The 280054-nt window shown below is 50.0% G+C and overlaps 10 protein-coding genes across 13 annotated transcripts; 3 read left to right on the top strand and 7 right to left on the bottom strand.

Moving 5' to 3' along the window:
• Window positions 1-68270: 68270 nt before the first annotated feature.
• Window positions 68271-80375, top strand: RNF24 (ring finger protein 24). Its single transcript, XM_062493289.1, has 6 exons — window positions 68271-68281; window positions 70649-70798; window positions 76193-76235; window positions 77134-77175; window positions 79160-79239; window positions 80237-80375. Exons 1-6 carry the CDS (start codon window positions 68271-68273, stop codon window positions 80373-80375), a joined length of 465 nt encoding a protein of 154 aa, XP_062349273.1.
• Window positions 80376-82923: 2548 nt separating this feature from the next.
• PANK2 (pantothenate kinase 2) lies at window positions 82924-99052 on the bottom strand. The gene is made up of 7 exons (XM_062493969.1): window positions 98842-99052; window positions 90620-90972; window positions 89204-89457; window positions 88111-88287; window positions 87747-87870; window positions 86047-86172; window positions 82924-85390 (listed from the first exon to the last, which is right to left on the bottom strand). The coding sequence occupies exons 1-7, from the start codon at window positions 99050-99052 to the stop codon at window positions 85340-85342; spliced, it is 1296 nt and encodes a 431-aa protein (XP_062349953.1). The 3' UTR covers window positions 82924-85339.
• A 2003-nt stretch (window positions 99053-101055) lies between these two features.
• On the bottom strand, window positions 101056-108513 carry MAVS (mitochondrial antiviral signaling protein). Its single transcript, XM_062493968.1, has 7 exons — window positions 108457-108513; window positions 107688-107817; window positions 107397-107577; window positions 106861-107066; window positions 105939-106482; window positions 104771-104925; window positions 101056-104342 (listed from the first exon to the last, which is right to left on the bottom strand). The coding sequence occupies exons 2-7, from the start codon at window positions 107802-107804 to the stop codon at window positions 103686-103688; spliced, it is 1860 nt and encodes a 619-aa protein (XP_062349952.1). The 5' UTR covers window positions 107805-107817; window positions 108457-108513; the 3' UTR covers window positions 101056-103685.
• A 1796-nt stretch (window positions 108514-110309) lies between these two features.
• Window positions 110310-227419, top strand: PTPRA (protein tyrosine phosphatase receptor type A). Of its 2 annotated transcripts, XM_062493966.1 has the most exons (24): window positions 110310-110381; window positions 137060-137194; window positions 167011-167082; window positions 202262-202340; window positions 202763-203128; window positions 205092-205109; window positions 210061-210145; window positions 211388-211461; window positions 213233-213369; window positions 215186-215282; window positions 215649-215827; window positions 216700-216736; window positions 217853-217950; window positions 218098-218217; window positions 219759-219925; window positions 220695-220830; window positions 221619-221768; window positions 221883-221976; window positions 223007-223083; window positions 224390-224524; window positions 224763-224888; window positions 225286-225437; window positions 225663-225798; window positions 226490-227419. In XM_062493966.1, the coding sequence occupies exons 3-24, from the start codon at window positions 167071-167073 to the stop codon at window positions 226562-226564; spliced, it is 2550 nt and encodes an 849-aa protein (XP_062349950.1). In that variant the 5' UTR covers window positions 110310-110381; window positions 137060-137194; window positions 167011-167070; the 3' UTR covers window positions 226565-227419. The 2 variants fall into 2 exon arrangements, with proteins under 2 accessions (XP_062349950.1, XP_062349951.1); XM_062493967.1 differs by lacking the exons at window positions 110310-110381; window positions 137060-137194; window positions 167011-167082 and having other exon boundaries at window positions 202247-202340; window positions 215186-215276; window positions 215751-215827.
• A 2262-nt stretch (window positions 227420-229681) lies between these two features.
• Window positions 229682-234434, top strand: LOC134044180 (small ribosomal subunit protein mS26-like). Its single transcript, XM_062493288.1, has 5 exons — window positions 229682-229819; window positions 231359-231525; window positions 232296-232430; window positions 233493-233616; window positions 233849-234434. The coding sequence occupies exons 1-5, from the start codon at window positions 229682-229684 to the stop codon at window positions 233978-233980; spliced, it is 696 nt and encodes a 231-aa protein (XP_062349272.1). The 3' UTR covers window positions 233981-234434.
• Window positions 234435-234975: 541 nt separating this feature from the next.
• Window positions 234976-236386, bottom strand: LOC134044197 (neurophysin 1). Its single transcript, XM_062493313.1, has 3 exons — window positions 236193-236386; window positions 235913-236114; window positions 234976-235025 (listed from the first exon to the last, which is right to left on the bottom strand). The coding sequence occupies exons 1-3, from the start codon at window positions 236310-236312 to the stop codon at window positions 234976-234978; spliced, it is 372 nt and encodes a 123-aa protein (XP_062349297.1). The 5' UTR covers window positions 236313-236386.
• Window positions 236387-238696: 2310 nt separating this feature from the next.
• On the bottom strand, window positions 238697-241373 carry LOC134044178 (vasotocin-neurophysin VT). The gene is made up of 3 exons (XM_062493287.1): window positions 240591-241373; window positions 239506-239707; window positions 238697-238872 (listed from the first exon to the last, which is right to left on the bottom strand). The coding sequence occupies exons 1-3, from the start codon at window positions 240708-240710 to the stop codon at window positions 238697-238699; spliced, it is 498 nt and encodes a 165-aa protein (XP_062349271.1). The 5' UTR covers window positions 240711-241373.
• Window positions 241374-245910: 4537 nt separating this feature from the next.
• UBOX5 (U-box domain containing 5) lies at window positions 245911-262254 on the bottom strand. Of its 2 annotated transcripts, XM_062493964.1 has the most exons (5): window positions 262183-262254; window positions 253444-253540; window positions 251059-252235; window positions 248514-248675; window positions 245911-246692 (listed from the first exon to the last, which is right to left on the bottom strand). In XM_062493964.1, the coding sequence occupies exons 2-5, from the start codon at window positions 253495-253497 to the stop codon at window positions 246478-246480; spliced, it is 1608 nt and encodes a 535-aa protein (XP_062349948.1). In that variant the 5' UTR covers window positions 253498-253540; window positions 262183-262254; the 3' UTR covers window positions 245911-246477. The 2 variants fall into 2 exon arrangements, with proteins under 2 accessions (XP_062349948.1, XP_062349949.1); XM_062493965.1 differs by lacking the exon at window positions 262183-262254 and having other exon boundaries at window positions 253444-254363.
• FASTKD5 (FAST kinase domains 5) lies at window positions 255586-262201 on the bottom strand. 2 transcript variants are annotated; one of them, XM_062493963.1, is made up of 2 exons: window positions 262183-262201; window positions 255586-258194 (listed from the first exon to the last, which is right to left on the bottom strand). In XM_062493963.1, the coding sequence occupies exon 2, from the start codon at window positions 258153-258155 to the stop codon at window positions 255783-255785; it is 2373 nt and encodes a 790-aa protein (XP_062349947.1). In that variant the 5' UTR covers window positions 258156-258194; window positions 262183-262201; the 3' UTR covers window positions 255586-255782. The 2 variants fall into 2 exon arrangements, with proteins under 2 accessions (XP_062349947.1, XP_062349946.1); XM_062493962.1 differs by lacking the exon at window positions 262183-262201 and adding an exon at window positions 258344-258438.
• Window positions 262255-271183: 8929 nt separating the features above from the next.
• LZTS3 (leucine zipper tumor suppressor family member 3) lies at window positions 271184-275830 on the bottom strand. Its single transcript, XM_062493330.1, has 3 exons — window positions 275381-275830; window positions 273016-273846; window positions 271184-271894 (listed from the first exon to the last, which is right to left on the bottom strand). Exons 1-3 carry the CDS (start codon window positions 275828-275830, stop codon window positions 271184-271186), a joined length of 1992 nt encoding a protein of 663 aa, XP_062349314.1.
• Window positions 275831-280054: the final 4224 nt, after the last annotated feature.

Below are 280054 nucleotides of genomic sequence, written 5' to 3'. Positions count from 1 at the left end.
GAACCACTATAGACCCCAAACAGAAAGCAAAAGGGAGATAACCCTGCAAATTCCTTTTTCCTGCCAGGTATACCTTTCCTGGCCCCTTCAATCTCACCCTGAAGGGGCAAAAAGAGGAGTGGAGAGAGAACAACAGTTCAACATGTAACAAAGCTGACAATGCCTAATGATTCCATGTGGATTTGTGACTTGTGATCCCACTCAGGTGCAAGTCAACCACCAGCTTGTAAAACCTTTCTCTTTGTGACTCTTGGCCTGAAATCTGGTGGAATTTGGTCAAAAGCTTCAAGGGAATTGTAAAGACCAAAGGTCAGAGATGAAGCCAGGCATCTTCCATATTTGTCCAAAGTGTGCTCATGAAAGTTATGTTTCCTTAGGAGACCAAGATAAAGCCACGTTCATGGCAGAAATCCATGGAAACAAGCTCAGAGGGGAGCCAGGGCAGAGAGCCAGAGCCTTTATCCAAGAGTGACAGGTTATTCAGGTCTGGGATGAGGTTACACCCAAGGGGTGGGATGGACAGCATAATGCTGTCACATTTCTTAACACCACACAGAGCCAGTCAGGATGCTTGGGAATTTTCCAGGCAAACTTTTTTTTTTTTTTTTTTTTTTTTCATCAGAATGCCCAGATTTGTGGTATGCTGGACATTTCACAGAAAACACATTGCATTTGTTGAACTTCTGATACAGCACAGCCTGGGACATATTTCCACTGAACAGGACAAATTTCCATCAGGAACATGACTGCTAGTTTGTGGGATGGTGTGAGGAGCTCCTTACAAACCAATTCCTCCACACTCCCAAGGAGCCAGGCTTGTTGATTTGCAGTCAGGATCCCAGGTTGAGACTTGATGAGCTCAAGACTTCTCCAAAAGTCTCTCCTGCAGCTCCTGATAAAATATCGGGGTCATCTTGGCAGTTCATGTCTGTGGAGCACCTACAGATTCATCCCAGCTCACATTATCCATAAGCTGTTGGACTGTTCTGTAGGGAGATTCACTGCCCCATTAGTCAGGTAACCCAATGGCCAAAACAGACCTGAATCCATCTGCACTGGTTGAAGTCATTGCTCCTTCTTTTACCCCTATAAATCCCTGCCCTGCCCCTGCTCCCACTGCTCCCATGACAAGACAGCACACAGAAAGCCCCAAACCAAGTCAGGCCAGTCCATTACCCTTGTCCAGCCCCTCTTTGCAAATAAGGTCCTTGCAGCCACCTGTCCATATGTCCAGTCACATTTCCTGTCTGTATCTACTTTCTCCAGGGCTTAGACCTTCCCATTTCACTGTGTAAATCAAGACCATGGACTTTTTCCACTACAAAAGGTCAAGCAGGTCCTTACCTCCTTTTGAACCAGCTGAAATGATGTCATTAACCAGGACTATGGTCACACTGCCAGAGTCACCCTCCCCAGGAAGGAGTTCCTGGAAAAATCATGTGGGCTCTTGTCTGCACTGCTTACCTGGAACAGATTAACCATATCCACTCTGAAATGGGATTACTGCACATCTCTTCTGGGTCACCTGCTCTTTTTGGGCACAAAATGAAATTATTGTTATTCCTTCAGCTCAAAGATCTTGTGAGGGCTGTCCTTTTTGCCCCAGAGGGGTATCCAGGGTATGTGCAGAGTGCCCTTGGACAAAACCTTGGACAGATGGACATGGCAGATGGTGCAGGACGTGGTGGGGTGGTGCTGGAGAGCCCAGGAGGATGGCAAGAGCCAGGCTTCAACTGGAATGCTTTAAACAGAGATGCCCTAATGAGGAGGGAATGGAATGAAGCCACAGGCTGTGTGCAGCCCCCAGGCACAGGCTGCTCAGCCCCAGCATGAGCCCAGAGCTGACAAACATGGGACAGGACATGTCCCCACGATCAGGGATTGTGTCTGTGCCCATTACAAGCTGCAGCTCACAGCTGTCACCACGCTCCGTGGGTTGCTGGTCTCAATCCAGGGACTGGTCCCCTGCCCCCTAGACAGATCCAGTAGCTACATCCACTGCTGGGAGCTCAGCCCCCACCCAGCCTGGCTGTCCCAGAGTCCTGGCAATGCCCACGTGAGGCACAGATGGGCTCTGCAGGGCATCCACACACCTTTCCTTGTGCTGTCACCATGTGGAGCATCACTGTGGAATCACAGGTTCGTTTAGGTTGGAAAAACCCTTTAAGATCATCGAGTCCAACTCAACCCAGCACTGCCAGGGCAAGCACTAACCCATATGCCAGGTGCCTCACCTGCATGTTTTTTGGACACTCCCAGGAACTCCACCCCTTTCCTGGGAAGCCTGTTTCAATGACTGACCACTCTTACAGTGAAGAAATTTTCACTAAGATCCAGAGAGATTTGCCCTTCTGGAAGCTGAATCTTTCCCTCCCACAGTTGCCTTCCCACCCCAAATCACACATTTACCTTTCTCTTCAAGTTGGCAACCCTGTGTTACTCAAGGTCAGGCTGTTTAAACCCCAGCTGCAGCTTTGGTCCTGGTGTTTTTGTCGAGGAGACTGTTTCAGCATGTACAGCATTTCCTCTTCTGGGACATTTGAGGACTGAGGCTGTGACCTTTGGCTGCTGTTTGGGTTCAGCAGCAGAGGCAGCAGTCCCAGGGGTGAGTGGGTTGAAAGAGAAAAGTCCTCTTCCTCCCCCTCCATCTCCTTAGGGTCAAACTCAGACCAAAGCAAGCAGCCAGCCAGAGGTGGGACACACACCTGGGACACTGCAGAGACCTTCTCAACACAGACCACAGCTGGAGCAGGGAACTGATTCGTCAGTGTCTCAAGCACAGGAAATCTCACCCCATCCTCTGAGCCTGGGTAATGTTTAGATTCCATTCCTGACTTTCAAATGGCCAGAAGTATGGTCCCGTCCCTGGAAGTGTTCAGAGCCAGGTTGGATGAGGCTTGGAGCAACCTGGTCTAGCAGAAGATGTCCCTGCCCATGGAAAGGGATGAAACTGGATTGTCTTTAAGGTCCTTCCAACCCAAACCATTTTAGGATCAAAGTAAGGGAAAGTAATCCTAAGGGAAAGTCTTTGAATGTAAACAATAAATAGTACTTACCATGAAGTACCTTTTTAGCTCAAGCTTTTATGTATATTCATCTGTAGCTGAAGCCTTTCTGCTGCCTTGTAAATTAGGGGTTATTCAGTTTACATCACAATAGGATAAGCCCAAAGGAAAAGGCTGGGGAGGTCAGGAGCCCCATGTTTGGAGTAACTTTGGTTAAATCAGTAGCTGAGGAGGCTGAATGCTCCCCAGAAAGAACCAGGATGCACAACCTGACAGACTCATCCCTTTCCTAAGGCAAAGCCCAGCACAGACAAGGGAGCAGGCACAAAATGTGGAGCTGTCTCCAGGAGGATTTTCCTGGCAGGTATCATAGAAGAAGATTATGTCCCTTTGCCCAGAAACACTTACAAAGTTGCTGGTGGAAATAGAAGTGATTGCAGAAGGTCAAATGGTACCATCTGCCTTGGCAGGGCCTGGCAGGACTCGGGATGCTGCAGTCTGGCTTCTGGCTAAGGTGTGAAAACAAATCCTTCTCTGGGCTTTTGAAACAAAACAAGAGGATATCAGCATCTTCAGAGGCATGACCATCCTTCAGCTCCACCTCAGTTCAGCCTAATTTGTGAGGAATCACCATTTTTGCAACCCTGTGCACACACACCCTCCCACACACCAACATCTTCATCATCCAAAGGGTCTGGGTCTCACTTGGGCACCAAAGCAGAGCAGATTTTGAGCACAGTGTGTAGCAAAGGTCAGAACTGCAAACCATGACAGCCTTTGAAACAATTTCAGAGCAATTCAGAGTCCCTCCTTCCCTACCAAACCTCTCTTGTCAATCTGGTGACTTGGTTTGATCCAAAACTAAAACGTGGCCTCAGAGAGGAAGTGCATTTTTTTCAGACATTCTAAGATCCTGCCTGGGCATGGACTGAGCAGCACACCTAAACCAGGGTGGACTCGAGGGATGGTTTAACTTGCTGTAAAAAAAAATAATGAACCCAATCTCAGGTGCTTCCTTAGTGGCACTTGGCAGAACATGTTGTACAAATTGAAGAGAAGAAAAGCCAAGGTGTGATCAGAGTTCAGAATCCTGGACTCCTGAGTCCAGGAACTGAGTCCTCAGTTCCTGGTGTCCACATCCTGATAAAGCAGAAAAACACTCAGAGTGTTTCATGCTTCCAGGTGAAATGGGTCTGGAATACACAGAAAGTCACAGCTTTGCACACTGGGTCACCTCTGCTTCTACAAGGGCTTCTGATACCTCAATTTAAAATCAACATGCAGGAATAGATTATAAGTAAATACATAATTTGCTGCAGCATGCAGCTATTCAAAATTTCCATCTGTAATGAAAATGACCTCTGAACCTCATGCTTCTGAATCCCAATAAGGTCCTTTAGGTCCTAACGGGCTGATTGCTGGATTTGCAGCTCCCACACCAGCCCTGCTCCAGAGGTTAATGGTTTGGGAACTCGCAGGCATTTCTGATCTGAGCAGCACAGATAGCTTTGGGCAGAAATGCTTCCTTTAGCTCTTGGGAAGGTAAGTATGAAGTAAACTGCTGAATCAAAGTGGTTTTTTGTCAGCCTTAAAGACAGAAGGACCTGAAGCTGGGCTGTCCTAGTGGAGTAGAAATGCCACCTTCAACTCTGCTCAGCTGTGGCTCCACTGAGGATGCCCAGAGGCATCAGAGACATTCAGGCTCCCAATGCAATGATGGATGCCAAGTACTGTAAAAATTCTTCCTGCCTTCCAAATTTCAGCCTGTGTTTTGTACCTTCACCTCCAGCCTTCAGACCCTGCAGCTGCAAATCTAAACACAGGATAACCAAACAGCCTCATGTTCCAGCTTGGGGACAAAGTCACCTCTCACATTTGGCTCTGAACAGGGCAGCGGGTTGCAGCAAGATGCACATTTTGGCTTGTGTCAGGCTTGCTGGAAGTGCCCTCCCTGGTCCTGTGGAGGGAAGCCAGATGGGGAAGCTGATGTGACTTTGCAGCTGCAGCAAGGCCAAGAATCAGAGCTGTCAAAAAAGCGATTGCCAGCATCGTGACTTCCCCCTTGCCTTGTGATCCGTGGGAAATGGGAGCACCAGGCTCTACAAGGGGGAAACTCAGCAGCCTGGAGCTTCCCAGGCACAGGACACTCTTTCTTTGCTCAAAAGGTCACCCCTTGGGAACGTGCTGTGCCTCTAAATGTCACCGAGCCAAACTGGGCTAGCGAGGACCACAGACAGCACCCAGCTCAGGGCAGGGACCAGCGTGCTTTGGTCACCTCCTGAAATTGGGGTGGTGGTTTCCATCCCTGCTGATTCCTCTGTATTCACCCTGAGAGGCCAGTTTTACAAGGAAATTAAGCCCTACCTCAAGCCCCTGTTCTTCTTGACCAACACACAGGTCCTGTTTCAAAGCACGTGGAGCCAGAGATCACAAAACCAGCACCCCTGGTGATGATGGCATAGTGCAAACATGCCTCGAACCTGAGGCTTCCCAGCATGGAGTCTTTGCAGAAAAACCTGCCAAAAGTATTGCTGCTTCCTCTTTCCCCACCCATCAAATCACCACATGCATGGTGTTGATGTTCAGACATTTTTCAGGTGGATCAACTCTCATAATTGCATCTCTGTATGAATCAATAAACAGAGAGGAGATGGCAGGGATAAAAATGGGGATGGGCACTGGGAAGGGGGAGCATATTTGTGTTTTACTAGTACTGAGGAATGTTATTCAAATCCAAAACACAGCACTGCACCAGTTATTAAGGAGGAAATTAACTCTATCCCAGCTGAAACCAAGACATGAGGCACTCAGGCTAAGCAGACACAAGGACAGGGAAGTGCCTTCAGGTCCCAAGGGTGCTGTGTGATCTGATCAGTGCTGCTGGTCCAAACAAGCATGGGGAAAGGCAGCAAAAGCTTCTCTGATGTGCCTTGGATAGAAAACAAATGTTTGCTCCAAATGGCAAATGGAGAAATACGTAGAATTAGCAAAATTTAGTCTAAGCCTTGCTTAGAGATTCCTTGAGATTACTCCTATGAGTTAGGATCAGGAAAAGGATGAAATGTCCCTCACAGCCATCCTTGTTGCAGGTGGAAGACTCGAGCAGAGGTGCAGTTACAGTGGGATGGCTCCCACTGAAGCCAGGGTCCCACTGTGAAGGATCCACACTGATCTGCAGATGCAGCTTAAATGAGCACTTTGGTATTAGGATGTTTGGAGAGCATGGAATGTTGAAGACACAGGGATGGCACAAACAGTTCCCAAGCCATTTTATGTATGGTCCCTGGGACTGAAACCCCTACCTGTGCAAAGCCTCTGCAATTTGGGCTGTAATTTATCTTAGCATCATATCCACAAGAAGACAGGAGGAACTCCCACAGCAAGCCACCAAAACTCCTGCAGCATCCTCACAAGCTGTGGCACCTAAAAAATAAATGGGAGGGGGGCTAATCTACTGCCAGGTAGACAGGCACAAAAATGTGGGACCTGCAGAATAGTTTCCACAGTTCCCATGAAGCTCCATTCACCCCAGTGATTTCTTTTTGGCCACAGCCAAAAATGTGTATCCAGAGAATAGTGTCACAGTACAGCAAATAATTTCAGATAATTCCCCAAAATATCCAGTCAGCTTTTAATTTGTGGGTTCCTGTGCCATATATAGATCGATTTTGTATTTAATTACCCACAATGATTTTTTTCTTCCATCAATTTATCTCGTTGCTTTTTGAACCCCCATTGATTTTCAACATCCACAACATCCTGTTGCAAGGAGTTCCACAGCTTAATTACACACAGGGGGAAGAGCCACCTCCTCTTGTTTGTTTTGGATTTACAATTCCTGGTTTCATCTGATGTCCTGTGATTCTTGCAGAGATAGAGATGGGGAACATACTCTTCCTGTCCACCCTTCCCACACCACCCAGTGATTTATAGTCCTCTGTCACAACACTTCTGATACATCTCCCTCCCAGCCTGATGAGCTCTGAGCATCTTGGTGTCCTGGTCTTTTCCAGGTTCCCTTTGGGAGCCTTCCTCAAAGGGAGCAAGAGAACTTCAAGTCTCTTTCCATGAGGGTCTGCTTATCCTATGCAGGCTCAAAACAAAGGGATTGCCCAGCATGGGAACATAGAATTATAGAATCATGGAGTGGTTTGTGTTGGAAGGGACCTTAAAAACCATCCAGTTCCACTCTTTGGAATGAACAGGGACACCTTCCACTATCCCAGGTTGCTCCAAACCATCCAGTTCCACTCTTTGGAATGAACAGGGACACCTTCCACTATCCCAGGTTGCTCCAAACCATCCAGTTCCACTCTCTGGAATGAACAGGGACACCTTCCACTATCCCAGGTTGCTCCAAACCATCCAGTTCCACTCTCTGGAATGAACAGGGACACCTTCCACTATCCCAGGTTGCTCCAAACCCTCGGACCCTTCCAGGAATGGGGCTGATGCCTTGGATTTTAGCTTTTATAGTTTTCAGAATCTCTGCTGCTTAATGTGTAACTCCAAAACTTCATATTAGGTGTTAGTAAGTTCTCTTCACAGGGGAGAAAACAATCCCTTCCCAGATGGAGAATCAAGGACAGCTGGTACCCAAAACACAGAAACAACAGCAAAGGGAAGGGGGAGAGCCAGGGGGTTGAGACTTCATAGCCTGGGGCTGTGGTTGGATAATTGATCCCAATATGTAGATGAACCAAAACTTGTAAAAGTGTAAAAACTCGTGACTGGGATTGATCTTGGATTTGATTTGGGTGTAGCCCCAGCCAGGCTCTTGCACTGCCTGAGGTGGATCCTTTCAATAAATTCCTATTTTATCCCTTTTGCTCTGTCTAGTCTCTGTTCCAGCTCAGCCTTTCCAGGCAACAGGGCAGCCACAGCTTCTCTGGGCAGCCTGTGCAGGGCCTCACCACTCTCATAGGGCACCTTTTTTTCCCTAATATCTGATCTAAATCAGTTTAAAACCTGTATTAAAAGTCCCTATCCCTCTTTCACATAATCACCTTTTAGGCAATGGAAGGTGCTGGAAAGTCTCCCTGGAGCTTTCTCCAGGCTGAACAACCCCAGCTCTCCCAGTCTGGAACATGGAACATGGAAAAATAAAAAGCGAAGCAGCTCTACCAGCTCTTCTTCCTGCTCCCCTCAGGTCTTTGGAGTCAGCACACAGAGTTTGCAGATGGTATTGGAAAGCTGCATTTCCCAAAGCCTCTCCAGCCCCTACAGTGATGGCTCCAGGCACAGAACAGCACAGGGCAGATCTCACACGTTTCACTCGTGTCTGCCTGATGTTTGCAAAGTCAGCAGGGACAGGAACCATCCCTGGAGGGACAGGAACCATCCCTGGAGGGACAGGTTGTTTTACAATCATGGACACACCAGGAACCTTTAAAAGCCAAGGCAGGAGGCACCTTCATCTCAATCTACAGCCTGGGAAGGTGGGAAGTGTAAGAGAGCTTGTTGATTATTTTCTGCCCCCAGTAACAGAAATCACAAACCTGCAGAGCTGGTGTGAGATCATTTCACCCCTCTCCCTGCTTCTGCTAAAATCAGAGTATCTAGAGAGTTTTTAGCACTGCAGGGTGTTTAGGGGTGCACAAACACAACCAGCCCTTTCTTTGAATGCAGAAAATCCTTTTAAGAGGCACAAACTGAAGTACAAAATCACCAGCAGATCCTGTCTGGGACCAGCTGGTGCTGCCTGGCAGTGCCTGCCTGCCTGCCATGAAAACATCTGCCTGTTTCCCAGCACCTTTGTGTGCTTTTGGGCAGCATCCCGCACCTTTGTCAGGAGTTGGACTTCATTGATCCTTGTTGTTCCCTTCCAACATGGAATATTCTGTGATTCTCTGTTCCATGATTTGTCTGCCTGGGACACCCCAAGAAACAAAACTTATTGCCGTTGATAGCACAACTCCCCCCAAAGAGATATCTGGAATAAATTCACTTCATCATTCCAATTGATTTTGACAATTCATTTGACAATTCACTTTGTCATCCACTCACTTTGTCATTCATTCAAATTCCACTCAAAATCCCCACAAGTCCACAACTCAACTACATATGGTCAAAGACCATCAGAAGACACCAATATTAATAAAACTAATTATAAAGAAGTAAAAGAGACAACACTGAATCTTCCCAAACCTTCCATTTTGTCATCATCCCAGTGTTGGAGTGCTTTAAGAAGATACTTAAGGAGAATAAGGATGATTAAAAGAAATTCTCCCCACCTGAGCTGCAAGAAGGCTGCAGACACCATGGGCTGAACAGAAACTGGGATCAGCCATTCCACAGGGATTCTCTGTGGGCAGCCACAGAGTATCCATATAGTGAGGAAGGTTCCAGATGCCCAGGGCTGTGGGTGTGCAGAGGGGTGGGATGGACACAGCACAGCAAACTCTGTCAGGGTTTGGACACAGCAGGATTTCAGGGGCTGGGATAAGCAGGAGGAGACAAATTCACTGTGCCAGCAGACCCAGGGGTGTCCTCAGACTACAAGAAAGCACAGGAGGAACAAATTAACTAAAGCTGGGCACAACCCAAAATCAGTGAGGTCTTGTCAAACATGGGCCAAGGCTTTAGTGAAGACATGAGCTGGGTCTTGGCATGGTGCGTGCACAGAAGTGGCAACCAGGGAGGAAATCAGAGCCAAGAGAGAGTTGTTTCAGATGTGAAAGATTAAAATGTGCTTGGGCTCTGAGGGCCAGAACCAGAAGCCAGTGGAAGGGTAAGCAAAAAGAGAGCCAAAGCAAAAGGGAGCATCAGGTGACAGAGCGAGGAGGATGGTGGGGACAGTTCTGGGGCAGGAAAGGGCTGTTGGAGGAAAGGAAGAAATATGCTTGTTTGCCAAAGTCTCCTTGGAACAGAGAGCTCCTGTTGAGAGCCAAAGTGGGGGGAGGATGAATGAGGAAATCAGCTCCATCACAAGATATCCCACAGCAGGAGAGCAGAGGAGGGGAAGTGGAGGCTGGAAAGCCCGGGCTGGTGGGATGGCCTGGGGGACCTGCAGAGAGCCAAACACTGAGGACAGAAGTTATTTTGTCCCTTTTCAGCAATGGCCTTAGCCTATGGCCACCTCCAGCCAAGGACAATGCCTTGGAGGTTATGCAATGTATTCACAAGCAGCAGTACAAGTCCTACCTGCAATAACTGAGGGGTGGAGGCTCCTTACATTCCCTGACAGCATCGTGGCTTTCAAGCAATAACCCAGAAGGCAGAGTTTGCATTGGCCCGGGTATGAATGTGATGTAAGCAGATAAAAACTAGATCTTAGAAAACTGGATTTTTCAGCTCTGAGCTGTTGGAGATGTCACCTTGGTGCCCCTGACTTTAGAAATCCAGGAGACTCGTGGCCCTGCCTAGACAACCACCCAGTTCTCACACCTTTCCTCTTCTTCCTTCCCAGATATCCAGACACCTCTTCAGCTCCTCTGGCACATGGTAAGAAAAGCACTTGCCTGTCCATCAGCCATCAGGGTGTACAAAGCCTGCTCAGATCAGAAATGTGGTACCTGGGCAGGTCACACTCCCAAAGCCAGGAGCCAGCTCATCCTGATGAGGTTCCCAAAGCATGGAGCTGCCCCAGGAAGTCACTGTCGCCAAGGGCAGTGCTGTCTATGGCATGGCCACCCTCTAGTGGCCACCACTCCTTCACAGAGACATCTCCTGCGTGAACATCCACGGTAAAGGCTGACTCAGGAGCACAAAGAAACCTTTGTGGAAAATCTTGCTTCCCTCCCGCCAACCATTTGCAGCAGCTCAGTGCAAGAGTTTGCTGACTGTGTGTTCAAGATGTCGGGGAAAAAATTACAAGAATTAAGGTTCCCACAATGATCACATGTGTCTGTCCTGATCTGTGGTCCAGCAGAACATTTGCCTTTGTCAGCACATGGCACCAGCATCACAAAGAGATCAGGCAGACATCAAATGCTTTTAGTTGGGAAAAAAACCCCACAGGGTTTGTTTGGATGCACGTTCATTTATGTTTTAGGGTTGTTTATTTTAAGGGAATATTCTGATCCTCAAACATTTTTGTGGAATCCATCTGTGGATTTGTGGAATCCAGTGATACCTATTTGTTGAGTGCCCCATGCCTGGAAGTGTTCAGGGCCAGGTTGGACAAGGCTTGGAGCAACCTGTTCCAGGGGAAGGTGTCCCTGCCCATTGGACCTAATGGTCTTTAAGGTCCTTTCCAGCCCAAACCATTCCATGATTTTTGCCTGTTCTCCTGCAGAACTCCATATAGATCAGCCCATCTACACCTGTACAGTGACCTGTCAAATTAGGTGGGCACAAACACCCAGGGGAGAGTTTGCTGGGCTGGAAAGCACAATGAGCTCCTCAGGGAGGAGCTTTCATGTCCTGTATCCCCTCAGGATGATAAAACATTTCACCACCAAGAACAACATTCCTCTCCCCAGGATCTGTGAGGGCAGCTTGGGCACCCATGGAACCAGGGCTTGGTTTCCACTGAACTTTGGTGCCCACTTAGCAGCTTCCCCCCACGATGTGTGGTGGTCCCCAGGACAATGTGAAGGTTACCCAGTGGGGTACTGGGTTGGGACCAAAACTAAAGCTGTCCCAAATCAACCAGGGAAAGGAGTGTAAATGTTTTCAGATAAAATACCCTGAGGTGCTGCTGGAAAACAAGCATGCTGCTCCTGTGTGAGCAAGCAAAGCAGAGCAGGAATCAAACTGGAAGGCAAGAAAAGAAGTCAGCAGCCATGTGGTGATGAGGAGCTCGGGTGTCTTGTATCACTCAGGATGAAGTGGAACCCTGTGGGGTTGATTCCTCCATCACCAGCAGCGTCAGCAGCCAGGAGTGACTGCAGACAGTGAGGAGAGGCTTTGGAGCCCCACTCCAAACTGTGCCAGAGGAGGAGGAGTGACACAGGGCAGTGTGCACGATGACCATATAGTCCTCTGCAGCCATCCCCAGAGGATTTCCCGCTGTGAAGAGCACTTCCAAGCCAGGTGGATGCTATATGGGATGCCTGACAACCATCAGGCTCATTCTAATAGCAGACAAATAATCCAAACACCAGCAAAGTGGGAAACATCTCTGGGATTTCCTGGAATTTAAAGTGTTTGTCTTGTTAGCTTCATGTGATCACCTCTAATTCTTGAGCTGTATGAGACAGAGTCCTCATCCACACTCTTCAGACTATCCATGAGTTTCCAAACTGCTCTTGTGTCCTCTCACAACCATCTTTCACAGACAAGAAGTACTTACCTGGCTGCTTCTCATGGGAATATAACTCCCTGCTTCCACCTTCCTCACTGTGCTTCTCCAGGCCTTTCCTAGCTCCAGCTCCTCTGGCACAAAACACAAAGGCTGTTCTGATACTTCCCCTGTGTTCTTAATTCCAGCATCAGATCTCCTGGCACCTCATCCGTGCTGGAGACAGCTTCACCTGAGAGTGAACCTATCTGAGCAGGAAAGGCATGGAGAAAGGGACTCAGCAGTAGGGAACATGCCTTGGATGGGGATGGGGATGGAGGCAGCCGAGCCATCCTCACTCCTGGCCCCATCACCTGCACAGGAAGGAGCCAGTGAGCACAGATGCACCTCTGTCACAGCTAGACGAACCTCCAGCAAGATCTCTGGGACATAAGTTGGGAACTTGGAGGGTTCTGCCAGTGCAGGAGAGGGCAAGAGAGCATTTGGGCTATCCCAGGGCTCTCAAGGACATCTATGTGACCCCCAGTGCTGTCCCTGCCCCACGAGGTGGGAGCTCGTGGTGTGAGTTTATGGCAGTGGGAAGAGCTGGCCAAGAGGAGGGGAAAAGCAGGAGAGGTCAGTTCCTGTGTTCTTCCTCGGGAAAGCCCCTCTGGATATCTGCTAGCTCTGTGCTGGGATATCTCATTGGCTCTGTGCCTTTTGCAAGCTCTGTGTCCCCTCGTCCAGGAAGGGTCACAGATGGCAACACCAGAGCTCGGTCCCGAGAAGAAGACAGGGGCTGGCACTGCCCATGGCAGGGGATCACTCAGGACTGGTCATCCTGCACTTCTCCACGGTGCTCTAACTGGGACCAGCCCATCTGGGCTCTGCCCTCACTCTCCCAACAGGGTCATGGGGACAGGCTTGTCCCCAGGCTGACATGGGCTGTTTGTGTCTTCCATCCCCTTGCCAGGTGTTTTCTGCTGCTCTTCCCTGCTCAGATCCCTTTTCCTCCCCACAGGGCTGAGCTGATAAAGCTGATTTGGAATCACTTATTGCTTAGCAACATTTATTATCCTTATTATCCCTGACAAGCTTACTCCAGCTGCCAAAGGGAATCAGAATGAAACAAAGCCTCACCCTGCATTTTAAGCGAATTTTCACTTCTTGCTGCCCTCTGTGCATGCAGACATCACAAGGGTACAGAGTGCTGCTTATCTTTGCCCTCCATCACTGTCCAGAGACCTCTGCCAGGACAGGTATTGGCACCTCCTGGGATGACAGAGGTTTCCAAAGGGATGCATCTTGTAAATGACCTGAAGATCATCTAGAAGGCAATGGCAGTAGGGATGGGTCACCTGCACTATGACAGGTAGGAAAAGCTTCCTGAGATGTGTCAGCAGCCCCATGAAATGCTTCCTCTCTTTCAGGGCTTGAAGTGACTCCTTAGGAGTCAGCAGGAATGGGGTTCAGTTCACAGGTGAAAACCTCACTACCTGGAATCTAGAGGCAGGACTCAGCTACCTAAATATCAGCATCCTTTTCCATCCATTGGGCTTTGGCCCAAGAGAACTCTGGGATCCAGGATGCTGATTCAGCAGGTTTCTAAAAATGGCAGCTCTCCTTCCAAAACAATGAGCTTCGCCCACAAAGGAGAGGAACCACGACTGCTTTGTTCTCCAGCAGCTGCAGCAAACAAAAGCTGTGTCAGAGCCCATTCCAGCAAGGAGGCACAGAGGAGCAAACTTCCCAAGAAAATGCAAGGAATTTCCTGGCATGACCAGCCCTCCTAGCATGATCCATACTCACAAGCTGGAAATTCAAATCCCTGTGTTAGCTAAGAAGGGATTTAAAATCACATGTAAGCAGCACTGGCACCAGTGCTGTAATGTGGTGATGCCTGGCAGAGGCAGGGATCAAAAGAAAATACACTTACAGGGCAGGAGGGGTCTTCTGAGGGAATTTCCTTGGGATGAGCATGGACAATGGAGAAGTGAAGATACCTGGAGTTTGTTTTGTAGTAGTAAACAGAGCAAAATCCTCAGTGCTGGGAGAAACACCACTGTGGATGATGCCATCCCTTTGTGGCAATTTACCTCGGGGATCACAGGTTTTCAGGAAGGCAGGAGTGTTGTAATCCCTGTTTCATAACAAAAGGGAAAACACAAAGACTCCAGGGACAAGCAAAAGGAGGAGCACAGGTGACAGCCTGATACTCACTCCTTGACCTTGCCCTGAGGACAAGCTGTGTCCTCCTTGGGCTAAAAATCAAAGCATCCAGGAAGGATTTCTGGACCTGCATCCAGGAGTTCCTGAAGGTGGCCACAAAACATGGAGAGGGGCCAAAGTCTTCTCCTTCTGAGCAGAATACAAAACACAGGTAATGTGTAAAATCCCATTTGTTTTTCTGCCATGGCCCCAGACAATCCAGGGGACACCACTCCATAGCTTCATCCCTGGGGGATCCCAGGCAGCACAACCTCCCCAGGGCATGCAGGGGAGCTGAAAATCTCACTTTTGTGATGTGCTTTGGAGCACATCATCACTAACACTCAGCATTAGGCTGAGCCAAATTTCAGCGTTTCTTTCACTAGGTCTGTTCATGAAATGTGCTTCAGCCCAGTGAGGCAGCAATTGAGGCTGAAAGGAAACTGAGGCACAGCCAAGTTGTGCATCCCAAGGAGAGGATCCCAGTGCCATGCCTTCCTCCTAAGAATCCGTGATCCCTGGCAGATGAATACAGCACATACAGCAGTGGGCAGCTTCCAAACAGCTGAGCTCTGGAGCTGCTTGGGACCAGCCCCCAGCCCATGAAAGGTTTCAGTGCTGGCCCTGATCCTGCTGGAACAGATCAAGGATGAACAGCTTGGTTTCATCTTGCAAATCAAGCCAAAGCCCTAGCAGAAATGACAGGAGGAAACCAAGCAGCCTCAAGGATGTCCTCCCAACCACTTCTCCCCATTTTCCACAATAAGAAACGGGATGAGAGTGTTGGGATGTGCCCTGATTACCCTGCTCTGGAAAACGCTTTGCTGTGCTGCTGTTTCCTGCCCACCTACAGCCAGTGGCCTCAGCGTTTGTGCTCTTGGCACAGCCCAAGGAGCTGGGGGAACATTCAGAGGGCTCGAATGAGTAGCAGCCCTGTGTTTGGGCTGAATAGCAAAAGGAGCTTGTGTGGGTTCCCTTTTCAAAGCCAGCTGAGAAAAGGTTTTGTTGCAAATCCCAGGCCAGAAGCGCCGAAGAGCCCTGAATACTGGTCTCTGTGCTTGTTTGTGCCTATTTCATTTCATTGTTTACTCTTTAGCTGCTCACAGATCTGAAGCAGCTAGAGCTCTTGCAGAGAGGGCTCCTGTTGGTCCTGGCCAGGTCTATCTTTCAGCTTGGAGACCCAAGGAACCCCCTCCAGGACCCAAACACCTTCCCATGCAGGACATCATGGCTTTGGGAATGGCCCTGTGATGCAGCTGCTGTCCTGCAGGGTCAGGACAATCCTGTCCAGTCTTGGCAGGGTGCTGAGAGGATCCTCTTGCACTCAGGATTTTTCTCAGCCCAAACACAGTGAGAGGAAGAGAGGCAGAGGCAGAGTGTGGGTGGAGTTGTAGCCACTGGAGATCTTCCCCTTGTCCAGGACCTCTGCCCTCAGAGCATCACGTCATCCCACAGCTTCTGTGTCCTCTTCAATTCCCCCAAGCATCTCAGCAACCATGGTGGGAAAGAAACACTGACCTTCATCTGTCACCTCATCAACCCATCCTCGGACCTAGTGCCATTTCCCACAGATCACATCTCTCCACGGCTGATGGCTGAGCCTTGGAAGGGAAACACAACACATGGCCTGGAAACACTGTCATGCCAGCAAAACTCATCTCCTTGGAGGACCAGCAGCAGGGGAAGCCATGGATGGCCTGGTGCTGCCTCTGTCAGACATCCCCCCATGTCTTCTGGGTGCATCCATGGCCACCACTCAGTGGCATAAGGCACACACAAAATGGGGACAGCCCTCAGCCATGCACAGCCTTCTGCAAGGTTCAGGGGTGACCTCCTGGCTTGGAGCTCTCTGGTGACCAGTGGCAGGACTCAAGGAACAGCTGGAGATGTGTCAGGGAAGGGTTAGGGGGATATTAGGGAAAGGTTCCCCACCCGGAGGGTGGTTGAGCACTGAATAAGCTCCCCAGGAATGGAAACAGCCTCAAGCCTGACAGAGTTAAAAAGCATTTGGACAACCCTCTCAGGCACAGGGTGGGATTGCTGGGATTCACCTGTGCAGGGCCAGGAGTGGGTCCCTTCCAGCTCAGGAAATTCCATGATTCCCCATGGAGAGTGTGTGATTTTGGCTGAGCCCCTCTGCTCCCATTCTTGGCACATGTGCCCCAGACCATCCTTTCCTCCTTTAATCCACAAACCACCCAGGAGAACACCTTCATTTCTGCAGTAAAGCTCATCAGGTGCTTAGAAACACAGGTAATAACTTATTCCAGCTAAGCTACAAAGAAGGGCACCCCAGGAAGGTTTTTGGTGGTGGTGATTGATGGTCTCATCTTGGTTTACTGAAGGAGAAGCATAAAGGAAGGAAGGGGTGGAGTGGAAGAGGATAAGGATAAATATTACTTGATGGGTATTAATATTTAGTAGCCAGAGCCTCAGTCCTTGAACAGTCTTTGAATTTAGATATGAAGTTCTTGAAAGAGCTTGGAGGGATTTCTGTGCCTCATATTCTCATAGGTGTCAATTAATTAGATGAGCCAGCCTGAGGTGAAGCAAGATAACCAAAACCAGTCAGTCTGAAGAAAAATAATTATTCATGAATAATTCAGAAGGAACACAGAAACCCTAATTAAGGCCAAACCTCACAGAGGGAAATGTGGATCTAAGGTTTTGGGGGTGGTTTCCCACTGAATTTGAAGTTTGAGTTAACTTTGGAGCTGCAGAGACACGAGTTGTGGCTGCTGGGCATCCTCCCTCCGTGCCACGTGCCTGTGTTGCATGTGCTGTATTTATCATCCCTCTGAGGCTGTCACCGCACCACAGTGCATCAGATGTCTCCAGGGACATTATCCTTCCTGGAAACCCAACCTCAGCCAGGGAACATCCTGGCCCTCGCTCCGCAGTCACCCTGGCTGACATCAGGATAACCCTGTCCCTTTCCAGGGAGTGCCTCCTGCTCTGCACGTGAAGGAGTGACCCTGCCGTGCTCCTGGCTCTGGAATTCTCCCTGGAGATGTCTCAGTGCCTGCAGACAGGAGCTTCCTGCACTGCCTCACAGCACGCATCCTGCTGAGCCACAAACCCCCCAAGAAGGACATGGAGGGGATGTTCCTGCCCTGGCAATGAGGGGGGACCTTTCCTGCCCTTAGACCCTCGGCATTTTGTCACCTGCTGAGCCACATTTGACACCTGCGTGCCCAGGTGTGCTCCCAGGGCATTTCTCTGCAGCACAAGCAGCTCCTTCCCTTACTGCCTCTTGTGGACCACTCTTGAGCTGGAGGCACTGGAGTATTTCCCACCCAGCAGAAAAAGCTTTTCCCCCTCTCCAACCAAGGTCTGGTGTTATCCTGAGGGATTTTCCTAGCTGGGATGAGCTCAAGCTCTCCCAGGTCCCTCTGGAGCTCCCTGGGGAAGCACAGATTCTTCAGACACCATGGATGAGCTCCACCAGGCTTCAGACCATCCCCTCCCTGGTGCTGCAGGACTCCTCTTCTCAGGATTTTCAGCATTCACCTTTTTCCAGGAAAAAAATGAGCCTGTCACCACCACGGAAGGCTCGGCAACCTCCTGGATGAAGCCCAGACTAGGGAAGCTTTCACAGCTTCCTGGAGAGGTCCTCTTCCCATTCACCCCAAAATGTCAATTTGCAATGATAACCAGAGGCAAACACCAAAAGAGCCACCATGACAGCAAGAGAGAAAATGGATACCCCTACCTCCCTTTCCCCTCTCCATCTCCCTACTCAGTGCCTTAAGAAAGGAGGAGAAGGGGGAGGGAAGCAGATCTCCACCCCAGGCTCGTGCATTTTCACCCATCAGAAAGCAATTTTCCATGATTACAGAGTTTGCTATTCTGGGCTGCAGTTGAAGGTTTATTAGTTAAGAGCACACCAGTAACTCTGGATTGTGCCTGCATTAGGAGAAGCACTCAAACCTCATCATGCTCTGAATGAGACACTTCAGGAAACATCCACAGCAGTTACAGCCTTTGATGGATCTCTGCCTGTGGCACGACTTAATGAGCTTGTAGTGGGAACGGGAGAGGAGAGGGGGAAGAGGGTGATACAGCTCCCAGTAAATCCCACTCATCTTCACTGAGCAGGTGTATGAGATACTGATCTGCTCTCAATATTTACAGCCCTAAAAGGGAGTCAAGTTTAAGCAGGTGAGAAGTTCTCCATGAAAGTGCAGAATTTGTGAATGGTGTGCAGGGGAAATACAGAGCAGGCAGAGATTTCCATCAGCCTCCGCAGCCAAGAAAATTCCACTCTGGGAACCTCTTTGCCAAACTTTGCCATCTCCCTTTGTCAGGGAGATGGGGCAGCTAAGGGACATCACGGGACAGGGTGTGACACCACATCAGGGGACGTGCCCAGGGACATGCCCTTCACCTCCCTGCCTAGCTGCGAGCTCCAGGGACCCCTGAGCATCTCCAGCAGACAAATCCTCCAAAGGATTCCAATACTCTCCACAGGGAGATGGAGCAGTTCTCATTCCACAGCCACAAGCAATCATGGCAAGCAAAGGCAGGGCAAGGACAGATTTAAATCCAAGCCCTAATGTACTTAAAGTCCCTTGGCCAAAAGGTCATTAAGAACCTAAACTTTAATGGACTATCAATTACTGATGTGTTATAAAGTTACCAAGATCACTCCAATTTACAGCAGAACCAGGGGACTGGTTTTATTTTTTTCCCTGAATGAACAAACATTTTACTAAATTGTTGACCCAGCCTTCCACTCCCTAATTTAAAATAAGTGATTATTTAGAAAATAAAAATAAAAAAAATCCAAAAACACAACAGGAATAAAAATCAAAGCAAGCTTCAGTGACATGCAAATTTTTGCCAAAATCTGCTTCCTGAGGGGATAATCTGAAAATATTTTTATTTGAAAACGAGACATCTTTAACTTAAATGCTTTTTCAAATGAAGTAGGAAAAAAAAAAAAAAAGGTTCACTCTAGAGGAGTTTAGGTAGCCATGTCTTACAGCAGAGACAAAATCCCAATTTCTGGGAAAGCCAGGCAGTCTGGAGGGTTGGGTTGATCCAAGGCTGCCCTCCAGGAGGAGGGACGGGGTTATTTACCCAGCACGGGCTGCGCTGACGCACTTCTCGTTCCCGTGGAGCTCAGCCCGGCAGCATCTGCTGCCTCCCAGCAGCTCCGGCCCCCACTCCTCGACCCCCCCTTCCTCCTTCCAGGCTGGTTTGCCAGGACACAAGGTCATTTTCCCGGTCACCACGGCCGCAGGGTGCAGGGTTTGCAGTCCAGCTCCTGCCCAGCCCCTGAAGCGCTCTCAGTGAAAGAAGAGCATCCTCTGAGCATCAATTTTCCAGCATCCATCGGCCGAGCAGCTCCCTCTGCTGCTGCTGCTGCTTCCAGCCTGACCCAAACTGCCTTTTCAGCGATGGGATGGATTTTGGACAGAGCACAGCCTCTGGGATGGGGTGAGCAGAACTCCTGGTGACTCCTGAAACATCTGGAGGTGTCCCAGGTCCTGGAGGAGATCCACCACAGCTGGAGGCCAGCAGATCCCAGGACATTTCCCCTACCCATGTGGACAGACTCCAGTCCAACTCCAAGTTTTTTTGGTTTATTTTCCATCCTTTGGGAGTACTATTAGAGAAAAAAAAAAAAATGTCAGCTTATCCAAGACCAAATAAAAGCCTTCACTGCATCACTGAGTGCAGGAAGACCCTCTGGCATCTCCCTCACTCTCTCTGTGTTCGCATCCCTCACTGGGACTATTCCCAGACCAGATGAGCAGAAATCCTGGGCAGGGGATATCAAAAGAGCCTTTTCCTGGCTTATTTTGTAGGTGTTGAATTAACCACTGCATACTCTGCCTTCACACTCAGAGTGTAAATCTCTACAGCATCTCCTGAACCAAGGCATTTTATCAACCTGGCATTTGCATTCCTAGCCCCTGGAGACTGGGGGATGCCAGACATCTTCTGAGCTGGCAAACAGGGATTGGCAGTGGAAAGGTGAGAAAAATGAGCTGCTGCTTTATTGTCCATCCCAGGAGGAGCTACCATTACCCTAGTGGTGACAATCCTCCAGCCACTTGTCCCCAAGGAAACCCAAGTGATGTGCAGGGTGTGTGACACAGCAGGAGGCTGAGAATCAGAGGGGTGACAACCTCAAACCTCTAAATCACACCTGGAGAAACTGAGGCACAAGGTGGCCAGAATGGACCAGTGGTAAATGAAAAATGTGTCCCCCAGGCTCTGCCAGGAGGACGGAGCTGTACAGAGGCACAGCTGGTTCAAGATGTGTTTAGCAGGGAGTGAGGTGATGCCGGGATGTGCCCAAATGTCATGGCTTAATCTTCTTTTTCCAGATTCCAGGATTAAATGAGCGAGATAGCATTTCTTGTTTGGACTCGGATGTTTATTAGTTCTATCTATATTACAGTCTCACAAACTGTGAGTTCTACAGCACTTCAGGCTAACAGACTAAAAATGGAGCCCCATCTCTCTCTATAGGGCCTTTTAAGGGTAAACTGCCCAATTAAGAAATGCCCCCTAAATTACTTTTACTTTTAACCCAATAACCAAGCACCCGTGGCCTGCAATGTGGACTTTTCTGCCCAATCACACAATATCATCTAGACCATGTAGAAGGACAAACCTCTGTCCTAAAACCTCCATTTTGCTTTATATATATCACTATGTTCTAAAACCTTAAACTCTTTTAAGTTTTCCACCATGTGATATTACACACTTCTATTCAAACTACATACTCATATTCCCAGTTCTATAATTCAATTTTGGAAGCTTTCTCCACGGCCTCAGGTCAAATGCAGTGCTCTCCTGGGGGTCGGTGCCTGTCAGCACAGAAATCCTAAAATTCTCAGTGACCAGGGTTCCAACACCCATGTTGGGGTCATCTCCCCCTCACGGCCAGGTTGGACCTCGGGCTGTGTGAAGCAGGACCCAGGGGTGAATGGCAGCAGGGTTTATCCCAAGAAGGTTTGTTTTGACAAGAGTGTCCACCCTAAAAAGAAAATAGCTGGCATCCTGTTTTAGGGCTGGGCTGTGCCACCACGACTGAGCAGCTCCGGGTGGGAGCTCTGGGTTTGTAGAGCAGAGTTGTACTCAACATGTCCTTGAACCCATCTTCCCAAAGCTCTGCACAGCCCTCAACATCATTTCCCAGCATCTTGTCCCATCTGCAGACTGTGGCCACTAAGGAACAGGGAGGAATTAGGACTTGCCCCCCAGAAAAGGAGGAATGGTTGCTCTGGAAGCACAGGAGCTGCTCAGATCAGAGATGCCAGCTCCGAGGAAGAGCTGCAGGGATGGAGAGGGATGTGTCCCACAGCTGCAGGGTGGAGATGTGCCTGCAGAGCAGATTCATGGTCCTGGACAGGGCAGGAGACCCAGAAGAACAGAGAGATCTGGAATGATAAATGAGAATACAGAGCCCCTTATCAGGAGGAGGAGCCAATTTTAGGATGCTTTGATTTTTCTCTCATAACCTGAGGACTGTCAGCTCCTGGAGGCATCTAAAATTGTTGGAGCACAGGTTCATGCTCCACCACCAGAGTTTGGACCATGGGTGAGAAAACTCAGCCTCTGCATTTCACAGCACTGGCATCCCAGCAACCCCTGCCTGGAGCAGCAGCAGCTCCTCAGGATTGCTTCTCTGCTGGCTCTGCCTGCTCTTAAGTGGAGCAATTTGATGATGTCAGTCCAAAAACACTGGGAATATCTCAAGAGGAGTCATAAATCACTGACAATAAGTTAATCACTTGAGCTAAGAGCTCAGGCAAAGAATACTTTGTTCTAAAATGGAGAAAAAATTTCCAGATTAGAAAGGAAAAACAACCATATTCCTCCTCAGTGCTTTCTGCTGTTTACAGGAAAGTGATCCTAAAAGGGATTTCCTATGGAATTGCTCTCTCCCTCCCCACGGAGCAGAGGGAAGACAAAAGCAGCTCTTAAGGTAATTCCAAATGTAAGATCTTATGTCACCAGGTCATTCAGGAGAAAAACTTGGCAAAAGAAGAAGCAGGATTAAAAATCCTCCTCCTCTGTCACATCACAGGGCAGCCTTGTGTCAACTTTCCCCTGAGGATGTGAAAATGCTGTAAATGCAGCAGGATGCTGCCCCTGCACTCCTGGAGCAGCACAGTTACCCCTCCTCCAAAGGAACACAATAGGATGCTTCTTGTCCAAGTGCAGAGTTGGTCAAAAAAATTTCATTGCATCAGCTGTGTCTTCCTCCTTCTTTGAAGTGTGACTGGGCTGACAAAGGGGTTGCTGCCTGGAAATGTTTATGAGGGCACTTTTGGGAAATCACCATTTTTTTCCATGATGGAAAGCTGAGCCAAGGGATTCCTTTTCTATTCCACCAGCACGTGGAGTCCTCCCCAGCAATGCAGAATGCACAGACAGTGCTGGTGTAGGAAGAATCCTCCCTAAACTTTAGCCAGAAATTGCTTTGAGAAATCATTTCTGGATGAACAAGTTGATCCCTCCCACCCCTCCGTGTCACACTGGATTGATGGACCTACTGTGTTCCCCCTTTCCTTTCCCAGCTAAGAAGTCTTGCCAGACCTTTTCCATCTTCACAGGTTCATGGGCATCTGAGACACCTGACTGAGCACCTACAGAGTGTCCTCCTGAGCCAGCAAGCAGGGAACAGCCAGGACATCCCAGGTGGCATCAAACAGCCCTCGGCACTCAGCCTTCAGCAGCTGGGATGAGCTGGGTGGGATGGGGATCATCAAGAGAAGCCAGGGGGGGTGGTGGAGGCATTGATGAGGCACCTGCTGTCTTGCAGATGGTGTCATTTTCCTCCACTGGAGCACAGAGGATTTATTTCCCAATGGATTTGTTCCAAAGTCTAAATTCCTGACCGCAGTTTTCACCCTCTCCTCCAAATTAAAGGGAAAATACCCAAACAAATCAAGGACCATGGACCTTGGTATATCAGGACAACTCTACCCCTCTTCAGCCTGCAAGGTTGGACAAAGAACACCTGAAGGGAGGCAGGCTGAGGGAACCTGGTCATTCCCACCCAACTCCAAGTTTTTGGCAATGACCAAACACCAGGTTCCATAAACCCAAAGGAACTCCTTCAGTGATGGGGGGTGGGAGGATGTTTCTCCTCACTCTGACCTGTCTGTGAGGTTTTTCCATATTTTTTTCACTGGGGAGCCCTAATTAATGACAGATGCACAGACCTCCCAGGCTAAGTCAGCACAGGAGAGGGAGCAGCTCTCCCTGTTCCCAGCTCTCTGGCAGAACCACGGTCAAGGGGGCCATTCTAAAATTAAAGGTTTCATGGTGCAGACTTTCCTGAGGAAGAAAGTTTTCTCCTGGAAAGAACAGAGTGTGTGTAGCAGGAGCAAACAGCTCCTTGGGAGCTGCCTGAGCAGGAAGGAAGATATTTTGATTTATTCTAGGTGTGAAACTTGGCCAGGGAAGCTTGCCAGGTGTTTGTGTTGGCTGCCCTTGGCCACCAGGCTGCGCTTCCAGCAGGAAGCTTTGCTTTTTGTAGCTGGGCTGTGAATATCCATAATCAGGAGAAGAGGGACAGCAACAAGGTCTGGCTTGAATCAGAGTGGTTTGGGTTAAAATTCATCCCATTCCCACACCCTGCCATCACCAGGGACACCTTCCACTGTCCCAGGTTGCTCCAAGCCTCATCCAACCTGGCCTTGGACACTTCCAGGGATCCAGGGATCCTCTGGGCACCCCAGGGAGTGCCAGGGCCTCCCCACCCTCACAGGGAAGGATTCCTTCACCAGAGAGATCATTCAGGCAGAGCAAGCAGGTCTTGATTCTGCTCCAGGAGTCTCACAGCCCTTTCCTTTGGGTCAAGCTGAGTGTGCACAAAACATCCTGTACTTGCCTGACACCTGCAGCCAGAGAGGTCCTTGAGAGGCAACTTAAGGACAGTCTTCAGCTACAAATGTTCTTGGTTTCATTGCTTGAAGTCAGACCTTTATTGTGATGAAAAGGATGCTGTGGTGAGCACTATCACTTCCAGTCGCTGTTGGGAAGTGGAGCTTGCCTCCAACCAGCTCTTCCATTCCCTGGAGCATTAACCCACATTTGCTTTCAGGACATTTGTGAGCATCCCTGCCCCTAAATCACTACCTAATGGAGTGAGAGAGACCTGCTGCAGCAGAGACCTGGGCCACCAAACCCACCTGCTCAGACTCTGATACCTCCTCCCAAAGCATACACAAAAATTCCTGGAGCAAAAGAAACTCCATGGTCAAGGTCCACCAGCAGCTGAGCCAGCAGAGCTGCAGAGGGAAGAGCCTCAGCTGTCCATCCCTACCTCCTGTTTTTCTAGGGGAAAAAAATCATTCTAATTTCTAACCCAATTCATGGACCCTCCTAATGGTGGCTTCACCATGTTTAAATGGGACATACAGGCTGGGTTGATGCCTTAAATTTTAGATTTCATATTTTCCAGATTCTGTAGTGCCTTAGTGTGTGACTCTGAATTTCATATCAAGTGTTACAAAGTTCTCCTCACAGTTCAGTCACACAAAACAATCCTTTTCCAGCCCAGAACCAAGGACACCACTGCAGCTTCAGCCCCAAAAAGTGCAAACAACAGAACTGAGGAGAGCAGTCTGGGAGGATGGGACTGCATCACCTGGAGCTGGAATTGGACAAATAACGCCAATACGGAAATGGACCAAAACTTATAAAAGTGTGAAAACTCCTGACTTGGATCCATCTTGGGTGGAGCCCTGGCCAGGCTCTTGTACTGCCCAAGGTGAATCCTTTAAAGGCCTTTTAATAAATCCCTGCTTTATTCCTTTAACACTGTCCAGCCTCTGTTCCAGGGAGCCTCTCTAGGTGTCAAGGTCAGGGGACTCCCAGCAGTGCAGGGTGAAGCACAGGGGAAAAGAGCTGTGAAGAACCATCCCAAAGGACTCAGCCTTGGAACAGGCACTCACAAAATCCCAGTTCCACGGGAGAGCACCTGGCAGTCCTTCCCTGCAGAGCAGGAGATCAAACAGCCAGGTGCACAGGTCCCAGAGCCCATCCTCACTGCATGCCATGGTTCCAGAGTGGGATCAGGGAGGTGTGACCCACTCTGAAAGCAGCCAGGTTTGGATCACCAGCTGGACCATCTCTTGTGGATCCTCACCTCTCACCTGGAGAGGTATCTACACCCAGAAAGGGAGAGAGGCAGGAGGAGCTGATTTTGAAAAGCCCCCAGGTGCCAACATCCCATGTTTAAATGGGGTTTTCAGACTGTTGGGGTAGGAATGGACCCCAATGCAGGACAGATCTCAGATGCCATGTGCAGATCTCTTGGTTCATGCCAGAGCTCAAACAGCTGGAGAGACCTCAATGCAGAAACCGTTTCCATCCATGCTCCCTCTAGACCTTGCTATGGCATGATCCAGATTTCCTCTGCAAAGGGCAGTTCCCATCCTAAACAAGCCTGTGGAGGCAGATAGGGGCTGTTTATCCCACAGGGTGGTTTTTGTTGAACTGGTTTGTGCTACTTGAAACAAGCAGCCCAGTTCAGTCCCCTGCTACCACGGGTGCCTGAAAAACAGACACATCCCTTGGAAAAGGGAACAAAACATTGAAATAGGAAAAACAGAGATGGAACATGCACAGATTTAGATTTTCTGAGATTTTCTTCCTGTGATCCCTTGCTCAGGATGCAAAGGGACAGATCAAGACCCAAAATCTACTGTGGCCAGTAATCACTTTAGAGTTCCTCTCCATCATGGCTAAGAAGAATCCCACAGGCAGGAAAAAAATCCCCTAAAACTGCCAAATGCCTCAATTTACTTCCATAAAGAAAGAAAATATGCTGGTTTTGTATTCCCTGTCTTTCTACCCCCTTCCAGTCCAGGATAGGTGCCCATCCAGGAGGACAGCAGTTAGATCCCAATCTGAATCCCAGAGAAAATAGATTTTAGCAGTGTTTGGTCAGGATAGAAGGATATTCTGGAATTAAAGCCCCACGTGCAGGTGTGGGCACTGCTGGGGACAGTCTTGCTCCACACCCAATACCAAACATGTGTAAAAGTGCTGCCAGCACCCCTCATGCAGAGGAAATGATGTGGGGATGGAAAAAGGTACGTGTGAAGCAGCAGGACAGGATTGATCCAGTGTGGGATAAGACACTGCCAGCAAGGAGAGCCCTGTGCCTCCTGCATCCTGGAAAGGAAATATAAAGTTCACACAAAGAGAATCAATAAGGAAAAAGGAAAATCAATAGTATTTTAGGACTCCTAAAGTAAAACACCCAGAAGGCACATTCCAAACCCCAGCGCTGCTTTTCCTGGCCTGCAGGGAGCTCATTTCTCTCCCAAGGGAAGGGAGCAGAGCTGCCCTGAGCAATTCCATAGCCCCTGGCTTCCACCTGGTGATGTTTTACAGTACAGGGAATTTCCAGGGATTAGATCTCTGTGCTTTGTTTGCTAATTATCCTCTGCAAGCCGCTTCCCTTCATCTCTGGTTTTGTTTTGACACATTTATTGCGTTCCTTTGATCTCCACCTTTGCAATGGCACCACAGATGATCGTTCCCAACAAAGGATTAAATATTTTGATGTCTCCACAAGCAGCATCTGCTGTCACTCCAGCTCTGAGGCAGCTGCAGCATCTCACAGCCCTCATGCTCCAGGGCACAGAAAGATGATCACCAGCTGAGAACATGAAAATCACATTGAGGGGCTGGAGCATGTCCAGGGAAGGGAGCAGAGCTGGGGAAGGGTCTGGAGCACCAGGAGCAGCTGAGGGAGCTGGGAAAGGGGCTCAGCCTGGAGAAAAGGGGGATCAGGGGGGACCTTGTGGCTCTGCACAACTCCCTGACAGGAGGGGACAGCCAGGGGGGATTTGGGATCTGCTCCCAGGGAACAGGGACAGGAGGAGAGGGAATGGCCTCAGGCTGGGGCAGGGGAGGGTTAGATTGGATATTTAGAGAAAATTGGCTCCCAGTGAACCAAGAGGTTCCAAAATGTGGTTTCACATGCAGAATCACAAGGTTGGAAGAGACCTTTAAGGTCATCAAGTCCAACCCATTCCCTAAGCCCTCAACTAAACCACAGCGCCGAGTGCCACATCCAGTCTGTTTTTAAACACTTCCATGGATGGTGACTCCACCACATCCCCAGGCAGACCATTCCAGTACTTGATCATTCTTCCTATTAAAAAACTTTTTCCTAATATCCAACCTGTATTTCCCTTGGCACAGCTTAAGATTGTCCCCTTTCATTCTGTCAGTGCTGCCTGGAGAAGGAGACCAGCCCCACCTGAGCACAGCCACCTTGCAGGGAGCTGTAGAGAGTGATGAAGTCACCCCTGAGTCTTCTTTTCTCCAGGATGAACAACCCCAGCTCCCTCAGCCATTTCTCACAGGATTTGTGTTCTCTCACCAGCCTCGTTGCCTCCTCTGGATGTGCTCAAGCATCTCAATGTCCTTCCTAAAGTGAGGGGACAGAACTGGACACAGCTCTCGAGGTGTGGCCTCAGCAGTGCTGAGTACAGGGGAGGAATGACCTCCCTGCTCCTGCTGGCCAGGGAGCAGCCAGCTTCTCCAGACCACTAAGACAAGAAAGACAAACACATCAGATATGCCTCCACATTTGTCCCAGCAGGCAAACGGGGAAAAAAAAACACCCTTTAATTTAGAAAATAGAGAAAAGGTTTAATTACAACCTGTTGTTAACCTGTGGAACTCACTGCTGAAGGTATTTCTGAAGATTTTGAGGTATTAAGTTTTATTCTTTATAGTTGATTTTCACAATAAATTGAGGGCAGGTTGGACAGGGTTTGGAGCAACCTGTTTTAGTGGAAGGTTAGGTGGCAGGGTTTATGGCAGAAGATTTATGGCAAGGGGGTGGAACAAAATGGTCTTTAAGGTCCCCTTCAACCCAATCATTCTGTGATTCTGTGAAATACGTTCCTTTTGTAGGTTTGTTTCAGCTTTGTCAGAGTACTCACACACAGGGGAAAAAATACATACTTTGAGGTAAAACACAGACGCCAACCTGAAAATTGTGGGAGATGCCTTGATTTGGTGAAATCCCCCTCCTCACCCTGTGTGCTCAGGCACACAAATTCACACACTTGGCCCTGCAAGACCTGGACTAAATCAGCTCTAGGACTACATCTGAACTATGCCACAGGAAATCAGGGGCTGTAGGTTTCCAAGGAGTTTGAGAGACAGTGTTAAATGTGAGGGATTGGACATTAAAGGGAAGGACAGCTGCTTTCCCTCTTCAAGCCACTGCACGTTGGATGCAAGTTCTGCAGCCACCTTTCCTCCTGTGACACTGAGTCACCTGAAATAGGAGGGGAGGTGTTAGGTGTGAAGGAAAACACCCTCAGTGGTGTTGGAAGGGTGAGAGGGGGGAATCTGGGAAGGCATATACAGGCTTGAAAGGCAGGAGATGAACATAGAAATATGTAAAATTATACAGCTAGAGAGCATCCAAAGGAGAGCCATGTGAGGAGTGGCTGAAAGCACTTGGCTTATCCAGCCTGAAGAAAAGGAGATTGAGGTGAAATCTCATTGAGGTTTTCAGCTTCCTCACAAGGAGAAGCAGCAGGGCAGGCACTGATCTCCGCTCTCTGTGACCAGGGACAGGACCTGAGGGAACAGTGTGAAGCTGCGCCAAGGAAATTCAGTGGGATATCAGGAAAAGGTTCTTCATCCAGAGGATGGCTGGGCCCCTGAACAGGCTCCACAGGGAAGTGGCCACAACCCAAAGCCTGGCAAAGCTCAAGGAGCATTTGCACAAGGCTGTCAGACATCCTGAGAGACAGCAATTCCATTGCCCTCAGTCCCTGGGATCTGCTGACTGCCCACTGCAAAGCTCTGACTGCCCAGTGCTCATATCCAGCAGCTCCAGGCTGAGCTCCGTGCCCCTCTCAGCGGCTCAACCCAAGAGCAGGCAAAATTTAGCTGTGCTGGCTCACATTACAAACCCTGAACCAAAACCACCACCCTGGGAAAGCCCAGGGGCACCCGCCAGCTGTGCCAGGGCCAGCTAGGTGACAGGAGCATGGCCCTGGTTCAGCTCTGGGTGGCACTTGGCCAAGTTACAGCACTTGTGAACCCTCCCTGCAGAGCACAGAGGCAGTTTTTTGGCCAGCCTCCCTTGGCTCCTCACTCATTTTGGGACACGAGCCCACGCTGTGAGCTGTCACTCACAGAGCAGACAGCAGCTGGGTGTTACAGCACTTGGGATGCTGGAGCAGAAAACACCTTACCAGAGTCTTGATGCAAGATGTTGGCACAACCCAGAGGGGCTGGGAGCCTGGGGCTCAGCCCCAGGAACAACAGAACCATAGAATGTTTGGGTTGGAAGGAACCTTAAAGGTCATCCAGTTCCAAACCTGAAGGCAATGGATCCATCTCCCACTGTATCCCCCTACCTTGTGACACCCAAAGCCAGCGTGCTGGTACCCCTGTATTAGTTTTTGGGATTTTTTTTTTTTCCTCCTTTTTAGTTGGAGTTGGGATTAAAGTACGGGACACAGAATTTCACGTTTGGACTTATTTATTATTTCTTATTTATAGTACAGTGAGTGCTATAATACTTCTAGTTAACGAGCTAAAAATGAAAAACGGTGATGTATTTTGCTCATTACAAGGTTCACTAAGGCTAAACAGTCCAATTAAAAGTTCACACTTAGATTATTTTCACTTCTGACCTAACAACCAAACACCCGTGACTTGCTGTGCAGCATTCTTTATTTAATTACAAAATACTATTTAAACCTAAGAAGAAGGATAAGAAGAAAGAAAAGAAAGCCTTTGCCTTAAAACTTTCATCTTGCCTTATTATTTTATTCTAAAACATCAAATTCCAAACCCTTCACCATGTGATATTACACACTTCTATTCAAACTACACACCTGTGATTTTAGTTCTATTGTTCAATTTTGGAAGTCTTCTCCAAGGTTTCAGGTCAAAAGCAGTGTTCTTTTGGGGGTCAGTGCCTGATAGCACAGGAAGCTCAAAAATCCCAGTTTTTAGGGTTCCAACACCCCTGTCCACATGCTCCTCAGCCCACAGGCCAAACCCCACATCTGGTTCCTGCACAAAGATGCTAGCACAGAGCTGGCTGTGGGCAGCAAACAAGGACCAGGGGGTTGTGCAGGCTCTTGTACTTCAGTCAAGGCTGGAAGACATCGAAGAGACCTGAAAACAAAGTCTCAAGACAGCACACAAACCCCCATCCTCCCAAAAAAACAAAAACAAACAAAAAAATCCAGTGAAAAAAACAAAAAAGAAACTCATTTTTAAAAAAAAATTTTAAAAAGAGGGAGAAAAAAAAAAAAAGGAGGGGAAAAAAAGGAGAAGACAGAGAAAGAAGGGGAAAAATAAAAAGAAACAACCCACAAAAAATGTCCCAAGCCCCCTACTCTTCCTGAGCAACTCTGCCCCAGGGCCCACGGGTGGTGTGGAGGCTGCAGGTGAAGCTGGTCCTGGCCATTAAGGCTTGTTCATGTCCTCAGAGCCCTGACACTGAGGATGACTTTGAAGGCAGAGACACCTGCATCTGGGCAGGTTGTGGAGCTCTTTCCTGGTGAATTACAGCTGGGATTACATCTTTCCACCCAGCCACACGAGCAGAACTCCTCAGCAAAGGTGACTGAGCCATAAATGTGACACAAGCTCCAAATAGCCCATCAGGAGCCCTCAGAAATGCTCAAATTTTAAATAAATACCTTGTTGATATTACAAACACTCCCCTTCACCTCTCCTGCTGATCTGAGATATTTTAGGGGTGGTTTCCCTTTAGCATCACCCCCTTCCAACTCCAGGACTTGCACAGTGCTCAGTGATAAGTTCAGGACCCTCAAGCAAGAAGAAGAGCAGCCCACATAGCTGCGTCATCTCCCTGAAATTAGAAATCAGCTAATCAGTGGGGAATGTGACTGGAAGTTAAGAACTTAGAAATCCTGGCATTTTACCTTTCACTGTGCCTGTTTTTACTGCAGGCCAGCAGAGAAATTCTGCAGCTCTGATGCCAGCTCATGGCTTTGGGTTATTATCTCTTGTGAACATTAATACCCACGGGCACACAAAGGCATGTGGCTGGAAGGGAAGGAGTCCCACCCAAGGAAGGAAGGCTGTCTTCTTTTTATGCATTTACACTAAAAAGGGATTCTAAATCCAGCTTTAGGAAAGGTCAGTTCCCATGCAAGCACCCATGTGAAGCTTCCGTGTCCGCAGGAAGGATCGTGGGCTGTGACATTGCTGCCAAGGGACTGCTCAGTCCTTCAGAAGACCTTGGTTTGTGTGAGAGAGAAATGGACACTTTACAGTGAGCAAAACCCTCTTGCTCACAAAGCCAGTGTTGCGACAGTGTGAGCTGTCTCCCAGGAGTGTTCATGGTATTCAAATGAGTTGTGACTTCACATTCCAGGGACATCAGCACTGGGAAGGGGCAGAGCCAAGCCCCAGCTCCCCATCCCCTAACCCAAGTTCTCTTTTGAGCTGTAAGGTGGATTCCCCATCCCTGAAGGCATCCAAGGCCAGGTTGGGTGGAATTTGGAGCAATTTAGTCTAGTGGAAGGTGTCCCTGCCCATGGCAGGGGTTTGGACTTGGATTGGTGTTTGAAGTGCCTTCCAACCCAAACCATTCTGGGATTGTATGAAACAAGTATCTCAGGGGCCTTGTGTGGCTTTGAAAAGCAGTGAGACCTTCTAAGGGAAACAGCAGCGTGTGAGCTCAGGGCCCAGGTGACCCCTGGCCAGGATGACTCCTGCCCTCCTCTGATCAGAGAAGGTAATTCAAGAGCCAGCATGACCCCAGCAACAGGCTGCTCCCCTTGTGCAGATCCACACTTTATTTCTTCATCGTCCTCCACGTGGAGTCTTCCCCAGATATGCAGATGTGAATCCCATGGGAGCACATGGTACCTCTGGTTTCCATAACCAATGGATGTGGTGCAGAGGGAAGGAAGGACTGGGTTCCTTATGAGGAAATTTGAGTTTTCTTCAATGGCCCTGACACCATGTGGAATTAACCTCTGGATTGGGATGCTCTGGAGATGATGCACTCAGAGCTCTTCAAGGCAACTCCTGGTGGGACGCAGGGGAAATGTCCTCCAGACCAGCACACCATCACTTTATTTGGAAGGAAAACAAATCAAATGAGGTAGTAATGAGCACCTCATGCTGTGAACTGCTGCAGGTCCCACTGATAACTGCAGCTTGGCCAGCAGCAATGTCCTGGCTTTTCAGCAGGGCCTCCACAGCAGGACAGGCTCTGGATTTGACCTCCTGCTGCAGGAAATTCCACAGACTGCCCTGCTTGTCTGGCTTGAGTTGCAAACCCAGGGTGAAAGCCAGATTAGGGTCACCATCCCACTGAGACCTGCTGAACTATCCCAGACTTTGCACTTTACAGTCACAAGGTTCCTTCCACCTGCCTCCCCTTTTTCACAGGCATCATTTCAAGCTGAGATGGTTCTCCCTCCTCTCTGGTTGCAGCCAGTGGTGATGTGGGCCTTATTAAATCTTTCCTCCCTTAGGGAACACTGCAACATGCTTGGCTAGCAAGTGGATAAGGAATTTGGCCCTCAGGAGGTAACTCCTGTGCCCAGGAGCACCTCTCCTGTTTTCAGAAGAACACATTGACGATGGCAAGGTCGGATTTTACCTGAAGCAACTCAAGAATTCCTTCTAGCTGGTGTTTTCACAGGAGGTTTTCACCTCTAGGAGGGGTGGAAGACCCAGCAGGACACAAACTTCTGCTGGCAATGTAGGATGGGGTTTGGAGTGATTTGGATCACTCTCTGCTGTGCTTCAAAGCCTCTGAAGACACCCTCGTCACTCCAGAGACCTCCTGGTCACCCCAGCCTGAACCTCCAAAAATTTGGCTGCTGCTTCTGCCCCACAGCTCCTGAGACCAGCTCAAATGTCTTGGCTGGCTGGGAGCCCAGGGCTGGCTGCTGGGTCCTGGAGGGTTTTTTAGTGCCAGTGGCTCCAGCTGGTCTGACAGTGCTGGGGGAATTGGGAAGGCAGGGAGTAGGAAAGTAGCCCAGGAAAAAGATGTGGCTGTGGAGCCCTTTTGTAATCCAAAGGCTCTCTGGTTTGATTCTAGCTTGGGAAAGCCCTGAGGGATGTCTCTTTGAGGAAAATAAAGAGGGAGAACGCTGAGTTGTCAGGGTCAAGCAGCTCCTGGTGTTTGGAGAGCGGGCAGGGCTGAGCCCTGGGTAGGATCCTGCAGAGCAGCAGCACAGCCCACGCTGTTTCCATCGTTCTGGGGTGAAGTGAGGCCAGGACAGCCCCTCAGCCTGGCTCCAGCCTCTGCCCTACAGCAGGGATGAGCCAGACCTGGACACTGGGAGTGTCCCAGTGCAGGCATGGAGCTCGACTCCACAGCACTTCCCATCAGCAGTGGGGAGGGGAAGGTGGCACAGTGACACTCAGTGTCACAGTGATGCCTTAAGTTTTAAGTTTTTCTGTTCTGCTTTGGTGTGCAGCTTTTAGTTTTATATTAAGGGTTACTGGGATCTTTTCACAGGGTGGTGAAGACAAAAGAGTCCTATTCCAGCTGGGGACTCAAGGACAATCTCTTCAAACTTCAGGCCCTAAACATAAACAATGTGAAAAGAGGAGGGCGGGCGAGCAAGAAAGAAGGATGAAACTTCATGATTTGAGACTATTAATTGGACAGCTGACTTCTGTATGCAAATGGACTAAAACCTATAAAAATATGAGATCTCGTGATCAAGCTCTCTTTTGTTTCCATCTTGGAGCAATCAAGGAAGGACCACAGCTGTGGCACTGGCACTGCCAGGCTGTGGCCTTTGAAGGCCCCTCAATAAATATCAATTTTATTCCTCTTAACTCTGTCTAGCCTCTGTTCCAGCTCCTCTAGGCATCAACAGGCAGGCTGAGAATTGCACCTATTTAACCCTGTGGTTCCCCTCGTGAAGGTGCTGCTGCCCAGGAAGGAACCAGTTAATCCCAGTGCCACAACATCCCTACCCAGGCAGGATGCCATCCTGCTTTGTCCCAGCAGGGTGAGGCCTGGGGCAGGTCTGAGGGCAGTGAATCCTTTGAAACCCAATGTCTGCACAGGGAGAGGGACCCCAGAGCCCAACCGAGGTCCCACCCTCCTCACACCACATCCAGGTGAGATCCTGGCTCGTACAAACTCCTTCCCCACCCTGCCATGAACGTAAAACCCTGCAGGGCTTAAACCCAACCAGCCTTCACTCAGTCTCATGCCAAGGGCTGGGATGCATCTTCCTGGCCTAAAGGGAGTTTCAGGGCCACCCAGGAGCTTTCATTCCCCTTGGTTTTGTCCCTTTCCTGTCCAAGTGTAGCTACAAAGACATAATTTGGAAGATACGTACCCACTCCTCTGTAAACCTTACAACGCTCTGCCCACTGCCTCCAGGCTTCAGGCAGTCAGGAGTATTTGGACAGGCTTGCATTCCTTTCCCCCCAAAATTACACAATTTATAGATATGTATCTCAGGAGGGTTCATTGCCTTTCCCACCTCAGGGAGTTGGAGAAGGGCTGAAGTTCTGCACACACCCCATTTTGCATCCTCCTAAACTGCAGCGTTTTAGGTGGGAGGATGCTTTTTGGTTTGGTCTTGCTGGTTTATTTCATATTTCAACGATTATTGTTGCATTTGCAGTTGTCATCACACCAAAAGTTTGGGGTGGTTTACATCCCATCTGCCTGGGGGAAAGATTCAAAGCTCAACCTTTCCTTTAGGACACACAGACCATTTCTTTTCCAGATCAGGGGTATTTATAGGGCTCTTTGCCCCCACCATCCCCATATAAACCCATGGCAATGGGACTGGAGGTTTGCCTTGTCCCACCCTCCTTGTCTCCAGCAGCAGCAGAGGCTGGAGGCAGCTCCTCACATGGCAGAGCTGCTCTCCATACACAGCCCCAAACCCACCCTCTCAGAAATCATCTTCCAAGCCAACTTTTTTCCTTGTGTCAAGCTCCAAATGTCTTTCCTTCCACCTTTCAGGCTCAGCCAGGGATAGGGAGGAAGGCAAAGTGTTAAAGAGATGAAGAAGGAGACCTCTGGGATGTCCCACCTGCAGCTTGGAAGAAGGAAGAAGGGAGCTGAAATCAGACACTGGATCTTTCCAACACTTCCAGGAGGGCTTTTTCCACTATACAGCTACTACAGGCTTGATGACAGGAAAGCTAATTATATCAACATCCTGTTTACCCTGAAGTGTGGAACAAGAGCCCAGAAACACTCGGGCTGTGAGGGCACACTCTGATCAGATTTAGTGACAGAAAAATTTCATCCACACATCTCAGTCATCTTCTGCTACCTGTTCCCACTGCCCCAAAATTTGTTGGTTTTCCCAGACAAAGAGCCTGGAAAGCAAATTATATAATGTCTCCCTCATGCAGTTCTTCCCCAAGCTGGAAAACTGCTCATTTTGTTCTTGCGGGAGCACATGGGGTTTATTGGAATCCCTGTAGGGTCCTGGAAACCCTGCAGGAAGCCCCAGCCCTCCCTGGAAGGGAGCTTCCCCCAGGAACACCCTGACCAAGAAGGATTTGCAGTACCCAGCAAAAGCCACCCAGCAAGTCAGGGCACCTTGCTTCAGTTTCTTTCTCTGTCAGAGTTATATTTAAAAAAAAAAAATAAATCCTGGTGCCTTTTTCTCACCCCCTCCTTGCCCCACACTTCACATTCCTGGCTGGGAGGCAGCTGGGTGTGCTGCAGGGTCCTCTCCAGATGTGGTTTCATTTTAGTTTCTGCTTTTCCACCAAATTGCCTCACATCAGCCACAGCCCCTGTGCTCATCTCTGCTGTCCCTACTCCAGGGCTCTTTTGTCTGGAGAAGGGAAAGCTTCAGGGAGATCTTCCAGCACTTTCTACTACCTAAAGAGGGGTTTTGAAAAATAAGGAGAGTGACTTTTTATATGGACAGGTAAGGATGGGACAAGGGGAAGAGTTTTAAACTGAAAAAGGAGATATTTAAATGGGACATTAGGATGAAGATATTCCCTGTGAGGGTACTGAGGCCCTGGCACAGGGAGCCCAGAGAAGCTGTGGTTACACCTGGAAGTGTCCAAGACTAGGTTGGATGGGGCTTGGGGCAGCCTGGGATAGTGGAAGGTGTCCCTGCCCATGGCAGGGGGTGGAACGAGATCTTTGAGGTCCCTTCCAACCCAAACCATCCTGTGATTCCCTGATTCTCTGGTTTTATGATTCTACTCTTTTCTAAATTTCCCATCATTTCACTTCTCTTCCTAAGCCTGAAGCACCATGAGACAGCCCAGGGATGGCAGGGCTGGAGCAAGGAGAATGATTTGTTCCTTTTGCCAAAGGAAGGCCCATTCCTAATTAATGTCAGGCCAAATGCCATGGCCAAGGCTTTGGGAGCTCACTCTCGTTGCCAAATTCTCTTCCTTCCTTCCTTCAGGTCAGCAGCAAAACTGAAATGACCATGGTTTGTCCCAGACTTTATTCTGCATTAGCAAGGCCCAGCTGTATTTATTATCCTGCACCACAGAAATGTACCTGAAAAACACCCTGACCCACCCTTCCCCCTTTCTCTCAAGTCTTCCTTCATCAAGAGCATCTACAGAGGAGGGACAGGTCACTCCTCAGGCTGTGTGACCTGTGCCACCTCAAGGAGTACCAAAATAGGCTGAATCCAGAACAGGAATGGCAAAGCCTGGCAGTGCCAGCAGGATGTGGGATGGGATGACCCATCAGGGACACCTGCAGGGTTCACAGAAAATCTCAGGTCACCACCTGCAAGGGGCTGGCTGATAGGACAGAGAGGGACCAAGGGACATGCACATCCTTCCAGAGCAGCATCTGGAGGCCAAAGCTGAGACAGGACTGCAGTCTGTGCCTGCACCAGGGTCCTACGTGAGCCACTGCACCTTCATCTAACAGGGTGTGGCTCATCCTGCCTTTTCCACTGGAAAATAATAAAAAAAGTGAATTTAAGTGGCCAGAAGAACTCATGAATTTGGCAAATCTCTCTGGTCAGAAGAAAATAAAAGAAGAAAAAGCACACAACATATGAAAAAAAGACAGCATCTGCCACAGCTTATTCACACCAGCAGCACTAAATCAAAACAGGATTAGGGCTAGAAACAAAAGCAAAATAACTCTTTTGGTTTGGGTCAGATTTCCTTTTTTTTAATATTATTTTTTTTCCAGTCTGTGTTTTCAGTGAAGGGGGTTCTTCTGTTTATTTACTTTGTTTGACTCAGCCTCAAAACTCCCTTTGATTTTTCAGTGTAAGCCTAGGGCCAGATGGGGTTGTTTGCACAGCTGCCTGCACACCCTGCAGAGCACGAGCCCCTCGTGATGGAGGCTGCAGGGACAGACTCTTGGGGACAGCCCAGAAGTGCCACACCAGATGTCCTAGGACAGGAGGGGTGGACACAGTGTGTCCCAGCCTTTCCCTTGTCCTCCAGGCACCCTGCAAGGACAGGAGTGTGATGGAGTCAGACAGTCATGGAATGGTTTGGGTTGGAAGGATCTTTAAAGCCCATCTTGTTCCAACCCCCTGCCATGGGCAGGGACGCTTTCCACTATCCCAGGTTGCTCCAAGCCTCACCCGACTTGGCCTTGGACACTTCCAGGGATCACCACAGCTTCTCTGGGCACCCTGTGCCAGGGCCTGCCCACCCTCACAAGGAACAATTCCTTCCCAATATCCCATCCAGCCCTGCCCTATGGCAGTGGGAGCCATTCCCTGTGTCCTGTCCCTCCATCCCTTGTCCCCAGTCCCTCTCCAGCTCTCCTGGAGCCCCTTTAGGCTCTGCAAGGGGCTCTGAGCTTTCCCTGGACCCTTCTCCAGGTGAGCACCCCTGGCTTTCCAGCCTTTGGAGCATCCCCATGGCATCCTCTGCTCTCTGTCCAGCAGCTCCACATCCCTCTGCTGCTGTCCCCAGGGCTGGAGGCAGCTCTGCAGGTGTGGTCTCACCTGAGCAGGGCACAGGGGCAGAATCCCTCTCTTCTGCTGCCCACACTGGGGGATCAGCCCAGGGCACAGAGGGGTCTGGGCTGTGAGTGCACATGGCTGGGTCACGTCAAGTTTCAACATCCCCTTTGCATGAGGAACAAGATGTAAAAAAGGAGACAAAATGAAGACCCTGAGGCTGCAATGAGGGTCACAGACTCTGCACTCATCCTGGCACAGTGTTACAGCCCCATCCTGCCACTGCAGCACATGGATTAGGATACCAGGGCTTGGCTGGATTGTGTAGTGGGGCAGAGGTTTGGACTGGGCTATCCCCCCTGCTGTTCCAGAGGAGCTTCAGCACCTTGAAGGTCCTCTGCTAAATCTACCAGCTCCACAGGGTGCCCCATGGCATCTCCCCAGGGCGATGTTGCCTCTGCTGAATTGATCTTTAGGGAGGGAGGAAGTGCTGGGTCCACAGAATGCTCATAATACAAACTTCTCTAGGACTGACAAGGAAGTTCAGGAAGAGGCAAAGAGCTCCAGGGCAGTCTCCCACAGCCCTTTCTCCCAGTTCCCTGGTGGAGCAGTGCAGGAAGGAGCAGCCTTGCTCTACCAGGAGCAGTGACAGCAGAGGCGAGTAGCTGCCAGACAAGGAGAGGATCTGCTCAAGGACAGTCCCATCCTTGGCAGGCTCAGCTGATTCTGTGAATTCAAGGATCTTCCCTGCCCGCAGCTTTCAGGGCCCCCTCGGATGCACACCAGGGATGAAATGGCTGCAGAAAACAGCTGGAAGCTTCCCACCCAGCTGGAGCAAAACAGTTGGTTTTTTTGGTTTTTTTTTTCCCCCTCCTAATCTAATTCTTGCAAAATGCTGAACTATTTTAGCTGAAATTTTCCAAAAGCATTTCAGCCTGGAGGCAGCCAGCCAGCCTGGGGAAAAAGGAGTAGAGTCTGGCAGAGTTATCAGTAATTAAAGGCAAAGTCTGAGAAAAACAAGGAGTGTGTTAATGATAGAACCCAGTTCTCCCTTTAGACCAGCCACTGAAATAGAGCCACCCTGGGGCACCAGAAAGGAGGAATGGATGGATGGATGGATGGATGGATGGATGGATGGATGGATGGTTGGAATGATCAAAATGGAAAAAGAATAAAAGCAGAGGAGCCTATTTTCTCTCAGACAAAGAGCATGATACCTTTCATATGCTCCAGATAAAGTCCTACAAACACAACCTCAGTCAGAGAAGGTCCTCTCAGCCCCTCCTCTGTGGGCATCACAGTGCCACCAATTGTCATCTCACTGGGAGGAGGGACAGAGATGCAAACTAATCCAGTTCAGAGTTTTCTGGTGTCTGCAGGAGCCTTTGGGGTTCTCCAGACCATCAGCAGTTCCTGGGGCACCAGGATTCCCAGAGATGATGCTCCCTCTGAGCTGTGAATAGAACCACAGGGAAATCACACATGGCCTTGGACCATGGAAAATGTCATCCCCAGCAAAAAAACAAGTCTCCTCCTGAAATAAGAGGGATGTTTTGGGATGTAGCAAGGGAAAAACACAAATTAATTCCACAAAGAAAGCTCTGCCTGGGTCCCTTGCTCCAAATTACCAAAGCAGCCCTCTTTGCTCTGTGAAAAGCAGGATCATGACCCATAAGCCCGCAGTAAGACCACGAAAACCTCACGAGGACGCACATCCCAAATGTCACAGACTGACCTGGGGTTCCCAGCCACTGAACATGTGTGAGAACATCACTGCAGAGCTCTGCTCTTGCTCAGGGCAGTGGGAAATCAGCTGGAGATGTAATCCAACGACAGGCAGCTGGAGGGAAGCAGATTTCCATCAAAACCACAGAACGTCGGAATTGCAGAGGCAGCAAAAGCTGTGAGCAACCTGAAACCCTGCTTTGGCCAAGAATATTTACATCTCATTTGGGATCAGCAGCATGGACAGGCCAGCACGTTCAGGCCTCTGGAACACTGACTCAGGAATTTTTGGCATGTTAAACTATCTCTTCTGGGGATTTTTTGGTCTGTTTTTTTGCTTTTGAACCATCTTTTCAGGCTCCTCTGTGCAACTGAAGGGACCAGGCATTTCTGTTGCAGGAAGATCCATTCCTGCAGTATTTCTGTGGACACTCACACAAGTCAGGGTGGTAAGAAAAAGCACCAGGGATCTCAGCTAACAGCCCACATCACCTGAATCCCTGGCATACAGTTCTGAATTAGTTGCTATGATAATTTCTCTATTAATTTATGTTATTACTTTGGCCCCTAAGCTCTCCTTGCATGGACCAAGATCATGTTATGCAAGATGCAATGCAACAAAAATGCAGTTTATTGTGCAAAGAAATGGATTGCCCCCCAAATTTTTAAGATGCATTTCAAGTTTGCACCAAACTTCAAGAACTGAGTGAGATTTCAAAGCTTTGTACTCTTGGACAGGGGAGTGATACAGAAGCATGGTCAGGATCCAAAAGGATATTTAGCAACATTTTCATGCTAGGAAAGGTTGGATGGAGCTTGGAACAACCTGGTCTAGTGGAAGGTGTGCCTGCCCATGGCAGGGGTGTGGATTATCCCTAAGACCCCTCCCAACCCAAACCATTCTGGAATTCTGTGGTCATTCCCCAACCCTTCTTCCCCCAACTCCTGTATCCCTCTCCATCAGTGGGTGAACAGAGGGGAGGTCAGTTGTAGCTGGGACAGCTGTGTCCATCACAGAAGGAAATCCTGCTGTGGGTAGGGACCATGGCTGGGAGAGGAAGGCAGGGAAAATGAGGATTCAAAGCAAATAATCCTGTGCCAGCCCCATCACAGCCCCTAGGACACTCATGTCCTCACCAGGGTTCTGATATTTGGCTCAGGGCCCCATTTCAGATCCTGCTTTAAATATGTATAAATACATTTATAGATTTGCTTTAGAGCCCCCTTCTGTGGTTATCTTTTTCTGTCCCCTTCTTCCTGCCACTCTCCCTCCCATCCCTGCAATGAGTTGCTGCTGTCCTCTGCTGAACCCCAACAACCACCCAAGCCATGACCCTCCAGAGAGGTTTCCCAGGGAATGGTCACAGCCCCAAGGTTGCCAGAGCTCAAGGACAATTTGGACAATGCTCTCAGGCACAGGGTGGGATTTTTGGGGTCGCCCCATTCAGGGCCAGGAGCTGGACTCAGTGATCCTTGTGGGTCCTGTCTAGCCCACAGGTATTCTATCATTTGGAAATCACCATTTTTGCCTCTTCGTCTTCCACACAAACCCTCCTGGGACCTCTTCCTGGTCCTATATCCCTCACTTAAAAGGAAAGAAGGGTCTTTTCTGTCCTCCCTCCACACAAGTTGCAGTTTGAAGATGGGGCTGAAGTAAAAGGCAGAGATGCCAAGACCACAACCAACAAAAATTTCCCACAGATGGGATCTTGCATTCACACCTAACAGAACTCTTCATTCCAGACGTTCCCAAGGAATTTATCTGGATGAGTGCAGTTAGCAGGCTGTCCCCAAATCCACCCATCCTTGGAGGGCAGGACCCAAGGCACAAAGCCCATGGAGGAGCTTTGTGTCACTGACAAAAAAAAAAAATACAAGTTTACATAACTCACTGGGAGTGGACACAAAGCCCTTTTCCAGCAAGAAAAGCTGCCCCCCACCCTTGCTGGGGGTGGAGGAAAGGGGAACATCCATGAATGCCCATCCCACCCCACAGTCCAGCCCTCCATTCCCTGCCTGGTGCTTCTGGCTCCAGAGACTTATCCACACCAGCACTCCTGTGCTTCTGGATACAGCCACTAGAGGATGGCAGTGTCCCAGGCCACGCTGGGAATCACCAAATCCTGCTTTGGAAACCGAACAGCAAGGAGATCCCATCAGTGCCAGGGCCCCAGAAATACCCACCCCAAATCACCCCAGTCCGAATTGCAAGCTGGAAGTTCCCAGCCCCAAGCAAAGGCAGGCCCTTTGGAAACTGGAAATTGGGATTTTACAGGGTCTCCTGGTCCCTCTGGGACACAGGTGAGTGTGTTTTGATGAGTTACCTGGTGTGTTTCCAGATCTCACTGTGTCTCCTCTCCAGTTTCTGTGACCACAAGATGGTCAGAGCCCTGTTAGCAGGGAGTTCCTGCCACCTCCATGGTTTTCCTGCATCCACCATCAGATGTTCTGACCTCTGGGCTCTCCATAAGATCATGATTTCCAGCAAAAAATGCAAAGCCTGATGAGCCAAGGAGATGGAGGCAGCTCATCTTCGAGGGGATTTTCAAGGCAAATATCTGGAAATGATGCATGACAAGTAGAAGCCAAATTATGCCAAAAATATCCTGTCTGAGCCACAGCTTGAAGGAATATTCCCCCTCCTGAGGAAGCATAACAGCCAAGCTGAGCTGCAGAACAAGATGAGCTCTGAACAAGAGCTCGTTGGGGAATAAAACATCATTAGTTGTATAAAAATAGGATCATGATATGAGTGTGATGAGACTTGAGGCTGCCTCATTCATGGGTGTCCATCTGCAGCCAGATCCTGAACAATCCACTGGGAATTCACCTCCCTGCTTCCCTGGGGATGAATTCTGCCCACTGGGACGAGTGTTTTGCTCCAAGCAGACAAGAAAATCTCCATTTCTTCATGGGTTTGAGCAAAGCAACCAGGACATCAGGAAGAATTCATTATCCCAATATGCAAATCAGTCACAGTATGCAAATAGACTGGATTTGCTCCTGTCTCCTTGCAGTGAATACTGGCAGTGATGGTGACATCTTCTCACAGGTCACCTGTGGCTTTCCCATTCCCTCCCACAAATATTCCAAGTGCATCCCATCCTGCCTGGTGGATCTGCTGGGCTGGCCCCAGCACACCAAGGACTCTCCTGAGGAGCCCAGAACAGAACATGTTGCCCAGGCTTGGTCCTGCAGTGATCCCAGATCCTCCCTGCAGGTGTCCAACCTGCCCCAGGATGTGGCATCAGCCTCTGCTGAACTCCAGCAGGGTCCTAGGGCCCTCATCCTCCATCCTGCTGAATGGCCACCCTGTTCCCTAGTTTGGTGTTATCCACAAAGTGCAAAGACCCACTGTTGGATCTGAGAAACCTCAAGACAAACCTCAGAGGCTGGAGGGGGGGAAAGGAATAAAGCTCCTTGAATGTCCCACAAATGTTGGGGACCATCTTCACAAACCATTGGCTGCTTTGAGGGGCTGGAGGGGTATGGTGGCACCTCTCCTCCCAAGATGTATCCCAGTCCTTGGGAGAGGGACCTGGTGGCACAGAATCCTTCCACAGCATCCCTGAAACACTTTTCCACTGCTAATTAAAGATTCTGACATCAGTGTTTTGATTCCAAGCAGTTGCACAACACCTGGAGGTGTCCAGGGCTCCACGCCGCATCGAGGGCAAGGATGGAAATAGATCCACCAAATTCCAGCTCCCTGCTCCCCACCTCCCTCTTTACAGCCATGCCTCCATCCTGGCACGGGCACAGGTGGGGTGGATGCCTCCTGGGGAGAGGTTGTTCCTCCCACAGGAAGGAGGCAGCAGAAGCACTGGTCTCCCACCCTGTGGTGACTTCAGAGGGGTCCCCAGCTTGATGTCCTCTGCCACCCTCCCATGGACCATCCAGACCACCATCCAAACCCTTTTTCTCTCCAGTGGGAATTTCCACGTGCTGTCTCAGCTTTCCCCACCCAAACAGAGTTATAAAAAGGCACTGCAAGACCTGAGGTCCATCCAGCAAATTCTTCCAGTGCCAAGGGTAGGTTTTCACGAGGGACTGGGTTCAAGTCTCAGAGCTGGAGCCAAGTCCAGCTGAGTCAAAGCTCCCTAGCAACCTGCCAGCTGGCTGCAGTGTGCCCCAGTTTTATGGGAAAGGCATCCAGCCAGAGGCAGATGAAGCACAGCCCAGGCTGAGTGCTCCTCACCCATGCACAAAACGAGGCACAGGGTACATGGATGGAGTCAGGAGCCTCCTCCCCGGACCAGCCTTCTCTGTAGATCACAAATAACCCCAGGGATGCTCAGCTCAGAAATTTCCATGCTGCCACATGGAAAAGCTGGTGGCTGGAAGGGCATACTGAGCTCTCCTGGCTCTGCCTGGGACAGCTGGTGAAGAGCATCTTCTGCACAGGTTCAGGGTGGGCTTTGGCCAACAACTGAGCGAGGTCACCCTGTGCCACCGACCAACACCAGCCTCAAAATTCTAAGGACACATCCCAAGTTTTCTGGGTCAAGGCCACTCCCAAGGCCTTGGGACAACCTTGTGTTGAGTGCAGGTGTGCTCTGCAGAGGCAATAATCCTCTGCAGCTCAAGCCAAGGCTCTGACCCTGAGATATCCAGATTTTGGGGAGCTGCAATGTTTTTCAGAATTTCTTACTCTCTCCCCTCCATGTGATGGTGTCCCACACATTTCCCATGGGAACTGCTGATCTCTCCCTCTCTGTTCCCAAGGGAAATGGGAAAAAACATCACTCAGTGCCCTGAGAAGGATATGGCAGATGGCCCCAGGGAGAACAGGTCACCCCAGTGGGCTGTGCCTCAGTTTCCCCAGCTATCAAAAGAGGATTAGTGCACTCCCAGGATGTCATGAGGCTCAGGAATAAACATTCCTAGGGAAGGATCAAGCCTCACAAAGGCAGCAGCTTATCTGGACTGCTCCAAGCACTGCCCAGGAAGAGGAGATGTGGTGGAGCATCACCTCCCCAGTCAGGCTGGTGACAGGCAGGGACACCACGGGTGTGGACACGTGAGGAGTTGCCTTTCCCTATGCCAAGAAATTACTCCAGTTGCTGAGCCCTGGTTGTTCCAACCTCCAGAGAGTAAACACAGAGAGGATTCATGCAGAGACAGCTGATGCCACACCTTCCCTATGATCCTGCCACATGCTGCTCTCCTGCCATGATGGGATGGCAGGTGAAGTCCCTTCGTAGCACAGCTTCCATTTTGGGAAGGTGCTTCTGGGCTGGGATTTCTCCTGAGGGAGAGATGTTTGAGGAGGATTTCATAGCAAAATGGAGAAAATACCATAAGCATCATCCTGTTTATGGAGCCCCAAGTCCACTCAAGAGCAAGGAAACCCCCCTCAAGGGTTTTAATCCTTATGTTACACCTGGGGAAACTGAGGCATGGGGCTGAAGCTGGGCCAGAGGGCTCCCAGCCATTGTTCCTTTGCAAGCACCTGAGGATTTTGGGGTGCAGGTGGGATGTTACATCTTCCCTCACTACTGCCCAGCTCATCTCCGACACCAATGTCCCCATCCACTCTCTCCTTGTACAACTGCCTTAATTACAGCTCCAACAGAGGATCCCACCCTTCCCTCCACTGCCTCCTCGACCTGCTTTAAGTCCAGTAAGGAGCCAACCTTCTTCCATTACAGGCTTGGGATGGCTTCCCACAGCACGGGGTGACATCTGGGTTACTCTGCCCAGGCTCATATTGCAAACCCAGCACCACTTCCCACCTGCTCAGCCTCAAAAATATCTGAGTGACACCAATGCCAACTTCCCAAAAAACCACCTGCTCCTCTCCATGGCTCCCAGGGCTGGGGCAGCTTTGCAGGAGCACCACAGTTGTTGTCTGCACATGGGAAGTCCCTTCTGACCTCACCTCTGTGCCAGAGGGTGGTGGTGGTGTGAGGAGCTGCAAACCCTCATTTGGGGGATAAAGCCAGACCCAGGTGGTCGGGGTGGGCATCTCATCATCCTGCTGCCAGCACAGCACCGTGTTTTCCAGGCGTTTAGTGGCTCAGTGTGGACACTGAGGAAGAGAAACAAACTCCTAGAAACAACCCATGGGCAGGATTCACTGACTCAGCGAGGCAAAGAGCTCCAAGTAAGGCCAAAACAAAACCCTTTGGAGGAAGGCTTAGAGAAGAATCCTTTGGGGTGACTGCTGATGCATTCAGCATTTCTTTCTCCCCGCTCTCCCAACCAGGTTTATCCGGCTCCACGGGAAGGCTTGGCAAGCTCCTTGTGTTTACATCCCCATGAGATGCTATCACGAGTCAGGCTTTGCCTGTACTTGCAGGAGGTAAATCCATATTCAGTACAAAGGGTGGGGACTTTCCTCTCTCCCAAGTTAAAGACAGCTGCAGAAGAGCTGCCTCAGTGTCTGCTCTCCTCAATGCACAGGAGTCTGATGACCACTTCCATGGATTTTCAGATATGGAAGAGAGAGGTTAATCAGCCCCACTGGCTTGTGCCAAGTGGTAGCCAAGAGAACAGGGCTGGAGATGAGGTTTCTGGCAGAGGCTCTGGAGGATTTATTCTTCATTAGGTTGTTTTTGTATTATTATCTATTTATCTTAGATAAAAGTGATTCGCTCTGCATGAGCATTTGCCATCATGCAGGACCCACACTTCCCATGAGGCAGGAGCGTATGCTGGACCCCAGATTCAATGTCCTCAGCTCCAAAAGCATTCAGCCATCAAATCTCTGGTCATTTCATTTGCTGGATGGTGGCCCTTTATACCCAGAGACCTTTGATGTTGTCCGCTCTCAATCCTCCCATATTGAAGATTCAGGGAATCACAGAATGGTTTGGGATGGAAGGGACCTTAAATTTCCACAAATTTTCATCTCCTGGGAAATTTCCCCCATTTAAAAGTTGTCCCTGGCCTTATCCAGGAGCCCTGTGGATGCTCCTGCAAGGTTTTTCCCAACCTAATCTTAAATCAATGCTGGCTTATCAAGTGTGGTTCCAAACAAAAGCAATCTGAGGAAGAGACACTGTTCAATAAAGTTGGTCTGGACTCTCTTGCTCTCTTCCTCCTGCTTTGTTTCCTAGACCCTATTTCTGATTAAAAAAAAAAAAAGTTCTAAAAAAGCTAATTACCCTCAAACCCAGTTTTTTTGTCCATCACTCCACCCTACAACTAAATCCACGTGTTAGAGGGAAGCGGATACTCCTGGTGAGGTGGGAATTGCCTTGTATTCCCAACATAGTTGCCCAGAGGGGAGTAAAATCCCTGAAACTGCTGAGTCTTGGGAGGATGCCAGTGACAGATCACCGGAGCTGTCAGCTCCAGCTCCTGCACAGCCTCATGCCCAAGCACGCCCCAGAAATATGCCTGGGATGGATCCCACCTGCAAACTCCAAATGCTCCTGGACAGGATATTCCTAGCAAAAACCCAACCCAGGGGCTGGTAGAGCTCTGGGACAAGACAGGGAGTGTGTGTGTGTGACTGTCTGAGCCTGCAAGGGACAGCTTGGACCCATTCCCAGTTTGGAGCATTCCTGTCTCTTTATGGCTGATGTTCTCCAGATGTTTTGTATTGCAGCCTCATGTGGAAACCCTCTGGCCCCAGGGCTGAATCCTGCTCAGCCCTCCACGTTACACCCTGCAGAGAGGAGGAGCAAGGGGGCTTTACATCGCTCTATCCACATCATTTAAAGCATGAATCAACCCTAGGATGCACCACAGCTGCCCTGAAAGTGCCTATTCCCATGCCTGCTCATCCTTTGGAACTCTTTTTCTCCCAAGGAAACACCACACATGTGATCACCCCCCTCTCCACAATCCCACCAAGTGCTGTAAAGCAGAAAGACTCGGATACAACCTCTGGCTTAGGAAGTCCCGAAGCAGCAAATTGCCGGAAACTGAGAGAACATCATGTGGAAAGCATTCCCCTGGCTTGGCCCTCACCTCGCATTCCTGTGGAGCAGTTCCCCCCAAGTCCCAGCCAGGGGATGGATACCAGCAGAGCTGGACTGTGGTTCTGAGCCAGGAGGAGCTCCCATGCCACTGTGCATGCCTGTTCCTCCTCTGTGTTGTCCATTTCTGGTGGCTTTTTTTGGACCCAAGGACCCAGCTGGTTTCACTCTCTACCTGTGTCTCTGATGGGTGGGATGAGGTGTTGGTGCACTCCTAAGGGATAAGGGGAAATCTGGTTACCCTCCCTGGTGTCTAGTTTGGTTCCTGAAGTGACATTCCAGTGTGCCATCCCCACCAGGGACATGGGTTTGGCAGCATGGATGCAGTGGGACATCCCATTCCCGTGACCAGTCACCACACAGCTGAAGGACACGGTGTCTCCAACAAACCTGTTTGACTTCCCCAAAGGAAACTTCCCCATCTACTATTAATAGATATTTTAAGACACCCCTCCTTTATCTGTCTCCCTCCTCCTTCCTCCACACTCCATTCATCACTGAGGGTGAGAGCAATCCTGCCCTCTACCCTCTGCAATCTTCCCATCTCTGGGGCTTCTTCCACCTGAGCCCACTTTTCCATTTGCCACCCATCCTCTGCTCTTCCCTGCAAGGCCATCCTTGTGCCAGTGCTGGCTCCTGCCAGGACAAGGGCACTCAGCCTCAATGAGGGTCTTTTTCCCAGAGCAGGAGGGTGCAGGCAGAGCCTGGTCGTGTTAATGGGGTGAGGGAGGGTTTGGCTGCCTGATGGGAATTCCAAACTGCTTCTTCCTCACCTCTCAGGAGCCACATGCATCCTCCAGCAAACACTCCCTGCTCCAGAAGAAGGCACTCGAAAAGTTTTCCTGACCTCAGTGTTAGGAAAATCCTCATGGCAATCAGCTCTCCATCCTGACAGTGCTAAGCCCAGCTCCAGGCTGTGCCAAACACCCCAAACTGCCAGGCACATTCCCAGCAGGATCAGTCCCAGCCTGTGGCTCTGAGCCCCACAGCCACATCTCCCAAATGAAGCTTTCAACATTGCCTGGTGATGTCCAGGTTGGCTGTTTTTCCCTGGCCCATTTTTAGTCTGGGGCAGGAGCAGGAGGAAGAAGATGGACCCACTTGGATACAAGTTGCGCTATTTCATCTCCAAGCACCTGCAAACAGGTTCCCAGCCAATTCCCACCTTGGATGCAAGCAGTGACTACCTGAATTCCCCTTTCCTATAGGGGCTGTCAGGATCCTGTAGTGCAGCCAAGCCCCTTGGAGGGTGATGAAGAGGAAGAGCTGCAGGGTTTTGTTTGCCACCCAGGAGCAACACCTGCTCCACTTGATCCTCGGGGCGGGATCGCCCTGGGTGGATGCAAAGGCTGAGGTGGGAGGTGGCTCAGCCAAAGCAGTGTCAGTGCCTGACTCACAAAGTCATTAATGAATCAAAGCTCCCGGGTAATTGGTGTTATGAGGAAGAGGAAGAGCCTGTGCTGCTCCACCCTGCTCTGCATTGGGCTGGCCAGGGGTAGAACCACCGTGGAAGGGGTGGAGAAGAGGTGTGAGATAGCAGGGCTGGTGGTACCGGCTGAGCAACGCCACCACAGAAGGGAGGGAGCCAGGGAGGCTCCCACATCCCCCTCAGAGGCAGAGATGGGATGGGCACACGCTGATATTTATAGAATGATAAAATCATTAAGGTTGGGAAAGAGCTCTAAGATCATCCAGCCCAACCGTTAACCAACAAGTGTCCCTGGCTGAGAGGGGACAGGGTCCCTCTCGGATCAGCTGGTAAACCACCCCAGAGACCTCTAGCGAAAGGAGGGGAGAAGGGGAGGCAAGAAATGGGGAGAGCAAGCAGCCAGGATGGATGAAGAAGGAAAAAACCAGAAGAGTGAAAAAACAAAAGAGTGAAGTGGATATTTTTCCAGTGAGGGACTGCCCAGGACCTGGCAGTGCTGTCCCATGGGCACTGGGACTAACGAAGGGGATCTGCAGAAATCCAACTCTCCTTGTGCCCACCAGGTCTCCCATCCACAACACCTCTATGATTGGCTTGGCCAGGCTGGTGACACTGAAGGTCCCCTTGGCCACAAAAGAAAAGGTAGATCAGAGATTCATGGAATTATTAAGGTTATAAAAACCTTCTAAGATCATCAAGTACAACTGTTCCTCCATCACTGCCAATCCTACCACTAACCCATGTCCCCAGCTGCCACATCCATATGGCTTTTAAATCTCTCCAGGCATGGGGGTTCCACCACTGCTCTGGGGACCTCTCAGGGTTTGACTATCCTTTCAGAGAAATTTTCAGAGGAGCAGGAGATCCTGACAGGCTGGGAGAGGCAGTGGGAGGCTGCTGCCACCACTCCAGCCTCCACCTACTTTCCAGGGACATTTCAGTCCCATCCCTGCACTTGTTACCCCATTTGAATTGGGGTGACAACAGATCTGCCGTGGCATTCATAGTCCAGCACTGCCAGAGAGGAACGAGAGGAGAAAGGAGACATCTTCTACCTTCCTATGGGACAGACCCACCCTCCCTCCCTTATCACCCCATCTCCACAAGGTCCAGGCATGCAGCTGGGCTGGATCGAAAGCACCTTCACTCATTGAGTAGGAAAAACCAGGATTTTCTCATACATACAGCAAGGTGTTGTTAGCAGGAACACACGAAGCAGGGAGAAAGTGAGAAGTGGTCAGGGAGGGAATCAGACACATTCCCCACACCCCCAATTAGCTGAATTTGGGTCCCCCTATCCCACATCCTCCCTCTGCCAGCACACAGGCAGGAAGGAGTCTGCCCATCCAGCCTTTCCCTTCCACTAAATGGGGACTTCCTTGGCCATGTCCCCATGGAGGCAGCAGTGCTTCCCAAAGGGAAACTGAGGCAGGGAGGGTGGTGCACCACAGGAGCTGCTCTCTGTAACTGGCAGTAGATCCTGGGCATAAGGCAATGTCCCGAGGTCCTGTGCCAGCTCTGGATTCACAACGGACACCCTGCCTTGCCCTTGTCCAGAGGGCCATTTTGGGGTGGTTTTTTATTACTTTCATCCAGGGAAAAAAAGCTGGACATGCCCCATCTGTGTGTGCTGGCAGCCCAGAGAAGCCCCCACGTGCCCTGGGCTGATCCCCCAGTGTGGGGAGCAGGGGAGGGGGTGGGATTTTGCTCCTCTACCCTGCTCAGGTGACACCCCACCTGCAGAGCTGCCTCCAGCCCTGGGACCCCCAACATGAGAAGGACTTGGAGCTGCTGGAGAGAGTCCAGAAGCCACAGAGCTGCTCCAAGGGTTGGAGCCCCTCTGCTCTGGAGCCAGGCTGGGAGAGCTGGGGGTGTTCAGCTGGAAGAGGGAAACCTCCAGGGAGACCTCAGAAACCTTCCAGGACCTAAAGAGGCTCCGGGAGAGTTGGAGGGACTTGGGACAAGAGCCTGCACTTTTTTCACCAGGAAAAAGGGGAGTGGTTTCACAATGACAGAGGGCAGGGTTAGATCGATATTAGGAAGAAATTCTCCCCTGTGAGTGTGGGCAGGCTCTCGCACAGGTTTCCCGGAGAGGCTGTAGCTGTCCCACTCCTGCCAGGAGTCCAAGGCCAGGTTGGGAACAACTTGATCTAGTGGAAGCTGTCCCTGACCGTGGCGGGGGTGGGGGGGGGGGGGGTGGAACAAGATGAGCTTTAAGGTTCCTTCCCACCCAAACAATTCCATGACTGACTCCGTGCCAAGGACAAGGCTCGCAGCACTCCCTCCCCTCCAGCCGCCAGCTCCAGGCTTTGCCCCGGAGTGCCCAGGGCCAGCCTGCGTGGGAGGAACGGCAGAACTCGATTTCCGAGCGCATTTGCTTCCCAAATCCGTCCCGTCAGCTGCCGGCAGCGGGTCCCCGCGGGGCTCCGCAGTCTCATCCCAGCACCAGGACTCCCGGCTCCAGCATGCCCAGGCGAATGCCTCCCATGCCGAGCGGGGATTCCCACGGCGGGAATAAGGCTTCACCCAGTGAAAACATCCAGCGCATCGGCGTCCTGCCTCATCGCTCAGGAATCCCGAGGTCAGGACCGGCGAGTCCTCCCACGGCAGCGCGTCATGCCGGGAGCACGGGATGCGCATCCCAGTGTCCCTGCTGTCACAGCACCCGGGACTCCCATTCCAGTGTCCCTGTTGTCACAGCACCCGGGATTCCCATCCCAGTGTCCCTGCTGTCACAGCACCCGGGACTCCCATCCCAGTGTCCCTGCTGTCACAGCGCCCGGGACTGCCGTGTCTGGCGCTCCACGCAGCCTGGAGAGGGAAGGAAGGGGGAAAAAGAGGATCAGCGTCCCTTGCACACCCGGGACATCCTCGGACCAGCGCGTGACACTGGGTCTGGGTGACATCCCAGCTCCAGGGTGATGCCATTTTCTCCACAAGTGAGGTCGTGTCCATGGGAAAGGGACAGGGATGTGGACAACTGGAGCGGTGCGGGCAGCGATGAGCAGAGCGGGACAATGCCCCCGATGCCACCTCCTGTCCCCTCTGCGTCACCGCTCCTGCCGCCCCGTCCCCATTGCCACCAACCCCGGTCATCCGCCTTCACCCCGTCCCTCCTGCCATGCCCTGTCCCCATCTGCACTCGCTGCCACCCCGACCTGTCCCCACTGCCATTTCATGTCCCCAAAGACATCTCCTGTCTCCACAGCCCTTGTTCCCACAGTCACCCCATGTCCCCACTACGCCATCCCCTTTCCCCATTGCCAACATGTCCTCAGAATCACCCCTTGTCACTTTAAGTCCTCACTACACCATCCCCATCTCCAGTGCCACCGTCTGCCCCGTGTCACTGCATGTCCCCAGTGTCTCCTTATGCCCCCACAGTCACTCCCTGCCCCCTATTGACCCTCTGTCACCTCTGTCAGTTTTATCCCAGCCCCGTGCCACCTCCTTTCCCTGTCACCTCCCGTCAGCCCGGCACCCGTGTCACGCCCCATCACCTCTCTCAGACCCCTCCCCGTCACCTTCCCCTGTCCCATCCCGCTCCCCTGTCATTCCCTGTCACCCTCTTTCCCCGCCACTTCCCCGTGTCCCACTCTGTCCCCGTGTCCCACTCTGTCCCCGTGTCACCCTCTGCCCCCCCGCTGTCCCCTCGCCCCGCCCCCGCAGTTTCGCCCGCCCATCAATGACGTCACCTGCTACGCGCACGCGCGGTGCGCGCGGGGAAGCCGTGCCCGGCTCCGGGCGGGGCGGGGCGGGGCGGGGCGGCTCCATCCGGGTCCTGCCCGGGCCGGGCGGTGCGGGCGGCGGGAGCCCCGGCGGGACAGCGCGGCGGCGGGTGAGTGCGGGGGGCGGGAGCCCCCTGGGGGGCCGGAGGACCGGAACCCCCCCGAGCGTCCATATGGGGGTCGGGGACCCTCCCCCGGGCACCCCCATATGGGGTGGGAACCCTCGCTGTGCCTTGTTCTGTGGGGAAGGGACCCTTCTCCATCCTCCCTGCGCACCCCTCTGTGGGGCAGGGTCCTTCTCGCAGATCCGCTTTGGGCAGGATCTTCCCTCTGTGCTTTGTTCTGTGGGGAAGGGACCCTCTTCCAGCCCCTCTGTGGGGTGGGACCTCTCCCTGTGCCTTGTTCTATAGGGAAAGGTCTCTCCTGCATCCCCTCTTTGGGCTGTACCCTCTCTCTGTGCCTTGTTATGTGGGGCAGGATCCCTGCTCCATCGACTCTCTGGGCAGGACCCTCTCGCTGTGCCTTGTCCTGTGGGACAGAGCTCCCCTTCCATCCCAGCCCCTCCTTAGCAGCTCCCATGGGGGACAGGGTCCCTCCCTCTCTGCTCCGCAGTCCCCTCTGGGGCAGGAACCTCCACAGGGCAATGGAGCAGCCCCCGTGTCCCTGCAGACCCCTCTGGGGACATCCTCAGGGGATCTGGGCTGTGCTTTTGGGGTGTCCGGCAGCACTATAGGGCTGCCATAAGGTCCCGCTTGTGGGGCAGAGGGGACAGCCGAGAGCGGGGACAGCAGAGGCTGGAGCTGTGGATTGGGACTGCATTAACCCGGAGGGATGGAGGAGGGGGCTGGGGCGGCACAAAGGGACAGGAGACATGTCCCCACGTCCCCACCCAGCGCCCATCCTGCCTGGTGAGGGGGAGCTCCTGGGGGTACCACCCCACTGTCGGCTCAGGGTCCCCAGGTCACCTCTGTTCCCGGTAGCCGCTGGCTTGGAACCAGACACGTCCCCTTGCTTTCCTGGGGCCGAGACAGGACACTGCGGGTTTCTTCTGCTTTTAAAAAAAAAACAAAAAGAAAGAAAAAAAACATAAACGAATAACCACCTAGGAATGGGAAAAGCTGCTTTTTTGGAGTTACACTGGGCTGCTGTTCCTGCCGTGCCGGCACGTCCGTACCTTCCCTGCATCCGCCGCTTTGGCAGGGGACGTGCGTGGGACCCTGGGGACTGGAAAAATTCACCTCCTGCGGTCTGGGGTTTTGGGGATTTTTTGTTTGTTCAGTTCAGCCTGTCTTTGTCTTGGCCGGGGTCCACGGAGGAGAACACGCGTGGGTCTCGGTCCCCCGACGAGCGGCGCCGGGGCAGGAGCAGGAGGATGTGCCAGCTTGTGTGTCTGGGGGTTGCTTCTCCCCTCCCGTGCACACCTTTGGCAGGAGGCTTGGATGACATCTTGCTCTGGCACGCTCCTCGCCTTTGATCTCGAGTTTCCTGCCATGGATAACGTGTTCGGCAACACGCGAGCCCGGCTCCGCAGCTGCCGGGGAGGGCGATGCGGGTTCCTCCTCCTCCTCCTCGTCCCGGTTTTCCCCAGCTGGCTCCTGCCTACAGCTCCCGTCTTTCCTTTGTTTCGGGTGCTGCCAGGACAGCCTCTCACAGCCCAAGGATGCTCTGAACGGAGCAAAGCCAAGCACAAAAAGACACCCCTCATCCCTTTGTTTCCGGGCTCAGCTGGTTTTTACACAGCGGTGTTTCGAGTACCCAGGCAGATGAACCGACTACTCAATGTCGCTCTTTCTTTCTTTCTTTCTTTCTTTTTATTTTTTTTAATCCTATTCTGAGTTATTTTGGGTGCTTTACTTTGCAAGGAGCACAGCCTGGCTGCAGGCTGTGCCGGAGGGATGCTGCAGTTTCCTGGGGACAGGGTGAATTTGCCAGAAGCATAACTGGAACATCCTCGTGGTTGTCCTCTGGTGTCCTCCTCACGTCTCCTCTGGTGAGCAGAGCCATAAGCTCTTGCACCATGCTGAAATCTGGGATCACCAGCCCTTCTCCTGGGAGAATTCTGACCTGCTGCCAGCAGCAGATTTGGGGACAGAGGAAGGTGAACAAAACCCAAGCCCATGCTCAGCACTGATGGCTGAAATCAGCCTTTTTAAAATATATATATACTTGACTTTATAGTAAGCAAAATATAAATTCTAATATTATTATCATAATTATTGTTTTAGATTCCTGCTGCTGTTTCATTTCTCTCAGGCATTGGGCTTATAATAGCGAAACCATCACCTGAATGAATTTGAATGCTATTTTTTTTTTTTTGCACAACAGATGTACACAAAGCACGATAAGCGTGTCAAATAGCCCCTGAGTAAATCATGTTGTTTGCTCTATTACTTTATTCATACAGGTTCGATGCTCCAGCTGATGCATCTGGAGTGCTGTGCCATCTGGAGCAAAAATTAAATACAAATTTGGCCCCTGGCCTGGAAAAATAACAACCCCGTGCCCCACTAATAATCGGCAGCGGAAGAATAGAGCCCCTGACAGAAGAACTGTCAGAGATTGCTTGGGGGCAATGTGGAAGAAACCCAAAATTCACTAATAGAGGTATTTAAAACATATTTTAAAAGAGAAAAATAAATGCTTCCAGCCCCATGTGCCAGAAGCCAACTGGAGCAATGATGTGATCCTGCTACCAAGTCATGGGGCTGATACTGGCAGATGATGGTCCTGATCCTGAGCAGGTGGTGGAGCTACTGGAGATGTGTGTGGTGGTGATTTCCCTCATCTCCCAGCCTTGCTGCTGAAGGAAATTCCCTCCACAACCTCCCAAAGCTCTGCTCCACCACTGCTAGGCTCAGATTTGCTGATTTTGTCACTCTTCACCAAGGCTGGGTTGGACATTCCAGGTCTGCTGCTTGGGTTGCTGGCATTGCTGTTTGGTCAAGGGCTGTCTCAGATTTGGGGGGAACGAGATGTGGAGGTGGGTCAGCTCTGCTGGAACTTACTGCTTGTGCATCCCAGGCTCAGATCCAGGTGTGATTGGAAATAACTGTGGTGGACCAGCTGTGAAGGACACCTTGGGGTCAGCATGCTCTGAATGTTGTGGGATCTGTTGGACCTTCAGATGAGGAATGTTGTGTGCCACATGGGAAATAAGGTGATGGCTGCTGCTTGCTCCCATGTTCTTGGTTGGAGAGTGGTCCTGGCCCTCTCCCTGGGGGAGAGGCAGTGATGGGGTGGAGGAGGATGAGGATTCCATGGCGAGGAAACAGCAGAGCTGCTCAAGACTGTGGAGCTGAACCAAGCTTGGTGGTTTGACCCAAGAAGAGCCGACTTCCAGCTGCTTTCCTGGACTAAATGATGTGTGGGATTACAGGAGAACACCTGTCTTTGCTAGGAGGGCTTTTTTCCTTCTGGACCATCTCTCCAGGCGTTTCTCCATGGGTCACCCCCTCCCACTGACCTGCTGTCACCTCGACTTGGGCTGTGTGGCAGAAGACGTGTTGTGATTCACTGATAGCCATAAAACAACACTTGGATGTGGAAAAGGTGGATAGAGGCACAGCTGGTGCTTGTTTCCTGTTCCCACCACCTGCACCTGGAACTTTCTGCCTTGGGATGAGAGTGCTGAGACCTGGTCCTCCCTCACCTTGCCGGGCTCGTGCTGCACAGTAAACCCAAACAAGACAGGAGGTGCGGATCCTTCGGTCGTCCTCAGCCAGTTTGGACCTTAGTGTGGAAGCCTGGAGGCTGTTTCTTGGGGTTGAAGCTCCCCGTCTCAGGAGCAGTTGGTGTGGCTGAGCTGGGTTTGTTTGTTTTTGTTCCTGCAATCATTCCCCTTAAAGCTGAGTGTTGTTGACGCAAGATAAGATCGGCTGTCACAGCCATCCCCTCCCCTGTCGCTGTTGCCCTGGGATCATTCAGACTCGGGTCAGGAGTGCCCGTGTCCCCACCCCGAGTCGCTGACAGGGCTCTAAAGCAGCATCAGTGATGATGTGAGGCGGGGCTTGTCTGTAAGTGAGCCAAATCATCGCCTGAACCCGGCGGGTGCTGCTCGCTGGATTGAGAAATGCCAGCGATCGCGTGGAAAACGTGCTTCAGGAGAGGGTCCAAACCCACGAGGTTTTGCTGCAGCCATGGACAGTGGTGATTTGCTTCTTGACCTGAGGGATGGGAAAGCCTTGACATTTATGGTGGGCTGGAGCAGGGCCTGTTCCTCCATCCCGGGATGCAGTGGTCCCTGCTGGAGATGGAGCTGCCTCATTTTTTGGATTATGTTCCCTCTGGAACAGTAACACGGGCATTGTGTCATTTTTCTACTTGTCTGGTGTGTTTAAATTCCATCAAAGAACAAGAAACAATCCAAAAGGGTTCCAGCCACATATGGAGGGCTCCTGTGTCCTGCTCACAAATGGTTGCAGTGCTGAAGGGATGGCAAGAAGACATGAGTCTGGCCCTAATGCCAGGATGGGCAGCAAGAGCTCGTGGACCAAATTAGCTGGAAGCAGCTGGCTCAGTGTAGCCGAAGGCTGTGAGGTCTCACATTGCTCCAGTGCCAGAGCTGCAGCTGGACCAGGCTGTGGAAAAAGCAGAGACACCGAGAAGCAGGAGGAGCAGCAAGGGCAGGGTGGTGGGAAGCCTAGGCAGGGATGTCCTGCTTTTTCTGCTCCAGCTTCAGGACTGTGGGTGTAAGAAGCAAGCAGGAATGACTTCTCCAGGCTTATTTTGAGTTTGGTTTTGTTTTTTGGGTGAGTTTGCAGGACACCAGGACTGCTGACAGCTGGGGTTCTTCTGGCTCCAAGGAGAAAAAGGATCTTTGCACGGGATAATCCTGGAGGCCCAGCCCAGTGTTTGAGGGACAGCGTGCTAGCCAGGTTCTTCAGTGTGCTGTCTCCATGGAGGCAGGGGATGGAGATCCGTGTGGCAGCACAGCCATAGGGGTTATTGATGTGTTGGAAACCGTGAAAGCCCCTGAGAATGGTCACGTAGGAATGGGACTTCTCCGAAGAGGTGGTGGGGTTGATAACCCAACTGAAATGCAGCTGCACCAACACCCACTGTGTGGTCACCAACAGGAGGAGGAGCTGGAAGCCACCGTGCATCAGGAAAGCTGTGACACTGTGGCCAGCACAGAGCCATGTGGGATGACTCAAACAAATGGATTGCTGCAATGGATGGGGATAACTTTCCATCATTTGCCAGCAGCCCTGGCTAACTGGGAAGTCCTAGCTGACTGGAAGTGAGCAGATGTGACACGCAGCTACAAGAAGGGCAGGAAGGAGGAGTTGGGGGACTGCAGGATTGTCAATCAGGTGACAGGAGCAGATCATGCAGTGCCAACAGGGCAGTCAGAGGATCTGGGGCAGCCGCTGCCGGTTTGTGACCTGCAGGTCTTGCCTGACCAACCTGATGTCCTTCTGTGACAAGGTGACGTGCTCTGGTGGATGAGGGAGAGGCTGTGGGTGTGTCTGTTTGGACTTTGGCAAGGCCTTTGACACCACTTTTTCTTGGAAGGGGCTGGAGTCACCGTCCCTGGAGGGATTTAAAGGCTGTGTAGAGGTGGCACTTGGGGACATATGTTAGTGAAGGCCTCGGCACTGCTGGGTTAGCAGTTGGACTCGATTGCCTTAGAGGGCTTTTCCAACCTAAACGATGCCATGATTCTGTGATTTTATTATCCCCTCAGAGGATTAATCCCACCACTAATACAGCTTTTCACTCGCAAAGCGCTTTAGAGGAAGTCGCGCCGGGAGAGCTCTTGGAGAGGGAAACTGAAAGTGCTGAGCAGGAGGGAGCAACCCTCCCGATTCCAGCCCTCCCGATTCCAGCCCTCCCACTGCTGCTCTCCCAGCCCGTGCAGTAGCGGTGGGTTTTCCAGCTTGGCTCACGGGAGTATTTCTGAGAAAATATGAGAGTTCCGTAGCTGTGCGGCTTCCCAGGTGTGGAACCGGGGCATTTCAGCTCTCCATTGAAATCCAGGAGGAGCAGCCCGGCAGGTAAGAAAGTGGGTGAAGCCTAATTACCCATCTAAACTGTGTGGGAGGAATCAGAGTCTCCCACCTTCAACTACAGCAAATCCCTCCGAGTCGATCGACTGGACTGTGCCTGCCACTGACTCTCAGAATTAAATCACTGGGGTGTTGTAAGGATCGAGTTAAACTTCTCTCTGCGCAGAGCTTTGTCCCGAGCAGGCAGATATTTCCTCGCTTTAATGACTCCCATTTTCCTATTGTTCCCTGTAAAAACCCGTCGCCAAGCTGGGCTTCCCCCGAGGCGATTTCCTGGCTCAGTTCAAACGCAGCTGCGGGGTTGGGGTTTTTCTTTCGCTTTTTAGTTGAGACTTGTTGGATGAGGACCCGGTGTTTTTGCTGTCTTGGCGTGTGAGATAAAAGATGAGGCTTTTGAAGGCTGTGGCGGTGGTGGCCATCTGAAGTGAGATGGGATTGTGTGGTGTTGTGTGGTTTGAGGGTTGAATAAATGGGGATGAGCTGGCTGGAGCCTGTCTGGTGGTGCTCGTGTGGGTTGGGTGTCTGTCAGCTGAGCCCTGCACCCAGTTTTGCTTGGCACTCACACCAAAACACCCTCACTGTTGTGCTGAGCGTTGTTTGGGGGCAGCACTTAGGGAGTAAAAGCAGGAAAAATGGATCACTTTCTCAGCTGTGGCTTTGCCTGAGGGATGCTGAGTTGTCGAGTGCTTCTGACCATTCTTGAGGCTTCCTCCTTGTAATCTCCTCCTCCTGAAGCATCTACTCCATGCAGCTGCCGGTGATGCAGCAGGAGGAACAGGTCGAGGGGTGATGAGAAAGGCCTGGGATGTGTTGCAGCCAAGTGAGAGGGAGGGAGCTGGAGACAAGCCTGACATCAGGTGATTTATTCCAGCCTTGGACACTAAAGCTGGGAGTGGGAATGTTGCAGGGAATTAGGAGATGGATCTGCATGGGGACAGTGGGTGTTTTCCCAAAGCCAAGCAAGTATTTGTGCTGAAAGACTAAAAATTATATGGCCCTGCAGAAAAATGGGCTGGAGAAGAGGGATTCTGCTGCTGTCCAATCAGGCACCTCCAAAAGGAGGGGTTTTAAGACAAGCAAATGAAATTGAGGTCTTGCTTACACTGAGGTTGGAACTTGGAGCCTCTTTGAGTTTGTTTTTTGGATGGAATTTAAAAGAGGAAAGAAGTAAGCACTTCTGACAAAAATTTAATTTCTTTCTTCGAAAACTTGTGTTTTCTAACAAAAATTTCTTTTCCTCTTCAAAGGTTTCCCCAAATCCTTTCTGCTTCCTGTAGGTTTATCTCAGCTGTTGATGTTCTGAGCTGGAACATCCACCTTACTGGCAAACTGCTTGATATCAAACCCCAGATTGCACATTGCCTGCTTCATCTTCTAAATCAAATAATTTATTATGATAACTTTATGAATATTATGAATCACTCATTGTGAGGGTAGCAGCAGATCCCAGTCTGTTTCCATGAGGGTGCCACGTTATATTTTCCTTATTAACCCAGGTCCTTGCCATAGAGCTGTGTGGATGAAGGCTGCTGCAAAGCTGGGCACAACTTGGGGTTTTGTTGCTCAGAGATTTTTCTCTTTTTCCTTACTATCAAAATGACATTTTCCTAGTCCAATGCAGAACAAGTCAGGTGGTTGGGATGGATTTTTTGTTTTTTTAGCTGAAGCATCCATTTCCATGAAAGTTGTACCCCAAAGATGAGTTGTGAAGCCCTGGCAGGTTGCTTGCCCTGGATGGGATCCTCTCTTGAGCCTACTGTGGCTCAACATGGACTGATCAGGCATGCCTTGGAATACCCACATCATTCCAGACAACCCTCTGCAGCACTGGGCTGGAAATCCCCCTTTTCCACCCCAAAACCAGCCCTGATGCAAATTCCTCTGTGAGGAATCGCTGTGTGGCAGCCATCTCTACGGGCTGCTCTGCACTTTTGTTTACATCTGGTAGAAAACTTCTTAAATTTCCTGGCAAGGGAGTAATTCTAATCCCTTTCAATGAGATTAACGGATTAGTGTCTCAGATGCTTATAAAATTGTGAGGATTAGCCAAGCCTTCCCCCCCTCCCCAATTCTTTCTATGCCACGTGACGTCATCGCCACATTTTAAAAGTGGATCTCTGTGCTGTTAACAAGAGCTGAAGCAATTTCTGGGAGCCTCTGCAAATCCAAGCATTTAGAAACTGTGTCTTTTGTTCTCTCCCTTGCTCCCTCTGGATTTTTGTGCAGTTTTTAGGGTGTTTTTCTCTTTTCTTCCAGCATCCCTGGCACCAAACCACGGTAGCTGTTCAAGCAGATACGTTGGGTTTGCGTGGCTTGGCTGCATTGCGGCGCCCGTGCAGGTAAGTAGGGAGCTGAGCCCAAAGTTTTGCTTCACAGAGACTTGCAAATTCCCATCTTGAGAGGACCAGATCCCCAAAACACATGTTATTTCACGAGTTTACCCCTCATTTCAAAGGATTTGGGCTTTTGTGGCCCATCCCTAGAGGGGAGCGGCGCTTCTGGGCCTACGGGATGCTCTCGCCCCAACTGTTGGGAGCATGATGAAACTCCACACACCCACATTCCTGCATCCTCTTAATTACAACCTGCAGTTTCATTAGGACTTGTTCCCTAACCAGCACACAGGGAGGAGGGTTTAGTTCAAACCCTGTTGCCTCTCCCCTCAGGGCAGTTTTTAAATGCCTTTTCTCCAGGTCGTGCCTGCGTGGTCACTTGACCCGTGCAAGCAAAGTGATCCTGAACTGCAGAGTGGTAGAAGCTGGGAGCCAGGAATTCCTGGCCCCGACCCAGCAGAGTTTCAGAGGCAAGCTTTTAAATATATACAAAGACAAGCTCATAATTTCCACTCTACTAATGAGGCCACGGCATTTTCATTGAAATGTGCCAATAGGCGCCACGGTGGTATTTTAGCAGCCTTGTACTGTGAATCCAAATGTGATTTAACATGGCAGCCCCCGTGGAGCTGAGGAAAACCGGCTTCTCCCGCTGCATTTCAATGATGCTGCTCAGCAGCACTTCCCAAAAATCCCCTCGGTGGCGGTGGGACCTCTCCTTGTGTTTCATCTCGACACAGCTTTTCCCCCCTACTTTGGTGAAGGTGAGAATATTTAAAAGGGTGATATTTAGGAGGGGAGAGTCTTAATTTAAAGCCTGGGTTTAACAGATGTGTGGCTGGCTGGTGCAAAGTGGCGATTTAATAACCGGGCTGGCCAGAAATATCATTAAATTGTAGTAAAAAAAGAGAATGTGAGGGCTCCAGACATCGTGTTCTCTCTTGACCTTTAAAAAGCCACTCGAAGCTGCCAGCCTGCTCGTTGCTAAGCCACCTCCTTAGTACCACTCATATATTTTCCCTTCTAGTAGGCAACTGAGCACCCGGGAATTCATGAAGATCCAACAGTAAACTGTTACACGCCTGAAATTCCCACTGGTGGTTTGTAGCTTTGTAGCCTTGAAGCATTTGGAAAATATTTAGCAGGTGTTGTTTGGTCACCTGCAAGAAAAATGTAGGTTTTCAGTAACTCTCACAAAAGGTGTTTGGTTTGCCTTTTTTTTTTTTTTTTTTTTTAAACAAGTCATACCTCAGCAGTACAGCTGTAAATTGAGGTTTGGCTTATTTAGGGCTCAATTTATGAGGAACCCCTGTATGAAGCAGCATCCCTGGGCAAAGGTGGGGTGTGGGCAGGTGATGTTGAAAATTTGCACCTGGTTGTCCATCACTTCCTGGTTACGGACCCAGGGGGTATGGCTAAACCTGGATTTTGCAATCACAAAATCATGGAATGGTTTAGGTTGTAGAGGCCCTTCAAGACCATCTCATTCTAGCACTCTGCCATGAGCAGGAACACCTTCCTCTAGACCAGGTTGCTCCAACCTGGCCTGGAACATTTCCAGGGATAGAGAGGCTGTGGACTCCCTAACTAACCTGTGCCAATGCTTTACTAAGATCCCTTCATTTTCTGCATCCCACACAATTCCAGAAGAACAGGGAAGAAGGATGATACCCCATGGCATCACCCTTGGTGCTGAGACTGTGACAGAGGAGGTGATGCATTTGTTGGTTGGTGAATGTTTCTCTCCAAGCACATCACTTGGCTGTGCAAAAGTTCCATTCCATTTCCAACTGAATTTTGAGGGGTTTTCCATCCTTGCAGCCACGTTTCTTGTGCCAGTCCCATAGAAACGAAGCAGTTTTTGTCCTGTTCCTATATGACTCCCAAGAGGGTTTTTTTGCTGGGCTCTATAAAGTGTTACAAAACCATCCCAGTCTCTGTTAGCAAGGGAGAAGGAATGATAACAAGAATGTTCCCCTAAATTCCAGTACTTGGGTGAAAACCAGGAAAAGGTGGACTGAGTGTGCAGCTCATTTTTTTGGAAGTATTAGGAAAAATTGGAAACGGCAGTGACTTGGCATTGGTGTGAATTCCCAGCAGGCTGGGGTTTGGGATAGTCTGGGTTTTCCTGAAGCCTTTTTCAGGCTGTCAGGGTTGTAAAATACAAAGCTGGCCGGATCAAAATGGGCTTGGGGGAACAGCTGCTCTGTGGGATTTGTTTAGGGACTTTTTTTCCCCAGTATCCAGTCACTAGCTTTTTCCCTCTTCTCAATCCAGCTATCTCTTCTTCTTAATTTTTACCTCAAATAAAAATGGTTCAATTAAAAGGGTCCACAGTGCATTCCTGAGGACTGAAACCCAGGATCTGGGAGCAGACAGCAGCAGCATAAAGAGGAATTCTTCCCTCACTGGCTTCATGCTGCTTTTCTACTACAAGGCTTTACAGCCATCTGGTTCCCCTTTCAGATTATGCCCCCCCCCCCCAAAAATCCATAACCTAGCAACCTTATTTAGTGCAATCGAGATCATTCTGCCTTCCTGTTCCCAAACTGTGCTTGGCTCCTCTGACTGCCTCTATAGGACAGCTGCTGGCAGCTGTGATCCCATACTGGTCCAGTGTGCTCATCTCCAACAGGATTTTGTAGGATTATTGATCACTGTGTGCTGCACTGATTATTATTTTTTTCCCCTCATTAAAGGAGCTTAGGAAATGGGAGGGGGAAAAAGGGTTTCAGGAAGTTATTTAATCCATCTGCTTCTCAATATTAGAGTGGAGAGGGCAAGTTGCTCTTTGGCTCTGTGGAGAGTGATTGGTTTTGGTTCAGCCTGAAGATGACTTGATCAAAGTGGGGATTATTTGTTCTTCCAGATGTGATTTTTTTGGGAATCCCTATTGCTTCCCACAGCTCTGTGTCCTCACCCGGGAATTTTCAAATTCCCTGGAGTGTTGTTTAACACCAATTTCTTTGCTCTGACCCTTCAGCTGTGTAGGGTGAGTGTTTCTCATGAAGTTTCCAGTTTGCATTCCCCAAGGAACCTGTTCATAGGGGAACACTGCAAATGAGGAAAAGCAACCACAAATGAAGGTGGGAGATGATTCCCACGTGTCTGTGCTCTCATTTTTCTTTCTGGGCTAAAATGCCCCCAGATTTAATAATGTGTGTCCCACCACCATCAGCCCATAAGGGGAAGTGGTGGCTCCTGCCTTCTCTTTTCACCTCAGGAGTACAAAGAGGGCTGGGGGCAGGAGGAGGCAGCAGCACATCCTTTCCCACCACACTTTTGGGAGGAAGAGTGAGCTCACCAGGTCATGACGTTGGAGCTGCATGCCAGGAAAAAGGGGGGGGGGGGGGGGGGGGAAATAATTACAAATCCCCAAGGTCAAAGGGGAAAAATTCCTCAAGTGTTATTTCATCTCTGAGCAGTGAGTTGAGCTGTCCTTGGGCAGGCAGCTCATGTGAGCCTGAGAGAGGCACTGCCAGCTCTGCTTCAGACCCTCCTGGGAAGTGATTCCCAGCCTTCATTCCTGTTGGGAGCTCAAGCAAGGCTCTCCTCCAAACTCTGCTTCCCAGTCCTCCAGACTATTAAATAGCACTATTGATTTTATTTTTTTTTTCTGTTTATTTTGCCTGTTTCCTGGAACTTGCAAAATCAGCCCTGAGCAAACTTCTGGTTTACTTTTCCATCGGCGCTGGGAGAAAGAACTTGACTTTACAGTGGGTGATGGGAGCTGCAGCTGACCCATTTCTGCACATTTCCCTGCCAGTAGTAGCAAAAATATTTTCCTACTTAAAGGTTCTCTTGCGTTATAAAGTTCTGGGATTAATTGTTCCTTAAACTGTCTGGAATCAGAAGGACATGCTGGAAATTGCAGCAGTACAGTTGTGCTGCCGGATGTTGCTTTCCTTACACTTACCTATTATTTTTCCAATTGCTTTGTCGTGTTGTTACATCACTTTGTGTCCCCTGCCCAGACGCAGTGGAGAGGGTTAAGGTTTTGGTTTTGGTGTCAGCCAGCTGGGGAACAGAGCCAGGAATTTTCCTGATTCCAGTTCAAAAAAAGCATCGGATCTGCTCTCAGGGAGGAGGGATCAAAGGTCCGAAGTTCTTTGTGCTTGGAGGTCAGTTTGGTTCCTAGGATGTCCAGGCACAGAACAAAAACCCACCACCACCCCCAAGCCTGCAGGCAGCCAAAATGGGTGAAACAAGTGGGTTTTTGTACTGTTTGACACCCAGAAGTTCTTTCTGTTGCTGCGATGGTGCCGCATCACCCCAGCCAAGCTTTGCTGGATCCTGGTACAACTCTTCCTGTGGTGTGAGGGACCAGTTAGGATGTTCCTCTTACCAGCACATTAATCCCACTAGTCAGTAACCCTGCCAAGCCTTGCACCATCCCTCACGCTCCTCCATTCCCTGCAGGTTTGTGGAGTGAAAGATCTGGGCCGGGTTGGATGCTCGGAGCTGGTGCTGGATGTGGCATCCCCATGGTAGCATCGTAGCTCTTTGAAATTGCATCATGCCAAGAGTTTGTTTTCCCCCCATGCTCAGTCCTGTTATTCCTTGGTTTTGCACAGCAGAGGCCATCACCCCTGGCTGGAGCAGCACTGAGTTTTCCCCTGCTCCATGCCAGGCAAAGGTGATGCAGCTGCGTGGCATCTCTGGGGCGACGGCGATGCTGGCTTGGGGTTGGCTCTGCAGCTGCCTGTGCTTTTCCCATCACCACGCTGCGGATCCTGGCGCTGGACCAGCTCCAGAGACAGAGCTGAAGGAAATTCCTTCCAGCTGCTTGAGGTCAGGGCTTTGCTTTGCTTTTGGGGTCCGTGAGGGGGATTTTTTTGTCTGCAAGTTAAATGAGGGTGTCTCTGGCTGCTGCTTCTTAACACCTGGAAGAGTCTTTTTTCTTTTAAATATTATCCCGTTAGTCATAGCCATTAAATAACCTTCTTCTTGTAGAATCATTCCATGGAAGAATACCCTGCTTTGCAGCACAGCTTGGGCTGTTTCAGAAAGGTCTTGTTAGCTACTCCCAGTTTAACTTTCAACCGAGTTAATAACGCTTTTGGTTAAACCTGTCTGAAACACGTTGCGAAACGCCTTTGAAACTCGAGATGCCGTTCACGCCCACTTGAAACCTTTCCCATCGATAAAATATTTCAGCCTGGAGTTTGGCCACGGCTTAGCATTCGCTTTTCCCTGAGATTCGTGGTTTCAGGCCTCCGTGTGTCTGGCTCCACTGGGTGTTTGGAGCTCAGTGTTTCCTGGAGATGGGTTGGCTTTGCCAGCCTGGCCACTGGGATGCCCGGACCACCAGCTCCATCCAGTTTCCCCAGGTAATGGCTGAGGAGATTCAGTCTGAGTTTGTTTTGAACCTCTGTGGAGAAAGTTGTTTGTCTTAAAAACATAAAGTAAATCCCTCTAAAAACAGGAATTTATTTACAACAGCAGAGGCAGAAGCCACTGCTCCACCCAGCATGTAGGCTGTATTTAGGTGTGATGATGCACAGCACATGCATGGTCCCTTTATGTGCTGATGTTATAAATAAATAATAATATTTAAAAAAAAAAAGGACAAGGAGCTCCTTTTAATAAGTAAAACCTCAAGAAGGAACACAGTTCAAATGCATGTGGCAAAGCAGCAGGAAAGCAAAAATCTGCAGCTTTCAGCCCATGGCATTGCTTAAAATGGCATCCCTGGTGTAACCCCCTGGCTTCAGGGAGCACAGCTCTGCCTCACTCCCCCTCCTTCTCCCCTGCCTCAGTTTCCCTACTTATGAGAAGTCAATGGCATCGTTTATTAATCCCTGTGAGATCTCCTGAGGAACGCTCTGGGTACAAGGTTGCCATCACGTATTAAGGGCTTGCTGTGGCTCTAATGGGGATCAGTTTGGGACGTGGCTTTGGTGAGGTTTACCTTTGACAGCCCAACTGTAATCAAAGCCTTGCCACAAAGGAGCACTGACCTGTGACACTCCTTTCCTTAGCTGCTCGATGGGCCATTAACCAGCACTTGGCTTTTAATTAAAGATGGGTTTTGTCCTCCTTGGAGAAACCTGGATGTGCTTGGCCCCACGTTGCTGAGTCATTGGAGGGTGTAAGGAAGGAGATGTGGAGCTCAGGTTGTTCTGCCTTTGTGGCTCTCTGCAGCCCAGGACACCACTGTTGCTTGTTATTTTTCATAGAATCATGGAATGGTTTGGGTTGGAAGGGACCTTAAAGCCCATCCAGTTCCACCCCCTGACATGGGCAGAGACACCTCCCACTATCCCAGGTTGCTCCAAGCCCCATCCAAGCTGGTCTTGAACACTTCCAGGAATGGGACAGATTCTCTGGGCACCCTGTGCCAATGACCCCTTTTCTATGTGCAGGCTGTATCCCCCATCCCAGGGGTTTTAGGGACCTACTGAGGGCCATGGATGCCCCACAGGTATCATCTCTCTGCTCTGAGATCCCTTAACCACAGAGAAAGCAACAGGGAGGCTTTTGTTCTGCACCAGAAACGTTTCATCCTTCTTTATGGCTCCTTTTTTATTTCTTTTGGCTGCGCCCTTGCAAATCTGAAGCAGCTTAAAATACAGTTCCTCCCCCAAGTCCCCTTAAAAAAAAAAAAAAAAACAACCCCAAAGCTTGGCTGCTTGAAATCATCAGATTTCACTGGAGTCCTTTAAAGTTAACAGTTTCCTGGATCCTGGGCAGACTAACTGATTTTTCCCCTTTAACCTCCGTGTTTTTTGCTGTAACGTTTCTCAGCTGTTGCAGCAGGAGGGAGGGAGGACCAGAGCAGCTCCAGTGTGGAGAAGGTTATTTCACACGGGGCTTGGATGAATCTGGTGTGGGATTTACACCACAGGAGACAGAAGGGTTGTCCCCAGCAGGCTGAACCCCCAAGACATGGCTGGCAGGTAGGTCATAGCTGCATTCGTGACACCCTTTTGGGGTAAAACTGGGAAATGTGGGAAGGGAAGTGGTTCCATTGGAAGAGGATAGTGGGATGCTGAGTTTGGTCTGAGCTTTGTTTCTGCTGACTGTTTATTTGCTGAGGGCTGTGATGGTTTCTAGCTGTGCTCTTGGATGTGAGGACTGGTGCAAGAGCAACACAGCTCAGGTGCATGCGGGCATGAGGAATTTTTGTGGCTTGGTGGGATTTGCTGCCCCAAATGCAGCCTTTCCCACGGAATTTCTTAGTGGGACTGCTGAGAAGAGCATCACAAGTTAAAAGAGCTGTAAAGGAAAGAAAAGCAACAGTCCAGTGCCGGTTGTTTTTTTTTGCCTGTCCTCCAAGAGTTGTCTCTCCTTCCTTGCAAAAAGTCACCTGGAGCTGTCCCAGAGGGAGGAGGTTTCTCTCGGGCAGTTGAGGAGCTGGAGGCAGCCAACCTTGGCCAGAGGCAGTGATTTTCAGCACGAGGTGGGGCAGCGTCCTCCAGCTGAGACATCCTCATGCCACGAGCCAGGAGCGTGACGAGGGGAGCCCCTGAACCGTCCCGAACCCCTCTGACCCAGCAGGACTGAAACCCAAACCCAGCCCTGAGCTGCGCATTAACCCCGCCGGAGCTGGGAACAAAGGTTTGGGGGCTGGACTGGGCTTTTGAGAATTTATTTGCAAAGCAAACCAGCTCAGCTGAGCGGAACAGGCTTTGGTGGAGGAGTGTGAGCTGGGTGGTTGCTGGGCTATAAAATCCCATCCCCACCAGCGCTGGCAGGGGAACGTGCCGGCTCCCCGAGCTCTCGCAGCGTTTCCACGTCGGCCGGGAGAGGTTCTGAACATGCGTGTTGGTCTCTGGAGGCTTTAATCAAATCCAGGCTTTACCAGAAATCGCCTCGAAACTTCCAGCGAGCTGAGGAAACTGAAAGCAGCCGGAGCAAGGAGGCTCCCGGGCGGGTGTTTGGGGCTGGCACGGATGGTACCTTCGGCAAGGGGATAGTCCCGGTGAGGCAGGCGGGATGAGAGGTGAGTCTGCTCCCCGTGGGAAGTCAGAGGAAAGCCCACAGGGTTCGGCTAAAAAGGGGCCTCAAGGGGGAAAGGAGATTCAGGAGTGAGGATGCTGCTTGGAGAGACACTCGGAGAACACTTGGATTTTGGAGCATCGTTCCCTGGCATGTGTGGGTTCAGATCCCGTGGTTTCCCCACTGTCTTCCCACCCTGTGCGAAATGAGGAGCTGTGCAATTACTGTGCTGTGGAAAACTCCCTGCTCCAGGGGAGGGATTTGTTATCCCTCGGTGATTTTATTTGGGAAACAGGGCTCAGACTGCAGGTACTTTCCTTGCTTGTAAAACTTCACCACACGTTGCTCTCCTGTGGGCAGAAGGGAAAACAAGGTGTATTTTTAACTTCCTTTTCTAAGCTGGGGGCAGGGGAACTTTATGTCTGGCCAGCAGCGGTTGTGATCATCCGAGGGCAAACGGTTCAGAGAATTACAGGAAGATAAGAGATAATAAATATGTGCAATTAAAATCCTGGGGGAGAGGTTTTGCTGAAGTCGTTATCCCAGGCAGCTGTTTGGGGTTTAATTTGGGCTCTCCAAGGGGAGGGAGGTTTTGGTCACGGGTCCCAGACGTGAGACGGACGTGACAGCCAAAATTGCTGCCTCTTCTTCTTGGCCACTGCTTGCTGGTGCCTCGGGGCTTTCCTTGGGGGAAGGAGCCTGAGGCTGTGCTGAGAAGTAAAGCTGAAACCTGCAGAAGTGCTCTTAAACCACCAAACCTGCATCTCAGATGGGAAAAACAAACAAAGCCTCCTTTACAGAGTCCATAGTCTCCCCATAATTTCTCTCAGCTGCGCTGCTGTGTGTCCTTGTCCTCTTCCTTTCCATCTTTGATGATTTTGGTGGGTGATTTCTTTGGAATGAGGAGTCAGTCTTAGAAACCACTGGAGGGGAAGGGAAGGCAAACTTGCCTTGCTCCAAGGCTTCCTGGCTGCTCTCAGTATTTTTACCAAGTTTCTGGGGGGTTTGAGGGATGCTGCCTGGAGGTGGGGCTGCTTGGATGCAGTTCCCTCTGTCCATTTTAACCAGTGTTTAATTTGAAGGATGATGTGTGAAAGGAAAAGAGCTGGAGGGGAAGCTCAGAGCGGGAGAAGGAAAATCCCATCCCCAGCTGATCCAACCCTGCTTTGTTTTCAGGGTTACGAAGATGGGAACCTGGTTTTGGACAAGGAGAGGGGGATGAGTGAGAAGTCATCTGCAGCCCCTCCTCGTCCATTCAAGGCACTACTGGGCTGCAAAGTGCATCCCTAAGGAATGTCACATCCATGTGTTTTCTCTCTCCACAGCCTACCCATGAGCTCAGACTTCCAGCATTACAGTTTCAGGATGCCTAACATCGGGTTCCAGAACCTTCCTCTCAACATATACATCGTGGTTTTCGGCACGGCCATCTTCGTCTTCATCCTCAGTTTGCTCTTCTGTTGCTACTTGATCAGGTAAGGGAATGTTGTAAGGGAATGTTACCCCCCCCCCCCCCCCAGGAGTTTCCTGCTTCCAGGCCCATCACTGATCCCTCCATCCCAAAAAGAAGATGGCAGCACCTTATTTCCTTGGCAGCACCAATTTCCTTGACACATCTTATGTCAACCTGGTGCCTCACAAAGCAGTCACATTATCCACTTAAAACCAGGAGATACACATTTGCTAAAAAAGGTGTGGAATTGTGGTCAGCTTCTCAAAAAAGCCTGGAAAGGGATGTTTTATGGTCCCTGCTTTCTGCTTAATGTTTCAAGACATTTCCCTCTGTAATGAGTAACTCGTGTCCTGCGTGCCTAAGGAATGTTTAATACCTGCTCCATTGGTTATTGAACACAAATTGCTCCTTCAACAGCACAGTTTGGAGATTAATGATGCAGAGTTGATGTGTTAATCTGAGCAAAGGGGAAGCAGGATGGCAGGGTTAAAGGTTGTTCCTGTTTGGGGCTTGTTTTAATTATTTTATGGGCCACTGGGGAGATTGTTGGGCTGCTAATTGAGAGAAGAAACTCTTCCTGACGGAGAGAAAGATGAAACAAGTGGGGGAAAAATGCAGTGCCTGAGAACTGAGGTGGTGATGGAGAGGAGTTGTGCTGATAACCCAAGATGGGAGGCTGGCTGTGCTTCCACCTGTGCCTGGGAGCAGAGGTCAACACACTGCCAGTGATGGCAGCCAAAATTCAGCATTCCCAGAACTCTCCTCTCCAGCTTTTCCATCCCCTTTCCTTCTCCTCTGTCTTTCCAGCTGGCCCCAGCTCCCTGCACGCTGTGCATCCATCATATCCCTTCCCTGTGTTGCTGTAAAACAGGTACCTAGTCTTTCCTCGCACCACAGCAACCAGTCCCACCAGGTCAAAAATAGTTTATCCTGCTCTTGTAGACCAAGGAAGAGAGATTTCAATGTCAGCCTTCTAAATACTTGATAATTTTCACCTCTTTTTCTGTTTGGCATGAAGCAAAATCTCATAAAACATGCGGAAGAGCCCAAACTCGGGTTTACCGAGGGGTGATTTGGGCTGCTTGGGTATCATATATTAAATTTTTTGCCCCACAATTTTGAAAATTGTCTTGTGAAGGTGTATGAAAATAGACAGAGGTGTTCAGAGAGCTCAAGGACTTGTTACGCTCAGGTGGAGCTTGAATCTGTATGGCTCACTTAGAAAACTGAAGAGTGTTTGGATTTTAAGAGTATTTTACTGGGCACTCGCTGGGTGTGTTATGCCCCAAAGAAGGAGTAACAAGGAGTAATGTCTGGAAGGTCAAGCCAGAAAATCTTTAAATTTAGAAGCTGGAGGCGTGTTGTAAGAGAGAGAGGGTGAGTAACCAGTGAGAGAAGCCAGCAAGGAAGTGGTAAGTCCTCTGTCTCTTCACGTCTTTAAATCAAGACCAAGGACCTTTCTGGACGAGACATTTTGGCTCCTGTTCCCCAGATGCTATTTAGCAACCCATGATAGATGGGGAGTTGGATTAGGTCATCCAGTGATCCCTTTATAGCCCAAAACCCTAGAGAGACTCTACTCTACTCTTCAGACCTCCTCCCTCAGCTCTTTTATTGGCAGAACAGAACCAAAATAGGATCCTCCAGCCCCCATTGGGAAGGGTTTTAGCTGTGCCAGTGTCCCAGGAACATCCACCTCCACGGAAGCTGCTCTGTAATCTCAGCTCGTCTGGGATATAAAAGTCTGAGTTTTGGTGGGGTTTGGGAAGCACTGGAGGTGGACAACAGGATGAGGACCACCCACCTGCAAGGGCAGAGAGACCAACAGAAGGACAAGGTGGTCCCCTCCAGGGCTCTGCTTCCATCCATGGGGATTCTCTGCAGGTAACAGCAGCTCCTGGCTTTCCCATAGGTGCAACATCAACATAGCCCTTTCCCATAACTTCACATCTTCAAATATTTGGCAAACTCCAAGCAAAGCTCATGACACCACCCTCAGGCCCTAGTTCCCATCTCCTGCTCTGGATCAGAGCAGCCCCTGCAGCTCTCCCCCCATCCCCACCTGAGGAGGCGTCTGGAGTGTGGAAGAGCCAGTATCAGGTGTATTCACCCCAAATCACAGAGCTGACGGCGTTAAATAAAAGATATGCTGGGGAAGGAGAGGACACGGGCTGTGCTTTGCAGCTCTGTCAATACAGACTGTGCTGCCCACTGCAAGTGGAGAAAAAGTGACGTTTTTAATTGGATTGGATTGGCACAAAACAAGAGTCCAGTAGGAATTTCACAACAAAAATCATTACTGCCTGTGTGCTGTTCAGGTGAACCTCAAGCTGTTCTGCTGTTGCAAACCACTCAGGTCAGAGCTCAGGTCCCTCATGGCTGCTGCCTCTGCTCGGCAAAATTACAGATGAAAAGGAAGAACAAGGAAATGAGATTTTGCAGGCAGCTGGTTGTGTCTGATCTCTGGTGAATTAATGAAAGTGATAAACTCGTGTTGCCTTTGGTCCCATAAAAGCCAGTCCAGAAGGATGCTGAGCTGAGCAATGACACCCTTGCTGTGGGTCAGGTCTGCAGAATTCTCTCTGTGCTTTGCTGTGGGTCATTCAGGGCTCATCCCTGCCCAGCCTGGAGCTGCTCAAAGTCTCTGGGAGGTTCAGGGTACACAACTCCTCAAATGCGTTTTGGTTTTTTTTACAGCTGTTTCCTTCTGCATTCAGACCTGCCAGGATCCAACACAGTGGTTGGGTTTTATGTTTAGAGAAGGGAATGCAGCTGGGGAAGGGTCTGGAGCACCAGGAGCAGCTGAGGGAGCTGGGAAAGGGGCTCAGCCTGGAGAAAAGGGGGATCAAGGGGGACCTTGTGGCTCTGCACAACTCCCTGACAGGAGGGGACAGCCAGGGGGGATTTGGGATCTGCTCCCAGGGAACAGGGACAGGAGGAGAGGGAACAGCCTCAGGCTGGGCATGGGGAGGTTTAGATTGGATATCTGGGAAAATTTCTTCACCCAAAGGATGGTCAGGCATTGGCACAACTGCCCAAGACAGTGCTGGAGTCCCCATCCCTGGAAGGATTCAAAAGCTGTGTGGATGTGGCACTTGGGGATGTGGGTCAGTGGTGGCTTTGGCAGTGCTGGGGGAATGGTTAGACTGGATGATGTTAGGGGACTTTTCCAACCCAAACAATTATGTGATTCCATTAAGAGCCCAGGACCTTTCTACTCCTACTATAAAGCAACTCGTATGGAAATCTCAGATGTAAACCTGCATTTTTTTTTTCTGTGCATTTTACAGCCGTAGTTGTTCACATGCTGTAGGTGATTCAGTCACCCAGAGAAGCAGGGAGCTCCCACTCCTGCAGGAAGAGATCCCAAAGCCCAGGGGAGGGTGACAGCACACAGGATCAGCAGCCAGGCACTGTGTGGTCCCTTATCTCGGTCAGACATCTGCCAGGAATTCCTCGGGAGTCAGAGCACTTGACACGATGGATGGGATGGATGGGCAGGGAATAGCGCTTGCCAGGATCCGGGGTCTCCTCACCACAGCTGCACCAGCATCCATCTGGCCCAGGATCCTGGCTCAGAGAGCAAGGAGGAGCTGAACTTGCACGCTTCAGCACCAGATGTGCTCGTGCTGCTCCCCAGAACCTCCAGGGAGGAATTTTTTATGGAAAATCTCCCTATCTGGCTCAGCACCAGCCCAGGGCAGTGTAGGTCTGTGCTTCCAGCATGGAGCTGTGCGGATCCACGGCCAGGGTGGTCACTTCCTCCCCACCGCTGGTCCAAGGTGTTCCAGTGGCTTTGGCTCAGGGGAGCCAAATCCTTGGTGGCCACTCAGTGCTCCATACAGAGGGATGCTGCTTCCCATTCCAGGCGAGTTTTCCCTTGTCTGTGGTCTCCAGCAGCCTGCCTCACTTCTCCCCATCTGTGTTTCATAACCGCCTTCCCAGCCACCGGATCCCTGCGGAATGGGCCGGTTTCATCCTGTTTGCTCTATTGTTCCTGCATCTTCTGCTCGTGTTTCTGTTCAGGGTCACTGCCTGGGGGGATGAGACCCCAGTCTCCTCCTCCTCTTCTCCTCCTCCTCCTCCTCCCTGCCTGCTGCAGTGTTTTCCATGGTTCTGCAGGCGGGTTCCTGCCAGGCAGTGTTGTTGGAGCAGGAGGGATGGCTCCCTGTGGAATTTGGGACTCAGGAGCCGATTTTCTGCATCTCTCCCTACAGCATTAAGGTGCATTTTTACCCATCCCTCAGCCTCTAAAGCTGACAGCATTTTGGGGGAAGGTGTGAGGCATAAGGAAATATTTTTCCATCCCATTTTTATGACTCCCCCACTGCAGCGTGGCAGGGTTGGAAAACCCCCCAGGAGCCCAGGTTGAAACAGCAAGGGATTTCAGATAGCCTTCAGAACATTTTTGGAGAAGAGAAATTCCAGGCAAGGGGGTTTCCCATCTGAAATCACACTCGGGGCTGGCTGGGGAAAATATTCCTACAGCTCTCCAAGCCCTGCAGCCACACATTGACTCCATATTGAAAGTCCTTGGCCAACTCTTCAGCCCTGGAGACCTCCCTCCTGAGTTTTCCAAGCACTTTATTAAATGCCATATCTGGCAATGAGAGGCAATATCAGATATTTTAATTTTAAATGTATTTATTTTAGGAGCATAATGGGTTTCTCCAGCCAGCAGATGCCTGTGGAGCTCTCTGTTGGCTCTGTCTCTGGAGAGGGGAAACTGGGGAAGGAAGGGATGGAAGCACCATTTTACTTGTGGCCAAAAATTCCTGCTGGACTTCCCACTGCAGCAAGTGTTCCTGGAACAGGCCCATCTTATTCCTCTTCATCCCTCAGTTTGCTCCAGGAGTGGATGTGGTTTGATTGATCTTAGAATTGAGGACAAAGCTGAGTTTGAGGAACCCAGTGTCACCCAAGCAGCGTGATGGAGGCTTTGGTGGGAAACCTTTGGGCAGGGAATCTCCTTCCCTGTGCTGCTGGAGTAGGAGCAGGACTTTGCTCAAGTCTGAACTCCCATGCCTTGAAACATGGTGCTGTGTTCAGTCGTGGAGTTGCTGCCAGCAGAAGTTGGAAGCTGAGGGGATTTATGGCAGGCTGTGATTTCCTCACCCACTCTTTCTGCTGCTAACCATGTGGGTGATGGCTGCTTGGAACATCAGGGAGGTCAAAAGAGGGATAAGGGAGGAGTTGCCTGCTTTGGGATGGAGATGTTGCACTCCCAGCGACAGGGAAAGCTGGATGTTGCCTAAACATGTTGTTTCCTGTGGCCATTCTCCTTTCTGAAATTAAAAAAGAAAATGTACAATGTAACATGTTAAAGCTGGAAAGGAGGGAAGTGGATTGTTTGGGGTATTACGGTTATCCTGATTTTTTTTGCCTGACCTTATGTTTCTCCCTGGTTTCATTGCAGGCTCAGGCATCAGGCACACAAAGAGCTTTACGCCTACAAACAGGTGAGATGATCCTCTAATTTTTTTTTTTTCCCTTCCCTTCTCCCTAGTGCCAAATCCCTCCGTTTTCCATGTGCTGTTCCTCTCCTTGGGAGGTTTTTGGTCCTCGAAGGGCAGTTGTGACACCTAGGCCGATCTGTCTGGTCTGATTATTATTGTCCCCTACCAGCTGGGCCCCTCAGACCATCCCTGACCTGCTCATCCACAAGTTTCCCAGTTTTCCACTGAGGTCCTGAGCAGTGGGAGCATCTCCACCTCTGGACCATCCCAACCTCTCCAGCCTCACCCACTGCAGAGCAATGATGCCATCACTCCCCCAGTCACCAAACTGATATTTTGTGGCGTCTGGATCTGCTCCCAGGCTTGGACCTGGCTGTTCCAAATCCCTGAAGCCGCAGGCTTTTTCCAGGGAACAGTTCCATGGCACTCCCAGCTCTTCCCTGCACCCACCTGTACTTACCAATTAAAATAAACACAACCCAGAGGTGGGTGTCAGGCTGCTGCTTCCATGTCCTGCTTTCTCCAGTATTTGTGGGATTTTCTGTCTCTGATCCCTTGATCCGTGCAGGAAGCTGGGTGGAGTTGGGCTGAAGACACACAGTTATCCTGGATTTATAACCCTCTCCAGGTGTTCAGCCTGGATGGAGGGAAAATGAAGTGGTGGCCCAGGAGGGTTAAATCTGGGAGGAAACCTCCTGGATTTGGTCCTTGTGGTTTTATCTTTCCCAGAGCTCCCCTCCTCCTGTTCCTGAACAGGGCCCCTCGTGCTCCCTGGCTGTGCTGGGTTTACTGGGGGATTTCCAGTTCTACTGGGACACTCAGTGGGATCCCTCCATGGAGATTTTTCCTGGGAATGCTCATGGCAGAAGCTCTGTCCTGACCCCAGCTCTTTGCCTTGCAGGTCATACTAAAGGAGAAGGTGAAGGAGCTGAACCTCCATGAGGTGAGCACGTCCTGGGGCACCAACAGCTCCCTCACCCTCCTCTTCCTCTCCTTGGGGAGGGGGCAAACCCTCAAATCCAACTCCACTGGGAGCAAAGCATGCAGCCAGCTGTGCTTTGGAAATGGGGAAAGATCCTCTGCAAAAGTCTGGATCAAACCCTCTCCCTCCTCCTGGCTCCCCTTGGGTTTTCCTGCATCATTATTGTCACTTATTTCGTTCTTCTTACCCCACTGATAAGGAGCTGTGAATAAGGGGAGGCCAAGGCAGGCTGGGCCTTGTATAAACAGTGTCCCTGAGCAGGGGGGACGTCCCCTCTGGCCCCGCCACCTTGGGGTGTGACAATATCCAGCACAGCTCTGGGCAGGGAAAACTGGAATCAGGATAAACTCCCCCTGCTCCTGGAAGAGGCAGATCCACTCCTCCCTCCCCGCCCCCTGAGAGCTGAAACACCTTAGTTTATCTCCGTGACCTTCCAGGCTTTTTGGGGCTGAGCATTTCTACTCACAGCCCATTTTTCCTGGTGAATTTGAGCAGGAATCTGCTCGAATCCCACGTCAAAGCACGGCCTGGATTTATTTATTCCACTAGAGATAACAAAAATGCCCACCCACATCCGGGCACGAGGCTGCTCATCTGCTCAGCACCAGCTCCAGTTGTTCATAAGCCACTATTTATTTTATTTTAATCCCCCAGCAGAGCCCATCCCACGTTTTATCCTGCCCCTCCTTCCTCACAGCCCCCAGGGTAAATCCCAAGGGCCCCAGGGCTGTGAGCAGTCCCTGCTGCAGGCCCCTAGTTCTGATCCACTCCCCTTAAATCGACCTGCAGTGGGGATTTTGTCACACACGGGCTTCAAAGCACTTCCTGGGGTGAGAAACGGGTTGGAGGAGGGATTTGGGCATGTGCCAGAGCCGGGAATGGCCTTGATAATGCTCAGCCCTCCTCCTCTACCTCTGTTCCCAGCTGTCTGCAGTTCTCCCAGCTTTTGGGCTCTGCCCTGAGATCTGGAAAAGCCTGGAAGGGTTTAGCTCACAAACATGCCATTTTGGGTATTTGTGTTTTGGCATCCGCAGTCAGTGTTTCTGGAAAGCAGAGGTCGGGGTGGGAATTTTCCAACAAGATGGGGCAGCTGCCCAGAGCCCTGCGGAGGAAAAGCTCCCACCCAGCTCTTCCCTCCCTGTCTCTGGGTCTGGTTTTCCCCTTTTTCCATCATTCTGCCTCTCCCGGGCCCTGGGGGAGCTCGGGATGTGTGTGTTCCTCAGGGGATGACCCCAACAGCTGCACCTGGTCCTGGTGCACTGAGAAATCCCAGGCCAGGGAGACTGGGAAAGCCACCCAGGAATATCCAAAATCCCCTGGGATATCCAAAATGAGTCAGAAGGAATTGGCTGTGAGGGTGAAGGAAGTTTTGGCTGAGAAAGCAGCCACCAGCTTTCCTGGCCCTGGGATAGTCAGGGCAACAAACAGCCCATTGTCGTTTCTTTTTCCCAGAGGTATCCCTGTGGATGCAGCTCAGTCCCGGGGACCAGGCAGCAGCGTGGATCCATCCCCCTGCACCCTAAACCTCAGACACATCCCAGCTTTGGGGTTGTTCTGTGGAAGCTGCATGGTCCCTTCCAGCAGGAAAGGGAGACCCGAGCCTCAGCCCGTCACCCTAGAGCTTGGGCAGCAAAACTGGGGAAGGCTTTAGGGGAAATTTAATCCCTGTGAGGGTGGTGAGGCCCTGGCACAAGGTGTCCAGATTTGCTGTGGCTGCCCCTGGATCCCTGGAAGTGTCCAAGGCCAGGTTGGATGGGGCTTGGAGCAACCTGGGACAGTGGAAGGTGTCCCTGCCCATTGCAGGACTGGGACTGGATGATCTTCAAGGTCCTTTCCAACCCAGCCCCTTCCATGATTCCCTTATTTGATCCACGTGTTAGTTTTTATTTGCAAATGTTGTTCCCTGACCGCTGACACCCATCCCCGTGCATCCCCCACCCTGCAGATCTGTGCCGTGTGCCTGGAGGAGTTCAAGCCCAAGGACGAGCTGGGGATCTGTCCCTGCAAACATGCCTTCCACAGGAAGTAAGTGTGGGCAGGGCACTGGGGCCAGGGCTCTTCCCACCCCGTCCCAGGGTGGGAATGGCAGGAAAAACCCCTTGGGTCAGTCAGGGCATGGGGAACAGCCCAGGGGAGTCACAGCTGGGGGATCTGGGGTTTCACTTGTAGGAGTTGGAGGATATGGATCCCTTCCAACTCAGTCTGTAATTCCGGGGAAAATGTAAATATATATTTTATAAAGGTGGGGTTTCTAGAAAGCAAACCCATTAAAATGTATGTTACTATATATAAAAATAGTATTTTATATAACAATACTATATAATATTCTATATGCTAAAGCTGCATAATATCTATAATATTATCTATATACTGTATTATCTATATATCAATATATCTATATAGGTATAGATCTGTATCTATATACTATATTATATCATTATAGATATTATCTATAGCTATAATACTATATATGACAGATAAATTTATATTTTCTGTATATTTATGTATACATTATATAAAATACATAAAATATAAATATAAATTATATATTTATATATATTTTATATATGTACATATTTTTAGAGATACACTATACTATATATACACTATACTATATATACACTATACTATATATACACTATACTATATATACACTATACTATATATACACTATACTATACATAACTGAACATAATATATAGTTATGTCACACACCTTTTATGTATATATTTTGTTTATTTTTTGGTAGGTGTATGAAATATAAATATAAAACATATCTATACAAAATCCCTGTATATACACAGAGAACCTCCCCCCTAAAAAAATCTCAATAAAACATAAAGGCACCCAAATGGTGAATTAAGAACTGGGCAGCAGCAAAGCCCCAGGGCAGGGTAAAGGGGCTCTGGGGGGATTTTTGCAGCTCCGCACTGAAGTCAGGGGTGTCCCCACCGAAGTCAGGGGCGTCCCCAGCCATGTCAGGCGTGTCCCCGCTGACGCCCCGTGTCCCCGGTGTCCGCAGGTGCCTCATCAAGTGGCTGGAGGTGCGGAAGGTGTGTCCCCTGTGTAACATGCCGGTGCTGCAGCTGGCGCAGCTGCACGGGAAACCGGACCCGGGCCCGCCGCAGGGGCCGCTGCCCGGCTCCCAGAACATCGTATAGTCCCTCCCGTACCGGGCCCGGCCCGCGCCCGCCCGCGGCAATCGGACACAACCAAAGCACTTGGGCCGCAGCCGAGCAGCCCCGAATGGTGCCGGGATGAAGCCTGGGCTCGGATCCTCCGCCGGGGCCGGGAGGGGATTCGGCGTCCTCGGCACGGCATCCTTCTTCCAGCACCTCCCTTCTCCAGCCCCGCGGCCGCCGGGAAGCGGCGTGGTGGCAGCCGGCGACGTCTGGGAACACCCGATCTCTGGGAACACCGCCCCGATCCTCGGGAACACCGCCCCGACCTCTGGGAGCGCCGCCACGGCCCCCGAGCTCCGTCCGGCACCTCCCGGCCCCGGGACGCGGGCGGACCCCGCAGAGTCGCAGCCGGTTCCTGCTCCCTCTTCTTCGCCTTCGCTCCCTTGGCCTTTGCGGTTCCCAGCAGGAAATGGGGTCTGGCCCCTGGAGTCGTGCTGCGGGTGGGTGTCCCTTTAGCACCGGGTGTCACCCCCGGTGGTGGCTCCGTGGGGTGGCCCGGGTTTGGGTCCCCCCCCCACCCTCCCGAGGGTGGCTGCCCCTCCTCTTCCTCGGCTACCTCAGGGGCCTGGAGTCCCTGTAAGGGGCACCATCCTGGCCTCGGCAGCAGCGAGAGCCATGGCCTGGGGGGCAGGCACAAATCCCGGCCTTTGGGATCATCCCTTCGCTTCCAGCCTGGCCCCGGGGGTCTCTGGGCAGCGTTTTCCTTTGCCAAACACGGGCATCGGCGCCCGAGGGGGGAGCTGGGCCACCCTCCTCACCTCTACCATCCCAAATTTTGGGTGTCCCCTGCCATCCTCAGCAGTCGCATTCCCGGGGTTTGGGGAGGGGGGTGTCAGTATTACAGGGCAGTGGCTTTCCCTGGGGCAGGGCTGGGGGGGCTCCTGGTGCTGTCCCCCCCTCCCAAAAAACCTGGGACTGTTTATGGAGCGTGGAGCCTCATAGACGTGTTTGTACACTACAAATTCTGCAGCAGAATATTTTTTAAAACATTCGCTGGTTTTGGTTTTTGTTTTGTTTTTTTTTCCTCTGTTTGTTTGGTTTTTTTGTAAGCTCTATTTTTATATATTTAATTGCTATTTGAAAATTCTAATAATGCGTCTTTTTTGCTAATCACACTCTTCTTAAGGAAAAACCAGGAAAGAGAAAAAAAAACAAACAACCAAGAGTTTGCATGTTATTTGACTTGAAATGTAAATAAAAGCAGGTTTTGGAAGTGGGGTGTGTTTGCAGGGGCTCTGTTCCCCCATGACTTGTTCCCTGTCACCCTGGGAATGTCCCCAGCACAGGAGGGACCACAGGGCTGGAAGAGAGGCGGGTTTGGGGTCACATTGTCCATGTCCCCTGTCCCTGAGCAGAGCTGATGGGGACAGCAGCCCGCGGCTGGATTTTGCAGGATCCCGGCACGGGTGAGCTTCCCTGCTTAAGGAGAGGATATTCCTCCAACCAAGGCTCTCCTGCCGCCCTCCTGCAGGTTGGGAGGGGATCAGCTCCCAGCTCAGCGCTGGGGGATGTCCTGGGCTGCAGCTCCACCCCCACCTCCTGCTCACTTTGTTCCACTCCTCCTATTCCTCAAGGCTCGAGCCGGCGGGTGAAAAGCTCCCCGCGGATTGTGCCCATGGGGGTGGCTGAGCTGGGGTCACGCCAGGTTGGGATCGCTGCAGGATCCCGGTGTGAAGGAGGAGGCGGCACTGCCCCGTGTCCCGTCCCCGTTCCTGTCCCGCTGTCCCCGATCCCCGCCCGGCGCGGGGCTGCTGCCCTCTAGTGCCGGATCCCACCTGGACGTCACCCAAACCATGGAGGCCTTTGGATCGGGAGGAACTTTAAACCCATCCCATTCCACCTCCCCTCCTGGTCAGGAACAGCTTCCACCAGCCCAGGCTGCTCCAAGCCCCAATGTCCAGCCTGGCCTCGGACACTTCCAGGGATCCAGGGCCTGCCCACCCCCCCAGGGAACAATTCCTTCCCAATATCCCATCCAGCCCTGCCCTCTGGCAGTGGGAAGCCATTCCCTCAGTGGTCTGTTGGCATTCTCCAGAAGGATCCTCAGGGACTGAGCTGCCCTTACGGCCATTTTGGGATGATGAGCTCACCGGGTGACTTCCCACTGCTGGGACAAAGTCCGCATCTCCCACTGAGCTGCACAGAACAGTTATTTTTGGTGCTTCCACCCCACAGCTCCTGCTCTGGATTGATGCTGTACCCTCCCCCCAGTCCCATTCCTATCGATGATTAGCAATGAAATTTTCCATCAAAGCCAAAATCGCTGCAATTTCCCCAGAATAATTAATGCTCTCCCCCCCCCTTCAAAACGTTTTGAAATACAACTGATTTCCAGAGCATGAAAGAAACAGGGAGGGAGAAACAATCCAAGATTGCCAACAATTATTTTCAATAAGCTAAAAACCAAGTAGGGTCAAGCCCAGTCTCCCCAGCACATTTCTGCTCATTCCCCTCAACGTCCCTTCGGCTGTGCTGGAGCTCCAAGAACAAGACAAAAAGCAAACAAATGGTTGGAAGCATGTAAAAAATAACTGTAATATTTTATAACAAGAAGAAAAAAACAAGCAGTTTACAAAACAAGGACAGACAGCCAGGAACTTTGGTGCTTGGATCAGACTGTGCTCTACTCAAAAGAGAAAAAGGAGTTTGACGCACTCATGGATGGAGTGAGGAAGTGGAAAACTTGCAGGATGCTGTGCCCAGGAACACCAAGGCCTCAGGGCACTGGGGATGGATCAGGCTGTGGAATTGCTGCTGGGAATTTCCAGCCCTGCAGAGATTTCCCAGCTCTCCACAGCAGAACCATGGCAAGGTGGCTTCTGCTCCCAAGGCTGCTGTGCTTAATAAAAACCAGGCTTTTCCCTGTGTATCCCAAGGATTCCCACACCCTCCCCAGCCCAGCCAGCACTGACCATTACATCAAGGAGCCACACAGGTCCCAGGCACATGGACATTCCAAAAAGCCAAAGATTCTGTGCCTTTTCCGTGAGTTTTGGCCATGAGGGTGGATGAAAGGCCAGCAAGGTCCATGTGTGTTATAGTTCAGATGGTACAGCAGGAGCCAAGTCTAGAAACCCTTCAGTCAGCACTCTGGAAATGGAGATGTTTGTAATGGAAAGTTTGGGAACCTTTGTGATTTCACAAGGAATGAAGAATAAAGGAAAACTTGAATGCAGCTGCTCCCAAACAGGGTGCCCAAGGAAGCTGTGGCTGCCCCCAGATCCCTGAAGTTCCCAAGGTCATGTTGGATGTGGTTTGGAGCACCCTGGGAGAGTGGAAGGTGTCCCTGCCCGTGGTAGGGGTGGAAGGAGAGGGGTTTTGGGGTCCTATTCCCTGAGCTGCATGATCCTGGTCCCAGCCCTCAACTCTCCCATACCACCTTGAGGAACAATGAGCAAGACACAACTCAAACTTGTGTCAGGCTGCAGGAAAAACAAAACATTTTCCTCCCCAGCCAGCACAGATCAACTTCCATACGAGCCCTGTGGTCTTTTCCCTGGTTTTACTGTGCTCAAATCCCTGGCTGTGTCCAGAATCCCAGCTCACAGTCAGCTGAGGTATAAAGACAAACATCCTCTGGCTCCATAATTTCCTCCCTTTTCAGATGGAGGTGCCACACAAGGAACCCACCTTGGATACAGCAACAGGCAGAGCTGGGTGGGATTCACAAGGCAGGGAAGGGCTCGGGGTTGTCCAGCACTTCCAGCCAGGCTCCCAAGGGGATCAGAGAGCTGGAGGTTTCTCTGGGATGAAACCAGGACTGGAAGGGTGGGTTGGGGTCAGGGTAATGGTCACTCTGGTACCCTGGGATAAACCCCTAACACCATGACCTAATCTGGAGGACCTGGAGGATCTGAACAGCTTTCCCTGCTTGAACAGCACTTCCAAAGCTCTATCTCCATGAGCTCCCATCCCGAGGGAAGGTGCAGATACCTCATTGCTTTTAGAGAGCATTTATTGAGCGTGCAGGATCCATTCCAACCCCCCATCCCCAGGGTGCAACTTCCACAGGGGCTCCACACCGCAGTATCCTGCTCGCAGGCTGTGTGGCAGCATGCACAGGGAAAAGAGGAAGTACAGCAGGCAGGCAAAGGGGAGAAGTCCCTCAAAATGACAGGAGCGTAGCCATTAATAAATGTAACGTGGAATATTACAGAGATCCAAGTGTGACTGAAGGAAGTGTCTCTTTGGTGGAGTTTGCTAACAGAGAGAAAATAGACGACGACTACCCCTATTCCATCCTCAAATTTAGATTTCAAGGCTGGAGGCTGACAGACACCCCTGACACCATCCCAAAGGGTGCTGAGGACTGTGTAGGAGTGCTGGAGGCTGAAATGGGGCTCGCCCAAGGCACAGATCCATGCTGTGCTGTACCTTCTGTCCCTAGGACAGAGATAAGGACGTGGAACAGGGATAAGTAAAGCCTGGCTGACAGCACAGCTGTGTCCCAGTGTGGGTCCAGTGGGCCATATAGAGTTAGTTACACACAACAGGGCTGTGCTGATGCTCTTCTCCCTTCCCAGACCATCTTCCAGCCCATGGAGAACCTCTGATTGTGAACACAGAACTGACCAGGGCACTCGGACTCCAAGGGATCCCAATGGAAGGAGCAAACCACCCCAGCTCTGCTTTGTCACCATCATTAAACATGGAGTAAAGCTACCTAAAAAGGGCAATTCCATGTGACTGAAATGCCCCACAGACATTCCCATACACCCCCACGTCCAGCCCGTGTACTCCAATCACTGCCCTTGGAACAAACCTGCACCATAATCCCAGATGATTTCATCTCTAACAGACACCTGTCCCCCCAGGCCACCGGAGTGGAACAGTCTCAGTGGGGGCTGTGACAAGAAACATGGGCTCAGTGACTCCCAAACCATGGGCTCAGTGGCCCAGGGAGTGCCCTGAATCCACAGGTCCAACACAGATCCTGCACAGAGTCAGGCTGAGTCCAGGAGTCCCAGGAGAGCACCGACTGCACCGAAGTAACCCTGAGGAGCAGATGGGAACATCCAGTGAAAACCCACAGGCACACACCTGACACAGCAACAGCAATGCCCACAGAATCAGGGAATAGCTGGGGTTGGAAAGGACCTTTAAGATGTCCAGCTCCACCCCCTGCCATGGCAGGGACACCTCCCACTAGCCCAGGCTGCTTCAAGCCCTGTCCAACCTGGCCTTGGACAATTCCAGGGATCCAGGGGCAGCCACAGCTTCTCTGGGAAAGCCATCCCAGTGCCTCAACACCCTCACAGGGAAGGATTTCTTCCCAATATCCCATCCAACCCTGCTCTCTGGCAGTGGGAAGCCGTTCTCCTTTATCCTGTCCCTCCATCCCTTGTCCCAAGTCCCTCTCCAGCTCTACTGGAGCTCCTGTAGGCTCTGGAGTCTCCCACGAGCCATCCCTTCTCCAGGCTATTACACACAGAGTGTAATTTCAACAACATACAAAGGAGAGGGGAAAGATACAGCTACAGGGAGGTACATTATAAAATAGAAAATAAAATAAAATATAGCTGTGGCTGTAGCAGCAAAGCCCTGAGCACCTCCTGCACTGTGTGCATCCAACAGCTCCACGTGGCCGTTTCCAGAGCGTTTCAAGGATTTGCATTTTTCCATGAGATGAATTTTAAAAAGGACGTTTTACCTCATGTTCCAAGAAAAGTGCTTTTAGCTGTCCCTTTGACCAGTAGTCCAGGGCATAGGCCAGGAGCCTCATGGAGATGGTGTTGATCCGAAGGAAGTTGCCCACGAACACCACACGGTTGATATTCTGCAAGGGTTAAGGGAAACCAAAAGGAATATTAAGGCTAAATTCCATTTTCTGCTTGCAGTGATTAAAACCCCACGTAGGGAAGGGTCTGGAGCACCAGGAGCAGCTGAGGGAGCTGGGAAAGGGGCTCAGCCTGGAGAAAAGGAGGATCAGGGGGGACCTTGTGGCTCTGCACAACTCCCTGACAGGAGGGGACAGCCAGGGGGGATTTGGGATCTGCTCCCAGGGAACAGGGACAGGAGGAGAGGGAACAGCCTCAGGCTGGGCATGGGGAGGTTTAGATTGGATATCTGGGAAAATTTCTTCACCCAAAGGATGGTCAGGCATTGGCACAACTGCCCAGGACAGTGCTGGAGTCCCCATCCCTGAAGGGATTCAAAAGCTGTGTGGATGTGGCACTTGGGGATGTGGGTCAGTGGTGGCCTTGGCAGTGCTGGGGGAATGGTTGGACTGGATCATCTTAGAAGACTTGTCCAACCTAAATAGCTCTGAAACTCTATGTATTAAGTTCCTGCTGAAAGTGTCTGGCAGAATGTGCAGAACACCACACACAATTCCATTAGAAAGCAAAGAGCAGGCCATTTTAAGCCACCCTCTTCCTTAGACTCTCCCAGAAATTTCCAGGCCAAACTACAGCCTTTCCAACAGGAATTTGGATAGAATAGCTGAATTTCCTACAAAATCCTTATATTGCCTGGGAACACTGATCATTTGAGTGCCACCTCCCCCCACCCCTTTCCTTTGATTCACCATGAAATAGCTGAGTGACTCTACTGTTAAACTGGGGGGAAAAAAAACTAATTAGGAGCCATAACCACCACAATTTTTAAGGAAAGAAAAAGACCAACTAAGTAGTGATTATTTTGGATTTAAATCAGACTTCCGGCCTTACTTTTCCATCCCAAAATAGTTCTGAAGCAAGCTCTGAGGCTTTCTTGTTCTCCAACGTGAGAATAATTCAGCTCCTCAGTTCAGTTCAGATCCTTTCTGAGCATCATGTCTTACCTGCTCCTGCACTTGCATCCTTCTATGGATTTTCCTTCCCTCCCCACATTGATTAGCACTTCCCATGAACTATTCCGGATCCTCTTTTCATTCAGCTCAACTCCAGAGCAAGGAATTAGCAGGTATTTTACAAGCAAGGCTGTTTAGGACACGTCTTGCCTTATTTTGGCTGCAACAAGACAGAGCCAGAGGAGTCAGGAGGATGCTGGATTCAATCAGCCCATCCTGTGGAAGCAGGCTCAGGATGGAGTGCAGAGCATGTCTCTGCTCTTTCATAGCCCTGTACAATGCTGCTTGACATGAATGCAACAAGGCAGCACTGTAAAGAAGCTGAAAGCACAAAGATGCAGCAACGGCCGTGGCAGTGGTGGGGCTTGGCCAAGAAATCCAGAGCAACTTGTAAAAACAGCACAGGAGAAGATAACCAGCCTCTACACCCTCTAGCCCTGCTTTCCTCCTCTCCCACTGGTTCCCAGAGCTGTTCCCAAAGAGAGGCACATTCCTCAAGCAGGCAGCAGCAGGCAGGTGATGTCTGAGGCAGGGAGCAAGGGAAGAGATTCCCACAATACCTCATTAAGGGCACACATCCGCGCTATGGAGCCGATGTTGTTGGTGATGGTGATTAAAGTGGCCTTGGCCAGGTCCTCCTTGCTGACAGATTCCCTCTTCTCCTTGCTCATCATGTTTCCAAAGCTGTAAAGACAGTTTTGGGGTTAACGGTCTCATCAGAATTCCAGGAGAAAATGGGAACTGCTAATTTAGCCAAAGTGATTCATCATGGAGGACTGATTTCTAACTTTAAAAAGCATCGCTATCCATAACTTAGATCTCTTAGGAATGGTTGCTCTCTTAAGGTACCTAAATCCAGTTTTTCATCCTTGTAGGATCTCCAGGGGTAACAAAAACCAAAATGAGACCCAGGCAGGGCATTACCTGGATGCCACAGCCCAGCCTGGCAGCCCAAAGCGCTCGTAGTCTCCTCCATAGATGTCCCTGACCAGTTTGTCCACCTTGGTGCTGTCCCCGTGGGATGCCATCTCCAGGGCCTCCTCAAACGTGGAGCAGCCTGTCAGAAGGCAGCAGAGGCCAAAGAAGGTTCCACCTCCAAGACTGCAAGTAAAGCAAAATGAAAATGAAAGCTTGGATTGTTCAGCTCTACATCCCAGTTAGCTCATGTCACTCCATTCCCACCTCTTTTTTTAGGGAGAGCCATCTTGGAAAGGCAGCCTTTTCCTTAAAGTCTGTTCCTCTCAGGTAACCTGCAGCCTGTAAGGAATCCCTCACAGCCTTCTGAACAGACCATGTTGTGAAATGAGACCTCATTTTTTTATGTTACACTGTCCACTTCCTTCCCAGCACCCAGAGATACTAATCTTAAAATAAATCTAAGTCCTCAGGGATAACTGGATGTCAAGGCAGATATATCCAAAAACTGGGGAAAAACCCTGTCTTGTTCAGTTTACAGTACATAGGTAATGTCTGCAATAATGTCTAGTAAGAGCAAGAACTGTACTGAGGGAATTAAAAATTATTATCATTATTATTACTATTATTACCTTTCAGGGAATCCAGGCTAGTTTGAAGTCACAGAACTCTCTGGCTTTGCCAGGACACAAAAGCCACATCTTGGGCAGCAACTGGGGAACTACTGCTGTGCCATTATCCCTTCCAGCAAAATCTGGCAACTTCTGGAAGTCAGGATGGAAATCTCGACTTCTTGGATCAAAGCTAAGAGTTGTTAACTATCCCAAACTATGTGATGTCATCAAATAAATAAACAAAGCCCTTAAAGTCCTGAAAAACCAGCTTTAATGGACACTGGCTGCAGTAAAGACACCAAACCATGAAATCCAGATCCTCTGTGCCAGGAGGGATCTTTGTTGGCAGGGAGTAACCGCATTAAGAGCGGAAGCTTGGTCATTCCCCTCACCACCTTTATTGCAGGTTGTCCCTGAAAATGCCATTTCCAAAGCAGGAATGTGCTCCAGACCCTGAAATCAAAGTCCCTTTATCCTCCAGCACTCACCTGGTGCCTGTTACCCGTTTATAGTTGTCTTTGGAATAGACAGCCAAAATGCTGACCCCTGAGCCAATGTTCACCAGAAGGAGAGGATAGGGATTCTCCAGGTTGAATGGGAGCTTCTGGCACCTCTCAGCATCTGTTGGGTTCTCAAAATAGTAACACTCTGAGTTTCCATTGAATCCCATGGCATCGATGTACAGCATTCCTTTAACAAGGCAATCCAGCTCATCGAGCTTACAAAGCTCAAGGTCACCCATCTGGTGGGAAGGGAAAAAAAGAGGAATACTGAAGAAGTAGCCAGGGATTTGAAGGGCTTATGCTCAGGGCTGGAAAAATGCATTCAGTGCCAGCTCAATCCAGCTCAGTCCATGCTCCCTGCAGAGGCTGAGGGAGAATGGATCACAGGAGAGCACAGGGACTCCTAAGCATCACAGCCCTCAGGTGTGGAACAGGGGAAAACAATCTGGATCCACAGATGGACACAGAGAGAATTCCACCAACTCCCACAGGCCTGATGCTGAGACACTGGTGTGAAAAGCCAGGAGGAGGGACTTAAGAGTGACCAAAACACCCCACAAAACCCATCTAAAGGAACACATCAAAAAACCAGTGAGGAAGTCATAAAATTGTTTTCCCCTTATGTTACTGCCTTGACCACAAAAAATTGGATATTAGGAAAAACTTAACAGAAAAAGTTGTGTTGCCCAGGATAGTGGTAGAATCCCCATCCCTGGAGGGATTTAAAAGCCATGTGGACGTGGCAGTTGGGGACGTGGGTCAGTGGTGGCCTTGGCAGTGCTGGGAGAATGGTTGGATTTGATGATCTTAAAGGGTTTTTCACCCTTAATGATTCTCTAATGCCTCTTTATTTATTTGCATTTTTCCAAGCTCTGACTAAATAAATATTTATCACACGTTTTTCACCATGAACAAGGATCCCACTTAGAGTGAAGCCACACGATGGTGTCCAACCCCAACTATGAACTTCCCAACAGTCACATTTACCACCAAATCTGCCTGAACCTCAACCAGCTCATCATTCACACTGGTGTTAGAAATGAAATCAGGTGAGCAAAGCAAGAAAATAAAGCAGGAGAAAGGCAATGAGTAAAAAAAAAAAAAAAATAAAAACAACAAACCAAAAAGACTGAGATAAGCACAAGAAGAGATTAAAAATAGAGAGGAAGATTTGTAAAACAGGTCATTAGTGAATAATTTTAGAGTTAAGTTCAGGCCAGGAAGTGTTTTAATCTGGAGATGCCAACGTGACTCCAACGTGCCAAGTTTAACTTGTTAGGGACAGCAACAAAACAAAGATTTAGAGACATTTTAGAGTGTGAAGAGACAATTTTCCAGTTTTAAGCTTTCAAAGCAATGTCACTACCAGTTCCTAACGGTATAGAAACCAAAAATGCCTACTGTGCGAAAGTCCTGCTCAAATTTGTACGCTCCACCTCCCGTGGCACATAAGGTAGTATGGAGGCTTGAGAAGTGCTTTTCGCTCCCCATTTGGATAAAAGCAGGCATGTCATGAGTAGGAAAGCGTATAAAGTGCAGATTGCCTTTACGTCCACACAGGGTAAGGTCCCTGAGCTCAAGGTGCACGTCCCGAATGCCTGTGGAGCCATAGGCTACGTTTGAGGTCAGGTATTTGCGGATGCTTTTCAGGTTTTCCACTTCTTCCTCTTCCTCTTCGGCCGTGATGTCCTTGGGTTCAAAATAAACCAGTTTGACCAACGTCCCTCCGATGTCCAAGCCAAACCAGGGAAAGACTGGAGAAGGAAGACAAAGAGAAAATGAGACAGGGTATGGCACAGCCACAGCGTGAGCACCTTTCTAGTGGAAGGTGTCCCTACCCCTGGGAGGAAGTTGGAACTTGATGGTCTTTAAGGTCCCTTCCCACCCAAACCATCCTGTGATTCTACTGAAAAGAGTTTTCATTGAATTAATCAAAGCAGTTCTCTAAGTACCCACGTGGTCTCTCCATTTTCAGGAATGCTGTCTTTGACAAGACACTCCTCCAACAAGAGCACAGCTCCTGTTCAGAGATCCCTCACGTTCAGGAGCTCCCGATATTTGCTGTACAACACTCAAACACTGACATCCCTCCCTACAGCTCTGACAGCTTCCATAGCCCTGCCAGATCCTGTTGCAGGTTTAATCCCCAGCTATTCCTTTTCCCAAGTTCTGAACCAGAGCCAGAGCCACAGATAACACAGTGCTTTTACATCAAAGGGATGTACAAACCTTCCCTAATTACAACACAGAACTGAGGTAGACAAGTAATCTAAGATGCCGTAGGGAGACAAAAACAAATGTCTAACTGGATTATTTTATTAGCCAAATTCCCCCATGGTACAAAATATGCATCAGTGTCAGGCCCAGCAACATTTACAGCTGTGATAGATAATGAGCTTCTTGGAAAAGATCAAGAGAAACCCCTGATCTGATGGAATCTGCTATTAGAGCTGGGAACTGGAACAGATTAATATCACTATTAAAGAGCTAAAGGAGAGGCTGGAGCTAACGAGATGCACGGGCACCAGAGCAAATGGAAAAATGCAGCCACATCTTAGGGCTTATGGGAGCAGGATTCAAACCTTATGGAAGAAGGAAAAAAGGAACTTTTAGAAAATAAACCTGAGTAACGGAATCGTAAACACTGGAGAAGACCTCCACAATCCCAGCCATTCCCCCAGCACTGCCAAGGCCACCACTGACCCACGCCCCCAAGTACCACATCCACGTGGCTCTTAAATCCCCCCAAGGGATGCAGACTCACCCTGTGCCAGGGCTGGACAACCCTTTCCAAAAGGGAAATTCTCCCAAATATCCAATCTAAACCTCCCCTGGGCCAACCCAATGCCGTTCCCTCTCCTCCTGTCCCTGTTCCCTGGGAGCAGATCCCAAATCCCCCCTGGCTGTCCCCTCCTGTCAGGGAGTTGTGCAGAGCCACAAGGTCCCCCCGATCCCCCTTTTCTCCAGGCTGAGCCCCTTTCCCAGCTCCCTCAGCTGCTCCTGGGGCTCCAGACCCTTCCCCAGCTGCATTCCCTTCCCCGGACACACTCCTGCACAGATGTTACCAACATTCCTCTGGAAAAGAGGATACTGGCTTTTAGTAAAATTCCTTATCTGCAAACAGACAAGGGTGGAACATGGAGAAGCCTTCATTCCTCTCCCTTTGGAGCAAGAATCCCTTGTATCAGGTTCTTCAGGGAGCAATCTTTGCACAGGCAGCAGCCTGGCAAGCTCGAGGACACATTCTCTCCTAGGCAGATTTATCTGGTGGCTGTACAGGCCCTTCTCCAGAGCTTTCCAGCTCCCAGGAGCTGCTGGCACTGGCAGCACCACACAGTATTTTTAATCCACTGAGTTATTTTTATGTATTTCCATAGAGGCCACCCCCAACCATCACCAAAGGAAATCTTCAAAGAAGATGCAAGCTCTATTTTCAGAGACGCATCCAAATCCCAATCACTCTCCATTTCTGAGGCATTTACTTCAAACAAGAACAGACACAAAAATAACTTTTCATGAATGAAAGGGAAAGGAATCTGAATGGCAGCCCAACAGAGGGAGGGAGCAGGAACAATCCAAGGACTTTTACACGGAGAGATAGCATTGGGGACAAAGGGGAAAGGTTTTACACTAAAAGGTGACATTTATATATCAGGAGTAAATTCTTCTCTGTGAGGGTGCTGAGGCCCTGGCACAGGGTGCCCACAGAAGCTGTGGCTGTCCCTGGATCCCTGGAGGTGTCCAAGGCCAGGCTGGATGGGGCTCGGAGCACCTTGGGACAGTGGGAGGTATCTCTCTGTCCAAGGCAAGGGGACTGGAAGCAGATGGTCTTTAAGGTCTTTTTCTATCCAAACCATTCCATGATTCTGTGATTTCTGGAATGTATTTGCTCCTGTCAGAAAGCACCATTTGAGCTCTGCATTCGGAAATCCACTGGATTTTTTTTTTAAAGCATCTTCCCCCAGACTCCCTCTGCCAGGCTACACAGGGGTAAAATTGGGGAGAGAGCAGAGGCTGGGGACTCGGAGATGGCCTCACTGATTGTGCAGCAGGAAAGACAAATACCCAAAAACACGGTGCTGTGAAGCCAAATGCCTGAAAATGCCACAGGGGCTGCTCCATCACAGGCTAACAGGCTCCCACTTCCCAGCACTCAGCTGGTAGCACATGCACAGCTTCAGTAAAACAACATATTTGTTTTAAAGTTGGTAGGGAAGCTCACAAACTCCTACACTCAGCAACACAAACCTCCCAGATTTCAGTGCAAACACCAACTGGGTCCATCAGTTTAAGCAGCCTTCCTGGTCACAAAAAAAAGAGCAGCTCCTTGGAAATTTCATCCCAAACCCAGTACCATCGAGACCTTCAATTTATTATTATACATAAATTTAATTTTTATTTGGGCAGAACATTAAGCAGGGAGTTAAACCACACCAGTTATCCACTCTCTGTCCCACCAGGAATAGGGAAGCAGGAATGATGCCAGCAGAGCTGTAACTGCAGCCAGGCTGGGCTCAGAGGTCACTGTCTCCACTCAGCATTGGCTCTAAAAAGAAAATCCAAGCCCCTGAAGTGGGACACAGCTTCCGACCAGAGCTGGCTCACACCTCCCTGTGGCACTGGCTGGAAAGGCTCCACACAGAGCAGCTGGTGCTCTCCATCTGCCAGCAGCTCAGCTGTACCTTCCCTAAGTCACCAGGGATAAATTCAAAAAGACAGACTATTCAGGTAATTAACTTACCCCAAATGGCTATTAATTATGAATCCCTCATTATATACATCCCAGCCACAGGTTAAGAATCCAAGCAAGAAGCAAAATTAAGCTCAAAATTAAGTACTTCTTTCCCAGGCTGCAAAGGATTTCCTACGCAGTAACACCTGCTGGAGAACTCAATCCATGACAGGGAAAAAAATTCCCTATAAACCCTTTTTTTGTAGGAAAGGGGAATGGCACACAAACAAGAGGAAGAAATTTTTCCAAGGACGAGAAGAACTGGGGATTTTTTTCCTGACACTTAGAGGAAATCATCCAACAGGAACATGCAGGGCAGCAACAGCTCTTCCATGTCTGAGAACTAGAAAAATCCAAGGGAGGGAGGAGGGAAGTTCTCCTGGATCAATGCCATCACCATCTGCCACCAAGATTTCTCCTGAAACACCCATTTATTTTTTTTCCCCAGAAGATTAAAGCCATCTAAAGATTTCTCCCTTTTAAGCCTCTAAAGAATTTTTTCCAAGAGAGCTGCAGCAGATCTCGAGGAGCAGCAGGAGAACTGCTGGCATCCAGGAGCCTTCTGGGCATCCCTGAGGCTCGTTCTGCTCAGTCAGAAGGTTCTGCTGGAATAACCAGACACCAGCATCAAGGACCAGGGCAGGAACTGCAAAGGCTGCCTCTCATCACCTCCTCCCTGCTGCTACTTGGAGCTCTCTGTGAGGGAAGAGTCTCACATGTCTCCTTTCCAAGCACTCACCAGCCACAGAACAAAGGGAAGGGTGGCAAATCCCAAGGCTGCCATGGGAAGCACATCACTGTATGGACCTCTGGGCTCTTCTCCTGCCCAGCACCTCCTGGGAAGTGTTTAGTTGTTCCTTGGGTGTTTGGACATTTCCAGGAAAGGCAGGAAATCCTCTGCTCTCAGCTCCAAACCTCCTGCAATCCGTCTCCTTAAAGAAACTCTGTTGGTTTTTTAGAGAATGAGAGCCATGAATCCCACTCTCAGCGAGCTGGGCAGAGAAACTGTGGCTGCCCCATTCCTGGAAGTGTCCAAGGCCAGGCTGGAGCAACATGTACTAATGGAAGGTGTCCCTGACCATGGCAGGGGGTGCAATGAGATGATCTTGAAGGTCCCTCCCAACCCAAACCTCTGGCCTGATGAGCTTTTGCTTTCCTTGAGCAATTTTAAAAACAGCTCTCTCTGTAAATTTTCATACAAACAGCCCTTTGTCTTAAAAACAAACCTCCTTCTCAGGGGCAGAGCTATGGATATGCAGCAACAAACAGAAGACTGGTCTGCCAAAGAAGTTAAGGGCTCACAGCTCTGACTAAACAATCCCAGAAAACCTCCAGGATACTTCATGTGCCCACAGCAAGAACTACTACCCTCCCTTCAAATCCCTTTTGCAGTCAGACTGTAAGATCTTCAGGGCAATAAAAAGAAATTGCCTTTATCTGATATGCAAATTACTTCATAAAACTGGACACGGTGTAAATAAAAAAGTCCTCAACAGACTTATTCTAGAAGCTGCAGAACTGTCAAGATGAAAGAGGTGAATGTAATTAAAGAACTCCATGGTGGATTTTCATCACAAAACAAGCAGCTCAAATTGTATTTCAGAGTGATCCTTAAGTTCTGAGCCAATTATATCAGGAGCTAAATAGATTAGTCTGATGATTTAGTTCAGTGTGTGACAGCACCTCTAGGCTTACTCTGAAATATTCAATGTTTTATTTTAATAGTGTTACACCATGTTGAAAATTGTACAGCTGAGAAAAAAATGCAATTCATTAGCATTTAATATGAAGTGACACTAAGTCTGCATCTCCTCCCATCCCTAAAAGCAGGCTCTGATAGGAATTCATATTTCATACACCATTCCAAAACAGAAAAATATATTTAAACATCAAAGCTTAAATTTTGTACTACCAAAGAGGCAACAAAACAGCATTTCATTTTTACCTTTTCTTGGACACCTTGCAAATTGGAAATTTAAAGTTATATGTCCATTATGGCTTTGAGGATCCTGACAGAAGATACTAAAACTTTTAAAAAAGGAATCACTTGAGAGAAAGAATATTTTCTCAGGGAACAAACAAACAAGCTACAGAAGAGAAAACATATTTTGCTCACCAGGACAATAATCTAAATTAATCTCTGCTGAATATCCCGAGATTTCAGGATGAGCAGGGAAAGAATGGAAGAATGGGAAAAGGGGGAAAGCAGATGAACTGAAATGCTGATCTCTTTCTCTTACAAAAAGATTCATTAAAAAAACATTCCCCAGCTCATTATGATCAACATCAGGTTCCAGCCTGGCACTTCACCATGCCCACAGCCACAGTTCCCTTATGAACCATGATGGGAACATCCTCATTACACATCTGGGGTCTTCCCAGTCCAATTTTAAGTATGGATTTCAATAATGGCACAGATAATTCAGTACAAGAAGGGAATTTTCCTGTGTTGCTCCTGAAACTGATGAAGTTTTTGTGTATGATGTGTCTGCCTGCATTAATAACCCTGTCAGACTCCCCAGCACTCCAAAGCTTCAACAAATCTCCACTTCATGTTTTCAGGGACACTTCTGAGATCAACAGTGCCCTTGACTTCCCCCTCTCTGCCAGGAGCACACAGAAAATCCCAGCATCTGCAGTAAAGTCCTTCAAGTACACCAGGAAACATTTCACAGGATCATTCAGGCTGCATAAAAACCTCCAAGATCAATTCCAGCTGTTAACACAGCACTGTTATCTTCACCCCTAATCCACATCCACAAGCAACATCTCCACAGGACTTTCAAACAGGGAATTTCAATTTCCAGGGAATTTAAAAGCCCAAAGTGCATGAAGGCACACAGCTGGCATATTTGGTGCACTGTTCATTTCAGATCTATCCCAAATCCAGTCCTCTTCCCTGCTCCCTGCAGTGAAACAGCCCTGACTGTGCGTGAACAGGCTCAGAGGGCCGAGGAAGGAGGAGGATCAGGAGTCTGCTGAAATCCTTTCATTCCTGGGGAACTGGGGCTCATCTGCCAGGGCATGTGCCAGCACAGCCAGGCAAGAGAAGCCTCAAGGTCACCCAGCTCATTTGCCACATGCCAGCAGCAGACAAGTGGGAGCTAAAGTAGGACATTTTTGATCCCACGCCCATTAAGTGCTTTCCTTTCATTTTGGCTTGAGTCTTCCTTAAGGTGGGATGGAGTGTTTTAACTCCAAACATGACTGATTGTGTCATCAGGCATTGTCCCTGCTAAGGGATGCACTTGCTCCAGCACACTTCTCTTCCAATTATCACAAGAATAATTTAGAAAAGTCAGACTACATTGTAATCCCAAATCACACCACGCTGACCTTCCAGACTCGATCCAAACCCTTTTTTGAAAGCCGCCAGAACACCTGTTTTCCTTAAAGTATCCCATGCCACTCTCAGCAGCCAGCTTTAATCCACATTTTCCAGGGAAGACACAGAAACTGCCCCAAGCAAGGCAGAGGAGAATCATCATCTAACACAGAGCTTCGAGTCCTCCCTCATTTTCATACCAGAGACCTCCTTCATAGCCCTGCAGCCTTTTTTTCAGATCTCTAATTAACAGCTTCATGGACCTCTATTCCTATTTTTCACATTAAGGGCAGAAGAGAAGCTGTCTTTTTCACCAGCAACCGAAACAAAAGGAGCAGGAACACTCTTAAAACTTCTCATAAATATGGTAACAACAGTGTCTCGGCACTGCCAGTCACAGCTGAGATGCAGCAGCTGATCCTTGTTCTCAGCCCAGATTCCTTGCTAACATCTTTCTAACATCTGTGCAGGTACCAAGGAATTACAGCGAGGCTGTTTCATTTTCAGGGTATGGCAGTTTCCTTCCAGGAGGAAGGAAACTTCCAGCAGAAGTCAAGGAATAATCTCTCAGTTATTCCTCAAATATGGCTGAAGTCAAGGACAGCCACGGCACCTGCACAGCAGCTCCTGCTGCTCCCAAAATGAAGGCTGCCATCCATTTTGCTGTTTCCAGTAGGACATTTACAAACGTGGTCATAGGGATTTTTTTTCCCCTTAGAAAGCCTGGTTTGATCTGTGCCCAGCTCCTACCAAACCTGTCGGGTTCTTCCCTCACAGAATTTGAATTATTCCCTTTGCTCTCCATTGCTTTGCTTTCACAGTGATGAGTCCAACCCCACAGCCTCAACCCCTGGTCCCTCCGTCTGTCCCACTGTCCCCTTTTCCTCACCCTCTGTCACCAGGTGCCTTCCCTTCCTTCCCATCCAAGGTCCCAAATTTGGGGACCTCAGCCCCATGCCATGTCCTGCCCCAGCACAAGCAGGTGTCACCTCACCCTAGAGCTCCTGGAGTTCAGCTTGTCCCATCTTTCAGCCCACCCTGCTGAGCCCATGTCACTGTCCCACTGTGCTGTCCCCAAACTAGCCGTGCTGTGCCCATGCCATCACCCCTCAGTGCTGTTCCCAAGTTGGCCACGTTGGACAAGACATCACCCCGCCGTGTCCCTCCATGCTGTCCCCACACCGGCCATGCTGGACAAGTCAGCACTGCCCTGTGTCCCCACCTGTGTTCCAGACCGGCCATGCTGCGCCCATATCATCACCGCACTGTGTTGTCCCCAGATTGTCCACGCTGTACAAATCCTCACTCCACCGTATTCCCGCTGTGCTGTCCCCACACTGCCCACGAAGTGCCCATGCCACGGTCCCTCTGCGCTGTCCCAGTGTCCCCGTTCCCATCCCGCCCGCTGCTCCCCCTTGTCGCCCCCCGGCCACACCTCCCCAGGCCCCGCCCCCGCCCATCGCTCTCATTACCATAAACCCCGCCCCCAGCCCATCCTGTGAGCCCCCCCCGCTTCTCTTCCCCCCACTCTCGCTGCCGCTGCCGTTCCCGCTCCCCCGCACTCACGCGGGCGGTTCTTGCGGACCGAGTCCCGCCGCTGCCGGCTCACGGACCCGCCGCGTTCGCGGGGCGGCGGACCCGCCGCGCTGTCCGCGACCGCCGCGCTGCCGCTGCTCCGCCGCCGCAGCTGGGAAGGCCCGGCGTCCGCACCGCCGCCCCGCCGCCGCGGCTTCTTCTCGTCCTCCGTGCCATCGCCGCAGCTGCGCGGCTGCTCCATCGGCAGCGCGGCCCGGCCCCATGGGCCGCCCGGCCCCGCTCCGGCCCCGCTCAGCCGCCACCGCCGCAGCCACCGCCCCCGGCGCGCCTGCGCCGCACGGCCCCGCGGGGCGGGACGCCCCGTGAGGCGGCCACCAATCCGCGCCCCGCGCGGCGCAGAGCGACAGGAGGATGCGCCAATGAAAGGCCGGTATCGCGCGGCAGCGGGGAGCCGGGCCCGCCTCCCGCTGTCGGCCGCCCAGAGTGACAAGCGCGGCTGCCCAATCGGAAGCGCGCGCCCGGATGAGGTGGGTTTATATGCGGCAGCTCTGGCCTATGGGCTTCCTCGGAGGCGAGATTGACAAGGGAACTACCCAACGACAGAGAGAGCGGTCCGGGTGGGGCGGGGGAAGGCGCGGTGATTGACAGCTGGGTAACTGTGGCAACGAGAGGGCCAAAGGGAAGAACCGCAGTAGGCTCGGCTGGGCCGGGCCGCGCGGATGGGCTCATTTGAATGTGATTTGCATATGCAGATGAGGGCGCATATAGACGTGGGGTGGCTCTGCCACCACCCGCCATGGCGGGCGCGAACGGACCTTAAAACCATCTCGTTCCACCTCCTGCCATAGGCTGTGACACCTTCCACTAGCCCGGGCTGCCACAAGCCCCCATGTCCAACCTGGCGTTGGACACTTCCAGGGATCCAGGGGCAGCCACAGCTGCTCTGGGCACCCTGTGCCAGGGCATCAGCACTCTCACAGGGAAGAATCTCCTCCTAGGATCTTAAAAGCCTCAGCTCTCCTTTACATCCCAACATAATTCCAGTGTAGATACATCCTGTTCTTTAAACCCTGATCCCGCGTTTATCAACCGCAGGAGGAAACCCTCAGGCGGCAGAAAAATTGAGGCAACCATGAAGAGGGGTGTAAGTAACAACCAAGAGGATGAAAATTCAAAAGAGTAACACAGATTCCCAGACTACAGGATGCCACAGCAGCTCCCGTTGTAAGGCGAGGGAGATTCCCGTGTGGAATGTTAATTGTTGTCTCGACACACCCAGAGCACACCAAGCCTGGAACTGCAGCGAGGTGACCCTGGGTGCTCCTCACCTGCCCCGGGGTAATCCCAGCTCACCACAATCCTCAGGCATTAATTTGATACCTGAAGGATCAGCGACCAATATTCCACAAAGGTATGATAATTTCCATGAAAATTTGCTGAATTCTGGTTGCGGGAGTGAAAATGGGACAAAGGGACCAGTCGAATTTAGTTGGTGTATTTTAATATCCTGTTGTGTGAGTGGATAAATAGAGTTGGCAGTGACAGGAGAAAAAAAAGATGAGCTCTCTGAACACAAATAATCTCCTTCAGAGCAGCATTGCTTTCATTTGGGTAAAAAAGGAACTCGGTGAGCTGTATGAAGCTCTTGAGTATTTTCAACCCCTGCTGACTGTTTGACACGTCTAGGCTGTAACAGCTGGAGTAGGAAAGCAGAAAGCAAGGGAAGCTTGTGGGGTGTCTCGGCTGTTGGGACAGAGCAGAGCCCTTGGGAGCATGGAGAGGGCAAAGGAAAAGGGCTGTTCCCTCCCAAAAGCTTCCTGTTTGTCCCCAGAAGGCACACGAGGGGTGAGCAATGGTTTAGGGATGTTGGTGCTTCTGTTCTTCAGGTCAGAGCTATTCAGGGCACAAGAAGAGAAACCTGGGGAGCAGCCACCTCCAGAGCCAAACCCAGAGAGGCTAAGGTGGCCCAGCATGGAAAAGGTGCCCCTTTTCTGGGAAGCATCCCAGGATAGAATTCAACCAGAAAACCTGGATAATAAATAAAACAGCATGCAGGCCTTGGTGGGTACCAAGCTCAGCACACATCTGTACAGTGTCCACCTGGTTACATCCAGTCCCAGGGGTCCTTCCCTTCCAGCTACAGCTCCTTCCACAGCTCCATCCTAACTCGTGCAGCTTAGCTGTTTGCTGCCTCAGGAACCACCTTTCCTGTTTTTATCCTGGGCATCCTACCACCAACAGGAAGATCTGTGACGGTGGGCATCCTGTGGACCAGGTCCTGTGCTTGCTCCAAAATGAGGTCTGGAAGCTGTCCCTAAACCCTGTCACCTCCTCCTGGCACTGATGGCTTCATCCTCTCAGTGTCCCTGCCATGAGAGCCCTTCAGAGCATTCCCTCTAACCACAGTGTCATCAGCCTCCTGCTCTTCATCCCACAAATCACAAGTCAAGTGTGAAGCATCAAACTGATTTATTATAGTTAGTAAAAGGCTTTTGAGCCTGTTAGTAAAAGCTGTGCAGGGACACAGCTCCCTCCTGCACCATCTCCTGCCAATGAGGCTTTAAAATGCTACATAACAACTGTGAAAAGCCCAGCACTTCACAGCAGCAATTTTGAACATGTGCTTTCCCCAGTCTGAGGTGGTGACAAGCCAGATGCTTCACAAGAGAAATCTGACGTGAAAAGGCAAAGCATACGAGCTGTTACTTAAACACGTGGAAAAACGTGAAGAATTTCACAGGCAAGTAAAGCATCAGAGAAGAGGGCCTTGGTATGGATGCGGCTGGTTTGGAATCTCATGGATCTCCCCTGAATTACATGAAGTGTGGAGAAGGCAAATCCCTTCCTGTGCCTCCCCTTAGGGAGTGATAACCATTTTATCTTCAACGGGAAGAAGCCCCCACATTCCTTCTCCTGGCAGAGGGGGCCCATTGTGTTGAAAGGACTGTCCCTTGCTCCTGCAGCACCAGGCACTGAGCAAGGAATGAACACCTCGAGCTCTTCTGGAAAGCAGCCCTGACACACCAAAATCAACACCTCCCTCTTGCATATACTGGTTGTCCTTAGTTTTATGGAGGCACTTCTTGGATTTTTGGGCAGAAGGAAAGTATTGGGAGGGAGGAGCAGCCATTGCTGATGAACTTTTACCACTACAGACCAAGCTCTGAGTGTGATGGCTGCACTTTGCAGCCAGGCCCTAGGGGGCTGAGCTCCCTCCTGCTCCCTGCCAGCAGGAAGAGCAGATTTTGGGAAGCTGTGCTGATGGCAAGAATTCAGGATGAATGTTACAAAGGGGGGTGAGGGAAGTGATTCTGCTCCTCTGCTCTGCTCAGGTGACACCCCACCTGCAGTGCTGTGTACACCTCTGCAGCCCCAACATAAGGATGTATAGCTGCTGGACTGAGACCAGAGAAGGCCACAGAGAAACTCTGAGGGCTGGAGCCCCTCTGTTCTGCAGCCAGGCTGGGAGAGCTGGGGGTGTTCAGCCTGGAGAAGACTCTGAAGAGACCTTCTAGCAGCCTCCAGTATCTAAATGGGCTCCAAGAGAGCTGGAGAGGGACTTTGGACAAGGACCTGGAGTGACAAGACAAAGGGAAATGGCTTCCCACTGTCAGAGGGCAGAGATAGATGGGATACTGGGAAGAAATTCTTCCCTGCAAGGGTGGTGAAACATTGACACAGGTTGTCCAGAGATGCTGTGGCTGCCCCATCCCTGGAAGAGTTCAAGGCCAAGTTCAGTGGGGCTTGGAGCAATCTGGAGCAACCTAACTGCTCCAGGCTGTTGCTTTTTCACTGCTTTACTGTATTTTACAGTCCCAGAATGGTTTGGATTGGAAGAGCATTAACTAGCATCTCATCCCAGCCCTCTGCCATGGACAGGGACACCTTCCACAGGACCAGTTTGTTCCAAGCCCTTTAGACACTGGGAGATGCTACAAGGTCTCCCCAGAGCATCTCAGACTCTGGTATGGCCTCCCTGCAGTGCAGTTGATCCTGTTTGTGTCCCAGCCTGAGCTGAAGCTTCCTATGCCCCTATCCCATAGCCACTGGTATCATGAAGGGCAAGAACTCCATCTACCCTTTCCAACAAGCTGCAAAAACTCCAGCCCTAAAAATCAAAGACAACCAACAACCTCTTGTGGGACCAAGACTGCTTAAAGTTGGCACTGTAACATTCCTCTTAAATCAGAAACCCCTTTCCTTGCCTGGAGGGGGTGAAATGAGGTTAGTCCTTGGTAACACTGGTTAGATGCAGCTCTTTCCTGAGACTCCAGGGTCAGTAGTGCATGAAGCAATCTCAGAAGGAGCAGCAGAGCCACAGACATCAAGTAAGGCAAACTGAACATGAGATGTCTAGTGGAGGCTGCAGCACCCACCCTTGGACACATTTTCAAGCCAAGATGAGCAGAATAAAGAAGAAAACCAGCTCCACTGTTACAGGATATCTGCACAACCTCTCCTGGCTGCACTGCACAAAGGGACCTGGAGGATATTTGAACCTTTGGATCACCAGTATATGTTTCCCTGAGGACTCCTGAGACTAAACAAGAAAAACATGGAGAATCATCATGAATGCTTTCCTTTTTGACTGAAACGATCCAATGGATCATTTTGGAGCAAGATCCTCTCCTCCAGGGGTAGAAAGAGAGAAGGCTGCAGTCAAGAAGATAGTTGGGAAATGGGAAGGAACAGACCCAAACCCAACAGCATCATGTACCAAGGCCTCTTCCAGCAAAACCTTCCAGAAAAAGATCTAACAACGCCCCTAATATTTAACAATGCCCCCCGCTACTCTTCAGGCTTTAAATGCATTGACCAAAATCCTGTTGCCAGAGGAATCCCCTGGCTGCGTCACGGTCGTGCCAACCCATTCCCTATTTCCACAGCCGAGCGTACAACGCGAATGCAACGGCAGAAACGAGGCCAGCAGCCGGAAGGATGTACAGCAGGGACAGGCCATTGCTGTCCCCCTCTGGGACTCCAGCCTGAGGTGAGCTGGTGGCAGCATCACAGCCACTGGCAGAGTTAGAATCCACGGCGCTTCCGACGGGACTGACTCCGTTGCTGCCGGCTGCGAGATGGATGCTGGTGTGATGATCCACACAGACCTCATGGGTGCCCGGGGAGGTGCTGTCCCAGCTCGGAGCAGGACAGGAGTGTCTCCTTGCTTCAGATGCCTCCTCTCCTCCGGGGTGTGCAGGAGATGAGGAGACTCTGGACATTTTTTTCAAGCTCAGGGTATCCCTGCTCACCAGGATCGGGTCACTGCTGAGATGAAGGCTACTGGAGGTGGTGGAACGGGGGTTGCTGGGCTCCCGAGAGCCCAGGGATCTGCTGGCCACCTCTGGGCTGCCCCGAGGCATGGACATGAGGACACCTGGTTTGCTGAGCTCCTCTTCCCTCTCCTCTTCAGTGTGAGATGCCCAGATGCTTGTGGCAGAGCTCACCTGGGAAACCGATCTCCCAGTCACGCCTTTGGAGCCTCCTGCCACAGCTGTGCCCAGGACAGGGTTTGCTGAGGCTGGGAGCACCTTCAGGAGACAAGGAGAGGGGCTGGGTGACAAGGGAAGCGCCCAATGGCCTGGTCTTGGGCACACAGGTCCCACACAAACCCATTGCAATACAGTCCCCACATCTGCCACTAACAAGGCTGGGTGACAGGTAACAGCGAGGGTAGCAAGGAGTGAGGCAGGCAGGCAGGAAGGTGAGCCAGGCAGTGAGGAAAGCAGTGGGAAACAGCAGCTGGAAGCCAGAAGACTGACTGGCAAGGTAAGGAGGGGCAATAAGGAGTCAAAGCCCAAAAGAGTTTGGCTCCCTTCTCCCATGCTCCATCATACAGTGTGGGAAAAAAATTCCCTGAATGAACTCATCACCAGCTCACAGTGTGACAATGCAACAGAAAAACCCAGGGGGAGTGCACATGAAGGAAATGCAAGTGACAAGAGGAAAGGTCACCTACTTTCTCCTTTGCTGGCACAGAGGGGGTGCTGCTGGCTGTATTCCCAATGGACAGTTTCTTCTCTTGCGTAAGAGACTTCACGGAGGTGTCACAGGATGGGAAAGTGTCTCTGGGCACAGGGGTAGCACCCAGGGCAGTTGTTTCCATCGAAGCACCTGTCAGGGGAAAAAAAAGTACATTGTGTCAACCATGAGGCCTAAAAGGTGAGATTTGCTCTTCCTCAAGGAAGCTGTGACAGGACAGTCCCCAGGCTTGGGGGGTGGCACACAGAGCAGGACCCAGTGCCCTGGCACTGGCTCTGCTGTAGCACCCAAGCTTTCCCTGCAGCTGCAGGTAACTCATGCAGGGTGGGCTGCAGGGCTGGGGAACACCGAGGGAAACAGAGGCTTTTAAGGCTCCTGTAATTCCATGTCCTCCCAGCCAGGAGGGGCTGACCCCACAAAGCAGAGGGGAAAAGGCTGGGAGTATCTTTTCCCACCCCAAGACCCTGGAGTGGAGGACAGGGCTTTATCCTGATTCTATCATGTCCACAGGAGAAGGATCTGGAGATGCTAAAACTCCCCCACATGCAAGATACAAACATATGTGCAAACTAGGGGAAGGGGAAAAGTTTAAAATGCAGATGGATTAAACAATCATCGTGGGTTCCTTCCAAACTAAATATTCTTATTTTATTCTATTCTACTTTCTATTCCAAACATTCCCCCAGCACTGCCAAGACCACCATTAATCCATGTCCCCAAGTGTCACACCCAAACATCTTCTAAATCCCTCCAGGGATGGTGACCACCACTGGCCTGGACAGCTTTTTCCAGTGCTTCACAACTTCTTCGAAAAAGAAATTTTCCCTACTATCCAATCTAAACTTCCCATGACACGATTTTCTGCTCATCCTGTTGCTTGTTACCTGGGAGCAGAGCCCAATCCCCACCTTGCTCCACCCTCCACCCTGTCGGGAGTTGTAGAGAGCGAGGTCTCCCATGAACTTCCTTTTCTCCAGACCGAGCTCTCCCACCTTCCTGAACTGTCCCTCATCAGACTTATGCTCTAGAGCCCTCCCTTCTCTGGACACACTCCAGCATCCCAGTTTCTTTCTTGCAGTGAGGGGCTCTCAGCAGCACCTCCTGCTCCCTAGTGGCTACCCGATTCTGCCAGGAGGGAAACCCACCTCCACTCCCTGGGTGCTCTTGCAGCATCCCGAGCCGCTTCTTCTCCGCATCAAACTGCTGCTGTATGAGGAGGGGGCTGTACACATCTACAAAGCTGCCTGCGGGTTCACCATGCCCAGAGCTTGGCACGGGCTTCTTTTTTGGCACTGAGTTTGGGGGCTGCTGCCCCACACCCTGAGCAGCCCCCTCCAGCCTTGGTGGTGACTCCATGGAGATATCCGAGCTCTCTTCGGGCTCATTCCTGGGCTGCCCAGGGCTGTGAGTGGCACCTGCATCCCTCGATGGAACAGACCTGCCCAGGGCCAGGCCCGGTGTGCCGCGGTGCAGGTGGTTGGCATTCCCAAAAAACCCGTTGTCCACACACACCGGCCGGCGGCTCAGCCAGTCCCGGCCCCGCTCTGGGGACACAGCTGATGGCACGGCCACCCCTGGTGTCCCTGCTGACACCGGCACAGCCCCAGCGGGGTGTGAGAGATTCCCCTCTCCGCTGTGCCCACCGCTCACAGGCTGGGGACTCTCTTGCTCCAGGAGTTTTTTAGGGAGCTGGAAGGAAATTAGTTGTGTTAAATCACTGGGATGAGGGGGTCTGGGACCACGGGAGTGTCCCAAACCCTGAGCAGTGACCCCCACAAGGCCGGTTATGAAGGGGGTCTGGGGTCTCTCCTTGGGACCCACCCAAGGGTCGGGGGTTGTGGAGAGAAGCCTGGACTGGCAAAGCGAACCCTGCACTCCCCCCATGGAGTGGGACAGGAGAGAGAGCAGTTCCAGGGCCATGTATAAGCTGCAAATTACTAGATGTAGCAGAGATCAGCAGCAAGTAGCTGCTTGGGGTGGTCCTGAAGGAGCCTGGTCCTACTGCAGGCTTCCCATACCCAATCCAAAGGGACCTCTGTGTCCCCATCCAACACATGCCCTGCTCACCGATTCCTGCACCGGCACTCTGGCCTCCAGGTCTGTGCTCGTGACGGTGGCAGCACTGGGCAGGACAGGTGGATGGTCACCAATGGGCAGGTCTCGATGTAGCTGCCCAGCCTTCGGGGCAGGATTTGGCCTCTGGGCACTGGCAGAGGAGGCAGCGGGATGGGCATCATTGGGAAGGGAGGAGGCAGCAGCAGGAGCTGAGGAACCTGAAAAGACACTAGTGGATCATTGTGGGAAAAACTGAGGGAGCAGAGGGTAAGTGTGGGGCTGAGGCAGCCCTGTGTGTGTCCCTGCTCTGTCCCCACATCAGCCAAGCCCACAGCACCCCTTTGTTCATCCTTTCATCTTCCCTCAGGTGACCACCATCTTCCCAGCCCACCACCAACCCAAGGACCTTCAAACACAGACCCATCATCCTCAGACACGTCACCACAGTGAAGGACATCCCTGGGAAGCCGAGGCAGGGAGAGAGACGATTTCAGGTCCCCACCTCCAGCACCCCACAGCACACACCCGGGGAGGATGAGGCTACATACGAGGTGGAGATTGCCACGTGTCATAGACTTCCTGCAGCTCATCAGCCAAGTGCCCCGCGTTGTTCTGGTGCAGTGCCTGGATGAGATCCTGCACCCAGCCCTTCCGGCACCTCAGGTGCTGATAAAACCTAAAGACAGCTGCCTGATTGCCCCGTGTCTCCTCCCGGGCGAGGAGTTCATCCTAGGAAAAACACACAGGCTGTCTAAGAGAGGGGTTGGTTTAGAGGTAAGACAGCTCTGTGTTGCCGATGGGGAAAGAGCCTGGCAGAGCTCAGCAAAATAGGGAATTACTCTGTCAGAATCGACCAGGCAGGTCAGGGAATTGGCCAGCGATGCCACTCGGATAGTCCCGAACTTCTTGAGGTTCCTCGTAATATGGGTGTACACTTTGTCTTCAGCCAAACCCATCCTGGCTCAGCACCTGCAGAGAGACAGACCTGGGGTGAGCAGAAGCTGCTGGTGAAGCTCAGGCTGTCTCCAGAAGCTCGGACTGTTCCATAGGCACCCGTGCCCCGGCACAGCCACTGCCATGAGACAGGGGAAATCGTAGGCGGAAAACACGCACAGAGAAGACGTCTGGGTTAAAGTTCAACGCTCAGCTTCCTTTCCACAAACCTCACTTCTTTCTGCCATCACCCAAACCCGTGTTTATTCCCACTCGGATTGTTTGGATTCAGCCGGCGGGTTTTGAGCCGGCCTGGCGGCAGGGTGCCGACAGGGAAAAAACAGGCGACAAACAGGGCCAAGTCAAGCGCCAGAGGCCACGGGTGGAATCCCGCATAAGCAATGGAAAAACCAAAGCGGAAGGCATAAGGCTCCTTCCCAAAGGGAACAGCGGTCCGCAGGCCGCGTCGCGGATCTGCGCGCCTTCACCGCGGGCCCCCCCGCCCGCCCTCAGCGCGACCTTCAGCCCCCGGGTCAGCTCCGGGAGGTTCTCCGCTCGCAGATTGCCCTGGCAGAGCGGCCGGGGGGTTGCGGCCGGGGCTGTGGCAGCCGCGGGGGTCGGAGAGGCCGCGGTGCCCCCTCCCCTGTGCCCTCACGGCCCCTCAGGGCCCCTCACCTGCGCCCGCCGCCGCGCGCCCGGCACCGCTATGGCCCCGCCCCCTCGTGTCGCGGCCGCCGCCGATTGGCTGTGGCGCGCGCCCGTCACGATGATTGACAGGAGGTGTGTCTGGTTCCGGGTCCCTCGGGACAGCGGGGACAAGGAGATCCCGGAGCGGGGACAAGGAGATCCGGGACAGGGGACACGGAGATCCCGGAGCGCGTCCAGCGGGTGTGAAGGGCAGGAGCATCTCTCATGCGAGGAGACACTGCGGGAGCGGGGCCTGCTTAGCCTGGAGAAGAGAAGACGGAGAGGGCGTCTCATCAATCCATTTAAATATCTCCAAGGGGGAGGTCACAGGATGGTGCCAGACTTTTTCCAATGGTGCCCGGTGACAGGACAAGGATAAAGGCCACCAACTAAAACACAAGAAGTTTCACCTCAACATGAGGAAGAGCTTCTTTATGTTGAGGGTGACAGAGCACTGGAACAGCTGCCCAAGGGAGGCCATGGAATCTCCTTCTCTGGAGACATTTCAAACCCACCTGGACACATCCCTGTGTCACCTGCTTCAGGTGACGCTGCCTTGACAGGGGTTTGGACTGGATGATCTCCAGATGCCCTTTTGAGCCTCAGTGTCCTGTGATTCTTGGAGCTATTGTACCTGTTCAACCTCGAGAACAGACATCTGAGAGGGGACCTCATTAATGTGTATAAATATCTAAAAGGGGCGTGCCAAGAGGGTGGACTGGGCTCTGCTCCGTGGTGCCCAGCAATAGGACAAGAGGCAAAAGGCAGAAACTGATGGAAGTTCCACCTGGATATCTGGAACGTACTCCTTCGTGTGAGCACTGGCACAGTTTGTCCAGAAAAGTTGTGGCTGTCTCACCCCTGGAAGTGTCCAAGGCCACAGGTGATGGGGCTTGGAGCAACCTGGGATAGTGGAAAGTTGTCTCTGCCCATGGCAAGCAGTGGAACGAGATAGTCTTTAAGGTTCCTTCCATCCCAAACCATTCTATGATTATAATTAATTGAAACCAGCTTTTCTTATCCTAAATTATAAAAAAAGGGTCATGTTTCTGGGTTGCTTCTAATTAAGACGAAATCTTTGTGGTGATCAAAACTTACCTCATAAAAGAACAAAAAAAAAAAAAGCCACTCAGTTGCATCCAGTAATTTTTGTTCACAGAATCACAGAATTACAGAATTGCATAACAGAATCATAGAATCATAGAATCATGGAATGTTAAAGGTTTGGAAGGAACTTTTTAAAAAGATCATCCCAAGCTGCCCTGCCACGGGCGGGGACAACCCCGATTAGACCAGGTTGTTCAAGGCGTTATCCAACCTGGCTTTGAAAACTTCCAGCGTTGGAGCATCCACAACTTCACTGGGCGACCTGTTCCTGTTCTCACTATTGTCACAGCAAAAAAATTTCCTCTAATATCCAACATAACTTCCCCCTCTTTCAACCTGTACACGTTACTCCTCCCTAACAGAGACTTTCCTGTAGTATCCCACCAAAACTTTTTATTTTTAAATTTATTTCCTACTCCGGAAATTTTGGGGCTCGGGGCCGCAGCGCCGCCTCCGCGCCACCAGGGGGCAGCACCGCCACGCGCCGGGGGCCCGCTTGGCCACGCCCCCTATCGACCACGCCCATGGGCACGCCCCCGGCCACGCCCCCGGCCCGGAGCCGCACGATGGCGGCGGCAGCGGGCGGGCGGCGGCGGCGGCGCCGCTGAGCGCCGGGAGAGCCCCGAGGGGCGGCGGGGGCTTCCCGCACCCCTTCCCCTTCCCTCATATCCCCCTCCCCTTTTTCCCCCGAACCCCCCCCCCCTGCCGCGCCCTCCCCCGCTGCGCCGTCCATGGTTACGGGCGGCCGCCGCGGCCTCGCAGCGGAGCCGTTTGGGCGGGAGCCGGCGAGGGAGCAGCGGCCGCAGGTGAGCGGGGAGGGGGTGGCAGGTGAAGCCCGGGACGAGGCACGGGGTTGTTGTGGTGACGTGGGGGTGATGGAAGGGGCGGGGGGTTCGACCCACGCGTGTCCGTGGAGTTGGATCGCCCCCACGCTGTGCGCGCTGAACTTGGGGTTTAGTGTGTGCGTATTTGTAGGGGCGTTTGTTAGAGATAATGGGGGTTCCTAAAAGTGATCGCGGGCTGCGGCTCTTGGGTTTGCTGCCTTGGAGCGAGTCCAGAGGAGGCCACCAAGTTAATCGGAGGGATGCAGCACCTCTGCTACGAGGAAGGGCTGGGAGAATTGGGATTGTCCAGCCTGGAGAAGAGAAGGATCCGGGAAGACCTAATGGGGACGTCTCAGTACTTGTAGGGAGCCCGCAAGGAAAATGGAGAGAGATTTTTTTACCAGGACCTGGGGTGGCAGGATAAGGGAGAATGGCCTCACACTGAAAGAGAGTGCGGTTAGATTAGGTATTGGGAAGAAATTGTTCCCTGTGGGGGTGGGCAGGCCCTGGCACAGGTTGCCCAGAGGAACCGTGGCTGCCCCTGGATCCCTGTAGGTGTTTAATGCCAGGTTGGATGGGGCTCTGAGCAGCCTGGGAGAATGGAAAATGTCCCTGTCCAAAGGAGGGGATGGAGCAAGATAGGCTTTAAGGTCCCTTTAAACTCAAACCATTCCATGATTCTCTGAGCTTCCATCTGTGGGTCTGCAGTGACCCACAGGGTTGGGCACGGAGGTCCAAGCTGAGGACACCTCTCCAAGACCCAGAAAACATTGGCAGGGCCACCATGGCCACGATGTCCTGCCACCACCCAGCACCACTCTGCTGCAGGATGGCCAGGCTCCCTGGACACCTCCACTCTGCACCCTGGGGCTTCTGCTCAGTGAGGAGCCCTCCTGACCCACGGTCTCACCACACCCCCCTTGGCAGATCCAGGCTGTACCCGAAGGCTTCTTTTGGGACCAATATTCCAGCTTGGGGGCTTGTGTCCTGGCTGTTCCCTGTGCCATCCCTCCGGGAGATGCTCCAGGCTGGAGCATTGGAGGGGACACCCTCTTTTCTCTGGGGTCCGAGGGTTCTGTCCTTTCCTCAGGGATCTGTCCCCATCTCACTGGCTCTTCCTGCTCCTCGAAGGGTGTGTCCCCTCCTCTGCCTCCGAGCATCCCAATCGGGAATCCCAAATGGGAATGTCCGTGCTGCCCCTCTCCAAGCTCTCCCACGCTCGGGTAGCTGCATCCTCCCTCCTCAGCCAGTGCTTGCTTGTTTCTGATCTTGGATGTCATCGAGGGTGGAAAATGTGACAGGAAGGAAGGGAGGCTTTTTTTCCCTCCTGCTAAATATGGACTGACATTAAAAATCCAAATACTGTCGCGAAAGGAATCCCAACCTCTGTTTGTCGAGGGAGAGAAAACGATGTTTTCTGGTTTTTTGGTTCCAGCTGGGAAGTTTCGCAAGGAGTGGTGGAGTCCTTGCCGGGAGCCTCAGGAATTTACTGAGCTTGTTCACAGGACGCTCTCTGCAGCGTCTTACGCTAAAAAAAATTAGTCATCCCTTCTCTGTCTGCCCGTGGCTGGGGGGAGCTTGCTGCGAGCATGCAGGATGCTTGGAAATATTTAAAGATTTTTTTTCCTCCTGTACAAGGAGTTCTGGAAACGACAGGAAATAAAACTGCGGCCCCAACAGGAGTTTTTCATCTTTATTTTAATTCCTGTTGCTGCAGCAGCCAGTGGCAGGGCCAGGGGAAGGATGTGTTCAGGGGGGGCTGCAGCCAGGTTTGCAGGGAGGATTTGTCTGTCTGTGTCAAGCATCAGATGCAAACTCGTGCTGTTACTCCCAGAGAGATTGGGAAAAAGGCTTGGTGTGAAGCTTTCGGGGGAGGAATGGGATCGCAGGGATGCTCATGGCATTGCCAGCTCCCTGTTGGCTTCTGCTGTGGCCAGGGGGAAGAGCCAGGATGCATTTTGGGGAACAGGGACCACAGCTCCCCTAGGACCTGGGGGTGACAGAGACTCTGCTGGGCAGAAAGCGGGCACTGCCACCTTCCCATTCCACATGTTTCTTTCCATCCCTGTTGAAGAGCTTTTGGGGAGTGCCTGCAGGAAGCTCCAAGGATTTTTGCCTGATCTTTATTAAAACAATTGGTTAAAGCAACTGTTTGGTTACAGTTGGCTGAAGCTGGTGGAGTCATTGTCCCTGGAGGTGTCCAAAGAACAACTGAGCATGGCACTCATTGTTCTGCTCTGGTGACAGGGTGGGGATTGGTCACAGGTTGGACTAGTGAGGTGATGGTCTTGGAGGTCTTTTCCAACCTAAGTGACTCTGGGATTCTGTGAAAGTACTTGGGAGGTGCTGGAATAGATATTTCTATTTCCAGGGCACTGGTGCTGGTGCTGCTGTGTTGTTTCCAGACTAAGGAGACACAGCCCTGCCTTCCTGAAACATCCCTCACAAATAACTATATCTCTGTGCTGCTCCGCGATACTGGTGCACATCCAACATCAACATCCTCCTGGACGAGTGGTTTGAATTCCCTCTCTCACTGCCTCCTCCTGCTGCCAGCCTACATCTGTTCTGCTCCAACCTTTTGTCTTTCCAGCAGCGTGGTGGATCCCAGTCCAGTGGGGAGGGCACAGGCTGTGTAACCTCTGCTGTGCTTTGCTGAGCCCGTGTCACTGTCATGGTCTGTGTGATGCCTCAAGCCACTGGGGAGCATGGGGTGAGGTATTTTGTGTGGAACAGGGCACCTGTAGTGCTTCTATAGGGTCAGGAGTGGCACCAGCTGCTGCCTGGTCCTCCCCTCCTGGTGTGACACAGGCAGGAGGTCCGTCATCCCTGGCAGCTGCTCTCTGGGCTCATTCATAAATCGCATTTTCCTCTGGAAATAAAACAAATCCCTGGGCTTTCCTCTCACGGTGGAAGTCATTTGAAGGCAACCAAGTCTGTAAGTGTCCCCAAAGCCTGCGGACAGGAAGAGACACTTGAGCAGAGAGGTAGGAAATGTCCGCATTTAGAGCAGCAGCTGATTCATCTCCTGCTCTTAACTCTTTCCCCCCTGATTTTAGTGAGATCCAGCTGTTTTGCTTCAAGGCTCGGAGCCCAAGGAGGCTGTGGCTGGATCACGGAATACTGCTGGGTTTTATACATCGTGTTTATGTGGTTTGGGGTGGAAAAGGAACAGGGTGTGTGGTTATCCGAATTGGATAACCGGAACGTCGGCGCTCGCATTAGGAGGATTAATATTTAATATATAGGGAATGAACCATTGTGCTTAATCACTATCTGAAAGGCTTAGGAAGAGATTTAGCGATAAGCAAGTGATTCCTGAGCTGTCCAGGATGATTTCTTGCGTCTTCCTCTGGAGCAGCTGGTCCTGGATATCGCTAGAGGCTGGTGTGATCCTGTTCTTCCTGATGTCTCCAAGTTTTTTAAGTGGGTAGAGCGGTTTTCATCACGAGTGTTTGCTTCTCATTAAACTCACAAATACTCTGGAAACCCTTTTTCTGTGAAGCAGCTCACGTGGCTGGACTGTCAGCTGTGGTACCTGTCAGCACTTGAAACTTCTGTGTGCGTGGCCAAAGCTCGTGGGAAATACACTGTGGGATCCGTGGACATTGTCACTGTCACGTACAGATATCTGCCCAGGCACTAGTGCAGAGGCAGCTCATTCATTCTGTTGTCTGTCTGAGCTCTTTAGGAGGCCTTTCATGTTATCTCTAGGCTCCCACCATGGTCCTGGAATTGCCCATGAGAGCAGTGCTGCTTTCCACAGCTGCTCCATGTTGCCTTACATGGGTTTTTTTTCTGCAGCATGAGGTGCTTTGTAGCACAGTAAGGTGGGGGGCTGCCCCTCTGGGAAGGGGATTGCTGTTTTTGTGTAGAGAGATGGTGATGGTGGGGAGTGCTGTGTCCAGGGCTGGGGTCCTCAGCAGAATAAGGACTTAAAGTGACTCCAGAAGAAGCAGTAAAGATGCTCTGAGGGCAGGAGCCCCTCTGCTCTGCAACCAGGCTGGGAGAGCTGGGAGTGTTCTGGGAAGAAGAGAAGGCTCCATGGAGACCTCAGAGAGCTTCCAGGGCCTAAAGGGGTTCCAGGAGAGCTGGAGAGGGACTGGGGACAAGGGATGGAGGGACAGGATGCAGGGAATGGCTTTCCACTGCCAGAGGGCAGGGTTAGATGGGATATTAGAAATAAATTTTTGCCTATGATGGTGGTGAGGCCCTGGCACAGGCTGCCCAGAGAAGCTGTGACTGCTCCATCTCTGGGAATGTTCAGGGCCAGGGCTTGGAGCAGCCTGGGCTCGTGGAAGGTATCCTTCCCCATGGCTGGGGATTGGAACTGGATGTTCTTTCAGTTCCCTTGCAACCCACACCACACTGTGATTCCACGATTCTATACCAGAGCATTCAAATAATGCATCTCCACAGCCACATGTCCTGCAGGTTTGAGGGTTGTGTCTCCATGGAGGGAAACCCTCCTTTAGGCTGCCAGAGGGTGTGTGCCTGCACCTCCCTCCCTCCCTGCCCCAAATCAGAACTCTCCTGGCTGAAAGCATCAGCCACAGCTGTCAAACCCACTGTGCTGTGGTTGCTGGTGTGGTACTTCTGTGTTTATGGCAGCTGCAGTTTTGATGGTGGCAGTCAAGACACCTGACTGCAGGTTGGGCTTTGGTATATTAGTCACGCAAAAAATCTTGGTGTCTACTGTAGCAGGCATGGAGGGTGGAAATCTCTTTTAAAATTGTGACTGCCTTTTCCCCCAAAGGAACTGTGGAAGAATTAGAGAATCAGGGAATGATTTGGGTTGGAAGGGACCTTAAAGCTCATCTCCTTCCAGCCCTCTGCCATAGGCAGGGACACCTCTCACTAGCCCAGGTTGCTCCAAGCCCTGTCCAACCTGGCCTTGAGAGTGTTCCTTTTGTTCTCTGTGCAAACAGATCACTTACTGAGGCAGCAGTGACTCTTTATTCCAGGATAATTTGTTGTCCTAATTCCTTCCTGTTGAAGCAGCTTCATTTTGCATGGAATAATTAGCACTAATTTGGGCCTGGGATGAAAAACAAGAGTTCTCTGACTTCAGAGGAGCTCTGCCTTTCCTGCGTGAGTCAGGTCGTGTTGTGCCATCCCTCCTCTGAAGCAAAATTAAAACCTGTCCGTGAGACCAAACATTCCAGGTTGTAGGAGGGAGCAGGAGGTGGAGGTCTCACCGATTTTAAGCCTTCTGCTGTTGCAGGGAGCTGAGGACAAGTTGTGGTGAGCGGGGAACGGAGCAGCACCTCCTTCCTTCTTGGCTGACACCGAGGAACAAATAAACAGAAATGTTCTCGCCACGCTGATGTGAAAAGCTGCTTCTGAGCCAGCCTGGCCTGTTGGTGGATTCCTGGCGCCCCAGCCAAGTACTTGAGACCTTTTTATTGCCATAACGAGGACTTCCTCATCCTGCCCCGCAGTCTGACTCGATCCACAGCTATTTTCTGGTCCTTCCAGGAAGACATCCCTGCTCTGCCTTTCTTTGTGTAGGGAAGGGAAACCAGCCAAATCCTTTCCCTGCCCCAAATCCCTCCATGTCTGAAGAAGGGGAGGTGCAGGGTGTCCTTCCTGGTTTACCCAGGAAAACTGAGATGAATTCCAGTTGCTGTTGCAGGCAGGATCTTCCCTGCCTGTCTCCCAGCTGCCTTTCTTGATCCTGGTAGGTTTGGTGTTTGCTGATGGGGTTGTGAGCACTGAAGCCATGAACATCTCTTCAGGATGAGTCCTGGAGGTAGTGGAAATGGGAGATGTCCAGCCTGGAAATCCCAGGTGGTAGAAAATGGGCTTTCATTGGCTTGATGGACCACCAGACACCTTGACTGATTGATGCTGCTTAGACAGGGAGTTTTAAGATCTGGATTCATATCTTGAGAGTCCAAAGCACTTCTTGGCACTCCAAACTCCATCAATAAAGGTGTGTTATAGGCTCAGTGTGGAGGTGCTGGAGCAGCATACATGTCTGAAAAAACAGGGTTTGGCCTGTTGGAGCTTGTAGGTTTTGTGTATCCAAGTTAAGTAATAGGTGACAGGGAGGCTGGATCCAGGTATGAGCAGTGAATCAATCATCACTGGACTGCACTGGGCTTGAACCAGGCCCCCCCTGGGATGACTGTCCTCCCGTATCACATCTGATGTTTTGAAATAATCTCTGGTTGTTCTGATGATCTAAACCCCAGGGGTTTAGCTGGCTTTGGGCTCCACCTCATCAGTGGTGACCTTGCTGCAGGGCTGAGGAGAGCAGCAATTCCTGATGTGACTGCTGAGGGCAAGGTGTCTCCCTGTGTCTGTGCTCACATGCTATTCCCCAGGGAGCTGGGGGTCATTTGCCCAAAAGAGAACTTGTAGAGGTTCTCCCTAAAACTGACACCCAGCCATCCTCACTTGCCCTCTGGGACCGCTGATAATGGAATCACAGAACCACAGCATGGTTTGGTTGGAAGGAGCCTCGAAGATGATCTCATTCTACCCCCCTGCCACGGGGAGGGTCACCTCCCATCATCCCAGGTTGCTCCAAGCCCCATCCATCCTGGCCTTGGACACTTCCAGGGATCCAGGGGCAGCCACAGCTTCTCTGGGCACCCTGTGCCAGGGCCTCCCCACCCTCACAGGGGAGAATTTCTTCCTAATATCTAATCTAAACCTACTGTCTTTCAGTGTGAAGCCAGTCTCTCTTCACCTTTCCTATAAGCTCCCTTCAGGTCCTGGAAGGCCCCAGTTAGGTCATCCCAAAACCTTCTCTTCTGCAGGCTGAGCAGTCCCAATTCTCTCTCTTTCCTCATAGCAGAGCTGCTCCATCTGTCTGATCATCTTGGTGGCCTCCTCTGGACTCATTCCAAGAGGCCACAGTGGTGAGTTTGCCAGTTAAGCAGCAGATCCTCCTGGAATCCCTGGGATTGTGTGGCCTTTATCCCTTGCTTTCCACGTACATTTTTAGAGATGGTGTGTGAATTCCTCCTCTAGGGATTTCAAACACTTCAGTCACAACCTCAGGGCTGAGAGTGCTAATTTGTGTTAGTAAATGCCATGGTGGTCCATGTCAGAGAGTAAATCTGTTCCTGGCCCTAGCATGATTGCAACCAGCTCAAAGTCCTGCTTGCTTCCAATCAGGCATCTCTTACTCCATCCCCAGAAAACTCTGCTACACCCAGTGCAGACCCAGCCCTGGACCAGGGACAGCAGCAACAGGGCTGGAGGAAGAAATGACCAACCAAGGCAGGGAAATAGATGGCAAAAAAGCCAGGAGGGAACTCGGGTCTGGTTGCTCAGCCAAACCAGAAGCAAAAGGGACAGATCTCCCAATCCTAGTGCTGCTAGTGCTTTCTAGAAGGCTGGAACCTTCAAATAAGTAAATCTCACTGAGTAAGAGGAGAAATATGAAGAACAGGATTTGCTTTTGTGTGTGTGTGCGGTTTTTGGGGTTTTTTTTCTTAAAAAAAAAGCATTTTAGTGGTTTATAAAGATTCCAGCAGTGTTCTGGGTAAGTGCAGCCTCCCATTCCGGGCACCGTGTTCAGCACAGGAATATCCTGGCTCTCGACCTGCAGGTCTTGAGGTACCATAATTTTTTCTGGTGTTAGTGTGTGACAGGCCAGCATGCAAAACTTTTCCTGCTGCTTTACAGTTTGAATCATGTTTTTATCACACCAGCAGATAATCATCTCACTCGTATTCCAGAAGCAAAGCTCTTGTGGATGTGTTTGAGAAGCCTGAAAATAAATATATTCACATGTGTTTGCCAGTGTTGTTGAACACATGGTGTGTCTCAGAGCCTCTGGATTTCACTCTCTTGCAAACTGGCCACTCTTGAAGGCTCAGAAGTACAACTTTAGTCCAAATGCTGATGTTTCATACCCTTTCCACAGCAGACACTAACTAATGCCATCCCCTAAATGATGAATTAGAGATTAATCGGGATGAGCTAGAAATGAATAATAAATTGGAAAGCATGGATAATCCTCAAGATTTTTTCCTGAAGAGACTTTAAACCTATTTGGCTACAGGCAAATAGATGTTTTTAATCCCAGTTGCTGTGTAGAATTTCCATCCTCGTTCCAGTGGCAGGGTGGAAATGCCGGGGGGGATCTTTGGGTGACTTGGTGGCAGCAGCTTGTCTTTAGATACTGAGACTGGGATTACAGAGGTTCAGTTATTTTCTAATCTTATCTAGGGGTGTGCTTGACAGCCCTTTCAATGAAGAAATTTTCCCTTCTATCCAATCTAAACCTCCCCTGGTACAACTTCAGGCTGTTTCCTTCTGTCCTGTCTCTTTTTCCTTGGGAGCAGAGTCTGACCCCCCCATAGCTCCAGCCTTCTGTCAGGGACTTGTATTCAGCCAACTCATTTATCATCTCTCCATACCTGTCTTGGCCTTCAGTGGTTGTGTGGGAGTTACTTTTTTGATTCCAGCAGGTACTTGGAGGTGAAATCTGCGGTTCAGCTGTTTGCGTTGCAGTGCTTGAAACTGGGGCTGTACTTCAGTTCTGACTGTGCACAATTCAACATCCAAATGAAAAAAAACAGGAATAATAAAATAGGAAAAGGCTAGCTGAGAGAAGCAGTTTTGGAAGGGCTAAGGTGAATCTCTGCTCTCCTGAGAGGTAAATAAAAGGTACGATTGTGTTTTCTCATCTCTCTCATCTCCTCCTCAGCCGAGGCTCCAGAAAGGATGACAAACCTGATGGCTGCCTGAGCATTTTCCACCTTGGATCCATCAGCATTTAGGATGGTTTAAAGGGTCTCCCAAGTGTCTTCATCCCTCTTTGTGGCTGTTGTGAGAGTCCTTGTGGGAGTTCATGTCCCTCAGCCTGGGTTGCAGGGGAACTCTTTGATGCATGTGCAAAACCAGTGCTGCAGGTGCGTGTTCCACAAAGGTGACACATCTCCTGATCCAGCCAGGAGATGCTGTGGATTCACCTGAGTATTTGATACTGCTTCTTGTGTCCAGGTTTTTATCCATGGCCTAATGAAGGATTTACTCCTCACTTTCCTTAAAACGTTTTAGAGCAACTTCTGGGCCTGTGCAGAGCTATTTTCCTTTTTTTCCAGGATATTCTGTGGGAGTTGTTCGAGTTTATGTAACTTCCCATATGTTTCCCTCTTCTTGTAGAAACTTGAGGATAAATTGTGAAATGCAGGGAGCTGCTGTAAAAGGATACATCCTCAGCTGGAGCTCATCCTGTTTGTGGCCAGAAAAGAGGAACCTGGGAGCCCTCTGTCCCTGTTTCCTCCCTGGCACAGCTGAGCCAGCAGCATGGGATGGAGCATCTGATCCTCCTGAGCATCCCTTTGCCCAACGCTGGGATGCTGCTGCAGCAGGAGGCTGTGGTGAGCTGGCAGCAGGCTCCAGAGCAGGAATGTGCTGTGAGGGTGGTGGATTCTCCATGGAGGGGCTGCAGCCCCAGCATCATTCCTTGCAAGCTCTTCTCTCCTTTCCAAAGCTGCTTCATTCCCTGCAGTGCCCCTCTGCCCAGCATGGAGGGTGTTTTAGCTGGGGCTTTCAGTCAGTGATTATTGAACCACTTTGCTGGACCTGATCCTGCCAGGTGCTGCTCAGTCTGTGTTCCCATGTACATCCCAGAGTCATGGAACTGTTTGGATTGGAAAAGCCCTCTAAGATCATCCAGTCCAGCCATTCCCCCAGCACTGCCAAGGCCACCACTGATCCATGTCCCCAAATACCACATCCATGTGGCTTTTAAATCCCTCCAGGGATGGGGACTCCAACACTGCCCTGGGTAGCCTCTTCCAGCCTGACTACCCTTTTCCATGAAGACATTTTCCCAAATATCCATCTAAATGTCCCCTGGCACAACTTGAGGCCGTTCCCTCTCCTCCTGTCCCTGTTCCTGGTGCTCCAGACCCTTCCCCAGTTCCATTGCCTGTATCAAGGGGGTCTGAGGGCACTCAGTGTCTTGCAGATCCACATTTGTTGGCTCCTGTGGGACACAAGCTCAGCAGCTGGTAGGAGATTCGTGGCCCTTGTTCTCTGCAAACTTGAACAAAACCCTCTACTCATCACCCAGGTAATTTGAAAACGATTATCATTTTTGAAAATGGTTCAGTCCCAAGTGCAAGAGGAATTGTAGGCAGGATGCTGGCAGAGCTTGGAGCCTGCCTTCCACTGGCAAATTACACCATGTGTAATTAGGGTCTCCAAAAACATCCCTTTCCATTCCCTCTCCAACCCCTTTGGATCAAAGCCAGGAAGCCCAGCCATGGAACAAACCCTCTTTTGAACTACAAGGCTGAGAAACTGAATTTGTGCCCTGACAATTGCACTTGTTTGACTGCTGGACAGAGAACGAGGAGCTCTGTGCACAAGTGGATGGGAGAGGTGGGAAGTCCTGAGAGGAAGAAGTGCTTCAGGGATGAGCCACACCAGGTGGATGATAACTGGCTGGAAACTTCAGCCTGGGCTCCTGCTCAGCCAGGCAGCCTCAGCAGTGCTGGGAGAACTGAGCTCCTCCACATCCAAACCCAGGAATTGACCTATTCAGGGTTATTTTGTTTTTTTGAAGTTACTGCAAGATCATGAGTGTCTTTAGAAAGCCAGGAACTTTGCAGTTGCTCAATACTCGCTCAGCTGCTTTGGCACGGGTAATTTGGAATGGTTTTATTTTTGTAGGGTTCAGAGTTCCCATTGTGGGATCTTCGGAGATGAGTGTGTTTAGCTGTTGTGAAAAGAGGTCCTTGTGAGGTGGGGCCTGGCTTGGTGGCTGTGGCTTCACTGGAGGTGACATGACAGCAGACCAGAACAGCAGTCTTGTAGTTTAATCAGTTTAAACTGTCTCTGCTGCACGAAACAAGTTCCTGCCTTTTGCTGCCCAGAATTTCAGAGTTTCATAGAATCATTGAATCACGGGATGGTTTGGGTTGGAAAGGATCCTAAAGACCATCTGGTTCCAACTCCTGCCATGGGCAGGGACACCTTCCACTATCCCAGGTTGCTTCCAAGACTCATCTAGCCTGGCCTTGGACACTTCTAGGGATCCAGAGGCAGGCATAGCTTCTCTTGTGTTTGAAGGGTGAAAATCTCACCAGCTACAATTTGGCTCAGCTGTGGAGAAAATCTTTAAAATTGTATTTTGAAGTTTTCAAGGATTCATCCTCTTAGGGAACTCATGATGCTGTGTGCGTGCTGGGGGATTTCATTTTGGGCTGTTCAGTGCCCCACAGGCCAAGAGAAGTGACATGGATTTTAAGGGAATTTGAGTTCCTGAAGCCCTGAAATTCCACCCAGCTGAGCCACAGAAGATATCCCTGCCCAGCTGAGATGGCTGCTTTATACTGAATTCTCCCTCCCCTGCTGCTTCATTAAGGCAGTGGAGTTGCAGAAATGTCAATAATTAGCTAATGAAGGACACGGGTGGTAGTGCAGTAACAGCTTCTATAGATGCACAGCTGTTATTCCAGGGATTTCAATCCAACATGGAAAGGTCATCTTTGCCATGCTCATCATGGCTGTGACTGTTCCCATCCTACATCCAACACTTTCTGTGCCGCTTCAGCTGTTTCCAGCCCTTTGGATGGTCATGGCAGTGCATTCCATGTCCCCCCTCCAAAACAGGACTTCAGGCAGGCTCCCAGCCCTGCCATCAGATCCCAAGCCCGGGGAAGGAACAGGATTGCCACTTCCACTTTTTTTTTTGGTCCATTTTGCCTGTTACAGGAACTGTTGCCAATCTCTTCAAGCATTCCTTGAGCTTTGTCTTCACTGGCAGGACGGGGCTGTTAGCACAGGACATTTCCAGGGGGATTGTTTTGCTGTGGAGGTTACAAATGGCAGCTCAGCTCCTTTGGGATGCTGTGACCACTTCCCCTGGAATGCAGAGCTCAGGCCTCCGTGTCTCTCCCTGTCCTTATTGAAATCCTTACTTAAGGTCTTGCAGGCTCTGCTCTGGGGAGATTCAGAGTTCAGCCACTGGATTCATGAATTTTGGTGGGTTTTCAGGAGAACCAATCCCTTGTCAAATGTTGGAAGGCTGTGTGGCCTCTGACAGGTCCTGTGGCACAAATTCACCTTTGGACTTGGACTACAAAGTTCCATCCATGGGCCAGCTCTCAGATAACAGTGGCTTTTGCCAAAGACAGGGTTGTATTTTGTGTCCTTCCTCTTGCAGTGACCCTCTTGTGGCTCTTCAGTCAGTTCTGAAGCATCTCTGGCTGCCCCAATTTGCCTGTGGTCACTTAATGTGCAGTTCCAAATGATCCTGTCAAACTGTGGTGTTGAATGTTATGTTAGAATAAATGTTTCTCATTGCTGATGGTTTTACTTCATATATATTTTAGAATCTGGGCCCTGATTTTACTTTGAAACAGTCAAAACATTGAATAAAACACTCCAAAGCTTTCAAAGCATTTGAACTACATTCTTCCTTCAGACATCCTCAGTCATTTCCCTCCTAAATCTGACCCCAGATATCTGCTCTGAGCTATGCCCGGGTTGCAATCTCCTTGGATCTAACTCCAGACAGGGACAAGAGGACTGGGGAGCATTGGGATTGATGGTTTGGGGGAGAGGAACTGAAAATGAATGTGGTGGTTAAATCTGTTCCTGCTAATAAGAGCCACTTGAATTTATTTTTGGGCACAATTTTGGTCTCCATCCTATTCTGGAGCTAAATTCATGACTTGATTTTTGGATTGTCTCTTCCTTCCCTCTTGGCTTCCAGCTGCCAAACCCTCCCTTCTCCCTCCATGCCCCAGCACACAGAATTGCAGCATCCCAAGCTCCAGCACTGCAAATGTGCCAGATGGAGACACTGAGCTCGTGCAGGTCTCCATTTTGGAAACAACAAAAAAGTGATGACTTGAGAAAAACCTTGTTTGTACTGAATTTTGTCAGAGCCCTGCGATGTCGGACAGGCACCTCAGAAGCTTCGTGCCGGAGAGCTGCCAAGTGTTGCTGCTGTTCATGGAATGGTTTGGGTTGGAAAGATCTTAAAGACCATTTATTCTAACCAGCAGGGACACCTTCCACTAGTCCAGGTTGCTTCAAGACCCATCCAACCTGGTCTTAAAGCCACAATCATCCTCTGCTTTTGAAAATATTTCCCCTAAATGGTCGTTGTAGACAAAATCACACTTGTACCAAACACTTGCCCACTTAATTCTCACATCTGTTGTTTTTCTTTCCTCTTGGTAAGGTTCTCAGCAACTTTGAGCACAAAGATGACTATTTGTCAAGTATTTCCTGGCTGTAGAGTTGAAACTCTTTAGTATTCCTGCCTTCTGCGAGCACTCTTCCATGAAATTTCCTTCACTCACCACCCTCCTCCCATTTATCAAAGCCTGCCTTGCTCACAGATTTGGTGCCTGACGGGGACTGGGGTTATTCCCCTTGTGTCACACCAGCCTGCCTGCTGTCCCCAGGGAAAAGGGGAGTGATGTGAAATAAAGGGAGGAGTAGGTGCTTCCACACTTGTTGAGAAATGCTGGCTTTTGAAATGCCCTAAACCTGGAGTCTCTTGCTTGGAGAACAAGTCTGATGTTCCTGGTGATGCTGGCCACTTCCCAATTCAGTTCCCTATTGCTTGGTCCAAAAGGGATTTATTCTCTCAGAAATGGGGCTCATTCAGCCCACTTTAGTTAATGGGCAGCTGAGAAAGCAACACTTGAATTTTTTCCTAGAATAAAACATCCTGCAGGAGGTTCCTTGTTTAATAATAATAATCTGCAAAACCTTGTGATCTTTGATTTCAGTTGCTGTGAGCTGAACTCAGTGGTTTAGTCACAGAATCATGGAATGGTTTGGGTTAGAAGGACCTTTTAAGACCATCCCATTCCAACCCCCTGCCATGAGCAGGGATACCTTCCACCATCCCAGCTTGGTCCAAGCCCCATTCAGCCTGGCCTTGGACACCTCCAGGGACGGGACAGCCTGGACAAAGCTGTGCCAGTCACTCACCACCCTCATAGGGAATAATTTCTGCCTAATATCCAATCCAAACCTACTCTCTTTTAGTCCTGTCCTCCAACCTCCCTTTCACCTTAGTGCCTCCCTTTCACCGTAACATCTGCACTTCATGTTCTCACTTCTTGCTTAATAACTGGGGGGTTCAAGCCCTGTCTTGTCCAGGTTGGGTGTTCTCTGGGGCCCTGGTGCAGCAGCATTGGCCCCTCCATCAGTCCTTGGCTGAACAGGGTGTGCCGGTGCCCAAAAGAAATGAAGGCACGAAAAGCTGACAAGTTGTTTCATGGCAGGGGTGAACTGATGTAAGATGGAACTGGTGTTGCTTTGGAGAGTTTATTTTCCTGTTCTCTCCTTTCTGCACGTGTTGGACCACGTCTGGTGGTGAGTAAGGCAGCTCAGCTTGCTTACCTTGGCGTGAACGTGGCGCTCCGGCACAGCACCCTGTCCTGGCCAGCGTTTTGGCAGGTTGGCAAACAAGCTGAGCCACTGTGGGTGACACAGAGCCTGGCACGGGTGGCTCTGGGAGTGCTTGGGGTGGGAGGAAAAGGCAGCTCTCACCTGGTGGCAGTGAGACATGTGATCATCTATCACTGAATTCCCAGCTCCATTTGGTGCCCTGTGTGCTGACTCCTGCTTCTGGTTAGGCTGAAATGAAAGTGTGAGAAGCAGATGTGACCCGCCAGCACTGAATTGTTTAACACCCTATCTCCAGATGTTTCTAGCTTGTAGTGCTAATTTCCACTTGCAGTTATCCAAGAGCCAAATCCAAGATGCTTGCTGCTTTTAGAAAGAGGAGTCCAACTGACCTTTAATGTTACCTCTTGTTTTTCTCAATCCCACATCTCTTGCATCCGAGTAGGACAAGCCTGTCAATCTCCAGACCGTCCCTTGCATCTCAAAATCATCTTGAAGTGAAATTTTTTCTTCGTTATCTGGGTAAGATGATTGAAAAGCAAGAAGAATCAGATTTTTGCCCAGGAAATTTTGTACTTTGCAAGGGCATTTCATCACATCCTTTTTTGAAGGCTGTAAGAACAGCTTTCTCCAAAGGATGCTCTTCCCTTGGGACTGCACATGCTTTTCTTAAATTTCATCAGCACGTGACCACAGGGCACGGAAGGACTCGCAGGAATGTTCCTAACTCCCTTTGAAAGGCAAGCTGTTCTTTCAGCCTCTTGCAGAATCACTCTGACAGGAGACACTGCAATCAGGCTGCAGAGGTAATTGCATTTGTAATGTGAAAGACAGAACAGGGTCTACAATTCTCATCCTCGACAAGCTCTGTGGTGACTCAAAGTAGTCCAAAAAAAAACCCAAACCAACAGACCCAACCATAGCTTCTGACATTTGTGATTGGTCTGGGCAAAACATTAGGAAACAACATACTCAAGGGGACAAGATGATCTCATACAGCTTACTTTAAAGCAGCATGCTCCCCTGGAAACTTGTTTCCATGCCTATTCCAGAGCACTGGCTGCTGCCTGGATCTCCCCTGGCCCAGCTCAGCTTGGTCAGCAAGTTCTAGTTCAACTTCTGCCTTTTATTTTTTTATTTAACTGTACCTGAGTTAGCTCCATTCCTCAGTAACCAGCTCTTTGTCAGAGGAAGGGCTTCCAGGATGCTGCCAGCAACTCATTGTCCATTTCCTGAGGAGAACTGCTTGCTTTTAAGTAGTTTGCCTGAAATCTTGACTATTCCAGTGCAGCTAAGGCTTCCTGTGTTGGTTAGCTTTCTTGGGATGAAGTTCCAGCCACCCACACGCGCTGTCTGCGTTTAGTTCTGAGTCTGGAGAACAAATCTCTGCTGTAGGGTTTTGCCATTGCCGTGTTGTTGTTCTTCTGACATTGCAATATGTGACCCTATTCCATGTGGCAGCTGATGTACAAGTAGTAGCTCCCCACTGTTTATTGCTGTTGGATTTTGAGGGGTGTGAAGACAGGAACTAGGCTGGAGCAAACACCAGGGATGGGAGGTAGCAGTGTTGAAGGAAGTCACATTTGGAGCCCGGTGGCTTGGGCGAGGGATGATTCTGCCATGGCACATCCTCCCTGGTCCTTCCTCAAGTGCAGATCAGACCTTTATGATGTTCACAGCTCCTGAATATGAAGGCAGTGGAAGGATCTTGGCATCCCAGGTGGAGATGAGCTTGTTTGCATCCAGGTTCCTCAAGGTTTTCCTCTGGTAAAGCCCTATTTGGCTGGCTGGAACACCAGGCTGGTTTATATCTTTTCTGTCATCAGAGGTGAGGTATGTACTTTCCCAATAGAATGTTCCTCATTCAGTCCCATTTTTTTCAAAAAAAATAGAACAGATTATCTTCTCAGGGCCTGACTCTTGCTGGTTTTTTTGGGAGCAGGTGCCAGCAGCTGGTGTGGCCATGAGTGAAGTGATAAAGGAGTAGCTTGTCCAGAACTGACTGTAACTTCCTCTCTGCCTCTGAAGGATTTACCCTCTCTCAAAGGTTTCCATTTTCATTAAATCCACCCGTAGCAATGAAGCCTGAAAAAGCCATGAACTCCCACCTCCAGCAGACTGGCTGGTGTTGGTGTTGTTTGGGTTTTTAACTGGGGAGAATGAGTCAGCCTGTCCTCAGAAAGCACCAGGACTGTGTGCACCGTTTGACCACCAGTTTCCTGTTGCTCCCTTTTGTTTCTCTCTTTTTCCTTTTGTTGAAGCTTTTAGGGCCTGGGTGCACATTTGTGAGAGTGCCTGATGTTTCCCACTACTGGGGCTCTAATGTGTGCATCATCTCTTCTTATTTTGTTTTGAAAGGAGGACTAGAAAGATGCAGAGATCAAGACCTTGTCCAAACCTCAGCTTCTAGAATCATAACTCTAGCTGCTGGCCTTAGGGAGCTGTCAGGTCCTCAAATAAATCTTTATAAATCAGCATTTACACTGTAAAAATTCACACAACTTGATTGCAGAGTTGCTTAAAGCGGAACAGAATAAAAAACACATTAACTGCTTTGGGGTAAAGCTTTAATGGTAAATTAGGTCCCAGAGGACTGACGACTATGAAATTATGTCAGACTCATACCAAACTCTAGTGTTTGGTCTCTGGGAGATGGCCTTGGTGTCCCAGACCATGCTTTGCATGCTGGGCACTCATTTTTTATTGTTTGTCTTTTTTTCCTTAAGAAAGGAACACAGGAATGTGCAGGAATGGCAGAGCAGAGCATGTGTGCTGAGGTGCTGAAGGCACATCTTGGTCTTGTCAGCATGTGGGAATATCTGCATGGAAACCTTTGGTGCTTTTGGGGATGGGAACCATCCCGACTGCAGCCGGAGCAGATGGGACACGCAGCCTGAACCAGCCTGTCTCGTTTATGCTTTATTAATTAGACACGTTATCAGAGTCATCTGTGTTTTCTTTCCTTTTCTCCTTTCCAAACCAGTTCTGCTGCTTTGCTGCCCGCAGAGGTTCTGATGAGGAGCTCAGTTTGAATCCCTGGGAGTTGCATGGCAACACTTGTTCATTGTGGTCTGTGTTAGCACCGTAAAAACTTTGGGGAGAGGACTCAGAGGAGTTTTGTGAGCTCTGGGGATCAGAATTTTGGGAGTTGATGGTACTGTTTTGGTAGCACATCTTCTCCTTTGTACTCTCAGCGCTTGTAAGAATTTCCACTGCATGTGTTAATCACAGAATCACAGAGTGGTTTGAGTTGGAAGGGACCTTAAAAATCAACTTGTTCCAAACCCTGCCATGGGCAGGGACACCTTCCACTATCCCAGGCAATTCCAAGCCCCATCCAGCCTGGCCTTGGACATTTCCAGGGATCCAGGGGCAGGCACAGCTTCTCTGGGCAAGCTATGCTGCTACTTTCTGTAGTCTAAAAAACTGACATGGATCAGGAAGGTAACTTGATAAACTCCCTGGGTAGAATAAAGATCCCTGGGTAGACACAGTCTGTGCTGAAGATGGGGAAGTGTTCTGGAGAGAGCATGGTACGGGCTGATGTGGGTCTGACCTTGCTTCCTAGACCTGCTGCTCATTGCTGTTGGAGGTATTGAATTAAGCAGATCTCAGATGGGGTCTGCTGTGCCTGTTGGGACAGTGTCAGGGTGCCCCTGTGCACACTCAGTTTTAAGATTTTACTGTAAGAGAGAAAAGCCTTTTCAAGTGCAGGGGCGGAAGCCAGGAGTAGGGATTTTCTCAGATTTCCCTTTGAACCTTTATCTCCCAGCCGGTTAACATCTGGATCCTCAGTGTCAGTGCCCTTTATCTGTATGTAAAGGTGAAGTAGGTCATAAAACCCTTTTGAGTGAACCCCTTATAGTCTCAAGATGATCCAGTGGGGTTTCAGGTTGGTCATTAGGAGGAAATTCTTAATGGAAAAGGTGATCATGCACTGGACTGGGGAGGTGGTGGAGTCCCCATCCCTGGAGGTGCTTGAGGCAAGACTGGATGTGACACCCAGTGCTCTGGTCTGGTTGACAAGGTGGTGATGGGTCACAGATTGGACTCAGTTATGCTGGAGGTCCTTTAGAACCTGGGTGATCTTGTGTGTGTGCCCATCTCTGAGGTGGGAGATGGTGGAACTGGAGCTGGACTCCATGATCCCGGGGTGGGTCTCTGAGCTCAGGATATTCTGTGGTTCTCTGAAACCCCATAAAGCCAACCTGAGTACCCTTTCTGACACCTAGGTCTGTTTTATAGCCACCATTTGGTGAGATGAAGGGTAGATGTATGGATTTGCTGTGTCTGATGCTCTTGCAGGAAAATTCCCACTCGGTGAAGGAGCAGCAGCATCATCCCTGCGCACAAGGTGGGGAAATGACTTTTAATGATGAGCTGGCTTGGATGCTGCCCAGATCCCTTCTCTTAGAGCAGGACAAGATGATGACCATGTCCAGGCTCTTCCCTGGCACACACACTTAGAATATATTATCCTTGAAGTCCTTTTCCCAGGCATGGCATGCCTTTGTGCAGGCACAGTGTCTACCCTGCTAATAGGATGCTGGTGCTTTCTATCAGTGAGTTAATTGGGTCCCTCGGTGCTGGGATATTTCCTGCTGCTGCATCCTCTTCCCAGAGCTACACCTCCACCTCAGGAACTTCCCTGCTGATGGAGATGTGATGCTGAGCTCTGTGCTGTGCCCGGAGCCAGCGGAGGTTAAATCCCAGATAAAGCTTTGGGATTGCTTGCAGCCTGGGGGGAGCTTGCTGGAGGTATTTTAATTGCGATGTGTTTATCGAGCTGGATGTAAGCACAGCAGGAAGTTGCTGCTCTTCCAGAGCCTGGGAGCCAAAAGTGTATCGATCCCAGGGAGCTGTGGGACACAGGTATGCACTGGTGGAGATCTCAGCTGGGTTGTTTCCATCTGAGAATGAAATTTCTCTGTGTCCTGTACTTCCTCCTCAACTCATGTCAAGCTGTAAGGATTTTATAACCCAACTTTGTCAGCTGATTCCTCCCCAAAGCAAGAAGCCGTGTTGCTAGGAGTGGGGTGGAGGGGGGGAAACAAAAACTCAGGAATACTCATTTTCAGAGGTCCAACACTGCAGATAACATTGAGTCACTGCTGAAAGCCTCGAAGCAAAACAGATGTTCAGTTTCTAGTGACTAAGTAAGTATTAAAGGTACAAGATGAGCAAAGTTTTAACTGAGGTATTTAATTTGTGGTTGGCAGCTGAGACAATGCATGAGCAAACAAGGTGCAATGCAGAAATGATCTCTCTCCTGTCTTACACATGCTGGTGTGTTTTCATAAAACCCTTTTTGTTCCATTTTTTTCCCATTTTTAAAATATGCCTTTCCGGCTTGACTCATTCTCTCTGTGGTTGTAGCCTTTAGTTCTGGGTGGGAAGGCAATTATTTTGTGACACATGAGACCAGTGGCAGGGTGAGTGGGCTCTTGTTGCTGTCTCTGTCATCTGGTTGTTTGACAGGTCACTTCTCCAGGAGTAGATTGTGTCTCTGAAGTTGGGGATAATTACATGTGTTCTCAAAAATAAGGAAACTGGACTTAATGGTGCATCTGCTCAGCGTGGCTTTTGAATTCATGAATGAGTAGAAAACTTGGAATGTGGCTGTCATGCAGCTGTTAGCCTTCGAGCAAGAGACAATTTTTGATGACTATGTTCTTTAAAAAATAAATTAGGATGGGGACTGTGATCCCAGAATTGGATCTTGGGCTTGTTGGGCAGCCAGCAGTGGGAACTTCTTGAGCTGCTGCTGTTGGAGGTGTTGGGTTCCCATTGCTTTGATCCCTGGTGAGAAACCTGCAGCACTGTCAGGTTGTGTGGAACAGAGGTGCTGAATCCCTCCTTGCCACTGAAACCTGAGCAGGTGATAACATAAAAGGGGAAGGAATTGTGTCCTGGTCTCTCTTCTCAGCATCGTGTGCAGCAGGAGTGCTTGTGGATTCCTCAGGTCCAATGAATTCCTAATGTAAAACACATGCAAACCCTGAGAAAGAGGGCCCTGATCAGAACTTCCCTCCCTGGTAAGTCCATAAATCAGCTCACTCTGTGCTTTCTGGAGGAATGACTCTCATTTTGGCTGCTCAGCACCACAGGAAGGACAGAATAGACTTTGGGTTGCTCTCCCTGGGGTGTGGGAAGTGGATTTGTACTGCTAAGCCCACATGGGAGCTGCAGCCAAGGCTCCATCCTGCCAGTCCTGCAGGATTTAGGTTTTTTTGGCAAGTTCTAGATGGTTTCTATTAAGAAAAAGGCTTTTTGGATCTCTTCTGAGGGTGCCTCCCTTTGGAGGCTTTCTCAGGAACCCATGTGCTGAGCACTTAATCTTCCACCCCACTTAAGGGAAGAGGGGCAGACACCAAATTCTCTTGGCACCTTATTTCACTTAATTGTCACATGTAATTGTTCTTCCTTCGGCTTTTAAGAGATGTCTCTGCCAAAATCAAGAAGCTAAAAATTAAAGTAATAATTGTGGTGATGGAAGCAATCAAAGAGGCCACCAGGCTTCTGGTCTGTGTGCTGTGGAGGAAGGAGCAGACTGGGATTGAGCTCATCTCCTAGGACACGCTGAGCTCCAAGAGTTAATTTTGTTCCTGACTTGTCTGTCCATGAGTAATCCATTTGTGCTGGGAGGAAATGGCAAGTTCTTGTAGTGAGGACAGGCTTCACTGCTGGAGAAAATGATTCCTATTTATCATATGATGCTCTCTGTGTCTTTTTTTTATTTGTCCTTCATCTGAACTAAGCTCTTTGGTGATGAGCTTCCCTATCTGACAGCAGATTTTGTAGAAGCCTACAAGCGTTTTTCTTTCCTGCATTTGCTGTTTCCCTGCAATTCCTCACACAGCCCCACGCACCAGTTTGTGCTGGACAGGAAAGGACCTGGGGGTGCTGCTGGACATCATTTTCACCCTGAGGCAGAAATGTGCCCAAAAGGGACAGTGGTGGGCTGGGCTGTGTGAGACAAAACACTTCCAGCAGCTCCAGGGAGGGGATCCTGCCCCTGTGCTCAGCACTGCCGAGGTCACACCTGGAGCACTGGGTCCAGTTCTGCCTCCCCAGGACAAGAGGGACATGGACGGACTGGGGAGAGCCCAGTGAGGGCACTGGAGCATCTCTGCTCTGAGGAAAGGCTGGGAGAGCTGGCACTGCTCAGCCTGGAGAGGAGAAGGCTCCGGGGCTCTCATCCCCGTCCATCAACACCTGCAGGGAGGGTGCAGAGAGGACAGAGCCAGGCTCTTGTCAGTGGTGGCCAGGGACAGGACAAGGGGCCACAGGCACACACTGACCACAGGAGGGTCCCTCTGAACACCAGGGAACACGTTTTGGGTGTGGGGGTGAGTGAGCACGGGCGCAGGGATGTTGTGGAGGCTCCATCTTTGGGGATATTCAGCCTTTACCTGTCTACAGTCACGGGCAGCTGGCTCTGTGTGACCCTGCTGGGCAGGGAGCTGGACCAGACCGTCTCCAGAAGCTTCTCCTCATCTCCAGCCCTCCGTGATTCTGAGATGAAGGAGATGCAGGGCAGGGCTGAGCCCTTTGCAGGGGTGTGACTTGTGCACAAATGCAGCTACATTTGGCATTGAACAGCACTGTGTAATCACATCTCCTTTGCTGTAAGAATGTAAAATGGCTTAATAATTCTTCTCCTGCTGTTTTGGATTAATTTCTATCTTTATGCTATGTGTTTTCTTTGCTTGCTTCCTCCTTTCACCTTCCCAGCTGTCTCCTCAGAGAAACTTCCGTGACTCTTATTGTTCTGCTTGTTTTCATTCTCCTTCTTGGGTAAATGTTTTTTTTTTTGTTGTTGTTGTTTTTTTTAAAGTGTGGTTTCCTAAAGTTCTGCAAAATGCCCTTTCCCTGCTGCATTTTAAAGTATTAATTGCAAACAACAGGGCAAGGAGCTTTAATTCAGGTGCATTTCTTCCTTTATCGCTTTTCTTTTAAAAAGTGACTAAAGCCACTGATAAATAATGCTAATTTTTGCTGCCATCTGTGAATGCAGGACCAAGCTGTTTCAGAGCAGCATTTTTAGTGCTTTATCTGTTCAGGGAGGGGGGGGGGGGGGAAGGAAAAAGGCTCTTTGCTTTAGCAGCAATAACCTATCTCCCACAAGTTGTAGTCTGTGCTCCCATCTACCACTAAAACCCAAAGCAAACAAAGATTCGTGCAGAGACAGGAAACCTTTTGGGTGTAATTGCTGGGAGGTCTTTGCCTTCAGGATTTTTGGGTTCACCCAGAAAGGCAGCTGAGCAGAGCTGCGGTTCACTGGGGTGGATTTATGGTGAGCTCTCACTGGGCTTTAATTGGACATTTTTGGCATCTCTGGGAGTTTCAAACACCCTCTGCAAGAGTCTCCTGGCCATGCTGAGTGAAAATGTCCCAGGGAGGGAGGGAGGGAGGGAAGGGGCCAGTGTGTGGAGGCACAGCTGAGCTACGCCCTGATGACAGCCCTGCCTCCAGGCTCCTTTATTTTGGCCTCCAGCCTTAGTTTACATAATCCTGCCCTGATCCCTCATCTTTTGCATGGATCAGCCTTTAGAAGACCCTCCAGTTTGACCAGATCAAACTGGGAACCAGATCTGTCCCATCATGTGAGCCAAGAATCGCTGGTGTTGGTGGAATCAGGTGGCTTTGGCTGTATCAGAAGACCTCACCAGTGCCAGGGCTTGATTTTGGGGCTCCTTTGGAGGCTGAAAAAAAGCAATCAAACCTTGAACATGGTCTGGAGAACTATGGAACAGGTCTGGCTCCTGCAGCCTGTGTCCTGAATAGGTGCAGCCCTACATGGGAGAGGTGTCACCTGCAGAGTCCCTGTGGCTTTTTTCATGTATTTATCTCTGGGCTATGTGAGTTTCCCAAACCAGAACTGGGCTGTGATTTAGGATCAGTTTCCCAAACCAGAACTGGGCTATGATTTAGGATCGGTTTCCCAAACCAGAACTGGGCTGTGATTTAGGATTGGTTTCCCAAACCAGAACTGGGCTGTGATTTAGGATCAGTTTCCCAAACCAGAATTGGACTGTGATTTAGGATCAGGTCTTTAGGGAAGCTTGTCACAGCGATGTGTAATAGCATAATAAAACCCTAACTGCTTCACTTTAATGTGTCAAATGACTCATTTACAGTGTCATCTGGGAGAGAGGAGGCTCTGTGAGATAAGTAAGACTTGCATGGAGAAGGGGAATATTGAGTAATGGACCCACAGCTATAATTGGAGGAGGAATAGATCTTCCATTTCAGATCTGAGGAAGTGGTTTATGTGCCCAGTCTGTAAGTGAATGATTCTTCTCTCAACTTCCTCCACATATTCCTAACTTCCTCCACATATTCCCCACTTCCTCTGTGTAATATTCCCAGTATTTATAACGGCTGCATTGAATCCTAGAGGCAGATGCTGCCTGCATTTCTGTATTATATAGAAGTTGAGGTCCAACAGGTTGGTGGATAGTCCAGACCTTCTGGGAGCAAAGAATTAACTGGAAGCAGGAAAAACATTTATGTCCTTATAACTAAACCCCTTTTCTCTGTATTTATCATGTCTGAATATAGAGCAGCCCTGTCCATCTCTTCCCATCCCACAGGAAGCCAGGGAAGTGGCAGACAGACATACAAAGGATTATTATATTTGATCAGGCTTGGAAATGGGCTGGAGATAAAGCCCTTGGTGTTTACTGGACCATTAAACGTTTATTATCATCTCTCCAGCGTGTTGGTGGTGCTGTAAATAACAGCTGTGACAAAAGAGTGGGGTCAGCAGTTGCCTTTTGCACCGATGTTTGTAAATGCAGAAGCAGGTCCTGTGATTTTTAAGAGCTTGGCTGGGAGGGGAGCATCTGTCCAGATGCCTTTCGTGGAGAAAAGGAGCAGATGAGCCAGCAGGCCAGAGCTCCTCTTTATCACAAGGAAACGCTGAAATCTTAGGAAGTGGGAGAATTTAAACAACAATGAAAAAAAGATTAGGGCCAGAGTTAGGAGTTAATTTATCCCTGCCCTTCCTAACAAAAATACTTAATGCACTCTGCTCGGAACAGCTTTTGGATCTGGATTTGATTAGGTGGAAGGAAGGTTCAGGCCTCTCTCCCCCAGCTCAGCCACACTCCACGAGGCATTTTCATCCTCAGAATTTTGTTTCCCTTTCTCCCCCTCCCCAGGATTTTGCAGGGAGAGGAGAAGCATCGCCACAGGGTTGGGACTGGGCTCGTGGGGCCTGAGCTGCAGCACCTGGTTGGATGATGGGGCTTTTGAAAGGGGGAATATGAAGGGATTTACCCTATTGCTGGGAGGCCACAGCCCGGTGATTCCTACTGCAGGCAATCCCTCTGAAGTCAATGGGATTGGAAAGCATGGAAATCGGTATGGAATTCAGCATCTTCCTGGAAACGTGTGGGGGGATATTTGTTTTACTTGCATATAAATTACTTCTAATAAGGCTCCACAGATGCTACTGATCCTTCTCATCACAGTCGTTGCTCCTTCCAGTCTCAGAGCTGCTCTTGCTGCCCTCTCAGTTTTAAATAATTTTGCAGAAAAAGCCTCCTACGTGGGAATTCTCCGTGGTTGTGAAGCGTTGCTGGGAATGACTCAGGCGGGAGCGAGTCCTCGTGCACTCAGGACCTGCGGTGTGAACGGAGAAAGGAGACAGGCTTGTTTTCACACTCCCTCATTTTGTGTCTCTGACATGTTTCTGTTCCACCATTCAGATGCCATCAGGCTGAGGGATAATTAGAGGGAGCCTGTTTTGCTGCAGAGCCGGATTGGGAATTCACATTGCCGTGAGCAGGCTGGGTTATTTGTTGGGGAATGCAAAGTGTTGGAGTGGGTGTCCAGGGAGCACTGCTGCACCACCAGTGAGGAGATGCTCTGCCGCTCCTTCCCTGTGCCTGCAGAAAGGATCTCCTTTCTCCAACCTAAAATAAATCCATAGAAACACAGAATGGTTTGGGTTGGAAGGGACCTTCGAGACCGTTTAGTTCCAAGATGAGTGGCAGGGACACCTTCCACTAAACCAGGTTGCTCCAATCCCCATCCTGCCTGGCCTTAGACACTTCCAGGGATGTTGGATGGGAGGATTTTGGTTTCTTCAGCGGTGCTCTCTAGCCTGGCAGTCTCCATCACCTACACCCGATGTTTAAGGGATTCCTGGAAGCTGCTGCTGGAGTTCTGGGGCATCGTTTCTGCTGCTGCCTTTGCTGTGGGTGGGTGGTTTAGGTGATCATTCTGTGTGAGGCTTTAACACCCTAATAAAGCATTAGAACAAAGAGCATCAGCTTTTCTCTTGCTCCACTGAGGAGGGCATTGAATTTTGCTAGATGTTCCCACGGTAGAGGTGGTTTCAGCTGTTTTAGACTCACCTTACCTTAAAAAATGCACCTTGTCTGTTCTCTGCACAGCACGTGGAAGATGTGGCCAACTTGAAAATGAGATCTAAAACTGGAGGAGTCCTACAGAAAGTAATTTAGGAGCCAAACATATACAGCTGAATAACTGAGGAGAGAAGCAGGTCCCAGGAAGATGGTTGCCAAGGGAATAATTCATTTTTCTCTCCCCCAGCCTGATGGAATACTGTTTTCCTCTCCTCACTGCCAGCGTACTCACAGCTCCAGAGGAGCCACTCTCACTTCTGTAGATGCTTTAACTGATACATTCCTAATTCCACCTTGGGGCTGTTTTTATGAGCACAGGAGCCTTTGAAGGCACCTTCCCCTGATCCAGGCCTTCAGAAGAGTTTGTGCTGTCCAGAGGTTTGTCCTCTCTTCCCACTGGTGCTGGCTGGCCTGATGAGTGCCTGGCTCCTGCCGACAAACTTTCACTTTCCTCTCCAAAAATAAGGGCATTTTAAAGGCAGCAGTCTAGATTTGGATGCAAAATAGTGAAGAAAAGGAGATCTTTCCACCTTCAGGCCAAGTGATGTGTGTTCTTTGGTGTCCTCTCTGCAAAACAGAACAATTTAAGAGTAATTTCTTTTGTGATTCATTAGCTGCTGGTGTATTAACAGGCCGTGTAAACTTGGGTTGTTCCCTGAAGTGTGAACTGTGCTCTCCAGTCTTCTCCTTGATCATCTCCACATCTGCAAGTTGGTTTTCCTCCATCTGAGCTTGGAATACTTGGATAAACTTAGTTTATATGGAAACTCCATTAGTGTCTGGGGCAATCTCAGTTTAGTGGGACAATCCCAGTCATCTACAGCAGAACCCAAGCATTTGGGGCAGAAAAAGGCTGTTTGTTTCATGTGGCTGATCCATGTGAAAGGACTTGCTCATCTTGGCACAAGCCACTCACTGGGTGTTCCTCTCTTCCAGGGTGCATCGAGAATAATCATCAGCCTTAACAAGGATTGATTGAGTGCTCCTCATCCTCCTGGTTTGGTATTCATTGGAAAAAGCTTCAGCTGTCACGTTGGGGAGGTGAAGAGGTGAATGAAGGTCCCTTTCAAGGTACAGTAGAGGCATGGTTGAGGTGTTTGGGGTGTGGAGCTGGTGCTGGTGTAGCCTTTGCAGGTTCCAGGGTGTACAGATTCCTCATGGATGCACATCCCTCAATCCAACATGGAGAAATCTGCACTCCATCGTTCCCTTGTTCGGTCCTAATGAGTACAGTCTTCTTAGACCTGGTTCTTGGACCCTGTTCTTAGACCGGGGGTGTTGGCTTTGTTTTGGTGCAAGCTTGGATAAATACAATGTTTTCTCTTCATTTACTTTAAAGAATCTTTCTTTTTTTAAACTTCTGGGTTGTGTCATGAGTAGAGTTTGGGTATCAATATTTGCAATATTTTGAAGCGAATTTTTCTTTAGTTTCTTGTCTAGACAAACCAGTATTAGACTAAAGTATGCTGAATTAGTATCAGACTGAAATATATTCTTTCCTTGGTGCAGATGGGCACGGAATTCTTGCATGAGTGATTTATAAAGGAGGGGGAAAGAAAAAGCCCAGAGTCTTCTCGAGGAATGGAAGGCTGTGGAGTAAGAAGGAAGGTTCCAGGGTAAAAAGTGTTACTCAGGACATTGGTGAATTAAAACCTAGCATCCATCAGGGAGTTTGCGGGAAGTTTTTCTGGTCAAAGTTCTTCCCGTGGTCTGACCTGTGGAAGAGATGGAGGAATGCTTTTAAAAATTAAAAATAAAAACCCTACTGTAAGATTTCTTGTTGGGTGTTTCAAAGGATTCGTTCCAGCCCAAGTGGATTCAGTGCTGTGGAGTAGCAGAGGGAGATGTGCGTGTGAAACCTGGGGATTTGTATAAACAAGGTGTTTTCCTAAAGCATTTCTTGTTGCTGTGGTTTTCATGGGTTCACCCTGTCTGGAGAAGTAGTTTGTATTTGTGGTTTGATATTTCCTTAAAGCCTCCACACAAGGTCCTGCCGAGACTGCCTGCTTCACAAACGTTTATGGTTTCATATAAAAATTCTTTGAACTCATTGCAAATCTGATTTGATACCTCGGTGCCAAGCTGAAGCCAATCCTAACTTTTAGGGTTGGCTAAATCCTTCCCTTGGAATCTGTGTGATATTTAGCAGTGAGTTTCAGATCTGTTTGCCTGTGTTCCTCTCTGTACTTCACTGAATTTCATGTTGTGTTTTGCTACCTGTGCTTTTAAGTTGGTTTGTTTTTTTCCCCCCTCACTTTTTGATTTGGGGAAAACTTAAGGTCAACAGCTGAATGAATCCCAGTAATTAGGGTTGTCTTCTGTAGGACCAGGAGTTGGACTTGGATGATCCTTGTGGGTCCCTTCCAACTCTGGGTATTCTATGATTATAATTTACTGAGAAGTGGCCAGCTGTCCTAGGAGAAAGACTTTATGTTTGGTGCCTCCTTTCTCCATAGCTGATCCCAGAAAAGGATTAAATTAAATGAGACTCAAGTCTCAGAAGTAATTAATGTATGATGTTCAGCATAAACATTAATAGACAAAACTCCGTTTATTTTAAAGTTTTTGCTAGTATAAGAAAAGGATTTTTTAGAGAAGCAAGAGCTTGGATGTGCCTGTCAGGGCTTCTGAAGTCTTTGAGGTTGGAATTCAGTGGCCAGCTGGGATCCTGAAGCTGGTGGGTGTGCAGCTGGATGTGCCTGGAGCCACGTGAAGAGGAGTGGCCATGGGCTGATCACTGGTGGCCACTGGTGTGACTGGCCAGGTGAAATGGTCCCAACAAAATTTCTTGTGTGTGAGTGGTTTGTGTTGCATGATGAAGCCCCATGTGGATGTGACTCTGTAATAGTCCCTCAGCATCTTCCTTTTAAAGTTTTTATTAAAACAGCAACTTCTTAATCAGAGTCCTTTTGGAGTAAGACAGCAAAGTCAACACTGAGGTCGTGGGACTTGCTCAGGTGCCTCAGACAGTGTGGGATTCTAGGTGGGATTCAGAGATGGAGTGTCATAGGTGTCCATCATACCCAGAGCCTCTTGACTCATGTGGGCTCTGGAAAGACATTTTGGGCTGATGTATTTTCTCTGTCTAAAACAGGGATTATGAAACAGCTGATGGGAGCTGGAAGGGCTTGTGCACCCATTTCTGCTTGTGTTTCATTATCCACCACTTCCTGATTGGTGTCACGGGGCCAGAGCATTCAGATTCAGATTATGTGGGGGAAAAAGTGATGCATGAAGCTTACACAAAGCTGCCCACTCAGATTTCTGGGCTTTGTTTGCATGGGTCACATTCACTTGTCACAAGTTACGGTCTTCTTTTTGTCAGCTATTTCAGCAATGTCATACGTTTATTCCAGTTCAGGCATAGTAGTAGTAGTGGTAGTGCTGGCAGAGCAGGGAGCCTGTGTTTGCAGAGAACAGGTGAGAAGACTTCTGAATTTAGATCTGAAATGTTTTTTATATCCTAAAAGGTTCTTCTTGTGTGATTGGAAACCTTGGAATGGATCCTGGACACCATAGTGCTCCCAGCTCTGGTGGTACCTCTGAGTAGGGGTCATGGTGATCTCAAGTAAAAATTGGCTTAAACTGCAGGAGGGGAACGGTGGGAGGTAGGAACAGACCCACTACCAAACAGTTGCTATCTGTCCCAGAGGATATGAGTGGGAATTGTAGAATATTTGGTTGGAAAGTTCTTTAGAGGTCATGTCATTCCACACCCTGCCATGGGCAGGGATACCTTCCACCGTCCCAGTTTGCTCCAAACCCTGTCCAGCCTAGCCTTGGACACTTCCAGGGATCCAGGGACAGCCACAGCTTCTCTGGGCACCCTGTGCCAGGGCCTCACCACTCTCATAGTCAAGAAATTCCTTCTAAAATCTGAGTTCACACAGTTTTTTCCATCATAACTACTTTCGCAGTCCCAGCAGGTTTACGGGAAGGGTAGGGGGGAAGCATTCCTGATGCTGTGCAAAACCTGGAATTGGGAATGTGGGCAGGATCATCTTCTCCAGGTCCTTAGACCACCAGCCCTGCCTTAGGCTCACAGAAGTAGTTTTGTTGAGGAAAATCAAGGGCCTTGTTCAGAAATGCTGGAATTTCTTTGGAAATTCAGCTTTCAAAATCCGCAGAGAAGCCACCTCTGCTCCCAGCAGCGGGTCGGAAGCTGGGTTTTTTGGGATTGCTGCCAAGAAACATTTCTTGGAAACCCTTCCATGTGTGAACAGCAGGACAGGAGGTCTGGGTTTGAACTCTGGATGGTAAACCCAGGGAGGTTTTGGCAGGGCTGTGTTCAGATGTCTCATTCTTGGCCTTTCTCCTTGGGGTGTATGGGCAAACCCCAGCCTGGGCTGGCTCAGAATGTTCCATCTGACTTTGTAGCAAAGATGAATTTTCCACTAACTAGGAAAGCTTTTTCGGATTGAAACAGCTCTCTGATTTTTTTGGATGGATTTCTCCAACCCGTTGACTACCCCCAATCTGTATTTTTGAATGAAACAAGTGCTGAACCTTCCCTGCAGGGGCAAGAATTTTCATAGAATCATGAAATGGCTTGGATTGCAAGGGACCTTAGAGACACACAGGGGCATCCTCCACTAGACCAGGTTGCTCCAAGCCCCATCCAGCCTGGGGATTCTCTGAAACCACCCCCTGATTTTATGATTCTTTAAAAATTAATGAGGCTGTAGCCTGGAGTATCAATTACTCCTTAACAACACAGGTCAGACTTTCCCCTTCTTCTTCTTCTCTAGAGGTTCCTCATTGCTCTCTTTGAATCCCTTCTTTCTATTTTTTTGGGAAACTATAAAATTTATGTGGAGAAGGAAGGAAAATCATTCTTACTGTGAGGGCCAGGTCAGCATCTTTTTTAAAAATCCCTGTGAGAGCAATTTGTCAGAAAACCTTATGGGAAGCACAGAGCTGAAACCTAGTGGAGCCACGCTGAGCTTGAACACTCCCTTGATTTGAGCTTGTATCACCAGCAGGAACAGAAATCTCTTTATCAGTGACTTTACAGGATAAGGAGAATTTCCCAAAGGATGGGCTTCTTCCCTAAGTTTCATTCTCCAAGGAGGCCCTGAGAAAAGCAGATCCACTGGGAAGTTGGTAGCTCCGGACAAGCAGGTGCATGCACTGGTGTGCATTCTCACCTGTAGGTAAACAGAGAGCTTTCCCAAATTGCCCAGAACCTGAGAAAATGGAGATAAAATCAAAAAGGCAATTGCAGTTAATTACACTTTCAAGGCAACTGGAGATTGGTTGGAATCCTGTGGGATTTCTGAGGCCTCCCAGTGCAATTTCAGCTGCAGCGTGGGCAGGAAGGTTTGGTGTCTGTGGTTGGAGGTGTCAGAGTTGTGACTGTCACCTCTGGCTGTTGGGGCTGTGCATGGCACAGCTGTCACCACCAAAACACAGGTATTGCCTCTTGGCAAATTCTTCATAGACATTTTGAGTTTTGATTAAAAAAAAAAAATAAAAATAAACTTTTTCTGCATGACTGAACTTCGTGGTTCTTTTTCCCCTTACGAACTTCCCTATTTCTTCCCATCCTTACCTGGCCTGAATTTTGTGTTTGGGTGATGGGAAAAAGCCACATTCCAAGAAATCTTGGATTTGGCTTATAGAGGAATTGGGATGTGACCAAGGAAGTGCCAGATGTGGGATGTTCAGAGGGTTGCAGGTGAGCTGGTGTGGAGTAACAGATGTAGAAATCCATCATGACAGTTAAATGTCTTATTTTCTATGATGTGAACTTGGAAAATTAAAGGAAGAGCCTAACTTTTAACTCCAGAAGAACCAAAGTCTTGAGTGATTCAGCAGTGGGAGTCACTAAATACATAAAGCTGTATAAGACACTGTTTCTTGCTGTGCCCTTCCGTTCCTGTGGGAATTTAGGGCAAAAAATGCTCTGCTAACTCCAAAATTTTGCTTGACCCAACCTTTGGGTTTGCAAGCACATTGTAACTGTGTCCCATCAAACTCATTATTGCCTGAAATTACAGGTTTTGGGAGGTCTATGTGAGTATTTCTTCAGACCTAGACTTCACCAGTAGCAGAAACACATGATGTTTTTAAAAGATAACACAGACTTGTTTTTATTCCCTTAAGAGGGCAAATCTTTCTTCAAAGAATCATGAATTAAACAAGACAGTGCCTCACAGAGGGTATTAAGGAAAAAAATAATAATTAAAAAAAAAAAAAGCCTTTGGAATGGTCTTTCCCTCTGGCATCTTCACTCAGGTTCTGCAATCAGTAATTCAGAGGAGGTTTTGTGGGGAGGCGAGATGCAGGAGTTGATATGACTTCCCCAAGGGTGAGAACTTTGAGAGCTGGGACCTGAGCATTCATCTCTCTAATTCCAGCTCAGCACTTCACTGTGAGATCATTACTTTGTGTGATGAATCTGTGCAATGCCTCTAAAACCATAATGCTACACAGCTATCGAGGAATGTTGCTGCTGGTTGGAGTATTTGGGTGTTTCTTGCCTTCCCTGACACCTTTTTGCATCAACTTTGAATACAGGGGAGCATTCCCTGGCCTTGGTTGGTCCTACTCTGTTCTAATCATCGGGGCTGATGTAGTCTTCTTTGAGGAATACTGCTTGCAGTAGGGACAAAGAGTTTTCAGTGCAAAAATCAGCTGAAATGCATTTGATAAGTACAGGTACAACTGCAGCCATGACAGCATCATTCATAGTTTTCTTGCAATGATAAGTTAACATGTTGTGTTCTTAAAACTCATTTCCTAAAGACAGGAGAGCAGTACCAGGACACAGGCCCCTCCATCCCAAATAACCTTCAGAATCTCTGAGTATTTCCAGCCGCATTCGAGAAACTTCAGAATCTTCAAATCTTCCAAATTCTGTGAAAACTTGAGTAACAGTGAGGGGGTTGAGTGGAGAGACCTTGAGACTTTTTATGCAAATTACCTCTTAGGTAATCCATGTCTGATTTTTAGGATGTTGCCAACTTCCCAGTTGAGATCATGGTCTTACCAAAGCCTCGAGTGTGATGCTGGGCAGTCACTTTGCCCTTCTGCTGATTTAACCCCACTTTTATGTAGGATGACTTCATCCCTCCTTCTCTCAGAGGCACGTGCTGCCTCTTTCACATTAACAGATTTACCAGCAGCACCTCACACATCTCAGACTCTTTGTAAATCCCTTCCCAGAGCCCTGGGAGTATCTGATGCATCACGTTGCAAAGTGTGAAATTGAAGATTCAGCCCCACTTTGATGCTTTGGCTCTGTGAGCAGCAGAACTAATTTGGCTCAGAATACTAATGAGGGAGGTATTTATTCCTCAGGGTCTGGCTGGTGTTGAGCTTCACCCTTGAAAAAATCCTGGGGGGATGGTCTTCCTCTAGGGGTGAACCTTGTGGAGTCCTTGGCAAACAACTGGCAGGGGGAAAAGCCCAGCTTTCAAGGGAATATCCCCAAAATTAAATCCTCTAAGTAGTTTTTAAAAAGCCTGAAGGAAGGAAGGAAGGGAGGAAGGAGGAGGGATTGAAGTAGAAACCCTTGCTTTTCATGGAGAGAAAATGGGGATGAAATTAAGGAGAGGGCTATGAGCCCAGGTCACCACAAGGATAAAATTAAGATGCCAGTAGCTTTTGGCATCGATGGGAACATCAAAAAATGTTGTTTTCATTTTGGAGAAGCCCTTCTCCAGCACTGTCCATTTGGGTCACTGACATCTGTTCATTTTAATAGGAAAGGAATCAAAATGAGTGAAAGTGTTGCTTTTAACTTTGTTAGAAAAGCACTTAGAACTAAAAGCTGCTGGTGGTGGTGGTACCTGGTAATATTGACTGGAGGAGGCTTCATTGGAATAAAACCTCTTTATGAAGACAGGACTTCAAAATTCTGTGTGTTTGTCAGGTGCCACCTCATTTGGGGTTTGCTGGGAGAGAGGAATCCTTTACACTCCTCAGATTTGTCATCTGGGCAGTTCAAGTACTCTAGAAGGGGGTGGGGGATCACTTGGGAGAATTTTGCTTGTAGGCATGGCTTCCACCTGGAGGGGAGAATGCCATGGACTGAGGGTGTGTGCATGAGGGTATGGTGGTTTCTGGGAATTTGAGAGACTTGCCTGAAAGCTGGCCAGGCTGGAGACCCAAAACCTCTGAATTTTGTGCAGTGTAATAGCTGAGTTAATGAAAAATTACAGAATCATTTGGGTTGGACAAGATCTCCAAGATCATTGAGTGCAACCTGTGACCCATTCCCATCTTGTCACTCAAAGCACTGAGTGCCATGTCCAGTCATTCCTTGAGCACCTCCAGGGATGGGGACTCCAGCACCTCTCTGGGCAGCCACCTACAATGCTTAACAACCATTTCCATGAAGAAATTCCTTAAAATGAGATTGTCTTCTGAATATGTCCTCTCGATTCAGCTAAAGGGCCTCCAAAAGCCAGGATGATTTTGGTTTAGCAATGAAATGTGCATCAAAAATCGCAAACACACAAATCCTACTTGATTTGCTTGTCTTCTCCACATCCAGCTTTTTTATTCCTGGGATGATCTTGATTTATTTCCGCCAAGAAAATTAAATTCCTTCTGAACCACGCAGTCCAGAACTCAGAGCAACTCCTTGACACGGTGTTGCTTGGGGAACCCAACAAATTTTAGGAGCCTGATTGAAAATTCCAAAGCAAACCAGGACTGTTGGCAACCAACTTCCAACTCGAAATCCTCCAGGAGCACAATGCACTACAATTATAGCAGCTTTCCTGGGTCAGGAAACAAGCACAGCCACGGCTGTATTCCTGTGTGTGATATTTCTGACACACAATGTTATCTTGGGGATTGTTACGTCGGCTTTTATGTGGCGCAGGGAGGGTGGGGCGGAGGTTAATTGGTCATGTTAATGGTTTTCATGTTCCTAATTTAGGCTCTCAGTCCTGTCCTTGGGTTTCAGAGTGAGTTACGAGAATTATTTATTCTATTGTGGTGCTGTCACATCTGTGGTGTGGGGAGCTACAGCTACAACCCAGATCACCAAAAAAGCTCAAGTCGAGTTTTGGGTTTTTCTCTTGCTTATACCGTGTTGGATAGTCCTGAGAATCCTGATGGATGGACTTGCTCTGAAACCAGACCTGTGTACAGACCTACAGACCCAGCTGGGCTTCAGCTGAGGGACAGGAACCACTCAGTATGTGTTTGTTCAACCCCATCCCTGGTAAAATGTCTTTAATTCACCCGAAACGTGTCTCCTCGGACATGTGTTCTGGAAATGCAATGGAAACTAGTGCAGAGTTCATGGCTTTGTGGTTACAGGGCTTTTTTCCTTCATAGAATTACAGAATTATATAATTGTTTGGTTTGGAAAATGCCTTTAAGATCGTTGAATCCAACCCTTAAGCCAGCATTGCCAAGGCCACCACTAACCCACGTCCCCAAGTGCCACATCCACTTGGCTTTTAAATCCCCCCAAGACTGGTGAATCCATCACTGCCCTGGGCAGCTGTACCAGGGCTGGACAACCCTCTCCATTGAGAAATTTTCCCTCATATCCAATTTAAACCTGGTGCAACTTGAGGTCATTTCGTCTTGTCCTCAAAATATAAAAAAGCCCCAGAAATTAACACCCCAAACCACTGCAACACCCAAACCCTCAATTTGTTTTGTTTAGTGGCCATTTCTAAAATACTTCTGCTCACCAAAGCTATGGAAATAGGCACCTAATGTATTGGTTGAGGGGTACAGCTCAGTGAAAAATGAAAAAAGATTGCCTTTTGGTTTTTCTTCTTCAGTGTCTGCTGAGAGCAGAAGAATCAGCGAGGAAGTTAAAATTTTGGGATCTTCAGCTTCCTAATGGCTCGAAATGCAGCTTTGTGCACAAATTTAAAGTTAAAAAGGAGTTCCAGACCAGGTTGGACAGGGTTTTGAGCAACCTGGGATGTGGAAGTTGTCCCTGCCCTTGGCAGGGTCTGGAGGAGGATCTTTAAGGTCCCTTCCAACTCAAACCATTCTGTGATTCACAAAATATATTAAATGTCTGTCTCTTTTTCTCGAAGCTGAAATGTCACAGCTATCACATGGTGGTTACAGAAGAAACACACACAACCATTCTGCCAGGGATCAAACTTCATTTTTATTTATGATGTGCTCCTCTCACACATAAAAAACTTGTTTGCTAGAGACCATTTGCTTTTCTCCAGCCAGACTGACAAGGCTGCACTCAGGAAGCACCAGAGGGATGGCTTCATTTTATAAAAATAAAAAGAAAAAAAAAAAGAAAAAGACTTCTGAGAGAGCTCTTCATGTCATACTTCCTCTATTCAGGGCTCCAAGTCGTTCACAAAACTGAGCAGAATCCCATGGGGCCACAGCCATCCCAGGGTGGTGGATTGAATGACTTAAATATCTTTTTCTGGTCTGATTTGTGACTGTAACTTTAATTTATTGCCTCCTCTGTAAACCACAGATATGTTTGTTATTTGTAATTACATGGTAAAAAAAAAAAAAAAAAGCCTTATTTGGATTTTTAAGTCACTCTTGTTCTTTGCAGCTGCATTTGTTGCAGTGAAATCCTTTTATGAGGCTTGTGGGGAGAGTTGGGTTGAAATAGCTTCTCCAAGGGACACATGACAGGCAGTGGCTCAAGGAAGGGGTAGATTGGATGTTAGGAAAATTCCTTCATGGAAAGGGTGGTCCAGCCCTGGGGATCTAAAAGCCCATCCAGAAAGGATGTGGCACTGCTGGGGGAACAGTGGACTCAATGACCTCAGAGGGCTTTTCCAGCCTTAATGGTTCTCTGATTCTAAGCATAAAAATGAAGTTTTTATCCCTTTGTGGGGCCGGGATAGTACAGTGTTCACCCAAGTCAATTTTGTACATGGAATATTTGGAATTTTTTTCTTTTTTTTTTTTTTTTTTCTGTAGAAACCCTCCTACCTGAAATTTAAACACTTACAGGAGCCGAACTTAAGTTTCTCTTTCCAAAAATTGTCCCCATAATGGACACCTCATGGTCTGATGTTTATGGTCACCATATTCACATAGCTTGGGTCAGCAACCTCCTCCTTCTCACATAACACAACTTGAAAATGTTCATGCTGAAGTTTCCCTTGTGTGTAATAGCTTCTCTGTTTTGCTTGACTGAATCTGAAAATTCTGCATTTTTAGAGCAGGGATAAACTTGTGGGTCAGATCCAGGGATTAGTGATAAAATATTTTGGAAAAAAAAATTAGCTTCCACGTTGGTTTCAAATCCATCAATCCCTTAAAAAAGCAGAAAGAGAGAATGCCCAGGGAAGCTGTGGCTGCCCCTGGATCCCTGGAAGTCTCCCAGGCCAGGCTGGACAGGGCTTGGAGCACCCTGGGATAGTGGAAGGTGTCCCTGCCCAAGACTGGATGAGCTTTAAGGTCCTTCCTCCCCAAAACATTCTGGGATTTTTATAGGATTCTGTTCTTAAGGACACAATTACCACCCACACTGTTCAGCAGTGCCGATTTTGGGAGGCTGTGCTGTCTGGATTCCAGTCTGTTGTGAAAAGACATCTCATCCACGATGTGGTGGAGTTGTAGGCCCACTGCATGGAGCAACCAGGCGTGAAAAAAATAGATTGCTCATAAATATTTTACTATATTTTTAAAAACGTTGCCCAGTAATTGCTTTCCTATCATTACCTTCTGCCTGCATGAAAATAACATATGCCACCATGAACCCCAGTAGCAATGGGGAAGGATTGAGTGGGAGAAAATGAGGTTATCTCTTGATCAGTATTTTATCAGCTCAATAATAATATTTTGATTAGGAGAAGTAGTGTACTGTCCCTCAAAGAGGCACAGGCTTCTTGTGATTTCTGTGTCACCGGAGTTGTTTGGGGAGGGTTGAATCCCACACGGCTTAAAAACAGCAAACCACTAAGACCAAAGGATCATCTTTTAACAACTCTGTCATCTGCTTTAAATCCTTTCCGTTTCTCCAGCCTGAGTGCCTGGAAAGAAACTGGAGCTCTTGCCTAAGTGGTACTGCTGCCTCTGGCTTGCTCTGGACACCTTTTGTGTAGGAGAGGAGAACTTGTGAGCAGGGCCAAATTGAAGGGCCTTGAGTTCAGGGATTATCAGCCCCCAGGGGCAGGGTGGTCCCAGGGCTGCAGGCACAGCTGCTCCTCTTTCCATTTCTCCTGGGCATGGGCATGAGGTGGCTCCAGTTAATTACACAATCACAGAATGGCTTGGATGGGAAAGAACCTTTAAAACCATCCAGTTCTAACCCCCTGTCAAAGTCAGGAGCACCTTCCACTAGCCCAGGTTACTCCAACATCAGCCAAACTGGGCTTGGACACTGCCAGGGATCCAGGAACATCCACAGCTTCTCTGGGCACCCTGTGCCAGGGCTTCCCCACATCACATCCATTCCTGTCCTCTGGCAGTGGGAGCCATTCCCTGTGTCCTGTCCCTCCATCCCTTGTCCCCAGTCCCTCTCCAGCTCTCCTGGAGCCCCTTCAGACTCTAGAAGGGGCTCTGAGCTCTCCCTGGAGCCTTCTCTTCTCCAGGTGAGCACCCCCAGCTCTCCCAGCCTGGCTCCAGAGGGGCTCCAGCCCTTGGAGCATCTCCATGGCGTCCTCTGGAGCTGCTTTTACAGATCTATGCCTTTCTTCTGCTCGGGAACCCAGAAAATGCCACTGATCAGTGCCTTGGCACAACCCCGCAATTCCTGGCATTGGGATCTGGCTGGAATTACTGAGCTCAGCCCAGGCTCCCTTTGCTCACACCGCTGGGAAATGAGGAATAGCCCATCTGCATCCCAGGAGTTCTGCAGGTGCAGAAGGTGGTCAGTGAGAGCTGCAGGATGCAGGTCCTTTGTACCTCCCTGCCCTTCCCTGAGCACATTCCCCACACTCCCTGCCTGCTGCAGATCACTCCCTTCTGGTGTTGAGATCCCCTCTCCATCTCTCCGCGCCGCGGCTCAGGAGCCAGCGGTACCTGATGGATACAGCCCAGTGGATCATGGCACTGTGCCACCAGCCTCGCCAGTGACCTCAGCAAATCCCCTCTCCCCGCTCCTGCTGCTGAAAATCCGGGATAAAAGGCAGTATCTTATAAAAAGGAAGGTCTGGAGGTGATGCTTGCACGTAGCTCTCTTTGTTGTAGGTGTCTGTACTCCCGACATCCTTCTCATCCTCAGAAATCTAAAGGCTCTGTTCAGCAAAGGACTGCAGTGCACGGGGCTCGTGGCAGTGTGCAGTTAATCACCAGGCTACATCCAAAGGAAAAGAGAAACCCTTTGCTCATAAAGAGGGTGGAAAAGGGATCAAGTTTTTGCATAAATCAAGTGCAGCATGGTGCCATTGCTGGGAAAATTCATGGGGACCTCAAAGATAAAGGGAACAGGAGTGCTGAGGTTGTATTTTAAAAACCCCACAGTTCTCTTTTTTTTTTGGATGTTAGAGAAAATTGTGTGGGCAGAAGCAATGGTAGAGTCTCTGCACTTGTATCAGGGAAGCTGCTGATGGGTTTCACCAAATATTTTCATGATGAATTGAGATCGTGGAGGAGATAAGTGAGCTCTCCAAAATGCCTGGAGGTTCCTTGTGAAGGGTGGCAAACTGAATTTCTGGGCTTTGAGGGTGCAGGCATGGGGGAGTTATCAGAAAGACAAAGAGAAAAATCCAGGATTACTGCTGGGATGTTTGCTGATAGTAAATTTATCCACGAGATGTGCGACGGCCGCTGGAAAATCCATGAGTGCCGATGCTGGCTACAGTGCAAATATCCACAAATCAGTTTTAAAAAAAAAAAAAAAAGCCCAAATCCTCACTGCTTAAAACAAGTTCTGCAGGGAGAAGAGGTGGAGATGCCAAAACTGGGAGGAGCTTTGATAGCCAGCGTTGAAAAGCCATTTCCTGAGTGGGAGGCTGGAAGGATGGATCCCGTAGGTTGGAGAAACACGGGAACGCTGCCTTTCCTATTGCCCCTCACATTCCCTTTTTTCCTGGGCCATATTTATTATTTCACATGGGTTATAACTTCCTCATCGGTGCACGGGGGTGTGGGAGGGGGAAGGAAATGACATTTGCTTTCTTTGCAGGACTTTGGGAAGAGCTGTAGAGTAAAGGTTGGCTCTGAGAGCTCGGTAAAAATGCCACGCTTCCGAGCAAATTCCTGCAGGTACATCAGGTGAAGTAACCTGAAACTTGGCATTTGGGGTGTGGCAGAGAAAGATTGCAACCTGTCCAGTTTTGCCTTGAAACGTAACACACTGTGGAAAAAAGCTGGGTTTTTTTAACGCCTTTTTTTTTTTTTTTTTTTTTTGTCTTTTAGCCTTGTAGTGGCTCGATGGTTTTGGGGAGCTCCCCAGCTGAAGGTGGCTGGGCTTTGTTTGCCTCCAGAGCCCTGTTTCCCTTCACACAGTCACAATCAGGCAGGAAATGGGTTTCTTGTCCAGCCAGCCTGGTTTTCTTGACAGCAAAAAGCTCCCTGGGTCCTGCTGGGAAGCTCTCCAGCTCTGCTCACCCCCACACTTCTCTGTGCAATTCCTCCCCAGCAGCATCCAGCCTAAGCTCAGCCTCACCTGGCTCTGCACAATGCTCCTTGGAGTTTTTCTACCTTATACCTCAAATTAAAAAAACACCCAAGCAGCTTTGCCTGTTCCTTTTTATGTCATTGTACAAAATGCAGCTGTCACACCCACCAGCTTCCTTTTAGGTTTTACCCAGCTCTGGGCTCCGAGTGCCTTGAATAAAGGGATTTATGCCTGGACATGGCAGTGGCAGGCTTTTCTCCTGGCATGACCAAACTCTCAATGTGACATTCAGAGCTGTAAAACACTCCCTGACAATAGCTTGTGTTGTTCAGAGAGCAGCATAAATAATCAAGGGTTTTTATTTTTCTCTCTCTCTCCCTTTTTTTTTTTTTTTTTGGTGAGTAGAATAACATCTCTCCAGGCTGGCTGGGGAGGCGAAGGGCAGGCACTGTTGGAATGTGGAGGGGAAACTCAGGAAGAGGTGACATGGAAAAAGGGGACTTGAGGTTGTTTTCTAGAAGGTTTTTAACATCATGGCATTGGGCTATCTCTCAAACGAGGTGTTGGGGCTTCTGTTCCTTTTTACACATGTTTTTATACAGAATAAAATAATTCCTTGATCCAGGCTTCTGTGTGTTTTTGGCTCTGCACAACTGCCTGACAGGAGGGGACAGCCAGGGGGGGTCAGGCTCTGCTCCCAGGGAACAGGGACATGAGGAGAGGGAACAACCTCAAGTTGTGCCAGGAGAGGTTTAGATTGGATATTTCTTCATGGAAAGGGTTGTCCATCCCTGGCACAGCTTCCCAGAGCACTGGTGGAGTCCCCATCCCTGGAGGGATTCAGAAGCTGTGTGGATGTGGCACCTGGGGACAGGGGTCAGTGGTGGCCTTGGCAGTGCTGGGGGAATGGCTGGATTCAGTGGTCTTGGAGGCCTTTTCCAACCTTTTTTGATTTTATGATTGTACCCAGGGCTTTATCCATCCTGAAAGCCTCCAGTGACTCTGGACACTCAGCTTGACTGACCTCATGGTGGAAAAGCTTCCCCCTGCACCTTGAACATCTCAATTCATCTTCTGCCCATCACCTCCTGTCCTCCCACCCTGTGAGAGCCAGGCTCTCCCTTCTCCCCAGTGTCCTTGGACATGCTGGAAAGCTGCTCAAAGTCCCTTTCCTCACCTGGTGTTGGTAGCTAAATATGCCCAAAGAGAAAAAGAGACAAATATTTGTGTTTGTGCGCCTACCACATACCTCAAATTAAACTCAGAAAAGGAAATTTTTTGAAGAAGTTACCAAAAAGATGCATTAGCAATTCAGTGACATTTCTTCCTGGTTCATTAGCCCATGTATCTGGTGACTTGCCAATTCTGAAACTTTAATAGAAAAATACTTATTTATTTTGCTTTTATTTTGCTATATCAGTCTTTACATTCCTTGCTGTCAGTGCCTAAGAGGTGATGTGATCCCAGCATTATTTTGTCAGGCATCTTTTTGGTGCTGTGACCTGAATACAGGACAGAGCAACTGCTGATTTAATCCTATTCAATAGGATTTTTATCTTCTTTCTTATATTTTCTTTTTTAAATCAAGAATTTCACCACCAAGCCAGCTTCTTTTTTGTTGGTTTCTCCAATACTGTGAAAATAAAGCACTGAATAAATGCATTTCGTACCACAAACGTGCAGAAGGGAAAAAGCTTTTGTGCACCCTTTAGACACAACCTGATCCCAACCTCATCTATTAAAACTGTATATTTGTAAAAAATACTTAAATAAGCTTATTTTCTTTTTTAAAAAAATGCTTTTTAAATCGGCCTAAACTGGAAGGATTAAAAAAAAAAAAAAAAAAAAAAAAAAAAACCCATGCAGTAGTTGTGGCCATGCCCAGAGTCTGCCCAGCACGTGCCATGGGTATGAATGAGCACTGGCAGTTTTGTCTCGGGGCTGGATTAAGCACAGTTGCTACTGGAAACTGCACAGCCCAGCTCAGGGAGGCTGTTCCTCTCCAAAACACAGTCCCTGCCCATGGCAGGGGGTTGGAACTGGAGGACCTTTGAGTTCTTTTCCGACCCAAACCGTTCTGTGATGCTGTGAAAGCACCACTGGGGTGGTGAGGACGTGCCCCATCCAGCATCACTGAATGTCACTTACAGGATTCTGACGTCCAGCAGAATCCAGGGGAGGCTTTTCCTTCTGGGATTTGCTTTGAGCTGCAATGTTCTTACCTTCATTTCTTTTTAAAAAGTCTCTTTTCAGGACTCAAACTCCACAAAGTCTGGGTTTTTGGATGGTTTGGGTTTCAGCCCCTCTGTTTGCACAGGCAGTTGTCAGTCCCGGAGCTGTGACAGTGGCTTGGTTTTGAGATGTAAAACAAAAGCTTTTGTGCAGCATGGCTGGTGTGTGCTGCTTTCTGCTGTCTGAAGGGAAGCTGAGCCTTGTTCTCAACCTGTTCCTCCCCTGGCCTTCCTGCCAGTCCATTGAGCTGGCCCCTGTCAGTCAGCAGTGCTTTCACAGTGTGTGGGATAAAGCTCCAAAATCTGTCTGTGTCAGCTCAGCACTGATGCCTGCACTGCTGGGTTTGGGGGTGTGCAGAGCTGCCCACGTGCAGTCAGTTTTGCACTGTCATTTTTGGACTCAATAATCCTTCTGGGTCCCTTCCAACTCAGGACATTCTGTGGCTCTAATCTGGGATCTCTGATCTGTAGCAGAGCCCGGTAATTTGCTTATCCACAGCTCCTGGATCCTGTTCATTCTTTCTAGACTCAGTCTAATAAAGCCAGCTTTAAGCTGCAGCCTGGCTCTGTGGAGAAGGGACAGGGTGGTGTGTCATCCCCTCCAGAATCACTGGGAGCTCCATGTATGGTCTCTTCGCAGGGGAGGTGGCATTTTAGCACTTAAAGGGTCTTAAAGAGGGAGAGTGGCTTTTTATACAGGCAGGCAGTGATAGGACGAAGTGGGGGATGGTTTTAAAATAGGAGAGGAGAGGTTTAGATTAGATTTTAAATGGAAATTCTCTACTGTGAGGCCCCGGCAGAGGCTGGAAATGAAGCTGTGGCTGCTCCATCCCTGGGAATGTCCAGGGCCAGGCTGGATGAGGCTTGGAGGAACCTGGGATAGTGAAAAATGTCCCTGCCCATGGGAGGGTATTGTAATGAGATGATCTTTCAGGTACCTTCCATCCCAAACCATTCCATGATTCTCTAATGCCTTTTGCTGCAGGGAGATCTCCCCTCCCCGTGCTGACCTGCCCTTTGCAGGCTGACAAAAGCACAGTCAGGTTTTATTTCACCCTGGAAGCATATTTTAAAGCCAGGCTGACAGAGCAGTGGACCTGAGTAAAGAAAAGATGTCAAGGCAGTGGTGATTACTGGGAGTGTTAGAGCAGCATGGCAAATGCAAGGATGCAGAAACAGTGAGAATTCTGTTGGGTTGGGTTGTTTGGATCACAAAAACTACTTGCTTTCAGGGTTTTTTTCAGATACTTGCTCATCTTTTTTTATCATTGACTGCTGTGTTTGAGTGAAACCCCTCCTGCCCTTGCCTTGGGAGGTGCTGCTGCTGTCAGTAGCTCTGAAGGCAGCTTTGCCACCAGGACCAGCCTGTCCTCCTCTATGTTACCAGAGAAATCCTCAGCCCTGGCAGAGCAGTGACCTCCAGTTTATACTTATATACCTGGAATTCTCCCTGGAGCTGTGTTAGGCAACAGGGAGCGTGATTCCACATGTGTTTTATGTAAGCCAGAGAGGATTTTGGGTGTTGTGTTGGAGAATCAAAGCCCTCTTTGGGGGAACCTGCATTCTGATTATCCAGTTGGACAAGCTCAACTTTCCCTGCAATTTAAATAGACTCTGCCAGAATGTTAATTGTGCCAGGCTCCAGAACTACCTTTTAACTCCTTAGGAGCATGTAGGGTTTCCAAGCCACCCTTGCTCTCCTGTTTAAATGGAAAACAGCAGCTTTGGATGTCTGTGTCCATCACCCACTTATTCCCCTGGAAAGCTTTTATGGCTGCAGTGTGTCATGTGGGATAGTTCAGGACATTTCTGCACTGCTCAAGAAGCTCCTTTCCTCCCTATCTGCTTCTCCATTGTGTGGAAGTGGGGATTTCCCTCAGAGCACAGCTTTTACCTTTATTCATCCCAGAAATTCCTCCTCTTTGGAGCCAGCTGTTTGATACCCATAATGTCTTGGCACCTCAATTCTGTTTACTTCTTCTCAGTTTATGGCACTTTCCTAACTAATTTCAACCAGAATAAACAGCATCCAGAGAGAGAAATTCCAGTTTATTGTGAATATAACACAACAACACTGGAGAGACAGATGTTCAGAGCAGGGGCAAACTCACTCAAAAATCATTGTCTCGTTGATTAGAAGGCAAAAAAAGAGCTTCAGGTGTCAGAGATAGAGAAGGGATCATCTCCAGTTTGGTTTGTTGTGGTATTGTGGGAGCACAGGTGTGCTTAGTCCCAGCTGGAGCTGTGGCAAATCCTGTCCCCTGGACATGCTGGAAGCTTTGCTGTTGGTTTACATGGGTGCAGAGTGCAACCCTGCCTGCACATTGTTGTTATTATTTTACCATCTGTAAAAGTTTCTGCAGCAAAAACTTCCTTGGAATAGAGAAGGTTTAGGGTAGTAAGGAAAACAGGTATAAATGAGGACAAAACCATTTGGGTTTGTTCTTGCTGCAGGGCAATAGTGGGAAAAGAAAAAGAAAATTAACCTTGTTTTTTCCCAGGATACTGCCTTATCTGGAGCGTGTACCTTCCCTAAGAGGTGGCAGATGGATTTCTTTGTTTTTCTTCAGGCTTGTGAAGCATCCAGGATTTTTGGAGGAGCAGCTTTGTACCTCAAGAGTTAGATTTAGATGTCTCCTTGTAGCCTGGAATATTCCAGCTGCTGTTTCTGGTAGGGTGGACCTGTCACACACACAGGGTCTTCTGATGCCTTCCCAGGCTCTGTGGCAGCTGGGATGGCCTTCAGGTCCCTTCCAAATCAAACCATTCTGGGATTCTGTGATCCTGTGTTGGGCGTATGAGTATTTGGCACCTTTTTTTTTTTTTTCTTTTTAAATAAGTTTAGGTAATTAATCATCTCAAACAAGTCCTGGTAGCTAAGGAATATCTGTGTGGGAAGGCAGAGTCCTGACTGGACACTTGGCTTTCACCTGAGGGGAGTACCTGAGGAAATTTGAACCAAAAGTGTGCTTTTAAATTTAATTAAAAAAAAAACAAAAACCAAACAAAACTTTTTTAAAGCAGCATTTCGTATTTTAAACAAAGAATACAGAGCTATGGGCAGACTTCCAGAGAAGCAAAAAAACTTATTTTGTTGTTGTAGTAGGGTCTTTACTGGTGAAACAAAACTGAAACCCCCGAAGGGAACGGAGACCTGTGGTCACCTGAAGCCTGCAGATGACTTTGATGGATTAAAGGGAAGCTCCACAGCTGCACACAACACCTGCTACCACCGCTCAGTCACAGCTTTTCCATCCATGAGGAGGTCTCATCCATGACTTTTGGCTCCACTTTCCATCTCCAGTATGTCCAAAGGTTACGGAATTCCCATGGTAGGATTTCCCGTGCAGGGTTGGAAGGAACTCAGTGTGATGAGTCCTGCAGGTTTAGTCCTACTGTCCACTGTATCCCCCCAAAAGAAACATCCAAACCTCTGGCAGGGAAAAAAAATCAAGTCCTGGATCTTTTGCTGGTTTTGGGAATCTGGGTGGAGTAGACCAGGAGGGGACTTCTCCAGGCTGCACCCCCAGGAATTTTCCCTGTAGCCCCTTTGTATTTTAACAAGACCCTTAATGCTTCCAGACCTGATGCATGTGAGGGTTTGTGCCACAGTTCTCCTGATCCTTATGTCTGCCAAGTCCCCACGGACTTCAGTGATGTTTGTGGGGCAGGAGATTATCAAAACTCTGAATTTCATCCAGCCTAAAAGCTACAGCAGAGCCAACATTCTTGGTGCAAAGTGCTGAGCAATCACCAACAGAGAGCAGCCTGGCTCTGCAGCGTGTCCATCCCTTCCCTCCTTGGAGTTACCACAGGGACAGCCCTGGTGTGTGTTGGGGCAGTTATGTCCAGGTTTAGGTTGGGTGTTAGAGAAAATTCCCTCACAGTAAAGGTCATCCAGCCCTGGCACAGCTGCCCAGGGCCATGGTGGATTCCTCATCCCTGGAACAATTTAAAAGCCCTATGGACGTAGCACTTGGGGATGTGGGTTGATGGTGGTCTTGTAGTGATGGGGGAATGGTTGAATTTGAAGTTCTTAGGGGCCTTTTTCAACCTAAGTAATTTTATGATTCTAGAAAATTGAGTGGATTTATTCACAAACTTTACTTTGGCAGAGAATTTAGAGCCTGATGGTCAGGCCTGGAGATGAAGCTCTTTCATGAAGAAATTGAAGTGGTGCAGTGACAGTGGCAGAAGTGAAACCCACTTTCCTTTGGTCTCTGGGGTTTTTTTGTGTGGTTGTTTTTGTTTTTTTTCTTTTTGTTTGTTTGTTTGTTTTTTTTATGTTTTTTTGCTCATGCTTAGCTTTGTTAAAAAGCCTTGCTTTGCACTATTGTCATCTGCTGACGGTTTGTTTGAGGTTCAGCTGGAGCAGGATGAGGTTGAGGTGCCACCAGGGTGTGTAGGTGTGTAATGGGGTGTCCTGATCAGCACTGATAACAGATCTGGGTTATCTGGTTTTTTAACCAAAAAGGGTTCTGAGGAGCCCAAGTGCCAATGACAGGCAGCAAGGAGCCGTTGCTTTTTGAGCTGCTCTAACTCTGATCTTGTGTCCTGAAGGAGAGAGGCACAATATCCTGGCTACAACAATGTTGTATTTATATCCACAGCTCAGAAATCCATCCATGGGAGGAATGAAGAATATCCTATTGCTGTCCAGTGCTATAACTTGCTGGAGCTTGATCCCTGGGTTGCTTCCTGACTAGACACTCCCCCTCTGTATCCCTGTCCCAGCTCCTTCATGCACAGAAGTCCCAGGCAAAACCACCACTTGACTCCTGTATCCTGTGGATCTGCCTTAAAGCCAGATCCTGCTTGCCTTCAAGTGGATAAATCTCTGCCTGGGGCTTGGCAGGCTGTGGGCTGGGATCTGTTGGAACGATGGGCTGGAAAACCCAACTGAAACCTCTCCCAGCAGGAGCAAGGATGTTTCCATCACAGTGATTAGTGATTTGCACTGGTGAGCAGAGCAGGGAGTGGCACTACAGGTGGAGTGTGGGTTAGGGACAGCCTAGCCCACCTGTGCCCCTTGGTCAGACATGGAAATCCTTGAATTTGACATTTGGCGAGCAAAAAGCATGATGAGATACGGGATTTCTTTCCCAAAACTTATAGGGAAGCACAAATCATAGACTCTTGGAATGGTTTAGGTTGGAAAGACCTTGAAGACCATCTCATTCCAACACCCTGCCACGGGCAGGGCACCTTCCACTATCCCAAGCTGCCCCAAGCCCTGTCCAGCCTGGCCTTGGACACGTCCAGGGATGGGGTAGCCACAGCTTTTCTGGGCAACCTGTTCCACTGCATTCCTTCACTCCCAAAATGTCCAGGATACAGCACAGCCTCTTGCAAACTCTTGGGGTGTGTCTCACCTGCTCTGTTCATGGAGTGGGTCAGATTAAGACACCTTCCCAAAACAGAAACCAGCCCTGAGCCATCAGCAGTTGCCCTTGAAGCATTTTGTGAGGTTCTGCCCCGTGGCCACTGATGTCCCCAGTGTCCAAAACCTCGTGTCCATTCCCCCTTCCCAGCTGCTCCCAGCAAACCCAGGCTGTGCAGAGGATGGCTGGTGGTGCGAGTGGGTTTTTTTTCCCCCCTTCATACGTTTGTTTATGCATTAAGGAAGTCAAAAGAGGAAGAGGAATAGAAAAGTTGCAAATGTTTTGCTTAGAAATGAGACATCAGTGACTGGGCTGCACGTTGCCCTGTGTGGGATGGGTTGGGCAGCTCCGGTGTCCCCAGTGGGAGCTCAGGAAGACCCAGGTGCCCTCGCAAGGTGTGCTCAGGTAAGGTCACAGCTTGTTTCTGTGTCTGCTTACATCCCTATGGCCCAGAGTTCCTGTGGAAACAGACTGGGAGAGCTGGGGTTTTCAGCTCAGAGGAGTGAAGGCTCAGGGGAGATCTTCCAGCACCTTCCAGTGCCTAAAGAGGCTCCAGGAGAGCTGGAGAGGGACTTTGGGCAAGGGATGGAATGACAGGATAGGGGGAATGATCTTTACACTGACAGACATTAGGTTTAGACTGGGTATTGGGGAAAAGTACTTTACTCTGAGGGCACTCTGAGGCCCTGGCACAGGGTGCCCAGAGAAGCTGTGGCTGCCCCTGGATCCCTGGAAGTGTCCAAGGCCAGGTTGGACGCTGGGGCTTGGAGCAACCTGGGACAGTGGGAGCTGTCCCTGCCCATGGCACGGGGTGGAACTGGATGATCTTCAAGGTTCCTTCCAACCCAAACCATTCCATGATTCTGTATGCCAGTGTTTGACTGTCAGATCTTCTCTAATATAATACAGTTTTGCATCCAAAATGTGGCTCTTAAAGCCAGTGGTCACCTCTGCATCCCAGCATTTCTTTTCTTCCCAGCTGTATCACTTTAATTTATAAAGGATGCCTCTTTTCAAACAGCTTCACCCTGTCTCTTTGCACATTCCAATCTAAAAACCAGCAAAGTCTAAATTTTACAGGCACCAGGAGATCGTGGGGTGCTCCTGCTCTGGGATCAGGCACCATCCCTGCATCCCATCCATGGGAGCAGACCTGGACTGTAGCTCCGAAAATGCCAGGGAATGGTTTCTGCTCTCTCACACAGAGAGGGCAAGGAAAGGGAAGCAGAGAGGTTTGCCAAGGGAAATGGTCCTGTTACACACAGAGTGTTTTCTTTGGGTGTTTGTTTCCCACCCCTCTCCCGGGATGCAGAGCTGGGTTTGGGAGGCCGAGCCCGCCTGGTTTATCTCGGGGTGTGCCATTGCTGCAGGCTCTTATCAGGTGTGTCCTGGTGAGCAAAACCTTTCCAACAAAAGCCTTTCACCTCCATTTGTGCACAGTTCCTGTGCTTGGCATGGGATTGGTGTCTGCTCAGGGGTGGGATTGGTCCACGATTCATGCGTCTGCAAGAAAACTGATGGGTTTTTTGGTCTCTAATACTTTTTATTTTATTTTATTTTATTGTTTTTTTTGGAGGGGATGGAAATCCTTGGGTGGATTGGTACAGATGAATGAGGTTAGAAACACCAGTGAGGCTATGTGGAAGGACCAGGACCAAAACTAATTAGATTAGAATTATAGAATATTAGAATTATAGAGTCATTAAGGTTGGAAAAAACTTTTAAGAGCACCTCTGGAAGGAGTTGCCATGGTTTAGAAGCATACGGAGGCTTTTCTCCCTGAAAACTGTTCAGCTGTCAGGAGAGAGCTGGATGCTTTCCTTGCTCTCAGCTGCTCCTTTAGCTCTGACAGGCTGTTTGCTGGGATGAAAGGAGAGATATCAACAGGCAAAACTGCAAGAGCTGCCACATTTGTTGCTGTCACACCTGCGTGGTGGCACTGCCAGCACAGCAAACAGGCAGGTAGAGTAAATAATGCTGGATTTTACTTGGTTTTTTTTTTTTTGGTAGTTCTTTTCTACAAGAAAGGAGATAACGACTGGATGCTGTCCCATTTTCAGCCTAGGAATTGTTTGCCAGACTTGAATTACAGGAATTGCTGTGGTGAGGCAGAGCAGCTCCATTAACTGGGAGCTGGCAGGGGCTGGGGGAGGCTTCGCACGCCGGGGCCCCGCGTTGTGCTCCCGTCAGGAACGATTAAAGGAGCTGTTTGTGATGGAAACAAAACCAAATTGGGCTGATGCTTTAAGGGGAAATAAAACAGGGAAGAATAACTTTATTGAGCTTGTTTATTAAATCTTGCTGTGTTCCCTTCTGAGCAGCAGAAACTGTTGGAGCTGCCGGTGCAGGCAGCTCGTGTTTTGTCTTTCCCATTTTTTGAACTGATTTGGTGTGGAGAGGCTTTGGACAAAACCTTTTCATATCCTTTTGGCTTAGTTGCAATCCTAATCTGATCTGATGGTGACAGACTCTAACTAATTATCACCAAAGAGTGCAGAGAAGAGGTTTTAAAGCTGTTGTTTTGATAAGATGGTGAGTGTTCAGAGAGGCTTGGGAATTACTGGGTGTTAAGATGCTGATGTTGGTCCATGCCAGTATCCGTATTCCATCACAGGGAGGGAGAGATGAATTTGCTTTCACTGCTAAACTACTTAGAGAAGGTTCTGCTTAAAGATGGAGGGGGAAAGCCACCATGCAGCCACTCATGCTCAAGGGGAGCAGCAAAAGAGCAGAAGGAAGCTGGCTGCAGATTTTTTTTCCCTTTCTATCTCACTAATTCCTTTGGCCCTGCAGCTGAAACAGCTCAGTTCTGCTCCCTGGTCCTGCTGGTTGTGGAGCATCTCCCAGTTCCCACGTGCCCCTGCCCTTTTAGTGTTTCATACTTCCACCTTTATTGACAACCATTCAGTTCCAACCCCTGCCATGGCCAGGGAAACCTTCACTAGCCCAAGCTGCTCCAAGCCCTGTCCAGCCTGGCCTTGGACACTTCCAGGGATCCAGGAGCAGCCACAGCTTCTGTGGACAACTTATTCCAAGTTGCCCCTGGGCTGGTTTGGTGTTTCACACCCTTATTTTATGAGCATTGATGATTTTTTTGGTGCTGTACAGAGCATATTGTGTTTGCTCTCACCTGCGGCGCAGTGAGTGTTACCAGATGGTTTGCCCAAAGTTGATTTCTTTTTTAACACTTCTAGTAGTAGTAGCTTAGTGCTTGCTGCTCTTCTACTCTATGTTTTTTAGCCCGGCAAAGTGCCAGCACGTCTGTTGGAGGAAAAACTCCTGGCTGGATCCTGGAGAATAAACTGAGGTCGAATTTTCCTCTGAAGGGAGAGAACGCAAGTCCCACAGGGAGGATTTTTCATCATAATTGTCCCATCTGGTAAATCAGTGATCAGTTTTGGAAGGAAAACTGGATGCCTTTGGGAGCATCCCATGGTCTCCATAAGGAGGAGGGAGATGTGGTGCAACACCAGCTCCTACAGCTGGAGCTGAGCATCACCAGAGCAGCAGCAGAGCTGTTCTCTAGACAGGGACACCAACCACAGCCCTGCAGGCTGCAGGACACCTGTGGGACAGCTAAAGAAATCCATGTTTTGGTAAAAGCTCCTGAAGGTCTTAATAAAAATCCCTTGATAGTTACCTACTCCAGGCAGACCTACCTGTGTATGGTGATTTAATGATTTAACCAAGTCTCTGCTGTGATTCTTGGGGTGTCTTGTGCAGGGCCAGCAGTTGGACTCAATGATCCTTTTGGGTCCCTCCCCAGCTCTGGATATTCTACAATTCCAGAAGCAGAAGCAGCCACTTTGCAGTTTACTTGCAGTTCCTCCCTTATTCTTGCTCATTCACTTGGAAAGATTGAGGGTTATTTTTTTATTTCAGGACAAGGATCACCAGGTTACTTTTAAGATACCTCCCCGATCCCAGCAATCATTCCTACCTCTGCTGCAATTCAGAGGAATTAGAGGAGGTACAGTGGAGTGGCTCTGGTTTTTGTGAGGATGACTTGTTTCTTCACATAAATTTGATAGAGCAAAGTGCAAGGGATTTGTGCCTCCTGCTCTTTATTTGGTTTACACACACCTCAGGGGCTTGTTTTTCTAGCAGCCTCTCTCTGCAGCCACCTATAACTCAACCTGCTTTGTGCATCAGGGGGAGGTCAGGATGTGATATTTAGGAACCAGAGAACAGCATTCCAGAGGAAGCAGATCACAGCAGCTCTCCTCACCCCTTCTCCTCAGTTATTTAGGTTTAGTTTGGGTCACTGTGGGGCTGTGCCTGCCTCAGGGGTCCTGGAGGAGCTCCAGCCTTTTCAGAGGCAGCAGCTCCCTCGCTGCGCTGTCCCAGAGGACTGTGGCAGATTGCAAACACTCTCAGCACAATCATACCAGCCCAATTAGCATAATGATGCAGCCTAATTTATGCACAAATTGCCCTAATTTATGTGTGTCGATACATATGATTAAAGAAAGCACAGGTGGAACAGGGTTTGGTCTCACCTAGCCAATGAAGCACAAAGCTGCCTCCATCCCAAAACGTGTGAAAGGTTCAAAATTCCTGATTTCTATTACTAAAATACGGAGGTTTGTGTTGTTTTTCCCTGGCACCATGAATGGGGTGCAGGGCAGGGCTAAACTCGTGGCAGAAGGTAAGAGAATAAAGGATTCCTGGGCTGAGATTTGCATGGATTAAAGGCAGCTTTAATTTGCCTTGATACACTCGGATTTCAGGTGGATTAACAGGCAGCAGGATTTGGGGCTGTCTAGCCAACTAATACCTGTCTTCCTTTATTTTAATTATTTTAATAATGGATGGAGGACTCCTGGAACTGTGAGCCACATTTGCCAGCCCCTGATCTTGAGCATTTGTGTGTGTAATGTTTTATGCCATTAATATTCCAGATTAACAAAACTGCTGCTGTCATCTGAATTCCCAGAGCACTTTCTCAGCAGGGTTCTTTAAAAAAAAAAAAACAAACCCAAAACAAAAACCTTCTCAGATTGTAACCTTGTATTCCTCATTTTAATGAAATAAATAGGTGAATTTTTTCCATAGAATCACAAACTGGTGTGGGTTGGAAGGGTCCTTAAAGGTCATCTTGTTCCAACTTAATCTGATGTGGTCTCCATCACCTGTGAATTTCTGTGATTTTCCTGCACTTAGCACCATCCAAAGCTGTGTTTGGAATCTGTCAGCCTTGTGAATGAAGCAATAAATTGACCATGAAAATATTGACAGCACATTTGCTTATGCCAACTTCCTGACTCGGTCTGGTAAAATTTGCCTCTTTGTTTAAATGCACAAAGCTAACCATTACTCCCATCCTAAATCCAAAACACTATACCAGCTACTGGGAAGAAAATTAACTCTATTCCAAAAAATTAACTCTCTCCCAGCCACAACTGGGACAAGCTGGTCACAGCACCAGGTTTGTCTGAGTTTGAGAAGCTTTTGGACAGCGCTCTCAGGCACAGGTTGGGATCCTTGGGGTGTTCTGCACAGGGCTGGGAACTGGACTCAATGATTCTGATGGGTCCCTTCCAGCTCAGGATGTTCCATGATTCTAATCATCCTGGAAGGGATTTCACACTGAGTCCAGTGGTCTCTTTCATAACTGGAATCTCTTTCTGAAGCAATTTTGTCTAACAGCATTGTCAGAAATACCCAGATCAGGTCACTGTTAGATTTCCCAATGCTGCCAGGCTTAGAAAACTGAATTTTCATGGTAGAGAATGGAAATCTGGTGTGTCTTCCTTACCACTGCTGTGCTGTAACAGCAGGTTAAATTGCTTTCATCCAAATACATACAAATGGTATACAAATAATAATTTTGAGTTATTATGGTAGTCCTGAGGTCAGTGGGTTGCAGGGATGGCTTCCCACGCTCAGCTGATGGCACCAGATCCTCCGGATGCAGCTTTTTGGGAGGATTATCTGGCAGGAGGATTACAGTGCTGACACCGGGACACAGTGGGGTCAGGAAAAGGCAGAGGAGTGGAAAGGATCGTGTGGGGCTGCAGGAGCTGAATTTGGGACACTCAGCTCCATGCCACACTTGCTCCGTGGCGGTCGCGCTTCCTCTTTGCACAGAAACTGATTTCTGAGACCAGTGAGTAATTTCTAAGAACAGATGTGGATGTAGGACGCTCCTGTGAGTGTGCACAACACGAGATGTCTCTGCTCTGACATACTCGAGTGCCTGCGCTGTGCTCTGTACCTGTCACAAGGAGTGAGGGCTGTGAGTCACCGCAAGTCACGCATCCCCAGTCCTCCTCTTCTCCTTTCTCCAGCCATCTGCAGGCACAGAGGGCTCTACACCCCATTCACACACGTGCCATGGGCGTTTGTAAGCTCTCTTGTGTTCATTCTGCCTTTGCAGTTGCTGGTTTTTGTTTATCTCCCAGTGTACACTCGTCTTCCAGGGGATGCTGTCCTTGTCTTGAGAGGAGCTGTGAGCGTGCACTGCGTGAGCCTCGCTCCAAGCTTTGGGGAAACTCGGCTTCATTGCTGATTCCCTTTGAACCCTCGGATTGTGGTGGTAGCAGCAGGGGAGCTGGAGAAGAGGAGGCTTTGGGGGGACCTTCCAGTGCCTAGAGAGGGTAAAACAGAGCTGGAGAGGGACTTTGGACAAGAGCGTGGAGTGATGGGATGAGGGGGAATGAGCTTAAACTCATTAGGAGAGTAGATTTAGATGGGATATTAGGAAGAAATTCTTGGCTGTGAGGGTGATGAGGCCCTGGCACAGGTTACCCAGAGAGATTGTGGATTTCCCGTCCCTGGAAATGTCCAAGGCCAGGTTGGAAAGGTTTGGAACAACCTGGGGTAGTGGAAGGCATCCCTGCCCGTGGCAGCAGCACTGGACTTGATCATCTCCTGAGGTCCCTTCTGACCCAAACTATTCCATAATTCTGTGATTCTCTTGCACTTAGCACCATCCAAAGCTGTGTTTGGAATCAGCCTTGTGAATGAAGGAATAAAGTGACGATGAAAATATTGACAGCACATTTGCTGATGCCAGCTTCCTGACTCAGTCCCATAAAATGCATTGCTTTGTTTAAATGCACAGAGCTAACCAAAGGATGGCAGAGCCTCACCCCTGCTGCACAGGGAGGAGAGGACAGGCTGAAGGCTGGACTGAATTCTTGTGGCCCTCAGACCCATCTGCCCCAGGACAGCAGCATTTCTGGGAGGTGTTGGATCATAAAGAAGAAAATGCAAGTGGTGTGTGGGAATACCAGCGAGTCTGGCACATCTGGGGTCACTCATTTAGAGCCAGAGACAAGAGAAAGCAGATGCCTCAGCTGTTCTCCAGTTCCCTTAGAAAAGAAGTATCAGGAAAATAACCCAGCTCTCCTTGGCAGATCCAATGTCTTTTGATCTGCTCTGTCTCACAGCTTCTCTTGCAATGGCACTTGCTGGTGGTCTGCTCGGGTTAAGCAGCAGTTCTGGCAGACTTCAGAGCAGACGTGATCTCCAGGTCTCGTTGCTTTGAAGCTCCCAGTTCTATCACAGGCAACTAAATGACATTTTTTCTTCTCCATGGAGGTAGAAAATCAGCCCTGTGCGCCCATCTGATTGCAGTGCTGAGACTTGTCTAATTGAACAAGTGCTCGAGTCAACACTTGAGCAGGATGAAAAACAATGAGGAGATCACCCAGGGATTATGTCTGAGCTCCACAGCTCCTGGCACCGACAGAGCAGATGGCTGGGTCGCATCCTGCCCAAGGCTGGGCAGGAGAGATGTCGATAGAAAAACCAAAAAAAAAAACCAAAATTAATTTGGTTTAAATGTATTCAACTCGAAATCTAGAAGCGCCTCAGGTCTCTAATTCTGTACTTCATAGCAGCAGCCCCAGAAGATGGGATTAGTTGGGGGTTGGCTCTGCAAAGAGCACCCACTGCTGTCTCGAAGCCGATGGTAAAAGATATTTTGGGAGGGGGAACTGAGATGCAGGGAGTGGAGGTAACGTGGCTGGTCATGTAAAACTGGGAAACATCCAGGAACAGTGTGGACATGGCAAAGTGAACCTTGAGCCCCTGTGGTGTGGCTGTGCTGATGGAGCCAAGAATCCAAACCTGAGCAGGGAGGTGGTTTGTGCAAGGGTCTGAGAACATCGCAAACATCCCTGCAGGTCTCCTGCCTCCAGCCTGTGCCTTGTAGGAACACACTTGATCCTACAGCCCAAGTCTCTATCTAGAGAGGTTTGGGCTTGGGGAAGTTGCTGGTGGCTGTCCCAAGGGTACGTGGCCACCAGAAATCCTGGTGACCTCCATGTGGCTTTTTGTCCCCTTCTCTTGGGCTGGGAGTAAATGAACACACTGAACTGCTTTTCCCAATGCCCAAACTACTTCTGTCTGGGGAAAATACACTCTCAGAGGAGCCCAAAGTGTTTGTGGTGCCCTCACTGCAATAGAAATTACCTATTTCCTCTAGCTCTGGACCCTTCTAAACTTAATTTGCTTTTACCCAAACAGCAGTGCATGTATCAGGCCAAGCTGGGAATATCAGAGTCCCTTCACCTGTATCTGCTGCTGCTGCTGGCCTGTAATCCCCTCTTGCCACCTCTTCCCAAAAGCATTTTTAACCCTGGAAAGTGATAATTTTGCTTTCTGTATTTAGAAGTTATTTTCATTTTTTCAAGTGCGTCTGTAGCTTAAGCAATAATGAAAATCTGCACTTTGCATCTGGCAAAATGAAGTGGAATTGCCTTGCTGGCAGCAGTAAAAATGCTGTTTCCCTAAAATGTTGCTGCATTTTAACTCTTTGGTTCTAAAAGCTTTTTTTTGTTCGTTTCTTTCCAGGGGGCAGCACTGGAAGAACCTTTATGGGCTCCTAATGACGTGCAGGTGGACGATTGACCGATGATAATTAAGGTAGGAAGAGGTGCTGTTAATTTTGGCATCTTCTCATTTGTCCTGTCCTTGAAATAAAATCGTCCTGGCCAGTGGCCCAATGGTCATCACTCTATTTTAGGGTTCAGTACACAACGATGGCACTTGGCCAAGCAGTAACTTGTGCTAAAGTGTCCCTTTAAACACAGAGGGAAGGGAAATCTTATTTAGGAACTACCTGGGAGTGTAACTAAGTGGAAAAAATCTGACTTCCTCCCCCAAAGGATAATAAGGTCTCTGTTGGTACGGAGTTGGAAGGGACATGACTCTTATTTGAGAGCACTCAGCACAGGGATTTTTTTGTTCTGCTGAAACCCAGTGGTTGGGTTGGAATTCAGGTTCTAACTTGCCATCTCCAAGAAAAAAAATAAAGGAAAAAACTCAGACTAAAAATATGTTTTAGTCTTTTATTTTCATCATCTTGAGCTTCTGTGGAAATCTGGTCTATCTCCAGATGTGGCAAGAGAGTGCTCAGTTCTTGATTGATGAAACAGAGGAAAATCCCTGATTTAAAAGCAGTAAACTGTTGTACAAACTTGGAGAAGAAAATAGAAATGTGGGCAGAGTTAAATGGATTTATAAGTAGTTTTTGTGCTGCTTTAATGCCTGGATTCTTGCCTTGCTGGGTTGTTTTTGCCATGGTGGTTCTGCTTGGAGGCTTCATCAGGAGGGTGAGATGGTCACTGCTGGTCTCTGCCCCCTCTTTCTGAAGCAAAGAGGGTGTTCACCCCTTCAGGAGTCACCACAGGGACTCCCAAATATCTACTGTAACAGAGGCTTTGCTTCCTCTCACAATTTGGGTTTTCACTTCTGGTTAACGGGTTCAGTTAACGCCTGGTTGGTTTTCGGTGTCGGCAGAGAGTTGTTGGAAGGAGAGGGGGAAATTCAAGCTGCAACAAGAGCAAATTCTTTGAACGGGGGTTTACCGTTCTCCAGCGTATTCGTATTTTTTGTTTGGCTTGCGATAAGATGCACTGCTGTGGAATTTGCTTGGAGCAGGGATTTGCATGAATTATTGTTCCTTGCAACGTGCACATCTGTGCGAGCCCTCTCACCGTGCTCCGCGGTACCCGAGCACCCCTTTGGAGGAGGATTCGTGTGCTGGAGTGCAGCGGTCAGCAAAAGCCAAGTGCTTGGGGGAAGGAAGGTTGAAGTGATAAAAACAAAGTGCTGAAATAAGGGGAAAAGTCCTTCAGGGCTGTGCAACAGCGTGGGGGATTTGTGTGTTTATTCTGTGCGCTGACTTCTCATCCCAGCGCGATTTTGTAAAAGCAACATCCTCCTGTTAAAGAAAACTTGGGGCAGTTGTGCTTGGCCTCTTGCAGAGTTCACTTTTATATTTAGGAAGTGTGATGGCATCAGTCACAGCTGCTGATTGATGTGGTGTGGCCCAAAATTATGTGCAGTCGTTGGGGATGGTCTCTTGATTCTGCACTTGGAGCTTTTCATTTGGAGGGTTTCCCCCCTTCTCCTAGAGAGATCTTTCTGTAAATCACTAATTAAGCAAATGAGTTGCAGTGACATCAGTCTGTCTCCAAAAAGAGCTTGTGTCTTGGAAAAACCTTCAAGCTGCAGACTCAAATTATCCAATATTTTAAATTACGGTGTCTCATAGGAATAGAAAGAGCAAGGAAAGAATTACTGAAATTCTGGGTGACTTCAGGTTTCATGTACAGAATCAAGTTTTTTGTTTAATTCTAAAGTCTAAATTGATGCTAAATCTGGTGTCCTCAGTAAATTTGAGTAAATCTGATGGCATTAAAAAATTTGCTTGTAATTCTCTTACTTCCTTTTTGTAGAAAGTAGAAAAGTTTAAGGCAAATATAATGGGATGTTCATCTACTATACCTTGTGTAATGTATTTGTTGTCTGAAAAATCGGCTTTGATGGAGAACCTGGAGGAAGTTCTGCCCCCAGAGCATCAGGGGCAGGTGTGAGTGATAGGACAGGTGGAGCATCAGTGGTCCCACCATTTGTGAGGTGCTGGGTTGGGAAGAGCACCAGTGTGTGTTGAAAGCAATCAGAGCAAGGTGCTCAGCGTGATGGAGATGTGACATTGTGTGGAACTGTATTTTGGGTGTGCAAAACACTGCCAGAGCTGCTCAGAAGGGCAGAAACCATCGGGGTGTGGAGGGGACAGCCCCATGACACCACTGCGGTGCCGAGCGCCGCGTTTTTGAGAGGGGGAGCGCTAAAACCGCAGATCTTGTTTCAGCAAAGCCCATCCAAAGCCATCCACAACCTCTGCACCATCCATATCCTCCTCCAGCTGTGTTGTCAGCAGGTTTTGGGAGGTGGGAGCCACGCTGACGCGCCCTGTGGATTTGCAGAAGAGCTCGACACGTGTGGTTTCCTCCAGCGGTGCCCGTCACCGAGCTGTTGTTTTCGGCACTACCCACAATAACTGAAATGTCTTTCCTGCGAGATAAGTCAGTAATTGTGGTTGGCTCCTTCCTCTGGTGCTTGTTCAAGCAGTAACTTGAAACTTCATTTATGGCCAGGGTGCTGCTTCTCCCCTCCAGGAGTACCCTCCAGCGCTGGCTGTCCACGGTCCCACAGCCTCTCCCTCAAGGGTGGCTCCTCAAAAAAGTACCACAGCTTCATCTTGTCCCCAAGAACATGCAGGTGTGACCAGACTTCATGAGATGAACCAGGAGGTGGTGGGTCAGGAGTCGTCCCAGCCCTGCACTGCTTCATCCTGGTGGATTCTGCTTTGATTGGCCAAGGCATAAAGTGGTTTTTTTTCCCCCACTCAGATTTGCAGTTTCGGTCAAAGCCACCACCCAACTACAGTGCTTCTGAACCCTTAAAAGATTGCTCTCCCATTTTTGGGACTCGCTGATGTGCAGGCTCATCCTTGGAGTACGTTTTGGAAATGCGGAGTTTGCCCAGAGACCAGAAATCACAAGTGAGTGGTGCTCCTAAATCCCACTGGCATGTCTCCCCACCTCCTTCCTGCGAAGCTTCAAATTTCTACGTGAAATTTCAGCTGAGGTGAGCTGACCTGGCCTGCTGCATCCTAAAAAATACCCTGGGATTGGAAGGGATTGCTGCACAGAGTGCAAACCATCATTCCCAGCACACACCGCCAGTGCCAGGCAGTTGGATCTGAGCATGGAATGGGGACAGGAAAGAGAAAACTCCTTGCAGAAACCACAGCAGGCAGCGTGTCAGGACCTGCAGCCCCTACCTGAAGCTGCTGGGTATAAATAAACACATCCACCCTCCACCTTATTTCTGACAACTGCCTCCCTGAGGAGTAATTTATTTTTTTTTCCAGTGCCTTGTTCTGTAAGCAGGTTTCCTCTTGCAGGTGATTAGGAAAACCTCATTTTTATGTTAATTAGACATAACTACCAGTGCACAGACATCAACTGCTCTCACATCCTTTTGAGACGTGCAATTTTTATTGAAATTCAGTCCTGAAAAACCAATACCAGTAACTGATGTACCTGTTGCCTAAACAGATGGGAAACTGCATCAAAAGGGTGGCTTTCTCAAAAACATGTAGCCAGGGTGTAGCAACCACAGGTTCAGCTTTCAGGAGGTTTGCAACTGCAGTCAGTTTAGGTTTTTAGTGCTGTTTGTTTGCTAAGTTTAAGGGCTTCCTCAACATCTTGTCTCCACTGAGATCAAGCCATTAGTTAATTGCAGCTAAGCACAGCTACTTCTGACAGTGATGAGCCTGCACCTCTAGGAGCAAATCTTTTTCATGTTCATGTCTCCAAACACATCCCTTCTTTGATTATATTTGGTCCAGTGGGAGGGTTGAGTTGATCCACATTTTCAATGAAAGAGATCCTTCATGTTGGGCACATTGGCTTCTCCCATCCCTGGAAGTGCTCAAGGTTGGATGGGCTTTGGAGTGACCTGGTTTAGTGGAAAGTGTCTCTGCCCATGGCAGCAGAATGTAATTAAATTGTCTTTAAGATCCCTTTCAACAGAAAAGAAGAGGGAATTCAATCAGCTGTGCTTTGGCTTTGTTGATAAAACACAAATGCAGCTGCTTAGGTGACATTTTTTCACAGTATCAAGCACAGAGGACACTGGAGCTGGAAGGACCAGAGGAAAACATCTGGTCCCAGCTGATACAAACCAAAATCCACGAAATTCTGGAACTGCACCCAGCAGTGGTACAATTGGAATTGCACTGTCTTGCCCCAAAGACCACGTGCCACAAAGCACATCCAGGTTTCAGGAACACGTTTGCCCAGCCAGACACAGGTCAGCAATGGGATTAGCCAGGTCAGTGCTTGCTGACACCATTAACTTCTCCTATCTCCTTGTCCAGAACTCAGTTCTCGTGATGTTATTTAAGGATTTTGTAATCCAAATCCTTGAGGTTTCTTGCTGAAAGTTAAAACAAATATATCCATCTTATCAGGCCTTTCCAAGAGCAAAGCATGGAAATCCCCTGTCAGGCTGGCACCGTCGCCGGTGGTTTCCTCTCTCTGCTCCAGCAACTTTTCCTTTAATATTGCTGTACAAATCTTCCCTGGATTATGAAATGATTAAGAAGAAAGAATGGAAAATTACACAGGAATTTGGCAAGGGACACGTGGACCCCTCGCAGCCCCAGCTGGTGTTTGGATGGATTTGTGATGCACTGAACACGTGGACAATCTCCTCGTGGTGCAGAACCACCAGTGCTTGGTCAGGGACCTGTTCCCTTTTCACACAGAGTCATTCTGAGGACAGGCAGATATTTGGGTTGGGGATTTTTGTTATGTGGATGTCCACAGGGAGATAAGGCAGGCTGGAAAAATTAATTACTTTGTGTGTTTCCAAGGGCTGTGATCCTTTACCTGTGGTGGGTACATTTTATGGGAAGTGATACCTGGCAGCAGGTGAACAGCTGCAGGTGGGGAGAAGCCAGACAAGCTTTTGATGCGTAAATCCTCCAGTTGTGACACAAAATGTGATATTTGTCTTAACAAACTCCACCAGGTGCTCTGAGCTTTGTGGAAATATAACAACACTTGGGGTGAGACAGGGTACAGCTGGTACCTGTGGAGCCCAGGAATGAGCTCGCTGGGGAAGGAGGTAAATTATTGCTTGGGGAATCTGGAAGGGTGATCTGGAGGAGGAGGACAGCTTTAGAGAGAAACTAGACTTTGGCTGACCGTTGCTGAGGGAATTTAATTCCCAAACTTGGTTTTTAATTGATTTTATAGGTGCCCATCCATATGCAAGGTATTTCCCCCTCCTCTCCTGTCATCTTTTACCCAGCGTGTAAGTTGTAGTGCAGGAAGTGGGGGGTGTACCAGGTAAAGTGTACAATATTCAGGGAAGGAAATACTGTTATCCATAGTTCTGCTGCTGTAGAGAGCATTTGTGGGATGGGGGCTGTGTCTGAGCTGCTTGGCCAGGTTCTGCTTCCATTTGATGTGGTTTGTGTGCCTTGGTGAGCAGTTCTCTCTTTGCAGAGCTGGAGGGAGGGGAGAAGCTCTTTAAAGTGAAACACTTCAAATATAGATGGAGTTTAAACTACCATAGAGCTTTGTTTTACCTCTTCATGGCTCTTTATCCCCTGTGGAAGGTGCCCAGCTTGGCTGCACCTCACAAAGCAGATTGTTGGCAACCTCAGGTCTTACCTTGGGCTGAGCTTTGAGGAAGCACAAGGTCAAACTGCTGTTGCTGTAGAGGAAGTTTGTAGGTTCAAAATTCAACTAGACCTGGTCCTTAATTGAAATTTTAAAAAATAAAATAAATAAATAAATAAAATAAAAAAGCAAGCAAACAAAAATATTAGTATGGGCTGCTTCCAGTCTTGTACAATGGGGTGGAGAATCACAGAACTATAAAATGTCCTGGGTTGCAAGATACTTAAAACCATCTAATCCAACCTCCTGCCATGTGCAGAGACACCTTCCACTAGATCAGCTTGCTAAAACCAACAAGATCGTGTGAACAAGGGTTTTTTTTGCAAAAAAAAACCTTTGTGTTTGAGACAAACTAGTTTTAAGGATGAAATGTTGCTGCTTCTCTCCCAAAATGAGTGGATGTTGTGGCATCTAAACTGACACCTGAGCTTCTGAGGAGCAGGTGGGACTGAGCAGGGAGCTCTCTGCAGCTGCTGCCCATTTGGGTTTAGGTCTTTAAGGTTCCTCCTTGCAAAGAAAACTTGTGGGGAGGTGAGAGCCCTGCAGAAGGGGGAAAATGGTGAAAGGGCTTAAGCAGCAGAAAGGTGTGGTAGAGTAATGTGGAAGCTGAGTTGGGTTTTTCAGGAGAGAAGTTGGTCAGGATTCACGTTGTGTTGGTGTTTTAATCCATGTAAGAAGACTCAGGTGTGTGGAAGTGATGGGAGTTCAGCGGGCATGTGCTGGGATGTTTGGGATTTTCAGTGTTTCCCTGCCTTCATCCCAAAGATTAACTCAGAATTACAGGTGGTGACCAAGAACAGTGTGAAGGGTCTGGAGAGAAAGAGTAAATCTGAGCAAAAATGAAATTATTTGAAAGGGCTGGAGCTCTGCCCTTCAGTTCTTCCCCAAACTGGAGCATGCAGGGAGCCCCAGGAGTGGATGAAACTCCCCATGAAGGGTGGTGCTGGCTGGATATTTTTTCTTCCCAGTCTGTCTTGGAATGAACACTCAGCAGAGAGGACAAGGATTCTGCTTGCACACTGCCAGAGCAGGTGACCCTTACAGACACCATTTCACTGCCAAAAAAACCACCCTGAAACTCCAGCTGTAGTGGATCAGTGCCTCCAGCTGTCTCAGGTCACCAAAGGCTGCTGGGGAAGGAAAGAAGAGCCCTGGTCCTGCAGTGCCCTGTGGGACAAGAAGACCTCAACACCCACATTGTGGTGCTGCTTCACCTCCCCCCAGAGGCTCAGTTTGGCTGTCCTGGAGCTCAGACACACTTTGGGCAGGGTGGAGATTTGTTTGCTCTAATGATAGGTCACAGGAAACGAATTTTGTGCTCCTCAGCTCAGAGGAGCCGTGAACAGCATTGAAACCAGCCTGAAATATTTCACCAGGGATGCTCACAGGTGTCCACAGCATGAAAACAAATTAGGAATCCCAGTATGGCACTGGTTTTGAGCCGGTTGATCCATGGAAAGTCAGCTTTGCTGGAGGCTACTTCCCAGCTGCTGTTCTGCTTCAGAGGTGAAACTGTTAAAAGTCCTCTTCCCAAGCAGCCAGAGGCTTGATCAAAACCTATTTAATATCTATTTCTCTAGTTGTATGTGCTTTGAATCCTGAAATGTACCATTTGGGAAGATGTTTTAGTGAGATGTTGGCTGGCAACCCAGCTCAGCATTAACTGCTTTAAAACATCCACTCCCCACTTCAGTTTTATTTGGCCTTAAATTAAAAAAAAAAAAAGATACTATCTTCTAGACACCAGTTTGTTCATCCCTCAGGCAGGTGTTCAGGAGTTTTTATTGTCTTTAAAGTGGCTGTTTCTGGGCTTTTGGAAGGGCTGTCAGCTTGCTGAAGTCCATGATGAATCTGTGAGAGGTGCTTAATTGGAAATGCTGGTTAAGTGATGAGATGCAGATGACCAGCAGGATGCTCAGCCTCACATTTGGTCCCCAGTCTGTGCTCTGGGCATCCCTGCTTTGTAATCTCAAGGGGGCAACCCTGGGGTTTGAGCCTTAGCAGGGGAAGAAATCCTTCCTCAGTGCTTCTTGTCTTGTTTGTAATGAAAGGACTTTATTTCCTTATGCAGCAATCATAATTTTAATACATTTTCCCTGTCATAAAAGGAAAGAAATGTCATGAACTGATTTGCTCCTTCTCTTTATAGTGAGGCAGATTTTTTCCTTTCAAAGGAAAATACCTTTTAAAACATTTGCTCTTCCTTTCAGCTTGAATGATTTCATCCATACTCTGATTTTCATTAACAAAGGCTCACAGCAAGATGACTTTCAGCCCTTTCAGCTGTTGATTTATCCCAGTCTTTATTCTTGGGAGCAAAAATATGGAAAAATTCTGTTACACAATTTTTAACATACGTTTTCAGAGTTTCATACCACAGGGCGTTGTGGGTTTTTTTTCCCCAGTGATGCTTTAACATCTGAATTTGGTACAGTTTGCTGCTTCTGAAGCATTTGGTGACTTTTGTTTTGTGCTTGATCCAGTTTTGATGTGAATTGTCCCAACTTCTGTTTTGGGGGAGGAGCAAAGTTATTTTTTTTCTCACCAGCCTACATGGCATTTAATCCATCTGGAGCACATAGCTGCTGTAATACGGAAACCATACCTTTTTTTTTTCCTTTTTTTTCCTATTTTTTTTCACAAATTCTTCCCTGTGTGACCTCAGTAGTTAAAGCTGGTTCAGTCTCCTGCCCCAGGACTGCCGTGCTGGAAGCTGAAATCTGTTTATGTTTAAAGATGCTGCTTCTATTTTGGAAGGAAAATGCATCATCAAGAAGTCTTTCTTCCCACTAGCTGCACACTCAGCCTGGAATAAGGTTTCCAGGGGCACATCCTAATTAAACAACCCACCAAAAATGCCCCACCCCTGATAGTGGGATCAAGCTGGATTCTTCCCAGAAGGAATAAGTGAAAGTCTTGTATGGCAGAGGTTGGGCACAGTCAAGGTTGGTGACTGATGAGATGGTGTTAGGAGAAAGTTGTTGGCTTAACAGAGTCTGATGTGTCACAGGATAGGAATTTTTATATGGGATGCTGTATCTCATCAGCAAAACATAGCAGGGATATGGGATATAGCAGCCCTGAAAGTTCTGGGGATGTTGGTGGGTGAAAGGCTGGACATGCCCTGGCTGTTCCCTGGGCTGATCCCACATTGTGGGCAGCAGGGAAGAAGGGATTCAGTGCCTGAAGAGGTTTCAGGAGAGCTGGAGAGGGACTTTGGGCAAAGGATGGAGTGACAGGACAACAGGGAATGGCTTCCCACTGCCAGAGGGCAGGATTAGGTAGGATTTTGGGAAGAAATTCTCCCCTGTGAGGGTGGGCAGGCCCTGGCACAGGGTGCCCAGAGAAGCTGTGGCTGCCCCTGGATCCCTGGAAGTGTCCAAGGCCAGGCTGGACATTGGGGTTGGAGCAACCTGGGCTAGTGGAAAGTGTCCCTGCCCATGGCAGGGGTGGTTTTTAACATCCCTTCCAACCCAAACCATTCCATGATTCTGGTTCTAGGATGATATTTTCATTCAGTTCAGCTAGGCTGAGATGCAGTGAGGGTCATTAACAGGGGCAGGGTGGTTAATTAACCCGTGGGACACATGCAGGGGGTGTCTGGACACAGTCATTCCACCTGGGAGCACGGGATGCACACCAGAGCAGGAGGGGTTGTGCTCTTGACCCGAACTTCAGAAGTTGACAATGTGGTGAAGAATGAAGGAATTTCTCCCTTAAAAATCAGTGCAGTTGCATAGAGGATGTGTGCAGGGACTGAAGAAACTCCCCTCCAGTTACTTTTCCAGCACTGCCATTGCCTTCCTCACGTGGATCAAGATGAATCAAGTGGGGGGAACACAACGCTGGAGAAGGGGTTGAGTGTCCCTTTCTGAAAGCCACCACCCCCAGCAGCTGATGATCCTGATGATCCTGCTGCTCTTATCTCACATCACACACCCCATCCTTACCAGTATTCCTAGAGGGATTTGCAGAGCCTCTGATGTGATTGAAGTGCTCACAAGTATTTGAATATCCCAATAAGTATTTAGCTGCAATTAAGGTCTTGGAAAAAACATTGTGAAACAGGAGCCATCATGGAGTCCTGCTTCCCTTTGTGTCAAACTGGCAAATGCTGCCTTTGATCCTCTCTTATCCCCATGGATTGGAGCCATCTCCTTTCTTCTTTGCATGAAGGACCCACAACAGCATCTGGGACTGTGCACGGGGCCCTGAACAAGCAGCAGCCAGGCTCATCTCTCCAATTTTCAGGCTCACCAGAGCCTTTTGTGAGCTGGTACCAGCTTTGGTACTTCAAAGAAAGGTGTCAGAAATGCAAAAATGAGCAATTAAGGATTAATCTGCTTGTGGGGATGGGTATGTGCCTCCCCCTCCTGATTGCAGTGTAAATTAGTGGTTGACTTGAGCCCTGTAGTGGAGCTATTTATACCTCGAAGGTTTGAATTATAGCTGGATAGATTATATCATCCCTTTGTTTAATCCTTTTTCCTTTCTTCTGTCGGGCTTTTGACCTCAGTGATTTTCAAAGCAGTCAGATTCGCTTCCTACGGTTTTCTTGTGATGGTATTTGTATCCAGGAAAGGGGAGGAGAATTTAGATGGCTTTTTCTGTACAGTTTTATTTTCTCTTGCTCTCCCTTACTCATTTCCTCATTCAACAGCCCAGTGGTTTGTTTTTTTTTTCCTTTTTAACCTTTTCAGACATTGCCTTTCTAAGGCTTTTTATTTTCTAGAGCTTCAAAACAGCTGAGGTAAGGGGCAGTCTGGGTGAATATTCCACTTTATAGGCTTGAACTCTTCCCAGAAATCTTTGGAGTGAAGATCTCCTGCCATGCACCTGCCTGCTGGTCAGACCTACAACTCTCCTTCATTTCCCCCCCACCCAAGGACCGAGTGGTGGGAGGGAGGGTGTTGTTGCTCTTGGATTTATCAGCTGTGATTTTGCTAATAAATGTTTTATAATCACTTCCTTGCTGTTCCTTGCAGCCAAGGAAGGGAGATGAGCAGCCAGGGAAGGGCAGGCTGCTTCCCTGTGCTCCAGCTTTTCCCTTTGGATATGCACTTCCTATTTCCAAGACTGCTTTCTTTTAGACCTCTAAAAAGTGATAGAGAGTTTAGAATCTATATTTCTTCTTACAGCTCTCTAAAAGTTGTGTTTTAAACAAAAACAGCTCAAAGTTGGCCCCAGGTCAGAGGCTGCTGGCTCTTTGCTCTGTTGCTGCAGTTTGGATTTTCCCGTACTTCCCATCCAGGAGAAGCTGTCAGAAAAATAAAGGGCACAGGAGACATGGAAGTTGACTGAATATTTTAAAATATCAGAATATGCTGTACAAAGGTGGGAATTAAACTTTGTTGCTGAATCAAGCAGAGAGCTCCTCTGCAGGGTGAACTTCCCTCACATCTTCCTCGTTGGGTTTTCCTACCTGGGGCAGCCCTCCCACCTAAAAAATTCCCATTGGCTTTCTGATCCTTGTGTGGCAAGGATTTACACACATGGCTGAATGTTTTTGAACAAGAGGGAATGAAGATCTCCAGCAAAACTCCTGACAGGAGTGAGAACCTTTAAAAAGCAATGCTGAGCTGAGCACCTGTGGGATGGGAACAGCCTTTAATGACTTGTAATTCCCCATCCCTGTATTTCTTCATCCCTGGAAGTGTTCAAGGCCAGGTTGGATGGGGCTTGGAGTAACCTGGGCCACTGAAAGGTGTCCCTGTCCCAGAGGGAGGACCTTGAAGTAGCAGCAGGCTCTTGGATCCAGTGGGTCATTATTTGCTGAAGTGATGATCAAGCCCAAAATGACAATTTTTCTGGTAATAAATTAGAATATCTTTCACCCCCAGACATGAGTATAAAATCCTCTGGGGGAATAAGATGGTGGCTGGAGTAGAGTTTTCCCATTTAGTGATTTTTAAGGACATTTTCATTCAAAGCCATTACATTTTTTACACCCTTTATCAGTATGTGCTTAACCTCCAGCCTGGTGGGTATCTGGGGCCTCGTTTGTCTCTTGCAGCCCTTCCAATTTTTGTGAACAAACTTTATTTCTTTGGAGCAGCATTTGAGCCCTTAGTCCTTTTTTTTTTTTTCTCCAAGCTGCTGCCAACTATTTAGCCACATCTCAGCCTTTGTCCATATTTCTGGGAAGTGGAAGCTGTTTCCTGGTGCAGAAAATCCAGTTGTTGGATAAACTCAGATCCTGCATCTGGAACGAAGTTGGGAATATTCATCAGGCAACACCAGTCTACATAACCTTCATTTTCAGACACTTGGGGAGTGTTGGAAGCAATTAAGGCTGATCAGATGGGATGGGTCCCTCTCCTCTCTCCCCTTATCCCACCCTTTCTTACTCTTTTCTCTGCCCTCTTTCCCTCCGCCCCCAAAAAAAAGAAGGGGAAAGAAAAGCAAAGTAACTTGTATGGATAGAGGGGAGGTGTAATTATGAGCAGTGGGACCAATTTAAAAAGGAAGATTTCAGAGAGACTCAGACTTCCTTTGACATATTGAGGGGTTTTGGTAGAGGATAAAAGGAAAATAAACTAATTTATTCCTAAATTGTAATTCCTTGTTGGTATTAATCTGTTTCATTAGTGTAGTTCACAAATGCACAGAGGCAGGGGAGAGAAGGGAGCAGCAAATTGAAATGAAGACATTTTCAAAAGGAAAGTCTTGCTAGAAAAGGCTTCCTGCAGGGAGAAATCATATCCCAGGAGAAGAGCTTCGGAATTTTTGTAAGTGACGCTGGATAGAGCAATTTGGGAAGTTTCTTGCAGGGAGCAGTTTTTGCTGCGTGGTGGGTAGGAGCAGATGAGCTGATCAATCCCTTCCCTGGCCAGTCCATGTGGTTTTCATTTCCTCCTGCTGAGAGGTGGGGAAGAGCACTGGACTGGGGAGTGTGGTGGATCCATCACTGCTTACAGGGTTGCTGTTGTCCTGGGCTGTGGTTCTGCTACTCTGAAATATATTCAATTTTAAAAGATTTTTTTCAATTTCCTGCTGTGACTCTTTCTATGTTTAGGAGGGTGTAACCATCTTTGCAGGGAGTGCTCTTCACCTTCCCTGGAGCTGCAGCTGAGGCATCCCCCAAAACTGCCTGTTGTCCATGGGTGTCAGCTCTGGAGCTTGTGAACTGAAAATGGTTTCACTGGAGATCTGAACAGCTTTTTCTTGGCTTTCATCCACAAAAAATCCTGTTTTATATTTGCTCCATGGGACGGAGCTCTGAGAATAGGGAAGAAATTGGGGCAGAATTTATCATCATAGTATCACAGAATGGGCCTTAAAACTCATCTCATTCTATCCTCTGCCATGGGCAGGGACACATTCCACTGTCCCAGGCTGCTCCAAGCCCCAGTGTCCATCCTGGCCTTGGACACTTCCAGGGATCCAGGGGCAGCCACAGCTTCTCTGGGCACCCTGTAGCTGCCCGTGAATTTTTAATTTCACCTCCCTTTTCCCCTTGGTGGTCATGCAGGTTGGCGATGAGAAAACCTTGTGAAGCAGGTTGGGATTTGACCCAGTTAAATTATAATTTAGACATTAAATTATGTGGCTGCAGGCTATTGGTGTGTTGTGGCTGAATCATGGATTGATGGTCATGAGGCTTTGCCACCAACCTCGTTTATCTGCCAAGGTGAGTGCCGTGCCTGTTGATGGGAAGAAAAGCAAGGATCTGTTACTTGGTATGGATTTCCAAGGAGGAATGAGGAGATCTGAGAATCATTTCTTACCTAGGAAGGATGGCTGTGATGGAGGAAACAGCTGTGGAAGGTGGGAGGAGGGAAAAGGTGAGAAAGTAGATGGTGTGTAGCATTTGGGAAGGATATGGATTTGGTTTGGTTTAGTGCTGGATGTGAATTCGTGGGACAGAGAGAGCTGGAGCAGGGGAAGATGAGGATTTTAGAGCATTGGATAAAGGAGCAACACGTGTGGTGCAGTTTGCTGAGCAGATAAAACTCCATGGTTATGTTTGCTCTGGAGACATGGGGAGTGCCTGGTTTTGAGGCCGTGGGGACTTCAGTGCCCATCTTTATTTGGTTCTGTACTTCAGGGCTCGTGTTTTCTTATTCCAAGTTCACAAACTGAACCTCAGCTCCGCTGTCCCCTCCTAAGGAAAAGCCTGTGGAGATCTCCCCTGGATCCGTGCTCAGAGCACGTTCAGACCTTACACAAGGGCAGGGTCAGGCTTCTGAAGGGTCTGCTTCACCCTCAGAAGAAGAGATGGCTTTTCAAAGGAGAAATCCGTCCTCCTTGACAGTGACTTTATCCCCCTGAGAACTCTTAATTCCTTCTGGATTCTCCCCGTGGTCAGGGATAGAAGTTGGATGCTGCATAATCTCCGATCCCCTGCTGCTTCTGCATCCCTCCTCTCAGCAGTGATTTGTAAATATTATTTTCCCCCCAGTATTTTAAAGGACATTTTCATCTCCCCTGGCAGAAGGAGGAGGATATTTCTGGCACTGCTGTTGTATCAGTTTTGCTCCTTGTTTAAGATTAATATTAAAAATAATAACAGCACCAAAGCAAACACAGTTTTGGTGTTTTCTTCTTAATTTCCCCATTCACTTAAAGTCCTGGAACTGCAGATTTGCTTCCACTTGAGACCCAAAATGCAAATTTTACTGAGGATCACATGGAAATCAGCTCATCCATTTTCTGTGTGATGAGCAAAGGTGCATTAAGGGAAAACCATACTGGAATTTAAACCTTGGCAGAAAATAGGGAAGAACTGTGTGCTGCTGTCACGTTGATGGTCTGGGCAAGGCAGTTTTGATTTTGGTGTGTTGTTTCTATTTATCTAATTCTTAGCAGCATCGTGGCAATTTTAGAAAAGTTATTTCAGTGAGCAGCGAAACTGCAACACAATAAAGATAGATTTGTTCCCCTGATAACAGTTTTGATTAAGGTTTCCTTTTATCCTGCAGTTTTTAAATAATTGGCCCGCTTGCTCTTGGCTTTTATTGTACTGGGGATATTATAAACTCAGATTGTTTTATAAACCTCTAACTTTAGACACGATTTGGCACTTATTGTTCCCTTCATCCCCTTTTTTTAATACCATGGCACAACCTCTGCAGAGAGGCAGAAATCATCTGCATCCTAAGACTTTCGTGTCTAGGCTGGATGAAGGGCACAAAAAACACAACCAGAGCAATTCCCCCCCCCGCAAGACTTTTTTATAAAGACACTTCTCCATCCCAGCCCCAAACCCCACAGCTCATTCCCTTCGCCATAACACCGGGCAAAAATAAGTGGATGAAGATCCTAAATGCAGCTTTGTGGAGTGAGTGTGTGAAATCAGGAGCAGCTTTCCAAACCAGTAGCTGTGTATAAAAGCCAGCACAGGCATCAGGGATACAATTGAGTTGCTAAGGCAGAGTTTTCCAATCGTGCCCCGAAGAGCCCCGCATCGTCTCATTATTCCGCTCCAGCGTCAGCCAACAATGGGGGGAAGATAAAAGCCTGGCAACCCGTTTGCTTAGAGGGGTCAATTTATCCCAGCTCTTTGTAGGGCAGTGTAATTTTAGGCTTTTACACGGCGGATCACGCCGAAATCCTCGCTGCAGCACTTCCGTAAATAGGTCAGGAGGGGACTCGCTGTCGGGAGAGCCAGGCCAGGATCACACCTTGCTTAGAGGGAATTACGTTTTCTCAATGAAAATAAGATGGTTTTGTCCTTATTCACCCGGTTTGTAAAGGGAAAAAAAAAAAAATTTAAAAAAAGAAAAATGGGTCAGTTGGGCAACGGCTCACGCCGGCGGCGTGTTTGGTGTGCTGTATTTGGGATGGAAAACTCGTGGAGCCTGGGATTAATGCTTTCTGCAGCGGCAGCAAGGAGTGGTGGGGGTTTTTTTCCCCCTCAGCAGGAGCTTTGGGAACGATATATAACAGGTGTTTCACCTTTCTGAACCTTACTCTGCTATACTGGACTTGTTTGGCTGAGCTTATAAGGCGGTCCTGGCGCTGTTTATCAGCTTCTGGGTGACCTTGCAGCTCATCTTGGGGAGCAGCTTAATCCCTGTACCATCCCAAAGGAAGGATCTCATGGTTTTTATTGCTTCTGTATTTTGCAATACTATGATAAACTGCAGGTGTTGGGCATGGTCAAGGGTTTGGCCACAGTGGCAAAAGATTTGGGATAAATGGGATGAAGTTCTTTATTCTCCTCTCCTCAGTGACAAGCTATTAATTAATCACTCAGGGAGGAAATAGGAGGACTCTGAAAGGCAATCAGGTGCCAAGGTAAATACAGCCCTGCCTTTAACTAACTTTTACAAGGAGTCCTCCTTGAAAAGAGCTGGTCTAACATGGCCCAAGGTGAATAGAAAGCTTTGAATGTCCATGAGCAGGTGATGCAGATTCCCTGAGAGTCTTTCTCTCTCCCTCACTATGGGAACAAGCAGCAGGCTGGGATCTGTGCTCCCAGAGCTGCTAAGAGCACTTAGGATCAGAGCACTGCAAAGGATCCATTAAAAAAAAAAAATAAAATCCACTTCTCACTGCTTTAACATGGATTTTGCTCTTAAACCACACCAGAGATAGATGGATATGTGGGGAGACTGAGGAGTTCTATGGAAACCTTTAGTTGTTCTTCCATCTAAATCACAGATGTCCTGGTAGGTGTGGGATACCAAATGTTGGAGATGCTTCTCATTTTGCTGGGGAAAAGGAAGGAAGAGAAGACCACTTCTGTTAGACCATTCTGTGGGAATGCCAGGGCTTGGTTCAGCAGGGAACTATTCACTGCAGGGAACTGTTCACTTCCCAATAGAGCTTCTTTCATCTAGTGCAACCAAAGGACTTTCAGTGTAAGACCTGAAATCAAATTTTCCTCTCCCAATAAACCTGGGGTCATTTGAGGATGAGCCAGAACAGTGACACTCAGGAGAAGCAGAAGCAGGAGCTCCCCTTTCATGCAGTCACCCAGTATTTTCATCAACCCAAACACAGATGTTTTTCTCTCCTTCCTCTGCTGCTCAGCATCATGGATGCTGCCACTCATGTTACATGGCCAGAGGCTGCAGCACAAAGGAACAGCCCCTCACTTTGTCATCTCCTCACTGCCACCTCTCCAGTTCCTGCCCTTTCCCATCAGCCTCTCACCCAGGAGCCTCCTGTGGTCCTGGTTTCCTCTATAAAAAGGGTGGAAAGAGCCCGAGTGGCAGGTCCCTTGGGCTGGGAGAGGGGAGGTGGGTGCACAGTGAGACACACAAAAACCTGATGCCATCATTCTGTTGTGCTGAAACAATATCTGGCTCTCTGACACCAAAGCTTCTGTGCAGCGAGGAAGGATGGAGGTAATGGCAAAGATTTGGGACTCCTCACTGTGCTTGGCTGCCCAGCTTGTCACCTACTTCCAGGCTGGCTCCCTGGCTCATGGCAGGTGAGCAGATCTTTGCAGGTGTGGTTCTGGGGATGCCTTGCTCCAGGGACCTGCTTGGTGTGAACAAGAGGCACCAGATTTCCCTCCTTGCACCCCACCGAGTCCTCAGGTTACTGCAGGGCTTGTGTAATTTGATGTCCCTGAGTGCTCCTGTGCTTTGTGACTCATGGTTTTTACCTGCCAGGCTGTTAAACCCCCAGTTCTGGTGTTCTACATCCCAGGTCTTGTAGTATCTCGGGTCTTTTGAAATGGGAAAGAAGCAAAAGCCCCACATGAAAATGCTTCCCCCCACATGAGGATCTTGTGGGACACAGGGAAAAGCCTGGAGTGGTGCTGAGCAGCAGGGACAGGTTTAGATGGATGTTGGGAAGGAGTTCTTCCCTGTGAGGGAGGTGCAGGGAGAGAACAAAAATGCTGAGGCACAAGGTGATGCTGATGGTGGGACGCTGGGTGCCCCAGAAGCACAGATCATGTTCCCCACAGCTGACCACAAATTAGAGCCAGCTGTCAAGACAGAAATATTTAACTTTGTCTTCAAGTGAGGGTGGGGATGGGTGTGAGCAGGGACCAAAGGCTGCTCCAGCAGTGAGGGCTGATGGAGAGCTGGGAGGGTGGAAAAGTGGAGCTCACAGAGATTTATGGAGCCCCTGAAGCCAAACTGGAGGGATCCTGTCATCGCTTCCAGCGAGTGCCCTGTAGTATCAGGAGTGGTGGACACAGTCATGGGGTAAACCAGCACCCTTTCCCAGTTCATACTGGGCTACCCAGCTGGTCCTCAAACCCCAGATTCCAAGTCTGGTGCTGCCCTGAAGCGGTGAGGCAGGAGGGGAAGGTGCCAACTGCAGGCTGTGTTGCTGATAGCTCCTCTCTGACTTAACAGGAAAAGATTGACCACAGAAAATGTGCAATATTGTTTTTCTCCGCATTTTCCTGAAATCTGTTGAACCGCTTTGCCTGTGGAGGGAGGAGGAGTCATGTGGGGGATGGAGAGGAAGAAGTAATGGTGGCTCTGTTCAATGGAACTCCCCTAACAGGCAGTTTGTGTTGTTATTTTCCCAAACACATAGATCTGATCTAAAAATCCCGGGCTTAAGAGCACAGATGTTTAGTCTGACACGCAAACGTGGCATGGTTCCAGCAAGTGGAACAGCTGGAAAGTTCCTGGTGAGTTCCGAGGAGCTGATCTGGGATGAGAGGAGTTAAAGCTGCTCAGCAACAGCTGCATCCTTCAACCAAATCACCTGAAACTTTCCTTCCCTTCCCTCCAAGTCTTTTGCTTTGTACTAAAGTAACTTTCAGAGATGTGTTACAGCTTCTCCTGTCCCTAAAAGTGTCCTCTTTGAGGAGCAGGGGGAGAATCAGTGGTAGGGATAAAAAACAGCCCTTGGCAGTGCCACCAGGCTGGATATTGTGAGATGTTTTTGGGGATCTTATCTCTGTCCCCAAATAGGTCAGGGAGAAGATGGTGTTGGATTAATTCTGTCTCTACATTAATGTCACAGCCAGAGATGTCTTGGGGTGTGAGTTGGGATGGGTGGCCATTCATTTCAAACTCATGAATTTTAATTCCAGTCCATGCCAGCAAGGATTAAAAGTCACCCCACTGCTGATGTTCCTTCTTTGGCTCTTAATAACTGTCTCAGCATCTCAGCCATGAATAACTGGTTCCTCCAGGTGCTTTAAGAGTACCCCACACCTGAAATGCCCTCCTGCTACCAGGAAAGGCCACCTGGAGAGAGCAGGGGTTGCCTTGCTGTTCCCTGTTCGCCCTTTCCAGTCTTTTCCAGAGATGCAAAATCTGCTTTAGGGGCTGAACTGTGCCTGTCATCTTCTCTGCTTTGGAGCTGGTGGGGGGTCAGAATTCCACTCAGGAATCCTTTGTCTTCATTGCCATCCTCTGCAAAGTGGTGGTGGAGGTCCAGGGCTTTCCTTCAGCAAAGTTAGTCCCCTTCTTGCACTGCTCATGGGATAATGCATTAACTGAGAATGAAGATGGCACCATGTTTTCCAAAGACTCCAGGTCTGCCTTTCCTACATCTTCCAGAGTGGGAGGTGAGGAGCAGTCAGCATCCAAATGTATAATTGTACAAGCATTTGTACAACATTGGAGCATCAGGGATGTACAGAGGATATAAAGAGATCCCATAGCATCTGGCAGACTTGGGTTTTAAAAGCAGGCAAATCACACCCAGAATCCATGGGCTGCCTGTAGAGCTGTGGGGGAGAGGAGTAGAAGAAAGTACTCCACAGAGGAGTAGAGGCTGGTTGGTTCATATTTATGTTAAGGCACTTCTGGAAATCACATCTAGATCTCTGAAATTATATGGAGATGGTTCCTTTGAGAAGAGTACCCTAACAATGAGGGTGTTATTAAGGTAGAAGTAGAATCATAGACTCATTTAGGTTGGAAACGACCTCTCAGATCATTGAGTCCAACCATTAACCCAGCACTGCTGTGTCCAAAAGTTACCCTGTAATGAACTGACTGCTCGTAACATCCCTATTGCTTTGTCTATGTATTAGACCTCGCCCCCTTTCCATCTGTAGGGTTTAGGTTTTAAGCCTTTTGCGCCTCCTAAGATGGCATCTTCTCCTTTTCTGCCTCCTCATTGGAACATCCCTGCATTTGGTTATGGAAGGATTGCAGGAGGTCTTCCCCCACTGCAGTACAAGCACAGGATGGCTTGGGGCACAACATCCCCCATTTAGGATGAACCGATCCCATAGATAATCATCCAGGCGTGTGTCTGATTTTGGGACAGGGCATAGCTTGGAGACAGATGCGTGTCACTGAAGGATGGGGCTGGATTTGGTTTGGCCTAAGGGCAGCAAGGAGGATTTGAGCCAGGATGGCCTCGGGGTGCATGGTGTGGAGTCAGAAGTGATGGCACCAAGCTGACAGGTGCAGGTGATTGACTTGAGGGACAGGATGCTGTGCTGAGGGACCTTGGCAGGCTGGGTAGGAGGTGCCTTGTGATCCTCATGAGGTTAAACAAGGCCAAGTGTAAGGTCCTGTGTGCCTGGATTGGGGCATTCCCAGGATCAGAACTCACTGGGGGATGAATGGATTGAGGGCAGCCCTGCCCAGAAGGATTTTGGGGTGCTGGTGGTTGAAAAAATGAGCCAGGTCAGAGCCCAGAAATAGAATTGTACCCTGGGCTGTGTCCAAAGAAGGGTGGCCAGCAGGTCAAGGGATGGGATTCTGCTGTCTACTCTGCTCTCAGGATGCTCCACCTCCAGTGCTGTGTCCAGCTCTGGGATCCTCAGTACAGGAAAGACGTGGAGCTGCTTGAGACAGTCCAGAGGAGGCCACGGAGCTGCTCCAAGGGCTGGAGCCAGGCTGGGAGAGCTGGGGGTGCTCACCTGGAGAAGAGAAGGCTCCAGGGAGAGCTCAGAGCCCCTTCCAGAGCCTGAAGGGGCTCCAGGAGAGCTGGAGGGGGGACTGGGGACAAGGGATGGAGGGACAGGACACAGGGAATGGCTTCACACTGCCAGAGGGCAGGGATGGGTGGGATACTGGGAATAAATCATTCCTTCTGAGGGTGCTGAGGCGCTGCCCAGAGAAGCTGTGGCTGCCCCCAAGTCCCTGAAAGTGTCAAAAACCAGGTTGGATCAACTTGTTCCAGTGGAAGATGCCCCTGTCCCTGTCAGGGAGGTGAAACTGCATGGTCTTTAAGGTCCCTTGCAGCCCAAACCATGGCATGACTCTGTAAAAACAAGATGAGTTTGTCAGGCTGGGCCCTCGCGCCACCAAACACCGTCCTGGTCTGGAGCAACAGACTTGGTGTTGTGTCCCTGCAGGCACAGAAAGCCCTCTCTGTTGTGTGGGAGCTCCTGTACCATTTCATGCCTGGTTTGGGGGGGTCTCTTATTTAACAGCGACACTGAGGAGCCTTCTGTGTATTATTTTCCTATCCAGGGTGTGATGGGAATGGATGTTTTTGTAGGAAAGTTGCTTTTCAAAGCCTTTTGAAAGGAACAGCAAGGACTTTCAAGGATGGGGATGTCTCGGGTGCTGTCGTCTTCGTTGCTGTTGGAATGATTTAACCTGAGTTGAGGGCTCTGTCCTTCTAGGTGGGATTGAAATTAATTTAATTTAGCATAATTTTGTTTGGTTTAGGTGCCTGATGCAGGGGGGATTTGAGCTCTGTTGTAGCCTTTTAAGGTTTATTTTCGTATCACTGAAATCTAAGTGACAAATGGTGATGTTTAATGGCTGCTCAGGGAGACTTTATTTATTGGGAAAAAGCAAAATGGGTCATAAAAAACTGATTTCCAGCATTACATTGACTCTGTTGTCTCTTTCATATTCGTCCAGGCTCTGATGTCATCAAGGAAACTTGAAATTCCCTCTCTGTATTTTGTTTTGCACGTGAAATGGCCAGAATTCATCTCTTCACCACTGCCTACGTGTGTCCAAAAAATATTTGTGATCCCAGTGCAAACACAATCTCCAAACACTTCAGAGGAGCTGCTCCTTCCGGCAGCTGCTGCTGCTGCTGTGGTACCCCTGAGCACAGCAGCTCTGCCAGGCTTTTGAGCAGGTTTTCACCACAGAATTGACTCACCAAAGGATGGGAGCATTATTTTGGGGGGCTCTGTATTTTCTGATTTGCCGTGCTGGGTGTTTTACTGGTACGTAGCAGGATGGAATAATTAAACTGGTAATTTGCTGGCTTTTTTGAAATTGCCTCAGGAACTTGTTCTCTGCAGGTGACAGGACAAAGGGGAATGGCTGCAAACCTATGAAGGGCAGGGTTGGACATTGAGAAGTCCTTCCCTGTGAGGGCCCTGGCACGGGGTGCCCAGAGAAGCTGTGGCTGCTCCATCCCTGGAAGTGCCCAAGGCCAGGTTGGACAGAGTTTGGAGCACCCTGGGATAGTGGAAGGTGTCCCTGCCCACGGCAGGGGGTGGAACTGGATGGACTCTAAGGTCCCTTCCAACCCAAACCATTCCATGATTCTGTGATTCTGTTCTTGGAGAAGATGGGGTACATCCTCCTTCCCTTTCGGGAGGGACCTCAGGCTTCTCCTGCAGCTCCATCTAGAGGGGAGGAAGATGGGCTGGTCAGGAGGCTGGTGGCTCCGTGGACCACCATGGCTCTGCAGCATCTTGCTAAAAGGCTGTTAGTCATGCTTTCCCTGACTTTGGGAACACCCCTGACCCCAGAGCCACGTGCTGCTGGAAACCCTTTTGTTTACTGGGGAGGACACCACAGCCAGACCCAGTTCCTTGCCCAGCCACTGCTGGGGGGGAGCATTTCTCTACCAAACCCAAAAGCAGAAGCAGGTGCTGCTCCCTCAGCTGTGGATGTGGAAACCACACACAGCTGCTCTGTGGTTGTTTTTGGGGTGGATTTCAGGAATGAAAATCGCTGTGGTTTGGGCTGGGGCTTTCCTGGAGAGGAGGTCTGATCTGGACCTCCCCAACATCTGCACTCTGGCTGTGTGGGCCAGCATCTCCATGGTCCTCTGGGTGTGCTCCTCCAACTTCAGCTTTCCTCCCAGCCATGAGCGTTGGTTTTATGTGATGCTCTTATTTTAAATGCCATCCTGGAGGGAAGAACACAGCAGTGCTGAATGTGAGGTTACTTTCCCTATCCAAGTCCTAATTCTCCCTTTTTCTTTTTTTTTTTTTTCATATAAGGGTGCTCTGGAATTCCCAGCTACCCAGCTGTGCCCAAAAGAAGGCTGGTTTGGACCTTAGCAACAGGGTATTTTTGTTCAGATTGTATTTGTTCTCCTGAGAGAGCCATTGTTCTGTCCCATGCCTTGACCGCTCCGAAGGCTGGAGATAAAAGCCCTGGCTGACAATAATACAGTTGAGTTCAGCCTTTTGTTGGGGAGATGAAAATAGAGGATGAATTGTGAATAACATGGGAGGGCTAAAAGTCAGTCGTCCCAGGATGTTGGTTAATCACTTCAAAGATAAGAAGCTGCTTTTTAATTATATATTTTTCAGAACTACTGAACATTATGTTTTGTGTTGGTATCAGCAGGGGCTTGTAACCACCATGGTGTTTAGGACTAGTTCTTACAATCTTAAGCCAGCAGGAAATATGCTTATTGCACTGATACTGGGTTTATGGTAGGTTTATAGCAAAATCTATATACAATTTGTAGTAGCTATATTATATTAGGTTTATAATAGTTTTATAGATATATAAATCTCAGAGACGTAGATTCACAGAGTGGTGTGGGTTGGAGGGAAGCTTAAAGATCATCCAGTCCCACCCCCTGCCGTGGGCAGGGACACCTTCCACTAGCCCAGGTTGCTCCAAGCCCCAGTGTCCAGCCTGGCCTTGGACACTTCCAGGGATCCAGGAGCAGCCACAGCTTCTCTGGGCACCCTGTGCCAGGGCCTGCCCACCCTCCCAGGGAACAATTCCTTCCCAATATCCCATCCATCCCTGCCCTCTGGCAGTGGGAAGCCATTCCCTTTGCCCTCCCTCCCTTGTCCCAGGTCGCTCTCCTGGAGCCCCTTTAGGCTCTGGAAGGGGCTCTGAGCTCTCCCTGGAGCCTTCTCTTCTCCAGGTGAGCACCCCCAGCTTTCCTGGCTCCAGAGCATAGGGACTCCAGCCCTTGGAGCATCTCCTGGACTCCTCTGGATTTGCCCTAGCAGCTCCACATCCTCCTGCTGTTGGGGATCCCAGAGCTGGACACAGCACTGGAGGCAGAATCCCCTCCCTTGACCTTCTGGTCACACCCATAAATACATTTTTACATGATGTGTTTGTAGCAGGAGTAATGATAGACGGTGCCCAGCTTGGTTTGGCTCCGTGACTTGCCTACAGCATCACTTTGCTTTAAATAGAGACACTTCTCTTGGTCAGAGGAGGTGGAAAGGTAAAGAAAAGGCAGATTAGAAAAACTGGTAGAAAACAGATGGGAATAGAAGAATGATAAAGGTAGAAATAGAACCACTAGAGACAAGCAGGGTGTGGTCATTTTTCAGGAGCATGGTCTGATAAGAAGAAATATTTGGGAGACTGACCTGCTCAAAATGCTGATAGTGTGAATGATAACAGGGATCACCCCTAAGCTCTGCAGGCCTTGGAAGTCCTTTCCTTGCTGAGGGTATTTGGTGGCACCCTGGGCAAGAGCTCCTGTTTGCTGAGATATTTATGTTCCAAGGGCACTTCCTGCTCACAGCAGCTTCTAGCAAGGCTCCTCATCCCTCCTGCCAGATCCTCCCTCCCCAGCTGCCCTCACCTGCCATCCATGTAATTGGCAATAATTTCTCTAAATGCTCACAAAAGCAGATGTTCTCTCTGTGGTCGCATCCAGCCAGCTTATTCTGCACTGAATGCACGAGCACACGGCATTAAAGGACTAATTCCTGTAAATAAGCCTATTAAAAGGTTGGAAATAATGCTTCCAACTAAACCATCAAATGCAGCTGAATCTCACTGGCTGTATTAATTTGTTTTCTGCAACATGCCATTCCCAGTCTGCCCAGGATTGGGTGCCCTGGTGTTTGGCCAGTTGCTTGTATGTGCTGGTTGGTGGGTGTCTTGTATTGTTTCCAGCTAATAAATCACATTTATTGGTAATTAACACTGCATCTAACACTTCCTCAGTATTGCTGATGAGTGGGAGAAGAAATTGCTTCGTGCAGTTGTAGTGGGGGACTCTGTGCTTTCAAGGCTTTAGGTGACGCTGCTGGAGAAAAAAAGTCGATCTCACTTATATTCCTGCCCCAAAGCAGGGGATAAAAAGGTGGGTCCCCAGTTGTTACCCAAGTTGTGGATGTGAGGAACGTGTTTATTACAATGAGAGTGGTAAAACACTGGCACAGGTTGCCCAGAGAAGCTGTGGCTTCCCCATCCCTGGAAGTGCTCAAGGCCAGGATGGACAGGACCTTCAAGACCCATCTTGTTCCACTCCCTGCCATGGGCAGGGACACTTTCCAGTGGCCCAGGTTGCTCCAAGTTCTGTCCAACCTGGTCTTGGACACTTCCAGGATAGGAAGCTCTTAAAAACTCTCTAAAATCCATAAAACCACTTTTCCCTGGCCCCACATGTTCAGCACCATTTCATCCACTCACTAGATTGGTTATCTGAGAAAATGGAAAAATCATGGCATTTTGATGAGCTGACTTTTTAAGGCAGCATCTCTTTTTGGCTTGCAACTCCAGAAAATACCTGTCAGGCAATTTTCCTTTCACCTGGAAACACGCTCCGATGTCTTATTTGTGGATTGTGCTGAAAAACAGTTGTGTCTGGCAGCACAACTGCTCCAGTCAGACTTTTCAGCTTGAAGCCTTCAGCAGAAGACGTGCCTCACAATGCTTTTGGCACTCACAGAAGTCAGGGAGGAATGAATACGCTTCAAAATCCAGTTCCCCTCGTTTGCAAACCTTGTTTAGAAACCCTCGGAGCCACTGGTAAAATCATGATTTTGGTTAATCTGGAAAACAGAGAAACACAGTTAATGAGAGATGCAGGGGGTGCTATCACCATTTGTACCTCACGCTCAACCCTTTCTTTTTTTTTTTTTCCCCCCCCTAGTCTAATACATGCAAATGTATGTGAAGAGTAAAGACTGTTCCACCGAGTCTTGCACGTTTGTTCAAAGAGGAGGAAAACAAGTCGATCTTACAGGGAATTTGCAGGCTGAATTTTTAAGACCTGTCTATAAAAAAAGACACCCCCTCACCCCCCCACCCCCAAAAAAATAACCCAAAAAAGCAGCTGTTGGCCGTGGGTGCTGACCGAGGTGATTCCTCCTGGCGTCTGCTCTCCCTGCGCTCGCAACCGTAATGTCATTAATACGGAGCTTTTGGAGAACTGGAGTATATCCTAATTAGCAGCCTCTGATTTATTTTTTTTTTCCCCCTTTTTTTTCTTTTTTTTTTTTTTCTTTTTTTTTTTTTTTTTTTCCCCTTTCCTAGTTTCATAATCAGTGATCTCGGCTACACCACAAGTGTTACTGTGGCAACAGGGCTGAACCGAGCAGCGGTGCAGAATTACCGCAGGTAGAAGCGGTGATTCCACGGCTCCGCCGCACTTTCTTATCCCGGGGGCTGCTCCGTGGCACGGGCTGGCTGCTCCCCGCACCTACAGGTGTCCCGGGTGGATTTCAGGGTAAGCGCGACCACGGAGATTAAGCTGCATGACCGAACGCATGCGTTTTAATTGGGGCTGAGCCTCCGTAATGAGATTTTAAGGCTGTAAAGCGAGTGATTCCCCCTCTGACACCTTTGTTTTAAGTAGGATGCTCCGAGCCCTCGCTGCCTGAACGCTCCCGGCTCAGTCTTGGCGTGGAGCTGCGACTTCATCCCGGTCCTGCAGAAAGGGTTGAGCCCAAACATTGGGCTTTGATTTTTTGTTTGGGTTTTTTGGGGTTTTGTTGTTGTTGTTGTTGGGTTTTTTGGGTTTTTTATGGTGTGGGTTTCTTTTATTTTAAGCCTCGTTTCTCCTCCCCACGCACGGATCGCTCTCTCCAAAAGGCATTTTGCTAGGTAGGGATGTTGTCATGCTGAATAATGGCCATCCTTCATCCTGACTCCTCCATCAACAGCAACCAGTCCTTTTCACAGCTGAATGTTTCCTTTGTGCACACCTGGGACTTAGGAGGGGACACCCTAGAACGGGATATTTAAGGAAATATGTTCCTGAGTGCCTTGATTTTTTTTGTTTTGTTTAGTTATGTTTCGATTATTAATTAATGGTTTTGAATAATGAGTTGAGCCAGCTTCTCCCGTGCCTCTCCAGCGTTGTTCTCCGCTTCCCGGTGCCGTGTTGCACTGCAGTGCTGATCCCATGGGGAAAGCACACCAGGAGTGTGGTCCTGTACTAGCCAGGGGTTTTTATAAGCTCTGAGGGCGTTTCTTTGGCAGATCTGTGTTAATCATCCCAGAGGAGGTGTCACCTCCCTCTTCCCTTGGCAGCACAGCTGCTGCTGCCCCCCCATCCCTCACCTCCATCCCAGCACCTTCCTCCTGGTCAAAGCCTGGACTTGGTTCTTCACCTTCCTCCTCTCTGCCCTGACAGCTCCTTCAGGCTCAGCTCTCTGCTCTCGTCCTCAAAAGTTTCCTTTCTCTTGGCTCTCAGCTGTCCCACCTCGATGCTCTGTCCTTTAGGAAACCCTCTCTATCTGGTCATTCTCCATTGCTCCAGGCTCAGGAAGATTTTCATCTCCTCTATCTCTTCCATCACTTGTTCCCCAAGCCATCCCAGTTTAATTCTGCTGTAGCACCAGGCACATAATTCCCATACATGTGTGGCGCCAGGAGAAAAGAGTGGCTGAGGGCAAATTAAACCTGTCCTAATTATGAGAGTTATTAGGAAAATTATTATTAGAAAAATAATTTGTATTTGTAGTTCTTCCCCTCTGAGGCACCTGGGGCAGTTTCCAGGTGGTGGCTGTGGCAGGGCTGCCCTTCCATGGGCAAGGATCTTCGAGGGCCTTGGTCTTAGATGTGCCACAGTTCTGCTCTTGGCTTCATCCAGGGATGTAGCCTCATCCCCTGGCTTTTACTTCCATATTTTTAGCATGAGACCATCAAGTCTGTGGGCTCTTGGCTGGTATTTGCTTTATTTTAAACATGCAGGGACAGAATTCTTTCCTAAAAGCAAGATATTACAGAAGAGTAAGGTCTGAGTAACTGGTGACCACTGTGACCATTTCTGCATCTTTGTAGGAAGTTGAACTATTTCATGTCCCAAAAAAACCCCACATTTAATGTTTTTCTCTATTTGGTTTTGTTTTGTTTGTTTTGTTTTGTCTTTTTTTTTCTGAAAACCTAATCAGTTTATTTTTCAGTTCCAGAAGCGTTTGGACAATGCTGTCAGGCACATGTTGTGATTTTTGGCGTTGTCCTGTTCAGGATCAGGAGCTGGACTTGGTGATCTTGTGAATCCCTTCCAGCATCCTTCCTCTGTAGGGATCTCCTACTCAGTGCTGGGTGCTTTCTTACTCCGCTATGAGCTTCAATCCCAGCAGCTTTTGCTTTTTGAAAAGTGTGCAGCACAGGCAATTACAGAATCACAGTGATTGATTTTGGAAGGAACCTCTGAATCTTTCGGAAGTCATCTGATCCTGATGCTGCAGCAGAGCTGCCAGATCTGGTTACACAGGACTGTGTCCAGACAAAGTTTGAGTATTTCCAAGGAAGGAGGATCCACACCATCCCTGGGTAACCTGTATCAGCACCTGGTGACCCCCACACCCAAAAACGTGTTCCCTGGTGTTCAGAGGGACCCTCCTGTGGTCAGTGTGTGCCTGTGGCCCCTTGTCCTGTCCCTGGCCACCACTGACAAGAGCCTGGCTCTGTCCTCTCTGCACCCTCCCTGCAGGTGTTGATGGACGGGGATGAGAGCCCCGGAGCCTTCTCCTCTCCAGGCTGAGCAGTGCCAGCTCTCCCAGCCTTTCCTCAGAGCAGAGATGCTCCAGTGCCCTCACTGGGCTCTCCCCAGTCCGTCCATGTCCCTCTTGTCCTGGGGAGGCAGAACTGGACCCAGTGCTCCAGGTGTGACCTCGGCAGTGCTGAGCACAGGGGCAGGATCCCCTCCCTGGAGCTGCCTGGGGAATCTTCTTCCAAGTTCTGGCTGGTGAACACCTGGAACACCTTGGATCCTCTCCATCCCCCACGATGGCTTCACAGACGTTGCTGCTGCTGAGTGGGCTTTGAGAGAGGATCACCATGGGGTGGGTTAACATCTGATCATCTGCTGGATCATGGATCCATCTGATCCATGTTTTGAGAGAGGATCACCATGGGGTGGGTTAACATCTCCCTCATGTTCATATCCACAGGAAAGACTGATCCTGCTTCAGACCAGCAGATTTTAACATTATCCTAACGGTGACAGATATTTCTAGGTGCCCAGAAATCCAGGTGGGAATAGGGTTGGGTTCCCTCCTTGCACATATTGTGGTGATATTCTTGGAAAGATGAGTGTGTGTTCACCTATTGAACTGAAGGACATGAAAATGCTCCAAGAACTGGAGCCTCTCTGCTCTGGAGACAGATGGGAGAGCTGGGGATGTTCACCTGGAGAAGAGAAGGTTCCAGGGAGGCCTTCAAAACCTTCCAGTGCCAAAATGGGCTCCAGGAGGGCTGGAGAAGGACTGGGGACAAGGGCCTGGAGCGATGGGACAGGGTGAAATGGCTTCACACTGCCAGAAAGCAGAATTAGGTGGAGAAATTCATTAATGTGAAGTTGTTAAAGACCTGGCGCAGGTTACCCAGAGAAGCTGTGGCTGCCCCTGGACCCCTGGAAGTATCCAAGGACAGCTTGGACAGGTTTTGGAGCAACCTGGGCTAGTGGAAGGTGTCCCTGCCCATGGCAGGAGGTTGGAATGGTTTTTAAGGTGCCTTCCAAACCATTCCATGAGCAAATGCTGATGTGCAGGAAAGCAGTGATTTGTGGAAGGTTGAGAAGGTGGAGAAAGCCAAGGCTCATCCTCGTCCTCCTCCTCGTGCCCTGCTCTGTACAGGGACTGTCACTCATGTGGAAGCTGCCTGTTTATTTAAAAGAAGAAAGAAGAAAAAAAAAAAAAAGAAAACTAAATGGATTTTCAGAAAGGGTGAATGGCTGCTGTGATTCATCTTTTCTGGTGAAGAGTGGAACAGCAGAGGGTGGGGGATAATGTTCAGTGACACATCAAAGGCCTCGCTTCAGCTTCAGAAACACATGCAAGGAATTAGTCACTGCGTTTTAGTGAAACAAAACCCTTTTCCCTCCCTAAATTCAATTCTTCTCTCCCTGGGATGGCCAACTCTCCGCAGCCCTCGGCTGTTCCATGTGTGTTTTTACATCCTTTGCATCTCATGCAAAGGTTTGGGGCTATGATGAAGATGCCCTGCTATCAGACAAACTCGCTGCAGTGGATCACAGCTCCAGGGAGAGGCTGGAAATCCACAAACAGGATTTTATAGGAGCAGGAAGGGGGAGAGGGAATGGCAAGTTTGTTTTCCAGGGTGGCTGAGCCATGCTGATGGCTTGCTGCCACCAAAAAGAATTTAAAAATGACCTTTTTCCCCTTTCTTTCTGCTCGTGCTTGTTCTCCCCCTACTGTGAGCTGCTTCAAAGAGCCAACCTTGCTCCCAGTTCTGCACCCTCTCCCCCTGCCAACAAATAAAGAGGAAAACTGAACATTATTTTTATTTTTCACTGCAGCTGGAGCCAGCACGAGGCAGTCTCAGTTGAGCCACTGGCTTTCAGCATCCTCCTGATGACAGCAGGGATTTCTGGTGTCCCAGCAAAGCTGGTTAGAATTCAGGTTGTGTCTCCTCAGTGCACACAGAAAAAGATTGCCTCATTTTCCAGGAATTAGGAATATGTCAGAGGTGGGGGTAAATCCTGCCTTTGATTGTGGAAGGCTGTATCCGGGTTGGGTCTGGGCAGTTTCTGAAGCAATAAACTCTAATTTTTTGCATTCTGGAAGTGCTGTGGGGTGATCCTGCAGCCTGACCCCCCTGTAGTACCAGACCAGGCATTTTGAAGCCACTTAATACTTTATAAAGAGATTATTTCCTTTATTTTTTTCCCTCTCCAGCATCAATCATCTTGACAAGATCTGCTTCTTTTAAAACATACATCCTGCAGCTTAAAATCCAGCCTTTCCTATAAGGAAGATCCCAAGCAGTTTATGAAAGAATGCAGTGCACATACACTATATATCTACATCTATATAATCCATATATCTGTATAGATATATGGATTATATATAGATAAACCTCAATAATTGCCACAGGTGTGCCCATAAATATTACATATATATGTATTTTTGTATATATATCTATATCTATAGATATATTTATATCTGTAGATATATAGATTATATATTGATATACAAGTATATGTCTATATAGATATAAACCTCAATAATTGCCAGTGATGTGCCCATAAATATTATATATATATATGTGTGTATTTTTGTATCTATATCTCTACAGATATAGATATATAAATATAGAGATTATATAGCTATATGTAGGTATATATCTATATATCTATATCTATAGAGATATAGATACATACCTACCTCTGTACATACACATCTATATATCTGTATCTGTAGATATATAGATAAACCTTGATAATTGCCAGTGATGTGCCCATAAATATTATATATGTATGTATTTCTGTATCTATATCTGTCTAGAGATTGAGATATTGAGATTACATATAGGTAAAAAGATCTATGTCTATATATAATCTATATATAGATATTTATCTATAGATGAAGATCTATAGATCCATATTTAATCTATATCTAGATTTTACAGATTTTTATAGATCTTTATCTATAGATGAAGATCTATAGATCCATATATATTTATAGATGTGAATATATAGATACAGCTACAGATACAAAAAATACATAGATATATATAATATTTATGGGGACATCGGTGACAATTATCGAGGTTTCCAATCCTGATCTTTGAAATGAGGAGGTCTCAAACAGAGCCACGACACCGAGCATCCCAAACCTCTGGAGCAGCAGTGGCAGAGCCAGCTCCTTTCTCCTGGGCAGAGCCGGCGCCCTGACGTCAGGGTGTTTTTCTGCAGAGCTCGCAGGATGTTGCAGCCGGCCAAGAGCTGTGTTTATGTTGATAACATTACAAGTATTTCCTCTCCGTTTCCGAAACCAGCAGGGAGGGAGCCGAGGGGGAAGGGAGACTCAGGTTTCTCCAGCTTTTTGGGGTAGGGCTCTGGAGGCCTTTTATGTTAAGGAGCGCGGGGAAGGACGAACCGCTGGAGTTTATTGATGCTGCTTTTGGGAATAGGGAGGTTTTAAGAGCAGGGGTTGGGAAACGGGAGCTGGGCTGGCAGAGCCCTCCCCCAGCACAGGGCTCTTCGCCTGCTCGCTGCTCCGGATCTGGTTTTAAGGTGATAAAGCAGCTCTGGCAGCTGATTGCCGGTCACAGGAGCATCTCCAGGGATTTGGATTTTTGGGTAATGATGTGCACAGCAAACTGGGATGCTCCCAGCATCCCGTTTCTTCTGGCAGTCACAGTAATAAAGCCATAAAAACTCAGGTTCTGCACGGACCGTTTCTTCTCGAAAGCGGGGCAAGGCTTGGGAAAATCCAGCATTATCTCCTCTTGCCAAGCCCTTCCTCCTCCTGCAATCCACTCATGGATCAATGAACTGATTAAATGCAGAATCAAGAGGGGTTTAGAGCTCCCTGCCTGCTGATGTAATCCCAGAGCATCGGAGCTGTGCTGCCGGCTCAGCGAAGGAGGGTCCCTCATCAGTGGCTGGGCTCAATGAGCTTAAGAGTCTTTTCCAACCTAAACGATTCTGTGATCATCCCACCATCCCAAAAGGGCTTTGCAGCCAGTCCAGGAATCTCCTGTAGCTCTCATCCATGTAGCAATCACAGTTTATGGAAATCAGCTCAAACTCTTTTATCCTTTGTGGGTTATTTCCCAATAATGGAGAGCAGAGATGGAATTCACAGCTTTTCTTTCTTTCTTTCCTCCCACCCTCCGTGTTCTGCTTTAATACCAAAGGAAAAATGGGCTGAGGATGTGGGGAGGCTCTGGCACAGCTTGCCAGAAATGGAATGAATGGGGATCCCAGATGAATGGGGATCCTAAATGAATGGGATCCCAAAAGAACGAGGATCCGATGTGAATAGGGACCCTAAATTAATGGGATACTAAATAAATGGGAATGCCAAACGAATGGGATTCCAAATGAGTGGGATCACGAATGAACAGAACCACAAATGAATGGGAATCCCAAATGATTGTGGATCCCAAGTGAACAGGATCCCAAATGAACAGAACTCAAAATTAATGGGGATCCCAAATGAAGGGGAACTCTTGTTTTGAGTAACAAGCTGGAGGAAGAGAAAGGAGCCATAGGAAGGAAGGGTGAAGGAAGGAAAGGAACCTCTGTGATTGGTGTTTCCGTGCAAATATTCATCAAAGCACAGCAAGTGGTCACTTTTTTCCTAGCAGCACTTCCAGAAGAGCCAAGTCTTTCCCTTTCCCTTGCCATTGTGTCCTTGCTGTGGCAGTGATGGGCTCCAAGGGAGGGAAGTGGTTGTGGTGACAAGACCTTGGTGCTTTCATCAGCCCTTGTGAGGTTTTCAGAGCATCTCTGTGCCATCTGTTCCGTTCTCTGAAGATTCGGTGTGTGTTTAACTCCACGTGGGTCCTGTCGGGATGAGCACCTTATTTCTGTGGGATTCCACAGTGGGTGCTTGGACAATCCAAGTCTTGCAGTGAGTTACAAAGATCATAGAATTATAGAATGGTTTGGGTAGGAAGGGACCTTCAAAACCATCCAGGTCCAACACCTGTCATGGGCAGGAACACCTCCCACTATCCCAGCTTGCTCCAAGCCCTGTCCAACCTTGCCTTGGACACTTCTTCCAGGGATCCAGGGGCAGCCACAGCTTCTCTGGGCAGCCTGTGCCAGGGCCTCCCCATCCTCGCAGGGAACAATTTATTCCTTATAAATATTAGATTTTCTCCCCAAAGCCAAACCTGTGTAGACCAGGCTCATCTCAGACTCTGCAGGCTGCTGACCAGGCTGAGTGGGGTGTGTTAATCACCATGAGTTGAACATGTCATCAAACCATCAAACTACTGGTTGTGGGTTTTTCCCAACATCCCACCCTGGAGCACAGCCTGGGGGGAGGCATTGCAGGACCAGTGCTGCTCTCAGCATTGACAGGAGGACTGAATCAGTTCAAATTCATGCAGACAGATATTTTAACTGGTGATGAAACCCTCTGGAATGCTGACTGCTCACACCAATGGGACCCTTGGAGAAAGCCCTGCCCTGCTTGCAGCAGCAGGGCTGGCTGTGGATGCAGCCTATGGAAAGCTCTTATCTCTGGAGCTTGGTTTCCTTCTGGTTCAGGGTTTGTCTGACCTTTTGGTCACTGAGTAAGGTCGATTTTTGCCAGGTTTTCTTTTGGAGGAGGAGGAGGAAAAACATGTAAGTAGGTGGTGCTGTGGGAGGATACTCCCGAGTGGGGTGGGAGGATCTTGTACTGCTGATACCGTTTCCAGCGCGTGCATGACTTCAGCGTTGTCCTTCTGCCCAGAGTTTGGGATGGGTCTAGATGAAGCAGATTTAAATAAACAGAAGAAGTACAAACAACACAAGATCTATTAGAGGGGGAGGGAATAAAGCCCATTCTTGGCAGCGCCTCAGGTTGACTTGGCAGCGACATCTCGCAGCTCTCTCCTGGGAGATCCTGGAGATGCAACTGGACACAGGACAAAAGCCTGAAGGACAGGAGTCGTGTGGCAGCTGCTGGACCATGGCACAGAGCAGAGCTGTTTCCAAGCCCTCTCTGGGCTCAGAGCACAGGAGAGATGTTGGCCCATCCTTGGAAGGCCCCGTGGCCACGTGCTGGTCTGGACTTGGCAGCTCTGGGCTCTGTCTTGGCCAGCACGATGACGTCTCACATCTCTGGGCCTCTGGATCCGTAGGTGTTTGGGAGGAGATAATGATACCCATTTCTCAAGAGCTTTCTGAGGTCTCCAGAGGAAAGAAATCACCGTAAAAAATCTTGTATTAGAAAGGGCTGGGGGAAATTATTTTACTGATGTCATCATCCTGTAATTTTGCTGGACATTTCCTGGGAAGCACGTACAGTATGGGAGTGCAGCCTGAGCTTGCTGATCTTCTTGGATTATTTGTGTTTGTTCTGACCACATACACAGGGAATCCAGCGGGGTTTGAATGGAGCTGAGTGTGCTGCCTCTGCCCAGCAACGTTTCAGGTGTCAGTGAGCCAGGGGGATCTGACCTCTCCTTCATTCCTGCCTGCACTTCTGGGGCGTTTGGGATCAAGGCTCTTTGCCGTGGTCTTCACTTAAATTGCCTTTGAGTTTGCTCAGAGCACAGTCATTTGCAGATCACTATATGAACAATTTTTTAATCTCCTTTAAGACCAGATACTTGGTTTTAGTGCTCAGCTTGTTCTTATGCTCTCCCACAGTTCACCCATTCCCTGCTTCATCCATGGACACTTTTGCTGCTCCACCAGACTGGGATTTCTCCATGTTCTTTCCCCTTGGGGTTGTATGAACCCACACATAAATCCTTCCCATCCAGATGCCTGCAGGGACTCCAGCCACACTTCCACTCTTCCCTCTGACCTTCACAAGATGCACAGCAATGTCCCCACCTTGGGTTATTTTGGGATGATATTGCATGAGGCTTTAAATAAGTGTTCTGTGCTTTCCTCCCCAGGTCAACATGGATTTGTGGTTCTTTCTCCTTTTGCTTGGAAGTGGCCTGATAAGTGTAGGTGCTAACAACATGACAACAGGTAAACTGTGCTCCTCATCTCTGTTTTATTCCATCTTTAGGATCAAAGGAGTGAGTGTGAATGTGCTCAGTGTCTCATTCCTTCTGCCCTCCCTTAACTAACATAAAATGCTGGAAAGAAGGTGATGGGCTTCAGGTGCTCATTAATGGGACCTTCAGGTTTTATCCCTGACTGATACTGATCCTCACCTCCAGGGGCTCTAATGTTTGTACCTCCCCATAAATAGCATCTGGCACCTGTTCAGGTTTATTTTTGTGACATTTGTATCACCTGCTGTGAAGAGCATTCCTTGTCCTGCACTCGGGATTCGTTGGGTGTTTTATCCTTACAGTTACAAGTCACGTGAATCTTCAGTGTGTAAACCCCTCAGTATCACAGAAAAGAATCTCACAGAGGGTTTCCCTGTGCTTTTCCTTCCTCAGAGCCAACCACAGCAGTGCCCACCTCCCCCAGGAGCTCCACCAAAGCTCCTACAGCAGGTCCTAAGGATGGGACCACTCCCAACACAAACAGACTCAACATGAGCACTCCAGGGACTGTTTCTACCACAGCACCAAAACCTCCTCCCACCACAGCTGCCAGGATCTCCCCCAGTGCCACCACTGGCAGCCTCAACATCTCCTCCACCCTGGGGACAACCGTGCCTGTGCCTCCAGCCCCATCCCTGCTCCCCAGCGTGACGCCCTCGGCTCCACGCTCCACTGTCCCCAGCACGGAGGCGGAGACGACAGAGAGGAATTTCAGCATGGTGGTGACAACACAGGAGACCTCTTCTGCTTCCCACAATGGTAGGCACCTCCTCCACCTCTTCTTCACACCGCCTCTTGGTTTGTTTCTTTGCTCTTCTTTTGTTCTGCTGAGCAAAACGGAGCAAACAAGAAAAACTTTGGGGTCAATTCCACGGTGATACAAAACAAGAGAACTCCCTGAACGGCCCAGATCAGAAGAGATTTATCTCACCAAAGGTTTGGGCCAAGATCATCTAGTGAAAAATGACCACAGATGCACTAGATGATCATTCCTTCCAACCCAACTATTCTGTGATTCTCTCCTTACATTATCAGTTTTCCCCTATTACTTGGGCAACTTCAATCTTTGAAAGGCCCAGATGAGAGTTGTCTCTGTTGCCATCCTGATCTCATTCCCCTCTTGGCACATCAGGAAAGTGACCCCATAGAACATAACTTAGCTGCTCAGTCCAGATTAAGAGTGAAAAACAGGGCAAAAAGAGGCTGAAGTGTCCAGAAATCTTTGCTGAGCTGTGGCTCTTCAGCCATGGTTTGCTCACTGTATTGTTTCAGACCCAGTTTGGGTACTGCGTGTCTCCAGCTTGCAGCAGGAAGATGGCAGTGCCTGCTAGACCTTGGGATTTAGTGGAAAAACAGGATTGGTAACGTGGTTGTGGATTAGAAAACCCTGAAACAAGACAATGGTGGAGTTAATGCAGGGAGGTGTCAAGTGTATATTCCTTAGGAATCACTTTCCCAAGGGATGTTGGCTGTTGGGTATCTCCACATCTCAGTGAGATGTGTGTGCCCTCTTTCTCTGGGAATCTTTGGAAGCCACAGCCCATGAAGCTGCAGTGAAGTTGTCCTTGCTACCAGCATAGGAAGGGATGTGGCTGAAGGAAGTTCACAACCCAGCTTTTGTAGTGTTCTGCCACTCCTGAGCTTGTCCAGCTTCCTTCCCAACACAAATCCTTTTTTGCAGAGTGAAGGAGTCTGGCATAGCCTTGGACACACACATGAGACAAGTTTGGTGTAAATGTAGCCTACATACAGGAGAGGTGGAGGCAAAAGCCTGAAGTGCTGCTAATACTTGGATTTTGTAATATGATGTCTGCTCGTGGTGGGGCTGAATTTATCATTTTTGTGTCTCCACTGCCTTTTTGTGATTTGGATGACTGGTTTTGGTGAACTGCCCTGGTGTTGGCCATTGCACCATCAAGGCCAGAAGTGGCTCCTCACTTGATGTCAGCCCAGAGAACAAAACCTAATTCTTTCTTTATGTCAAGTAATTTATCAAGGAGCAAAATCAGCTTTCGGGCTGCCCTTGCCATTAGATTTAACAGGAAATGTTGATGTTAGTCATGGAAGAATTAAGTGGTGCTGGAGAAGGGGACTGGGGCAGAAGGTCACACATGGTATGGGCAGTTCCTCCATGTCCAAACCCACCAGGATTGTCCTCAGCCCTGTGCTGCAGCTCTCCACACACAGCTCATGGCCATGGGGTGCCTGTGCCAGCAGCATGGCCCCAGGAGAGCCAGGCTCTGCTTTCCCTGGCACAGCTTTGTTCTGGTGTCCTCTGGAGGAGACACCCAGCCCAGCAGGTTGAGACTTTCCCCGGATGCTCCTCACCCCCATCCCTGAGCCCAGCTGCTCTTAATTAAACTCTTGGCTCAGCCACTCTCTTAAAATTATGCACCCATGTTATCTCTTGATATTTAAGTGCTAATGAATTGCACCAGTGACTTGCTGGTTATGGGTTTAAGCAGTAAGGTGTGTTTATTGATGTTAAAGCTTGGCTTTAGCTCCTTGTTCTGCTGATGAAAACTCAGGATTTGTTTCTTTCTCCTTACTCAGAAATTCATTTTAATGTCCTGGTTTTATAGCTCGTGTTTTAAAGGGAAGATTTACAGGCAGATGATGAGAGTTACTAAATTTGTTCCTGTCTTGGTCTTTGATCCTTCCTGACTTACTAAAATGTCTTGTTCCTTTGTTGCTAAGAGACTTTTGTTTTCTTTTTCTGCAGGTAACTCTGACAGAAGAGGTAAGAATATATTTCATTGCTCTTTACTCAGTAAAAACATTTCCAGAGGTATTCTGCTATTAGAGAGCTCTCCTTAGGACTTCCAAATCTGCTTTTATGAAGCCTCTCAGGCTCTTTAGAAGAGCTGGTGACATGCTGATATCTTAATTTCTGTTGAGCTTTTCTTTTTAGAACAAAACAATCCCATTCCAATTTGTACATGTCCTATTAGATACGAATTGTTCCTGCTCTGAGAATGTCAGCATGTCCCTAGAGCTGGATGACCAAAGTCTAAGAAGCCATTCAGAAAATTTCCTTTTTTTTTTCTCTTTTTTTTTTTTTTTTCTCCTGCTGAATTGTCTTTATTGACTGTGACTTACGTGATTTGATCCAAACCCCTCCTGCAGATGATGGGAATAATTATTGTTCTCCTTCTTTCTGTTGGCAAGCATTATCACAAATCCATTTCTTGTAAGAGAACAGCACTTTAGGGACATTTTTACATCTCTCAGCTCTGAGAGCTGGCATATCTACCAGAATATTTGCAATTACTCATGGCTTTAGCACTCCAGGAGCGGGCAGAGCTGGGCTGGCTCCCACCTGGAGGAATCAGCTGCCTGTGTGTGTTTTCATCCTGGTTCTGATGGGTGTTGCAGCTTTGCAAACTCTGCTCCTTGCAGTGCCTGGCTCACCCAGCCCACTGCTGGTCCAGGGAGCAGACAGATGCTCTGCAGCACTGACTGGCAGCACATATTTAGCAGAGGGAATAAAAGGAATGCAGCTCTGAGGGAACTTGTTTGAAATTGTGGCTGAGCCTCTGCAGAAATGCTCAGTGTAATTCCCTTGGATCTGATCTGGCTTAGGCTTGATTTTGTGCTCTCTCTGCTGTCGTTTATCCCTGCTCCTGAGGGCAAAGAAAAATAAAATGGGAATTCATCTGACTTCCTAAAAAGATTTATATTAATATAGTTCGGAAATCAGATGAAATAAGGACTTTTTACAAGAGCATAGAGTGGTGGGACAGGGGGACATGGCTTCATACTGGGAGTAGGTTTAGATTAGATATTGGGAGTAAAGTCTTGACTGTGAGGATGGTGGGACCCTGGCACAGGTTACCCAGAGATTTGTGGCTGCCCCTGGATCCCTGGAAGTGTCCAAGGCCAACTTGCATGGGGCTTGGAGCAATGTGGGGTGGTAGAAGGTGTCACTGCCCATGGCAAGGAGTGGAATGGGATGATCTTTAAGGTTTCTTCCAATCCAAACCATTCTGTGACTGGTTTTGTGGGCAGATGTTGCCAGCTGTGAGCAGGGGTGGGCTGCTCAGCCCTGTCCCTCTGCCATGACTGCACCCAGCTCTGGGTGACATGCAGGGGACAGCCTGTAGAGCACCTCTGCCTGCAGCTGGGACATGATCCCAAGCACCAGAGGGGGAGGGTTTGGAGACTCCTCAGACAGCCCAGGACAAGATTTAAACCTGATGCCTTCCAAGCTCTGGACTGCAGTGGGTGCTCCAGTGCTGTGGGAGCAGAAGGTTGAGTCCTTGTCCCTTTTCCAAGTGGGTTGCTGTATGCTCTTGTAATACTTTATTAGTGGCTTTTTAAAATTTTCTTCTGCTTTTACTTAGAGTCAGGATTAAAATACAGAGGAGACAGATTTTTAATTTGGGCTTGGTTGTTTATCAAATTTTATTTAGAGTGCAGAGAGTTCTTCAGCACTTCTAGCTATTAAGCCAAAAGCCAGAAAATGGAGATGAATTTAGTTAGTTACAAGGTCTTTTAAAGCTAAACAGTCCAATTAAAAGTTAATACTTACCTTATTTATACTTTTCACTTAATAACCAAACGCCTGTGACTCGCAGTGCAGCACTAACTATCCAACCAAAAACTACTACCTGATACCATGAAGAAGAAGGAAGAAGACAGAAAGAGAAAACTCCTAAGCACCTCAATCTTATCCCATACTTATTATATTCTAAAATCTCCAAATTCTAAACTCTTCACCAGGTGACACCACACAGCTCTATTTAACTACACACCCATGATTCTAACCCTTATCACTCAAATTTGGAAGCCTTCTCCAAGACCTCCAATCAATAGCAGTGTTCCCTTGGGGATCAGTGTCAAAAAGCACAGAAAGTTCAAAACTTTCTGGGTTCCAAGTGGATTTCCAGCATGAAACCCTCAGGCTGAGGCTGGAGCTGGAGCTGTGGGGGTGTTGGCAGAGCTCAGCAGGGCAGGGAGGGAGCAGCTGGGAACCCTCCAGCTTGTTTCCTGCCTGGGCATTGCTGGGTGGGCTATTAGCAGTGGGAAAGCTCTGACTCCTCATCCTGCATGTGGAAAGAATGGCTGCAAATAAACCCCCAAAACCTCCAAATTCCATGCACCCTGCTGCCAGAGCCACCCCTGTCCCCAGATCACACCTCACACAATCACACCCCAAAGCTCCAGCCCAGCTCAGCACTAGCTAAGCCGAGCTTAACTCCAGCCAAGGCAGGAAAAAATGCCTTGACTTAACACCCCAGGTTTTAGCAAGGCAGCTCTCCTTCCTCTCCTGCAGCCAGGATGGAGATGGTGGCTGTGCTCACAAGCCTCAGTGAGAAGCCAGGGCTGGCTGTGGTTGGGCCAAGACCAACCTGTTCTTGCTTTTGGGAAGTGTCAAGATGGGCAATGCCAAGGCTTATCACCTATTGGGGTGTGCAGAAGGCAGAATTCCCAGTTAATCCCCTTTGGGAGGTGCTGCCACGTTAGGGCAGGTGATGAGAAGGACATGCAAAACCAAGATAATTTAATTTTTTTCTTTAAAGGTCGTTGCCTTGAAATCATGACACAAAATTAATATGTTTTAGTAGAAATAACATTCACATTTAGTAGAAATAACAACTCACACCACAGAGGGACGAACACAGAAATATAATCAGAGTGCCCTTGAGGGCTCAGAGATGGACAAAATAAACCTGAAATTGCTGAGACACACAGAGCAGGAATCTGCAGGGAAATGGATGCACAGAAGGTGGGAAAAGGGTCATGCCCTGCAGCCCCTTGGGGTAGACATGGTGTGGTGGCCCCTCAGATGGAGGGAGCTGATGAAAAATGGAAATAAGCCCAGCTGGCATGGCTGGCATCCTCATTTATCTAAAAAAATGCCCTTCAGGGCTGTTCTTCTCCCTGGTTTGGAGCTGCTTGGCTTCCAACCCATCTGGGTGACTTGCCAGCACCAACCACTGATTCACTGACCTCCAGCACAAGATAGAAATGGCTTATTTGAAAGGAAAAAAAAACCAAAAACCTGTTTTGGAAGATGGGAATGTTTCAGACTAATCTGTGTTTCTGCAAGGGAACTGTGAGGTACCTGCCCTTGAGGAGCTTCTGCAAGGGAAGTTGGGTCACACTTGGTGGCCTGGTGGTGTCTGACTTCTCCTGCTCTCTAAACTCTCTGTTTCCAGGGAGGAAAGAGTAGGGGGTGGGACTAGATGGTATTTGGAGGTCACTTCCAACCCAAATTATTCCATAGTTACAGAATGGTTGGGTTGGAAAGGATCTTAAAACTCATCCAGTGCCACCCGTGCCATGGGCAGGGCCACCTTCCACCATCCCAGGTTGCTCCAAGCCCCTTCCAACCTGGCCTTGGACACTTGCAGGGATCCTGGGGTGTTTGAACCACATATTAGTAGCATTAGATATTGGTGGTTATTCTTTTGTTTTGTTTTTATTTAAGAGTTATGATTGAAGTAAGAGAGACGGATTTTTGTGTTTGGACTTGCTTGATTATTAATTTTAATTTATAGTATACTGAGTTTTACAGCATTTTTAGCTAACAAGCTAAAAGTGAGAGAATTGAGCTGTATTTTGCTTATTACAAGGTCTTTTAAGGCTTAACTAATTAAAAGCTAATATTTATATTATTTATGCTTTTGACTTAATGAATAAACACTTGTGACTTGTAATGTGGTACTTTTTATTTAACTAAAAATTACTACTAAAAAATCAAGAAGGAGCAAGAAGGAAGAAAAACACCACACTCAAGAATGTTTATTTTGTCCTATAGCTATTACTATATTTTAAAATTTCAAATTTTAAACTTTCCCCTATGTGATGTTACATACTTTTGTTCAAACTACACACCTAGTGATTTTTAATTTTCTTACCTAAATTTGGAAGCCTTTTCTAAGGCTTCAAGTTAAAAGCAGTGTTCTTTTGAGGGTCAGTGTTAGAAAGCACAGAAAGTTCAAAACTCTCAGGCTTCAGGGTTCCAACACAGGGGCAGCCACAGCTGCTCTGGGCAACCTGGTCCACACCAAATCTCACCCTGGAGGTGTTGAGATCCCAGGAGCAGGAGGAAGCTTTGCCTTTTTGTCCTGTTTGAAAAGGACTAGTGATGTTAGAAATGTATCTGTGGGATCTTACAGAGGCCACATTTTTCACCCATTTTAATATAAAGTTCCTTATCATATTCTTATGGTAATTGTAAGTATGCTTATTGCCATCCTCATGGGCCTCTTAGGAACTTCTCTCATTCCTTAAGTCTCAGGCAGAAAATTGTGTGGGTTTCCAGTTGACAGAGGAAATTTCTGCTGGTGGCTCCTGGGCCACCATGTGCACATTCAGTTGTGCAGAAAGAACCCCAAAAATAACCCAGTCCCAACTTTGTCCATCACTGTTCTCATCTGCAAGGTCGCAGTTTCACAGTGACCAGCTCTTGCAGAAGATTGAGGTGCTCTGAGTGGTGGTTTCAGGTTTTAATCTGACCTGGGAGTGTCTGAGGCACATGGTGCTCACTCATCCTTTTCTGTCTTCACTCTCAGACTGAAAAAAAATGCAACATCACTTAATACTATTTATTATTTATTGTTTTTATTACTAATACCATCATTAGAATTGTTCTTCAAGCAGAAATTGTAGAACTCTGCCCTATTAAATGGTGGCTCTGGGTGTTTTCCAATGTCCATAACCACACCTCTCTCTTCCTCTTGCAGATGAGACTCCCATTATAGCTGTGATGGTGGCCCTGTCCTCCCTCCTAGTCATAGTATTTATTATTATTGTTCTGTACATGTTGAGGTAAGAGCTTCTGTAATGCTGGATTCCCTTGTTTGACAGAAACAATTCCTGAATGAACAGGAATGAGCCTTTTGTGCTGTCTCCCAAGCTAAAGGCTGACACAGCTGGTGCTTTGAAAAGAAACCTGTAAGGACAATGAATGAAAATGATGTTTGGGGTTATCTGGTGAATGATGCTTATTCCTTTCTCTGCAAAGCTGTTTGGGGAATTCCTGTTCTGCCTCTCAAAATGTCACATTTTGCAGGGTAGATTGAACTGAAGCCGTGTCAGTGTGGGGAAGAGCAGGTGAAGTTTCCTTGTGAGGCTGCAGATGATGGACTGAGTAATCCAGGGAGGCTGAGCACAACCACAGAGTCCTTTCAATGTGTTATTCCTTGATTCCCATGTTGAGAGCAAGCAGGATCCAACGTCCAGACTCTGTTTTGGGTGCCACACCTTACATGGTTCCTGTGCACTTTTCACTGTGAATGGCTGGAGCTTTTTAGGTGATGGTGTAATTGGAATTACAGCATAATAAAGCCTTCTTAGGACCATTTGTTTTAGAATCCAAGCATCTGCCCTTCTCAAAATTAAGCATTCCCAGCTCCTGAAAGCATAACTAAGAATGTCTTTATTCACCTGTAGGAAACATTTTAATTTACTCACCAGTTTGGTGATTAAGTAAGTCTTTAAAAAAAAAAAAAAAAAGAAAGAAAAAATCATTTCCTTAGCAGTGGAAAATTTCCCTCTGTCTCCTGGCTCCAGGCCTGCCCTCACAGCAGTGAACCTGAGGAGAGTTTTGCCTCAGGAGTTCAGCAGCAGCAGACTTTGAGTCCATCCCACCTGGCTTCCAGCCCTGAAATAAAGGGTTTGTGTTCACTGCCCAGTGATTCAGCAAAACTCCAAATTTCAGGCAAAAGGGATCACGAGCAGCTGCTCCAAGTTAAAAGCACATGGAGCAGGGATTTGCTGCAGGACAGATCAACCTGGGCTTTATGTGCTCTGCTGGATCAGCCCAGGGAGCAGGGACTCTGTAAGGAGCACCCTTAAAGCTTCTCCTGGTTTCCACCTTGCTCTGGGCTCCTGCAGCTGTTCCAGATGTGCTCAGCGAAAAGCTCTGCTCACAGGCAGGATTTTTAGATGTTCTGCAGCCACCAGCTAATTCATGAAGCCATGAGAAAGTGTGGCATCTCTCATCTGGCAGGGGACCTGGCCTTCCTGGTGGATATTTCCTGACTTTTGCACCCCAATTCTCTTGGGCAGGTTCAAGAAATACAAGCAGGCAGGGAGCCATTCCAACTCCTTCCGTCTGTCCAACGGCCGGACAGACGACACAGGTGAGTGCCCCTGGTGCCACACAGGGTCTTCCCCACCTCTTATTTTTGTAGGCAGATATTTTTTAAATTTCTGTTTTGTTGTTGTTGTTTCCTGATCTCCCTTGTTCCATGTTTTGCATTGGTTTTGGCAGACTTTGGTAGAATGAAGGTTTATTTCCCAACTTTCGTTCCACTGACTAAATGTTTGCCCTCAAGTGGTTGATATTAAAATGGGTGATCACTTCCAGAATCACTACTCACATTCCTCTTGGGTTTTCACAGTGTTTCTTTGACTCAAATGAGAACCTTTTTTGAAAAAAACACATCTTTGGAGAGTAATTAAACATTCTTCTGCTCTTTCAAATTAGGATGGTCTCTGATTAAAACTCAGATCTTCACGGTAACTGTGGACACCAAATTAACATTTCTAGGAGAAAGCAGGGAATAGAGTTATTTTCATTATAAAAATGTTTTTGTACCACCTAAACAAGCACAGATGCAATTTTAAAGTCTTGTGTAATGTCTAAATTCTTCTGTCCCTTGAGCTGTGAACCAGAGCTGACCCTGAGGGTCTGAGGTTGGGCATCTCCATCCATGTGTAGGCACTGATTAAGATCTGAGGAGACCTCTTAAACTCGGTTCAGATGCTTTTTCAGCACTCCTTCCACATAAGTCAAACACCTTCTGAGGGGCACTAACTGGAATTCAGCACCTTTTTTGTTTTATGTTGGCTGCTAAGACCTTCCCTGCCCATCTTACATCAATGTAAATGGAGGTGTGAACCTCAGAATCCCTCAGCTGTGTTGGTGTTACCCTCACATGGCCTTTCTGGACTTTGCTGAGAAGCACAAGCAGCAGCTGCCTTTGCTGTGCCCTCCTGGAATTGTGTCACAGTGGTGGTGCCAGACTTCCCACGTGACAGAGGGAGAAGTTGGAATTGAAAGTGAGGTCTCCAACCCCAGTATTGGCTTGGTCCTCAGTGCCCTGTCCTGCCTCTGTGAGAGTGCAGATCCCAGAGTTTTAGTCATCATAGGATCACTGGTTTTTTTGGAAAAGCCCTTTAAGAGGAAAAGGAAAAGCCCTTTAAGATCATTCAATCCAGCCATTCACCCCAGCACAGCCAAGGCCACCCACATCCCCAAGTGCCAAATCCACACAGTTTTTAAATCCCTCCAGGGATGGGGATTACACCACTGCCCCAGGCAGCTGTGCCAGGGCTGGAGAGCCCTTTCCATGAAGAAACTTTCCCAGATATCCAATCTAAACCTCTCTTGGCCTAACTTGAGGCCGTTCCCTCTCCTCCTGTCCCTGTTCCCTTGGAGCAGATTCCAAATCCCCCCTGGCTGTCCCCTCCTGTCAGGGAGTTGTGCAGAGCCACAAGGTCCCCCCTGATCCCCCTTTTCTCCAGGCTGAGCCCCTTTCCCAGCTCCCTCAGCTGCTCCCGGGGCTCCAGACCCTTCCCCAGCTCCATTCCCTTCTCTCAACACCCTCCAGCCCCTCGTGATCTTTTCATGAGACCCAGAGGTGCCCTCAGGACTGGAGGTGCCCCAGCAGAGCCAGCACAAGGGACAGGCGCTGCCCTGGCCCTGGTGGCAGCTGTTGGAAGAAGGTGATCACAGAATTCTGTGAATTCTGTGTGATCTCTAACGTCCCCTCCAAACCATTCCCTGCAAACCCCAAAAGCGGCAGCGTGCGGGGTCCCCGCGCTCACCTGGGGGTGGGTGGGCAGTGCTGGGCACTGGGGGGGGGGGGGACAGCTGGTGGCCCCTGTGACCCCTGGGTGTCATTGCAGAGCCACAGAGCATGCCCCTGCTCGCCCGCTCGCCCAGCACCAACCGCAAGTACCCCCCACTGCCCGTGGACAAGCTGGAGGAGGAGATCAATCGCCGCATGGCCGATGACAACAAGCTCTTTCGGGAGGAGTTCAACGTGAGTGCCTCTGCTGCTGCCCTCAGATCCCACAGGCTGCCCTTGCTTTTGGGTTAGGGTCTGGTTCTGGGAGGGCTGAGCGGTGGCAGGGTGGATTCTGTCCCTCCTCATGCGTGGAGGGGTGGGTAAGTCGTTCACCCTCGTGCTCACGGCAGAAAACAGAGGGTTTCTAGCAAACAGCTCTTCACAGTTATGTGTTCCTGGGTTCAGGAATGATCCTGGATGTCTTGGGGTCTTCCAGAGCTCCCCTGATCTTTGGTTGCCTCACAAGGTCTGCCTTCCACCTCCCACTCCTCATGGTTTTAAATCCACAAACAGCCAAAAAAAAGAAAAATCTTTGACAGAGAAACAGGAATGACCCTGTCTTATTTCAGTGAGCTGTTAACCCTGAAACACAGTGATGTCAATGTATGGGACAAAGGCTGGCCTTCAGCTGTGAGGAATTCAGGTATTGTGCTTGTCCCACAAGCCCAGAGCATTTCTTCAGGGATGGCCACAACCTCTTCTTGACATTGCTGAGCTTTGCAGCTTAGAACGATAAATCTGTTCTGCCTCATGAATAGAAAAATACATTGGAATGGAATGGAATGGAATGGAATGGAATGGAATGGAATGGAATGGAATGGAATAATTAAAGTTGGAAAAGCCCTCCAAGATTATTGAGTCCAACCATTCCCCCAGTACTGCCCAGACCACCACTGACCCATGTCCTCAAGTGCCACATCCATACTTTTTTTTTTTTAACTCTTTCAAGGGTGGGAACTTCACCACTGCCCTGGGCAGCCAGTGCTGGAGCTTGACAACTCTTTCTGTGAAAATATTCTCCTAAATATCCAGACTGATCCTCCCCATGCCCATGAACCTCCCTATGCCCAGCCTGAGACCATTCCCTCTCCTCCTGTCCCTGTTCCCTGGGAGCAGATCCCAAATCCCCCCTGGCTGTCCCCTCCTGTCAGGGAGTTGTGCAGAGCCACAAGTTCCCCCCTGCTCCTCCTTTTCTCCAGGCTGAGCCCCTTTCCCAGCTCCCTCAGCTGCTCCTCATCAGACCTGTGCTCCCAGCCTAAGTCCAAGCCATGATATGGCACTATGAGAATGAGGAGAAGATAAAAAAAAGCCCCTTGACTTTGTCCAGCTGCTCCAAAACCTGATCCCTTTCCTGGCCATGCTTCGATGAAACCAAATAGGTGCAATGAATGCCCAGGGAGAGGATTTTTAGGGTTATAAATACCTGACTGCCCTTCCTGCCATCCTGTCAGCTGGAGGAAGGGATGCTGGATGCCTCCAGAACATTCTTTGCTGTTCAAAGAGGATCTGGAATAACAGTACTGGGGAAGCACCTCCTGTGCACAACTGGGAAACCCAGGGACAATGTCCCCTGTCACTCCAGTACCCCCCTCCAAAGGTCCCCTGATCCTGCTCCTTCCATCACTGGGTGGGCTGGGGCAGTGGGACCTTAATCAGATCACAATTAGCAGCACTGTTAATGAGGGAATCTCACAGGAGCCTCTGTGTACAGGAATAAGGAATGAGCTCGTTGGTGCTGCCGGGTGGGTTCAGAGCTGGAGGCTTTGCTGCCACCTCGTGTCCATGGATCAGGAGATTCCAGACATCTTTCCAAGGGGATTAGCTCTCTCTGGTCCAGCCCAGCTATTTCAATGTTGAGTTCGAGCTCGGTGGGGAGGAGGAGCTGCTGCTGGGGTGGAGGTGAGGGGTGTGGGTGATGGAACAGGATGTTCAGATGTGGCATTTGCTAGCACATTGTTCTTGCTGTGCCATGAAAACATCATGGAAAACCCATTTTCTTCTGCCATTTCAGGCTCTCCCAGCGTGTCCCATACAGGCCACGTGTGAAGCTGCTTCCAAGGAGGAGAACAAGGAGAAGAACAGATATGTGAACATTTTGCCCTGTACGTGTCAGAGCTGGTTAGATGTGTGGGGGGGGAACACTCAGGGCCTGCTGCCAGGACTTCCCATTCCTGGTTTTGGAATGGGCAAGGGCACAGTTTGAGGGTATTTCACCTTCCAGGTGGGTGGCTGTGTCTGCTTTAGCTTTAGATACCTGTGAGAAGAAACTCCTCAGCAGCCAGGCCATGGAGAGTGAAACAAATGGGAATTGCCAGGAGGGACAGCTCTTGCCTGGTGGCACTGAGCAATGGGCTGGCTTGGGGTGTCCTCAGATAAGCCCTCTGCAGAAGGAAAACTACCTTGGACATGATCTAGGACCTCTCTGGGTTTAAGCAAGAGGAATTTGGGGCCATAAAGGTGTTTTTGCAGCAGAGCCAGGAGCGTGGGCTCCACTCCAACACCTGGATTCTCACTGTGCCAGGTACCAGCAGAGTGGAGGGGGCTGTCTTTAATGCAGAGTTTTAATTTCCCTCCAGATGATCATTCCAGGGTTCACCTGACTCCCGTGGAAGGGGTCCCCGACTCTGACTACATCAACGCCTCCTTCATTAATGTGAGTTTTGTGATGTGAAGGGGAAACCCCTGCCAGGAGCACAGCTGGTTTGGAAAGGGCTGGGGAACCACTCCTGCTGGAGCTGGGCATTTTTGATCAACAAACAGCTGATGAATCACAGAATCTTTGAGGGTGGAAAAGTTCTGTAAGACCCACAAGTGCAAGCATTCCCCCAGCACTGCCAGACCACCACTAAACCATGTCCCCAAGTGCCACATCCACCTGGTTTTAAATCCCTGAATAGTGTGGCCATTTGATCCTCAGTGCTTCCCAGCTTGCAGGGCTGGATGTGGGAATGGATGAAGAAGAAATCGAGGAATCCAGCTAAAATGGAAGCAGCATTGCCCTGCTCTGCCCCTGGGAGGAGATGGGTCCTTTGTGGTTGTCACCATGGCTCCAATCAGCTGAAAGGGTCATGTGAGAGATGCAGGCACATGAGGCGAAGCAAGACTCAAAAGTGCTTTTTCCTTTCCTCCCCAGTAAATAGAACACACAAAATCAATCCCTATGAGTTCTGCAGCCCCTCTTCCAAGGGTCAGTGCTGATTTTCACATGATGCTTTGAATGCAGGGTGTGACTCCAGTGGAAGGGCTGTCACCACTTCATTAGTGCCTTGTGCCAGCAAGTGGTGTCATCCCTGCTTTATGTGAGCATAGGGGATGTTCCTGTGCCCTTTGCACAAGGATTTTCAATTATTTCAGCCCACTTTTGAAGCTGAATCTCCCCTCAGAGGCTGCAGCCCTTTTCTCTGCACAAGGGAGAGTGAGCAGCAGAGCTGATGCCGGCTCTGTTTGTTCCTGAAGTAGATGCATCTCTTGACTCTTGTGTCAGTGAGATATTAATTTCTCTTCCTTTTTCTTCTTTTCTTGCAGGGGTACCAAGAGAAAAACAAGTTCATTGCTGCACAAGGTAAATTCTTGACTATTCCCATTGCTCTGTTCTGGGGGCAGCTGGGCTGGGTCCCTCTGCTCAGTGGAGCTGTGTCCCTCTACCCACAGCACAGCATCTTGCAGAGCTCCCCTGGTCAAAAGGAAGCCTGCCTGCCCCACAGATTGTTCCCACAATGATTTTCCCAGTAAAAGAGCAGTGCTGGATGTCTTGGTGGACAGAGAGAAGCCCTGTGCAATCCCATTGCTGGAGGGTGTTGTGACCTCTGAAAATACTGCCAGGGAGATGCTTAATTAAATTCCCCAAATGACAGAATCATGGAATGGTTTGGGCTGGAAAGGACCTCAAAGCTCATCTCATTCCACCCCACTGCCATGGACAGGGACACCTCCCACTATCCCAGGTTGCTCCAAGCTCCCTTGAACGCTCCCAGGGATGGGATAGAGAGAAACATCCTTGTGATCTTCAGGAGTCCAAACTCATCCCTAATACCAAAATTCCCACTCACAGGGTGGAAATCATGTCAGCAGCAGGATGTTACCTGCCCATGGGAGTGTTTTGTATTTCCTCTCTTGACTTGCCAGTGGGTCAGGGCATTCCTGGCCAGTTTCCCTGGCTCTGGCTGGAGAAGGAGGCTGGATCCGTCAGTACTTCCAGCCTCAGGTTAAGCTTTGGCTCTGCTGTTTTCCTGGCCCATCCTGAGCCTCAGGCTTGGCAAGGGAGTTTAGGCTCAGTTAGCTTTGTGTCTGGCAGGCAGCAGGGAACTCTTCCTGTGCCACACTGAAATGGGATCCCATGGCTGAAACTTAAAATCCCAGGGCAGGGCTTCTGCAGACTCTGGGACAGCCACAGTTCCCCTGGGTGACCTTGGGCAAGTCCATGCTCTGTTTGTCCGTCTTCCCCTTCTTGAGCTAAATACAGAATTCCCGACCATAAAACAAATCCAAAAATTCCAGCTATTGTGTGATAGGATTATTCCTTGAATCAGGCATGCCCAGACACCACAGCACCTCCTCTGACCTATTGGCAAAAAATGTGTTGGGTCATGTGTGACGTGTGACCTCACGCGTTGGGTTTTAGCCCCAAATCGTGAGAAGTTGATCCCAAAGAGGATTTTTTGTTTTACTTTCCCCTCAGGACCAAAGGAAGAAACAGTGAACGATTTTTGGAGGATGATTTGGGAGCAAAACACAGCGACAATTGTCATGGTGACCAACCTGAAGGAGAGGAAAGAGGTCGGTGCCAGAAGGTTTCACAGGCTGGGATTTGACCCAAACTGGGCCAAATCCAGCACATCCTGTGCCTGTGGCTATATCCTGGAGCCATTCCCAGCCTTGGGAGGATGCCCAAAGCTCACCTGCACCTGTTTTATCCCCCCACAGTGTAAATGTGCTCAGTACTGGCCAGATCAGGGCTGCTGGACCTATGGGAACATCCGAGTGTCCGTGGAGGACGTGACCGTGCTGGTGGATTACACCGTGCGCAAGTTCTGCATCCAGCAGGTGCCAGGGGTCACCTCTCCCATCCCTTCCTGTCCCATCCCATCCCTCCCCTTTCCACACTGGGTCTCCCAAAGGTGCTGGCTCCACTCCTCCAAGGCTCTGTGAGAGCAGAGTTGGGATGAAATGACCCCCAGCACGAATTTTTAAGCAGAGTTGTTAAGAATTTATTCCTCCCAAGAGCCTATTGCCATTGGTCCTGACAGTGGCACCACTTCATTAGTGGCATTGCATATTGGTGGAATTTTTTTTTTCTGTTTTTACTTAGAGTTAGGATTGAAGCACGAGAGACAATTCTTTTGCATTTGTATTTGGTTGTTTTTTAAATTTTATTTAAAGTACAGAGAGTTTTGCAGTACTTCTAGCTAACAAGCTAAAAGCAGGAAAATTGAGGTGTATCTAGTTAGTTACAAGGTCTTTTAAAGGCTAACTATTTAATTAAAAACTAACATTTTACTATTCATACTTTTGACCTAATTACTGAACATTTATGATTTGCACTGCAGTACTAACTATTCAATTTTAAAAGTGCTACTTAAAACTAAGAAGAAAGAACAAGAGGAGACAACACCCAAGAACTTGTATCTTGTCTTAGACTTTAAGAACTTTTAATTTGAAACCCTTTACCATGTGAAATTACATACTTTTATTCAAACTACACACCAGTGATTCTAACTCTGTCACTCAAATTTAGAAGGCTTCTCCAAGGCCTCAAGTCAAAAGCAGTGGTTTTTTGGGGGTCAGTGTCAGAAAGCACAAAAAGTTCCAAACTCCCAGGCTTTGGGGTTCAAACATGGTACCAGCATGGCTGTACCATGAGAGCAGGGAAGCTGAGGGATGCCAGGGCTGAAATTCCATCCTGCAGTACTCCAGCACTTGCTGTTACCAGTGTTGGTTCCTGCTTTCACCCACAGACACTTAATGCCTGAAAATAATCAGATTTATCCCCTCAGCTGAGACAAAATCCAGCGCTGTTTGTGTTAGGTTTGATTGCTTTCCCATCTGTCACCACATTTCCTTGCCCTCCAAGGAGACCCTGGGTGTTCTAGTCACTCTGTTTGTTTTCCTGTTGCTCTCAGAGGCAGGCAGGGAAGAGTTGGTGCCTGCAAACCTGTCTGGACCCTAAGGGTGATTCTCCCGAGCCTCATCCTTCACTCCAGTAGCCTGGATGTGTCCTCCCCTGCCTTTTAATCCAAGGATGATCTGGGCAGAGGAGTGGGAAAGGATGGAGCAACAGCTTCTGTGTGAGCTTGTTGAGGATGAAGTGTGGCAGCTGCTGCCAGGCTGGATCCACAGGCAGGGACAGGCTGGCATCTCACACCCCTCAAATGTGGGATGTGCTGCTGGGTGGTTAAAATGTCATGTTTTTAGAGACTGATTTGTCCCAGAGCCTCAGCACATGCCCTTTCAGCTGTGGATGCTGCTTCTTAAGCCATCTAGCTCCATGTCAGGTTTGCAGCTCCCTCTCTCTCTTAATTTTGGGGGGAAGAAGGGAAACCTGAGTATTTCTCGTTAACCTGAGTCTACTTTTCTTTCCCCTCCAGGTGGGAGATGTCACAAACAAGAAGCCTCAGCGCCTGGTGACCCAGTTCCACTTCACCAGCTGGCCTGACTTCGGGGTGCCCTTCACCCCCATCGGGATGCTGAAATTCCTGAAGAAGGTGAAGACCTGCAATCCCCAATATGCAGGAGCCATAGTGGTGCACTGCAGGTGAGTCCTGCTCACAGCCAACCTCTGCCCATCCTGGGTCACCTGGAAAGTGACTCCTATTTAATTTGATTTTTTTTTTTAGTCAGAACTTTTTCATGATCTTTATTTAACTTTTTTCCTGTGTTAAACAGGGATGTTCCTCATGGGGACATGCAAAAAAAAATGCATGAATTGAAGGAAGTTCTTGGAATCAGTGATGTTAGGTTGTTCAGACTCATCTGGAGGGCTCGTTTGGGTTGGCTGGATGCTGAGTGAGCCAAGCTGAGCTCTGGTGGCATCTCCCTTGGCTCTCCACTGCCCTGTCATGAGAAGATAACATCCCTCTTTGGGAGAAGGCAGTACCGAGCTGACAGATTGCCTGGAGCAAGAGCCATGGAGATTGGGCTCACCTGGAGTGGTTTCAGGCACAGCAACAACCCTGGGGGAGCCATGGGGGCTTCCACATTGCAATAAGGAGAAGCCCCTTGGATAAAGGCAGAGATGGTCACATCTGCACCATCCCAAGTTCATTTTTCTTGCCTTCTTGGGAAGGTGCTGATTCTCAGAGCTTTGTCTTTCCTTTGCTGGTCTCACAGAAGACAAATCTAATCCAACCCCCTGCCATGGGCAGGGACACCTTCCACCATCCCAGGTTGCTCCAAACCTGGCCTTGGACAATTCCAGGGATCCAGGCGCAGCCCCAGCTTCTCTGAACACCCTGTTCCAGGGCTTCCCCACCCTCCCAGGGAAGAATTCCTTCCCAATCTCCCACCCAACCCTTGTCTTGCAGTGCTGGGGTGGGACGCACGGGCACTTTCATCGTCATCGATGCCATGCTGGACATGATGCACACGGAGAGGAAGGTGGATGTTTACGGCTTCGTGAGCAGGATCCGGGCTCAGCGCTGCCAGATGGTACAGACAGATGTAAGTGTGGTGCTGCCCTGCCCTCTGGGCGTGGATTTCCTTCACCCAGTCAAAGCCTGTGTGAGAGGGTTGAGTGTCATCGCTCATTTTGGGTGATGCTGCATCAAGTGAGCCGTTCACAGGGTCCTGCTCTTTTGAATTGCCTTTGTAGAATCATTAAATCATTTAGGTTGGAATGGAAGAGATCCTGAAGATCGAGTCCCAACCATTCCCCCAGCACTGCCAAGGCCACCACTGACCTACGTCCCCAAGTGCCACATCCACACAGCTTTTGAATCCCTCCAGAGATGGGGACTCACCCTGGGCAGCTGGGCTGAACAACCTTTTCCTTGAAGAAATTTATCCATCCATGTATCCATGACCCTCCTCTGGCACAGCTTGAGGCTGTTCCCTCTCATCCTGCCCCTTAGCTGCCCTCTCCTGTCAGGGAATCTTGTGGCACCAGAAGGTCCCCCCTGAGGCTCCTTTGCTTCAGGCTTGGAGAGCATTTTGTGTCACATCTCCTTTTCTTGGTGTGGTAAATAAAGTCCCAGTCCCCCTTTAGTGGCAGGAAGGTTGTCACTCACTTTTCTGGGGTCTCAGAGGGTGGGCAGGGGGGTGGTGGGTTTGCACCCAGCATGTGCTCACTGGGCATGGAACATGGCAGAAAAAAAGAGCAGGGGAAAAACAGCAAAGTAATTTGTATGGCTAGAGGGGAGGTGTAGTTATGAGCAGTGGGATCACTTTGAGAAGGAGGATTTCAGAGACACTCAGAGTTCCTTCCATGGCTTCTCCCTGCATCCCTCCAGATGCAGTATGTGTTCATATACCAAGCACTTCTGGAGCACTATCTCTACGGTGACACAGAGCTGGAGGTGACCTCTTTAGAGATCCACCTCCAGAAGATCTACAACAAAGTGCCAGGGACCAGCAGCAACGGGCTGGAGGAAGAGTTCAAGGTGAGCGTGGCTGTTGTCCTGGTGGATCTGCTGGGATGGGGCAGGGATCATCATGTGTTGGCCTGGCACTGGGTGGCTCTGAAATTCCCCTCTGCTTTGTTCCTTGCCCTGCAGAAGCTCACTTCAATCAAAATCCAGAATGACAAGATGAGAACAGGCAATTTGCCAGCCAACATGAAGAAGAACAGGGTGCTTCAAATAATTCCATGTAAGGCTTGTTTGTCTGTGTGTCCCTGTGGTGGGTGTGGTGACAGGAATCAGGCTGGAGAGATGGGACAAACAGGGACCTTGTGATGTTCAGCAGGGAAAAGGGCAAAGTCCTGCCCCTGGGGAGGAACAAGTCCAGGCACCAGTTTGTACTGGGGTCACCCAGCTGGGTGGAAAAGCAGCTTGGCAGGAAAGGATCTGGTGATCCTTACAGATTCCAGCCTGAACCTGAGCCAGCAAAGTGCTCTTGTGACAAAAGGGACAGTGGTGGGCTGGGCTGTGTGAGACAAAACACTTCCAGCAGCTCCAGGGAGGGGATCCTGCCCCTGTGCTCAGCACTGCCGAGGTCACACCTGGAGCACTGGGTCCAGTTCTGCCTCCCCAGGACAAGAGGGACATGGACGGACTGGGGAGAGCCCAGTGAGGGCACTGGAGCATCTCTGCTCTGAGGAAAGGCTGGGAGAGCTGGCACTGCTCAGCCTGGAGAGGAGAAGGCTCCGGGGCTCTCATCCCCGTCCATCAACACCTGCAGGGAGGGTGCAGAGGGGACAGAGCCAGGCTCTTGTCAGTGGTGGCCAGGGACAGGACAAGGGGCCACAGGCACACACTGACCACAGGAGGGTCCCTCTGAACACCAGGGAACACGTTTTTGGGTGTGGGGGTCACCAGGTGCTGACACAGGTTGCCCAAGGGATTTGTGGAGTCTCCATGCTTGAAGATACTCAAACTTTGTCTGGACACAGATGGGCAACCAGCCCTGTATGACCCTCTCTGCTGGTTTCTGCTGCCAAGAGTTTCTGCCTCAAGGGGAAGGAAGTCCCAATGCTGAGCAGGTCCTTTTCCTGGAGAGCTCAGCATCCTCTTCCTCTGCCCCAAACCAGGTCGTGGCTGAGGGTGGAGCTGACTGTGCTTGTCCCAGCCAGGGGCACTGTGCTCCCCTTGCCTTATCTCTGTCACTTAGGGCTTGGTGACTCCCCAGCTGGAGGCCATGCAGGTTATCCCAAATCTCAGATGATTTTGTTCTGTTCCAGATGAGTTCAACCGAGTAATCATTCCAGTGAAGAGAGGGGAAGAGAACACAGACTATGTGAATGCTTCCTTCATTGATGTGAGTCCTCTCCAGTCTTCTTTCCATCTTCTTCCAATGGAAGCCACCTCATGCTGCATCCTTTGGGAATAATTTATCCCAAACACTCCTTTTATGGGTTTTGTACAGCTCCCTCCACATGACTTTGCTCTGTGTCACCAGATGGTGCTGGTTTCTTTCTCCAAGAAACCCCCAGGTATATCCAGCTCCTTATGGGAGAGGAGAGCTGGACCCTGAGAAGAGCCTCCAAATCCTGGCCTCACTTCTGCCCCTCTGGGCTCTGCTAGTGGCTGTGGAGAAGGGATCCACATATCCATGGAAATAACACAGCACCGGCCATTTGGTCAGAAAATGTCCACCAGATTAGATTAGGCAGCAATACACGATCCCAAAACCTTGGAGAGGAGCCAGGTCAATCCCATTACACCTGTCTGGGTGGTGACAGGAGGCAAGGCAGGGAGGTTAAGTGCTGTCCTCACTCCGAGGAGGAGATAAGTGATTGCACATCCTTCTCTCCTGAGCAGTCCTGTTGACTCCAGGGAGACATTTTGGATGAGTATTGATCTCCATGCAGTGATGCCAGTGCTGGCCAAGTGACAGACCCTGCTCTTTTCCAGCCCAGTTTCTGCTTTCATCTCCTAATGACACACGGCTTGTTTTTTTTCCCCAAAAAAAGGCAATCACTTGGTTTGCCCACTAAAACCAGTTTATTCCCAGTTCTAACATCCCTAAATTAATGGATCTCTGAAATTGCCTTTGCTGGGTCCCTGCTGTGGCTGTGGGAGCAGCCAGGAGCAGCTGCCTTGTTGTGCATCCAGATCAGAAAGCTTCTGTGGCACACAAGCAATTTGGGCTGAGGATTCAATTTCCTGACTCTGCTGAACTTTGCTTAAATGACAAACTGCAAATGACGAAGCATCTGCAGTCACAGTCTGCAATGAGGGCACAGGGGAGTCAGAGGGCTTTGGAAACAGAAACTCTTTGTGGCTGTGGAAGAGCCAGAGACATCCAGCCTTCTTGCTGCTTTTCATAGATCATAGATTGGTCTGAGTTGGAAAGGACCTTAAAAATCATCTAGTTTCATCTAGTTTTGCTTGCTTCTTCCAAAAATCCCCAATAAAAATCCTACCTGGAGTACTTGGAGCGAAGGCAAAGCACTTCTCCAGCACTCAGAGCTTGCAGTATTGCTTAGGTGTGTTGGAAAGCCAAGTGGATAAAGCCAGGTGTGTGTAGGGAGTGTGATCCTCCCAAAACTGAACTGAGCTTGGTAGACCAGCCATGTCCAAGAGATTCCTCCTGATCCACTGACCCTGTTCCCACATTCCAGGGTTATCGCCAGAAGGATTCCTACATTGCCAGCCAAGGGCCACTGCAGCACACGATAGAGGACTTCTGGAGGATGATCTGGGAGTGGAAATCCTGCTCCATAGTGATGCTAACAGAGCTGGAGGAGAGAGGCCAGGTAAGCTCCCAGGATCAGCCACACTAAACAACAGGGAAATAAATAAGTGAATGGCAGGAGTTTGCAATGGGATGGCCCTTAAAGTCCCTTCCAACCCAAACCAGTCTGTGATTCTGGGAGTTTGTGTATCCTGTGGGATCCCACCTGGTGTTGGGCGGCTGCCAGAAGTTCCTTCCATCCAAACCCATGGGAAAAACACAGGGTGCTCACGCTGTGCCCTCCTGTGGTGCTTCCTCAGGAGAAGTGTGCCCAGTACTGGCCATCCGACGGCTCCGTGTCCTACGGAGACATCACGGTGGAGCTCAAGAAGGAGGAGGAGTGTGAGAGCTACACAGTGAGGGACCTGCTGGTGACCAACACCAGGGTAAGATACCTGGTGCCTGGCACCTCCCTGCTCCCTCTGGGGACCTCTGGGTGCTCCTCGGTTTCACTGCCATGAGCCCGTGCTGGTGTTCCCTCAGCTACGTGAGCTCCCCGTTGTCCCAAAGGGATTTGATCCCTGTATCCCTGCCTCCCACCCCTGAGAGTCCCTGTGCTGCTGCTCGTTCCTTGACGCCGTCCCCTCTGTCCTGCTGCCCTCACCACCAAGCCTCCCCACTGCTCCCCATTCCCCACACTTTCCCTACTCCATGCCCTGGGAATGCCACTCCTCCCCAAGCAGCTTTCCTACATGGATTGTTACCCCAAAGCCCTGAGCCCGTGGGTTCCTTGGTACAGATCTCTCACCATGTGCCTGACCTCGAGCTGTGCCCTCCCAACAGGAAAACAAGAGCAGACAGATCCGGCAGTTCCACTTCCACGGCTGGCCAGAAGTTGGGATCCCCGGGGATGGGAAGGGGATGATCAACATCATTGCAGCAGTACAGAAACAGCAGCAGCAGTCTGGCAACCACCCCATCACTGTGCACTGCAGGTAAAGCCTGGCTGGAGCAGCTGGGCCACCCCTCCCATGGGATCTGCTCCACCAGGAGCCTGGGAGATGCTCAGAATCCCAAAGCATGTCCCAGATAAATGGGGAGACGCTGGGGCAGGACTGGCTCCTCCAGTTCTCTGGTGCTTCCCATGTGGATCATCCCCTGGGCAAAGCCAACAGGGGCAGGACAGGGGTTTTCCCTCACCCCTGCTTTCTCTTTGCCAGTGCTGGAGCAGGAAGAACGGGCACCTTCTGTGCACTGAGCACTGTCCTGGAGAGGGTGAAGGCAGAGGCAATCCTCGATGTCTTTCAGACAGTCAAGAGTTTAAGACTACAGAGGCCACACATGGTGCAGACACTGGTAGGTGCCTCCTGCCCTGCCAGAACCTCAGCAAGGACAGGCTGGGGGCTCAGCGTGGAGCAAAAACCTCTTTGATTCAAGGTTTTCACTCTCCATGAAAAAGGGAGTGAGGGAAGATGCGGGTTCATCATCCCTGGAAATGTCCAAGGCCAGGCTGGACGGGGCTTGAAGCAACCTGGGCTAATGGAAAGTGTCCCTACGTGTGGCAGGGGGTTGGAGCAAGGTCATCCTTAAGGTTCCTTCCAACCCAGACCATTCTAGGATCCATGATTCTAAGGAATTGGGTCAGGAGGTGTCTCCCTCTTGTTAAAGGCATCATTTTAAGCACTGACAGAAGTTACAAGAACCTCCTTGGAGACATCCTCAACCACAGTCCATACGTTAATGGGCTGAAACACCTGGAAAAGTGCCCTGGAGTGGCTGTGGAGCCCTGCACATTGGTAGGGTTGGAGCGGGTGGGGCTCGGTGAGGTCTTTCAAGAGGGATTTGCTCAGGGTTTTAAAAGAAAAGTCTTTTGGGATCCAAACAGAACCTCAGGAGAGGGAAGGGGAAAGCAGAGTTTCTTTTGCCACGAATACCCCAGCAAGGGTTTGGGGGTCACAGGGATGTGGAACCTGCTGTGGACACCTGAGCAAGCTGTCTCAGGTGTGGATTTTCCTGCTGTAACACTGTTCTCTCCCACATCCCACAGGAACAGTACGAATTCTGCTACAAGGTGGTGCAGGAATACATTGACGCCTTCTCAGACTACGCCAACTTCAAGTGAAGAAAAACAGGAACAAAAATCCACACCCACCCCCCCCAAAACAAATGACAGAAGAGTTGCCTTCTTTAATATTTTGTAATATTCTGTTTGTTAATATACCCCCCCAAACAAAAAAAAAAAACCTATGTGTATATATCTTAACTGTTTTAGAGGTTGGTACCATAAGCTTCATATTAGCTGGAGATTTTATATGTAGCAAAGTGTTAGTGCAGATACTGTTGGCTCCTTTTTTTCCAATGTTTTATTGGGGAATTAAATAGCGTGATGTTTGGATTAATATTGTCATACCATCTCTCTTCTGGAGAGTTGATACAGGCTGTTACTTTGTAAATCTTTTTTTTTTTTCCTTGAGGGAGTAAAGCCTTTTTAAAAAAAAAAAAAAAAAAAAAAAAAAGAGATATCCTGGATCTCATCTGAAAACAAAACCCAAACTCCCCCTCCAACCCCACCAGCACGAGCTTTTCCAAAACTGCAGGGAAATGGTTTCACATTTTTCTGCTGGCTAGCTCTTAAAAAAATAAGGAGAAGGGGAAAAAAAAAAGAAAAGAAGCTCATTCTGTGTGTGTGTTTATATATGAATACCCTCATTTTTGTACCAAAATATAAAAACTTCCTCCCTCCCCCTCAGGGTCAGGCCACCATGTGCTGCTGGTTTGGAAACTGTAATTGCCACACAGCAGCACCCAAATGTTGGGATTTTGACCCCGTAAAAAGCAAACCCCAGAAAAACAAAAGGATTATTGGTCCCTGAGGGGAAGGTCTGTGTGTTTGGAGCTGGATTTTAGAGCAGGGGTTGGGGTTGGCCCTGTGGCCCTGAGCTGATGACAGTGGCCTTGCCATGCCTGCTGGTGCTCTTTCCACCTGGTGAGCTCCATCCCAGCTGCTGGAGGGGATGTCAGAATGTTTTTCCTGGCATCCTGAGACATCACAGAATGAAGGAATGGTTTGAGATGGAAGGGATCTCATAGAATATCTAATCCCACCCCCTGCCATGGGCAGGGGCACCTCCCATCATCCCAGGTTGTTCCAAGCCCCCATGTCCAACCTGGCCTTGGACACTTCCAGGGATCCAGGGACAGCCACAGCTGCTCTGGGCACCCTGTGCCAGGGACACACCCTCACAGGAAAGGATTTCTTCCAAATCCCTACTCCAGGCCTGCTCACTTTCAAGAAGAATCCAAAGGGTCAAGAAATATCCTGAGGACCAGGGGTGCAGCACTTGTATATTAGGAAAAAAAAAAAACAAAAACAAACCAGGTTAATATGGTTGACTTTAATATTTTCTTTCTTACAAAGGAGTGCCTGAGGAAACACCTTCCTTGTTCCTCCTGCAGTCAGGGGCACCATGCCCAGGTTAATGGGGAGAGCTCCATTCCCACTGCAGGTACTGGGAGAACTGGTTTGGAGCAGAGGCTTCACCCCAAGGATTTCTCTGGACACTCCAAACAGTGATGGGGAGCACGGAGTGGGTAGCAGGGCCCAGGAATATTGACAGCTCTGCCCAGGGATGTCCTAGACTCAGGATATGGGGTTGAAATCTAGGAAATTCTGAGTGAAAACAGCCTATGAATCAGAGTATCCAAGTATTTCAGCTTTTTCCATCCAGGCAGGATTCACAGGGGAGGTTCAGTGGAGGCACACAGGCAAGGGGACACTCTCAGCCACACAAAACACCCCCAAAAGTTGCTTTGCTGCTGCCATCACCCCCACTGTGGTACTCCTCCTGAGCCCCAACATCACCCCTTTGCTAATGAATTCCAACTCCTAAATTTTGGGGGCCTTGGGCCAAGGCTGTCAGTCACATTTACTCAGAAGTAAATGTGGTGACCCCAAAGAACTGGGGACCTTTCTTGAACAGGAGGACTTCATTTGTCCCCACAGATGCTCCACCCAGGAACGTGGACCACCCCAACAAGTTCCTCCATCCCACTGCCCAATGGGTGCTGGCTGCTGCCTGGTGCTCTTAATTAGTTTTTCCCCTTTTTTCCTTCATTCCCAGGATCTCGGGGCACTTGGGGAAATTCTGGGGTCTGGGGAGCTTCCTTCAGCTTTTCCCACAGCATCTGCCCTGGCCCTGTCCTGCATCCAAGTGCAAATATCAAAGAGATGAGCAGCTGCTGGAGATAATCCAGGGCCAGATCCTGCCTAAATCCCCTTCCCGAGCTCTGTCACATCCCCTGAGCTGGGATCTTCGGGCTCCATGGCCATTGCCAGCATCCAGCCCCAGTTTGGGGGTGACACATTTGAAATGGAGGCTGGGGTGGGGTAGGGAAACTGAGGCACAAGGAATTTGCTCCCCTCCTTTCAACAAGAGATCCCTGGAGCTGCAGAGGGACCATCTGGATCCATCACTTTCCCAGGAAATGGGAAAGGAGCCCATTCTGGGGGGTCCCCAGCCCTGAATGATGAATTTACAATGGGGTCAGGGTGGCAGAATCCCCAAAAAAATGGGGTGTCAGGGGTGTCCCTGCAGTGCCAAGGGGATCTGGGGGGAAGGAGGCACTGGACACTGGCACGGGGAGCCCGACGCCATCAGCGAGGTCACGGGTCCCCCGTGGGAACGGTGGCCAGGCCGACGTCACTGTCACCGAGCCCTTCAAATAGCGGTGCCTGCCCGGGCGGCCACCGCTCCAGCACCGGCCACCGCCACCAGCGGCCACCGCCACCAGCGGCACCTGCCCGCACAGGTGAGGCTGCCCCGGCACAGGGCAGGGCTCGGGCTGGGCCCCGGGGTGGGGGGTCCTGCTTGCCCCAAATCGGACCCCAATGGGTGCGTGGGGGGCGAGTGTCCGTGCTGGATCCAAACCCCAGCGGCACCCCGGGGTGCTGAGCCACTCCGGCTTCTCCAGCACCAAAGAGCACCCAGGGGTGCTCATCCCCTCTGGATCTGCATCCCAAACCCACCCCAAAGAGGTGCTGGGTCCAGTATCTGCATCCCAACTCCACCCCAGCACCACCCATGGGTGCTCATCCCCTGTAGATCTGCATCCCCCCACTCAACCCAAACCACCCCAGGCAGCACCCCGGGGTGCTCAGCCCTCCCGCAGCCCCCCGGGGGTGTCCCCGGAGCGGATGCCGGTGGGACAGGCTCGCCTGTGTCCCCGCAGCCCCCCGGCCATGGCACCCCGCGGGTCGCTGCTGCTGCTGGCGCTGCTGCTGCTGAGCTGCTCCCTGCCCCGCGGCCACGGCCAGCACTGGTCCCACGGCTGGTACCCGGGGGGCAAACGGGACCTCCGGACCCCCACAAACCTCCAGGTAGGGTCATTCCCCCCCAAAGGTCATTCCCTTCCCTCCCGGGGTGAATCCCCACCACCCCAAAGGTGATGCCCAGCCCGGCTGTGCCCCCCTGCCCCAGGGTTTGTGGCCCTCCCCCAGGGTAAAAACCTCTGCTCCTGGGGTTATAATCCCTGTGGGTTATCCCCACCGAGTTAAAACTGTCCCAAATTATCCTCCTTGGATTATACCCCCTTGCAATTACCTCCCCGTCCCACGATTATCTTCCCGCTGAGATCTTGGATTTATCCCCGCCCCAGATTAAAACCCCCTCCGGTTTTATCACCCCCACGGGCTATAGACCCCCAGGTTATCCCCCTCCCTGAATTATCCGGATTTATCACCCCCACGGGCTGTAGACCCCCAGGTTATCCCCCTCCCCGAATTACCCTACCCGCAGATTTATCCTCTTTTCCAGTGGTTATCTTCCCCACCGTTTCACTTTCCTCCCCGAAATCCCGGTAGTTTATCCACCCTGGAATTCCCCCACACCCGCGGGGTGATCCCCCCATCCCGGGTATTTTTTCCCCCCACGGGTGTTCTCCTTTTTCCCCCTCCCGCAGATCCCGTCCCCTCTCGGGCGCTGCCGTCCCCTCCCGTGTCCCCTCCGGCGGGAGGAGCCGCTGCCGGTGAGCGGGAACGGGGCTGGGGGGTCCTGAGGGGATCCCCGGGACCGGGATTCACCGATCCCCCCCTCCCCTCCCCTCTCCCGCAGCGACCCGGGATGCGCCCCTGACCGGACCCAGCGATCCCGGCGGGAGCGAGCCGGGAACCCCCACCCCCGTGGGGAATAAAGGGGCTGGGGGAAATTGTGGGCAGTGATGGTGATGGGGGACTCGCCTGTGGGGTGATGGGGGTGGCATCTGTCCCATGGGATAACGATGTCCCGTGGGATAACGGTGTCCCGTGGGGTCACGATCCCATGTGGCAGGGTGGGGTGAGATGTGTCCCGTGGGGGCCGTGTCCCGTGGGTGGGATTCGTGTCCCGAGGGGAGTCTCTGTCTCTTGGGGGGTGTCTGAGAAGGGGCGGTGGTGCCTCCTGGGGACACCGTGTCCCCTGGGAAGTGTTCCTTGGAGCAGCGGTCGGGAATTCGTGTTCCACGGAGTGGGGGTGTGGGATGCGAAGGGGTTGTGTTGTGTCTTTTGGGGTGCCGTGTCTCGTGGGCGGCTGTTCCTTGGGGGGGATTCCTTTTCCTTAGGGGTCCGCGCCCGTGTCCAGCGGGGGTTCTGCCGTGGGGGTGTCCCTGTCCCGTGTAGGGTGTCCCTGTCCCCTGCACGGTGTCCCACGGATGTCGGTGTGTCCACCTCCCCTCCCCGACTCCATTTCCCATCAGGCCTCCCTCCCTCCTCCCTTCCCGTGGCGCCGCGCGCGCGGGCCCGTGCCGTGACGTCAGTCCCGCGCCGTGACGTCATTCCCGCGCCGCCATGCTGCCGGCGCTGAGGCGCTGCCGCCCGGGGCCCGTCCCGCTCCCGGCCCTGGCGGTCGCGCTGGGGCCCGGCTCCTTCCCGGGGCTCTGTCGCGGCTGGTCCCCGCGGGCGGTGCCGGCGCGGGGCCGCAAGACCCGGTACGACCCCCCCGCCAAGTCCAAGGCGGGCCGGGTGAAGCTGCCGCCCCCCGTGGACCCCGAGGAGCTGCTGGTGGTGCTAGAGCGGTACCGGCAGTACCGGCTGGTGCTCAGCGCCCTCCGGTACCGGCACGGGCCGGGGATGGGGGTGGGGTTGTGGGGCACGTCAGGGTTGGGCTGTGGCGGTGGAGATGGAGCGTTTCGGGGCTGGAGCTATGGGGCTGCTGTGGGGCAGGGGAAGGTCGGGTATGGGTTGATCTGGGGCTGGTTCTGGGGTGCAGAGGAGCGCTGGGGGTGGTTGTGGGTTTGGGTAAGGGACTGGCTGTGGGACAGAGGAGGGTACAGGGCAGGGGGCTGGGTGTGGGGTTTCTGGGGGCTGACTGGACTGGGTACAGGATTGGCTGGAGGGTTGGGGTCTGGGTTTAAGGCTGCGAGGTTGCTGTGGGGCAGGAGAAGGTTGGGGTTGGCTGTGGCTCTGGGTATGGAGCTGGAGGCTGGGTAAGGTGCTGGGGGGCTGATGTGGAGCAAGAGGGTTGGTGGCTGGGTGTGCGACTGGCTATGGGGTGGGAGGCTGAATATGGGGCTGTGAGGCAGGGGGGGTGCCGGGCTTGTGGCCTTTTGGGGCTGCTGTGGGGCACTGGACGGCTGGGTCTGGGGCACTTTGTAACAGGAGCAGATAGATCCTGGGATACTGGGGAGAAAGAAGGGGTGGTGAGACTGGAGTGCTGTGGGAAGTGGTGGTGGGTCTTGGACTGATACTGGTGTGTAACAGAGGAGGGTCGGGGTGGTGGGACAGGGTGGTGGGGCCAGCTCTGCTCTGGGGCAATCTGGGGAGAACCCGCTGTGCTGGCAGCCCCGAGCAGGAGCTCAGTGCCCTCCCCTCCTCCTGACAGGGCGGAGTTCAGGGCCGAGGTGCTGCAGAGGAAGGGGGAGGAGCTGGCTGCCAAGGGATCGGTGGCGGAGCTGGAGGAGCACCGGCGCCTGATGGCCTGGAACGACGAGGAGAATGCCCGGCAGCGGGCACGCAGGTCAGCACAGCCCCTGCAGGGCCAGGGAACCCTGCCCTGCCTGGCTCTGACTGCTGCTCAGGCAGAACTGAGCTCCATTAGAGTCTGGTCTGATATTAACAGAGAAGCTTGGGCAGGGTCACTCTGGGCTGGGTTAGGAACTGGTTCATGGTGGGGAATGGTCACATCCAGGCACCAGTGGTGTCCCCAGGGTTCAGGGCTGGGCCCAGTGCTGTTTAACATCTCTGTTGATGATCTGGATGAGGGGATCGAGTTCAGCATCAGCAGATTTGCAGGTGACACCAAGCTGGGTTTGAGTATGGGTCTGTTGCAAGGCAGGAGGACTCTGCAAAGGGACCTGGACAGGCTGGATCCAGGGGCTGAATCCAAGGATATGAGGTTTAACAGGTGTGGGGTCCTGCACTTTGACCACAACAACCCCTGCAGTTCTACAGGCTGGGGACAGAGTGGATGGACAGCAGCCAGGCAGAATGGGACCTGGGAGACTGATGGACATGAGCCAGCAGTGTGCCCTGGTGGCCAAGAAGCCAATGGCACCTGGAATGGATCAGAAATGGTTTGGCCAGCAGGAGCAGGGAAGGGATTCTTCCCCTGTGCTCAACACTGATGAGGCCACGCCTTGAGTGCTGTGTCCAGTTCTGGGCCCCCCAGTTTAGGGAGGACATTGAGATCCTGGAGTGTGTCCAGGGAGAGGCAGCAAAGCTGGGGAAGGGTCTGGAAAACAAGTCCTGGTAGGAGCAGCTGGGGGTGGTCAGCCTGGGCAAAAGGAGGCTCAGGGGAGACCTTATCACCCTCCACAACTTCCTGACAGGAGGGTAAAGCCAGGATGGGTCAGGATCTTCTCCCTCAAGCAGTGGACAAGAGGACACAGCCTTTTCCACCCTAATTGATTCTGTGATTCTGGGAAATCCTGACCTTTTAAAATGAATCTTCCTGTGCAGCTATTATGGTTCCTGTGCCTTTTGCTGCTGAGGGCCAAGTCAAGGTGTTCTGGGCAGCCTCCTGCTCTCCTGGGGATGGAAATGTCACCTTATCCATCAGATTTTCCTTTCTGTCTGGCAGAGAGGAGAGACTCAGGAAACAAGAGGAGGAGGAGAAGAGGAAGAAGTTAGAGATTGAGGAGAAACAGACCAGGAAAATGGAGGCTTTCCTAGAGGAGAAGGAGAAGGAGGTTCTCCAGCTGCAGGTAAGAGCAGATGGTGCCTCCTGGGGAACCAGGCTGCCAGAATTCTCTGCCAGGGAGCCATGTGGAAGCCGTGGGCTTGTTTTACACAGATTTTTCAGTTGGCAGCTGGGAACACAAGCGTCGGCACCTTCCAGGGGTGTTGACAACGTGTGGATGGGAGAGGGCTTGAGCCAGAGCTCTAGAAACAGGGTGGGATAATCTTCAGGGGGATAATCCTCGTCCTTTGGTTCAGGAGGAAGCCAAAAACTTCATCACCCCCGAGAATCTGGAGGCACGGATCGAGGAGTGCCTGGACAACCCACAGAACTACAACTTTGCCATCGACAAGGACGGGCGGATCGTCAGGCGCACGGTGCTGTCATAGCAGCCCTGGCACGGGGCTCCCAGCCTGGGCTGTGTCCAGAGGCCCCACAGACAGCACAGATCCTTCCTTGGAATGTATTAATTGACCTCAGAAGTGCTGGAGAAAGGCACGGGTCTGGCTCTGCTGCTTCCAGAAGGTTAATGCCTGCAGGAAGGGGGGTGAAGCGAAAATTGGAGGCTCCAGCAGCCTGGCTCAGCCCTGTTGCTGTGCCTGTGATCCCACCTCCCACGTGTTTGGATCCCTCCTGCCTTCACACACAGCGCGTGGGGAGGAGCAGGAACAGTCCCGAGGCAGAGCCTGGCTCTGAGCTCCTCACTGTCAGCTCCTCTGGATACTTCCAAAGGCAAACAAGGGCTGAATGAATTTGTAGGAAACACTGATGTTCCCTTTTGTTGTTGAGGGAAGGAATTTATTGTAATCCTGATTTCACACTTTAAACCCTCCTTTGCATGTCCCTTGGTGTGGCTGAATAATAAAATGTGTCACAATGATCCAGGATTTCTGCTGTCTCCTTATTTTTCCCTTCAGGTTTAATTTATTCATCACCTGAAATTGAAGGTGTAGATGAAATTGTAATGACTTCGGGTGTTCTGGATTGTTAGGGTCTTGCAGGCTGTCAGCTTTGTCCTAAAATTTCTGGTTTGGGGCTGCCCAGCATTGAGCCTGGAGTTTGCTGTGGTTCAGCCATGGTCAGCAGGTCCCTCTCCCTCCCTCCCTCCCTCCCTCCCTCCCTCCCTCCCTCCCTCCCTCCCTCAGATAATTGACCTGAAATCCTCACTTTTTACCTCCACTTTTTCTTGAAAGTGTGTTTTTCTCTCCCCCCAAGCCTGCACCTCAACCAGGCAAGTGTACAAAACCCATAGACTTCTGCCTGGGTTGTTTTTCTGTCCAAGTTTTATTTCTAATTAAGCTCATCGCTTCAGTCTGAGTCGCAGCCCAAGGCGAGGCTGGGGCAGTGAGGGATGCAGGATTCTGTGGATTCTCTCCTGGGTGGGCTACACAAACAGCATCTCCTGGTCACAGGATGAGTCAGTGCTGCAGCCCTCTAAGGGGAGAGAGGGGGGGGGGGGGGGTGTGGTGTGAGACCAGACAGCGCTGACCAGACCCCAGGGGCCCCAGAGATCACTGAAACAGCCCCCAGAGACCCTCTGGACCAGCCCCCGGAGATCCCCAAAACAGCCCTCAAGGACTTCTCAAACCAGCTCCCAGGGATCTGTGAAATAGCCTCCAGGGACACCCAAAACCAGCCCCCAGAAATTCCCAAAACTTTGGAGACCTTCTGAAGCAGCCCCCAGTGACCCCCACAAAACAGCCTCCAGAAGTCCCCAGAACCCCCCAGAAACAGCCCCCAGGGACCCCCCCAAAACAGCCTCCAGAAATCCACAAAACATGCACAGACACCCTGAAGCAGCCCCAAGGGACCCCCACAAAACAGTCCCCATAGATCCCTGTAACAACCCCCAAAAAATCCCCCAAAACAGCACCCAGAAATCCCCAAAACATCCAGAAATTCCCCCGAAACAGAGACCCCCCCCCCGGCACTAGGGTTTAGTGAGCTCGTGCTCACTCCATTCTCGGATGCTTCCCGGGATTTAAAGCAGGATCTCTGGTCGTTTAATTCAGGGAGGAGGGGCAGAGAAAAACTAATGAGAACAGGAGGGAATGTGGGTCCCGCACTTGCTCAGCCCCCAAACATTGGTTTGCTGCCTGCTTCCCTTCTGCCCTAAACCCTCCCGCTCTCATCCCTTCCCTGGGGTCTGGAAAGTCATGGAGCGTGGTCCGGCTGTCGGGGCGATGGGTGGATACACGGATGGAACACAGACAATCCCTTGGGCACCTTCCCCTTTCCCACTGTCCTCTAGAGCCCTGAATTCCCTCCCGGCTGTGCGAGGGCTCCGTGGCAGCAATCCCGGGATCCCGTGCCGCCCTCACCTGTGCTGCAGCAGATGCCGGGAGCGGCGCAGCTCCCTCCAGAACCGCAGGGTTTGCGTCCCGACTCGCAAGGGGTGGGCAGGAAATTTTCCTCCTGGCACCGCAGCGTTTCCGAGGTGCCGATGTAGCAGCCCAGCTCCTCCCCGCAGCAGATGTTGGGTCCGAAGCAGTGGCCCTTGTTCCGGGGACCGCAGGGCAGGCACTGCTTGGGGAACAGGGGAAGAAGGTTGGGAGAAGGGAAGGATGAGGTTTGGAGCGCTCCGAGCCCTCCCGGACCTACCTTCCTGATGTCCATGTCCAGCACGGCGCGTTTGCCCCCGATGGGGCAGTTCTGGATGTAGCAAGCGGAGGAGAGAGTCAGGAGCCCCAGGAGGCAGAGAGCCAGAGCCTTGCAGGACATAGCGGCGGATTTTTTGGCTGCCCATCCCAACCACTGGCCCTGTATTTATAGTCCTGGCTCCCACTTAGGGATTCTGGCACCGGCGTCACCCGTGTTCCTTAAAAACCACAAGGCATTGCTTCCCACAGCACAGGGCTCGGCTAACAGCCGGAGGTCGAGGACGTGAGGTCAGGGACAAGGTGTTGGTTTTCCCCTCTGCGATGAGTCCGGCGGTGCTGGGAACGTGTGGAGGTTGTGGATGGAGTCTGGGGCTTGGGGCTCCTCTCCTCAGCCACTTAGGGTTGCTGAGCTGTGGTGTGTCCCGCTGGGAACCCCTCTGGCATGGAGAGGGTAGGGATGAAGTAAGGCAGCTGCAGGTGGGATGTGCCCACCCAGGAGTGGAGTGAGATGGGCATGTGCTTCCCTTGGCTTCAAGTCTCTTTGGGTGGGAGAAGCAATCCCATATCCTCTGGGATTATCCATGGGCTCTGAGGTGGGGAACGTTCTCGCTGTCCCTGTCCCCCCACCTGTGCCTGGCCTTTGGGGGATGCTCAGCACTGGGCTCATCCCGCTCAGGGACAGCGGTGTCACCCAGCCCATCTCCACTCACACTCATCCAACGACTCGACAGCCACACGAGAACACCAAACCTCCTGGGCAAAGGCCTGAAATCCCAAATTTCCCCACTGCTTCTCCTTGGAGCTGCACACAAGGATTGAATGTGGTGTCCTGAGCCACATCACCAGCACAAAAAGCCCCCTCCTCCCCGAGAAGCAGTGCTGAGGATGAGGCCGAAGGCTGACGCAACCGCCCAGGGTTCTGCTCACCCCTGCCCCTCGCCTTCCTTATCCCAATTAGGAGCTTCCCAGCCTGAATAAATTTCCCAGCTGAGGACAAAACTTGACGTCCACTGAGATCATTACCCTGCACTAGCTTAATTGAGAATTAGGCAGCCCAGAGCCAGACAGCCGTGACCTTTTCCTGTCCCTCTTGCTTGCTTTGAAATCTGCCACTTAGCACAGCCAGCACGAGGGCAGCGAGGTCCCTGTCTCCACCCGGGGTCAGTCCCAGTCCCTGGGGATGAGGCAGGCACTGGGATCCATGGTAATGGGCTGGAAATGGGGCTCAGCACCTGCTGTGTGCTGTACCAGCAGCTCAGCTCCAGCTGCAGCACGGTGTGGAGGGAGGGAATTATCATCCCAGAGCCCCTACGGCTGATCCAGGGGTGCCCAAACTACTGCAGGACATGTCTCAGTGGGGAAAAACCACAAGTATCAGCCTCAGTTTTTGCCTGATTTTGAGGTGTTCATCTGATGGAGCATTCCCAGCTCAGCCACACATTCCCGGTGCTGCAGGAATGTTGGGGGTTCGCATCCTGCATTTGGAAAAGTAAGAGAGCTAGAGCTGGGCTGAAACTCAATTCCCTCATCCAAGCTTGGAGTCCCCCATCCATGCTGCTGTCACCCTTCTCTCAATGATTTTGGGGTGATTTGGGGTTGCCCTCCTCCCCAGGGCTGGGATGGGCTGGGATGCTGGCTGTGGGAAGCAGGTCCTGGATCAATCCTGCGGGTCCTGGATCGATCCTGCATCCCCTGTGGAGTGTGGGGAGCTGCCATGGGCAGGATGGACCCCACTGCTGTCAGGGAGCTCCACCTCCCTGGAGGTGCCACCTCCCTCAGGGACAGTATAAAGGACAGCTGTCCCCTGTGCCTTGGTCAGTCCCAGCCCAGAGAGACCTCGGAGCAAGAACCCTGCAGGGTAAGAGAGCGGGAGAGGGCTGGGATAACGGTACCCCAGATTTGGGGGGGGTGACTGTGGGATGACATGGGCTGATCCTGCCTGTCGGTGTCCAGAGGGGATGGGGAAGGATGAGACCAGCCCTGGAGGGAGTCTTCGGAACTGGGAGCCCAGACCTCTGTGCTCATGAGGGATTTGGGGTGCTTTTCATCATTTAGTAGATGCTGTGCTGATTCCTGAAGTCAGCGAGGCCCCAGATCTGCCCCAAAGAGGGGCTCAGCCACGAGGTAACACGAGGGTGGCACGTCCCAGCCGTCCCCAGTCTCCTGGGGCTGGGGGTGCTGCTGGGGCTCCTGGCTGGGACTCGATGGCCAGATCCCAAATTCCAGCTCTGCCTGAGCTCCTTCCCCTGGGAGCTACAAGGACGGGGCCAAATCCTGTACCCAGCCCAGCCAGCCCACGTACACTCTGTGGGGATTTGGAGACAAAAGACCCTGCAGCACCCCCATCCTGAGCCCCAGCCAGATCACCTGGAGCCCCCGTGAGCCATCCCCGGTGCCCAGGACGAGGCCACCACAGTGCACGAGGACTTTTATTGGGTCTCGTATGTACAGAGCTGAGATGAGGGGATCAGCCAGGGTTGGGGAGGGGGCTCCCCACACCCTGGCTCAGAGCAGGGGGTGCTTGCCCTGCTGCTGCTGCTGCTGCCGGTTTGCCAAGTGCATGAGCTTGAGGAGCAGATCTCCAGCCGAGCCATCCAGCACCGTCAGGTTCTTCTCATCCGCCGCCTCCTGAGCGCTGTCGCTGCCCTCGTCCAGGCAGCTGCTGTCCATGGAGCACGTATCTGCCGCAGGAAGCAGAGCACAGTGATGGAACAGGTTATTTGGGATCACCAGGGGCTTGTTTTGGGCTGGGGAAAGTGTTGGTGGCAGCCAGGGGAGCACGCACAGCTCGTGCTACAGTTTTGTCTCTCCCGTTAACCAGGGAGCGGGGCTGGATTTTCTGGCACGCCAGGGAGGCTGTGCTGGCCAGGAAAAAAGCTCATGGTGGGTCAGGAAGAAGCTCCGAACCCAGTCCCTTAGGATCAGAATGGTTTGGGTCAGAAGGGACCATCCCATTCCACCCCTGCCACGGGCAGGGACACCTCCCACTGTCCCAGGTTGCTCCAAGCCCCGTTCAGCCTGGCCTTGGACACTTTCAGGGATCCAGGGGCAGCCACAGCATCTTTGGGCACCTTGTTCCAGGGCCTCCCCATCCTCACAGGAAAAAATTCCGTCCTTACAATCAGCCTGAATCCAACCGTCCCCAAACTATCTCTGAACGGCGCCAACACCGCTTCCACTCCATACCTCCCTAAAACTAAACTAAAGTTTCCCCTCCCTAAAACTAAACCACACCAGCAGACCAGCGCTACCTGGAGAGTTCTCCCCCTCTCCAATTCCCCCCACCCATCCCGCGGTGTCCGCGTCGCGGTTACCGGCGGTGCAGCAGATGCCGGGAGCGGCGCAGCGGCCCCCGGAGCCGCAGGGCTGCCCGCCCGCCTGGCAGGGCGAGGGCAGGTAATCCTCCTCCGCACAGCGCCTCGTCTCCACCGTGCCCAGGTAGCAGCCCAGCTCCGCACCGCAGCAGATGCCGGGCCCGAAGCAGTTCCCTCTGTTGCCGGGGCCGCAGGGCATGCACTGCGGGAAGGAGCTGACTCAGTGCCCGCACGACAAAAAATCCTTTCTTGCACTCTCTTGTATTAGAAACCCCCCAAGGCAACGCACGGGCAACAGGGCCCTGTCCTGCACCCTAATGCCACAGCCTAGCCCTTGGGTTTTTGGGGTGTTTTTGTGCACCCGGGGTTCTCTCCCAGCCCCGACCCCATCACTCCCCTCCAGCATCCCCTCCCAGAACTGCATCAGTAAAGCCAGCATCCCAAAAAGCAGCATTCCCCCCTAAACCAGCATCCCGCAAAGCAGCATCCCTCCCAAACCAGCATCCCAAAAAGCAGCATTCCCCCCTAAACCAGCATCCCGCAAAGCAGCATCCCTCCCAAACCAGCATCCCATGAAGCAGCATGCCTCCCTAAACCAGCAACCCCAAAGCAGCATTCCCCCCCTAAACCAGCAACCCCAAAGCAGAATTCCTCCCCAAACCAGCATCCCACAAAGCAGCATTGCCCCCCCCAAACCAGCATCCCGGGAAGCAGCATCCCTCCCCAAATCAAATCTTCCTGTGTATAGAAAGCAGCTCCTCTTGGAGGTGCCGCACTGTCACTGACACTGGTCACGGTGACCTTGTGTCCCCAGACCTCCCTGTCCCCTCTCCATGTGCTGTCCTGTCCTGCTCCTCCCCAGCCCAGCTCTGCTGTGGCCAAGCTTGAGCCTCTTCCCGAGGTGCCAGCAGCACTTTGGAGTGGTCACTCATCCACCACTGCCCCATGGCGTGTCCCTCAGCCATCCCAAAAAACCCCACTGCTCCGGGGAGCGTGGCACAGCCAGCGGTACCCACGGGTGATGGGGAGCTCCTGCACCCCACAGAGCCCCTCTGTCCCTCCTGGAGCTCCATCCCGGCCCGTACCTGTCGGAGAGCTGTGTCGGCCAGCGCCCGCTTGCCGCCCCGGGGGCAGTTCTGGATGTAGCAGGCGGAGGACAAGGCGAGGAGGCAGAGGAAGGAGAGGGGCAGCGAAGGCTCTGCCATGGTGCAGGGTGCCCGTGCCAGGGGAAGCTGCTCCAGCTGCGTCTGGCCCCGTGCTGAGAGAGCTGCTATTTATGCTGCCATCACCCCTTCCCAGGGGAGGAGGAGGAGGAAGAAGAGGGATGGGTTGGGGTTTTTTTGTTGTTGTTTTTATTTTTTTCTTCTTTTTTCCTCTTTTTTTTTTTTCTTCTTTTTTTTTCTTCTTTTTTTTTTCCCCCAAATCGCATCCAAGCAAATCTGTAATTGAAATGATTCAGTGAGGCAGCACTCAGGGCTGGTGAATCCCACCCTTGGCTGCTCTGAGGAGCACGGGCTGGCTCTGGGATGTGCTTGGGAAGGGGTGCTGGATGGGCTGGGGGTGGATTCAGGGAGAGGTGCTCCGTCAGAAGGTGCTGGTTTGGGGAGGGCTGTGGGTTTGGGGACAGATGTTCGTTCATTCAGGAGATGTGGATTTGGGAAGGATGCTGGTTTGGGGGTGATGCTGGTTTGGGATGGATGTGGATTTTGGGAGAGGTGCTGGTTTGGGAGGGATATGGATTTTGGGAGGGATGTGGATTTTGGGAGAGGTGCTGGTTTGGGAGGGATATGGATTTTGGGAGGGATGTGGATTTTGGGAGAGGTGCTTATTTTTGGGAGGGATAAGGGTTTGCAAGGTGCTGCTTTAGAGAGGGCTGTTTATTTGAAGGATACTGGTTTGGGATTAATGCTGGTTTGGAGGAATGCAGATTGTGGGAGAGATACTGGTTTGGGAAGGGATGCTGGTCTGCAGAGATGCTGGTTTGGGAAGTGGTGTTTGTTTGGAGCATGCTGGTCCAGGAGGGATGGTGCTTTGTGGGATGCTGCTTTGGGGAGGGATGCTGGTTTTACTGATGAAGCTCTGGGAGGGGATGCTGGAGGGGAGTGATGGGGTTGGGGCTGGGAGAGAACCCCGGGTGCACAAAAACACCCCGAAACCCAGGGGCTAGGCTGTGGCATTAGGGGGCAAGACCCTGTCCCCAAAGTGATCCATGGGTGCCACCCACAGCTCTCCTGCCTCTTCCCTCTCTTCTCCAAGAAACTAGAAGGCAGGGAAACCAGCAGGAGAGGGGGAGACCAAAAGAAAAGGCACCTTTGGGGCTAGCACCAGCACACTTGTGTCACCCATGGAGTGTCAAAAACATCTGTACAGGAAAAAGACCATCAACAACCCCCTGCCCCATCCAGCCAGGAATATATTCCTGTTGTTCCCAGATCCCTTTTCTAGCTACACCGAGGGCAGCCTCAGCAATGTGAAATGAATATGCAGAGAGGAATCCGGTGCCTGCGAGTATCCGCCCTCTCCTTCTCCCTCCCCAGAAATGCTGGGACTGGCTCACAGTGATTGGGAAGGTTTTTTTGGGGGCCCTGGGAGGGGACTGGACAATGTGGGAGTGCTGCCAGCTGTGGTCCCGCTTCTGGAGTGGTTTTTATCCTTTGCTCATCTTCACATCAGGTGGGGAATTGAGGGAGAGTACCATAAAAATCAGCCTGGACATCGCTTGGGGTGGCTGAACATGTTTTCCCCTGCCCCTCGATAGTTTCCCTCATTTCCTCCCCCTCATTAACATGCCTTGTCTGCTGGACAAACACCCCAGCCCCAGTTAGAGTGAGGGGAATGGTGGTACCCTGGTGGGGAGGGGGCTGCTCTGCTCCAGCATCCCAAAGGAAATGGTGATCCCAGTGCAATCCTCCCTGGAAAACATTTGTGTTTGTTTCAGAGCGCTTTGAAAAGCTCCACAGGAAGCAGGGAGCAATGCTGGAGGGGGCTGAACCCCAGGGCATCGCTTTGCGCCCCCAAGGGAAACTGAGGCACGCAGGGAAGCATTTTATGTCTCAGCGCTGAGGGATCCCAGCCTGCTCCCAGCTCCTGCCCTGTGATTCCAGAGCGTGGATCCACACGGGGGGGGGGACAGTCCTGAGCTCTGGGGCTTTTGCTGGGTAACATGAGGGCGATTTCCTCCCCTCTAGGGGGGGCGAAGGTGGCCACAGCCCTTGAGTCAGCTCTCCCTAGGACCGGGGGAGCAGCGAGTTCCCAAACTTGCCCCGTGACGCTGAATCACCCACGTGGGGCAGCCGTGGGGGATTTAATGACCAATATCATTAGCACCAGCCTCATTTCCCCATCCAAAGCCATCCCTTCACAGCGGGAGCCCAAACCCACTTACGTTGCAGGGCTGAGGAGGACGCAAAAGCCCTCGGCTGGGAAAACTTTTCTTTAAAAGAACCCCAAATGTCAGCTCTAAATTGGGTGTTACGCGCTCGTGCTCCGTCTCTTCATTACTGTATCGTAAAATTACATTAGCTGGGAACGATCTGCATTCAAATGACTCTGTGTCTGGAATGATAACGCAGGAATATGAGATTAAAATGTAATTATGCTCTTTAAAGTCAAGGAAGGTTAATAAAATGTTTTTCCAAGTTGCAGAGGCTCCGCAGCCGCAACGCAGAATCACTTATGGGAATCAAGGGGAGGATGAGGCGGGAACGGGGAGGGGAAAATGGGTAGAAAACACACCAAGGGGGTTTTGGGGAGGGAAATACTGGGGTCACCTGGGGTGAGTCATGAGACAGGTGATCCCAGGGGTGGGCAGAGCCAGCCCAGCTGCTCCCTGGTACCCGGGGTACCGCTGGGCCCCCATCCCACATCCTGCTCCTAACTGAGGCTTTGGGGGTACTCAGAGTCCTACCCAAATCCTCCAACAGCAGCCCCGGGGTCCCTTCTTGGTGTCTCCTGCACCGGATTTGCTCTGCCTTGTCCCTGCTCTTCCCAGGCTCTTCCCCGGAGGATGCTCCTTCCTTAGCACTGATCTAACAACACTCACAGGGAGTGGCCGGGGCCGGGGCATTCATCCGGGCGTTGGTGGCTGCCATCCCTATCCCAGCTCCCCTCGGGAACGGGGGAAATCCCAAAAGCCTGACCTGGGCTGGGAATGGGGCAGCACCCTCAAATCTGCCCCGCTGCTCAGCCAAAATACGGCCCCAGCTCTTGTAGACACCAGCAAAAGGGCTGGGGCTGCCTGAGGGGCTCAGCTGTGGACATAATGGAATGTTGGAGGTTGGAAAAGCTGTCCAAGATCATTGAGTCCAATCATTCCACCAGCACTGCCAAGGCCACCAAAAATCCATGTCCCCAGGTGTCACATCCACTGCACTGCCCTTGGCAGCCTGTTCCAATGCCTGACCACCCTTTCCATGAAGAAATCTTCCCTAATGTCCAATCTGAACCTCCCCCTTCCTTCATTAACAGCAGGAGCTTCACTAGCTCTGGAGCCCCCAGTGAGGTTTGTGAGAGCCCTTTTGGAGGCAGGAGAAGGGCTGGAGGTGCTGGAGCTTGGCTGCAGCACACACAGCTCCCAGTGCCAAAGTTTAACCAGGATAAATGATAGTGACAACATTCAATGAGGATAAATCAGAGGATGCTGGAAAATGGAAATGAATTTCACTGATTTGTGCACTTCCTGCCTTTGCCGTGGCTGCAGGGGGATGCAGCAGGGAAGGAGAAATTCTTGAAGATGTCACATGGAGAAGGTCAGGCTGGCAAGGGAGAGCTCCCTGCTCCTGCCTGGGAGCTCTAATGCTCCTCAAATGGATCTGTCACTGCCACTGTGGCCCCGTGGCTGACGGGTGGCGGAGGGTGCAGGATGCACCTCCTCCCCTCACATCACAGATAAAGATGCTCCTCTGCTTCACTGACAGCTGGAAAACAGCTTTGATGCCTCTTTAAAGGCAGCACAGCACACGTCAAGATTGGCTGGGGCACTGCTTTGATCATTTCCGTGGCCAAATCCATCCTGCTGGGATGTGGATGTCACACTGGGAGGTCACTGACCAACAAGGGGTGGATTTGTCCAAAAAAATGCTTGAAGGACAGCATTAAGAGGAAATTGCTCAGGCTGCAATCACTTCCATTCCCCAGCTGCCAGGGAGAAGACGGGCTTGGAGCTGGGAATAAATGTGGTGGTGGGATCCATATAGGAGCTGAAGAGTGATTGCTGTGGGTCCAGGCAGAGGAAGCCACAGAAATTCCTGGCTCTGTGTCACCCACCACCTTGGGGTGCACAGAGGGTTCCAGTGCCCTGGGATCAGGGGTCTCACACCCAGCTGGGGCAGGTGGTCTTTCCCTGAGCTCCAAGATGTGGGTGCAGAGGGAAACTCAACCCTGGATCCTCTGCAAGAAGGGACAGAGCAGGTGAAATGTTCTGCCAACGGTCCCAGAGGGTTAAGGAGGAGAAATTGGGGGATGAAAGCTCTGAGAACCTGCTGCGAGGTGGAGATGAGCCATACTCTGAGCAGAGAGGGGAACCTGATGTTCCAACACCACCCCTTCCTTCCAACCCCTGCTCTGTGTGGCTCCTGCCCCTCCCTGCAGAACGAAGGTAACCTGGAGATAATTTGGGAGATGGTTCCCACCTGGCTCACTGCCCACTGGCAGAACACCACAAGGAACTTTCGGGCACTGGAGAAGCTTGTCAGAAACCGGTGGCTTGGGAAGCATCCAAGCTTTGCTAGCTCTGGAGAAGGTGCTGGCTCTGGGCATCCAGAGGCAGACATCCATCCTCCCCTCTTCCCTCGGGGAGGTGTGAGAGCTGAATCACTGCAAACATGACACCACGCTGCAATGGAGCGGATTTACTGCCTCTGAATCGTGGGGGGTTTAGGAATTTTGTGCCTATTTTCTAAGTCTTTATTTTAAGACGTGTGATTTTCTATTTTTGCTCCGAATGGAGATGGGCTGTAACTCCTGCTGACGCAGACAAGGAGCAGGATCAGTGTGGGGCCAGCACAAAGCCATGTTCCAGCGGTTGAGCAGCTCCTTCCCATGCCAGGAACACGATAATGTTGCTCAGGTGCTTTTTGAAAGCAAATAAAGGTGTGACCAAGGTGAGCTGAGTCAGCCAGAGGCTCGTTATGGCCCAGAACATCAATTAAGTGGCACCAGCAGGGGGTTGTAGAGGTGACAAACCCTTTGATGTCACAGCAGCTCTCTGGAGCCCCCATGGGTGCAGGTGTCTGAAACCCTGGTCAGCAGTTCCTCCTGTTGGTTTTTTCCAGCCCTTTTATTTCCTCCTCCACCAAGAGATTCACTCCATGACATCATTAAGCCCCAGGATGAGACCAATTAAGAGCCAGGGAGAGAGAACCTGACTTTAAACATTTTATTAAGGCTTAAATGTCTATCATCCAGCCAGGAGCTGGGCCAGTCACACGACATAAACCGAGAGGGTGGGATGGGATGGCTTTTCTACAAGAGTCTGGATGAGCAGGGTGAGATCACTGCCAGCTCCTCACACCTCAACCACGGCCTCTTGCTGTTGATTCCAGGATGAGAGACACTCCCAGCAGGGAGGGGAGAGCGAGGTGGGGAAGGGGAGGAAGTCAGAGGGGGCTTTGTGTGTGTGTTGTCACTCACAAGGACATTACCTGCTCCACAACCAGGTGGCTGCTGGTCAAACGTGGCGTGAACTCGCGGGGGAAGCTGAGCTGGTCCGAAAGGCACCTGTGCTAAACCTCTGAGCCCCGGAGCAGTGCTGGAGACCAGTCCTGGATAAATACATATTCCTTGATAAAGAAGCTATGGCTTTTGTCATCCTCAGGCTCTGGCACTGCGCTCTAACCCCCCACCCCCCCTGCTCTGCAAGCACAAGACCGAGTCCTCTCCATTCTCCGGCTCTCCCGGCGGCTCCTCCGGCGGATCCGTGCGGACACGGGGCACAGCAGCAGCTCCTTCTCATCCTCCCAGCAGTCCTGGGGGTCAGAAGTGAACCCTCCTGACATCCTGCGTGGCTGCCACTCTCTTGCAGCTCCCGCAGTGGATGGGGGATGCCGGAGCCTTCTGGCGCTCGGCCAGGCAGGGCCGGCACACGAGGTGCCCGCAGGGGAGCTGGTACACGGGCTCTGCCTTGAAGTAGCAGGAGAAGGATTTGCCACAGGAAGCACATCCCTGGGTCTGGCTGCTCCTGCCGTGCTCTGCAAATCCAGAATCACAGAATCAGCAGGTTGGAAAAAAGTTCAGCGATCGTCGAGTCCAGCCTGTGACCCGACACCACCATGTCCAGTCACTGCTGGTGATTCCATCACCTCCCTGGGCAGCCTCTTCCAACGTCTGATCACCCTTTCTGGGAAGAAATCCCTCCTCATGTCCAGCCTAAACCTCCCCTGGCACAGCTTGGGAGTATAAAACAAAGGGACAGAAGTGGATTAGGCAGGGAGAGAGAGAAGTCCAGGCTGGGCCACCCCTTCCGTGCCATTCCTGCCGACTCAGGGCACAGCTGTGACCCAGGACTGTGCCAAATTCCTGTCACGACCACAAGGAAAGGGAATGGTCCAGCTTCCAGGGCAGGGCGTGCTCAGAAAGGGATGGATCACATCAGCACTTGCACTGTCAGGCTTTTAATTGAGGACAGATGACTGTAAAAAAGGGCTTTTCACTTTTACTGAGACTAAATCATCCTCCCTCCCGCTCTTGCCACCGGATGGAAAGCAGCGATTCCCAGGTGGAACAGCTGAGGTGTCACTTTGCATTCCTGTCACACACGACCCATTGAGGGCTGCTCAGCTCTCAAACAGCAGCAATTTTAGAGGGGACAGGAAAAAGCTCAAGAGCTGAATGTCACTGTGAAACAGCAAAAGCTGTCTGGAGAGGGGGAGAGAGGGAAAAACAGACACGGACAGACGGACACAGCCCTGGGTCATGTCTGAAGCCCCTTTTCAACCACGGGCAGGCAGAGCCTCACCCAGGGGAAGAGAAGCCAGGACATGTGGAGGGACATCTGAAGGTTCAATGCTTCCCTGCACCCCAAAGGGATAATTTTGGGAATTCATATACAGCTGGATGAGTGGGCTGCAAACAGCCAGGGCTAGGTAGCCTGGATTGTGTACACTCAGTCCTGATGGGATTCTGGGCACACGCATGGCTCCCTGGCCTGGGATGCTGCTGCTGTGACCTGTTCCTGCTAAGGGCTGGATGTCACACGGTATTTCAAAGAATCATGGAATGGTTTGGGTTGGAAGAGATCACAAAGCCCATCCCACTCCACCCTCCTGCCATGGGCAGGGACACCTTCCAGTAGCCCAGGGTGCTCCAAGCCCCATTCAGCCTGGCCTCGGACACTTCCAGGGATCCAGGGGCAGCCACAGCTTCTCTGGGCACCCTGTGCCAGGGCCTCCCCAACCTCACAGGGAGGGATTTCTTCCCAGTATCCAATCTCAACCTACTCTTCCAGTTTACAAGCATTCCCCTTTGTGCAGCCATTATGTGTCTGTATAAAAAGTGACTCTCCCTCTTTCTCCCAAGGCCTTTTTAAGCACTGGAAGGCTGCAGTATTTGCTGGATTTACACCTCTCCTGCAGCATCTGCACACCAGACTCATTCTCCACCCACAGCTCCAGCTTGCTCCAGGCAGCTAACACAACCACTCAGCCCAAACTGCAGGGTTCTGAGAACAGTCTGAACTAAGCTGGAGCAGGCTGAGCACTGTGTCCGAGCACAACACATCCCAAATCATCCCTGGGCAGCACAGACAGCCAAGAACATGGGGAAATCACAGGACTGGTGCCACAGCCCTGGGTATGGACAACATCCCACACATTTTGGGGGTCAGTAAGGTCTAACCTGCCTCAGTGGGAACCAAACCAGCCAAACTGTTGAGACAGAAGCAAGGATTGTGAAGTAAAGCCTGCTGGGAGACAATGTAATATTTTTATATGGAATATTTAAATTCTGGAGTCTGAACAACACTTCCTGTTAACCCAGCCCCCAAAGGTGATCCAGAGGCACTTGTTGCTCACCAAGGACTGTGCCCACACTCCAGGAACTGCTGCAGCCCCCCTCTCCTGGAGCCTGCTGCTGGCTCTTCATCAGCTTGGCTGTGAAGGAGGGCATGGAGCTGAGAGCTGAGGTCAGGGCAGTGTCCAGGCTCTCTGACAGCTTCTGCTCGTGGGACACCAGATCTGCAAAGGGAAAATCAGAGACCGGGTCTATAAACGGAAACAGAGACCAGGTCCGCAAAGACAAGAAAAAGATGGAGAAGCAGATGCTGGGAAAAAGAATCTGTGATGCAAACACTGCCTTGGCTCTGAAACTTGGAGGATTTTAGGATCCCTGACACTTGATTTGTCGAGAGGTGTCTTTTCCCCACAGAGGGGCTGGGATTTGGGGTGGAGTGCCTTGTCTCCTTTGGATCCTAGAAGTGGAAAGCCCTATGGATTACCACCATTCATGTGGTGTCCCAGTGCCAATTTACACAGGATCAGAATCATTTAGGTTGGAAAAGTCTTCCAAGATCATGGAGTCCAAGCCTTAACCCAGCACTGCCAAGGCCACCATTCAATCATGTCAAGTGCCACACCCACGTGGCTTTTCAATACCTTCAGGGATGGGCAGCCTGTGCCCAGGGCTGGAGAACCCTTTCCATGAAGGAATTTTCCCTAATATCCACCCTAAACCTCTCCTGGCACACCCTGAGGCCATTTCCTCTCATTCCCTGGGAACAGAGCCTGACCCCCACCCGGCTGCACCCTCCTTTCATGGAGTTGTAGAAGTCTGCAGGACTGAAAACGGGCAAAACTCCAAATAACCCAGGAAGCTGCTTTTCCCTGAAATCCCAGGCACTCCCTCAGCCAGCTCCCAAGGATCCCAGCCCAGTGGTCCCAGCCTCGCTCCATGCAGCTCACAGAGAACATTTAAACCATTAATAAAATCGATGGGACTTGTTTTTCCCCCTCTGTCCCAGTTCTGAGCCATAGGGTGAGGGCTGGACCCTCCCTGCAGGGCTGCCCTGTGCAGCACCGACGGCGCTAATTAAGACGAAGCATTAAGAGAATGTTGCCTGCATCACTAATTCTGTTAAATCCATCTCCCAGAGGGAGAGCTCGCAAATGGTGCTGCACATTTGCTCCACCAATCAAGGCTGATGATCCAGTGAAGCACAAGCTCCGTGGGTTGAGCACTCTGCTTTTATTTATGTATGGGCACGGCTGCCCTGGGAGCACCAGGACCCACAGGGCAGCTCCTGCTCCTGTGGGGCTGGGGCACATCCTGGTGGGAGCAGTCACACACCTCCACAGCTAAAATAACCAAAGAGTCCTCCTAGAACAGGGAACGAGCTCTAGGCTGAGGGATCAGGGCAGAAATGTGCAGTCTGACTTCTCTCTGCTCTTCCTGGTACCACCCAACCTCAATTATTTTCAAGCAAAGAATTTGTTTGAAATGAAACAGCCACCAGAACTTCATCCTCAAAATGTTTTGGGGCAGACTGGGAGAAGGGTGAAGGCACTGACAGGATCCAGCAGCTCTGGGTCACCTTTTGACATGTCACAGAACACTGGGTTAGAGCAGACCAGGACACTGGGCTTACCTGTCTAGAGAGCCAACCACGAAATACCCCCACACCTGGATTTACACCCTCTGTCCCCAGGTGCCACATCCACACAGCTTTTAAATCCCTCCAGGGATGGGAACTCCAGCACTGCCCTGGGCAGCTGCGTCAGGGCTGGACAACCCTTTCTGTGAAAGAATTGTTCCCAATATCCAACCTAACCTTCCCCTAACCTTTATTCCCTCTTGTCTCCTGTCCCTGTTCCCTGGAAGCAGAGCCCGACCCCCACCTGGCTTCACCTTTCTTTCAGGGAGCTGTTCAGAACAACAAGGTCCCACCTGAGCCTCCTTTTCTCCAGTTTTCCAGGACATTTTGCATTCCCAACAATGCTGCTACCACATCACTGAGAAAAGGACGGATGAAGGGAAATCAGCACAAATTCCCTTCTCCTGCAGCCACAAGTCTCGTTTCTTGTCTAATTTAGCTTCTACCAGGTTTTCTGCTTTAACCACCTGCAAATTGTGTGCAAGTCTCTCCCAGGCTGAGCTGTCCCTCCTCCCTACAATTCTCTTGCTGTGGTTTGTTGTGTCCCATTCCTGCTTTCCTTCCCACCTCCCTCCTCACAATGAGCCAGGACACCCTGTGCCATCACCACTGCACCTCCAGACATTTCTCTTCCTGTTTTTGCAGGACACAATAAATCCCCCTGGATAAAGAAACTTCAAACCAGGACGGTGGGAAAAATATTGTCTCCACATGGAAGGAAGAGAAAGGAAATCCAAACTAAAAGGGGAACAGAGTGACCTGAGCAAACAAGGGCTGTGAAACACTGAACAGGGAACACAGGAGGTGGGTGAAATGATCCAGTTCCACCACACCCACCAACAACCAAACACAGCCTGGAGGCTTTCTAGAGGTGTGATGGGAACTTGCACTGGATTTGTCCTGATTTGAAACCCCAGCTTGGGGCTGTCCCAACACTCAAGGAACAGAGGTGACTTGGGGAGCCACGATACCTGTGGAACAGTCCATCTGGATCAAGTGGGAGTCACTGTCAGTTTTCATTTTTTTAGCACTGTTCTCTGAGGTAGCCGTGACAAGTAAATTTGTAGCAGAAAAATAGGGCGGCTGCAGGGAGCCCTGATCCATGCAGTCCATTTTCCTTTTCAGAGAAGACATGGTGATGGAGGAGGGCACCAGGCTCTCCGAGGTGTGAGCCCTGCCCAGCAGGTTGGTGCCAGGGATGCTGTGCTGCAGCAGGAAGTGGTCTATCCTGGCCTTGAGGGTGGGGTGAGGTAGGGGCTGTGAGTGCTGGCTGAAGGCCACACCAGTGAAGGGATCGCTGGGAACCCGGCCCCAAGACGCCTCGCTGCGGTTGCATTTCTCCAGGGTGCTCTGGTCAATCACTTTCCCAGAGGGCAGGAGCATGGGCAAAGTCATGATCTCCAGAGTGATGGGGTCCAGGAATTCTTCAGGGATGTCTTGGACGACATCCACCAGCTTGTGCAGGGTCTGCTGCTCGTTGGCACTGAAGGGGACGCAGTCGCTCTCCATCGGCGTCCAGAGCTCCGGCTTGAGGCTGCCGAGGTCCTGGGCCAGAAACTGGGAGGCCACCTGGAAGACACCCTCGATCACCTCCTGTGGGCAGGACTTGGCAGGTTGTCCCCACACCTCCAGCCTCTTGATGCTGGGCAGGCCCCCCCCGGCCACGTGGGTGATGCAGATTTTTAGGTGGGACACGTTGCTGAGTGAGGCTGGCCCTTTGTTCCAGAGGTCTTGGGACACCGAGCCGGGGTAGGAGAAGACATTTTCCATCTGATGGAAGGGAGGCCTCGGCTTGAAGCCTCTGTGGCCAAAAGTCACTTTGCTCTGATTTTTTAAGACAGCTTTGCCCACCAGAGTGAAGGTGTCCTTGTCCGACACAGGCTGCCCGACCAGACCCGAGCACTGCCCCTCAGGGCTCTGCCAAGAGGTTTTGTTGCATGAGGTAGAGGTGTAAACTTCCAGCCCAGAGAAGGTCTGGTAGCCCCCGGAGGAGACGTCGATGTTGATCCTGCAGATCTCCACGTTAAAGGGGAAGGAGATGGTGACGTGCACTGGTGGCTTGATGAAGTACTCGCTGCGGAAGCCGCGGTTCCTCCTGGCCAGGTCTTCGGAGATCAGGTTCTCCACTTCGTAGCCGTCGGCAGAGATCTGTGTGCCAGCACAAAACTGGGTTCAGTTTGCAGCAAGGAAAGCCAATTTCACAAGCACTTCCAGAGATTCTCAGCATGACATCAGCCAGGAGCCAAGGCTGAGGTTTATCTGCAGCTCAGACCAGGCAGGAGATCCCTGCTGTGAGGCACAGCTGATCCACTCCCACCCTCCTCCAGCCACGTGCTCCCATCCCCTCTTCCTGCACCCCCTGCCACCATGTGCAGACCTGACTTCACTGCTGGAAGAGGGGAAAATCAGGGATAATTCGTGGTTTTGGCTGGGTCAGTGAAATAAGTCAAGGAGGAGAGGGTGGCTGGGAGCAGAAGATGAGCATGGGGCAGATGGGAGTCTCCTCTTCCAGTCTCCCTTTTCAGGTGGGAGTCTCCCAATTTCCTTTGTGCCTACTAATCCATTTGGAAATGCACTTGGAACCACAGTTACAGGATCCCAGAGGAACTCTGGATGTCAATCAGCCTCTGGGAGCCACTCCACCCGTCCCTGAGGGAAATCCATCATACCAGGCTGGGTCTGATTTGGAACATCCAATCCCACCCTCTGCTCTGCTCCTGGGCAGACTGGTTCAACCCATTCCCTTTCCTGGAAGCCCCAGGCCCTGAGAAATCTGCAGCACTTCCTGAATGGACAAATAAGAATGAGGAAAATCTGTTTGTTCCACCTGATTAATATGGTCTTGATCACAATAATCACACCAAACCTCTGTGGCATGGCTGGGTCTCTCCACAAAAAATTCCAGCATTGCTGCTTTTGCAGCACAGTATTTGCAAAGCTAAGGCTGTCCTGGATTTTGGGGTGAGTTGGTGTGGAAACTTACAATTAAAAAATAGATTTGAATGAAAACTGAGTGTCTTAAAGAGATTCTGATGTGCTGAGTGAAACCAGAAATACTTGAAAAGTAACATTATCAAGAGCTGAGTGTTCCAACGGGCAGAGGGAAAGCTGGAATATTGCAGGGAAAAGGGGATCTCAAATCAAAGAACTTATACCTGGAAGCACCTAATGCTGTCTGGTTATGAGATCCTGCAAAATCAGGGCTTTTCCCTCCAATATTAAGTGTGTACCACATCAGAGCAGTGATGCTGATTATCCCAGAGGAGCAGCGAACAAACTCCCCCCAGGACAATTCCACCTAATCCCTCCATCCCTCCCACTCCCCCAAACCCACCCCCCCCCAATCACTATTTTACCTTGTTGCAGTGAATTCTTGGCTTGAACTGTGGGAGACAGACGTTTATTACCATCTTGGCAGCTGGAGAGAGGTCACTTGCTGAGCATCAGAGTCAGCTTGGAAAAAAAAAATTAAAAATAAAGGAAGTGAATATCTATGAGCAATGAAAGGATCTTGTGTTTTGGGTGACTTACAGGCTTGGGAATTCCTTAAAATGCAGCTCAGATCTGAGTCCAGGATGTGAAGCTAATGTAAACCCAAATGAATGTGGTGGAGAGATGAGATTGAGAGAAACAAAATCACAATATTAATTAGTGAACCTGTGGAGAAAAAGCAGAAAGAAAATGGCTATTTTAACTAAAACCACCTATGAACAGACCAGCAATTAGATCTAAAGTTTTATCAAAGATGCAGGAGTTTTGTAGGTGTAGAAAAGCACCAGCACAGCACATGAGGCTTTCACAGTGAGTCAAGATTAACCACAAATATTAATAATTGTTGTTAAATAACTCCAAGGGAGCAGAGGGCATGGAATAGCTCTGAGGGAGACATCTGGGATCTGAACAGCAAATTCTTCCACCAGAATTCATGAAACAAACCCAAGTGAACACACCTTATTTCCCATTGAAAAAAAAAAAAAAAGTGACTGGAATTGGCTCTCTCAGATCCCTTTTAAGAATGAAATTATCTGTGAGGTAAGAGCTTTAACCTCATATTAACCCCAACTTTAAAATGTCACCACCCTGGGCAACCTTGCAAATCAGGAACTCGCTGCCTCCTTCAAGAACAAGCAGCTCTTTAATGATTTTCCACTGATCTGTTGGTTAAGCCCAAATGAAATTGGCCTTCTGGGGGCACATTGGAAAGGCAGAGTTAATGAGCTTCCAGTGCTGCATCTGCAAGCAGAAAGGTGGAATTCAAGGCACAAATCCCATGGATAAAACCCAACCTATCATAGAATGACACCTGCAGAGAGCAGAGCTTGGTTACAATGCCTTGAATGAAGCAGGTGTGAACCTTACAAAAGGAACAGCCAGGTGAGCAGCACTTCTATCCCAAAATTTGGTCTGGCAGCCATCAGGAGCAGGACAAGCACACAACAACTCTCATCCAACACTACTTTTCTGGCTTTCTGAGTCTGAGAGGTTTCCAGAGCTGGCCTGCCAGTGGGGAACTATTTAAACTGGTCTGACTTTTGGCACTCGCATCTTGTAGGAGACTGACAGCTCAGCTATAGGCTGTGCCTCAAAACTGCTCTTATTGGCTCACTTTGAACCAAAATGAATTCACCAAATGGCAAATTCACTTGGCCCTCAGCACTGGTGTTATGAAAAGTGGCAAACTAACTCTCCTTGCTCCCTTCCATGGGAAAACTCAAGATTGTCCCCCTGTTCTCCCTTTCCTGGGCTGAAGACTTCTCCTGCAACATTAGGAGCTCTGTAGGGGTATTTTTGTTACAAGTGAGATCTATTAAATTTTATAGGACTTTCTCTTTCCTGTCTGTGACCCTACAAGACTTAACGGAGGGTAATTTTTCCAGTCTCAAAACTTCAGCAAGAAAATGGATTATTCTGCATTTCCAAGTCACTGCACGCCCTTCTGCTGAAAGACTCTGCTAAAAATCCCATGGCAAAAGTTGAGTCACTGAGCTGCTTTTACCCATGGCTGTGCTTTTTTTCCCTCTCTCTTCAGTGTGTGCCTTCCCTAAGGTGAACAAAGACCTTTGGACGGAGGCGGTGAAACACAGACCTGAAAAATATCCTCAGTGGTTTTGGACAAGGAATTTTAAACCAGACTGTCTGGAGTTTGTCACCACAACTCTTCCTGGTGTCCCATATGGGACTATGGAGCTGCTGTCATAAAAAAATGCACACAGTGGACACCAAATAAGAGTCCTTGGAGCAGGAAATTAATATCCTGAGGTTAGAGCACCCCAACCCTCAGCTCCACTCAGTACCCACGTTCCATCCCAAAGGAGAAACCCAGGCTGTGCCCTCAGTCCCAGCCCCACGGGGATGGAAACAAGAGGGAACAGCTGTGTGTGTTCCTGGCACCCAGCTCAGCCTCGTGACTAAATATCCTCTGCTCCTGCTCTCATAGAAGCACCAAATCCAACCACTCTCGTTTAGGGCAGAGAAAGAAGCAATCACAGAGAAAAATCAATCATTATTAGGTTTTATTTGTGGTGGAAGCATTTGAGGATCCAGGTACAAAAGGTGAGCACAGAAAGTACAGATGTCACCAGAACAGGTCAAAAACTGAGCCAACACCCAGAGACCATTTTACCCAGAGACCATTTTACCCAGTACCCAGGCACGGAGATGCACTGGGGAGGCTCTGGGCGAGCCCTTGCCCTCACTAGCCAGCCCTGGTGAGCAGTGCTGGGCAGAACAATTTGTAGTGGAGGTAGCTGAGCTTCTCGGAGCGCGTGCGCTTGAGCAGAGGGAACCATTCCCAGAAGGGAATCTCCACCACCACGTAGCCCAGCAGCCGCAGCTGCCGCCGCTTCAGGCAGTGCAGCCCCAGCAGCCGCTTGGAGCTGTAGCAGAAGTGGTTCCTGTTGGACACCTGCAGTGCCAGCCTCACTTCTCCAGGCTGCCAGTGCCCTGGTTTAGGCTCAGCTTGTGATGTGGCACCTGCAGGAAGGGCTCCACCCAATAACAGTGTTCCTTCTCTCTCCTGTCTGTGAATCCTGGCTTCATTTCCCACTTCTGTGGGACTCTGGTTATGAGCCCTCCCCTGTACGAGCTGAGACATTAAATCATCTGTCAGACTAACTCCCATGTCTTTCAGCTTCTTGGCTGCCACGGGATCCTTGAAGTTGAAAGGGATGGGATGTCCATCCATGGCCAAACGCACCTCCAGGTCGCTGGACCTGGTGTGGGGCAGGATCATGTGGTTCTTCACATATTCAGGGCCTCCCAGCATGCTCTCGAGGAGGGATGTGGCTTCCACGATTTCAGGCCTGACGTAGATTTCCCGCTCTGCAAAGCTTGAAACCATCTCAGTGAACTCCTGACAAAGCTGAGGTGGGAGGTGGCTGCCTTGGTAGGTCGGGCACTCTATTTCAACGCTCTTACCAAGGGTGAACAGGTCCTTGTTGAGCTCATATTTGCTATCTCTGGTTTTCTGGACAAACTCCTCCCTCAAAGCAAAGTCTATCAGCTCCTCTGGGAACCGTTTGACAAATGCCAGGCCAAGCAGAGCAGTAAGCAGATGCTCTGGAAACCTGCTAAACTCATGGAGTTTTGCATGCAACTGCTTTATCAGGCTGGAGTAAAATTCCTCCTCGTTGGGAGGTTCATAGTCCAGGCACCCAAACGACCACAGGAATTTGGCAGCATCCTTGCTCCGGCAGTAGGACACCTTGGAAGGCAATGAGGCGGCTACAGCAGCCAAAACATCCTCATCAAAGAAGTGCAGGGATGAATAGGTGAGAGTGATGTGCATGATGCCCTGGATGTTTGTTGCAGGAATCCGAGCAGGAATCACCTTCCCGAGCTCCCTCATGAGGGGCAGGTGGTCCATGCGGGTGTAGCGCAGCATCTTGAGCACGTTCACCAAGGCGTAGGTGCTCATGTCCTCCATCTGCAGGGACACCCTGTCTGCAATCCTCCTCATGACGTGGTCAGAAATCCCACTGAGGGACTTGAAGAGCCCCAAGCAGACGGCACCCAGCTCCTCCAAGGTGAAAGCATCCAAGTACTTCAGGATGGTGCTCTCCACCTTCTGCGCCAAGTCCACGGGCGACCTCCGGCCTTCCCCGATGACGTAAAGGAGCTGCACAAACTGGGGCAAGGTGAGGTCCTTCCAGTGCAGGTTGGCATAGCTGAAGAGAATGCTCAGGTAGGAGGGCACGCTGCGGTCCAGGCAGCGCCAGCAATCTGCCACCAGCAGCAGCTGCTCCAGGCCCATGTCCCACGCCCGCCGGCAGAACTCGGCCTCGCACGCGTTGAGCAGGGGGTGGGAAGCTGGCACGGCCAAAGGGACACAAGCCTTTAAAATCTGGATGAGATCTGGTGTGCTGAACAGCCTGATGGCCGTGACAGCGCGGTGACACAGGGCACTGAACCTGCGATCGGACAGCAGCGCCGCGCGTCGCTCCGCTGGCAAACGGCTCAGGTTGAGGAAATAATCCCTGAGGATTCCTGGGCTGGCCTCAATCCCAGCCACACTCTGCAAAATCAAGTCCCCTTCCTCTGCAGGGAGGGTCTGTGCTGGCTCAGCGCTGTCACAGCTGAGAGATCTGTACTCAGGCCTCCCCTTCTGGAACATGCGGGGGTCCTCCTTGGAGTCGTGCATTTCCCGTTTTTCCTTCTCCTCTTCCTCCTTGTACAGCGTGGCCAGGATGGTCTGCTCCAGGAGCGTGCTGGACTTGGGCTTGGGCAGGGCATTCCTGACAGGTGATAAAGCTTGGGAAGAGGCAGTGGGGAATGTTTGCGTGGCGCCAGGGCTGGTGAACGTGTCACCGAGGGCCTGGCTGCTGTCCCTATCCACGTGCTGCTGGGAGCCAGCCCTGCCTTTGGCATAGGCAGCTGGATTATACAACACTCTGTAGTCCTGTGGCTTCAGCAGCTGGATTGTAGCCCCGGATTCAGTCGTAGTCTTGGCTGCTCCTGCTTTATCTTGCTTTTCCTTCTTGCTTTTGCTGCTTCCACGCTCGGCTGTGGTTGAAAACGCTGTCACCCTGCTCAGCCTGGGGAATCTTCGGCACATTAGCACCGTAGCCATGGATCTCAACTTATTGGGGCTCAGAACTGCTTCCAGGTACTGAAAAAAGGGCAGACGGAGAATGAGTGGCCTTCACCCCACAGGCAGCACTTTTTAATCAATCCTTTACGCTACCCAAAGGGAGGCGGTGCCGGTGCCTCCTCTGGCCAGGGCATCTGGGTCCCTGCAAAACCACTATGGAATGTTACCTCATGCAAAGGCAGCTCAGGATGAGCACCCAGGTGAGCTGGGGTTGGAGTAGAAGGCAGCCAGGCATGACTTGCAATTCAGCAGACACAAGAAACCTGGCATAGGCTAGGAGAGTTAAGAAAAAAAAAAATCATTGTTTTTTCGTTTTTAAGAGACCCAAGCTGCTTTTCCTTCATTCTGAACAATGAAAACATGTTTTTGCAGAAGAGCTGCAGCTTCAAGAGCCTTTATGTGTTCAGACAGAGCATTCTGCTGTTTTGGTCATCGTGGTCTGAATCACTGACCACCACCTGAGAAGTTGTCCAAATATCCAGGGTGCCACACTGCCCTTTGCACCTGGAGACAGGATGTGGAGCAAAGTCTCCACAGAACCAGTGCAGAGAGTGAAAATTGGCCCAGAAACTGCAGGTGGAGGTTGGAGGAATGAAGAAATACGGCCAGTGTAAAGTGGGGAAAGAGCAGGGGAGAAGTAACAGACATCATTACATGATGCTACATCCCAGGTTGAGAACCAGGGAGCAAACAGAGCTTTAAGCTTCAGATTTGAGAGCGCTTCCCAAGAGTTTTAGGGTACAGGAGGAGGCTTAAAAATGGCTGGTGCCTTCCTAACTCCTGCCTGAAGCAACTACAGCTCGGAGGGTGAGGATGAGAAATACGTAGGAGTCCAGCTGGGTGCTGCCAAACCAGCCCTGTTTACCACGATTCAAATGCTCATTAAAAAAAAAAAAAAAACCATCAGATTTTCCTCTCAAATCCTTATCCCACCCAAATATCCATCCCAGAGGTGTTATCCACTTCCTTAAAATCTCTCAGTACCACAGGGAGCTGGGCAATCAGGAAAGCCAAAGCCTGGCAGAGATGCTGCCACTGTAACACACTTTGTACTCCCCAGAGGGGGAAATAAATCCTCATGGACACCCCTCCGAGCTCTGCTTGTATCCATGGCTTCCTGATCAGGGATGGAGCAAGATGTGGCATCGGTGCAGGCAAATTCAGTTTTGCAGCAGCAAAATGGGCACTTTGGGGCAGAAGAGGTGGGTTTGGGGTGTGTGAGCAGGACGGTGGGATGGGGGCTCATGTGCGGCTCTGGCTGAGCATAAACTGGATTTTTTTGATGTACAAGGATTCCCACATCTTCCACAATCCAGGGACACCTTCCACCATCCCAGGTTGCTCTGAGCCCTGCTCAGCCTGGCCTTGCATGCCTCCAGGGATGGGACATCCACTGCTTCTCTGGGAAACCTGTTCTACTGAAGCAGATGAGGACATGTCACATCCTCTGCTCCATGGACAGAGCTTGGAGGCAGCAAACACCAGCCAAAGAGGGAGAAGCTGCTGGAGCATAAACCACCCCAGCAGAGAGGTAGAAAAACCAACGGGGCAGGAGACCGAGAGGCTCTGGGGGGGGGAAGAAAAGGCAAACTGAAATGTGGACTTGTGGGGAGAGCCATGCAAGGAGGAAGGTACAAGAGAGGTCACTGTGATTTTAGGATGAGCAGTAAGTTTTGTGAGCTGTTCAACAGCTCACTGGGCACCTTATCTGCATCTCTAAACACCCTGAGACAGTCCCCGGAGCAGATCAGGCTCTGTCCCACAGACCCCAGGCCATTCCAAGGCTGTCACCGTCCCATCCCAGCATGAGAACTCAAATTCTGCCAGGCAAGAGAGACTCTGCCCCTTCATGCCTGTCTGGGAAGCAGGGAAAGGAAAAGCCTCCTCAGAAGCTGGACAGTAAAAACCTGAGCAAAGAGCTGGATTTCAAAGCTCTCCTGTTCAGCTCAAAGGAACGTCTGATAAAATGATCATTCCTGGCTCTACTGGCTGTGGTATCCAGCCTGAAGTGGCCACAGGTGACAGATGCTGGAGAAAGGGGACAAGGGGACAGACTGCACCTGCCTGGGGGAAGGAGAAATCCCCTCTAACATCTCCTCCTCCAGCACCTCACAGAGCTTGAACCATTAGAGGGGCTGGATCAAGCTCCAAAATTCATCTTGAACAAGAGGTTTATCCAGGCGAGGCTTTCACAGAGATTTCCTCGTCCGCCTCAACTTTTGAGTGTCTTTATTGATTTTTCTGCTAACAACACCCAGGTTATTTATATAAACCAACTTTTCTCTGCTGTGAAAGGTGATACTCCCCAGGAAATCCAGCACTGCTGCTCTCAGAACCCCTCCCAGCAACAACAGCCCCACTTCAAAGTCGGGGAATCAAAGCCCTGCTGAAGGCTCCAAAGGCGAGTGCTGCGTGCTGCTAAGAATATCCTGCATGGATTGACTGTGGAGCTGTGACACATTTGGGAATCCAGGCAGTGGAGAGATTGCTTCTCTCCTCCTTTGCTCCAAACGCAGCAAAAAGGAGAAGACCATGCACAGCAGAGTGAGGCTGGGATGGGACAAGACAGTTCCAAGCACCCTCAAGGGCAACGGACTGCGCCAACTGATTTTTCCATGATTTTGCCCACCCCCGGCCCAAATCTTTGCGATCCTTCCAGTTTCCACCCCATTTCTCTTCCAACTCCACCCACACCTTCCCTGCATTTGCCTCTCTTCACCTTGAGCTGTTGGCCTTCCTTCCTTCCTCCTCCCATTTCACATCCCAACACAGCCAAACTCCTTCCCACCTCTGGGCAGGTCTCTCCAGAATTTTCACTTCCAGCAGCTCTGAGGAGCCAGGAAGTTTTGGAGCTAAGGGAATACCCTTAGAGGAGCTGTTCAGGCATGCAAATGCCTCTGTTTAAATGTCACAGCTGAGCATCACTAAACACCTGGAAAAGAGCATTCCCAAAAGGATGCCACCTACCCCAGGGGCTCCTGTGGAAGGGGATGTTGGTGCATCCCAAAATGCTGTCAGGGCTTTTGTTCCCTCTGGAACACTCAGAGGGGCTTTTGGAAACCCCTCAGCCTGTGCTTCCAGCAACAGCCAAAGGGCAGAGGGAGCCTCCTCAGGATGTGTGAGGAATGATCAGGGTATGAAATGCTGGGGATAAAACAGCTCCTTTTGGCCAACAGTCTAAAGTGAACTCCTGTGCCTGGCTGGAGAGGAGAGCAACAGAAAAGGGATTTTATTCCCCCAGTAGGTTATGATGTCAGGGTGCAAATTTGTCACTTTTTGGTTTGTTTGTGATTTTACTTTCTTTTTTGAGATCACAGAATGGTTTAGGGAAGGGATTTAAAGATCATTCAGTCCCAACCCCCTGCTATGGGCAGGAACACCTTCCACTAGCCCAGGCTGCTCCAAGCCCCATCCAGCCTGGCCTTGGACACTTCCAGGGATCCAGGAGCAGCCACAGCTTCTCTGGGCATCCTGTGCCATGGCCTCAGCACCCTCACAGGGAACAATTCCTTTCCAATATTCCATCTAATCCTGCACTCTGGCAGTGGGAAGCCATTCTCCCTTATCCTGCCCCTCCATCCCTTGACCCCAGTCCCTCTCCAGCTCTCCTGGAGCCCCTTTAGGCTCTGGAAACGTCTCTGAGCTCTCCCTGGAGCCTTCTCCTCTCTAGGAGAACACCCCCAGCTCTCCCAGCCTAGGTCCAGAGCAGAGGGGCTCCAGCCTTTGGAGCATCATTTCCGTGCAATCCTCTTCTCCCGGGGCTCCAGGGCAGCACCGGGGATAGGGCTGGAAACCCCGATCCTGCTACTCACCCCTATGGCTACACCTACGGACACATAATATAAAAACATAAATATACACAAAGAGACGGACATATACATACATGTATATGGGACAGTGCAGCCTAGGGCAGGGCGAGAGCGGCCCCGCCGGCTGACGGAGTGGCTCGGCAGAGGGCAGAGAACGTGGAAAAGAGAAGAGGAAGGGGAAGGGGCACGGGACTCACCGGGGCCGCTCCGGCTCCAGCGCCGCCGCCGCCTCCTCCGCCGCCGCCTCCGCCTGCCCCCTTCGCCTCCTCCCGCCGCTTCCGGTCGCGCGCCGGTGACGCCACTTCCGGCTCACAGCGCGCGCGCGGGGCCAGCGGGTGGCGCCAGTGGCGCGCGGCGCGCCTCCTCCCCCGCACGATCACGTGGCATGAGATCACGTGATCGCCCAGAGTCACGTGGGCGCCGCCATGGGGGTCCCGGGGGTGCCCATGAAGTGTCGTGGCCGTCCCGCAGCACCCGAGCCCTGGGACCTCCTGGAGGAGCTGCGGCTGCCCTCGGATCCCTGGCAGTGCCCCAGGCCAGGCTGGACGGGGCTTGGAGCCACCTGGGCCAGTGGGAGGTGTCCCTGGCCGTGGCAGGAGGTTGGACTCGATGGTTTTTGAGGTCCCTTCCAACCCAGAGCATTCCGTGGCTCCCTGAGTGTGTGGTTACAGGGCAGCTTTCTTGGCTGCAGAAACCCGCTGGGTACCAGCACACCCAGGGATGTCTTTTTTGTGTCCCCAGGGAGGCAGCGGCCCCATCGCTGGTGTGTGGGAGGCTCGTGTCTCAGGTGACAGCTGTCACTGGCGCTGTCCCAAGTGAACGGGAGGATTCAGCTCACTCTGCACCTGTGGAGGTCTGGCCTGAGCCCCCGAGGGCCACCCACAGCCCGTTGGCCAGGGCTGTGTCCACGCAGATTTTCAGTATTTCCAATAATCACGGCTCCCCGAAATCTTTCTCCTGTCCACTGCAGGCTTTCAGCACTGGCAAACTATTTAAATATTGCCTTGAGCCTTACTTAGCACTTGTGTGCCTTCCTGATATTTCTACCAGGTTTACTTCCTGTCCATCTCTTCCTTCAGATCAGGCTTTTATCCCCTGGCAAGTGAGGAAATCCCATTTTCAGAAGACCGCAGGGGTTTGGAGGGCAGCCACGCTGGCTGGTGGCACCTCAGGCTTTAAGCCTGAGAGAACTCAGGGAATGCCTGACTCACTTTGCCCTGGAAGGCACCACCTTTGTCACCAGAGGGCAGGAGACCGCTCTAATAAAGCTGCCACCAGGAAAAGTGCTGGAATTACTGGGTTTTAAAGAACAACATTTATCTGTTGCTTTTAGTGATGCTGACAGAGTTGGGTGGGATTCATTAGAGTAAAAACCTGCAGGAGGTTTTGGACATGGTGTTCCCTCCCTGGTTATGAGGGAAAATGGATGGACTTTGGCCTGGGGGCTGCATCCAAATCCTCACCCCAAGCATCTGGGATCCAACACAAATTTGATGCGTTTTGAGTGTTTTCCACTTATTTAGCCACATGAAGGGCTTGTGCTGGGGAAATCAGGGAGCCCCCAGCAGTGCCTCATGGGGGAATGTGGCTTTTCAAAATGAGGGCTTGGCACAGGAGGGAAGGGGAATTGCCTTCCCACCACTACAGCTGAATTGGAGCTTTACACAGGGTAAAGCTTTGTCCCCCAGTTCCCCAGCCCAGCTGTGGATCCATCCCCAAAACCCTCCTGGTTCTCCCCCCTTCTCCCACCTGTGACACAACCAAACAAATCATGCAGTCCTGTTTTTAAAACGGGGCCTTTCTCCATTTTATTTTGCCCAATAAAAATCCTTCACAGTCAGGTCGAGAGAGATTGGAGATACGTATACATATAGATCTGCATGTCTATTTATATATATACATACCTCTGTACAGATATATTTATATATTCACTGTAGAAAATGGCAAAGGCAGTAGCTCTTCACATCTGGATAACCCAATGGGAACAGACAACAGACCAGCAGGGAATTGGGAAGTGTGGGGGAGTTTTAACAAGAACTTCTGAAACATACACCTTTGCTATACAAAAATCCCAGAATGCTGCATGTTATCTCTTTTTTTCCATTTTTTAATTTTTTTTTTTCAACCTCTTGTCTTTAAACACACAACCGGAGTCAAGACAACGGTGTTTGGAAGTGACCAAGTGGACAGGAGAGACACCCGACTTTATGGAGTTATTTTTTTTAAATATTTTTGTTATTTTTAAAGTATATATATATATATATTTATATATATATAATTTTTAATTTTTTTTTTTACTTTTTTTTTTAAGTCTTGTTTAAACGCAGTTTGGAGAACCAGCAACAGTCAACGCAGAAACAGAACAGTAACGGAGTCGAGTTCAGAACACTTCTGGTTTGAATTCACAGTCAGAGGAGAGAGAGAGAAAGAGAGAGACACTGAGGCATCAGGAAACGAGAGGGAAGAAAGCACAAGGCTGGGATTGAATTTACACTCGGGGGTGTCTGGGATGGGACGAAGGGTCTCACGCAGGAGGTCCTGCAGAGGGGCACGGCCGGGTGCCAGCAGAGCTCCTGTTATTGCTGGTGAAGTCAGACAGCAGCCTCACCCACCCCGCCCTCTTCCCCGTGGGGAGCTGGGGTTTGGGGGGACAGCTATGGATCTGCTGGAGAGCGGACGACTCAGCGACGTGCATCGGTTTGGGGTGAGGAAAACCCTCCCCAGTGCGGTGCCCGGAGCAAGGCAAAGGCCAGCGCGGCTCCTCTGGGCTCACAGCGATTACTAGGTCCCGGAGAGTGCAAACAAAGACACCTTGGAGGAGCCCTGGGCTGGGCTCTACGGGGACACGGCTGCCTGAGGAGGGACTGCATAGACACATCAGCCGGGTGTGCAGCATTGGGTGGTGCTGGCACGCTCCTGGAGCTCTGCCTGCACGTGTTCTGCTCCTTTCAGTCATGGCAAAGGGGTGAAGAGGGGACCTTCTCCTCCCAGCCTGGCTCTCAGGAATGGCACAGCCACAGTGTCCCACTGGTTGTCACTGAACGTGACTCTGTGAGCTAACACACCCCAGTGGCTCCCACATGGAGAAGACCCGCTGCAGGGACCCAGTGACAGCCATGGGATGGGCACCAGGAGGGGATGGGTCACACATCCTGGGTGTCCAGGCTGGTGGCCTGCTGGATGTGGGAAGCTTTGGGCTCTCCAGATAAATGGGGCCACCAAGCTTAGACCACTGTGGTTATTTAGAGGCAGACTGGGCCTTGCATCCCTTTCCAAAGGAGTTGAGGCCAGGGCTGGAACTGTGAAGGTATTCGTGGGAATGTTGGCTTGCCTGCAGGTGTCAAGAGTTGAGAAGAGTCCTCTTTAAATCTCCCTGGAAACATCTATTGCTTTGGCAGAGACTTCCTGCCAGAGAAAACAGATTTGTGAAAGAGGTGTGGAGACACAGCCTGGTCCCAGGCTCCAGACCTGACACAATCCCCATCACTGGGAGAACTAGGGAGGAGGATTAGCCTGAAATTACAGGAGCTTGGTGCTGACAGCAGTTGCACTGCCAGCATGGAACATCCTATTGGGAAGCCAACATCTGCAAACAGCTGGATGTGATCCCAGCCCCTTGATACACTGCAGGGTCCTGCATGCCCCTAAGAACCTCACAGACCCCTCAGACCCCTATTTTTTCCAGAGGGTGGAAGGACCAGGGAGCCCCAGAGCTGGGTGGTGACAGTGTGAATCTCCATGCAATGATCCCACAGAATTTCAGGCCATGGGAGTGTCCTTCAGCAGGAAGCCAGGTTGTTCTTGGAGGTAACGCAGGGCTGATGGAGCTGCCGTGGGAATGTCAGAGAGGAGAGGATCAGTGTTCTGGAAAGCTCCTGAGAGCAGAGTTGGGATAACCCATTCTCAGTGGGGGCTGTAGCTCCAGTTTGTCCAGATGTACCTGGGAGAGGCACTGACTGCTCCAGTGGGATGGGGACGATCTAAAAGGAGGCAGGAGAGCCTGGAGAGCTGGAGCAGAGGAGCAGCAGGGTACAGGCGACACATGAACAGATCTTTAGCAAGGAGTCTCGGTGAACAGTAACTTAAAAAGGGGTTTCAAGGCTTAAACTGAAGATTTGGGTTAAATTAATGGCAAGCTGGGCTCTCTCCCATCCCAGGGATAGAGTGGAGAAGGTTGAAAATGGCTGGGAAGCAGAGGTGCAGTGAGAGGCATCTTCCCAAGGCCCAAACCTACCTGAGCACCCACCTGTGGGAGCACAGATCTCCCACTGGCCTCCTGCCAGCTCCAGGAACCTTCATGGAGCAAAGGTGGGTGGAGATGCCTTCAGCAGCCTAAGCAGGAGAAATGAAGAACACTCTGCCTTCACCTTGGAATTAGTTTCCTTGGTAAGGAGGGTGCTGAGGATGTCCTGGGGTGAGCTGTGGGGAGGACACCAAGGGGGCAGCCAGCAGGACCACCAGCTCTCAGGAAGCTCGTTTTCCTGGGCAATTCCCACTGAGCCAGAACAATTGACTGGACCCTGTAGTGGTGTCTGCTGCTAACCTAGAGGAGATCTATTGCTTTGAAGATGAGCACTGGGAAGACAAGAAGATGCATGGCTTGGGTTGCATCCTCTCTTCTCCTCAAGAAGAAGGGGAATGACATCCATCCCAACTCCTAGGGACAGCCCCTGGTTCATATTCTCCATGGGAAATGTGTGGAGCTAAATGGTATGGCTGTAGAGGATACTGGTGTCACTAACTGGGGACAATCACCTTACCCGGGAACTCCTTTCTATCCTGTCGTATCTGGCACAGGAAAGGTTGTTATGGACCTGGAAACATTCCCAGGTGGGACACAGGGAAATCATGTCACCTGCCAGCTGTCATTCCCGTTTTCCAGCCCACACCAGCCTCATCTCTCTGCAGGAAAGCCGGGATGCAGCTCCAAGCATGCAGCCCAATGCTCTCCAGAGGTCTTTGGTCATGTTGCTCATGAGCTCGCTGCCTTGAGTGAGCTATAAAGTGCCACTGCAAGGGGCAAGAGGGGAGCAGGATGGTCCTTTCCATGGGCAGAGCTCAGGGGGACACCTCTGGGAGCCACTGTCTGCATGGAGTCTGGGTGTGACACCAGAGGGGCAGAGGGGACTTCACCCTTAACCAGAGGGCAATTGCAAACCTGGCTCAGGGTGACAGCAAGCATCCAAGCAGGACAGAGTGACACCAGGCTGAGCTAATCCCAAGTGGATTGCTTTCCTGGGAGGTGCTGAAGCCTCGACTCCCGCTGTAGCCAGGCACAAGTTGGGGTGCTGAGCACCCCCTGTGCAGCGCTCAGCACTTGGCCCTGCTCGCCAACAGAGAAGCCACAGAGCGTTCTTGTCTCCATTTAATCATCAACATACAGAGCTGGGCTCTTATTTACATCCAAGTACACTTCTCTCTGTACAACAGCATAAGAGCAATAATTCCATTCTCTGGAGCGTGGAAATGCAGAGGTGAGTGACCACCACCAGTGACAGCAGGACTGGGACCACCAGCTGCCAGCAGACAGTGGCAGGAGCTAAGTGGGGCTGTGTGAGGCCCAACAATGTGCCCTGGTTTTGGTGTTCACCTGGGGGTGAAAGGGGAGTGCTGGAATCAGCCCAGCTGGGTTTCTGGGACAGTGGGAGCAACCAGCCTTGGAAGGGTGGTGGAGCAAAGCAGCCCTGCTCACATCAGAGTAAGACCTTCCTGGCACAAGGATAGGCTGCTTAGCCCACATCCTCATGGATGGAAGCACCGGAGCTGATTGGTGCCCTCTGTTTGCTGTGTGGATGTGCCTGGAGCATGACTGGGCTCTGTACATGGGGGACCTCTGATACCAGAACTGCTCCAGGACTGCCACCACTGGCCTGGCTCTCCCAAAAATCTTGGATCATATTGTCCAGCTGCAAGTGTTGGGTATCCCAGAGCATCTCTAATGCTTGTGGACCCCATGTGTGGGCAGCTGAGCTGAGACCTTCATGGCCACAGCTTGTGGTGGTGGCCAGTGGGAAGTTAGACAAGATTTTGGGGGCAGGACTTGGACAATGACATGAGAGCTGGGACATGACGGTGAGTTCCACTAACTCCAAGTTGGAGGAGACAGCTGGGGGATGGTCAAGCCCAAACTCTGGGTGGAGTTCCATGGGACAGAAACAATTCATCAGCCCTGCCTGAGCCTCCAAGAGACACGCTGAGACACGCTGCCAGCCTCCTTGGCCATTCCCAGGATATGTCACCCAAACGCCAGCCTGGCACCCCTTGGCTGTCCTAATCCAGGGCTAAGACCCCAGAGCCTCAATGAAGCTTTTGATGAGAGATTTCACCAACTTGTGAAAGTGTAAAGATCTGGAAGGTGAGCTCTCACCTGGGCACAAACAGCAGGAATCCAGGTGTCTCACCATCATTTTGCTCCATCTCTGCTGAGCAAAGGGCTGGCACAGGGGAGAGGACTTGATGGGGAGCAGCACATCCAGTTGTGGGGAGGAATCCTGAAGCACAGGAATCCTTTGTGGCAGTTTGGCTCCCAAAACCATCTGTATTTTCTTTCATTGTAGCATGGGTGGGGTGCTTTCTGCAGGACAGCCAGATGCTTGGGGGGATCCTGGGACAATCCCGAGAGAGGCAAAACCAGCAGCAGTGTCTTAATGGGTGTCTGCAAGGTTCAGTCATCCAGGGAATGTCCACAGCCGAGGTCTCTCAGAGCTGGATTGAAGCTCTGGATCAATGTGATGTGGTGAAGAAGGTAGAGGGAGTGGGCCTTTCCTCCTCCAAGGCGAACAATCTTCACAAAAGACACCAAACACCTGCTTTGGGAAGGAGGACGATGTCGCCTTGTCTGATGTGAAAAGAAAGCTGAGATCGTGAAAGATGTCAGATCTCCAATCCTGACACTGTGGGATGTTTGACTCTGTCTGGAAGGCCTGGAATATGACATGGAGGAAGCTCTAGGATTTGCCTGGCCAGGTGCCTGCGGATGTCTTCCCTGGGCATGGCAAAGTCTGCAGCTGTGTGGCACTGGAAGGTAGCTGCACTCCTTCCTTGCTGGCGTGCATGGGCTGATGTCCCAGAGTGCTGGAGCATCCTCAGGATTTGCAGTAGGACTCTTCCCCACACCCATCAGGAATTAGACCTGACCCAATCCCCCTTTTATGGCTGGTCCAGGGAAAGGGGCTTAGCTTGAGCTGCCTTGGTGTTTTCCATGAGTTGTCTTCCTCCAGCTCCAAAAACATGGACAGAAGTGGTGGGAAAAGACAGAAACTGTCAACTAGGATCTTGAAATGCCCTGGTCTTGTTGCACTTTTTCATTTTCAATGGCTACAGGGATCTCTGGCAGCCACCACCATCTCCTGGCCAGTAGCACTGTTCAGTGACTCAGGCTGGTGGGACTAACTGCAGTCTCCGCCCTGCTCAGTCTGGAGCTCATCACAATGTCTGTTCTCAAACTGAAGGTCAGACCTGGTCATGAACAGGAGAGCTTTGGGGAGACAGAACATGGAAAATGTGCAGCTTCAGGGCTTTTGTTCAGAAGATCTTCAGCCCCTCAATGCCTCGAGGTTCTTCCTTGGTATGCACATGAAATCTAATCTGGCCAAACTCGACCTGGAGTCACCTGGAGTCGACATTTCAAGACATCCCAGTACTAATTCTGACTTTTCTAACTGCTCCCTAGGGCAAAGAGCCAAAATTCCCACTCCTATCGATCCTTCGGCCAGTGCAAACTCCACTTTGCAGCATTTTTCTTTTCTTTATTGTGATTCATGGTAAAAAATAGTCCATGACAGGAAGAACCGAGCTCACTTTGCCCGTGTCTTAAAGCGGAATGCCAGGTTTTGCTGCCTCGGTGACTGTGCACATAAGATTTGGTTTATTATTCTGCCAAGGCATAAGCACTTGTGTGATCTTAAGCATTTTCCCCTCTTATGACTTCTTTCGTGCTCAGAGTTAGTAGCTGAGTGTTTTCTTGAGCTAGGTCTGCAAGTTACTATCTCCATCCCTGGAGTGTGGGATGGTGGTGGGCGCTGTTTGGAATGGCAGTACTGAGGGCTGATGGTTGCAATCCAGCTGTGATGCTGCTGTGCCCCCCCTGCAACTCCTGAGTGAGGCTCAAGTGCTGTTTTTAAGCAGACCCTGGACCAAGAGAGTGCACCAAGGTGTCACTCGTTTGGGGACAGGGTGGCACAACTGCCAACTTTTGGGGCAGATTGCTAAAGCTTCAGTTTGCATAAACATCCCATGGGTTTGGAGACTTCCCCAAACCTTGATTCCATTGACTTTGGGAAATAAGAGGGCTGCTGGGAAGGGAAACTAGCTCAGATTTCCAAGCTTTTTTCTTGCTGTCGCCAGCTTGGGTATAGAGTAAGAGCAAGGAGACCAAGGCAGAGGTGGGAGGGTATTTCTGCTCCCGGGGTTGGTCACAACCTGGGAGAGGAGTGGAATTGCAGGAGGAAACCACAAGGAAGTGAAAACGCAGCATATGTTAAGCTCTGCTGAGCCTCCAGAGAGGCTCCTGCTGGGACATCATTCCTTGTTGGCTTCTGTTACTAGGACCCATCCTGCTCCTCAAGGATGTCCTACCTTCTTGCAACCAGGGCAAGAGGGAGTTGTCTGGTAGAGATATGTCTGGTTTCACTGAAATCAGTGGCCAAGCTTGCACTGACTTCACTAAGACCACCGTCTAGACAGGATACTTGAGGCAGAACACTTGAGTTTGCTCATGATCCCGAGAGCTTTGCTCCATTAGCCAATGTGGCCAAAAACATCCTGGGAAAAAAAAACCAAAAAACAACAAACCTGCCACTTTGAACTGTTTTGCTGCACGTAAATGTTTGGAAAACCAAGGAAACTGAATACAACCCTCCAAAACAACCAACCGAAGAAGGGTGAATTGTAGTAGAGGGGGTGGCAGCCTCTAGCGAAGTAACAGTCAGGGCAGATTACAAAAGAGCCAATTGACCCTCACCAGCTGTACTAGGAAAAAACCCAGTTGAGATGTCGCATTATCGATAGAAAACCAACACACATCCACAGTTATTTTACCTACAGAGCACAGAAGTGGAGAGTAAGGGTGATGGAGCCTGGTGGGAGCACACTCACACCACTCCGACGGGAGCGCATTATCCTTCAGAAGATCACTGGCTTGAGTAGGTAGTACATGCACAGCAATAAAAAATTCCGTGGTGTCACCTCGGTCTCTCCTCAGATCTCGGTGGACTCTATTCTCTCGAGTCTGGAGGGAGTCCATGTCTTCTTCTCCTCAGTGTGCGGGGGGCTGGTGGTCTTCGTGTTCATCTCGTTGACTTTGTGCTCCAGGAGCTGGTTCTTCTGGTACATCTCCACGTAGTTCAGCTGCAGCTGCTTCTGATACTTGATGACTTTCTCCTTCTCCTCCTGCCATGTGCGCCTCTCCTCCTCGAAGTCCATCACCTGCTGCTCCCGCTGCTGCCGCTCTAGCTTCAGCTCCGTCTGGAGCCGCTCCACCTCCCTCCGCAGGGTGTTCACACTGTCCTCGCTCTGCCGCTGCATCTTGGCCTCATCACTCTCGCAGGCCAGCGGGTCCCGCAGCTTCTCCCCAAGCTCCCCACCAAAAGACCCCACGGGTCCCATGCTGGCAAGTGTCCGCTTCAGGCCGGAGACCTCCAGCTCACAGTGGTTCAGTTTTTCCCTCAGCACCTGGACCTCGCTCATCTTCCTCTGCAGCTCGCCCTCGCAGATCTCCAGGTTGACGCTCTTGGAGCTGTAGGAGTCCTTCAGGGTCAGGATCTGCTCCTCTTTCTCCCGGAGGAAGTTCTTACCTTCCTTGAGCTGTGACCGCAGTCCCACGATCTCATTGAGCTTCTGGGAGACATCAGCTTGGGAGTCCTTCAGCTGCTGCTTGAGCAGAGAGATCTCACCTGCCTTCTGGCACACCTGTGGGGAGAGCACTCATGAGGCTGGTGGATGGCAGCAAGGAGCTGCTTGTCCCCTGCACTGCCCATGAAACAACCCTCAAGGACTCAGCCTTCACCAGGACCCAGACCATGCCACAGAGCTAGAGGTTGTCCCCCCACCTCTGTGTTTTTTTCCTGGCTCTCAGGGACTTGATGCTGTTCCCAGCTGGAGTTGCCCAGTGCTGCAGTCCCCACCAGTGATGCTTCACTCCTGCCTTCATCTTACTCTCCCACCCACAAACCTGTGGGACTCAATCCCAAACCTTCTGCTGAACATCTGCAAACGGCACATTTCAGAGCCTAATTAATCCCAGCTTCATTGACTTTCCATCAGGATTAGCAGAATAAGGTCTTCTTGATTCTAGAGCTATGTTTTGCCACTGCACTCTTAATAAATTTAAAGTTTCTAGTCTGTGCATGGAAGGATTAAAATTCTTCACATGATCAAGCTGGAAAAAAAAAAAGGTATGTTAGCACTGGCTATACAAACAGACCCTGATAAAATGTTCTAAAAATAGGAACAGTAGGAAAAAGTTATGTAGGACTCTACAGGAGAGCTAGAAAGAGGAATTTCTTTTCCAGTCTTTTAAGAGAGAGAAACTTCTTAACAACTGAAAACAGTGTGTTATGATGGAAAGCATAAGGTAGACATGGCTATCAGTGTCATTCTTAGCTCAGTTGCTTTTATATCTTCAATTTAGAAAAAAATCAAATATTTGAAAAGCAGTTTCAAGATTTGCCAAATGCAAATGGTAAAAGAATTTAATTAAAACAGACTTAAGCCCATTTTTGGCAGGCACAAGACCAGTGCAAAGACCTGTGTTCCCTGAAACTGGATTTGAATGTCACAACTTGGAGTGACCAGACTGTGAAGTCAAATTATTAACCAGCAAAGGAGGGTGCGCACAAAAAGTTGTGCTTATTTTAGCTTAATTGAAATCAACAGGCCTGGCACTCGGAACAAGTGAGGTGACAAGCCTGGAGGTCACCAACCCATGGCTGTTATCCGTGGGCTCCACTTAGGGCATGTGGGAGGTTCTGTGGGTCACCAGACCCTGCGATGGAAGCCTCTCTCAAGGTCTGTTACAACAACGCTCTTACCTCCCATTTGGTCTCTTCAATCTTCGGGAGAAACTCAGCCTGCTCCTTCTTGAAAGCCACAAATTTTTTCTCCAGCTCCTCTCGTTGCTGGAGGAGTTGTCCCATGTCGTCCTGGAGTTTTTTTTTCTCCTGCTGGAGCTTGAAGATTTGGAGCTGCAGAGCCTGCTGAGCCCGCTGCGCCTTTTTGGAGACCTGCTGCAACTTGTTGGCATAGTTCTGCCTCAGGTCCTCCATTTCCCTCTCCCAGATCTTCTGCTTCTCCTCGAACACCTGGAAGATAGCCGCCTCGCTTTTGTCCAAGTTCCTCCGCATCTGGAGCACCTCCTGCTCCTTCTCCCACAGCCGGTCCTCCAGGTCCTGGATGATGTCATCTGTCGAGGGCGAGTGGAAAGGCATTGTTTCATTGAGATGGTTGAGTCTGCTGAAGGACGAGGTGCTCTTGCTCGAGGACCGCCCGCTGTCTGAGGTAGATATCCCGTTGTATCCCACGATGTTCTTCTCCACGTAGGTGGTCCCGATGCGGTTGATGTGGCTTGTGGAGGCGCTCATGGGGCCCACGTGCTGGCTGTAGCCCGTCCCATAGGTGGGCAGGCTCGTTAGCGAGTTACGGCCTGAATCCGAGAGCCCCCCCCCTTGGTTTGTAGTCCTGTTAAGGCTGCTCTTGTCGAGTCCACCCTTGGGTGCGGATGGGCTATTGCTGTTGGCATGGTTCAAGCTCTTTCTGTTCTCTGCCATCCCGTTGCTCTGCGGTGGGCAGAGGTTCTGCATGGAATGGAAGTTTTTAGGAACTACTGGTTTAAAGGCTGAGGGTCTAACTAAGGGCTCATTGCTCTGCAAAAAGAAAAAGGACCACGCATCAAACACAGCAGAAGGCTCGGTAACAACACACAAAAGAGACACATCGGCACAGGGTGGGGCTGATGCAGTTTGGGCTGACTCCTTATCCCACCTTGTTACACCCTGGACCATTTGGGGTTGCACATGAGGGACCTGTGGTCACTTAAAGGGCAACACTTTGCCCTCCCTCCCCCCAGCTGGAAGGACTCCCATCTTGACTCATTCCAAACCTGCGCAATTTTTCCCTAGAATACTCCTTGGGTTCTCTAAGTGTTTTTCACAAGGAGGGCTGCCCCTTGCTTACCAGACCTGACCAAAATAACTCTAATTTTTTGCTGATTATATTTCTAGCCTTGAGGTTGCATTGCCCTTTTGCTGAAAGCTGAATTGAACCCATGGATTAGCAGCCATTTTGCCTCAGGAGCATCACATCTCCCTCCTGCCAGCAGTACCCATGCCTGTGGGGGCCTTGTGTCCTGCTTGTCCTTGGACAGGAGCAGGTAGGAGCTGTGACAGCAGTGACACCAGGCAAGGAACGTGCTGGAGCTGCTCTTCATTTGAAATTTGTGTTTTCTGTGGCATAAGCAATGCTGGGGGACAACAGACCACAGCTGTAAGGGATTTAGAAAGGATTTTAAAGCCTATCACATTCCTCACCCCATCAATTCGCCACGAGAAACAAAATTTTCCTTAAAATGGGATTGAGTCTCCCCTACTGCAGGTTGGATTTTAGGTGAAAATTAAACTGGAGGAAGCAAAGGTATTTTGAAAATGCCTTTTAGGAGACACAGAATAAGCCCCACTGAACAGGTTGGAGAATGGAGAACAAGTGTGAGACTGAGATGGACTGCAGGGACTCTTGGATTAACAACCCAGGAGAGAAGGCCACCAAATGCTGCAGAAATAATACTGGACGCAAATAACGGAAGTCACTGGAGCAGAGCAGCAGGCTACATAAAACACTGCTGGCTCTTGGGCTCTGTTTCTCCAGGCCTGGGAGATTTTGTTCCCTGAAGCCAATGAGCCATGAGGACTGGGCTGGGCAGGGAGATAAAGTTTAGTAGTTGGGTAGTTCCCAAGCCTTTTCCCTCACAAGGGGCACTGGGACTGCGAACAGATGCTCATGGCTGCTTTCAAGCAACAGCTTTAGGTGGCAGTAGTTGGTTGGAAACTGCCTATAAAAGGCACAAAACACACAAAACAAGAGTGGGACTCAGATGCTGGACCTACTGAAACAGAAGCCAACCCCAGCTCCTTCCCCGTCCTTCAGGGAGGTAGGCACAGCATCTCAGGGAAGTTGGAATTGCCAGTGACTTAAATACAGGTTTAAATGACCTCTATGTGGAAGGCTTGTTGTCATGCTCAAGAGCTAACAAGCCCCGTGAAAGCTGTAAGAATTATATCATCTCTACATAAAAATGTACAAAATAAAAATGAGACCATCAAGACTGCACCGTTGCCCAAGGCCTCCAGGTCTGTGCTTCCAGAGACGTGCCACGGCCACCCAGCTGCTCCAGCAGGTTCTCACCTGGTCTAGTTTGCCGGAGATTGGCAAAATCTTTGGTGGGTTACTGGGCTCCCGGTACTGGGGAGGTGGTGGCAGGTTCTTCTCGTTGTTGGTGGTTACGTTGCCGCAGATGTCCATCTTCACCTTCTCGCTCTTGCGCAGGTCGCCGTTGATGTAGAGAGAGTTGGAGACTTTCTCTGACTTGTAGGTCTTCTCCTCGCCGGAGTAGCGGTTGGAGATCTCCCGCGTGGAGTAGCCATTGCGGGGCCCCTCTGCCTGCCGGCCGCTGCTCTGTGTCCGGGTGCCCACGCTCTTCATGGCGAACTCCTGGTCGTTGGCCACTCCGCTGCCCACGCTCCCCATGGCGCTCTTGGGGATTGTCTGGGAATACTGGGGGGCGAAGCCGTGGAAGTTCTCCGGGTTGGGGTAGGCTGGGTCACTGAGGACGGGCAGCGTCTCTAGCGTGGCCATGGCAGCGTAGGGGTGGGGTGGAGGCACAGCTCAGTGGCACTAGGACAAGGAGGGAAAAGGGTTGTTAAAGAGTTGCCTTTTGTCTGCCGTGCCCTTTGCAGACCGGAATCGTGTCCCAGTGATGGGTTTCTCCTCTTCTGTGGGATTCCCAGATCCCTTGGAGGAGCAGCATTCCCCAAATCCCACCCACTGTTATCAAAAGGAGCTCCTAATATTCTCAATCCAAGGGTTGTAGTTTCCAGGGGAGTCAGTTGGATGGATTTTAGTAGGCACAGCTCTATGGCATCAGAGACCAAACCATTTCAAGATTGAATTATTTCTGTCACTTTTCCCAGGTTTGAACAAGTTTGTGTTCCCATGGGGATGGAAGGTCTCCATCCCTGGTCCTGGTTCACACAAATGCTCCCTCCAGCACATCCCTTAGGGACGACACCACAGGGTTTAAACAACACAATTTCCATCACTTTCTTGGGACTGTTGCTCGCCTGAACTTGAGCTTTTAGAAAGATGCTTTTGTGCAGGTGTCATCCTAAATTTTCTTTTAAATCTTTATTCCGCTTCTCCATTTGATTCATAGGTTGTGCCTTGGGTTGGCCAAAACTAGGTCATGGCACATGGATAACATGCAAATAATACTTTTGAAAGTTGTCTTTCACTAGGGTTATACTGGGGCCAATCCTCACCTATCTAGATGCTCTTCACCAGCTTTTACACAAAGGTGTAAAATCCTATTTAAGGAAATAAAAGACCCACAACAACTTTTTTTTTGTTGCTTCATTGAATAACATAGAATTTGAACCTGTACAAGCCAAGGATCTCATTACCTAAAGGAAGGGAGAAGGTGCATTGCAAATTTTGTGTGATTGAACCACACCTGGAGAAGCAGGGTCAGTGGCCACTGACCAGTGGCCATCCCAGCTGTGGCCACTCAGCTGAACATTGTCCACCCAGCCCTACTGAGCTCATTGTCCCAGTCCCCATGGGCCAGAATGGATGCTTTTCTTTTGTCTCTGGCTCCTTCAGTTCCAGGTTTTCCAGGATGAACCATCCTGGCAGTGTGGGGACTAAAGCAGGACTTAAGGGCAGCAGAAGGTGCAGGTTTCCCTGTGGATGGGATAAAAATAGTGATGCCTTTTGAAAAAATGTTCAGGGATGGCAAAGGTCAGGCAGGACCAGCAGGAAGGGGAGATGGAGAAAATCCCCATTTTAGTGGGGTTTTCCCTCTCTTTGGGGTAGGGATCTTAATTCAGCCCTCCCTAAGTAAAGCAGAACTGGGTTTATTTCCCAGAGAGCAAGCTGAGGTCTGGAGCTCAGCTCCCATGTGGTATCTCACAGGGCCTTGCTATTTGCAGTAATAATGGAATGGAATGAGAATTAAAAAGGTTAAAGCAGGGTCTGCGCTGCTCAACTTTGCTTTTATTAAACTGCATTTCTGGAAGCTTCTCCTCCCCCTTTCCCAGCATCCTGCCCTGTCCAAAGTACAGCCTGAATGGCAGACGTGGCAAATGCTGTGCCAGAGGGAGAGGACACAGAGCTGTTGAGATGGAATTTAAGGTCCTTTCCAACCCAACCCATTCTGGGATTTTATGGTCAAAGAGCAGTAAGTGAACACTTTGTGGTCCCTGCTAAGGACATGCTGCACCTCTGCCCCGGCAGATGATTTCATGTCATTTCCTGATGGAAGTCTGAAGACCAGGCAGTAAAGGAGGATCACATGAGCACGTGTGGGGATCCACTACAGTCAAAACACGAGTGTTTATTGGTCATAGGTGACGAAACCTCTGCCAGCAGCAAGAAGTGGCAGGGTCTAGTCATGTATCCAGCATGTGACATTTGGACACGTGCTCTGAGCAGCACTCAGAGGCTCATGACCCCGTCACACCCTAAAGATACTTCCTAAGGAACATCACCACTGAGAGTTCAGGAGTGCACAATGCCCAGGGGTTAATCCAGGTGCTTGCTGAGCACCTGGAGAGTTGGCTGGGCTGTGGAGTGATGAGGAAGATGGAGAACACCCACCTGAAGCTGCACTCAACCAACGGTGCCTTTGGATTTTATGAGTCAAGGGAAGACTTTTTGTCCTCCTAATTTAGGAATAACCTGCTTTTCAGTGACTTTGGGAATCTTTATAGGCTGTGACTTCTTTTTATGGGACACCAGGCACCACGGGAGGGATGTGCTGGAAGGTCTCAGCTCTAGATAAGGAAGTGGCATTGTCTCCTTGCAGTACTCCCCAGCCAGCAGGGGAGAAATCCAGGTTACTTTTCCCTCACTGGGTAAATTTCACAGTGACATTTGCACATTTACATTGACTCTCTGAGGGCAGGATGAAGTCACTGGAAAGTCTGATCCTTCCAAAAGGAAAAAAAAAAAAGGGCCAACACAACAACAAGCATTTTCTTTTAACTGGGAATCAGCCAAGAAAATACTCTGAAAAAAACCCCCTTGTTCTTAGCTTATGTTTACTGCAAACCCAGGATCTGATAAACAGAGCATACAGACAAGTGTTACAAGTATGTTATTAAGGAGATTCCAGAAGTGCCAACAGAGCCCTGACAGTACAGCTTTGTTTGCCAAAAAGGGCCACTTTTTCTGAGAACAACAACCCTTGGGTTTGTATCTTCTGGCCAGCTCTAGTTCCCAGTCAGGTTTTACATTGGTTGTTCTTCAGCTGAACTGTGAAATCAATTTTTGATCACAGGAATAACGTTACCACACTCCAGCAAAGAGCAGGACAATCTTTTTTTCTCCTTCCAGGTTTGGAAGAATGTGTAACTAAAAACTTCCCCAGGACATTCCTTCTCCTTGAATCTCATCATCTCTGGGGCAAGAGGACAAGAGGGAATGGCTTCAGGCTGACAGAGGGCAGGGTTAGATGGGATATTGGGAAGGAATTCTCCCCTGTGAGGGTGGGCAGGCCCTGGCACAGGGTGCTCAGAGAAGCTGTGGCTGCCCCTGGATCCCTGGAAGTGTCCCAGGCCAGGCTGGATGGGGTCTGGAGTGACCTGAGATAGTGGAAGGTGTCCCTGCCCATGACAGGGTGTGGGACTGGATGATCTTTAAGGTCCCTTCCAAACCAAACTATGCTATGATTCCATGATAAGTGCCTCCCTCCCATGGCAACATGAACTAAAAGTGGGTGATTCCCAAGGGTGCTGAGCCTGTCCATGAGCATGGGGAGGCTGAGGGAATCCAAGTGGTTTGCCTTCAGTAGCATTTCATTCCAAATCCATCCTTTAGAAGGAAAGAAGAGCTGCCCTCAAGCATGGCCAGGCGACCTTCTCTGACCAGGGACACTGGGAATTCACACACTCCACATTGCACCTCCTCCCCATCCCATCCAACTGCAGTGGCCTCTTGGCCTTTCCTGCAGCAGGAGACAGCAATATTTTGATACCTGATGCAGAAAATCTGGGGTGAAATGTCCTTTTCCTCAGCTGTGACAGACAAACTCTGCATGTCCACCTCTTACCAAGTATTCCCACTGTTCCTGCAGCTCCAGGACACTCCTAGATGTTATTGTAAATACAGTAATTTGTAAAATAACTGTGTCTTCACACTTGCTCTACCCAAACCATTCAGTGAATGCCTTCTGACTAAAAAGAAGAAAAATTGCTCTGAGATAAGCAGCTGAATGGTTAACTAAGACTAAATTACGGAGGCCTGGCTCTGTTTCTGCCTGAGGAGGTTAATTGTTAACACTCTCCTAACAAAGACCTTCGGGAGACAGGCATACCTCGGGCACGGTGCCAGGAGAGAAGGGAATCAATCATCAAATCATCCTTCTTGGGCACGGAGAGCTCCAGCAAAGAGCCCCAGAGCAAGGCAGAGCCTTGGCACACTCGCTGTCCCAGGCATGTGGCACTGGCAGCAAAGGCATCCGAAGGTCAAAAATGTCCCCCCTTTGCCAACTGTGGTAACAGGTGTTCCCCTGACCTTCATTAGTCAGGTTTGTTTGGGCTTTAATGAGCGAGCAATTACTGACACCATGAACCTGTGCTCTGTTCCGTTGTTTTCACAGGGGTAGGGCCCACACCTGCCCGGTGTTTACGGCTCAGGTTGGTTCCGCCAGTTTGTTGGCAGCGATGCCAAGGGGTTGGTTTGGCTGGAGGAGGAAAAAGTCAACATGTCCTGGGGTGGTGGAACAGGTTAGAAATGGTGGGAAAAGAATGGCTGTGATAATTTCCCCTGTAATTAGCACTGGTGAGGTCACACTTTGAGTGC

This window comes from Cinclus cinclus, chromosome 5, assembly GCF_963662255.1.
Source record: "Cinclus cinclus chromosome 5, bCinCin1.1, whole genome shotgun sequence".
Taxonomy (NCBI): Eukaryota; Metazoa; Chordata; class Aves; order Passeriformes; family Cinclidae; genus Cinclus; species Cinclus cinclus.
Note: the sequence above shows the minus strand (reverse complement) of the source record. Positions and strands in the feature narration are given on the sequence as shown.

Excerpts from the sequence above, each read along its gene's own strand:
- RNF24 (XM_062493289.1), top strand. Across the intron at positions 77,176-79,159 it reads AGGAGCTGAACCTCCATGAG|ATCTGTGCCGTGTGCCTGGA; the intron begins GTGAGCACGTCC and ends CCCACCCTGCAG. Across the intron at positions 79,240-80,236 it reads AAACATGCCTTCCACAGGAA|GTGCCTCATCAAGTGGCTGG; the intron begins GTAAGTGTGGGC and ends CGGTGTCCGCAG.
- PANK2 (XM_062493969.1), bottom strand. The coding sequence starts at position 99,052 with ATGGAGCAGCCGCGCAGCTGCGGCGATGGCACGGAGGACGAGAAGAAG. Across the intron at positions 90,973-98,841 it reads GGTCCGCAAGAACCGCCCGC|TCTTTCCCTGGTTTGGCTTG; the intron begins GTGAGTGCGGGG and ends TTCCTTCTCCAG. Across the intron at positions 87,871-88,110 it reads GGCTGGGCTGTGGCATCCAG|CTTTGGAAACATGATGAGCA; the intron begins GTAATGCCCTGC and ends CTGTCTTTACAG.
- MAVS (XM_062493968.1), bottom strand. The coding sequence starts at position 107,804 with ATGGGTTTGGCTGAAGACAAAGTGTACACCCATATTACGAGGAACCTC. Across the intron at positions 107,578-107,687 it reads GCCTGGTCGATTCTGACAGA|GATGAACTCCTCGCCCGGGA; the intron begins GTAATTCCCTAT and ends TGTTTTTCCTAG. Across the intron at positions 104,343-104,770 it reads CTGTGCCAGCAAAGGAGAAA|GTGCTCCCAGCCTCAGCAAA; the intron begins GTAGGTGACCTT and ends TGTCTCCTGAAG.
- PTPRA (XM_062493966.1), top strand. Across the intron at positions 219,926-220,694 it reads GCCATAGTGGTGCACTGCAG|TGCTGGGGTGGGACGCACGG; the intron begins GTGAGTCCTGCT and ends CTTGTCTTGCAG. Across the intron at positions 224,525-224,762 it reads AGCTGGAGGAGAGAGGCCAG|GAGAAGTGTGCCCAGTACTG; the intron begins GTAAGCTCCCAG and ends GTGCTTCCTCAG.
- LOC134044180 (XM_062493288.1), top strand. The coding sequence starts at position 229,682 with ATGGCACCCCGCGGGTCGCTGCTGCTGCTGGCGCTGCTGCTGCTGAGC. Across the intron at positions 229,820-231,358 it reads GGACCCCCACAAACCTCCAG|GGCTGGTCCCCGCGGGCGGT; the intron begins GTAGGGTCATTC and ends GGGCTCTGTCGC. Across the intron at positions 232,431-233,492 it reads GCCCGGCAGCGGGCACGCAG|AGAGGAGAGACTCAGGAAAC; the intron begins GTCAGCACAGCC and ends TCTGTCTGGCAG.
- LOC134044197 (XM_062493313.1), bottom strand. The coding sequence starts at position 236,312 with ATGTCCTGCAAGGCTCTGGCTCTCTGCCTCCTGGGGCTCCTGACTCTC. Across the intron at positions 236,115-236,192 it reads TGGACATGGACATCAGGAAG|TGCCTGCCCTGCGGTCCCCG; the intron begins GTAGGTCCGGGA and ends TTCCCCAAGCAG. Across the intron at positions 235,026-235,912 it reads CGGCATCTGCTGCAGCACAG|AGGGCTGCAGCACTGACTCA; the intron begins GTGAGGGCGGCA and ends CTCTCCCCTTAG.
- LOC134044178 (XM_062493287.1), bottom strand. The coding sequence starts at position 240,710 with ATGGCAGAGCCTTCGCTGCCCCTCTCCTTCCTCTGCCTCCTCGCCTTG. Across the intron at positions 239,708-240,590 it reads CCGACACAGCTCTCCGACAG|TGCATGCCCTGCGGCCCCGG; the intron begins GTACGGGCCGGG and ends TCCTTCCCGCAG. Across the intron at positions 238,873-239,505 it reads CGGCATCTGCTGCACCGCCG|ATACGTGCTCCATGGACAGC; the intron begins GTAACCGCGACG and ends TTCCTGCGGCAG.
- UBOX5 (XM_062493964.1), bottom strand. The coding sequence starts at position 253,497 with ATGGTAATAAACGTCTGTCTCCCACAGTTCAAGCCAAGAATTCACTGC. Across the intron at positions 252,236-253,443 it reads CAAGAATTCACTGCAACAAG|ATCTCTGCCGACGGCTACGA; the intron begins GTAAAATAGTGA and ends GCTGGCACACAG. Across the intron at positions 248,676-251,058 it reads CCAGATGGACTGTTCCACAG|ATCTGGTGTCCCACGAGCAG; the intron begins GTATCGTGGCTC and ends TTCCCTTTGCAG.
- FASTKD5 (XM_062493963.1), bottom strand. The coding sequence starts at position 258,155 with ATGGCTACGGTGCTAATGTGCCGAAGATTCCCCAGGCTGAGCAGGGTG.
- LZTS3 (XM_062493330.1), bottom strand. The coding sequence starts at position 275,830 with ATGGCCACGCTAGAGACGCTGCCCGTCCTCAGTGACCCAGCCTACCCC. Across the intron at positions 273,847-275,380 it reads TCTCCGGCAAACTAGACCAG|AGCAATGAGCCCTTAGTTAG; the intron begins GTGAGAACCTGC and ends TTCTTTTTGCAG. Across the intron at positions 271,895-273,015 it reads TTGAAGAGACCAAATGGGAG|GTGTGCCAGAAGGCAGGTGA; the intron begins GTAAGAGCGTTG and ends CTCTCCCCACAG.